The sequence below is a fragment of the Coenobita brevimanus genome, chromosome 89, assembly GCF_032717465.1.
Source record: "Coenobita brevimanus isolate Jiangsu-jjx chromosome 89, ASM3271746v2, whole genome shotgun sequence".
Classification (NCBI taxonomy): Eukaryota; Metazoa; Arthropoda; class Malacostraca; order Decapoda; family Coenobitidae; genus Coenobita; species Coenobita brevimanus.
This window is the reverse complement of record NC_137042.1, coordinates 20,636,779-20,909,278: the sequence shown is the minus strand read 5'-3', so window position 1 is coordinate 20,909,278 and position 272,500 is coordinate 20,636,779. Positions and strand designations below refer to the sequence as shown.

Genomic DNA, 272,500 nt, shown 5'->3' with positions numbered 1-272,500 from the left:
AACACATTGGAGCTAGCACGCTCGTACACAATGGCGGGAATGGGTGGACAGAGTGTTGACATGACGTCATTCAAGATGGCGGTGGGTTGTGGGCGGGCGGTGCAGGAAATTCAAAGTTCAAAATATTGTCCCAAACCCAAAATTTGTGCGCGAAAATCGATTTTTTTCAAGCGAAAGTGGAAGTTAGGGAATATTTGGTGCATGCCGCGAAAGTGGATTCTGCGAATCCTGCTGTAGCGAAAGTTGGTGCACTACTGTATTGTACTCTGTTAAATGAGCATACCGATTTCCACTGACAAGCACATTTCCATATATATAACCAGACATAACTTCAGGAATCCCCTGTACTCTGAATTGCCTAGAGTAATCTACCTTTTGCCCAGTATCCCTTGGAATCTTACAGTGCTTGCTGATGTACTCTCACATGTGTTGCCCAAATCCATAAATGTTGCAAACAACTTTCTGTTTACTTCTAATAAATTCTCTGCCATACATTAAAACTGGGACCAGTTTGGCTTACCAGAGAAAAATCCTCCATAACAGACCAGAAGCAGATCAGGATGCTTAATCCAGAATCTTCCACTGAATAATTATTTTTCATTTATTGCTTCCTCTCCACCGTAGAGGTAGAACCTGAACAGATTTTGCTAGAAGCTGCCTATTAGAATAGATTATCAGAGCCATTTCCACCAGAATTAGACTACAGGACCAGACTGTCTACATATATAAAAGAGGCACATTATTTGTTTGTCCTTCAGTCATGCCCAAACCAAGCGCCAGGGACCTCCAGACCCATATACTGTATATTCTGAACAGGGTGACAGAGGGATGGATTTAGGGGGTCAAGATCCAGATCACTGGTAGTGTTCGCCTTTTTGGCCTGGGCAACGCCAGGTACCCCTGCAGCCCAAATTTTGGCATGGAGACTCACATGACCTCCAGTTCGGACATAGGCTATTCGAGGTTGACCTCCAAGGTCATTTGAGGTCACCGATAATAGTAAACAAGTGCACACAAATTACTGTGCGTTAGTCTTCAAAAGCTGAAATAGAAAGTTCCTGGACTTCTTATAATCCCTCTTCAGAAGCATAAGAGGTACATGATCTTTTTGGAGTAGAAAGAAAGATTGAACTAGAACAAATAGGATTAGAATGTTCGCCTTTTTGGCCCGGCAACACTGTGTAATGCTGTTAGTTGCTAATGCAAGTGTTGTTGCTGCTTCTGGACTTGCCTGGATTTCAGGAAAAGATAAATCTGATCAATGGAACTAGAACCAATTGGATTTTCACTGCTGGAACTTACTGAATCCCAACTCTTAGTGTAAGTATCTGATCAGCACATCCCCTTCCCTCCCATAATACACCCTGTTTTTCTCACAGATGCCAACTTTTCTTTTCTGTACTTTATTCACTTTTTCTACCACAGTAAGCAAATACTTATGTTGTCCTCATAATCTCCCCTCTCACCCTATCCCTTATTCAGAATTACAATACCATAATACCATCATTCCACTGCTTAACCACTCTTCCTGTCATTCATGCTAATGCTAATCACACAGCTTCCAGATCCAATTTGTAACTATCTCCACTCCCTAGAACATTTCTCCACTTACATCATCCATCATTAGAGTCTTGTCTGGTCTTTTACTGCTGAACATAAGTCTGTTTCCACTCAGTCTTATGCCCACTATTCTAGCATCCTCAAACTGATATCACATAATTCCTTTCACATAGCACATTTAGCAAGTAGTTAGAATGTTCTCTCCGTCTCTCAAATAACTCACCTCTTTCCACTAACACTGTATTCGCCATTTAAGATACAGTTACACATCCTGCTGTATCACTTCTTTTCTAAAGGAAAAAATAACTGAAATTCTTAGTTTAGATTAGGCTATATGTACTTCAGTGCAGTGATGTAAAAGAGGTGTTATTAAGTTAAAAGAAACAGAAAGTAAAGTGACTCAGTAAAGAAAAGTGCTTGGCGCCATGAGGGCCTTGCTACAATGAAGACAACTAAGTATGGAGGCTACAGAAGGACTGCTTGAATGTGTGTTAGTGCCCACATAAGTGGATGGATGTGAGTCTTTGATATGGAATTATATTAAAATTTCATGGGACAGCAGTAGAAGTGGGGTAGCTGTTTATGAATAATATGTGGCTTGCATAGGTCTAATAGGATAAGAAGTACTGAAGTACAGTAAGTGAAAGATAAGAAATAAGACAGTCTCTTGATTGCAGGGTAGATGAGACTGTACTTAGATTGTATGTCATTAAGAGAGAGAATGGCCGTGAACAGACTTATGAAATCAGGCCTTGCTCTACGATGAGACTATGTCAAGTGAACACCCAGTGCATAGTTATTAATTGTACGGCAAGGTATGCATATCATTGGTTCAGTGGGAATAGGGAGGGGTCCTATGATCACAAAAAAAAAAAAAAAAAAAAAAAAAAAAAAAAAGGCTTGCCCTCAGTGCCTTCAGTAGCACCACACTATCCACCATGGGTTGCACCCTTGCCAGACACTTTTTCCATCATAAGTTTCAGTAGTTCACGCACAAAAAGTTATCACTTAATATCGCACACAGCACGATTTGTTACGCATTTGCACTGTTATTTGACGATAGCAATGATGTTTCAGTGGCCATTCACATATAAAATGGAACAAAAGGGAGACAGTCACCAGTGAATGTAATACTGGGTGACCATCTTGGCTCAAACAGCTGATAGGGGAGGCACCGTGTACACATGGGAGAGATGATTTCCATGTCACAAGTTTCAGTATTTCACACACAAAAAGTTATCACTTCACTTAATATTGTACACTGCACTATATGTATTTGCTAGGCACTTACACTGTTTTGGTGATAGCAATGATGTTTCAGTAGCCGTTCATGCACAAAATGTATCGAAAGGGAGATGATCACAGTGAGTGTTAACACTGGGCGGCCATCTTAGCTCAAACAGCTAATACAGGGAGGCACCGTGTCCACATGGGAGACAGGATTTCCAAGTCACAAGTTTTGGTATTTCACACATAAAAAAGTTACCACTTCACTTAATATTGCACACTGCAGTATTTGTTATGTATTTGCACTGTTATTTCGTGATGGCAGTGGTGTTTCAGTGGTCTTTCACACATGAAATGGAGTGAAAGGGAGACAGTCACAGCGATTGTAAACACTGCGTGGCCATCTTGACGCAAACAGCTGACTGTCGGCTTGCAGAGGAGGCCCCACATATGCACGGGATTGTCATATACAGCCACTGGAATTATCATTCTAGCTAAGTGAGTCAGTTTGCCGTTGTTATAGCAAAACTGGGTATAACTTTTAGCTTACTGTTCGAGCGATTTATGTCAGTGAACAAACACTGGCCTTTGCCCGGAGTCGGAGACATAAAAAAAATATATATATTTATAGCGAGGCTTGACTGTATATGAGATATGAGCACAGTATCTGTATCAGCGTGAGGATAGGAGGAGGCATAGAAGGCCAAATAGGTGGCTGGATAATTTGGTAAATGAATGTATTAAAAAGTAAGGTACAGTATGGAACTGAGGCTGTGCAAGAATTGAATGATAAAAGCAGAAGGATGACGTGTGAATTTACAGGCACATGATAAGGGTTTAACTTTTTTTGTTATTATCACAGGAACAGTATAAAGAATAATTAGCCTGTGTATCAACTGGTATTGCTGTATGCAAGAACAGGATTGGGGAAAAATAAATGATTAATGAGAAAGAGATTAATTATATCTTTTAATCATGTTAAACAGTGCTACTTCCTAAATTCCTGTATTTTTGTTGTTGACAGGCCGACAGATAGCTGTGTTTAAGGCTGGGGTGAGTGAGGTGAAAGAGAGTCGAAAGACCACCCTCTACATCCGTCGGGGACAAGGATGAGGAGGGGTGGTTGACAGCAGCTCATCCTACACAATCTCATTACCATGTGTCATTATTCAACCGCAGTCCAGATCAATACAACCTTTCAGTATTGTTTCCACACAGAGTAAAACCTCACTACAGCAGACTACTTGGGGCCAAAGCCATTCCAAAAAAGGCGAAATTCTGATAAAAGCAACATCCAGACTTCTCCCTACTAACCTGGAACTTTTTATGATATATTAGACATTAATCCGGATCCGCATCAGTGGTTTTTAAACTGTTTCCACTACCATTGCAGTACTGTACTGTATTACATACTCACTACAATAATCAAATGGTATAATATATACACCCACCGGAAGTTGACTTAGGGCCTACACACAGAATAGCTGTGGGAGAGTTGTCTATCTTTGTTTTGTGTTTCCACCTCTACCAAGTGAATTTTTTGGGCAAGAAGTAACTGGCAACTCCTCTGGTGTTGGCAGGAGGTAGTGAAACACTCAGCACATCAATGCTTGCCCAGAAGCAAGAGTGGAAGTATATGTTCCCGTCACTCCAAGCTTGCACCCCCCTCTTTTTTTCATATGCATTACTTTTTGCCCTGTTATTTTCCTAGAGTCAAGTTGTCATGCCTGGAAAGTACTGCTCAAGGGATGAGAGGGTCCATATCATTGCATGGAGGCAGGGTAATGTCCCTTATCAACATGATTTGTGAACGTACTGGACGCACAAAGTCAACTGTCATGAAGATTCTTGCTGCAGCGCGTGGCCTGCCACCTGATGTTGTATCAGAGCACAAGCATGGCGGTGGAAAGAAGAGGACGACTTCCAGAGGTACAGATACGCCTCTGAAGAGGGAAGTAATCAAGAATCCTCAACTGACAGCAGCAAAATTGAAGAGAATGCATCTCCAGCTGTTACAAGACATCTCAATTTGAACTATCCAACACCACTTGCAGAAGGAGCTGGGTTTGCCAAGCTGCACCGCAGCCAAGGAACCGCTTCTCACTGACCGCATGAAGAAGCAGGACATTCAGTTTGCCAAGAAGTATGCACACTGGACATCAGATGAGTGGAGAAAAGTTATGTTTTCCGATGAAAGCACATTTCAAGTGCTCCAGGTGCATTCTGCCAAGGTTCGTCGCCCTGTCTCCCATAGTCGATATGACCCTGCTTTCATGGTGCCGACTGTTAAGCACCCACAATCAGTAATGGTATGGGTGTGTTTCTCAGGTGAAATGGGAAGAGGAGGCCTCTACTTTCTTTCTAAGAACTTGATGATGAATGGTGGCCGGTACATTCAAGTTCTGAAAGATCATTTGTTAAACTTTTTTGCTATTCATGGGTGCAGCTTTTTCATGCACGATTCAGCTCCATGTCACAAGTCAAGAAAGGTGACAAAATGGTTTCAGGATAATCGGACTGATGTCCTCAACTGGCCTGGCAACAGTCTGGATTTAAATCCGATAGAAAACTGCTGGGCAAAGATAATGAAAATCGTGGCAAGAGAAGAAGACACCCAATCTGGACAACCTCAAGACTGAACTGACAAATGTTTGGTGCAAAGAAATTTCCTTAGATTACTTTAGAGATCTAAGTGATTCCATGCCAAAATGCATCCAACTGGTCCTGAAAAACAAGGGAAACATGATTTTATATTAATGAATGGCATTTCATGAACAAACATTGTGATATACTATGATTTCTGTGTTTTTGAATACCTTGTGGGGGAGGTCCTAAGTCAATTTGCAGTGGCTGTATATACTGTGTATATATATATATAATACTGTACTGTACACTGATAAAAATGTATTTTATTTAACTTATTATGGTGAACATAGCTGAAGTGGTCAGGCAGTCTGGACTGCTTCTGGCTTTATCAGAGTTTTTCCGATATATAAGAATTTAGCCCAGTAGCTCCTTGATTCCGATAATAGCAAATTCCAGTTTATTGAAGTCCATTATATTGAGGTGTTACTATACTGTATTCTTACTAAGTCTTCCACTGTTCTTTGGGGAAGGCTGAAGTTAGTCTGTAAGTAAATAATGCAAAGTACAGCACAGTGGCCCAATGTCCAACATTTCTTTCTTTAATAATGATGGCCTTTAATATGGTAGACACTTAAAATATTAAGTACAAAAAGAAGTTTGTTAAGTGTGGAACACATACAAAATTAAAATTTTTTTTTTGGGGGGAGAGGGGGGTATATTACTCCGTGAAGTCCCAGGAGAAGTGCTGCAGCCACCAAGAACATGCATTGGGTGGGAGAGATGCTGAAAACCAATGAGAACAAACTTTGGCTGGGAGAGGTGCAGCAATCAATAAAATCATTTGTTTGTGTGTGATGTCATTGAGTGTCAGTCTACCTTTGCTGTCTAGAGTAACACCCTACCATGTTGGGACAGACTGCAGGAGAGCTCCCATTAATACATGATAAAAATTTTATGACAGGGATTATCTTTAGTATGTGTGTAATTCATTTATGACACCCAGATTCTACAGAAATAACATTATGTTACTAAAGAACACCAAGTTAGACTTGTCAAAGTCGGAGGCATCCAACAGACAGGACAGTGGATCGAATCAAACCCAAAATTCATGTCCCTAAATTGTTCTGGTTAGCCAGGTTAGATTAAATTAAGTTAGGTTGGATTAGGATGAATTGGGTTAGGTTAGGTAAGGTCATATTAGGTTAGGTAAAGTCATATTAGGTTAGGTTAGTAGGAATAAACAATTAGTGACAAATTGGCTTGGAACCAAATCAGCCTGAAAGTCAGACAGGGTGGGTGGCCAATTGCTTCAGTTTGCATGTAAAACTGATGAGGTTGTGTATTTGATATCCTAAAAACTACACATGTTCACAACTTTTTAAATCTTATCACAGTCATACATTTATTTATTGAGAAAAAAATACATTTGTAAATTTTATGCATGGTGGCTGTCCTGCAGTTTCACTGCCTGTTGGACAGTACCGTGTGTGTGTGTGTGTGTGTGTGTGTGTGTGTGTGTGTGTGTGTGTGTGTGCACATACACACATGCATGTGCAATTGTGTGTGCATGTGTGCATTTTTGTGTGTGTGCTGCCTGCCCCAATATATCATGCCATACAGTAATTTCATGGTACATACTTCATTACATATGTTAATCTGCCATTTAGTATGTTTGACTGTCACTGTTCACAACATTTTAGGGATTTTTGTGCCTTGAATTAGCATCTTGTCTGATCTAAATAATTTGCCCCATAAGGTTTATTATTTTATCAGTACAGAATTAGTCCAGTATAGCGTGCTGTGTGATGTAATTACTGTACCCTACTGGGGAAAAAAAATAAATAAATCTGAGTCAAAATTCTTGACCTTTACTGGTGCATGTGAGCCTGAGTATATTAGGTATGTGACTGATGTAAAATACTTGAAACGTGTTACAAAAGATTAGTTCTCCAAACTTTGTCATGTTGTCTACCATGCTTTACTTAAGGTGCAACTTTAGTACTAGTCTCCATTATGAAATAACTACATTAGTTGAATATGCATGATGTGCTTACTCGGATCATTGTTTGTATTCAGAACTCAGAAACCCAGAAGGGTTAGCACTGGAACCTCCAATACAGTAAAGTAAATTAAGTAAAAGAATGCTCAGAGGTTTTACTAACAAAAAAGTGCAAGTTGTTGAATGAGCATGGTAAGTGTAGAGAAAATGTTAATGGTTGGGTTTGGTGTGGACTGTGGAAGAGGAATGAAGTGCCCAAGAATGTATCACTGGCAGAAATGGCTGAAGACCTTGAACAGAAAGTTGAAAAATGTGAAGGCAGCAGATGTAGGTAAAATTTATGCAGAAGTGATTAAATATATGGGAAAGAGTGCACTGAACTGTATCAGAATGTCTGAACATCAGCAAGCTGCACAAATGGAGCGGAACAATAGAAGTCCATATCCTTGTAAAGTGACTCAAGAAACACTTTCGTTATGGATGTACAGTATGCTGTAGCTATCATTAAGGTATATGGCATTATGACAAATAAGGTATGACATTTGTGAAACTATAAAAGAGTGTACCTTTGTAAAGTAACTCAAGAAATATTTCTGTTATGTGTTTACTGTATGCTGTAGCTATCAGTAAGGGGTATGGTATTATGAAAAAGAAGGTATGACATACATATCAGGAATGATAACAGCATGCTTTGTGGAGTGGCAGGAGTTGTATCAGTCAACTGAATGCAGTAAGGAAGGTGGCATAAAGAAAGCATATGAGAAAGTTATACTGTATTCTTGGTATTTACGGAATGGAAAACTAAATTATGCAACATGGTGAAGGGGAAAGACTGTAAGGCTCTGCATCATGTATGGTGTGGAGGAATATTAATATGGTGGAGCTTTTATAATGGTTGCAAAGCATATATAAGAGTAGTCAAAAATGAATAACTGAATCATTATCAACACTTGAGTAAGGTAAGAAATGCAATAAAATAAGAGTTGACAGAGAGTTAAATAAGTAATACATTATCAACATTTGAGTTGTTGCTGATCAACCCATCAGCAACAGGCAAGCAACCACTCCTGCAGGACTGTCTGGTGCAGTGAACCAATGTTCCCTTGCAGTTGACAGCACCTCACTATTGTGAGGTGTGGGGAAAAGTGTGGAGGTCTGGTTCCTGGCTAGATGCTGCATATGCATCTTTTGACCCAGTTAACAGGGCCACCACAGTAAGCTCCAATTCACCCTGTGATCTAGTTATATAGTTACCACCCAGCAGGAAGCAATTCCTAACATAATTACCCAGCATAACTGGCCGGTGTGGCACCCAGTTTGTTTTTGTAGGTAGCTGGTTATTAGACAGGGCTACTGGAGACTGCATCAGCTGGTGAGTAGAAGCACTTAGAGGAGGATTGGCTTTAGAAAGCCTTAACTATGGATGACTTTCCAGACTCATGAAATACTTAAACACTGTACAGTAATTTTACAAAATAAAGTATCATGAGATGAGCCATGGGTATATGTCAAATCTTTTAATTTACCCATACAAACCCTTATTTATTTTTGCTATCAGTCTTAAAAAGATGAGTTCCCTCTGCCATCAGGCTACAGCTCTTCCCTTATGATATTTGTGCATTTGTATTTTGTCTTGATTTTATTACTAAGTTTTACGTCTTTTCTCCATCATTTGACTTTATGTGCACCTCTTCTGAGAGCTCAGATCTGATTACCTTATTGAACATGGAATGTCCTCTCATTGAAATTAAGGTTTTGGTCAGGATACAGAAGCTTCTCTTCAGCTGCTGGATTTTTTTTTTTTTTTTTCCCATCCCCTAAGTTATAATTTGGTGCACTGTATATGATAGTCTATTTAATTTAGAGGTCACTTCAGGGAGTCTTCCAAGGTCTTTGTTTGGTCAGTCACCAGAGAATTATTAAGCAGGATCAAGAACATATAAACCTTAAGAGAACTTCTGAGGAGGAACAAGCAATCTACAATGACCAGCTTTCCTTGATGCTCTTGAAACCACGCAACTACTAAGATGATGCATACAAGAATGTCCCTCTAGTTTATTTGCTGCTCTATCAGCCAGTGGCAAACTGGCTGTATTTTGGGCTGTGCCTAGTGGGCTGGTATTCATGGGGATCAGTATCTGGTGGCATTACTGTACAGTATTGTACTGGTACTTGGAAGTGTATTTCCATATACTGTAGAATACCTTGCACTGGGCTTCTGAGCATCACAGGGCAATGTTTTTGCCGATCAACACAGGATTTTCTTTTTTTTTAACTGCACTGGTGATACAAAATTTAACTCTTGACTGCAAAACTCGACTGTTGCTCACACCAGTAGAAGGGTTAAGCAACTTTGTGTATCATTTATAAAGGCTCCAACATGCCTGCATGTGCTGGACTTGGTCACTTAATGGCGGCTGTCCACACTTCTCGATCTATGGCAGCCTCCCTATTCAGTCCCTTGTCCCTGAAGTCACACTTTATGACCTTGTCCCAGGTTTTTTTCAGTCTACCTCTTGCAGCCCCACTCCCGACATTCACATTTTGCACCTTCCATGCCCATTTGCATCCTCTCAACATGCCCAGTCCATCTCAATCTACCCCTCCTCATCACAACACCAATACATTCCAATCCATTCCTCTCAATTCTTCAATCACAGTCCTAACCCCCCAGGCTTCCCATTCAAGGATCCATCTAATCAATGTCATTTCTGTACATTTGAGCCTACGAATATTCTCTTTCTTTACTACCCAGGTCTCACTTCCATACAGCATTACACTCCTAACATGCCACATACAGTACAATGATCCCTTCACACAGAAGGAAAGCTTTCTCAGTGGTAGGAGAGATTTCAGCTCCCTGAACTTCCTCCAACAGCCCCTTACATTAGCCCCACCTCCAGCATATAACCTGTCCCGCAAATAACAAAAATCCCCCACACACTCAAGACTCTCCAGCAAGATTATTCCTTTCATGCCTGACAATCTCTACATGCTCTCTCTCTGACACACCACACACACAAAATCCACATTATTATGAAATCTATTTCTGATTCCAATGCATCTCTTATGCACCAAGATGGAGTTATTTCGCACACCCTTGTGGTAAGCCACACATGGCCACACTCTCTCTGCTTTGACAGAACTGCCACCTGCTGTAGATATCATCACTGTTGTCTTATTCACATTTACTCCCAAACCCCTGTTCCCCATTCCCTCTCTCCATTTCCTAAATCTTTCCTCCACCTCCCTTTCATTCTCTACACTCAAAACCAAGCCATCAGCATACGACATCTATGGGAGTCCATTTCTAAAGTCACATGAGAGAGTTTCAAGCACCATGACAAACAGTAAGGGGCTCAAGATTGACCCCTGATGTATGTCAACATTCACAGAAAACTCATTACTCAAATTTTCTTTAACTCTCGCCTGGGAATGAGTACCCACGTACATGGTCATAACCACTCTAACCAGACACTCCTTTATCCCAAGCTTTCTCATTGCTCATTTCACAACCTCTCTATAGACCTTGTCAAAGGCCTTCTCCAAATCAACAAAAGCAAAGTACAGCCCCATCTTCTTTCCGATACATTCTTCCTGAAGCTGTCTGATAATGAATATGGCATCAGTGGTCCCTTTGCTTGGTCTAAACACAAACTGCATCTCATCAATATTTACTTTTTCCCTTATCACAACTATTCGTAGGACTCTCTCCATTACCTTCATTATTTGATCCAAAAGTGTTATTCTTCTATAATATATTCTTTCCAGGCATCACCCTTCCCTTTATACACCTTTAAAGTCACACTCTTCAGCCAGTCATCAGGGACAACACACATACTGTATAATCAAATTTATCAAATAAGTAACCAAACTCACTCCTATCTCTCCTGTGGCCTTCAACATTTCCACAGTCAGCCCAGACACATCCACTACCTTCAACAACTGCATCCTGCATATTGTCCTGCTCAACAGCAATATCAATGGCCAAGGGCCAACCACTGGATCTTTTGACTCCAACCTTCCCTGTTCCAGTCAAACTCCTCATTCAGCACCCAGTTATAATGCTCTCTCCAGGCATCTTTAATATCCTCACTGTCCACCACTACTTTTCCTTCATCATTCTTTACACACTGCTCACCTATGATACTCCTCTTTTCCCTATTTACCTGATTTGCCACCTTAAATAACATATTCTTCCTTTCAGCATTATCTAGGTTATCCAGTAAAAGTCTCTTAGACTCTGGCTTTGCCATGTATACCTCCTGTTTAGCCCTACACTCAGCAGCCAAGTACTGTATTCCTCTGTTAAAACCCCTTGGGAGGTAGAATGCTTAGAGATCAAGCAAGTGCAGGTGTATCATCATTCTGGTATACAACAAAAATGAAAGACAGAATTCATAACTGAAAACAAATACAGTATTGTAGTGTCAAAAAATGCCAAATAAATTCAGGATGCAGAAGTCTGCCAAGATACAAAACTATATAATTCATAACGGACCACATCTGAGAGTCAAAATAGGCCAAATTAACTTCAGAATGCAGAAATCAGCAAAGCTAAGAAACTTTGTAAAAGAATAAATGAGTGCAGGGTGAACCATGTCAAAACAACTAGCTGATCAACAGCAAATTCAAATGAACAAATCAAATTAAGGATAAAGATGGTTGAGTATGATGGGCAGACATTTTTTAGAATTCCATATCTCTCTGCAGTTTTTCTTCTAGTCCTGTCCCCCTTCCCCCTCCTCTCTCTCTCCACCTTATCCCCCACATTACTTCCCATTATTTCTCCATCTCCTCCCTTGTACCACTCTAGGAATAACTGAGTGAATTGAGTGAACAATTGAGTGAAGTTATATAAAAATCTGTCCATGACTGACAGAACCATGGAAGGTAAGGTGGAGCTTCTTGGTTCCCTACTGATGGAACTGGTAGGTGACTAATAATCGCCACTTTACCTTCCCCTCCCTCCCTCCCATTCTCTCTCTCTCGCTCTCTTTCTCTTTCTCTCTCTCTCTCCCTCCCTCCCTCCCTCCCTCTCTCTCTCTCTCTCTCTTTCTCTCTCTCTCATTTCTCTTCTTCCCCATTAACAATCCATACAGCTTTACCCTCACTCATTTACCCCCCCTCTCACTTCCCTCCCTCCCTCCTCATTCACTTTATCTAGCAATAAGACTCCTCACAACACTCAAACCATATCCACCAGCTCCCCCACCAATCAGTATCCACTTCCTCTTCCTCCACCAACACTTACTGTATTTCCACTCATTTTACCTCCACTTAGCTCTTTCCTTCCCCCACACGTTTCATCACTAACTCACTCAGTCCCCACACACATACCACCACTCACACTCACTCACCAAGGTACTCACTCCCCACTGACTACTCATGCACTCACTCTTTCTCACTCACTCTCCACTGTCTCAGTCAGTCCCTCCCTCCCTCAGCCCTTCACTCCCCACTAACTCACTCTCACTCATACACTCACTCTTTTCTTACTCACTCACTCCTACTTAATCACACTCCCCACTCACTCACTAACTCACCTGCTACTCACTCATTTATTCAGATTCCGATTCACGAACTCACTTCTCAACCGTTCAGTCACAGTCACTCACTTTACATCTACAGTACTCTCTCCCCACTCACTTTGCATCCACTCTCCCAACTCACTCATTCACTAACTCATTCCCCTCATTCATTCATTCCCAAGTCACTCTCTAGTTCATTCACTCACCCCCTTGCTCGCTCATTTACTCATTCGCTTGGTCGCGCTTCACGCATACACATATTTAGTTAATAGTTCCCTTCCCACTCTCTCAATCACTCATTCCAGCCCGTCACTCACTCCCTCAGTTTTATTCACTTGCTCACTCACTGACTCACATTCATTCACTCAGACTTCAACCACTCACATTCAGTTACGCACTTTGCACTCACCTCACAGACACTTTCACTCACTCACGCACTCCTTCCCCGCTCCAGTTTACTCTCGTTCCACATTCAAAGTCTTGCACTGTTATAAAGTGTGGACCAACCTGACTTAATGATCGGTGTAAGAACCCCATAAATGGAGCACGGTAGTCGGCTATTGCAACACTTAGTGCAGTGATACTCTGTTTTTAGGGTAGCTCAGTCTACACTGACCGGCAAGCCAAATGATTTCCTGTAAACCAGGAAAGCATTTACAACACTGGGTGGTAACCTTATAACCAACGAACCAAAGGCTAAGCCTGCAAAACAGTTCCTTCCAAGAAAAAACAAAAACAGTACAAAAGAGCGAAAATCAAGATCCATTCATTTTGAGATGCCTGGGCACACTGCGTTTGAAAGACTGGAGATCATAGGAAGTACGAAATACAGACAGAGGGAGACAGTTCCAGAGTTGACCTGTTGCATAAATAATGGACTGGGAGTAATGGTTGACTCTTGCATTAGAGAGCTGGACAGAAAAGGGATGACAGTTTGTCGCTAGACGGGTGCTATGCACCCATCGTAGAGGCGAGGGGATGCAGACAGTTCAGAGGAGCAGTGACCACTGAAACAGCAATAGAAAAGAGATAAAGAGGCATCAGTGCGGCGAAGAGACTGAGGTTGAAGGGAGCCAGTAAGAGAAGGAGAGTTGATGAGACGAAAAGCCTTTGACTCCACTCTATTGAGAGGAGCTGTATGTAGGGAGCCTCCCCACACATGAGAGTTGTACTATAAACAGGGGTGAATAAAACCCGTGTATAAAGTCAACAACTGAGCAGGGGTAAAGAAGGCACGGAGTTGGCTTAGCACACCAAATCTCTTGGAAGCAGATTTTACAAGAGATGCAATATGATCTTTCCAAGATAAGTCCCGAGTGAATGAAACCCCAAGCATGTTCAAGGATGATACAGGATTGAGCTGAATATTATTAAACATTAGTGGGTGGGCCTACTCCTGTGGAAGATTTTGACGGGTTGATAGAGGTAAAAATTGAGTCACTGATGCATTAAAAACAAGATTACTTTTACCCCAGTCAAAGATACGAGCCAAGTCAGACATTAGGTGTGCCATAGCCTCATCCCTTGTTTGTTGAAGTAACTGCTGAGATGGACGTTGTGGAAACCGAATGGTAAGGTGAAGGATGGAATCATCAGCGTAGAGTGGACAGGGTTAGATGTACAGCTTAGAAGATCATTGATGAATAAAAGGAAGAGAGTTGGTGATGGGACACAGCCCTGAGGAACATCACTGTTGACAGATCTAGGAGAAGAACGATGGCCATCTACAACAGCAGCTATAGAATGACCAGAAAGGAATTAAGCTATAGAAGAAGGCACAGATAGAAGGATAAAAATCGTAAGTGGGCAGTTTGGAAATTAAAACATTATGCCAGACTCTATCGAAAGCCTTTGAGACGTCAAGTGCAATGGCAAAGCTTTCGCCAAAGTCCCGAAAGGAGGATGCCCAGGAGTCTGAAAGGTAGGTGAGAAGATCGCCAGTGGAGCGTCCCTGACGGAACCCATACTGATGATCAGAAAGAAGATTGTGATAGGAAAGATGCTTTAAATTTTTCTGTTAAGAATGGACTCAAAAACTTTTGAGACACTGTATGTTAAAGCAATTGGACAATAGTTAGAGGGTTGAGAATGGTCACCCTTCTTTGAGACTGGCAGAATGAGGGCAAACTTCCAGCAAGAGGGAAAGGTACAAGTTGAAAGACAAAGGCGAAAGAGTTTACCCAGGCAGAGTGTAAGCACAGAAGCACATTTCTTGAGGACAACAGGAGGGACTCCATATGCCTTGTTAGTACTGAGGCCTGTGATGACAGAAAATACACCACCTGAAAAAATGTCAGCCATGAGGAAGTCAGAGGGGGTAAGTGATGGAGGAACAGCACTGGAATCGTCTAAGCTGGAATTGGAGGAGAAAGTCTGAGCGAAGAGATCTGCTTTATCAGTAGAAGAAATAGCTACAGAGCCATCATAGTAGAAAAGAGGAGGGAAGGATGATGAGGTAAAGTTGTTAGAAGGGTTTTTGGCAAGGTGCTAGAAGGAGCGGGAAGAATTCGAGTTGGAAAGTTGAGAGCATTAAGGACGAATGCAATTATTTTTAGCGGAGCGAAGAAAAGACAGCGTGATTCCGGGCAGAAACATAAAAAAGATGTGATTCAGGGGTGAGTTGGCTCCGGTACCTTTCATAAGCCCTCTCCTTGTTGTGGACAGCATTAGAACAAGCGTGATTAAACCAAAGCTTTCTTGCATTAGGGAGGAGCGCGGTAGCTTGGTGGTAGGGTGTTGGGCTCGTAATCGTGAGGTTGCAAGTTCGCGCCCCGCCCGGTGGCTGCCGTGTTGGGAGGGGTAGCGCTCTCCTGTAACCCTAGCAGGGCTATATGATCTGATGAGGTCTAGCTCGGGGATTAATCCCTTCTTTCTTGCATTAGTCAAAGGATATGAGAAAGGAATTTATGCTTCCATGCCCGAAAGAATAACCTTCGTAATGAGCAAGGCACACTCTGAAGGCTCCCGGTCATGGAAGCAATAACCATTCTAGGGAAAATCATAGAAGTACTGCCTGGGGACCTCCCAGTCCGCAGCTCCAAAGTGTCACAGACGATATTTCTTTGGAGGGTCCACATGCGGTACCAGAGCGACAGGACAGATTAAGGTAATAAGGTTATGATCGGAGGAACCCAACAGAGAGAAAAGATTAACAGTGTAAGCAGAAGGATTAGTTGTAAGGAAGAGGTCAAGTTGTATGCGGCCTTCATGGATTTGGAGAAAGCATATGACAGGGTGGGTAGACAAGGATTGTGGAAAGTATTAAGAATATATGGAGTAGATGGGAAGTTGCTGAAGGCCGTGAATAGTATGTATAAGGGTGCTAAGGCTGCAGTGCATGTTGATAGTGAACTGAGTGAATTTTTCTATTTGAGGGTTGGATTGAAACAATGATGTGCCATGTCTCCATGGTTGCTCAATCTGCATATGGATGGGGTTATAAAAAGAGATACAAGGTAGGGGAGTGGATGTTGGAGTGGCCCTAGTGAGAGAGGGAAGTGTTTGGAAACTCCCTGTACTGTTGTTTGCAGATGACAAAGGGGAGCTGCAAGCTTGGTGGATGAGTTTGGGAGAGTGTGTAAGAAATGGAATCTAAAGGTGAATGTACGGAAGAATAAAGTTATGGTCTTTGAGAGAAGTGAAGTCAGTGAATGTACAGTGAGGTTGGATGAAGAGGAAATGGAAAATGTGAGTGTGTTTAAGCACTTGGGTAGTGTAATGAGTAAAGATGGAAGTATAGAGGGTGAAGTGAGCATGGAAGTGGAAAAGCTACTACATGACAGCATTGTGATACCAACTCTAACGTATGGAAGTGAAGCTTGGACCTTGTTGGAGGGACAGAAGACAAGAGAGAGAGCAGTGGAAATGAGTTATTTGAGAGGAGCTTGTGGAGTCACACGGAGATAGACTGACAAATGAGGAAGTGAAGGAGCATTGTGGTGTGGATGTGGATATGATAGGAAGCGTTAGGAGAAACACACTGAGGTGGTTTGGACACGTGGAGAGGATGGAGAGCGCGAGACTGACAAGGAGAGAGTATGTGAGTGAGGTGGAGGGAAGGAGAGGGAGGGGGAGGCCAAGGATGGGATGGAGGGATGAAGTAGAGAGGTATATGAGAGGGGGGTGTGAGCTGGGAGCAGGGCAATGAAATAGAGGGGAACAGGGCGACATGGAGGCGATTTGTTTGTGGCCACCCCTTACGGGATTAAAGCATCTGGCAATGGACAGATAGAAAGACAAATGCACTAGGTAAAGAACAAGTCACCAACAGTGCTTGCAACAGGATTTTTTTTTTTTCATTGCTGATACTGACAGGCAACCAGTAGCAAACTGGAAATGAATTGAAACACTATTTATTGTTGTAAAAGGTACAGACTGCTAATACAACAAAAGAAGGTGGTGGGTCTTGCCACACACCTCTTCAGCCAATACCGTTAAGTACAGGTAGTACCTGGACATTTGTGGGTGTGTGGGTGTGGCCACACCAGTTTTTTGGGTGTAGCCACATACCCATTGAAAAAAAAAAATTACACTCCATGTTATGAAATACAGGGATGTTGTATGATGTATTACATACAGGAGTAAAGGGTAGTACTAGGGCACTAAAGAAATTTTGTGAACAAACCAGTACCAGCTCTGACCGAAAGTGATGACATTTTTTTTTTTTTTTTTTTTGTCAGCAGGTTAGTGAGTGATGGCCGACCCACAACACCCTCCACCATCATCACACCTACTACACTCTCCCTCCGCTAAACTGTATCTTCGTTGTCACTGAACTTCAGCGCCTCCTACAGAAGGTGCTGTGCTGCCTAACCTAACCTTGTCTAACATACCCTTACTTCATGAAATGCGCGCTCCAGCCGTCAGACCTTCCACCCCACTACGGAGCCGCAGTCCCATCCCCATCCCAGGAGGACACCACAGTGGGCCAGGCGAGCGCGATGCCGGCTCAGCACGAGACGGGCTCAGGTGCGCCCTGACCTTGTGTCCTTCTTCCCCTCAACCTCCCCAAGCACGACGTTGCAGGGATGCGAGACTATTTCTCGGCCGGACCAGCCCTTCTCAGGATCGGGGTGGGACTGCTCCAGAATCAGTCCCAGGCAGCACCGCGGTAATGGCCACAGGACGTACCGTGGGGGAACGGCCACTGTACGTCCCTCAGCTGTTTACCCCTGCAGCACCGCGACGACGGCCACTGTACGCGTCGGGGAAGGAACGGCCATTGTACGTCCTTCTGCTGCAGCCACATCTGGAGCCCGCCACTGTACGCACAGCGACAGGCAAAGGCAGGAGGAGTGGAACTGCGACGACGGCCACTGTACGCGTCGGGGAGGGAACGGCCACTGTACGTCCCTCATCCACCTCCTCCTCCTCCTACGGGAGTAGCACCGCCACAGGACATACCGGGAAGGAACGGCCACTGTACGTCCCTCAGCTACTTCCCGTCGGGTAGGCAGACCCGTGGCGACGGCCACTATATGCGCCGGGGAGGGAATGGCCACTGTACGCCCTACATCTGCCTCTTCCTCCTTCGGGAGCAGCACTGCGGCGACGGCCACTGTACGCGCTGGGGAAGGAACGGCCACTGTACGTCCTTCTGCTGCTAGCCCATGGGCCTGCGAACCATGACAACAGCCACTGTACGTGTCGAGGAAGGGACGGCCACTCTACGCCCTTCGTCCACAGTCCCGAGGGTTCTCCCGGAGGAGAAGGGAACGAGAAGTCGGTCTAAAACCATCCAGCATAACACTTTACCTAACCTAACCTAACCAACGGTAGCTTCACCTGCCAGACCGAAATAAATAAATAAATAAATAAATCAGTACTGCTTTTAACTACGCCCTGTCCGCTATCGAACTCGGTGGAAATAACGCGTCACGGTCAGGGAAGCAAAATACGGAATAAAAACAAGAGGAAATCAGGAAAACAAAGTAACCAAGAAGTAATCTTTAATAAATAAATAAATAAATAAATAAATATATATATATACATATATATATATATATATATTATATATATATATATATATATATATATATATATATATATATATATATATATATATATATATATATATATATATTGCCAGACACCACAATCCCTTAAGGGGTGGCCATTTGACTTTGAGTTAGTTGTTTTACGGGGAGGGGCACTAACCCTCCACCAACCCACTTGTTGACACGTAAGGAGCACGTATGGTTTGGTTATATGGTTACCACCCAGCGTTGTAAATGGTTTCTTGGCTTACAAGAAACCATTTGGCTTGTCACTCAATGTAAAGCCACCTGTAAAGGAAAGAAAAGCAATAAGAAGTGACAGGAAAGATGCGAGAAATAGGAAGAGAGGAGGACAGGCACAGAAAAAGAATGATAAAGGCTAAGGAAGAAGTAGGCAGCACTTGATATATATATATATATATATATATATATATATATATATATATATATATATATATATATATATATATATATATATATATATATATAACAATATGTACTGGTGATGTCTTTCTGCTGCTTAAACTATACCACACATTTACCCACACGTCCATGCTGAAAAGAATATATTTAATAAATGACTGATAATACGTGAATACCAAGTGAAAGTTTATAAATAACCCCGCAAGCTCTTTAGTAAACAAATGACTGTTTTCTCTTCACGTTGATGCAGAGGTGGGCTGATGTAATTTTCGTAATGATAAAGCGGGTGCCCTAGTGTTGTGAATCATATATTATGGTAGTGGTGAAAGTGTTCGCATATGTATATTAATATTCGTTACCGGTACTGTATATTATTTGTGGGGGACAAGTGAACGTCTCATCAGGTTGGAATAAATTACCGTAAAAAATTTTAAGGGCCATTGTTCAGTAAAACTAAACATTGTACTGTTATTTACCGTATTTTTTTAATGTGAACCTATAAGACAAAATCTGATGATTAAGAAGTATGATAATGCAAATAAAAATAGTTGCTAAGTGTACAACAGCTGACTGAATATGGGTCATCTGTTGATATTAAAAGACAATGGTTAAAATGTCACAGAATATGTATATATTTTTTTATGTATCTATAGCCAGCAGCCATACTCCCGTAAGGGGTGACCATGTGTCTTTGAGTTTGTTGTATGGGGAGGGACACTAACCCTCCACCAACCCATTTATTGGCAGGGTTGGGTTGGTTATGTGGTATGGTTACCACTGAATGTTGTAAATGGTTTCCTAGCTTGCAGGAAACCATTAGGTTTGTGATGCGAGTGCCAGTTTTTGGTAATATGCTTCAGCATCAGAGGGTTGGTGCCGCTTCCTGTAAAACAACAAACTCAGGGACAAGCAGCCACCCCTTCAGGACTGTGGCAGCTGGCAATAGGTAGATTGATAGACCAGCATCATCACCAGAAATATTCAAACATTGTCAAGCATGTAACATTTGTGTTTTTGGAGAAAATGTAGTAGTTCCCCTTATGCATAATTTACATATTGGTGGTAGCCTAGGTCAAATTTTACACATTGCCCTCATCCAATTTTCGACTTTTCGTTAACATTTTCTAGTAGAATTGGTCATTCTAAGAATCTTTTCTTCTATGACATTTCTCTCGCAAAGTAATAATAAACGAGTTACACGCGATTTACTTCCGCCAATCACAATCACAGATAGGTGGTATTATTTCGTACTTACACCCAACTCACAACAAAAGTGGCTAACTCACCTTATACTTTACGCAATTCTAAGCATTTTTTCTTCTATGACACTTCCAACTTAAATCAACCGTTGATGAGCTATGCAATTTATTACACTTATTATTTTGAACGGGAAAGAGATTTTCCCTGCCATGGTCGGACAGCTGTGTGTTCGTTGGTGCGTGTTATGTGTGTGGGTGGATAAAGCGCATGCTTGGCACATGAATCAGCCAATCACAAACTAGAATTTCAAATGCCCCACGCTTGGGCCCTCAAGATTTGAGAGTCAGTTTGTCTCCAACCATGGACTGGGAAGCCTGCAAAATTTATTACTTCACTGCTACTTCACAGTTCTACCAGCAAGAAGATAAAGCTGTAGCCTTTGTGCGATCGCATGATATTTTACCATCAACAGGAACATAGTACCCAAATCAAGGCAAAAGTCTCATTTTACGTGAGGATCAGAAAGTGTTGCACTGTCGCCCATCACCAGTTGCCTTACAGCTACAGACGACTCTTCAGATGCAGACGAGGAACTGTAAACTGTTAGGTAAATGCATTATTTCTTATTGACACCCAGTTAGGTTAGGTTAGATGAGGTTTGGTTCATGTCATGGGGGGTCTGGGGGGTGAAGCCCCCCAATTAGGAAACACGAACTCCCTAAGAAGCTTAAAATTATTTTCTTCCAAAGGATTTTAGTGTTTTTCGTATGATTTTGATAACAGTTCCAGTAGGAAATCACTCGCTTTTCTGTGTTTCCCCCACCTAAAACCCCGGTTTCCCACAGGTCCCCCAGTATTCCTGGGGGGAGGGGGAAGAACCGCAAAAAATTACGTTTCACGTGATAACAGGCATTCAACTGGAGTGTTTTCTGTTGTTTTTGGTGTGATTTTTGTTGATTTGGACCGGTCCTTTCCACCGGAAGTCACTAATGGCGTTCAACAAAAACTAGCGACTTGCAATAGAAACGAAGGTCAAAATCGATCGAATCACACCAAAAACAACAGGAAGCACTCAGGTTGGATGAAAAAATCGGGTGAGGGCAACGTGTAAAAATTGACCGGTAGCCTAAGTGGTGGCAACCATCATCCACTTACTTGATGTAGTGACATCTACTTCTTCCTTCACCATTATAATTCTTTTTCTATGTCTACCCTCCTCTCTTACTATATCTCCCAACTTTTCTGCCTCTTTTTATTACCGGTACTATTCTTTCATTTTAAATTGGCTTTATATTGAGTGACAGCCATATGGTTTCCTGTAAGCTAGGAAGCCATTTACAGTGCTGGGTGGTAACTATATAACCAGCCTATATGTGTTTCCTGTTTGTCAACAAGTGGGTTGGTGGAGGGTTGGTGCCCCTCCCCCTAAAGCAAAATCAACTCCAGTAACTCAAAGACAAACAGCCACCCATAATGGGATTAAGACGTCAGGCTGTAGACAGAAAGACTTTTATAAACTATAGCCTAATTATCAGTAATAGCTTTTTAGGGGTTGCAGAAGTGTGTAGTTTTAAAGCTGCAAACTCTACAACCTCAGTAATTTTCACACAGATCACAGCAAATGGCTGCCTGCATTGTTGGACTTTCAGGGTTATTCCTTTCAAAGGTCAATCGAGTGTCTGATTTACAAAGTTCCCCCTATGCAGAAAGTTCTCCATTCTAGTGTGCATGTATAAGACCATTTGCACATGCACAGTAGCTGTTGTCAGCACATATGTATGTACTGTATATTAAAGTTCCCTTATAGGAATTCTGATGAGGCGTTGCTGATCCAAAGGCGGAAAGTGCCACATCAGCTCAAACCTGTTTTTTCGCACCTACTGCACCCCCAAACTCTGTAGCTACTGTAATTTAACTCTGTGAAGTTTCTTTCCGCTTTTTGACACTAGCAATAAGGTCTATAATCCGTAGAAAAAAATGTACCAGTACTACTCATGACCGTGTCAGCAGTCAGGTGATTGCCAGGAAGTTTTTGCTCGTCCACAAGTGGAATATCCACACGGCAGTAACGACAACCAAGCCATAACCATGATAACACTAATACTTATAACAATATTAACAATTTTAACCATGAGACACTTCCTATGGCATCCTTACTAAGATAAGGTATGTTATTTATAAAATCTAATAAAGTCCACCCCTTTAGATTAAAGAAAATCTATGGTACCCAAAAGCCTCACGCACTCAAGTGCTCACCCGCGATGGCACTTTCCTCCTAAACACTGTTTAGCCTTTTTTCCCATTTTTTTGTTAATCAAACAACTTACCATTACTTTATTATTGAAGGAACATGATAGTATACTGGTTTGAATGAGAAAATGGCTACAAATTGCTTACAAAGTCTGGCAGTCTTCACTAGCAAGAGTTAGCCTATTCTTATTATTACATATTTCTATCTGTCTATCTATTGCCAGACGCTTTAATCCCTTATACGGAGTGGCCACAAACAAATCACCTCCAAGTCGCCCTGTCCCCCGCCATTTCACTGCCCTGCTCCCAACTCACACCCCCCTCCCTCATATACCTCTCCACCCCATCCCTCCATCTCATCCTTGGCCTCCCCCTCCCTCTTCCCCCCTCCACCTCACTCACATACACTCTCTTTGTCAGACTTTCACCCTCCATCCTCTCCACATGGCCAAACCACCTGAGTGTGTTCCTCATAACGCTTCCTATCACATCCTATCACATGTATACAGTAGTACTGGACAGAATTTAATGTCTGAAAGAAACTGTAGTAGGGTTCATGTCTACATTAAAGTAGAAGACTAATGTAGTTAAATTCATAAATGCACCTCTATCACTGACAGGATTAAATGTTAAGCTTCTTTACGATAATCTCGTTAACATGACCGAAGTAACTTTTGGACAAAATTTTTTTTCTTCCTCCATCCTAGGTACAGCAGCAGATTATCATGGCCCAAGAAAAGAAAAAGTTAGACAGTCTTTGTAAGCTTCTTGATTCAATTATAATAGAACATAGTGGCAAAGAAGCTTCTAGGAAGGACATAAAAAAATGTCCACCAACACAAAGTGTACCCAAAACTCCTACCAAAAAGACTCCTGCAGCTCCAACCCCTGCCAATACCATGGCTGAAGCTAAGGAAGACAAGAGCAGAGAGGAGATTGAGCTAGAGAGAAAAGCTAGAAAGGAAGCAAAAAAGGCCAGGAAAAAGGGTGGAGAGAGAGGAAACACTGAAGAAAAAGGAGAGACAAAGAAGGAAAATACCAAGTCAAACAAGACTATGAAAGAAGATGCTAAAGCATTGCCAGCAGGTGATCAGGAGAAAAAGGAGGGAAACAAACAAAAATCAACACCAGTGAAACAGCAGCAGCAGCAGCCACCAGCACAACCACCAGCAACCAGTAGTGGAAGCACTACTTCTGGGAAGTCAAAAGCAGATTTAAAAAGGGAAAGACGAGAAAAGCAAGAAGCCCAGAGACAAGCTAAAGAAGAAGCAAAAGCCCAACAGCAGGAAGAGACGCAACAGCAGCAGAAGAAGAAAGCAGAAATGCTAACAAATTTGAAAAATAATGTGATGGAGAAGAAGAAGAAGACTGCGGGTGAGGGAGTGAAGTCAGGGAAGGAGAAAAGAAGTAGCGATAAAAGGACTGGACAGCGGAGAATACCCCTACTGGGTCATCTTACACCCCCTGTGTCTCACGCCCCACAACACCCAGTGAACAGTGACACCATCCATCCTGCTATCCGCTCTCTTGGAATTAAGATGAAGGTCAGTGGTCTCAATTGTTATTACTGTATCTTGTAAATAAGGAGAAAGATGTTCAGATACTGTACTGTATCACTATGCACACACAGATGATAACTCTTAAAGCTATTAAATTCCTACACTTTAATTATACAGTACAGTACTCGTAATATTTAAATGCAAGTTTTCATACATGTGCTCTAATTCACTCACCTTAACTTGGCAGAGATTTTTGTCCTTTTGCAACCTGCTTCTTGTAGATGAATGGCAGAATATGACTACTACAGCATTGCATCCTTTCCATAACACTTTCGTGACTAGTGCCATATTCCTGTGTTAATCTCTTGTAACCCTGTATCAAGATGGAGAGATGGCAGTTTTACATCTAATTAAAGTGAACATGGTATAGTCTATAACAGGGACTTTCCTTTTTCATTCATGTCAGTTTAGAGATCAAAGCCATGTTCTAGATCTCATCTTTTATGAACATATGGTACTAACTTGGGTTAGGTTGTTTATGATGATTTATATTATAACAGTGGTTACATTAATATTCAGTATTCTGCTGTATCCAATTCCAGGATCGAATTATTGATGGTTCAACAGCAAGAGTGGTTTCAACCTTGGCAGCTCTCAAAAGACTCATTAATGACTATCGAACTCCAGAGTCATGTGATTTATCTCGTGATCTAGCAGAGAAACTGACACCTAATGTTGCCTTTCTCAATGCTTGCCGTCCCCAGGCTGTTGCCATGGACAATGCCATAAGGTGGGAAGAGAATGCGTTGTATGTCTTAAGGTGATGAGAATGAATTATATGCTATCTTATATTCAGTTTCAGTCCTGGAAAACAGTGGTTCGTACAATTTTTTTTTTTTCCACATGCTTTTATATGCTGAACTGATTTGCCCTCAGGTTTTTAAAGCACAAGGTGAACAGTATTGATCCCAGTATGCCAGAAGGACAAGCGAAAGCTGAGCTGCGAACAGCCATTGATCAGTATGTGAGGGAGAATATTAGCTTGGCCAGCAGTACCATTGCATCCCACGCCACAGCTCTCACTCAGCCGGATGACGTCATACTCACCTTCGGATAGTTAGTCACCCTCAAATATTAAACATTACCAGTTTTAGCAAACTAGTTTGCCCAGGTACATCAATAGTTACAAAAATCATGTACAGTTTCATCAAGTAAAAATCAGGAGGTTTGTGTATTACTGATTAGAAGTTTGTTTAACTAGTATAAGTGAATGTTAATGTACTGTATAAGGACTGCATTGCACTTCAAATTTTGGACAGGCTTGTAATCTGCTTAAAAAACACTTGAAAGAAGGGGTGAAGGCTATGCCTTATTTCCAGTGATTCATCATGAGATTACTCTAGGTTTTTCTGTTCGTATAAAATACTTGCTGAGAAACAGGCAGGTCTTCCAGCCTTAAATGATCTGGCCTACAGTAGCCTAGCCTTGGACCCCCTATGCCCTAGAAGGTGTAATGCTGGAGTACCAGTTTCACTCAGTTTATAGAATCAGTTGTATGGAAAAAGTTCTAACATATTGAAATTGAAATATGTTACCGATATATAGCAAATGCTTACGTTATCATGTAAGTTTTGTTGTATTGCAGCTCAGCTCTGGTGTGCAAGGTGGTGGAGGCAGCTCGTGAGAGTGACAACAGAGTGAGTGTAGTGGTGGCCGACTCCCCTCACCCTTCGTCTGGCTTGGCCATGGTGCAGCAGCTGGCAGCCCGTGGAGTCACCACCTATTACCGCCTCATCACAGACATCACTAATATTATTGACAAGGTTAGAATATCTCATGTCAGTTTATACAAACATACAGGTATGATTGTGGAGATGTACTGTAGTTATGCTCACAGTTTCTAGCAGTCATGTTTAAAACCCATGATGAAGGTAATTTTTTTTTTTTTTTTTCATTACTGTATGGACTCTAACATGGCATGCAGGCTAACCACCTCTAATGTTCACAACTATGTTTTATAAAGGACTGTCAAAAACTTGGGGACTGTGTATGCATAGCACTTTCAGGTCAAAGAATAGGGACAGTAATCATTTTGGACACTAAGTCACTTCCTTAAATGTCAAAGGGGTTAGGATAGTTGGGTTGTGGTGTAGCAAAAAGGAAAAGATGAAAGTAGGATAAAGCTATCAACAATATCCTGTGAAATACATCATATATCCATTCACTCAAAATTAAATTTTTCCAATTTCCAGCTTCATCCCTTAGTTTATATAATTCACACTGCTGCATTCTGTTACTTTCTTTACTTTCAGGGGCAATGCCATTCTGTCATCTGCCAAGATAAAAGAAAGGGAAGGGGGGCATTGCAACCCTTGTCATGGACTTTCCTTATATCTTACATCAGTTTAATATATCTTTCATCAGCTGTTGTAAAACTATCAGTATGGTTTTAACTTCACCTGTTATCATGTCCAAAAGCTGCAATACAAACCATGGAAAATGACTGTGCCAGTGATCTTAAAATCTCATTTGTTTTTTCTGTGCAGCAGAAATAAAACATGATTTAGGTTTTTGCATGAGAATTTCTTTGATATTCTTGAGTATTACACACATGGTCAGTAAGAAAATAACCTTAACAATTGTCATCATCATCATCATCATCATCATCCGGACCTCCTTTCCCACCCTAGGGCAGGGAGATGAGTTGCAATGTCCAGACAGCCCAAGTTTACCCAATCCAATGGGCCACGCTTCCATTTAGTCATCATTCAAGCCCCCAGAATCCTGGCTCTATCTGGTATGCCAAAAACTTTCACCATATTCTGTAGCTTCACATAAACGTATTCGATAGAGCCAGTCCGAATGCGGTCATGTTGAAAAGGGGTGCCAAATCCTTGATCATTCACTTCTTACAACATTCATCCAGCCAGCTCGATCTCTTGTCAGTCCCCTAGCCTCACCGACTTCCATTCCTCTCTTCCTCACACACACATCCACCATATCCCTCCACCTTCTCCTTGGCCTGCCCTGCCTCCTCCCTCCGTCAAATTCATTCAGATATACCTTTTTCATCACTCTTTTGTTCCATTCTCTCGACATGACCATACCATCTCAGTACACTCTTTTCGATTCTGGGGTCAATGGACTTCCTCACTCCATGGACAATTGTAATACAGTAATCCCTCGATTATCTGACATAATAGAGCCAAAGGCATGTCCAGATAGTGAACTTCTTCCCTGCCCCCACTTCCCCATTGTACATACTGTACCCTAATTTTGAAAGCCATTGTATAAGGCCACTACAGTACATTGTACACCACTTGTTCTTGGTGTTTTACACCACTCTGTCTTGTCAAGCAGACCTGTAAACCACAGCCAAGCAATAATTATGGTCAACCAGACCCATCAGCCACAGGCAAGCAATAAGCATGGCCCTTGAAAAAAAGGGGGGGGGGGCAGCTGGGTGAAAATGTTCTTGCAGCCAAAATTTCCACCTGGATGCAAGCATTTTCTCTGGATAAAATGGAAAAATGTGTGAATAATGGTTTTGAACAGCCATATCACAGCGTCCGGGTAACAGATGGTCCGGATAGTGGCCGTCTGGATAACTGAGGGATTACTATATATATATATATATATATATATTATGTAGGGATTACTGTACTGTACATAAGATATATATATTCATTCATTCATTCATTCATTATCCAATCCTACGTTGCCCCATGAGGAGTGTAGGAGCCCGGGGCTAGGCAGTTGGTCCTGACATTTAAGATGAGAGTGACCAACCTCACTCATCCCTGAGTGGCATTACGTGAGCAATAAACCCCAACCATCCCTTGGATATAAACCTTCACCGGCTCAATCCGACTGGAGCACAATAATTACCCATAAACCACCAGGCGCCAAAATTTGGTTATATGGTTACCACCCAGTGTAGTAAATGGTTTCCTGGTGTACAGGAAACCATTTGGCTTGTCATTCAGTGTAGAGTCACCCATAAGCAGAAGGAAGAGGAGAGAATGAAAGACAGAAGAGTGAGTTACATGAAGGTATACACCTAACATTTTGTGGTCTTACTTTATATTACAGTTGACAGGTTTTAAACTGTCACTGATATACATTAAAATCCAACCCCCTTCTCACGTAGTATACTCAGTCCTCGTAAATCACGACAATTTGGGTCTGGACCACTGCAGTGATTTATGAATTCCGTGATTTATGAATAATAACTCTTATGTGAAAAATTAATTTGGGTCTGGACTTTGGCCAACCTGCCCCCACAGCACCCTACCTACACCTATCTAGGCACCATCAAACAGAAACATACAAATTTAGGAATATTCAGTGCATGTATTAAATAGAAGTAAGCCATGTTAAAGGATCTCACCTTAATCCTATGACGAAATTGCTTAAGTGAATGGAGTGGGGTGGTGTTGGGAAGAACTTAGAACCTCTTAGCACTTGTTCTTCCCAAACTCTTTCACCAGCTTTGAAAACCTCTTTCCCCTCTCAGCACGACAAATGAGCTCCAAATATTGACTGTACGACAACTGCGGCAGCTTCTTGATGCCATACTGCTTAGAGCGCTTCATTGGGGAGTCGGGAGGGGCCATGGCAGGTAGGAGGCGGGGGGACGTTTACAAAAAAAGCAGGTAACTCTCGTACTCCACGGTGATGGTCTGTAGTGTGCGGACTGGTGGGACAAGAACAACAACAACATGGCGGCAATAGTATGCACATATGCCACCAGGGACGCATGGTGATTGGTTGTTGGGTCGCGATTTTCAGTTTGAATGCTGCGGTTTACGATTCTCCTTGGAAATGGCCCACTTGGGTGCCTAGATCCGCGATTTTCGCGACTTAACAGTGATTTAAGGTTGCCAGTAGTCTGACGGCCACCTACCCGTGATTTACGAATCTGTGATTTATGAACACGAGATTTATGAGGATTGAGTGTACAGTCTTTGTGAATCATTTTCTAACTAGGAATTTCAGACTCCATCATAATCTCTAATATCACTATGAATTCATGATTCTGTAATGGCTACAACATTGAAATGTTCTGTAGCCATGAGTGCCTTTATTATGGGCCTTCTGTTTCTCACTAACCTACTGTAGAAATGAAGAAAACTATTATGAAGGGGATCCAGCCTTTTTCAGAAACACCTTAGTTGTTTCCATTTCCTGGAGGCACTGGGGTTTCTGGAGGTACTTCTTTCTCGCTTGGGCCAGTTTCCTGCTTGCTATCAAAGGAAGCATTCAGCGAGTGTGATTCCCAAACATAAGGAACGCAACTACTTCTCTGGGGTTTAGAGTCAGCCAGCTGCCGTGAGACAGAGTACCCCAATGAGGCAGAGACCTACTGTGACAGAGTCACCCCTGCTTGAGGATTTTTGTTTGTAGCAGAGAGTCTTTCATATTTCATATTTCCTGGAAAAGAAACCTTATCTTTCTGAGGCTGTTTCTTTGACTTTGGAGGAGAGTCTGTTGATGTCTGCTGAATCTCTACAGAGAGAGGGAGGGAGAGAATAATGACTGATTGACTGATTAATTACCTGAGAGAGAGTACTGACTGAATGACTGACTGATTAATTTTACCTCTTGGTCTTTCCACAGGTGACAAAGGTGGTAGTTGAAGCTGAGGCAGTGATGATGAATGGAGCCATCCAAGGTGTGTGTGGGACAGCTAGCTTGGCCTTGGCTGCAGCCACATACCACAAGCCTTTTATTGTCCTTTGCCACACCTATAAGTTTTGCAACAATGACCTCACAGATTCTCTAGTTGTTAATGAATTAGGTGAGTAACTTATATACATTATTGGTATAGTAACCTACTGTACTGATCAATACTCTCCCAACCTTGGCTTTATACTGACAAGCTTAATTCTGTACCATGACCTAACAAGTTTTCCTACTAATGCTACTGTTGCTGTCGATGTTAGCTGTGGCGAATGTAGATGGTGCAATCTGTGTTTGTAATGAAATTATATTTATATATATATACAGTATATATATATATATATATATATATATAGAGAGAGAGAGAGAGAGAGAGAGAGAGATCAAGCTCACCCCTAACATGAGGGTTTCATTCCAACCGTGGTGCATTCGGCTCAAAACCGCGTAAGTTTTAACTACTCCTTATTTTGCTCCCTAGACCCCCTAAATGTGGTGTTTTGCTGTTATCTGCCATTGGTAATCAATATGAAGCACTTTAAGTGGTTAGAAGGTTTATTTAAAGTTCTAACTTACAAACACAGTACTGCACAGCAAAACTTCAACACACAAATACATAAACACAAGGCAACATTCTGATGCCGATTGGTTTCGGGACAATTCGTCGTCGTCAATTTGCCATCACAACAATAAAAAGACAATTCGCCGTCATTAATGAAGACAGCTGTGGGTGATGCTAGAATAGAATTCAAAGGCGAAATAAGTATATTTATAGAATGACGGGGAATCGTTCAGGGTGTGAATTGTCCTGATGGGGAATCGTCCATGTTCTGACAGGGAATTGTCTGGCGGCGAATTGACGACGGAAAATTGTCTCGAAACCCGCCAATCATGGGTAATCATATAAATCAGGTTAACTGGTTACAAGGCTTTACTTAATGCTTTAACTTTATTTAAGTGCTTTAACTTACATACCAGAACAGTAAATATTTAACTTACAAATACAGTACTGTGGAAAATCAGTGCAGCAAATCTTTTCACGATCAAATAAAAAAGGCAATATTCCGACACCTATCAGGTAAACTGGTTATAAGACTTTATTTCTTGGTTTAACATTAGAACTTGTACATAAACTTACCAGAACAGTAATGTAAATACTGTATTTAGCTTACAAATACAATGCTGTGGAAAAGCAGTACAGTGAATCACATGATCACGTGATCAAAACAAACCATGCGCACTGTGCTGACGTTCAAGGATTTGGCCTTTCAAAGGCGTCTCGCGTAAATATATAGTTTTTGCAATGGCTTTTCAATCTTACGTTGTCTTATACGTATCCCATCACTAACTGCGTATAACTGCAAGCGTGCTCAGTGAGAACGTGTTAGGGGCGAGCTTACTGTACAGTAAAACCTCGTTTTTCGGGCTGTGGATGTTCCCCCCAAACCACGCGAAACGTCGAAATATGAAGTTTAGAATCAACAGGAAAAACAGAGGAGCGTTTCGATGGGACATGTACCTACCCTATCAGAAAGCACTATAACACCAAACAGGCCCTACCCAATATTAAATGAAGAGTGTTTACTAGTGCTACATTAGCATAACACAGTAAACATGTACTGTTTCTGAAAAGACATTAAAGCTGTTATAAAGAGCTGCAACACCAAAAATCCATACTAGAAATAAAGTGAAGACTGGCTTGAGTGGCAAGGGAAGGTGTGTTGAGAGTGGATGGGCTTGTTCCCGATGTCACTAACCAATGAAAAGCTGCCACTTTTCACCAGATTATTTAATTTTCAAAATCAAAGTAGGTCAACTAAACCCCGGTCATTTTATGTGCCCTCTTTGTCACTAAAAGGAAGGGGGAAATTATAACAACATTATTTTACTCACTGCTACAAGGAAGAAAGGCTGTAATAGAATAAAAAATTGGTGGGCTTAGTCTGCCATCTCTGTATTGGGACGGTTATTATTCTTTCCCTCCTTAAATATCGATAAGCTTTACTTTACACCATCCATTTCAGGTATTTGTCCATCAAAACAAAAATAAATAGTGTTACGAGAAACATGTTACAATTCTTTGTTATGAAATAGTAGCACAACACGGCGGAAGATCGTATGTTACTATCACAAACAATAACAAACTCACGTGTGTCTACTGCCCAGCTGGACCTGCTGTATAGAGATCATGGAAAACTGTTGCATAGAAAAATGGACAGTGCTTAGACTGAGCATCGGTACGCATCGTCTGCTGAGTGTCGACTGCCGGCTGGGAGCATTGAATTGTGAGACAACTTGGAAACTTTTTGCTTGCGTGAAAAACGAGACATTGAAGTAAAATGCGTCCAAACATGAGGACTTACTGTACAGTATATATATATATATATATATATATATATATATATACTGTTTATATATAGTGCCGTCACACAGTAGACGTATTCAGAGTAAACGATTCGCCAGTGAATGAACAGGGGGTAATCAGGTCCACAAAACCATAATGAACTAATTGAACCCTGAGTGAACGAACTTTTGGAGTTTTGTCAGCCTTCTTCAAAAATTTGGATTATTGGGTTTTTCAGATTATCCGTGTTCGGATTAATGGACTTTTCCTGTATATATATACAGTAATCTTCCCTTTATCCAATGTAATACAGCCAAAGGCATGTCCAGAAAGTGGGTCTATCCGGATTGTGGGTCCCTGCCTCCTGGACTGGTACTTATGGACCCAAACCCAGCCTAACTTTGAAAACCACCTAACTAACTCCCTACCGGACCTGCACAGCACCTATTTAAGACCCTGTTCACACAAATAAGGGACAAAAAGCATGAAATAAATGAAAAGCAACCAGAGAATGAGGAATTAGAAACGAGTATGGAAAATATTTAGCAGTGTACAGGGTACTTACAACACATCTGTGGCCGTTCGTTATGAAGGTTAACCCGCCTCCTCTAAAGCTCTGGCAGTGGTGAAAATGCTCTTGAAGCACGTATAGTAATCCAGTGTTTTGCTGCACTTAATCCATTTTCCCCTACGAGTTATAATTATTTAACACTGCACATTTTGTTCTTAATTGCACCACGCCAGTTTCAATCGCCAGTGTGCACTCTGTACTTAATCTTTGCACTTTGAATTCTAATTTCATAACACTACACAACACTGTAAATTCCCATGTGGTCTAGCGGCGAGGTATTGCGGCTTATTCACAAAAACAAGCACGTGCAGCATCCATTGCGATGAGCGTCTAGTCAGGATGGTAGTTAGGTGGTAACTGGGGAGGGGGCAGCAAGGGGCACGCGTAAACACAGCTGTTCAGCACTGCACACCAATTCAAAGTATGGTTTTTTTTTTTTTTTTTTTTTTTTTGGGGGGGGGGGGTCCAAAGGCCCAGGCCCAAAATGTCCGGGTAGTGGGCGTCCGGATAATAAAGGGATTACTTATGTATATATATATATATATATATATATATATATATATATATATATATATATATATACTGTATATCATCATCATCATCATCATCAGCCACTACAAGTCCACTGCTGAACAAAGGCCTCCCCTAACCTTCTCCATGACTTCCTTGACTGAGCCAATCTTTGCCACGTTTTCCCTGCAAATTTCTCAATCTCATCTCTCCAGCTCCTGTCTGGCTTTTGTCTGCTATGCTTACAGTGTCTTGGTGTCCAGTCAGTGAACCTCTTGCTCCATCAGTTAGCACTTATTCTTGCTAAATGGCCTGCCCAACTAATGTCTGTTCCCTTTTGACTTCTGTAATATCATTGACTTTAGTCTGCTCTCTCACCCAAGATATTCCCAACATTGACCTTTCCATTGCTCTCTGAGAATGAATTAATTTATTTTCCATCGAGTCAGTTTCCAGGTCTCACACCCATACGTCATAGCTGGAATTATACATTCGTTATATACTTTTCAGTGCATACAAACTGGCAAACTACTTTTCATGATGTCTCTATGTTTACCAAAAGCTTTCCATCCAATTTTAATGTCTTTTTATTTCGCTATCATTATCTTTCGTTAATTTTTTAATTTGGCACAAGTAATTGTACTCCTCGACTACTTAATGTTTCCTGTAAGCCAAGAAACCATTTACAATGCTGGGTGGTAACCATATAACCAAACCATACGTGCTCCCTACGTGTCAAGTGGGTTGGTGGAGGGTTAGTGCCCCTCCCTGTAAAACAAATAACTCAGAGTCAAATGGCCACCCCATACGGGATTATGGCGTCTGGCAATAGATAGATAGGTAGAATTGTACTCCTCGACTTCTTCAAGAATTTCTCCACCTATTCTGGTGACGCTCTGTGGTGTTTGTGGATTAAACATTAGTTTTACTCCGGTTATCTTTAGCCCAACTTTGAGATTTTCTCTGTTCAGGTTATTTAATATTTCCTGCAATGTCTCTGCTGTTTCTGAGATTAGGATAGTGTCATCTGCAAATCTTAAATGGTTTAGCTTTTCTCCATCTATGTTCACTCCTTTGTTTTCCCAGTGTAGCTTTCTGAAAATACTTTCTAGGCATGCTGTAAATAATTTTGGTGAAATTGTATCTCCCTGACGTACACCCTTCTCAGTCTTAATTTACTGAGTCCTTATGTAATTTAACTGTAGCAGTTCCCTCTTTATATATGTTTTCGAGCAGTTTTACAATGTTGTCATTCACTCCTTGTTCTCACAGTGAAGTTTTATATATATGTATTATTATTATTATTCATCACCCAATCCAGTGTTGCCCCATGAGGAGCGTAGGAGCCCAGGGCTAGGCAAGTTGGTCCTGATGTTCAAGATGAGAGTGACCAGCCTCACTCATCCCTGAGTGGCATTACTTGAACACAAAATCCCAACCACCCCTTGTGTGTATATATATATAGTTATACCCAGTTTCAGGTTAATGATCACTGTATTTCTATCTATCTATCTATTGCCAGACGCCTCAATCCCGTTTGGGGTGGCCACAAACAAATTGCCTCCAAGTCGCTCTGTCCCCCGCCATTTCACTGCCCTGCTCCCAGCTCACACCCCCCTCTACCTCTCCACCCCATCCGTCCATCTCATCCTCGGCCTCCTCCTCCCTCTTCCCCCCTCCACCTCACTCACATACACTCTCTTCGTCAGTCTTTCACCCTCCAATTTTGGTGGGTGCCTACAATGATCCAGTGTGTACAAGTTGCCACCCACTCAAGCTGAGAGGCAGCCATTTGAGCCAAGATGGACACCTAGTGTTTGCATGTCTAGAACCCCATTTTGAGGTCTCTGTACATGCGACCTACTGTGTGCCACCCCTTTGAAACCCCATTTCACATGTCCACTTGCTCATGTGTCCCACACCTGTGATCATCTCCCTGTGTTATATAACTCTTGCATATCCAAGACCATTGGTACGCCATCGCTTTTAGCAAATGCCAGTGCTAAAAGGGTAAGGCATAGCCTTTCCTATGTTGTGGAATGGGACATTGAGTGCAATAAGGATAGGTAGGGGGCGAACAAGATCGCTGAAGACTTTAAGCAGCACCAGTCCATGGTCTCAACCATGATAAAAAAATCCATCGCCATCATCACTTTTTTTTCCTCATGCGACAACCACCAACACCAAGGAAGAGCCCAGGCCATCAGTGAGTGGGGTGTAAATGCTACACCCTGCTTCCATCTCATCTATCTTGTCTTCATCTCTGTCTGGCTCACTAACCCCTACACCCTTGCTGCCCCACAGCAGCACTCCCCGCCCACCACATCCCTACGCTCTCCCTCAGGCATATTGCTTCACTCTTCTTTGCACACATTCCTTTACTCCTGCCATCATTCCTCACCTACTCATGAGGAATTAGATTGACTGTTTAGGCCCTCCAACTGTCCATCATCCGTTAGGGACACCCTTGGTGATGACTGAGACCAGCCTAGAACACACTTATAGTGCATAGATTTTTTTTTTTTTTTTTTTTTCCCCTCCTAGTTACGGGTCACATGGTCCTTGGCCTCCCCTCCCTATCCACACTGAATCAATGTCAAATTGACCCCAGTATGCAATTTCTTGTTATGCAATCTGTTTTCACTTGATGTAACCCAGTCATATACCGAGGTGTGACTGTATACGTACAGGCCATCCCTGCTATAACAATGAGATGCGTTTGGGAAAACCCATCATTGAGCCAGGGTGTCGTTAAACAGGGATGTTATAACAGAAAGTACAGTAGATGTTCAATTTAATGAACTAACTCAGCCAACGCCCATTCTGTTATCTCGAATTTTCCGCCAAATCGAGTTCCGTAACCAAGGCTCAATATAAAGGAAAATTTTCCAGTATTGCGAGTTATTTTCTGCTAAATCCTTGAAGGCAACTCAAACCTAGCAAACTATGCTAACACTTAATGATACATACAGCAGTTTGAACCCATAATTAATACCCCCAGAAATGAATTATTGTGTAGGGAATTTCCTTAACGAAATATGCTTATTTTAATGGAAATTTTCCATTAAAATGGGCAAAAATATCGGAAAAAAATAATTCTATTATCTTGGGCTTCCGCTAAATTGGTGTTCGTTAAAACGAGCATCTACTGTATAGGGATGTGTTTGGGAGCCTTGGGATTCTCCCCCCAGTCAAGTCCAAAACCCACCCAAATGAGTCTAAAAACAAGTTTCTAGCTCACCTAAACCCCCAAATATCTTTAAAACAAGCTAAACTAAGCCAAAAAACAGTTTATAACTCACCTAAACCCAAATATAAAATTAAAAATGTTCAGAAAAAAATCACTTAATAAACTGTACCCAAATATGAGTGTTCACCCTACCTATGACTAAAACACATTAAGTGTAAAAACATTTTATAAATCAAACTAAACACAAAATTTACATCTGAAATATCAAAATTGGTACTACTACTATCTACTACAGTAAACCCTCATTATACGATGGGGTTCCGTTCCTGAAAACCCCATCGTAAAGCAATCCATCGTATAGCAATCCCATTATAACATGGAGTCAATGGGGATACGTTCCCAGACGTGCCTAAACTCTCACATACACACACCTTAGCACTCACATACATGAAATATCCTTATGTTTAAACATTTAAAGTAACACATTAATAGTGAATAAACAAAAAAAAGCATGAAAACTACAGTATACAGCAGATCTTACCTTTACTGAAGCAAGCAACGGTTGTTTATGTGGTTCCTAGACAATTCGCCATGAAGTCGACAATTCGTCGTCATAATATGGGCGTTCCCCGTCGTTCTGTAAATATACTTATTACTGATTAACTGATACTTTAATAACTGATTCTTAGGGGGATCTATCAAAGTCTATTTTCATTCAATAGCATTGGCTTTGGATATCATTTGTAAGTTGCACTTTTAGACAATACTGTATTTAACTTTTTTCTACCTTGCTGTAGTTGACTTTGAATTATGTTCTAGCATCACCCACAGCTGTTTTCATTAATTTCCATTGGTACTACAACATCCTGTGTATATTTTAAAACGACTTTGAAGAGGTACAAGTACAGTACTAAAAAACTAGTGTACTTCCTAAATAAACTGATATGAAAATAAACGACGGGGAATCATCCTGACGACGAAAAGTCCCGATGGCGAATTGTCTTGTTACTGTTGTGATGGCGAATTGACTTGAAGGCAAAATATCCCGAAACATTTATATTGACGTAACATGAAAATTATTTGTATAATTCAAAAGTATGCCGATCGTTCACTTAAGGTAATTAGGCATTTATATAAATGCCAATGTCTCGTATGTAGCCTTATGCTAAGATGAAGGATCGATCATAAATCAGCTGATTCACATTTCAATATATTATTATTTTTCATTTAATGCCCGTGATTTGAGGCCATATTTTACATTTACTATATAAACAATAAACCACCATCACTTTTATAACTTACATAATTAAAAAACTAGTGTACTTGCTAAATAAACTGATACGTAAATAAATGATGGGGAATCGTCCTGACGGCGAATTGTCCCGACTCGGCCTCACAGTCACAGGGACTCACAGCCCTCACTCATCAATGTCAGAACTGCCTGGCTGGGCAGGGCTAGCTAATGAGGCTGGACCGGTGGACAAGTGTGTGTGGTCTAATGCCGACAGTGTGAGGACGTTTTTGTGGCGTTTGCACATTCGCTGTTCACTGAGCCGTGGATGATCCATCGTTGTTGCAAATCGTTCCCATTGTATAGTGGGCATAGGGTACTAAAATTTTGACGTTCTATAAGCGAAATATCGTACAAAGAAGCATTGTATAATGAGGGTTTACTGTACCTACTGCCAGACGCCTCAATCCCGTTTGGGGTGGCCACAAACAAATTGCCTCCAAGTCGCCCTGTACCCCGCCATTTCACTGCCCTGCTCCCAACTCACACCCCCCTCTCTCATATACCTCTCCACCACATCCCTCCATCTCATCCTCGGCCTCCCCCTCCCTCTTCCCCCCTCCACCTCACTCATTTACACTCTCTTCGTCAGTCTTTCACCCTCCATCCTTTCCACATGGCCAAACCACCTCAGTGTGTTCCTCATAACGCTTCCTATCACATCCACATCCACACCACAACGCTCCTTTATATTCTCATTCGTCAGCCTATCTCTCCATGTGACTCCACAGGCTCCTCTTAAATAACTCATTTCCACTGCTCTCACTCTTGACTTGTGTCCTTCCAACAACGTCCAAGCTTCACTTCCATACGTTAGAGTTGGTATCACAATACTGTCATGTAGTAACTTTTTCACTTCCATGCTCACTTCCCTGTTTCTTATCACTGCTTTCAAAGAATCAGCAACCTTTCTTCCCTGCTGTACCCTTTCAAGCACTTCACCCTCCAAACCTCCATCTTTAGTCATCACACTACCCAAGTACTTAAACGTACTCACATTTTCCAATTCCTCGCCATCCAGCCTCGCTGTACATTCACTGACTTACCTCTCTCAAAGACCATCACTTTACTCTTCCCTACATTCACCTTTAGATTCTGTTTCTTACACACTCTCCCAAACTCATCCACCAAGCCTTGCAGCTCCCCTTCGTCTTCACTCAACAACACAGTATCATCTGCAAAGAACAGTACAGGGAGTTTCCAAACACTATCCTCTCTCACCAGGGCCACTCCAACATCCACTACCCTACCTTGTACCTCTTTTATTTCCCCATCCATGTACAGATTGAACAACCATGGAGACATGACACATCCCTGTTTCAACCCACCTTTCAAAGAGAAAAATTCACTTAGTTCACCATCCACACGCCCTGCAGCCTTCACACCATCGTACATACTCTTCACAGCATTCAACAACTTCCCATCTACTCCATATATTCTTAACACTTTCCACAATCCTTGTCTATGCACCCTGTCATAAGCTTTCTCCAAATCCATGAAAGCCGCATACAACTTCTTTCCCTTCTCTAGAAACTTTTCCACTAAAGATCTAAGAATGAATATCTGATATACACAACCTCTTCCCTTCCTAAAGCCTCCCTGTTCTTCTCCAACTAATTTCTCTGTTCTTTCTCTAACTCTGTCAATAAGTATCCTACCATACACTTTTCCTATTATACTAAGAAGACAAATTCCCCTATGATTACCACACACTTCTTTTTCCCCTATTCCTTTGTACAAGAGAATAATTATACCTGACTTCCAATCCTCCGAGACTCTACCTTCCTCCCAGGCCAATCTGCACATCTTCCACATCCATTCTACTACTATCTCTCCCCCATGCTTCAGCATTTCACCACACACTCCATCAATTCCTGGGGCTTTCCCCGATTTAACTTTCTTCATTGCTTCCACAACTTCTATCCTACTGATTTCTTCCTGTCTTCTCACCTCCCTCCTTCTCCCAGCCATTCCCAAGCCACTTATACTCGCATTACTTCCATCCTCTATGTTCAACAATTCCTTAAAGTGTTCTCTCCATCTGCCCACTTTTTCTCCCTTCTCCACTAGTAATCTACCATTTTTATCTTTCACTCCCCTGCCAACTTCACTTCCATCCTGTCTTACTCTTTTCACCTCTTTCCAGAACATTTTCTTACAGTCCCTCCACTTTACCCTCAAATTCCTTCCAAATTCCTCATCCACTCTCTTCTTACTCTCTCTTACTAATCTTTTCACCTCTCTCTTTCTTTCTACATATAACTCTCTCTTCTGCCTCTCAACTTCTTCCACGCCCCTATTTCTCATCAATTCATTGTATCCTTTCTTCTTTTGTGCCACAGCCAGTCTCACCTCTCAATTCCACCACGCTGTTCCTTGCACCCCCCTCCGTCTTCTCTTCCTTCCACTCACCACATCACGTGCTGCACATATTTCTTCTGTAAATATCCTACACACACCTTCCACGTCTCCCATCTGCTCCAATTCATATTTGCCCAATCGTTCCTCCACTTCTCTCTTATACTCTGCCTTTTTCTCATCCTCTTGTAACCTTTCCACTCTCCTTGCAACTACTCCTTCCTCTCGTCTTTCCCTTCTTCTATTCCTCCATCTTACTTGAATCCTAATTCTGGCCACCACCAAGTAGTGGTCAGAAAGTCCACTCCCCCAACCTCTATAAGCTCTTGCATCCATTACACATCTTTGCATCTTTTCATCCACACACACATAATCAATCATTGCCTTCCTTTCATTCAGTTCACCACCCACCCTTCTCATCACTTGCCATGTATACCTATGGATCATTTTATGCCTGAAGAGGGTATTGGCTATCACCAACCCCCTCCCAGCACAAATGTCCACTAACACACTCCCATTCTCATCTATCTCAGCAGGCACACCCCACTCACCAACTATTCCATCCACCTTCACATTCCCAACTTTACCATTCATATCACCAATCAAAAACACTCTCTCATTCCTTCCAAACTTTTCCATGCACACTTCTACATTTGTCCAGAACTCTTCTCTCACTCTTCTAGCACGATCTTGCGTTGGCGCATACACACACACAATCGCCCACATTTGTATTCCAACTTTCAACTTTACCCACACAATCCTTGACCCAACTGATCCATACTGTCTTATGTTCTTCTTCCATCTCTTACTCACAACTATACATACTCCTTCCTTTGCCCTCTCATTCTCACACTCCTGCACATATACCCCATCCATACTCCCATTCTCTCACACTTTCTCCTCTCCATTGTTTGTTTGGTACAAAAAAAAAAAAAAAAAAAAAAAAACTTGGATAACTGGGGACTGGACACTGATAGATGGGGAAGGGTATTAATTTTTTCACATAATTAAAGCAGGGTACTGTATAGCGATGGATTGTATAGCGGATAGATCTGTGTGTGTGTGTGTGTGTGTGTGTGTGTGTGTGTGTGTGTGTGTGTGTGTGTGTGTGTGTGTGTGTGTGTGTGTGTGTGTGTGTGTGTGTATATATACACACATATATACACACAGTAGACCCTTGTTATCCGTGGGGGTTAGGTTCCAGAGACACCCGCAGAAGGCAAAGTCCACAGATACTCATCATCACAAAATGGCTTATTAGTTCCACATAAGCTAAGCACATGCCTGAAAAAATAAAAACATACTTTAAAATATTACAAATACATATTAACCCGCCCCGTCCCGACCACTTTCTCACCACTGGTACCCCCCAATCCCGACCATTTTTGGACCCAAATTTTTTTTGCTAAAACTTTTGCTTTTGGTCAGAAACAATGGTCAGTCATGAAGAAATTGTTCCCTGGGGTCCATAATTGCCCTAAACAGGTATGCCTTGGTCACACCTGGCACCGTGTTCTCTGTAGGTGGTCTGAGCCTCTAACGTTTTCTATGGTATTATAAGTCTGGGAAACCAATGAAAGTAAGTCTATCTATCTATCTATCTATAGCCCGACGCCCTAATCCCGCAAAGGGTGGCCGCAGACAAAACGCCTCCAAGTCACTCTGTCACCCACCATTTGACTCCCCTCCCCCCAACTCACTCCCCCCTCCCTCATATACCTCTCAACTCCATCCCTCCACCTCATCCTCGGTCTACCCCTCCCTCTCCCTCCCTCCACCTCACCTACATACACCCTCTTAGTCAGTCTTTCATTCTCCATCCTCTCCACATGTCCAAACCACCTCAGTGTATTTCTCCTAATCTTTTCAACCACATCCACATCTACCCCACAACGTTCCTTCACTTCTTCATTCGTCAACCTGTTCCTCCATGTCACTCCACATGCTCCTCTCAAGTAACTCATTTCCACTGCTCTCACTCTTGACTTGTTCCCCTCTTGCAAGGTCCACGCCTTGCTTCCTTACGTCAGGGTAGGGATCACAATACCATCATGCAGTGACTTCTTAACTTCCATACTCACCTCCCTATTTCTCATCACTGCTTTCAGTGTGCCAACAACCTTCCTTCCCTGCTGTACCCTTTCACGTACTTCATCCCCCAAAGTTCCATCCTTACTCATCACACTACCCAAGTACTTGAATGCACTCACATTCTCCATATCCTCACCATCCAACCTCACTGCACACTCTGTGACTTCATTCCTCTCAAACACCATAACTTTACTTTTGTTTACATTAACTTTCAGCTTCCTCCTCCTACACACTGTCCCAAATTCATTCACCAAACCTTGCAACTCCCATTCATCTTCACTCAACAATACTGTATCATCAGCAAACAGCAACACCAGAAGCTTCCAAATCTCACCCTCATTCATTAGGGCCACCCCCACATCCACTGCCCTACCTTGTACCTCCTTTACGACCCCATCCATATATATATTAAACAGCCATGGAGACATTACACACCCCTGTTTCAGTCCCACATTGAGATCAAAGAACTCACTCAGCTCACCATCCACTCGCACCGTAGCCCTAGCTCCCTCGTACATACTCTTCACAGCACTCAACAATTTCCCCTCCACTCCATATATTCTTAATACCTTCCACATACCTTTCCTATCTATTCTGTCATAAGCTTTCTCCAAGTCCATGAAGGCAGCGTACACTTTCCTTCCCTTCTCTAGATACTTCTTCACTAAACATCTTAGAACAAACATCTGATCTACACACCCTTTTCCCTTCCTAAATCCCCCTTGTTCTTCTCCAACTAGCTCCTCTGTCATATGCCTAACCCTATCAGTGAGTATTCTACCATATATTTTACCAGTCACACTAAGAAGTAAGTAAATATGTATTTATTACAAACATAAAAACATGTGATAAAAGAGTAAATTGGATTTTATACAAAAATAGAGCTGAAATAAGCATTGTACCATCGTGCGAAACGAGCAAAATCGGGCAGACTGGTCACGATGAATCGCTAACATTCCAGAATCATGATACATATCATTTTTTCTACTTACATAATACTTTTACAGTAACATTATACCATTTTACATTTTATTGAACTGTTTTACGTATTCACAGGCCTTTCGATAACATTTAGCGTAATGTTAGCGCTTATTTACGTAGTGAGTGAACTCGCTGTGACTGTTGTTTTAACTCGTATTGTGTTTTTTCTACTTACAAAATACTTTCCTAATAACATTATACACTTTTCAACTTTAGAGAACTGTTTTGAGATAGTTTCAGGCCTTACGTAAATATTTAGCATAATAATAGGGCATAATAACACACACGGTGAAGTCGCTATGACTACTATTTCTACTTACAACCTATTTTTGTACTTATATAATAATTCTCCACTAACATTGCACATGTTTACACTTGATATAATTGATATCACATAATTTCAGACCTTACGATTCAACTGAGCGTCATATTATCGCGTACTTACTGTGAGTGTTATCGCGATATCATTTGTTTCATCTTACACTAGTATTCAACTTATAAATTACCTTACTACTAACATTACAACCTTTTCCACTTTATATAATTCCTATCACATACTTACTGACCAGAATGTTCTACTGAGCGTAATATTTTCGCAGATTTACACAGTGGGTGTACTCGTGACATCAATTATTACAACTTACACTATTTTTCAACTTATACGTTTTATTCATGCTAACATTACACCCGTTTCCACTTTATATTCTTGCTATCACATATTTACTGACCAGAGTGTTATACTGAGCGTCAGATTTTCGCAGATTTACACAGTGGGTGTAGTTTTGATATCACTTCTTTCAACTTACACTATTTCTCAACTTATACATTACTTTCCTGCAAACATTACACCCATTTCAACTTTATATAAGACTTAGAAAATACTGACTGGCCTTACCATTATACTGAGCGTCATATCGCCATCCCACACAGTTTCAGTAGTGTAGGAAGTTATGGTACTCTCTGAAACACGGCTGAAGGCACAACGCAACATTGGTGGTGGTGGGGGAGGTTGGGGAGGTGGAGAGCGGCGCCTTTCATCACTCGCACTTCTCTTCCCTCTCCCTTTTCCTTTACCCTTTCCCTTCCCTTTCCTTCCTTTCCCCACATCCTGGGGCTGTGGGGAGGAAGTTTGGGAATATTGTGTGGCAAAAGACATGCTGGGGAGTGGCTCCACCTCCTCTCCCCTAGGCCTACGTGCACCACGTGCTCATGCTGCCTCCCTCACACCACTTTCCCTTTCACCCCGCACTCCCGCCACACCACTTTCCCTTTCACCCCGCGCTTGCCTTCTGGCCCCACCTTCTGATCCTCAGGGTGAGATTTTTTCCTTCCCCAACCACGAGGCAACATCACGTCCTAAGCCGCCGTCCTCGTCCTCATCAGAATCTCTCTCTAGGGGATGGAGAGAGGTCCGTGCAGGTGGTTTGGGTGCAGGCTGGCCTTCCCTTGCCTTATGATATGTCACATACCGCTTTTTCCGGGGCGAAGGGACCTCCTCATCACTGCTTGTTATTTCTTCCTCTGGCTGGACATAATCTCGATCACATCATCATCAAGTGGAGAATCACTATCTCCAGTGAAGGCCTCCAGGGCGGATGCTATTTCGTCGTCTGAGAGACCTTTCCGCGCCATGTCTGACCTGGGTCACTGCTAACAGGTGAGTGACCGAGACAAGGGCGAGCGTGGGTCACGCGGGGTCTGGGACGCTGCCCGCCTGGCGGCAGGTAGGGGAGGCTTGGGTAGGTGGGCGAATCGAAAATCTCGCACGAATTTTGAAAATTGTGGAAATTATGAACCTTGCAATTGCAGGACGTTGAAATACGTCAACGGGATTGGCAGTGACAAAACGTGAGGACGTGGAAGTATGTCGATGGGACGCCGCGGGTTAACACTCACCAAAAGACTGACCTTGTGCCCAACCTCAGCCAATGACATTCCACTTTTCAGCGTATCTAAAATCTCTATTTTCTCTGCCAGTGATAACAACTTATGCTGTCTTTTTTGGCTTAGAAGGATTGCTTTTATCCTTTACTTGTTTCTTGGGAGCCATTTTTCACTTACGCAATGAAAGTACAGTAGAGTTGTAAACTCGAGAAGGGCGATGACAACGCAAGTAGTGAACTGCCTGGTGTTTACAGTAAGACTGGCGGAGTGGCAGGAATGCCTGTGGGTGCGGGTATGCTAACTGTAGAGACAAAAGAAGTGTATGTTGCGCATCAATTTCAAATTAAGTTGTAGTGTATAGTACAGTATTAAAATAAGTTTGATCCGTGGAAACTTAAATCCATGGATAACAAGGGCCTACTGTACTACGCCAGGTGGTAACCATATAACCAAATTATGGTGCCTGGTGGTTTAGTGAGTAATTGTGGCACTCCAATTGGATTGAGCCAGTGAAGGTTAATATCCAAGGGGTGGTTGGGGTTTATTGCTCAGTAATGCCACTTAGGGATGAGTGAGGCTGGTCAGTCTCATTTTAAATGTCAGGACCAACTTGCCTAGCCCCGGGCTCCTATGCTTCTCATGAGGCAAAACTGGATTAGATGATGAATGAATGAATGATCATGTCCTAAAATGGATGACAGTGTATCATTTACCATCCCCTCCCCCAAGGCCACAGCTCCAAACTCTCTCCAGTACTATAATGTCACATGGGAGCTGTGCTTACAATGGAGTTCATTGTGTTTTATGTCATCCCTGTCATTCTGCATGTCATGCTGGCCTCATGTCTAGGTGGCATATGTCACTATGGCATTTCCACGAGCCAAGAACCCCAGGAAGGTTCTCTCTCTCAGAAAGAAGTGGGAAATATCAGAAAACTGGACAAGGGATGGATAGTGGGTCAGGCAGCCGAGTTTTTTTGGTGTCCCTACAGGACATCAGGAAGGCACAAGAACTAAAACAGTATTGGACTGAATATGGACAGAATCCCATCTTGAATGGAAAGAGATGGCCAGACAAAAATACCAGAATTTAGATCAGGCAGTGTTGAGGTGATACCACCATCAACAGACCAGTGATGTTATGGTGTGGGCAGAGGAGCTCAAAGATATGGTGATAAAGCTTACATGATATCTGGCCATAACTGCCACTCCACTAACCACATGAGATTTACTATATTGAGAAATTCTCTAGCTACTTTGGTGAGTTTATTCCTCCTAATGTATTCCGATTTGCCATCATTCATGCCTCACCTGTCTCGGTCTGTCCTCATGCTTGGTTAGGTCTGCCTATCTCCTTTTTTCTACCTTGCTAACCTGCCTAACACTGCCCCTGGGTGTTGGGTGTAGAGTACATTGTACAGTAATGTACAGTACAATAATATTTAACATGCTCAAGGGAATTTTTCTGTTTGAATAGTTGTTCAGTGGAGTTATAGGGTTTATAGGGGGTTAGACTCCCTTTGGGGCCTTCTGGGGGTTTGAGAAGGGTATTATGTCAATTTTTGTCAGTATATCACATTCCGACACCCATCTGGTTGCTCTCTGCTAAATAATTGAGAGTTTCCTGTATAGTACAGTCAGTGTGTGTGTGCATGTGTACACATGCACACACACATTCCTAGTATTCCAAGCAGAGGGAACCCGCTTTTGCATTCCTGGAGATGCCCTTGTATAGCATTTATAATTTGTTGTCTTTACAGGTGATGCTGACAAGGTTGTGTGGGGTCCATCAGGGCAACAGTGTGGACAGCTGGCCAAGTGGCGTGAAACTCAGAATCTGAATGTGGTTAGCTTGGTGTATGATGTCACACCAGCTAGCTTGGTGACCGCTCTGGTCACTGAACAGAGTGTTTTGCCAACGTCAGCGGTGCCAGTTATCATTAGACGTAATTATGCAGATGTCCTTGGCCAAGACTGAGACCCTACTGCATCCTGACTCTGGCCAGCACAGCCATTTCTGCAGTGAAGAACAGATTAGACGGCCCTGTCTGTCATCTGGATATTGTATCAGTTTTAATACAACAGTCTGTATACTGCAAGCTTGTATTGGTGAAACACTAAATTTGTACATGCAGTTTCTTAGTTACAGCAGAGTATTGTTAACTAAATTATAGGATATGAAGTAACATGCTGTTTCTTTGTTACAGCAGTGTACTGTTAACTAAAATATAAGATACGAAGTAACATGCAATTTCTTTGTTACAGCGGAGTACTGTTACTAAATTATAGGATATGAAGATCATGTTTTACAACTCACAGCTACATACATTGTTAACCTTATCAGTTAATTTTTGTGTAATAATAATTTATTTATGATGTGCCTGTGAGGTGAGTCAATATTTTGTGGCTTGAATGGTGAGTGAATGGGTGTGTGGCCCATTTCATTGGGCATGCTGTTGATTGGTTTTCCCAATATCATCTCCCCCCACCCTCCAGTTTCTGGACCGTCCAACTGCCATGGGGGGGGGGGAGGGAGAATGACAATAGCAGCGATCATATACGGTGTTTGGGGGGAGGGCAGAACAACAATAGCAATGATCATTTATGGTGTACTTTATTTGTTAAGTCTATTTGATGATTTGATTATTCTATACCTCAAAGAAAAAATACATCAATAAAACCTTTAAGTGGTCATAGTTAAATATTTCTAGCCAGTTAGCACATTGCTACTGACTTTTTGAGGGAAAGTAACAGAACTTTGTTCTCAAAATACAGCGAGTCCTCATTTTGTGTGTAGCATATTGTATCGCTTATAAAAACTCCAGCATACTCACATGCATCTGCTTTGGTCACCTAATGGTGGATCTTCACACTGCTTTATCTCTGGCAGCCCCTCTGTTCAGTCCCTTATATCTGAGGACACATTCTATGACCTCATCCCAGGTCTTTTATGGTCTGCCTCTCACAACCCTACCCTGATGTTCACACTTCTTACCTTCTGCACCCAACTGTCATCCTTCATCCTCTCAACATGCCCAAACCATCTCAGTCAACCCCTTCTCATCACAGCACCAATACATTCCAGTCCCAGCCTAACTCTCAACTCTTCAGTCACAATCCCAGTCCCCCCAGGCCTTGAATTCAAGGATGCCCTACACATCCATCTAACCATTGTCATTTCTGTACATCTGAACCTATGCTTTTCTTCTTTACTGCCCAGGTCCCACTCCCATGCAGCATTACACTCCTAACACATGCTGCATAGAAAGATCCCTTAGCATGGAGGGAGTGCCCTTTCAGTGTCAGGAGAGGCGACAGCTCCCTGAACCTCTTCCAACCACTCCTCACTCTAGCCACAGAGTTGGCTACAGCCCCACCTCCAGCACAGAACATGTCCCTCAAATAACAAAACTCCACATGCACAAGAGACTCTCCAGCAAGATTAAGTCCTACATGCTAGACAATCTCTAAATGCTCTCCCCAACACACCACACACACAAAATCAGCATTATTTCACAGTCTGTCTCTAAAACCACTATGTCTCCTATGCATCTAAGTATCACAAACGCTATGTGTGATGCTTTGTGATGAAAATCTGTGGAACTGGTATCATAATAGCCATTGTTTTAAGACAATGTCATCATAATACCCATTGTTTTTAAGACAGTGTCATCATAATAGCCATTGTTTTAGAGAGAATTTGTCATCAAAAAACCATTGATTTTAAGACTGTCATAATAAAAACCATTGTCCATTTAAGACAATGTGTCACAAATACCCATAATTGCTTCAGCCTTTCCTGTATAATCATCATCATCTAATCCTGTGTTGCCCCATGAGGAGCGTAGGAGCCCGGGGCTAGGCAAGTTGATTGTGACATTTAATATGACAGTGACCGGCTTCACTTGTCCTTGAGTGGCATTATGTGAGCAAGAAACCCCAACCACCCCTTGGACATAAATCTGCAATGGCTCTATCTGACTGGAGTGCCTTAATTACCCGCTAAACCACCAGGCGCAATAATTTTGTTAAATGGATATCACCCAGTGTAGTAATTGGTTTCCTGGTGTACAGGAAATCATTTGGCTTGTCACTTAGGATAGAGTCACCCATAGGCAGAAGGAAGAGGAAAGAATGAAGGAAAAAAAGATGAGGGAGTGTCGAGTTGCCTGTAGCATAAGGAGGAGGAAAGAATGAAGGAAAGGAAGACAGAAATGGATGGAAGGAAAGAAGAAAGGAAAGGGCAGTCACCCAAGAGCAGCACTACGTCGAATGAGTGGATGGTGAGCGCCCCCACCTACCACAAACCTTTCCTATACAGTATACTGTATTTTTTTCTCTCCTGAGCAAAAGCACATGGCATAAAACAGAAAGATGATAGGTGGGGGCACTCACCATCCACTTACTCGATATAGTGCTGCTTTGGGTGTCTGCCATTTCCTCCCTTCCTTCCTCTTTTGTCTGTCTTTCCTTCATTCTTTCCTCTTCCTTCTGCCTACAGGTGACTTTACATTGCCTCTTCTGTCTGTCTTTCCTTCATTCTTTCCTCTTCCTTCTGCTTATGGGTGACTCTACACTGAGTGACAAGCCAAATGGTTTCTTGTACACCAGGAATTCATTTACTATGCTGGGTGGTAACCATATAACCAAATTATGGCACCTGGTGGTTTAGTGGGTGATTAAGGTGCTCCAATAGGACTGAGCCTGTGTAGGTTTATATCCAAGGGATGGTTGGCCAAGGTTTATCGCTCATGTAATGCCAATCAGGGATGAGTGAGGCTGGTTGCTATCATCTTAAATGCAGGACCAACTTGCCTACCCCAGGGCTCCTACACTCCTCATGGGGCAACATAGGATTGGATGATGGATGGATGGGTGATTTTTAAGTTACAACTGAGCATTATTTCTTTTCCTTGTTAAGACGATGAGGAAAGGAAGATATAAGAAGAGAAGCAGATAAAGAAATAGAAAGGGGATGGAAGTATAAGGCAGCACTACACCATGCAAGTGGATGATGGTCGTCGTCACTTACCGCTTGTTGATGGAGTAAAGAAGGAATTTTGCTGATGATGAGTGATGAATGATAGGGAAAAATGAAAGATTATTAATGTGTCAACTAGAGATGTATGTGCAGTACGTCAAGTTTATGATGGTGAAAGTAGCAACGATCACTGTTAATGCACCTTGTCATGACAGGTGAAGAGAAAGACAGGTTTTTGGAAGGACTGGACAGATGCCCAAGGGCTAGTGTGCTTATGATGTGAGATCTGAATGGGAGAATTGGCACTGGCTCTGTAAATGATACATTGAGTCATTATGAATGCCATAAGAGATGGCAACTGGACGTGGGTCAGGAAAGGTTATGTAATAGTAATTCTTGTATTAAACTCAAAGATGTACACAAATGTAAATGGTAAAGATACACTAGAGGGAATGTTCCAAGGAACCTGACTGATTATGTGCTTTTACATGAGGGCAGTGAAAGGACAATGCAGAGGATTATCTGATCAACATGACTGCGGTATGCAAGGTAAAACTGCGAGGAGTATGTTGGATAATGTGAAAGAGAGAAGTACTCACAGTGAAAGACAAAGTGGTGAAGCTGAGAAACAGCAGTGGCAGATAAGCTTGAGCTTCAGGTAGTGGAGGAGTTGCTGTTAGTGGTTTGTGAACAAAAATGGACTTTGGAAAACTTGTGGAGTACATACAAGGATACCTGCAAGAGAGAAAGACACAACATGAAAGGATGTGGGGGTTGAGAGAGCAGCGGAAGAAAAGATATAAAAGTGTTTAGGGTGGATGCTAGAAATGGGCTACTATGAAATACGGAGGGAATATAATGGAGGTAAGAAACATGGGAAGAGTACAGTAAAAAGAAAAAAGTAGATGTTGTATGCTCATGATTTGGTGTTGATTGCAGAGTATGAAAAGGAGGCAGAGGAAAGATTTAGGAAGTGGAGAGATGGTATGGGGCACAAGGGCTTGAGAGTACAGTAAATGCAAATAAAACAAAGGTGGTGGTATCTAGGGTTGGTGGTACTGTCAGAGATGAGGGAGAGTGGCCATATGTGGTTTGCCACAAGGGCGTGGGAAGTAATTCCATCTTGTGCAGTGTTTGTGATAAGTGGGTGCATAAGAGATGTAGGGGTATTAGATGCAGACTGCAAGATAATGCTGATTTCATGTGTATGGTGCATTGGGGAAAGCATGTGGTGACTGTCAGGCATGAAATGATTGATCTTACTGGTGAGTCTAGTGTGTGGAAGAGTTCTGTTACTTCTGAGACGTTATGTCCTGGAGGCGGGACTGGAGCTAGCTTTGTGGCTACAGTGAAGAGAGGCTGGAAGACGTTCAGGGAGCTGTTGCCTCTCCTGACACTGAAAGGGCTTTCCCTCCATGCTATGGGATCATTGTAAGCAGTATGTGTTAGGAGAGTAATGTGCGACCTGGGCAGTGAAGAAGGCTATTTGCGGGCTCAAATGTACAGAAATGACAATGATTAGGTGGATGTGCAGTGCGTCCATGAATGCAAGGCCATGCAGGGCTGGTTTAACGATGGAAGAATTAAAAAGTAGGATGGGACTGGAGTGTATTGGTGTTGTGATGACAAGAGGTAACTTGAGATGGTTTGGGCATATGGAGAGGATGAGGGATGACAACTGTGTGTAGAAAGTGAGAAGTGTTAACGTTAGGGGTAGGGCTACAAGAGGCAGACTGAAAAAGACCTGGGATGAGGTCACGAGTGTGACTTCAGGGATAAGGGAGTGAACAGGGAGGCTGCTAGAGATCGAGCTGCAATTACGTGACCAAGGCCGACGTCACCTAATGACTTAGTATGGTGCCCCAGTTAACTAGATGGAGAGATGCAAATGCAGCCTCCATCCAGGAACCAAACCTCCCCATGGGACAGCCCAGCAAATGCAGTTGCTTACCTACAGCTGATAAGGCTACTCAGCAAACAGACAGAATTGGGGTGCTCTACTACTACTGCCTTACCCAATTACTGCACCATTATCAATGTAGGGGGCCGGGGCTGCTCTACTGACTCCATAAATTTATGGCAAGGATGATCAATCATTCATCCCAGTGGCAATATTTGAGTAATAAAACCCCAAATCTAAAATTTTTAATGGGACACCTCTGGTTGGAGTACCTTAACATACAAGACCACGAGGCACCTACACAAAGACCCGTACTGAAGGCAGTGACAAGTGAGAGAAGAGGAGTAGGGGTGGTGAATGAGCCTAGTAAATAAGGGAGGCATCGAAACAAGGGCCCATATTCTCATAAGATGTGGAGGCTCCCTTGCATCTCCTCCTTACCAATATATGGTGCACTGATACTCTACTATATTTGTGCTCTTTATACAAAATATGTTGGCAAAGGGAAAATATGAATAACATGAGAGAATATCAAGATGTAATACGCAGGGCAAAATGTTATGGAAAAGATGTTAGAAAACATCCTAAGCTCATAAGGATACAGAACAAAGTGGGGGAAATTAATGCTGCCACAAACAGTATACACACTCACCCCGTGAATCACACTGTATTTACCAGTTTACTCTTGCAACTTTCAGATGATTTTATCCAACCTGGGAAAGACCTCTTGTACTGGAGTTAATGAAGGCTATATGTAACCCCTCCAGTTTGAAAAAGTCTCCAGATCCACATAAAATCATATGGGGACAGGAGGGGGGGGGGGAGAAAGCAGACTGAAGATGACAATATAATAATGCCAATACCAACCTGAATCAATCTCTCCATAAGGAGGGATACAAGGTGGCATCACAGGGGGTTGAGGGAGTTTCAGTACTTTCACTGATATTTCCTCTATTTCCCACTTGGTGTCTATACCAGTTCCCAGCCTACCATAGCCAATCCTAACCGACAAGACACATGCTCTCCCGGCTTGACTACGATGTGGTCACTGCCATTCTCTGCATTAGTATCAACACAAAATACAACTCATGAACTATTCACTATACCTTAACTATACTACAGTACAACTCCTTCATGCCATAATCCACTTACTCACCTATTGCATACCACTCTTACAACACAAACAATCCTTCATCAAACAGTAACCTCAACTGATGTGACTGTTTCTTGCAGCTCATCGGGTTCACATCCAGAGGAGCTACAGACCACAACAACAATAATCTGATCACTACTCCTTGACTAGAGTATCTGAAAACATTCTCAACTTTTATTTTTCTATACATGCATCATCTGTAACACACACTGCTTAGTTCAATGGAGGTTGGGAAAAAGAAAACATACTTCCTCTTCCTTGATTAATGCAACACTAAAGTGGATGGCTGCATGAAAGGGTCAAACCAGATCTCATTATCACTAAACTGGCTCTGAAATAAAAATAGTTCAACAAAAATACCAACAGCATACTGAAAAGGATCTTTAGGCTTAGGCTAAAATACATAAAATTCTAAATTATGCTAACAATAATAAAAATTCTCCACTAAATGGCTTTAATATTTTTAAATCTAGTGCTCACAGCAGTAACTCTGGCATCTCTGGTGGCAGGGGGGGGGGCCAGGGTGGCTCAGTGGTTGAGCACAGGACTCGAGACCAAAGTGTCAAGAGTTCATGCCCTGCCCGGGAAGCTGCCTTCCTGGCAGAGGTAGTGCTCTCCTGTCACCTAGCGGGGCTATATGATCTATCAAGGTCTAGCTTGGGGAATTCATTTCCCCATCTCTGTTACCTTCCCAAACCACTGCAGCCAGGCATACATCTCCAGTGCAGCTATCTGTCATGTGGTCCTACAAATATTAAATTTAACTATTAAGTATTATTAGGACTTACAAAATCTTGGGGCAATGTAGGATTGGATGATGGATGGATGGACAAAATAGCAAACTTCCTTACTTAATAATTCAGATGAAAATCAATTAACAACAGCATTTTATTAAAAACTGTACAAAACTTACAATCTATTTTCTTAATGCTAAAGCAGAACATACTTAGCCATATAAAATATCTGTAGTATTACTCCTATACAGCAACCTCTAGAAAACATAAATACACTTCTGAATCTAACAAACATGGAATTCCATGCCAACACCACCACACCACTGATTTTTTAGTGCTAAGTTTCTGTCAGTTTAGAAGTGGGCAAATGTTATAAATAAATATTTCAAAAATGTTTCTACGTTCCTCATGGGGCAACACTTGCTTAGATGATGATGAAAAATGCTTCTAGATGCAATGTTCCTCTGTTGTCTGACTCCAAAACCTCCAGGGTACACAATGTACCAGATGATGCAAGGGGATAGAGATTTTATATCTATCTATATATTGTGGCAAATCAAACTATCAATTTTTTATTGCTCAATCAGGAGTGTGGAGGTCTGGGGCTGGGCTAATACTTAGTCCTAGCATTTGAGGCACAAATGACAATTTGCTTTATTCTGGGTGGCATTACGTGAGCAATAAACTCCAAACAAACCTATGGGCAGCATCTAGATGGAGTGCCTCAACCTACTTTGAGGCACTCCATCTAGATGCTGCCCTATAGGTTTGTTTGGAGTTTATTGCTCACATAATGCCACTCAGAGGAAAGCCAATTGTCATTTCTGCTGAGGAAACAATGGCTGCAAAATCTGATGCTATGCAGTTGATAAGTTGTATTATAAATGGCATAAACGTGTGGTGTGTCGGGGAGAGCATGTGGATATTGCCAGGTGTGAAAAGACTAAACTTGCTGGTGAGTCTCTTGAGTGTGTGGAAGAGTTTTGTTATTTGGGAGACATGTTATGTGCTGGAGGTGGGGCAGGAGCTAGCTCTGTGGCTAGAGTGATGAGTGGTTGGAAGAAGTTCTGGGAGCTGTTGCCTCTCCTGACACTGAGAGGGCTCTCCCTGTGCTATGGGATCTTTGTATGCAGCATGTGTTAGGAGTGTAATGCTGTATGGTAGTGAGACCTGGGCAGTAAAGGAAGAGGATATTCGCAGGCTCAAATGAGGCAATGATTAGGTGAGTGTGCAGTGCATCCTTGAGTGCAAGGCCTGGGGGGGCTAGGTTTATGATGGAAGAGTTGAGAGGTAGGATGGGACTGGAGTGAATTGGTGTTGTAATGAGAAGAGGTAGACTGAGATGGTTTGGACATGTGGAAAGGATGGGGGATGATAACTGGGTGCAGAAAGTGAGAGGTGTTAATGTTGGGGGTAGGGTAATGTGGCAGACTGAAAAAGACCTGGGATGAGGTCACTGAGTGTGACCTCAAGGTTAAGGGACTATACTGTATAGGGAAGCCGCCAGAGACTGAGTAGCATGGACAGTTGCCATTAGATGACCAAGGCTGACGCATGCAAGCATGTTGGAGTCTTCAAAAATGAAAATGAAACACAGGTATGTGCCAAATGGTTCTACCCCTAAGGTGTAACAAGAAGTTAATCAAAAGAAGTATAGTTTGGATAGCATTTTCCTGTGGGATGGCACAATAAATTGTAAGAGGCTTTGCTGATGCATAAATGTTGCTTCAACCATTCTATTGGGAACTCTTTATAGTTTTTTTTTTCTTCTTCTTCTTTCCCTGTTGTGGATCCCACCTACTCCATTTATCAGTGTGAACGTGTCAAGTGGGGTTGGTGGAGGATTAGTGCCCCTCCCTGTAAAACAATTAACTCTAAGCCCTTGGCCACCCCGTCTGGGATACATGGCATCTGGCAATGAATGAATGAATGAAAAATATATAAGGACAATGACAGTTTGGTATGAAGTAACAAGCTGAATGTATATGGTGTGGTATACTGGAATGGATGAGAAACACTAAGGAAGTAAGGATATATGAACAGACTACAAAAAGATAAATTGAGAAGGAAAGTGGCAATATGTGTTAATTTATATTAGAGGGAAAATGGCAAGGGAACAAGAATGGTTGTGAGAGTAAGGAAGAAATTTATGGGCAGAGCATGTGGGAGTCGTCTACTGTGTTAACTCCCTGTGATGAATCATATCTATGTGTTTGTTCCTAAGTGTGCAAATAGTTACTCTGTGTCTCTGCTTATACTTTAAACAAGCGCTGCTGCACCATGATTAAAAAACAACACCAGTCTACCTTAATTCATCAACACTTAGCCTTTGCTGTGCATGCGGGAAATATTCCCTGTAACTAAACACTCCACCAACTACTCTGTCCTCACTTTGTAGCAGACAGTCGTGCCACCAGCTGCTGGGCTAGTCGTAAATATTTCAGGTCCATATGAGTGGAACTAGAGCCACTGCCTGAGGCTGCAGTTGCAGTGGAGGGCAGGGGTGACACCACCAGTCGCCGCCCAAGCCACCGGGTAAAAAAGGAGTTCTGAAGGAATGCAGAAACAATGTGAACTTTGGAACCTTTTGATGTACTTAAGAAAGCTACTACAGTTATTAGCTATACTGTATTTTACCACTCTTTAACCCGATAGCTGCAACCTACATCATGTGATGGAAAACTTGTAGCTGCAATGTACATCATATGATCAAGCTTTTTTTGAAACGGACATGCTACATGTTTTTCCAGTATGTCCTCATTACTTCACAATGGCTGAACTAAGGTAAATAATGAACTCATGTTTGTTTTTCAAACATTTCCATGCACTCTTTCATTTCATATGAGCAAAAATTATTTTTGAGAAAAATTTTCTCCATTCTTTTTGCACATGAAAGGTACACCATGACTGTCCTCATTACTTCACCATATCTGAACTATGGTACAAAATGAACTCATATTTGTTTTTCCTATATTTTTCCATGCACTCTTTCATTTCATACAAGTAAAAATTATTTTTGGGAATGTTTTTCCCATTTTTTGCATGGGGGTGGAGGGTAGACCAGGAAACCTAATGTCACAGCTGTCAGGTTATATATTAGGAACACGCAGTACTGCACTATGCAAGTCAGTGACATTCTTCAAGTGCACACTAGCTTAGACAATGGTACAAAGAGTGAATAACACACTAAAATAATACATACCAATTCATCAGCTAAGCCATGGCGAACCCTGAGGGCATCCCGTGGAGGAGTGTCAGGGCTCATGAGTGCAAGGGAACACTGGGTGAGGAGAAGGAGGAGTGCCTGCTCAGCACACCTGGCCAACACATTAACATTAAGGCTCACCTCCACACCACCACCCCCACTCGGAGACACACCACGACTCTCCTGCAAACAAACATTGCAATGTTTCCAATATAATATTATATAACCAGGGGAAGAATTCATTACAAGTCTTTCTGAATGTGCTTTTTTTTAAAGTTCTGTTGCTACTTGTAGATTTGATCTGCCAGTTACACCATACAATATAACAGTATCAGCTGTACGGAAAGAGCTGATACACTGGAACACATCCCAGACTTCTAATCACCCATTTGGGTTATGTCCAAATCTTCTAATCTTTCTGAATGTGCTTTTTTTTATAGTTCTGTTGCTACTTGTAAATTTGATCTGCCAGTTACACCATACAGTATAACAGTATCAGCTGTACGGAATGAGCTGATACACTGGAACACATCCCCGACTTCTAATCACCCATTTGGTTTATGTCCAAATCTTCTGACATCTGACAACCAGAAACTGCAGCAGCCAACATTTGCCTTTATTCCTCATAAATTTTGTGTTGTCTATATTTCTATTACTGTACACTGGTATGTACTTTTACTATTACTGTGTAACAATACTTTCTTTCTCTTTAACTATGCCCACCTATTGCCAATTATCGTTGGAGGCGGAGCATAACATGAATAATCACATATTCTTCAAAAGATGAATGGAGCTCCATTGATGGTGGTAAAGATATAAATAACCACTGTTCTATGAAAAGCCCTAAAGGTGACTGGAGGTTTTTCTATTATGTAATACTACCAAGGGGAGGAGGTTGATCATCTACCCTTAAATACACTAGACGGCAGTAGCTTACCTTTGGGCCCTATATCTTAAAGAGGTAAAATGGAACTGGCTATTCTCTCTCTCAGGAGAGATGGAATTAGCTCATCTTTTGGGGAATCTGGGCCTTTCTACTCCCACTACAAGGTCTGTTCAGAAAGTCCAACCTTAGGCTCTAAAAACATAAAAAGCTAACCTGTTGAGGTAGGACTCTAATCCCCCTCAAAGCCGGCCCCTTCTGACTTGACATACATAGACCAGGGTTCTTTCCACCGCCTGAAACATTTTTCAAAGTCAGTTTTCAGTATCTCCTGCTGGTGCTTCGTTGCATTTGTCATGACCTCTTCTCTTGCCTCAAATTGGAAGCCTTTCAGTGGAGTTTTGAGCTTGGGGAATACCCAAAAGCCACACAATGCCATGTCTGGTGAGCAGGCAGCCTGCTGGACAGGTGAGTTGTTGTGCTTGGCCAAAAATTACTGAATCTGAGAAGAATGGGCAGCAGCACTGTCATGATGCAGCTTCCAACTTGCTACCTTCTAAAGGTCTGGTCTCTCCACAGAACCATTTAACGAAGATGAGAGATAACATTGAGGTAGTAATGTCTGTTGACAATCTGACCTGGTACATATTCATGATGCATAACACCAAAGTGGTTGAAAAACAACATCGTGCTTTTTTTGGCAGAGGTGACCCTACAGGCTTCCACTGGAGTGACTGTGCTTTGGTTTCTGGCTCATACCCACACACCCAAGTCTCATCTCCAATGATAACAGTCTTCAGAAAGTCTGGATTGCAAAATACACACTCCAACATGGTTTGAGCAACATTCATCCAAGAGAAACGATCAAGACAAATACAACAAAGCACCTGCAGGAGATACTGAAAACCAACTTTGGAAAATGTTTTAGGCAGTGGAGTGAAAACTGGGATACATGTGTCAAATCAGAAGGGGCCTGCAGTGAGAAGGATTAGTGTTCTAGCTCAACAGGCTGGTTATTTACTTTTTAGAGCCTAAGGTCGGGCACTTTCTGAACAGACCTTGTCGGAATAAGGCCTCTTCCCTTTCTCCAATAAAATAAAAAATAGCCCCGGGCATAAATAAATAAAAGTATTAATCCCTTTGCTCACCTAAAGTTTTCTGTAAATTTGTGTGACATGATCAGAGAAAATGCCACAAGGGCAGCCTGGACTCAAGCACAAAGCAAAACATTCCCATGGATTTTATTTGCCCACGAGATTGGTTATACTGGTATAAATAGTATACCACCATTTTCGCTGATATGGTAAGCTAATAAAAACACACAAAGCTGATGAGTAAAAGTACAGTGAAAGTGCCGAAATGCAGTGAGAATAATGTGCTTCCACAGTGAAAATAATTTCCCAACATCCTACCACGATATTCTGCTCACACCATGCAAGAGCTAAATACATGTCTATATTCAGAATTTCACTAGCTTTCATGTGGTGCCTTCAGAAAATTGATACAACCAATAGTTTTTGAGCAAATCACCAAAAACCACACACGCCCCCCCCCCCACCAAAAGCCAACTATTTGAGAGCGTTGGCCTTCAAACAGACATCCTCCCCTACGATGTAGCAAAGACTGACGCACTTCGTGCTAAAACTGCAAAACTGTCCAAAACTGCAAAATCGGCATCCCTTCAGACTAACATTGACAAGTGCGTCAAAATGTATCATCGGTTCCTCTTCAGCCTAAAACCATTTTGACTTGATTTGATCATTGTGCACAAGAACACCATTTTGACTTGTTTTGATCATCATGCACAAGGGGGTTAAGGACCCTACTGCTAATTCATACATGGGAAGAGAGGCTTTGGATCCCTCTATAAATACTGTAATGCCATTTAACACTTACAGGTTGCAAGAGACTGGAATGGGAAGATTCCCAGGAAGAATGAGGACCGGTAAACTAAGTGCAGCTGTTGTACCCTGTGTTGCCCACTCCTGTCATATAAAAGCACACTCCTGTCATATAAAAGCATGACTAGCCACATTTACCATTCTTTTGTGTTTCTTGTTGGACTGTTCTTGGGTGAGAGAGCTATACTGCCATGTTGGAGGCCAGGTCAACTAAAATTGTCTGAGCTTGTCTTCTGGACCACATATGATATCCCTTGACCACTTGGTCCCAAGAACTCTTGCTATCACTCCTGGTGGGAAATTAGTTTTTTGTTTCATTCATAAAGAACCCAATATGCATGCATGTATCAGCCTTGGTCACCTAATGGTGGCTCTCTATGCTGTTCAATCTCTGGCAGCCTCTCTACTCAGTCTCTTATCCCTGTGGTCACACTTTATGACCTCATCCCATGTCCTTTTTGGTCTGCCTCTCGCAACCCTGCCCCCCAACATTCATACTTCTCACTTCCTGCACCCAATTGTCATCCTCCATCCTCTGCACATACCCACTCCATCTCAATCTACCTCTCCTCATCACAATGCTGATACACTCCAGTCCCACCCTTCCTCTTAACTCTTCCACCGTAAACCTAGCACCTCCAGCCCAAAACGCAATTGGGGGGTGTCCCTGCAGCTGTCCTGGCAGGATGCCCTGAAGCCACTGCTAAAGCCACTGGTCATGGTTGGTGGGCTATGGGTCCCAGGTCCCATGCCTGGACTTGGGACTATACAGGTGGATGGGGCCTATGGTCTCTCTCTCCCCTATATAATCTTAATGACATGGCAAAAAAATAACAATAATAATAATAATAAATAATAATAAGATAGAATAATAAGAGTAAAGTGATAGTTACTAAGACAGACAGTGACTCCCACTGTGATATTACAGATAATGGAGAGAGACTGGAATTGGTGAGAGAGTTCAAATACCTGGGTACTGTACAGTGATAGAAAGGGGAGAAGAATGTGCAAAAGAAGTTGAAAGTAGTGTGACACAATGAGAAGAGTTGCTGATGCAATGAAGGCCTTGATAAGAAAATGAGGCTTGAGTGTTGCAGCTGCAAGAGGCTTACATCAAGGAGTGTCAGTGCCAAACTTAACATATGGATGTGAGACTATGGTGTGGCATGAAAGTGAAAAGCCAAGAGTAAGAGCAGTGGAGATGGGACTGCTGAGGTATGTATGTGGAGTACAGAGGGTGGATAGGATACGAAATACTGTAATGTGATTCGTGAAAGATGTGGAGTGAGGAAGTCGGTGGACACCAGAATCGAAGAGAGTGTACTGAGATGGTATGGTCATGTGGAGAGAATGGATAACAATAGAGTGGTGAAAAAGGTATATATGAGCAAATCTGAAGGAGGGAGAAGGTGAGGTAGACAAAGGAGAAGGTGGAGAGATATGGTGGATGAGTGTGTGAGGAAGAGAGCTTTGGAAGTTGGTGAGGCTACGGAACTGACAAGAGATCGATCTGGCTGGATGAATGTTGTGAGGAGAAAAGCATGATCAGGGATTTGGCACCCCTTTTTAGCGTGGCAGCATCCGGACTGACTCTATCGGATATGTTTACGTGAATCTACAGAACGTGGTGAATGTTTTTGGTGCATCTAATAAAGCCAGGATTCCAGGGGCTTGAATGATGAGTGAATGGAAGCATGGCCCATTGGACTGGGCATATCTGGGTTGTCTGGACATTGCTATTCCTCACCCTGCCTTAGGGTGGGAAAAGGGGTCCGGATGATAATGATGAAATAATAATAACAATAATGAAACAAATAAATAACTACTGTAATTTGTGATAATTTACATTGCTTCTGCTAACAGTAAAGTTTCTGCTGTGGGTGCAGTAAATGAATCCCAAGTACTCCTGACTGACCTTAGATGCATGTGAATCATACAGGTCTAGTACAGATGTAAGGGAGGCCAGGCTGGGCTGGGCACTAGGATCTGGCACTGAGACTCGACGGAAGGATGGGTGAAAGAAGAGTGTCCATGCAGCCACGTCTGGTCCCGCACCACACAGCAAATCAGTCAGTTCAGGACCCAGGCAACGCAAGGCAGCCAGACACGCACTCAGCACCTACCAACAAAAATTAAAACTTGACAGGGTGCTGTAATATCATTTTTGGATTTAATTACATTATTGTGTACAACATTAATAGGTCAGTATTATGTTAGGAATGTGTTGAAAAATATCTCAACTTTTTCCACATATTTGGTGCTATCAAATGGGATGGAAGGTTGCAGATACACTGTGGGCAGTGACAAGGAATAGGGACATGAACATGGAATTACAGAAGTCATTGCACACCAATAGATTATTGTGATCTTCACTCTAATGTATTGAGGCGAAGCATGGACTATGTTGGAAGGACATATGAGTGAGAAGAGTAGACAATAGATATCTTGGAAGAGTGTATGGTGTTATTAGACATAGACAAACAAATAGGGTAGTTTGGGACCACGGTGGTGTTGATGTGAATATGCTGGAGAATATTAGAAGTACTTTGTGATGATTTTGCCATGTGGCATGAATGTAGAATAAGATACTGGCAAGGAGAATCTCTGCAAGTGAGGTGGACGGGGAGACCAAGGGTTAGGTGGAAAAGATGAGGTACAGCCTAATGGCAGAGAACAGGATGACATGGTGGTCATCTTCGTGACCGTCACCTCCAAGTTTCATGCATGAGCCTACAGACAGACAAATATTGTGGAAACTTGCAAACCAACTTTACAGGTTATTGATGAAACTGTCAGTGACAAAATTTCTGTACAGTAATATATATATATATATATATATTTATATTTATATATATATATGTATATGTATACATACATATATATATATATATATATATATATATATATATATACCGGTACTGTATATATATATATATATATATATATATACAGTATATATTTTTTTAAATAACAGAATGGAGGAAGGAAAAACAAATGAGTAAAAAAAAATAATCCATACACCAGATTACTGGTGTTCTCTGTTCATAAAATATCTGTAACAGTTAGACCTGAACAGTTGTGGGTTGAAATTTGGAGGAAAACAACTCTGGGGAAGCGAGTTCCAGAGAGATGCAGTTCGGGGAATGAAAGAATTCTGATAGGCAGAAGTTCAGCAATATGGCTGAGTGACATTCCAGTCATGAGCGCTACCAGATGCCTGTGTAGCACAAGGGAAGACACGGAGAGGTGGCACCATGGATGCAATTTCGTCTGAGCATTTGCCAAAAAAAATCTGTAAAATAATGCAAGGGAGGCAACATTCCATCTTACTTGCAGGGGAGGTAGTTTATATGTAATGGCAGGGTTGTTAATGATTCTAACAGCTTTATTCTAAATTTTGTCTAGTTGTCTTAATGCAACCTCTCCACAACCATTCCACAAGGGTGAGCAATATTCAAGCTGAGAGCGCACATGACTCTTATAAATTACAGCTAACTGCTCATCGGCGAAGAAGTTACGGACTCTGTACAATAATTCAAGTTTCTTTGAGGCGGTTTTAGCAAGTGATCTGACATGAGAGGTCCAGCTGAGGGCACTGTTAAGTGTGACACCAAGAATTTCAATACTTTTGGAGATGGGAATATTAGTAGCACTAAAGGTAATGGATGAATCTGGCAATATCTGTCTATTAGTAAACTGTATATACTTAGTTTTACTAGCATTAAAAGAGACAAGGTTGTTTTGTTCCCATTCACTGATTGTAGATAGATCTTGATTTATGGACATGGCTGTACTGAGTTGAGAGGTAGAGATATTAGACTCTGTAAATGGATGTCTGAGTGTGAATGAACTATGTAGTGTTGAGTCATCTGCATATGAGTGAATGGGATTGTGGGTGACAGATAAGAGGTCATTAATATGAACCAGAAATAGGGTTGGCGCCAGAACTGATCCCTGTGGCAAGCCGGTGTTAACTGAGTGGAAATTGGAATATACATCATCTACTTTTACTCTTATTTTCCTGTCACTAAGATATGAAGAAATCAATGGAACAAAAGACGTTAGTCCATAGCAAGGGAGTTTGGACAGCAGGGAACGGTGCCATACTCTGTCGAAAGCTTTAGAGATATCAAGAGCTACTGCATGAGTTTCTCCAAAAAGATCAATTGATTGATGGATGGTATGAGTTAAGAGATTGAGTATGTCAATGGTGGATCTTTCGTGGCGAAAATCGTATTGTCTATCACTAATTAAGTTGTTGGATTCAAGATGTTTAACAATGTGCTTATTAATTAAAGTTTCAAATACCTTACCAAGAGAAGATGTGACAGCTATTGGTCTGTAATTGGAGGGGTCAGACGAACTTCCTTTCTTCGGAACTGGGTGGATATTGGCTTCTTTCCATGAATTTGGGAATAAAGAAGTACGTATGCATAGTCTGAATAATTTAGCTAGGACAGAGGCAAGTTCAGGGGAACACTTTTTCAAAACAATTGGCGAAATTCCATCTGGGCCTGGAGCTTTGTTGGTTGGTAAATTGTCTAGGATGGATTTTATGTATCTTGTCTGTATTTTAAGTGGGGCAATTTCAGGAGAATCAAGTTCCAGTACTGGGACATTCTGGCTGGTATCGTCTATGGTAGAGTTTCTGGCAAAGGTACTGGCAAAGATATCTGCTTTCCCACGTGGGTCATTTGTAATGCTGCCATCTAAAGATTTTAGTGGGGGAATGGAAGATTACTTGTTAAAGTTATTATTGAAAGAATTAAGAGTTGACCAGAATATTCTATTGTCATTAGGGTTATTAAGTAATTTTGATGCTTGCTTTTGAAGAAAGTTTGATTTAGACAGATTTAATACAGCTTTTGCATGATTTCTGGCAATTTCAAATTGGGAGAGTGATTCAGATGTTTTTGATTTTAAGTAAGATTTATATATATATATATTGTGGTAGGTGGAGGCGCTCACCATCCACTCACTCGATGTAGTGCTGCTCTCGGGTGTCTGCCCTTTCCTCTCCTCCATCCTTCTTTCCTTCCATCCTCTTCTTACTTTCTGTCATTCTTTCCTCATCCTTCTGCCTATGGGTGACTTTACACTCCCTCTTCTGTCTATCTTTCCTTCAATCTTTCCTCTTCCTTCTGCCTGTAGGTGACTCTACATTGAGTGACAAGCCATATATGGTTTCCTGTACACCAGGAAACCATTTACTACGCTGAGTGGTAACCATATAACCAAATTTTGGCGCCTGGTGGTTTAGTGGGTAATTATGGCGCTCCAATCGGATTGAGCCGGTGAAGGTTTATATCCAAGGGGTGGCTGGGGTTCATTGCTCACGTAATGCCACACAGGGATGAGTGAGGCTGGTCATTCTCATCTTAAATGTCAGGACCAACTTGCCTAGACCCAGGCTACTATGCTCCTCATGGGGTAATGTAGGATTGGATGATGGATTGCCACGTAGGGAACATGTATGTTTTGGCTGTATGTTTACCACCCTGCATTGTAAATAGTTTCCTGGCTTACAGGAAGCCATTAGGTTTGTCACTTAATGTAAAGCTACATGAAAAAGAAAGAAAGTATTAAAAAGTTAGGGGAAAGATGGGAGAAATGGGAAGAATATTATATATATATATATATATATATATATATTTTTCATCCATCCATCATCCAATCCCACATTGCCCCATGAGGAGCATAGGAGCCTGGGGCTAAGCAGATGGTCCCGACATTAAAGATGAGAGTGAAATATATATATATATATATATATATGTGTGGTATGTGGTGGCACCCATCATCCACTCACTTGATGTAGTGCTGCCTACTTCTTCCTTCACCTTTGTTATTCTCTTTCCGTGTCTGCCCTCCTTTCTTCCTATTTCTCCTATCTTTCCCCTAACTTTTTAATAACTTCTTTCTTTTTCATGTAGCTTTACATTAAGTGACAAGCCTAATGGCTCCCTGTAAGCCGGGAAACTATTTACAACACTGGGTGGTAAACACATAGCCAAAACATACATGGTCCCTACATGACAACAAGCGAGTTGGTGGAGGGTTAGAGTCCCTCCCCGTAAAATAACTAACTCGATGACAAATGGCCACCCCTTACAGGACTATGGTGTCTGGTGACAGATAGATGGATAGATATAAACAGATATACAGTATACTGTACAGTGCTATACATCTGTTTGCTATGTGACAAATCACTATAGTGATGAACAAAAAGTCTGACCCATTTCTGGAAAAAAAAATGGCGAAATGGTTGCAACTTATTTAGAATGATGCCTCCCAGTCAGTTGTTTGAGCCAAGATGGCCACCCAGTATTTACATTCACTGTGATCACCTGCCTTTCATTCCATTTTGTGCATGAATGGCCTATGAACACCACTGCTATTGCCAAATAACAGTGCAGACATGTAACAAATACCGCAGTGTGCGATATTAAGTGAAGTGATAACTTCTTTTGTGTGAAACAGTGAAACTTGTTACTTGGAAATCTTGTCTCCTTTGCATACCTGGTGCCTCACAGTCAGCTTCTTGAGCCAAGATGGCTGCCCTGTGTTCACATGTGCTGTGAACATCTGCCTTTCATTGCATTTTGTGCGTGAAAGGCCACTAAAACACCACTGCTATCAACAAATAGCAGTGCAAGGGCATAACAAATAGTGTAGTGTGCAATATTAAGTGAAATGACAACAACTTTTTGTGTATGAAATACTGAAACTTTTGACTTGAAAATCATGTCTGGCAAAGGATGCTACCTTCATGACTGTCTTCAGCTAAGCAGGGAATGCCTCCACCACCATGTGGTCAGCACTAGCAGCCTTCTCATGCAGGGTCACAAGTCTACAATCAGCCCAAACATTAAACTGCTCAAACCACTCTGTGCTGGCCTTCAACCGCTTCTTTGCCTCAACTCCCCTCTCCTCCTTCTGATCCTTCTACAGATCAAGTGCCTTTGCTGGGGCTACCTCACTCAGTTAAGTTAATTAACCCATGGCACCGGGAGATGTTCCATCTCCGCCACAATGGGATCTCCAGCCTTTGCTAGGTGCTTAGTAGTCAAGGTGGGCACGTTCAGCATCGCAGCTAGGACAGACTTTTTTTTTTTTTTTTTTTTTTTGTTTTTTTTTTTGCAGAGACCATGGACCGGGACAGTTAAACAGTTTCGGCAATCCTGTTCTCCCAGTGCCTGTCATTATGGAACTTACCAATATCCACTTTAACATCAAGGGAAAAGGGTACACCTTACCCTTTCAGGCTTGCCCTTGGCATCCTAAGTAACACCACACTTTCCACTGGGGTTGGCACTCTTACCTGACATGTTTTCTAAGTCATAAGTTTCAGTATTTCAAAAAAAATATCACACACTCCACTAATTGTCCTACACCTGCCCTGCTATTCTGTGATAGCAATGGTGTTTTGGTGGCCTTGTGAGATGGTTATGAAACATGGGGAATGTAAGGGAGACAATAACAGCAACCGCACACATTAGTGAGTGGACGAGTGACACAGTGACTTCAGAGGGGTGGCGGAAAAAAGAATGCATGCACAGAGGCCTTAGAAGGGGGTTCTGTGTAAGTAGACATGGGGCATCCATCTTGGCTCAAATATATAACTATCGGCTTGTGTGGATGGCAGTGCATTTGCACGGGATCATCATATGCCAAGTACAAAAATAACATACGCGATGTGCAATTTATGCTTTTATCAACCTGAAACTGGGTGCAAGTTTTCATCAACCATTATTGTGATTGATCACATACCAGACAATCATATACAATACAACCTCGATGTAACAAACTAATGGGCCATTGCACTGAGTGGTCAAGCCATCTGGTGGTTGTCTGTGAACTTCTCTCAGTTACATGATTTGCAGGTGTGAGGGTTACAGCTACCAATATTTGATGTTATTCTACCCAAAGCCAGCAAAAACTGAGTGTTGTTGTGTTGAACATCAAGTTTACACCAACAAAACTAAGGGTTCTACAATATTCATAGCCTTATAAAGAAAATGGGTTGGGAAAAAATAGTATTCAAACATATGTTCTACTCTTGTCTAGCAGGTGATTTCTAGGGATGTATTAAAGAGGGTTTATGTGGAAATATTGCCTTCATGCATGTATAAAGACGGTAAGTAATTCAAATAAGGGTAATAGGATTTCCATTTCTTAAAAACAATGATGAAAGATATGGATAAATTTGCCATGCGACATTTCCACTGGGTAATCGGCTCTGCCATATGTACGACTGTAAACAAACATGAGACTGGTGAGGTGCGTATGTGATGGGATGACTTGGCTGTGTGACACTGACAATAAGAACAGTTAGCAAAATGACGAAATTTGCGTTGTGGCAGATTGCAAATCACATTCTATTTTCAACACAGACCAGCACCCATTCACAAAACACATGAAAGGATGGGTCAGGTTTCCATCAAAGATGGATGCCAAACATCGTAGGTCGTGGGAGACGTGATGTAGAAGAAGTGTTGAGTGGAGAGCAACCAGGAAAACATGTCATACATTGCCCCAGCAGCGAATTTTAAAATACTGTGTGGCAAAATTGTGCATGACAGCATTTCTCCATATATTTACCATATTATAGTCTTACACCATTTATATGAGATGTTTATTGAATAGTATATTGTATGTAGAAGTTAATTCCTTGGAGATGATGATTCCTGTCTTACGATTTTTTTTTTCTTCCACCGCCACTTACACACCAATACCATGATTGTAAAAGACATTTGAAAAATGTTATGATTTGAGGAAACTATATGATAGCACGTAGAAAAATTTATCTTTGAAACCCACAAAACATGTTTCTGGGAGAAGATCACAGACTCCCACCAGATGGCAGGACCACTCAGTGCACTGGCCCGCTGGTACCAGACCCTTGACGCTAAAGCCAAACACCATGCTGTTCGGTAATTTCCCAGGCGTCGTGTTTTCAACAAACAAAGATTGCTAAACATAAAGCATCATTTGGCCATCATGTCGTACACATTAACATATAGCTAGGTCTAAATGGCTTTTTCTCAATAATGCTCTATTCATGGCTCCTCTCAAGATGCTGGTTACCCAGACTGTTGTGGTTCCACGGTATGCGGAGGATGTGTGTGTGTGTGTGTGTGTGTGTGTGTGTGTGTGTGTGTGTGTGTGTGTGTGTGTGTGTGTGTGTGTGTGTGTGTGTGTGTGTGTGTGTGTGTGTGTGTGTGGATGCCATGCTGGTTGGTGTTTCCCACGTGTCCATTCTTTTACTGAATGAAAATTTGTTAATATAATGTTCAGCCAGCTCAAGGTGGCTGTTAAAAGCAAAATTCATTAAAAGTGGGTTCTGCATATCGAGAGCTTACTGTACTGGGTTATTACTGTAAAAGAGTGTACGTGATAGCAAAGGTTGGAGGTTGATGAAGTTAGGAAACTGATAATGGATCAAGCTGGTTTGAATATTACAAAACACTGGGGTAGGCGGTGGTCAAAGTGGAAGAGAGGTGGCCCACAGTCCTAAAGGATGCAGGTTTGAATTCTAGTTGGGGGAAGAGCAATTTAAGGATCTGAATTTTGCTCAAGCAGGCTTTACTGATCTATCAAAAAGACCTGCCAGTATGTTGTAAAAATACCCCTGCTATTACCAATACACCAGTCCTTCATGAGACAGCACTTGTATGTATTCAGTATGGATGCTGAGTGTCAGTGCTGAAATGGTGATATGTGGTGGTCTATAGTACGTATTGACTCTAGGGACCCAGGGTATGGGCTGTGAACCCTATGCCCAGAGTTGGACACACAAAACATAAATAAATAAATAAAATAAGTCAGCAATTTTCCCAATGATGATAACTGTCAAACTGACTAGCTGACAGGTATGGTTATATTAACCCTATCCTGTGAAGGGAAGAGTGTAAATTCTGGCTGTGCATGTAACTCTCGCTCGAGAGCTTTCAGAACAGTCGCGTAGAGATATTTTACTTCTAACGCTCATAGGAAAGTTACTGTTCATCATAAAATGGCCACTTTGGTCTCATTTTGAAGATGAAGAGTTTTGCTCTGTCGTACATTGTCCAAAAAGACAATATATACAAAATAAAATGCAAAAAAGGTGAGCAGAAGTTAGCTGACATGCTAAAGTTTTACACTGTCCTTTAAAAAAATATTCGCCACAAAAAAACTTCAAGAAGTAATCATATTTTTTGCTTCAATACATAGCAGAATAAATTTCCTTTCCAATATTGCATTATTTGTTGTATTTTCTTAAATAATAATGCCGCATATATACGCGAGAAAAAGAAGCATAAGTGTTCGGTGGGAGGTCAAGAGGTGTACATCCTACCTGTGTGGAACCTCACAACACACTGAGCCACGCAAACCAAGTGAGCACGCACGCACCAGCTGTGGCAGGCTTAGCTCCACCCACTTTTGCCCGTCATCCAACAAAAATGACGACTCCCTAAATATTTCTTTAGAGATTACATCAGATGATGGGCAAAGTCGTCATACTGACATCAGAGGTCGACAAACACATGACGACCCAGGTCGTCATTGGTAAGTCTAAGTATTAAGCATCTAAGTGTTAATATTTATGCCTATTACGTGAAGTCAGAATTTGGGGGGCTTCAATGGTATGCAAATGAGTGTGTCACATTAAATTGGGCAGAACTTTGCTAGCTCTCCTTCTATCAGGATAATGCTTGCTCTCTGGACCCTAACTCACTCAACCTTTAGGTGGCAGGGGAATGGGATACTACAGTAATGATGTAAGCAATGAAAAACACAGATTCAGGCCATTTGAAATATATAAGGTTGTGTTTCAGAAATTACTGTTGTACTCGCAGTGAACTGTTTTTACCTGCAGCATGGTATTAAGGCGGGTGATTGTAGATGGAGTGATTACTGCGCTGCCACCAGCCGAGTTGTTGCCACTGGAGGTCCCTGCAACACCACTGCTGCTGCTTCCACTACCATCACCACTAACTTCCATTTGCACAAACTGTCACAATAATCAAAGGACAGTACAGTATAATGTTGAGTAAGTGTTCATTATTCCAACCTCCCAACACTTGGCCAGAGCATATACTGCACCCAGCTCAGGGAAGATGGAAACCCCTGCCCCGCATTGTCCTGGGTCACCCTTGGACAAGGTGTTAGCAAAGCAGTGCATCAAAAAAGTATTTGGTGAAAGGTTACCATTGTCACGGAAAGTTCTATCATAGGAGTAACATGGGGTCACGGCCCTGTAGATGTACCAGTACAACACTTCCAGGTGAGGAACTCAACCATATTTACCAAGATGTCAAAGTCCTGAGCTGAAACTCATACTCATATATATCTGTTATTCACACTTCATCCTCCTGAGGACTGTTTTCCTCATATTCCCTGCACCTCTCTGTATGGAAGAACAATGTTCTGACCCATGAAAGGTGCTGTCTGTCGCAGGAAGGAGGCTGCTTGCTTGTGGTTGATGGGTCTGCTTGGCCAAACAGACGGGTAGAGCAATATAACACCAACAACAACACTCAAACATTCTAACCTAAGTTCCTTTATACATCATAATTTATAATCCTAAGTCCTGTACACCAGGAAACCATTTACTATGCTGGGTGGTAACCATATAGCCAAATTTTGGCACCTGGTGGTTTAGTGGGTAATTATTGCGCTCCAGTCGGATTGAGCCGGTGAATGTTTATATCCACGGGGTGGTTGGGGTTAATTGCTCATGTAATGCCACGCAGGGATGAGTGAGGCTGGTCACTCTCATCTTACATGTCGAGACCAACTGCCTAGCCCCGGGCTCCTATGCTCCTCATGGGGCAATGTAGGACTGGATGATGGATGGATGGATGGATGGATGCTCTATGTCACAGCCTCAGTGATAAAGATAAGTTTCTGTGCAATACAAATCTGTACTTCCAAATTATTCAGTGAACACATACAAGGAGAGTTTATTTAATACAAGTTAAAAGCGACTTTCAGTAGTTAACTAACATTATATTTGGAACCCCTTCTTAATGGTCTTAGTTCCCTGGGAACAAGGAGAAAAAAAAAAAATGCTGATGACTTTGCTTCAGGCCTTAACAGGTGATTAGTTGGGACTGGATTAAGACACTTGAAATATCATCTCTTCATTTTACAAGCATGGGAATGTGGTGACCCCAACACCCAATTCTTGAGTTGCAAGCAGCATTATGCATATTACAGCACAAAGGGATGAGATTATAACATGGGTTTCATTTCTCTTTCTCACAGAGACAACATGATGGTAGGTGGTGGTGACCATCATTCACTCACCTGATGTAGTGCTGCCTACCTACAGGACTCCTTCACCTTTATCATTCTATTTCTGTATCTGCCCTCCTCTCTTCCTACTTCTCCCTTCCCTTCCAGTCACTCTTTAAGTCTTCTTACCAATTCATGTGTCTCTACACTGAGTGACAAGTCTAATGGTTTCCTATAACCTAGGAAACTATTTGCACTGCTGGGTTGTAATCATATAACCAGATCATGGGGTAAAGTGGAACCCATTATGGTGCCGCTGTTCATTAGGTGTAGTGACGCGAATGCGGCGTCCATCCAGGAGCCAAGCCTCCAAACTTTTCACGTCATCTCACAGTGGCACGCACTGTCAACCACAAGGGAACACTGGTTCACTACATGGGACAGTCCTACACAGGTAGTTGCTTGTCTGTGGCTGGTGAGTCAGCTTGACCAGATAAACTGAGGTTGATCATCAACAATAACAAAGATCACAGAGCCTGGCTCCAGATCTACTCACTTCATATTAACAGGGAAATACTCTATTTGTCAGGATAAAAATAAATAACAATGATGACGAAGCTCAATATTTCAGTTATTTGGTTCCAGTACTTTACCCTCTGGCTGCAGTTTTACAATGATCCTTACAAACTTAATTCTGGCTACAGCCAGAGGACTATTCAGTTGACTGAGATCTCCTTGACCACAAGGACTGTGGTCTACCAGATTAATAGGGAATTCCAAATATAAATAAATCTATCTATCTATCTATCTATAGCCCGACGCCCTAATCCCGCAAAGGGTGGCCGCAGACAAAACGCCTCCAAGTCGCTCTGTCACCCACCATTTGACTACCCTCCCCCCAACTCACCCCCCCCCTCCCTCATATACCTCTCAACTCCATCCCTCCACCTCATCCTCGGTCTACCTCTCCCTCTCCCTCCCTCCACCTCACCTACATACACCCTCTTAGTCAGTCTTTCATTCTCCATTCTCTTCACTTGTCCAAACCACCTCAGTGTATTTCTCCTAATCTTCTCAACCACATCCACATCCACCTCACAGCGTTCCTTCACTTCTTCATTCGTCAACCTGTCCCTCCACGTCACTCCACATGCTCCTCTCAAGTAACTCATTTCCACTGCTCTCATTCTTGACCTGTTCCCCTCTTGCATGGTCCATGCCTCGCTTCCATACGTCAGGGTAGGGATCACAATACTATCATGCAGTGACTTCTTAACTTCCATACTCACCTCCCTATTTCTCATCACTGCTTTCAGTGTACCAACGACCTTCCTTCCCTACTGTACCCTTTCACGCACTTCATCCCCCAAAGTTCCATCCTTACTCATCACACTACCCAAGTAATTGAATGCACTCACATTCTCCATATCCTCACCATCCAACCTCACTGCACACTCTGTGACTTCATTCCTCTCAAACACCATAACTTTACTTTTGTTTACATTAACTTTCTGATTCCTCCTCCTACACACTGTCCCAAATTCATTCACCAAAACTTGCAACTCCCATTCATCTTCACTCAGAAGTACTGTATCATCAGCAAACAGCAACACCGGAAGCTTCCAAATCTCACCCTCATTCATTAGGGCCATCCCCACATCCACTGCCCTACCTTGCACCTCCTTTACAACCCCATCCATGTATATATTAAACAGCCATGGAGACATCACACAACCCTGTTTCAGTCCCACATTAATATCAAAGAACTCACTCAGCTCACCATCCACTCGCACCGTAACCCTGGCTCCCTCGTACATACTCTTCACAGCACTCAACAATTTCCCCTCCACTCCATATATTCTTAATACCTTCCACATACCTTGCCTATCTATTCTGTCATAAGCTTTCTCCAAGTCCATGAAGGCAGCATACACTTTCCTTCCCTTCTCTAGATACTTCTTCACTAAACATCTTAGAACAAATATCTGATCTACACACCCTTTTCCCTTCCTAAATCCCCCTTGTTCTTCTCTAACTAGCTCCTCTGTCATATGCCTAACCCTATCAATGAGTATTCTACCATATATTTTACCAGTCACACTAAGTAGGCAAATACCCCTATGGTTACCACATACTTCTCTCTCTCCTGTTTTCCAGTCCTCTGGAACCCTTCCCTCTTCCCAAGCCAATCTACACAATTTCCATATCCACTCCACAACAATCTCACCCCCATACCTAAGCATTTCACCACACACTCCATCAATTCCTGGGGCCTTTCCCAACTTAATATTCTTCATCGCTTCCACTACTTCCGCCCTACTGATCTCTTCCTCCCTCCTCTCATCTCTTCTTCTCCCAGCCATTCCCCAACCACTTATACTCGCACTGCTCTCACTCTCCACATTCAACAAATCCTCAAAGTGCTCCTTCCATCTCCTCAGTTTCTGTCTCTTCTCCACCAACAATCTATTATTCCTATCTTTCACTCCTCTACTATTTCCCCTTTCACACTGCCTTACTTTCTTTACCTCCTTCCAAAACAATTTCTTACTCTCCCTCCATTTCACACTCAGATTCCTCCCAAACTCCTCATCCACTTTCTTTTTACTATCCTTCACCAGTCTCTTAACCTCCCTTCTCCTGCTCACATATACCTCTCTCTTCTCTCTCTCATCTTCTCCCCAACCTCTACTCACTAACTATTCACTATATGCCTTCTTCTTTTGTTCCACAGCTCGTTACACCTCATCATTCCACCATGCTGTCCCTTGCACACCCTTGCATCTCCTCCTCACTCCACAAACCGCCTCACACGCTGCGCCTATCTCTTCCGTGAATATCTTACATACGTCTTCCACCCCTTCCATCTGCTCTAGCTCATACCTTCCCAGTCTCTCTTCCACTATCCTCTTATACTCTGTCATTTTCTCACTATCTTGCAATTCCTCCACTCTTCTCACAGGAGTTGCATCCTCCTGTCTTCCCCTTCGTTTCCTCAACCACTTTCTTTGCAGCTCTACCTTGGCCATCACTAAGTGATGGTCCGAGACTCCATTCCCCCACCCTCTCCATACTCTTGCATCCAACACTTGTATTCTCATTCGCTCATCCACACACACGTAGTCTATCATTGCCTTTCATTCAACAAGTTCACCATCCATCCTCCTCATTACTCTCCATGTATACCGGTGGATCATCTTATGCCGAAAGTAGGTGTTGGCTATTGCCAACCCCTTACAAGCACAGACATCCACCAAAGCACTTCCATTCCCATCTATGTCAGCTGGCACACCCCACTGACCAACCACTCCATCCACTCGTACATTCCCAACTTTGCCATTCATGTCTCCAATCAACAGCACTCTCTCGCTTCTCTCAAACTTTTCCATACACACTTCTACACTCGCCCAAAACTCATCTTTCACTCTTGCCACTCGATCTTCTGTCGGGGCATACACACATACAATCGCCCACGCTTGTATACCTACTTTCATCCTCACCCATACAATCCTTGCACCCACTGTTCCATACTCTCTTATAGTCTCCTTCCACTTCTTGCTTATCAACAGACATACTCCCTCTCTTGCCCTCTCATTTTCATTGACTCCCGCACATATACTTAAACCATATTCCCATTCTCTCACCCTTTCACCTTTCCATTTAGTTTCAGTCAATCCACATATATCCACTTTTGCATCCTCAAGCACCTAAACCATTTAGTTTCAGTCAATCCACATATATCCACTTTTGCATCCTCAAGCACCTAAACAATCTCTCTCTCTCTCTTTCACTTCATCATTCACTCCTCTCACATTCCACGTTCCCACCCTAAGAATGTCCTTCGTCCGTTCCTTAGTCGTCAACGTATGGTCCGTCCGGGTCCGAGGCGCTTTGTTTGCTTTTTTAGTTAGTTCTTTTTACGGGGTGGGGCACTAACCCACCACCAACCCTTTTAGTCGCCTCGTACGACAAGCAGGGATACTGAGGGAGTATTCTTGAAACCCCCCTACCCCCAGGGGTACATACTGTACATAAATAAATGATCATCATCCAGATATCCTTCTCCTCAATATCTATCTATCTATTATCCTTCCATCTATCTACATTTGTATATCTTATCCAGATATATATATTACTGACCCTTGGAAGACACACAAGGTGGGTAGTGAGGTGGACACATCGGGCAACAGCTGCTGTGAGCTGTGTCTGTGAGTCAGCATGAAGGACCATCCAGAGAGAAGCATGGGGGGCGAGGGCAGCAGTGAGGGCTGCAGTTGCCAAAGCCAGACCTGGCTTGAGGTGAGGGGCAGTCAAAGAGCCACAAAGAGCTGACAGGTGAACAGCAGCAACGTTGACACTGCCTTCAACTCCTCCCACACCTTCTTCCCTCACCCGCCAAACTAAACACCACACCACCTGGCTCAGCAGCACTGTCTGGTACACAGAGATACCATACATCAGAGCAGATAGATATATGTAATGGCACTAATGTATAAGTATACCACAGCACTTGACAAAACAGAATTCTATACACGTATTTTGAAAGGCAGTGCTCCATACTTGCATGGGTCATCCTTTTCACCTAATGGCTGCTTTCCACTCTCCATACCCTGGTAGCAGTCCTATTGAGTTCTTTAGCTCTGAGGTCCGTTTCCAGGATCTCCTACCATGTTATCCTTAGTCTGGATGCATAAGCTTTCCTTATCATGTTCAGGCCAATACTGTACAGTGTACTGTCCTTCACTTCACCAAGCACTCATTCATTTTCCTTACATGGTTGTGGGCAAAAACATGTTAATGAAGAAAGCTAACATACTCATGACCTTTGAGGGAATTTCATATACCCTCCAACATGCTTGCATGTGTTGGCCTTGGTCATCTAATGGCATCAGATAGTGTAAGCCATGACTAAAGAGGAAATTTCATATACTCTTACATGCTTGCATGTGCTGGCCTTCATCACCTAAAGGCAGCTCTTCACCCTGTCTGCCCTCTGGCAGCCTAGCTATTCAGTCCCTCATCCCTGAGGTCACACTCTTATGACTTTGGCCCAGGTCTTTTTTTGGCCTGCCTCTCAAAACTCTACCCTGACAATCACACTTCTCATCTTCTCCACCCAATTGTCATCTTCCATCCTCTCAATATGCCCAAACCATCTAAATCTACTTCTCCTCATCACAGCATCAATACATCTTCAGTCCCATCCTTCCTCTCAACTCTTCAATCATAATCCTAGTTGCCCATGGCCTCAAATTCAAGGACACACTACACATCCATCTAATCACTGTCATTTCTGTATGTCTGAGTCTAAGAATATCCTCTTTTTTTTTACTGCCCAGGTCTAACTACCATTCAAACATTATATTCCTAAAGCACACACACACAATCTCTCTCTCTCTTTATACATACATATACACAGTAAGACCTCACTATAACAGACTAATTGGGGCCGAAGCCATTCTGAAAAATGCAAAAATCCGATAAAAGCAACATCCGGACTTCCCCCTGCTAACCCGGACTTTTTCCAATATATCAGACATTAGTCAGGATCGTACAAACGGTCTGTAAAATGTTTTGACTACCATTACTGTACTGTACTGTATTATAACTTCACTACATTAATCAAACGGTATAATATGTATAATAATGCTGTACTGTACACTGATGAACATGTCTTTTATTTACCTTATTGAGGTGAACATAGCTGAAGTGGTCAGGCAGTCCAGACTGCTTCTGGCTTTATCAGACTTTTTCCGATATACACTCAAACCTCGATTTAAGGGACTAAATGAGGAATCAACTTGTCCCTTACATGAAAATGTCCGTTGTTTTACCATATATAAAAACGATCTTATTATTAAATACAATGATTGTTTCACTTATCATACTTATTTATATGACTGTGAATATTATTACAGTATAAAGCAATGGGATTATGAGAGGAAACACTCTGAAAAGGAAATAGGGCCATAGTTATTGTCTAATTTTCCACTGAAATACAAGAAATAAACTGCAATAAACAGAAGTTAAAGCGGGGCAAACTATAATGCGTCATTATCCTGATGCTGACCCACAGGTAAAGTAAGAATACCAGTACATTTATGGTACACAATAATATCTTACACATTCAATGAAGAAACCTGATTAGCTATGATGTTTACAAAGCACCCATTTGCATATGTCATCATTTGTAAATCTTGTAAGTTTTGGTTACTGTTAGAGTGATCATCCAGATACACAAAGGTGTGAAAGGTCACAGAAAACATTTTAAAGTATAAGGATCATGTGAGTTCTATTTTACTTACTTTTGATGGGGGAATGATAAGAGTGAGTGTGGATGAGAGTGCAGAGGCTGAGAGTTCATCTGAGAGGTGGGGGAGCTGTGAGAGTGTAGCCAGTAGGCTCAGCAACTCACCCACGACCTCCTCATCACCACTCTGTAACATTATCACTTATCATTTACTACACACATATTCAATCCACTAACAACATCTGTAAGTGTAAAAAATTACTGCCTAATACTACCAATGTTTCTTTTCTATAGCTAATACATTTTTTACTGCATTATTATGTTTAGTCACTTCAATATAACAACCAACTCTATATTTTATTCATGCTACCACCAGAAGAAGTTGTTCAGCTTGGGTGAGACCTCTGGTGGAGAAGGGGTATTATATTAGCCTGTTAGCCCATTCATAGTGAAGGAGTTTCTCCCAAGTTACATAAAACTGTCGGGCAGTAATAAAATAAAAGACCTCACTGTACTGACAGAGTTCATTATACAGAGCCAAAGTGCAATCTGCAGTTTTATCATGGATCAAAGATTTCTTTTTCCTAACAGTATCCTTCAATTGTTCGGAAACAATTAGCTAATTTTGGCTCAAGGTTATACTTGTTGCTTACAAAAAATTTTGTTGTTGTTCCATGGTAAACCAGTATTGAGGCTTTTTAAGAAGATGAAATTATTCTAACTAGCTGACTAGTGATGAAAAAAGTAACTATGGTGACAACATTTATTACCTTCAGTCATCAATATCTGACATTAACATACAATATATTTCCAACTGACAACAGATGAATCATTTTAGAAGTGCACCTCAACAATAAGGGAGATATACAGCGGGTTTACCATGTTATCAACATGTATGGAAGATGATGAGGCACAAACCAGTATACATCACGCAATGAAAGGTGAACTCATCTTGTTCCAGACTGCTTTGAAATATTTAATCCCTCCATTATGATGCTTTTACATATTCTATCCTTGCTACTGCCTCCCCTCCCCCCCTCACACACAGCTCATGACGCTACATAATGTAGGGGCTATAGTTTCACCTAAATCTTCAGTATGGTTCCACCCCCCCTACATATCACCACTGACTTTATCCATTTTATGAAACACCCACCATTTTTAAAAGGACAATCAATACAATTCTGGATTAGATCTCAAATGATGGCTAACCTTAATATAGGTGTTTGTGGCATGCAGGAGTGCAGGCACTACAGGGTTCAGTGTCTGACAGAGGCGGGCAGGGTCAGGATGTCCCTGAAGAAGACACTGGTGGAGAAGGGATGTGGCCAGGGCTAGGGCAGCTGGGGAGGTACAGGCACGCCCACCAATTCCAGCCAAGCGCCCATGTTGCTGAGCCAAACTGGATGCTGAATTCAGTAACACCTCGCATTCTTCTGCAAAATATATGTGCCATTTTAGATATTATCAATACCATAAAATAATATCCTCCATAAAATCCCATTATCAGGACATTTAAATCCTGAATAGTGAGCTACTCTCACTATGATATTTACTTCATCTTATAATGCTATAAAGTATATGATATTCTGTTGCTGTATAAGCATAAGAGGAGATACAGTGCTGATTTCATTTAAGCATTTATCATTATCATCCCATCCTGCTTCCCGAAAACAAAATGAGGAGGGTAGGATCTAGAAATGGGAAAATGAAACTAAAATTCACATACAATATTTTTATTTCGGACTTCCTTTACAATACAGATGTAATGGTGAGTAAAACTAATTCATGATAATTATTACGACAGTGAGTGACAAGCCAAATGGTTTCCTAACACCCAGGAAGCCATTAACTATGCTGGGTGATAACCATAAAACTGACACCTGGTGGTGTACTGGACACCAACCACTCTAACCAGATGGAGCCAGAAAGGGCTGGGTGACTGAGGTTTCTTGCTCACATAATGCCACTCAGGCAAGTAAGACTGGATACCCTTGCCCTGAATACTAGAAACGAATAGCCTAGAACCTGGTGCATATGTTCCTGAATTGCAACAATGGTCTGGGTAATGAATGGGATGGATTACCACACTGATATTTATACTAGGGTGATACAATACAAAGGGAGGGATGGGACAGTAACACAAAAATGCGTGGCAGGGATGAGACACTGTACTGTAACATAACATAAAATGAATATTACCAAACAGGTATTACATTACCATGTGACAGGACAGTACCAGTACCATGGAATGTGTAGGACAGCAGCTTGGGAGTGATAGGATCGTATCGGTACCACAGGAAATGCAAGTATGGATGGTATTAGATTATCATGGAAGGAATGAAAAGTATTGACAGGAGATATGATGGTAGTATGGAAGAGATAACATGGCACCACAGGAACGGTAGGACAGTAGCAGTGAAAAAGATGAAATGGTACTACAGGGTACTGGAAGGGTAGGATACAATTAGGTCAGGATATAATACAATTTTTTATATACTGTACTACTTTACACTCCCTCTTCTATCTTTCATTCCTTCATTCTTTCCTCTTCCTTCTGCCTGTGGGTGACTCAACACTGAGTGACAAGCCACATAGTTTCCTGTACACCAGGAAACCATTTACTATGCTGGATGGTAACCATATAACCAAATTTTGGAACTTGGTGGTTTAGTGGGAAATTATTGTGCTCCAGTCGAATTGAGCCAGTGAAGATTTATATCCAAGGGGTGGTTGGGGTTTGTTTATTGCTCACGTAATGCCACTCAGGGATGAGGGAGGCTGGTCACTCTCATCTTAAATGTCAGGACCAACTGCCTAGCCCCGGGCTCCTACGTTCCTCATGGGGCAACACAGGATTGGATGAAGGATGGATGGATGGATACATATTTTTTTCCCTCAGGACCAAATTTGAATATTATCTGAAACATCTGTGAAAGTTAGGAAATATTAGTTTATATGTTACCACCATGGCAAGCACATTATCTACTCACTAGAGATGCTGCTGTGGCATGACTCCAACTGCCCTGTTCACTACACAACTTGTCGACATACATGTGGCAGCTCTGACCCAGCACTTGTTTGTTTACCACACTGTTCTCTCTCTCTCCAAAAAAGATGTCTAAGCATCAAAGTACAGTGATCCCTTGGTTACTGCAAATACCTGGTACCAAGCCTTTGCATGCTAACAAAATTGTAAGCAAAGAACCTATGGAATTAATCCTAACTGGTACTGGGCACCCCACTTGTAAACCTAAATTATCCCTTTTACAACAATTTTTATCCACTCACTAAATACATATGTTAAGGCAAGCATCTGAAACACACACAGGGATGATCAGGTTAACATAAAGTGATAAATGGGGCACAATAAGGAAGAAACATGTACCACAGTGAGACCCCATATGGGTTAGAGGAAATGGGTTCTAAGGCTAGAGAGAGGAGAGAGAGTGGTCTCCACCACCTGGGATTAACTCCTCAAGTAAGAACTAATCTTTGAATCCCTCAAACCCATCACAAACTACTGACACTGCACCATCACTGTCTGCAGAAACCAGCTCGGGTGCATGATAACAAAGGTTTTTAGCTAGAAAATGTGCAATAATGGCAGGTGTGCAGATTTTCATCTTGCAGTGACAATGAAAACTGTTATTACCATGTGCGTGACAACTTGGGGATCCTTGTATTAAATCTTCCTCATGAAAAAAAGAAGAGGTGACATGTAGAGGTGTATGGTACATAGGAGGGTTACTGGGCCTTGAAAGCAGGCTGTGAAGCCTATGCCCAGAGTTGGTAAAAAAAAAAAAAAACAAAAAAAAAAAAAAAGTATACTTCATGAAGACATGGGACTACATCTTACCTACCTCTGAACTGAATCAGAGCCTTTGTCAAGGATGTACAGAAGTGCCTTTTCTAGCATGAGGAAGATCAGTCAACAAACAATGAAAATATATGTGATGAATTGAGAGGCTGGGCTTACTGTACTGCATTAAGATGGCATTAGTTTCATACAGGCCAAAACTAGCAGTAACGGATTATGTTAGGTTCAATCATGGAAAATTAGGTTAGGTTGGGATAAATTTTGTTAGGTCTGAATAAAACAGGGCATGGGATATGATAAGACTGTAGTTTTGGGTGGAGATTTAAATGGTCATGTGGGTGAAGCAGCTCATGGATATAAAGGGGTAAATGGCGGATGCACATATGGTACGAGGAATGCAATTGGGAAAGGATACTCAAATTTGGGGAAGCAATGAACATGATTGTGTGCAACATATATTTTAGGAAAAGAAGAGTAGGATGATTACTTAAGATTATGATTCTGGGGGAAACAGTACCCAGATTTACAATTTCCTCATCAGGAGGGCTGATAGGAGGTTGATGTAGAATGTTAAAGATACAATGGGCAAACAGTGTGTGCAGCAACACAGATTACTGATATGTGACGTGGTGCTCAAGGAATGAGTGTTAAAGAAAAGGACCTATGGACCCAGGAAGAAAGTACTGAAGTTAAAAAAGCATTAAGGGATGCCTTTTACAGTGAGATGAGTAGAGTGGTGCCTAAACAGGGACCTGATGATAGATGTGTTTATGGAAAGTACAGAGTTCTCAACATTCTCTTCAGAGTTACTGATTCCATACTGGATGGAAAAAGAGCTCTCAACACTCCCTTCAGAGTTACTGATTCAGTATGTGGATGGACAAAGGACCCTCCAGGACATAAGGTAACATCGAGGTGGTCTGAGAGTGTAAAAGTCACAGTTAAGGAGAAAAGAAGGCTTTTCTTAGAACTGAAAAGGGGTGGCAACAAAGAGGTATACTTGGCTGCAAAGCACAAGGTTAGGCAGGGGTTATACAGGGAAAAATCTGAGTCTCAGAAACTTTTACTGGATAACCCAAATAGTGCTGAAAAGAATATGGTAATTAAGGTGGCAAATCAGATGAGGCGGGAAAACAGGGATATCATAGGTGAGAAGTGTGTAAAGAATGATGAAGGAAAGTAAGTGATGCACATTAAAGATGCCTGGAGAGAGTATTATAACCAGTTGCTGAATGTGGAGTTTAGAGCAGGGAAGGTCTGGAGTCACCTGATCCAGTGATTGGTCCTTGGCTTTTAATTGATGCTGCTAGTAAGAGCACGGCAATAGGCAGGATGCAGTTAAGGAAAGCAGCAGGTATGTATGGTTGACTGTTGAAATCATGAAGGCCTCAGGAGATGTAGAAATGGCTTTCGTCAGTGATTTGATAACTTTGGCTACATAAGAGTGTGCTGTCCCAGATGACTGGCTGAAAAGTGTGACTGTCAATGTTTAAAGGTGATACCCTGGACAGAGGAAATCATGGAGGCATAAAACTTCTGGATCAGATAATGAAGGTAATGGAGAGAGTCTTGGATGGTATGATAAGGGAAAGAGTGAATACTAATGAGACGCAGTTTGGGGACCACTGATGCAATATGTAATGTCTGAAAGCTTCTGGAAAAATATATAGGGAAGAAAAGGGTGCTGTATTTTGTTTTTGTTGATTTGGAGAAGACTTTTGATAAAGACCCTAGTGAGGTGATGAAGTGGGCAATAAGAAAGCTTGGGATCAAGAAGTGGCTGGTTAGAGTGGTTATGGCTATGCATGAGAGTGCTCAAAACTTAGGTTTGGTAAAATACATTAGATTACATAAATTTAGGTTAGGATACATTTGGTTTGGTACGGGCAGCCTAGAATGATTGAAGTTAGCCTAAGTCAAAAAAATTTCAATTAGGTTTGGTCAAATCAGCACTGATGAGGGTAAATTAGGGCCAGCATGGTGTTTTAAAATGGCTCACAATATGGTATTTGTCCGTCTTCAGCGCCATTGTAATGTAAACAAGACCACTGCATCAGCTGTTTATTCCCATATTTCTGCTGCATCAGCTGCTTATTCAATTGCTCCCAAGTCATCTTTTTGTGTAGTTAGTCCTTTGGTTAGTAAAAATGCTATTCTTTATCAGAAAGTACACTTGTTCAGATGACTTTAACTTTCATAAGACACAAACACAAGCTAATCATATTTTCTCTGGCCTCACACAGAAACTAATCATATTTTCTTTGGCCTCACACAGAAACTAACTGTACTTTCTCTGGCCTCACACAGACCCTAATCTTACTTCCTCCAATGCACTACAAGTACAGTAACTACTTAATGCGAAATTATATTTCACGAACATTCTTGGAACTTATCTCACTGAGAGGTAGGATGGGACTGGAGTGTATTGATGTTGTGATGAGGAGAGGTAGATTGAGGTAGTTTGGGCATGTGGAGAGGACGGGGGATGATAATTTGGTGCAGAAAGTGAGACGCGTTTATACTGGGGGTGGGGCTGCGAGGGGTAGACCGAAAAAGACGTGAGACGAGGTCATTATGTGTGACCTCAGGGTTAAGGGACTGAACAGGGTGGCTGCCATAGATCGAGCAGCATGAAGAGCTGCCACTGGGTGACCAAGGCTGACGCATGCATCTTGGAGCATTCAAAAACGAAAACGAAAACGATATCCAGACCTTACTGTGTGTGTGTGTGTGTGTGTGTGTGTGTGTGTGTGTGTGTGCGCGCGTGCGTGCGTGCGTGCGTGCGTGTGTGTGTGTGTGTGTGTGTGTGTGTGTGTGTGTGTGTGTGGATTGTACTACAAGAGATGTGGAAAAGTAGCATATGAGAGGTGGAACAGCACACCCATAGGAGAGAAAGCAAGAAAGGGCAATACAAAAGATGAGGTGGGACTGTGTTATGGGAGATGTAGGAGAGTATGAATGTAATGTACAGTAGGTGAAGATCAGTAGAGGATATGGGAGTCAAATGGTCAGAGATGTGGGATACCACCTGAAAGGATGTAATATCGAATTCAATGCTTGGATGTGGAAGCTTGGTTACTTGAGTTTGGCTGCTTCACCCCATCCTTCGTTGGGAAAAAAGGAGGTCTAGATGATGATGATGGCAATGATCATGATGATGAAAAAACAGCCTTCACTAATCTTCTATGACCCACTGATGTCATAAAAACACCCAAGCTAATATCATCACACCTTCCCGAACAAGACAGCTCAAGCATGTATTCAATGTGGACAATGCATACCGGCAATGTGGACAGTTCATATCAGCAATGAAAGTAGTGATCTGTAAAAGTATGTGGTGTGCAGAAGGACTGCTGAGGGGGGGGGGGGAATAAATAAAATAAGTAAAATAAAAGGAAATGCCTAAAGTCAGACATGCTGGACAAAAAGATACGAATGACATGAGGGAACTGTGTGTACCATGGGAGTGCCGGGTGAGTGTGACGACAGTGAGGGCGGCAGCCAAGAGCAGGACCTGGCAGTGAGGAGACGTCACCATCACAGCTCCCTGCAGCCACACCAACAGCTGGCTTGTCTCCTTGAAAAAGTCAGTCTTCTCTGCTAACAGCCTAAAAATAAAAGGGCGGAATAGTATTTTCTTGGACATGCATCCTTCACATCATCCCATTCTTATTTCCCATTAAACCATCTATGAAGTGGGAAAGATAAGAACAGGGATACAGTACAGTACCGCATAATAAAGAGTGCACCCAATGAAAATGGTCAAACAACCATTCACTCCTCATTCAAGCACTAATATTCTAAATTGTCGTCACTAGCAAACTATCAATGCATACAGCTCATTCTTGCTTCATTGCAAGGAGCATTTGAAAAAAAAAATCCATCCCATACTAATTTAATGTATGGCTTGTCAAGTCAATTATAACATGGGTTCAATGGGGATACAGGTATGTTTTTTGCCACGGGTCATCCACATGACAGAGTAAAAAAAAAATTAAGTTTCCAGCTCAACTAAACTGGGAGTTATTTCACTTCACTGCACTTCGCCTAATGTGGACCACCAAAAATAAGTCAAAAACAAGTTTCCAACTTACCTAAGCTGGTAGGCATTTTACTTAACTGCGCTTCACTTCCAGGTTGAAATCAACATCACAATACTGTTCCATCACCGACACTAACACATCTGATAGTGACAAGTTCATAGCTAACTAAGAAAACGCAAATAACTGAAAGTCTGCGTGTCGGCAAATCTTATTAGGTGAAAAAAGTGATCGTACATCGACCACTGAGGCTCTGTTGGGGATCATAATGATCGCGCATGTGAAAACATGATCATACACAATAATAGGGCCCTACCTTTTTTAGTAATCGAAGACGAAAAGCAATTCATCACAAACTGGCTAATCATATGAGAAGGATCTGCTGTATACAGTACAGTAACTCTTTGCTGTAGTGGGGCACCAGGTTTCACGCCTAATAGGGACCGTGAAAAGTGCAGCGAAAGTTGATTTCTCCAAAGTTGGGGCATTGACTTTATGGGAAATAAGCTTCTTGGGACCAGGCCAAGACAACTCGCCCCCTTAGTGTACTGTATTTCCTACTTGAAATACATCCTAAAGTTACCTGAAATGATGCTATGACACATTAAATCATAGAGTTACTAATGGTAAAATGTAAAAACATCATAAAATACTGTACAGTACACTTAAATACTGTATGTATTGGCAACATTACTTAAATGTGTAACATACACATACTCCCTCCATTCAAACATAACGCTCACCAGAAAGACTGAGGTGAAGGGCTTAATGGAACTCAATGAGGCTGGGGTTGATGAGGTGTATACAGAGATGATTATGTGTAATGGACAAAACGGAATGAAATGCTTGTTGCGGACATGTAAGAAGGCACAGGTGAGTGAAACTGTGCCAGCAGAGTGGAAATAGGCTGTGACTGTACCCCTGTACAAAAATGAAGGTAAGCGAAGTGAGTCCAAGAATTATCGTGGCATAAGTTTATTCAGTATGAGAGAAGCTATATGGAAGGATTATTATAAAGAAAGTAGAGAGATATCAGAAGTCCTGGTGAGTGATGAACACGGTGACTTAAGGAGTGCCAGAGGATGTGTGCATCAAATCTCTGCAGTAAGACAGATAGTGGAGAGTTCTTGTAAGAAGGACTATAAGATGTTTATGGCACTCATGGATCTGGAAAAAGCATACGACAAAGTAGACAGGGAAAGACTGCGGAAGGTTTTGCACAGGTACAGTGCAGATGGGAAGCTGCTAGGTGCCATCAGGAGTTATTATGATGGTAGTCAAGTATGTGCAAGGGTTAACCCTTTAACCGCGGGCTTGTTTGGCTTTTACTTGCGGCTCCCGCAGGCATATTCGCGCTCCGACAAACTCTCTAAAAATATTTGCCAAAAATCAGTTATTAGTCCTAGAATATTAAAATCACATATGCTTATGGCACATACCTTCAGCTTTCTCCTGGGGTGTTTGTTGAGCCTTCGTTGAGTACCGTAGGACTTGTGGAGACCTTTGAAGTTGGGTAACAAAGTCTCCATTTTACACTTCCCGACAACCCGTAATATGATTACCACAGCCTGATATTATCACTAGAAACACTATTCTATGATTCTCAAATAGTTTGGAATCCATACTCCAAAAAAAACCACTGTGAAAGCAATGAAAATTATGAGGGCGTATGACCTTCCCACTTGTGATCATTCGCCGCTGGTGTTCTGTCATTTATTATTCATAAAAACACTCACAGTTTATACTGTATTTCTATTATTATATAACACTTATATATATCTACAGTCTTTAACCATAAGTTTCCTTCAGTAATAGTAGTTTATTGTCACTGTAGGCATTCAATTTCTTTCAGTAAAATACATAGCATTCACTTTCTTGTCCTGTATACTAGCATTGAGAGTGAATGTCACTTTCACCTTCACTCTCATAACTCATAGTATTCATACATGCTAGAGCGAAACTTTCACTTTCATTACTCCTAGTATACAGCAGAAGTCCGATTTTTCGGCATCTATGGGACCAGGCAAGTGCTGAAAAATCAAAATTGCCGAATTATCAAAAACCCTACCCACTCAGTACCTTATATGTTTTGGTGAACACTATCATCACTACTCATATCATTACAAATGTGTTTGGAGAGAGTACTGTATGCTGTTTGATACTGTTCAATACTGTAATGAATACAGTACTATACATGAATATGAAAAATAAAGAAATTAGTGAACATACTGTATATAAATGTAATGATACAATAGGCCTACAAGTTCACATGTACAGTACTTACCTAAACTTACAGCAGGTTCCTTATTTACATATGTACAATAGAAGGGGTTGATTGGAGTCTGCTACTGCTGAAAGAAGTCCCCAGCAGTAGAGGGGACGAAAAAAATCGGAAAATCTGCCGAACGATCAGAGATTTTCATAAATGGGACTATTTCTCAAAACTGCCGAAATGTCAGATTTGCCGGGGAATTGGATGCCGAAGAATTGGACTTTTACTGTATATACTCGTATTCTTATAATACTACTCATTTACATTTCTATTTACGTTCTCTATTTTATTTACATTATTTACATTTCTATTTTATTTACACCGTTATGCACTGTCACTTGAAGTAATTTATAAAACTATTTTCTACTGTTCACTTATATTTACATTCATTGCTTTCACTTGCTGTTTACACATTATTTACAATTCCATTTGCACTGTTTTACTCAATAGAAAGATCGTAGTCACTCTTTATCAATTGTCAGCCCTTTACCTCTTTCCACATGAGGTTTAGTAGGGGGAAAAGGTCACAGGGCCCTTTGCATGGGGCTAAAAAGCGGCGGAAGTTAGCAGGAGCGAATCAGACGTATATTCACTTTGAAAGACGACAGTGAACTGATAGTGGTGGCCTCCTGCCGCTTGGCTAAGGTGAGTGCAATACTACCAACTTCAGCCTTGTGAGACCTGCTAATATTTAGAAATGAAATGATTGGCAGGAAACCAAGGCAATACATAATAAATTAGGTAGTTCCAGGTGAATGTAAATATCACTTAGGCTTCTCCCTTCCCTGCTTATATGTATATTTATTACGAAAATAGATTATACGGCATATTTGGACATGTGGAGAGGATGGGGGATGATAGTTGGGTGAGGAAGGTGAGAAGTGTTAATATTGGGGGTGGGGTTATGAGGGGTAGACCGAGAAAGACATGGGACGAGGTCATTAAGTGTGACCTTAGGGTTAAGGGATTGAACAGGGAGGCTGCAATGGATCGTGCAGCATGGAGAGCCGCCATTAGGTGACCAAGGCCGACACATGCAAGCATGTTGGAGCCTTTAAAAACGAAAACGAAAAAACGAAAATTTCAAGGGGAAATAAACAGCGAAAATTAGCGAACGAGTGCACGTGAGGTGTTGTCAGGTGATAATTAGCCAATTCCAGGTGTATGGCACTATCACTTACCTTATTTCTTTTTTGTTTATATTATTTGGTATAAGAATAGGGCATAGGGCTTATTTCAATGGATGAAATCAGTGAAAAATTCCAGGGAAGATTTACTTAGCGTAGAATACAGTGTGGTCGCCTGCAATAATTAGGTAGTTCCAGGTGAATGTAAATAACACTTAGGCTTCTCCCTTCCTTTCTTATATCTATTTTTATTATGAAAATAGATTATATGGCATATTTCAAGGGGAAATAAACAGCGAAAATTAGCAAACGAGTGCACGTGAGGTGTTGTCTGGTGATAATTAGCCAATTCTAGGTGTATAGCGCTCTCACTTACCTTATTTCTTTCTTGTATATATTATTTGGTATAAGAATAGGGCATAGGGCTTATTTCAATGGATGAAATCAGTGAAAAATTCCAGGGAAGATTTACTTAGCGTAGCATGGCCTGGCAGGCGAGAGGATAGGGTAATGGAGGGGAGGTAGGGAGGGGAGTCAAGAATGGGGAGAAATGGTTAAATTGTCAACAATGGATGGGAGTATAGATGAGATTAGGAGTGCTGACTAGTGTTGGACATTGGCAGTACTGATAGATGATACAAGCCACCACTTGAAAGCCCGGGGGAATTCAAAATAACACAGAATCACAAAAGTGACGCCCCGCAGTATGATCCCTTGTTCCCAAGCGTCACGAAAGTGACGCCCCGCGGTTAAGGGGTTAATGGGCATCCATGTGAATGGTTCACAATCGGTGTGGGTGTGAGACAAAGTTGTGTGATGTCCCCATGGTTGTTCAATATATACATATAAATGGGGTGATGAGAAAAGTAAAAACAAGAGTAATGGAGAGGGGGATTGTGCTGGTAATGAATGGTGATGGATGGAATATCTCAAATTTGTTGTATGCTGATGATGCAGTACTACATGGAAATACCAGACAAGAACTTGGCAGACTTGTGCAGAGTTTTGTTGATGTCTGTGAATGTCGTGCCTTGAGAGTATATGTAGTAAAGAGTAAAGTGATGGTTATTGAAAGAGAAGGTGACTCTCAGTGTGATGTTACAGTGAAGACAAAGAGACTGGACTTGGTGAGAGTGTTCAAATACCTGAGTACAGTGATAGAGAGGAAAATATACAAAAGAAGTGGAAAGCAGAGTGACACTGGCAAGGAAAGTAGCTGGTGCAATGAAGGCCTTGATATGAAACAGAAGCTTGAGTGTCGCAGCTGCATGAAGCTTACATGAAGGAGTGTTAGTGTCAACTTTAACATATGGATGTGAGACTATGGTATGAAAATGAAAGTCAAGAAGGACAGCAGTGGAGATGGGACTGCTGAGGATTGTATGTCGAGTACAGAGAGCGGATAGGATACGAAATAATGTGATACGTGAAAGATGTGGAGTGAAGAAGTCTGTGGACACCAGAATCGAAGAGTGTACTGAGATGGTATGGTCATGCGGAGAGAATGGATAACAACAGAGTGGTGAAAAAGGTATAAGCCTATCTGAGCAAATCTGAAAGAGGAAAGTGGCGAGGCAGGCCAAGGAGAAGGTGGAGGGATATGGTGGATGAGCAAGTGAGGAAGAGAGGTCTGGAAGTCGGTGAGGCTAGGGGACTGACAAGATTGAGCTAGCTGGATGAATACAGGTATTGTGAGAAGAGGTGCATGATCAGGGATTTGGAACCTCTTTTTAACATGACAGCGTCTGGATTGACTCTATCGAATAGGTTTATTGGAAGCTACAGAATGTGGTTAATGTTTTTGGTGGATCAGATAAAGCCAGAATTCTGGGGGCTTGAATGACGAGTGAATGGAAGTGTGGCCTATTGGACTGGACAAATTTGGGCTGTCTGGACGTTGCAACTCCACATCTTTCCCTATGGTGGGAAAGGAGGTCCAGATGATAATCATGATGATTTTATTTTTCCTGAGAAGTTTGTACTGAATATGAGTGATATCAGTTCTTGTATCTAAAAATGTAAATAAGGGTTGTGTGAGAGTGAATTCCTTAACAAGAACTGGCACTTTTGAGAAACAAAAGACCAGATTATAACTATTATTATAACTAGAGGAGGAGGAGGAGGATATAACCGAACATCTGACACCAGACCAGTGCAGAAGAGTTGAAATGGCACAGGAGGTTGGGGCATCAAACTGGCTAACGACCCTGCATCTCAAGGCAAAAGGCTTCCACTTCAAGGAAAAAGAATTTATTAATGGCATAGCATTGAGATATGGGTGGCCAACAGAGAACCTACCTCAACATTGTGCTTGTGGCACTGTCTCTGATGCAACCATGCAATGGTATGGATTATGAAGCTACTGTGGTCGAGAGTCGCACAGACCAGAGACTCCAACAGATTAATGTCTTTATTAACACCGTAATCGTTTTGTTTTAAAAGGCTCCAACATGCCTGCATGCGTCGGCCTTGGTCACCTAATGGCGGCTCTCCATGATGCACGATCCATTGCAGCCTCCCTGATCAATCCCTTAACCCTGAGGTCACACTTAATGACCTCATCCCATGTCTTTCTCGGTTTATCCCTCATAACCCCACCCCCAATATTAACACTTCTCACCTTCCTCACCCAATTATTATCCCCCATCCTCTCCACATGTCCAAACCATCTCAATCTACCTCTCCTCATCACAACACCAATACACTCCAGTCCCATCCTACCTCTTAACTCTTCCATCGTAAACCCAGCCCCCCCAGCCCTTGCACGCAAGGACGCACTACACATCCACCTGATCATTGCCATTTCTGTTCGTCTCAGCCGGCGAATATCCTCCTCCTTTACTGCCCAGGTCTCACTACCATACAGCATTACAATCCTAACACATGCTGCATAAAAAGACCCCTTAGCACATAGGGAGAGTCCTCTCAATGTCAGGAGAGGCAAGAGCTCCCTGAACTTATTTCAACCACTTCTCACCCTAGCCACAGAGCTAGCTCCAGCCCCACCTCCAGCACACACCATGTCTCCTAAATAACAAAACTCTTCCACACATTCACGAGATTCACCAGCAAGTTCAATCCTCTCACACCTGACAATCTCCACCAGCTCTCCCCGACACCCGTACACATAAAATCAGCATTATCTAGCATTCTGCCTCTGATATCACTACATCTCTTGTGCACCCATTTATCATAAATGCTGCACAAGATTAAACTACTTCCCACACCCTTGTGGTAATGTTAATAAATATAAAATAATGTAATGAAAGTAGTATTAGATGGCTGGTAACCACAGATGTTGGCATGCTTCAGACCAACGGATTGTAATATGAGGGTTAGAATTAACCTTCGCATTACAAATCCATATGGTCAACTGTATTATGATGGATGGTTTGATCTTCACAATATATATAATTTCCAAATGGATGGAGGTGATTGTGGGAAAAAAAAAAAAAAAAAAAAATAGTAGTAGTAGTAGCAGCAGCAGCAGCAGCAGCAGTTTCATCATCATCATCCGGACCTCCTTTCTGACCCTAGGGCAAGGTGAGGAGTAGCAAAGTCCAGACAGCCCAAGTCTGCCCACTCCAATGAGCCACACTTCCATTCACTCATCACTCAATCCCCCGGAATCCTGGCACTACCTGATATGCCAAAAAACTTTCACCACATTCTGTAGCTTCACAAAAACATATCTGATAGAGACAATCCAAACGCTGGCACATTAAAAAGGGGTGCCAATCCCTGATCATGCACATCTTCTCAAAACATTCATCCAGCCATCTTGATCTCTTGTCAGTCCCCTAGCCTCACCGACTTCCATACTTCTCTTCCTCACACACTCATCCACCATATCCCTCCACCTATTCCTACCTTTCCTCGTCCCTCCTTCAAATTCGCTCAGATATACCTTTTTCACCACTCTATTGCTATCCATTCTCTGCACTAAACACTGAAAACTGTCTGTATTACTGATATTGAATTTGACTGTATTACACAAAAGTGGCTGGGGAATGGCTGGGAGAAGGAGGGAGGTGAGAAGACAGGAAGAAATCAGTAGGATAGAAGTTGTGGAAGCAATGAAGAAAGTTAAATCGGGGAAAGCCCCAGGAATTGATGGAGTGTGTGGTGAAATGCTGAAGCATGGGGGAGAGATAGTAGTAGAATGGATGTGGAAGATGTGCAGATTGGCCTGGGAGGAAGGTAGAGTCCCGGAGGATTGGAAGTCAGGTATAATTATTCCCTTGTACAAAGGAAAATGGGAAAAAGAAGTGTGTGGTAATCATAGGGGCATTTGTCTTCTTAGTATAATAGGAAAAGTGTATGGTAGGATACTTATAGACAGAGTTAGAGAAAGAACAGAGAAATTAGTTGGAGAAGAACAGGGAGGCTTTAGGAAGGGAAAAGGTTGTGTAGATCAGATATTCATTCTTAGATCTTTAGTGGAAAAGTTTCTAGAGAAAGAAAAGAAGTTGTATGCGGCTTTCATGGATTTGGAGAAAGCATATGACAGGGTGGATAGACTAGGATTGTGGAAAGTGTTAAGAATATATGGAGTAGATGGGAAGTTGTTGCATGCTGTGAAGAGTATGTACGATGGTGCGAAGGCTGCAGTGCGTGTGGATGGTGAACTAAGTGAATTTTTCTCTTTGAAAGTTGGTTTGAAACAGGGATGTGTCATGTCTCCATGGTTGTTCAATCTGTACATGGATGGGGTAATAAAAGAGGTACAAGGTAGGGTAGTGGATGTTGGAGTGGCCCTGGTGAGAGAGGATAGTGTTTGGAAACTCCCTGTACTGTTGCTTGCACATGATACTGTGTTGTTGAGTGAAGACAAAGGGGAGCTGCAAGGCTTGGTGGATGAGTTTGAGAGACTGTGTAAGAAACGGAATCTAAAGGTGAATGTAGGGAAGAGTAAAGTGATGGTCTTTGAGAGAGGTGAAGTTAGTGAATGTACAGCAAGGTTGGATGGTGAGGAATTGGAAAATGTGAGTATGTTTAAGTACTTGGGTAGTGTGATGAGTAAGGATGGAGGTTTGGAGGGTGAAGTGCTTGAAAGGTACAGCAGGGAAGAAAGGTTGCTGGTTCTTTGAAAGCAGTGATAAGAAACAGGGAAGTGAGCATGGAAGTGAAAAAGTTACTACATGACAGTATTGTGATACCAACTCTAACGTACGGAAGTGAAGCTTGGACATTGTTGGAAGGACACAAGTCAAGAGTGAGAGCAGTGGAAATGAGTTATTTAAGAGAAGCCTGTGGAGTCACGTGGAGAAACAGGCTGACGAATGAGGATATAAAGGAGTGTTGTGGTGTGGATGTGGATGTGATAGGAAGCATTATGAGGAACACACTGAGGTGGTTTGGCCATGTGGAGAGGATGGAGGGTGAGAGACTGACGAAGAGAGTGTATGTGAGTGAGGTGGAGGGGGGAAGAGGGAGGGGGAGGCCGAGGATGAGATGGAGGGATGGGGTGGAGAGGTATATGAGAGAGGGGGGTGTGAGTTGGGAGCAGGGCAGTGAAATGGCAGGGGACAGGGCAACTTGGAGGCGATTTGTTTGTGGCCACCGCAAACGGGATTGAGGCGTCTGGCAATAGATAGATAGATAGATAGCCCATCATCAAGAGATCTCTCAAACATCAAATACAGAGAGAGAAACTCACCTGCCACAGTGTCGAACTAAGAGGAGATAAAGTTCTGCCAGAAGTATGGTCAGCTGTTCATTTGATGTGTCTGACTCCAGCTGTCTGCGAAGAGCTCCAAGCACATCACTAACAAGACTGACCTGTGCAAATTACCACTAGTATTAGGATGCTTGTACAAATGCAATGAAGGGAAGGGAATGATTTTTTAAAATACGTGAAACGAAGAATATACAGTAGTTTACAGGTGAACAGTAATGTACCAGTATGAAGATATTATGTCAGATGAACAGAACAATTCATGACAGTGAGTGAAGACAAGCTGTGCATCTCCCTGCACTGGAAAAAAAAAAAAAAAAAAAAAAAATTAAGTATTAGTATACAATCCCATCTTAAATGTCAGGACCACCTTGCCTAGCCCCGGGTTCCTACGCTCCTCATGGGGCAGCATAGGAATGGATGATGGATGGATGGATGGATGAATAATGTAATTAAGTGTAAACATAGCAATGTTTAAGATAAGAAGTTTGATCGAAGACTGACAGAATGAGTGCAACAAAAAGAACATGAAATGACTGACAGAATGAGAGCAATAAAAAGAACAGGAAATGAGTATATTGTGTAACAAACAATGAAGTGAGTATTAGTGCATACCCAATGATTCTTATAAGGTAATATTCACAATGGTAAATGGCAATGACATACATTCTACTAAAATAACAAAATCACAAAACTGCAGGCTTTCCTATTAAAAAAAAAATAAAAAAAAAATAAAAAATAAATAAACTCATAAGAGCAAGTCACATCAGGATCCTTCTTACTCAAAAAAAAAAAAAAAAAAAAAAAAAAAAAAAGGACAAATTTCATTAGGAAGCAGATCTCCAAACCCTTATCTGACTTCTTTACATAAAACTAATAAAATGAATTCAGCACCTATTTTATTAAATAACATGCATGCTGAGCACAACACTGCACAAGGAAATGGAAAGAGCGAGAGAGAGAGATTTAAAAAAAAGGGGGGGGGGGTCCTGCTAGGAAATTTTATATTAGCACACAAATACTTAAGGCACTGTAATTCTGATTACTGCTGTGCCAGTACACTTTGTACTATGCTGCTTAAAACTATAAAAATTCATTGAACTTTCAATATAATACTGTAGAATGTGTATTGTTCATTCATTCATTCATTATCTAATCCAGTGCCGCCCCACGAAAAGTAAAGGAGCCCGGGGCTAGGCAGGTTGGTCCTGACATTTAAGATGAGAGTTACCAGCCTCATTGGCATTACGTGAGCAATAAACCCTAACCATCCCTTGGTATAAACCTGCACCGGCTCAACCCGACGGTAGTGCCTTAATTCCCCACTAATCCACCAGACGCAATAATCTGGTTATATGGTTATCACCTAGCGTAGTAAATAGTTTCTTGGTGTACAGGAAACCATTAGGCTTGCCAATCAGAGTAGAGTCACCCACAGACAGGAGGAAGAGGAAAGAATGAAGTAAAGTACAATGCATATTTTTACAAACTTCACCTTTAAAGGACACTTTTAGTCCATTCATATCTTATATTGTAGTACAATATAAACAAAAATGCTGCAAGGCATTCAACTACTACTGCCTACAGGCAGTTTCCTTCAGTATCAGGCCAACATGTTGAGCAATTTTTTGTTGTTGCATGCATTCAGCTCTTGACATAGTTTTGATGCCCCATTCCCTATGGTCCAACAGTCCTTCTTACACACCACACACCAACATATGTCACCATGTTGGCACTAATACCCACTATCCATACTGAATACATGCTAGAGCTGTTTCATTTAGGGCAAGTGTGATGGTATTAATGAGAGCATTTGCAGGACATCTTTGTGGGCCTAGGGGAAAATAAATTAAGTATGCATCACTACACTGAGTGACAAGCCGAATGGTTTCCTGTACACCATGAAACCATTTACTACACTGGGTGGTAACCATATAACCAAATTTTGGCGCCTGGTGGTTTAGTGGGTAATTTTAGCACTCCAATCAGATTGAATCGGTGAAGGTTTATATCCAGGGGATGGTTGGGGTTTATTGCTCACATAATGCCACTCAGGGATGAGTGTGGCTGGTCACTCCCTTCTTAAATGTCAGGATCAACTTGCCTAGCCCTGAGCTCCTATGCTCCTCATGGGGCAATGTAGGATTGGATGATGGATGGATGGATGGATGTGTCACTGATATTCAAATAATCAAACTACTTCCTGCCCCATCCTGTGTTCAGCCCATGTCCTTTAACCCGTGGACTGTGCAATTATCTTTTTTTTGCCCACCCCATGGTGTGCAAAAAATGAAGGAAAAAAGTTTTTTTTTTTTTTCTTTTTTATAAACTTGAAGATAAACATCCCAGGCATCATCTGGTCTTTGCATAGGGCCATGCATAAGTTTACATATGGGAATAGCAAAAAAAATAAAAAAATAAATATTAAAATATAAAAAAATTTAGTTATTGTTTATTATAACCTCAAAGATCCAGGGCATCATCTGGTGAAAGGAAAAAAATCTCTCTCTCTCTCCCTCTTTGCGCTGCGCCATGCGTAAGTTTGTGCAGGGGTCGAGTTGTTTACAGTGATGCACAGCCAGCACAGCCTGAGCTGTGGCACGCAACATGACGCTACCCAGCCCGAGCTGTGGCTCGCAATCCACGGGTTAAGACAGACGAACACTTCTCTTAAGAAAAGAATACCAATTCTCCAGGCTGACTTGTGCCCTTGACCTGTAATAACTGCCAAGCTCTAAGTAACCAATGAGTATAAACACTAGAAGCCTCACCACTCTAATATGAGCCTTGAACTTATGATCCACCCACTACTTGCCACAAAAGTTAGTGTCAGTATTAACAAGGTTTTACATCCAAGTCATCAAAGACTTACAGCCTCAGTTTAGATACCAATAAAGGTACAGTAAGTTGCATGTGGCGATGAATTTGGCTTTCCGTCCACAAAAAGCAATTTCTCCATAAAACACCTGAACACAATTTTGCTGCCAATAATGGTATTAAGTGTGCCCAATTATTCATGTTCCTTATAAGAGCAATGTCCTTCAAAATAGAATGCACTGTGTTGGTAGTGAGACTGATATCATGAAAGATGGTTGAAATAGTCAGCTCTCCTTCATATCTGTACTACGAATCATGGCCATTCCCTGTTATACGTCAATCACTTTACACTTACAGTACAATGAAGCCCTGCACTGTTTCAATCATTTGGATGCTTTCCAGTAATTGCTGCAATGCAACAGGATAAAATTTTCTGTGATGACACAGCTGCTGCCTAAAACATGTACTGATGCTGTTGCAGTGTAACTCGAGGCTGTTTGGCCAAGCAAACCCGCCTAACAGAGGTAAGCAACTGATTCAGTGTGGATGATCTGTAAGTACAGTACTGTACATACACCATTCAGGGATTTGGCATCCTCTTGTAGCAGACAGTGCCTCACCTGGGTCAGACCAGGGTAGTTCCTATGGTGGCACCAGGAAATACAAGGAGGTTTGGTTCCTGGGAGTATGACTAAGTTGTTCTACCCAGGTTGCACGGACCACCTGATTAGTGACAGTAACAAGTGTAAACGGTGGTAATGAGTGAGCATATAAGTGAGCACGAGGGAAAGCTGACAATTCTACTGGCAACCTGCACCACCTGCATGAACCTTCTGTAACTTACAATGTGCACAACTTGAAAAGCTTGAACATTAAATTTATGGGAAACACTTGCAGAGGGTCATACTTTTGAAAATCACACTGGGAACAACCCATGGAGTGTCTCTTTAACTCATCGTGGATATTATGCTCCATTTCCAGGAACACATGGGAAAGCAAAGGTCTACCTAACAGTATCTCTCCAAGTTGCATGGCCTCTTGGAAACTTCCTAGATAAAACCTTAGCCCAAACATCACTTCTAAAGCATTCTGTACTATATTATCCTAGAACAGGCTGTTGTTCTTCCAACAATATCCATACTCATACACTTTATTACACATCATCTCTAGTCTCACTTGAATAAACCTTCTCAACCTACCCTTACACAAGTTCTCAGTGATTCTATATTTGGTATACTTCTCAACTCTTCGATACAACCTTTTAATTACTCGGATGAAAAAAGCATGACATGTAAAATATCTTCAGAGCCCATAGGAGGTGATGCAATGTGACTGTGCGTTACCTTAAGTGTGTTAGTGAGCCAGGAGCTGGCACGAGCTACCAGGACTCCCAGGAGATCCCGCCATGCACCAACCAGCTCACGACTGCCTTGGTCTGCGCTTACAACCACATGCTGTAACCATAACATACAGTGATATCCTGTCTCTTCAACATCTGCCACATTAACCATACAGTAATACTGTACTGTCAATGCAACACTTATTCTAGCCATCAATGTGCATTTATAACGAGCAGAACCTGATAGTATACTGTACTGTAAAAATTATGATGATGATGATGACATGGTGGTGTAGAATAATATTAAAAATCTGTACTTTAAAACACAGCACTGTCCTATATAAACTTAATCCTACTGTCTTGATATCCTTTGATTACAACCGTACATCAAATGTTATAGTTTTCATCCCTCACCATTCATAACCAGCTCTGCTTCCATTTCCAAAACTCCTGCTCTGACCTCTCTTTTATCAAAGTAAATGTAATGAAGGTGGATTAAAAAATAATTCCTGGATAAATCATCTGACTGTTGCAAGAATGGTCCATGACCGTCTTAATATCCTTTGATTACAACCATACATCAAATGTTATAGTTTTCATCCCTCACCATTCATAACCAGTTCTGCTTCCATTTCCAAAACTCCTGTTTTGACCTCTCTTATATCAAAGTAAAGGTAATGAAGGTGGATTAAAAAATAATTCCTTGATAAATCATCCGACTGTTGCAAGAAAGGTGCACGGAAAAATAACCAGGGAGAAGGTATGGATGCTATCAGTATGTCTGGGGGTGATGAGCAGGGAGGTATTAGGAGTGGAAGAGGATATGTAAATCAAACAGCTACAATGATGTACACCATTCATAACCAGTTCCGCTTCCATTTCCAAAACTCCTGCTTTAACCTCTCTTATATCAAAGTAAAGGTAATGAAGGTGGATTAAAAAATAATTCCTGGATAAATCATCTGACTGCTGCAAGAATGGTGTACGGAAAAATAACCAGGGAGAAGGTATGGATGTTATCAGAGTGTATGGTGGGTCATGAGAATGGAGGTATTAGGAGTGGTAGAGGATATGTAAATCAAAGAGCTATAATGATGTACACAGTGGAGAGAGCACGTAAGAAGGACTGTACAGTATGTGCTGCATTCATGTGTCTGCAAATGTGTATGGCATGGTGAACAGGGGGGTATTCTGAAATAACTAAATTACAAATAACGCAGTTGGAAAACTGGTGAATGCTGTGAAGAGTAACGATGATTGTGAAGGAACATGAGAGTGGATGGATGTCGACATGAACAGTTCAATATCAAGTGATGGAGAGAATGAAGCATCTAATGATAATTATGCAGAAGATGCTTTTCTACTCACAGTCAACATTTCTTTGTAATCTGATTCAGAGTTTATTATCTGTCTTACCATATATTCATTTCCAGTAAAATGATAAAAACATGGTAACGTCTTACACCAGACCTAATATTTTTGTTTGTGGTAAGCCAACTTGGTTTAATGAAATTCAGTTTTTTACAATGGTTAATGAACGAGTTTTTTATTGTCACTGATTTTTTATGAGTCACTGAGCAAGTTGGTTTTTGGAAACTTCGTGGATGACAAGATTTCACAAGTAACCTAAACACGTGAGCATGCATTATTTTATTACTGACCATTATGTCAGACAAAACATTATACTTCCTGCTAATCCCAATGCCTTCACTTGTTTGATAAAGAGAATCAGAATTTACTGCATACAGCATACCGTACTCTCCAAGTTGTGGGAGTACAGTCAGCTAACTGACCTTAGACCATGATGACAGGATGTCCTGTGCACAAAGTTGATCCATGGCAGTTCTGAGAGCAGGTGTGGGATCAGCTTCACTCAGGAACAGCTGTCTTGCCAATACTCTCAGTGTGTGGCATATGATGGCCTCTTTTACCTCACCTGTGACAAACTAATTACTCAGTCATATAAACAGAAAAAATGTACAGTACATTATATGCAATACATCATGGATCACTTTTAAATACAAGTATGTAAGCCAACAAGGTAAATCCAAACTTCCGAAGTTGAACACAATTTATCTGGTGATATCAACATCACCATCATTAGAGCTACAACTAGACTGAACTACCAGAACAAAACCTGAACAAGAATTGAGCTGGAACTGATCTAGAAGGCTAATTCCAAAATTTTTCAACAAGTTTCAAGATGTCTTCCTTAAACTATTTTCCATCTTATGGCCCCTTCCCCTTCACTGGTCTGGGTTCAAAAGAGATTACTGGACACAGTTCTAATGGATTTAACCAAATAGGACTGGATTAGAGGAAACAGTTCTGGAAGAATTAGCTACCTGGACTGAGCTGCAGCCAATAATAACTGTAGCTACCAGAACTGAACCAGATTGAATTTCTGAAAATTATGAACTGGATCTTCAGATCTGGATGGGAAAGGATTTTTACCACAGGATTCTTGTTCTATTCATTCGCAATCCAAACCTAAACCCACCAAAAAGGTGAAGGAAGGTGGGATGGGAAAAAAGGGGGGTGGGGGGGAGGAAGCGGGGCAGAAATACTGAACAGCATGTTGAGGACTGGAAATCAGGTATAATTGTTCCTCTGTACAAAGGAAAAGGGGAGAGAGAAGTATGTGGTAACCATAGGGGTATTTGCCTTCTTAGTGTGACTGGTAAAATATATGGTAGAATACTCACTGATAGGGTTAGGCATATGACAGAGGAGCTAGTTGGAGAAGAACAAGGGGGATTTAGGAAGGGAAAAGGGTGTGTAGATCAGATATTTGTTCTAAGATGTTTAGTGGAAAAGTATCTAGAGAAGGGAAGGAAAGTGTACGCTGCCTTCATGGACTTGGAGAAAGCTTATGACAGAATAGATAGGAAAGGTATGTGGAAGGTATTAAGAATATATGGAGTGGAGGGGAAATTGTTGAGTGCTGTGAAGAGTATGTACGAGGGAGCTAGGGCTACGGTGCGAGTGGATAGTGAGCTGAGTGAGTTCTTTGATCTCAATGTGGGACTGAAACAGGGGTGTGTAATGTCTCCATGGCTGTTTAATATATATATGGATGGGGTCGTAAAGGAGGTACAAGGTAGGGCAGTGGATGTGGGGGTGGCCCTAATGAATGAGGGTGAGATTTGGAAGCTTCCGGTGTTGCTGTTTGCTGATGATACAGTATTGTTGAGTGAAGATGAATGGGAGTTGCAAGGTTTGGTGAAAGAATTTGGGACAGTGTGTAGGAGGAGGAAGCTGAAAGTTAATGTAAACAAAAGTAAAGTTATGGTGTTTGAGAGGAATGAAGTCACAGAGTGTGCAGTGAGGTTGGATGGTGAGGATATGGAGAATGTGAGTGCATTCAAGTACTTGGGCAGTGTGATGAGTAAGGATGGAACTTTGGGGGATGAAGTACGTGAAAGGGTACAGCAGGGAAGGAAGGCTGTTGGCACACTGAAAGCAGTGATGAGAAATAGGGAGGTGAGTATGGAAGTTAAGAAGTCACTGCATGATGGTATTGTGATCCCTACCCTGACGTATGGAAGCGAGGCGTGGACCTTGCAAGAGGGGAACAAGTCAAGAGTGAGAGCAGTGGAAATGAGTTACTTGAGAGGAGCATGTGGAGTGACATGGAGGGACAGGTTGACGAATGAAGAAGTGAAGGAACGTTGTGGGGTAGATGTGGATGTGGTTGAAAAGATTAGGAGAAATACACTGAGGTGGTTTGGACATGTGGAGAGGATGGAGAATGAAAGACTGACTAAGAGGGTGTATGTAGGTGAGGTGGAGGGAGGGAGAGGGAGAGGTAGACCGAGGATGAGGTGGAGGGATGGAGTTGAGAGGTATGTGAGGGAGGGGGGGGTGAGTTGGGGGGAGGGGAGTCAAATGGTGGGTGACAGAGTGACTTGGAGGCGTTTTGTCTGCGGCCACCCTTTGCGGGATTAGGGCGTCGGGCTATAGATAGATAGATAGATAGATGTTGTGTGATGTGCACCACACAATATTTAACACATCACTCAAGCCTTCACAATCAGCTCCAGCTCACAAGTATTAATTTGTGTGTGCGTGTGTGTTTTTTTTTTATGCTTTATATACTGTACATCAGCATAATGGTACATGGTGGTCACTTAATGCTGTACTGCCTCTTTCTTTCTTATGTGACTCAGTACTGAGTGACAAGCCTAATGGTAACCTGTCACCCAAGGTGGTAACCATATAACCAAATAATGGGGTTAAGTGATGCCTACTATGGAGTTCCTGTTAGCTGGGAGGAAAGATGCAAAAGCAGAATCCATCCAGGAACCAAACCTTCATATTCTTCCTTGCACCTCGCTGTGGTGGGGCACTGTCCATCAGTCAGACAGACCAGGGTTGCTCTATGACAGTGAAATCTCAAAAATCTGAATATCCACAGTTCAAATGCATCCAAAGTTTGAATGTCACAATTTATGAAATATGTTATTTTCATTTCTCAAAACTAGCTCTTAAATGATCACAGAAACTAGCATCAAAAATTGACGACTACATTTATCTGGTACCAACTGACCTCTCCTGAAAGCATCTGGTCACCCACAATAAAAATTTCTTTTCCTCCCTGTGGTGAAAAAGCTAATTATTTTTTGGTTCAGTTTAAACATTACTCAAATTTCACCACAATTATGGTTTCAAAAAAGTTTTACTAATTTGTGCAGTGTTGCAAAAAAAGTACATAACATACAGTACAGTACCATATTCAATCCAGCCACAAGCAGGTATTGTGCACACGTTATGAGATAACTGAGGGGATGGAAACATGACCACGTACAAAAATGAAAATGTGATAACATTTAGAAGTTCTGTACAAACAGAATCTACATCCATCCATCCATCATCCGATCCTTCGTTGCCCCATGAGGACCGTAGGAGCCCAGGGCTAGGCAGTTGGTCCTGACATTTAAGATGAGAGTGACCAACCTCACTCATCCCCGAGTGGCATTACATGAGCAATAAACCTCCACCGGCTCAATCCGATTGGAGCACAATAATTACCCACTAAACCATCAGGTCCCAAAATTTGGTTATATGGTTACCACCCAGCATAGTAAATAGTTTCCTGGTGTACAGGAAACCATTTGGTTTGTCACTCAGTGTAGAGTCACCCATAGGCAGAAGGAAGAGGAAAGAATGAAGGAATGAAAAACAGAAGAGGGAGTGTAAAGTCACCAGTAGGGAGAAGTATGAGGAAGGAATGAAAGAAAGAAAGATAGAAGATGGAAGGAAAGAAGGATGGAGGAGAGGACAGGGCAGACACCCGAGAGCAGCACTACATTGAGTGAGTGGATGGTGAGTGCCCCCACCTAGAATCTACAGTTAATAACAAACTAACACATGTTCTCAAAGTCAGCAATGGTGTTGGAAACACAATAACATACGACATTACTACGCAGTGTGATAAGATTTCAAAGTTTTGTACTGTGTGAAGCTATAGTAGATGTCCCTTAACCACGCAACACCACGGAACACTTGTCAGATGTCATTAGCTAACATTTAACAGTAAGCTCTCAATTATTCGTTGTCACAATATCTGGTGCTTTTTGCTTGGCTCTATTAAAACAATATCCAGCAAAATTAGGGAATATCCAACTCAGAAATGGGAAACAATCAGTGGTACCATGCACTTTTTGGCAGTGATATGTATCATCCGACTTCAATACAGGACCCAATCAGCAGGAGGGCAGACCTCGCAACACACCAGCCAATCACAGTGCATTGCAGGAATGGCCCACCCAACCTGCTAAGCCTGCTGTTGCTCTCTCACTCTCTCCTATGGATGCCGTATAGCAATGATGTATCTGTGGGTTGTGCATTTGCAATCCACACGGTGGCTACCCCTTGTGCTAGGGTAATCTCTGCGGGAGTCATATGCCACTAGACCACATGCAATTAGGTGCAATATACTGTAGAGTGTACTACTCTACCCTCCAATGATGCTACTAATAGGTGAGTACAATATGATTATGATTATATTATCTACAGTATACTGTACTATAGGTACTGTATCAATACTGTATTGTATTTTATGCTTGATTTTGATCTTTTACTCATGGGTAATATTGTTGGAAAGTTTTTAGGGTGGAGGGTCAAGACAGGTAGCTTCTTGGAAGTGACACATTATCCGGCTCAATGCCGGATGGGTAGCCGACTGGGGGTACCAACGCAATATTCAGTGTTTCACATTATTCAGCATGGGGGTTGGCTGAATTATGCCAGATGACTGAGAGATTACTGTACATGCATTTATTGAATGAATGATTGCTTATATCTCTCACGATCTATGTCACTGTTAAAGCAATGTGCAATTGATAACTGAGTAAATTGCCATGAAACTCCATAGTAAATATGGCCATTAGACATCTTTGCCCACTCTTTTACACAGGAGACAAGAGAGTCTGAGTTTAGCTCCATTCCCATAAATCACAACTAGGTAAATACAACTAGGCAAATACACACACATGTGCTTTATTTGCTTTTTTAGTTAGTTCTTTTTACGGGGTGGGGCACTAACCCACCACCAACCCTTTTAGTCGCCTCGTACAACAAGCAGGGATACTGGGGGAGTATTCTTGAAACCCCCCTACCCCCAGGGTAGAATGAAAGACTGACTATGAGGGTGTATGTAGGTGAGGTGGAGGGAGGGAGAGGGAGGGGAAGACCGAGGATGAGGTGGAGGGATGGAGTTGAGAGGTATATGAGGGAGGGGGGGGGGTGAGTTGGGGGGAGGGGAGTCAAATGGTGGGTGACAGAGTGACTTGGAGGCGTTTTGTCTGCGGCCACCCTTTGCGGGATTAGGGCGTCGGGCTATAGATAGATAGATAGAAATACACACACACACACATATTGCATCATTATTTGACAATCTGATATTTCTATAAGATTATAATACTGTACCTCAGAGTTGTATAAGTGAACATTTTAATATTATCCATTATCCAATCCTACGTTGCCCCATGAGAAGCGTACGAGCCCGGGGCTATGCAAGTTAGTTCTGACATTCAAGATGAGAGTCACCAGCCTCACTCATCCCTGGGTGGCATTACGTGAGCAATAACCCCAACCACCCCTTGGATATAAACCTTCACCGCCTCAATCCAATTGGAGTGTCGCAATTACCTACTAAACCACCAGGTGCCATAATTTGGTTGTATGATTACCACTTAGTGTAGTAAATGATTTCCTGGTGTACAGGAAACCATTCGGCTTGTCACTCAGTGTAGAGTCACCCGTAGGCAGAAGAGGAAAGAATGAAGGAACGAAAGACAGAAGAGGGAGTGTCAAGTCACCCATAGGCAGAAGGAAGAGGAAAGAATGAAGGAAAGAAAGACTGAAGAGGAAGGACGGAAAGGAGGAAGGTGAGGAAAGGGCAGACATCCGAGAGCAGCACTACATCGAGTGAGTGGACGGTGAGCGCCCCCACCTACCATAACACATTATAATAAAATACATTAAAAAAAAGTGAACCAAGCATTCTGTGGGTGAGCAATGAACAATAATGTGAAGACCAGTGTAGCATGAGACCAAATGCATTGGTCGACAAGTTGTAAACAAGCATCACCTGATCACCCCCTACACAAGGCAAGGCAGCAGTGAAAGACGTGTATATTTGCGTAATTCTGTTTGAAATAAATAACTATTATTCAAAATTATTTTTCCTTATAACTTATTGATGGATGTTAAACATGAATACACCTGTGAGGTGTTTTAGAAGAAAACTGAGCAACAGAAAATGAAGAACGACAACAATATAATTCATGATTTGAAATTAATATTATACTGACTATACCCGTCGCGTTGGCCAGCTTCTCTTGTGCCCCGCCCTCTTAGCCACGTCCACTCACCTGTTGGCCCGAGTAGAAGTTCTGAGCCAGTCTTTGCCGTGCCAATGTTGGGTAAACATGTCAGGTGCTCTCGCTAATCGAAGCAACAAAACTTTTACTTAACCCCTTAACTGCAATGATACCTTTTCCATTTAACTAGGAAATGTTTTGTAGTAAAGGATGTTGGAAAAAAGTACCAAGGAACGTCATCGGCCTGAAAAGTTTGTAAAGTAACGAAAGTTCCCTCAAAGAAAATAAAAAGGTACACATTCTACAAAGAACTTAGTGTTTTGACATTTTTCCTTAAATATGGTATACACACACACACACAAAACCCTTTTCCCTCTATACGATTTCACTGACTTCACGTAAATAGAATGAGATTTCTCATTTCGAAGCGAAGCCAGTGACATTTCGTTTTCCTACTTCTATATTCAAATCTCTGATATTACGGAAATAAATAGGGAAAATTACAGTATGGTTATGATACTATGGTAACTTACCAGCCATGACAAATAGGTGACTTAATACGTTTAACAGTAATGGCGGCACAGCTGTGATGTGTTATTGCCAAGCTCCGAACTTTCTTGGCTGCAAAACTCAGCTGCAGTCGCAGGAGGAGGCAGGTTGGTTCTTTTTTATTTTGATTCAGTTAGCAAATTTTAGTGCTTCCTTTGTCATAAAGAAATTAATTCAAAGTAAAAGTAAATAATACGACACTATTTCGTGGTAATGCTCATTATTCTGTCAGTAAGAAGAATAGTTATCTTAGCCAATCAGCAACAAGTAGACCTGGAAGAGGGCAGGGCATCAGTGGGGGACAGGGCACAAGAGAAGCTGGCCAACGCGACTGGTATAGTTTTGACCCAGGTCAAAGGCAGGCTCTGCATCAGTAATATGTAAGTAAATTGTATCACACATTGTTCGTATGAATGTGATGGTTGGAGAATAAAACTTTTTAGAAGCTTTTGTTAGCGTGAATGTAGGTAACATACTGCTAGATGATTCAGGTGATCCGCCAAATTACATTTTCCCTAAAATGTCAATGTAACCATCCCTGCACATGTAAACTTAGTACAGTCATCCCTTAACATTCACGATTCTGAATATCCGCGGATGGCTACAAAACAAAAAAAATTATCTCATTGAACTCTGCTGACACTGTAACATTATCCCAAGCACAGTTTTTGGCTGTTTTAGTATAGTAATGGCATTATCCAGTGAATGAAATATACTGTAACACTCTTCCTTTTGGAGGGAGCTGGGATGAGCACAGTTGTCTGAAGTGGCCATGTAGGAGTATACTATTCATTATTTTCAACTTTTAGTGTTCTTGTATTAACATAGTTGTTCAGTGTTCTTGTATTAAATAAAGTGGTTGTAAATGTGCACATAGGGTTTTTCTTTAGTTATATAAGGAATTGGGGGGTCCAGGGGTGTTTTCAAAGGGGGGGGGGGCAGCAGATATTAGCAGATTTTTAACATTCGCGGGTGTCTCTGTTACCTAACCCCCGTGAATGTTAAGTGATGACTGTACTGATGGGTAAGATGGTGGTTATGGCGTTATAGTAAGCACTGATTTTCAATGGAATATTATCAAAGAGAAATCACAAACTTTAAGTTATGTAAGAACTGCACACAAAAAATAATATCCCCACCCTTAACTACAAACACATAATCATTCATGGCAGTTTTTGAAATGATCAGCCTCAACACTGAAGAGAAGAATCCTATGACAGCAATCACCCAAAAGTGCAAACATAGTATTAATTATTATCAGCTTGAGTTAACAGAAAACAGATAAACTGTAGTGTTCTGAAGACATTGCAAAATAGGATTCCTGAAGTAAGCAAATTAGCCCATAATACAATGCTCATCTCAAAAGTACATCTAAACTACAAAAATTAAGACAAGGAGAGCTAGATAAATGTTCGATTTAGAGTCTGAATAGTTTGCGACACAAGCACTTAAAATTTTAGCATTACTGTTACATACATCAGCCATGAAAAATCTATACAGTACTGATAATGTTTAAAAATATGCCACCTCTTTCAAGAGGGTTAAAAAAAAAAAAAAAAAATCTCAGGGTGGGGTGACAGACAACTTTACCTGGTTGCTTGTTGACAAGAGGATGAACAAGGTTGGTCCAGAAGCGTTCATTTTTATTGAGATACTGGATGGCAGTGGAGTATTTCTGACTCCAAAGTGCATCCACCAGCTCTACCACTGCCACTCTTACTTCAAGCCCTGCCTCACTATCCTGAAAGATTGACGAGCAGTCACATTACAATGAGTTAAACTGTACCTGACCATTTATCCCCATTTGCTGTGGTTGCCACACTTGGGTATTTCATTCCACTAAGAGAAATCCTAGCAGTCATATGCTTCAACAAACATCTCAAGTCAGCTGCTTCAGACCGTTCTTCACCTGTGCGAGTGTCACGTTTCCTGGCACTGCATTTCTCCTCTACACCCCCCCAAAACGAACCATGTTTACAGCTGCTCAGATCACTCTATTCCCATTCATCAGACTTTCAAAATATTCTTTCCATCTGGTCTTTACTTCATCCCCATGGGTTAATAATCTACCACTTACATCCTTCACACTTTCACCTTTCTTTCCACCTTTCCAAAATAACTTCCTATTTTCAGAGTAGTTTTGCATTCATTTCTCTTCCTAGATTATCATTTACCTCCTTTTTCCTCTTCACTAGTCTCTTTACATGTTTCTTGCTCTCAATATATTCAATTCTTATTTCACTTGAACCTCTGTTCTGTAACCACTCTAGCCACTTCTCCCTCATTTCGTTCACTGCACTCTTAACCTCTTCATCCCACCAAGCCGAACCTTTCTTTGCTGTTACTCTTGCCACAGCAAACACCGCTTTAACATCGGTAACTAAGCAATCCCTATATGCATCACACTGTCCAGATCCATTCCATTCTACTGTACATGACTGATTCCAACTGCTCCCCTACTTTGGTCTTGTAATCATCTGCCATTTCTTTAATTCTCAGCTTCTTGACTTTCAGTCTTTCTCCCGACTGCTCATCTCTCTCCTGGTCCATCTCATTCTTCTCAGCTTGATCTTGTATACCACAATCATATGATGTGACAGATCTCCACATTGTCCTCCCACGGGTGATTGGGTGATAACAACAGTAAATTAGTTAGAATTCCTGATGTACTCAAAGGATTAACCTACAGTCAGAACATGAAGTGACTCTGCTGAGAAATGCAAACATATGGGAAATATCATATATGCCAAGGGCTTATACAAATGACTGGGAATAAATGAAATAGGACACTTAACAATAAATTTTAGACCTGGATATTTTGGTACTTCATCACCATCATCATCCCTACTTCTTTTTCCACCTATGGGTAGGGTGAGGCATGGAACACAGATCAAGAGGAAAAATGGATAAGTAAATTAAACTGATTGTGGAAGAAGAACTAAACTATCCCACTAAATGAGCCACACTCTCATTCACACGCCATTCAAGTCCCAGGAATCCTGACTCCAGCTCAAGGGCATAAACATCCACATTTATACAATTCACATTATCTATCAGCTGAATAAATCCAACGACTACCAACATAAGAAAAAATGGGTGCCAAATCCTTGTCATACACTCCTCAATACAAAATTGTTCCACCTACCGCAATCTACTGGCAGCTCCTTTACCTCCTCATCCTACACATTTTGCATTCTCACACACACTTTTACCTTACCTACCCACCTTTTTGGTCAACACTGCCTCCTCCAACCTTCAAACTTGCTCACATACCTCCTTCTTATCACATACTAACACCCATTCCCTCCACATGACCTGACCATCTAAGCACACTCTTAGACTCTGGTGCCCAATGAATTCCTAACTCCAGAGCTTTCATTAATCACACTATTCCTTATCCTATCTGCTCTCTGCACTCTATGTACATTCCTCTACAACCTAACTTCCACTGCTCTTGACTTTTTATATTCATCCCACACCAAAGTCTCACACCTGTTATATTATGGTGGGCACTAAAACTCTCTCAGGCAAATCTCTTGCAGCCACCACACTCAAACCACTTTTTAGTATCACAGCCTTCATAACATCAGTTACTTTCCTTTCTGTACTACATTACTTTCTACTATCTTTGCACATATATCTCTCTTCTCTATCAGTGCACCCAGGTACTTAAACTCTCAAGCCAATCTGTCTCACTCCATTCACTATCACATCACACTGTAAACTGCCATTTCTCTCAGCAACCATCACTTTGCTCTTATCCACATTTACTTTCAAAGCCTGATGCTCACAAAGCCCTGCACATATCTGCCAAGTTCTTGTCCACTATTGGCAAGCAACACATCATCTGTATACATCCAATCTGAGAATCTCCATCCTTCAACATTCATTACCAACCTCATCCTTCCCTCCATAACTTGAGTTTTTACATATCAACTCCATCCATTTTATATATATACTGATATCTATACATATCCATCTCTATATATAGCTATACAATTATTATCACCATCATTCGTATCTCCTTTCCCACCCTAGGGCAGGGTGAGTAGCAATGCCCTGACAGCTATATCTATCTATCTATCTATATATATCATCATCCAGATATATATATATACACTCAACCCCCTGCTATCGCGTTTATCTGCTATCGCGCACACATCAAATGCACAACCATACATGCTATCACGCACCCCAAGACTGCTATCACGCGTCGAGTTTGAAGACAGGCTAAGTGAAACTTATTCACACGGCACTTCATACGAGGTTTGCCGAGGATACGATGGTTAATCGGAACGGTAACGTGGTAAAATTGCCGACAATACCACGGGCATTTGGAATGCATATGAACGGATTCCTGCCGAGGATACAATGGGCAAAACAGTGTGAACAAAACCCATTTGACTCAAAAGAATATATCATACTAGAGCATTGCAATTAGCCTAACACTGAATACTTATTAATACTGTATTTTAGAATAAATATCAATCGTTTAGAAACCCTTATAAAGAGTTAATACAGTATATATATATATATATATATACACACACACACACACATTGTCTATCAGTAACCTTCATCCACTCAATGTAGTGCTGTCTACTTCTTCCTCCCTTCACTTTTATCATTCTGTTTCTGTGTCTTCCCTCCTCTCTTCCTACTTCTCCCTTTCCTTCATGTCACTTTTTATTACTCTTCTTTCCACTTCAGGTGGCTCTATATTGAGTGACAAGCCTAATGGTTTCCTATAGCTTGGGAAACCATTTGTAAAGCTGGGTGGTAAATATGTAACCAAATAAAGGATTGATGTGGAGTCTACTATGGCACCCCTGTTAACTAAGTAGAGATGCAAATGCAGCACCCACCAAGGACTCAAACCTCCACACTAATCTCTGCACCTCCCCATGGTGAGGTGCTGTCAGCTGCATGAGAACATTGGTTCACTGCACAGGACAGCCCTGCAAGGGTGGTTGCTTGTGCTGTCACGTGGTGAGGTCAGTAGCATGAGAACATTACATTCACTGCACGGGATGGCCCTACAGGGATGGCTGCTTGCCTGTGGTTGACCTGTCTGCTGAATCAAACACACTGGGGTAGCACAGCAGCAACATCAATTACAAAAACAACCCCAAGTTAAAGTACTGTACTGGACTAGTTGCATGGAAAAAGCTGGGATATTATGAAACACATTCCTAACATGTACAGTGTATCCACAATTTGCCATACAAACCATGGGAGTGGTAAGGGACACTAAGGGGCTGAGTAGCTTGTGTGGAGGTGTGAGGAAGGCATTTGTGAGGCCTTGCTGCCGGCTGGTGGCAGCTGTTAGGAGACGGAGAAGAGCAACCTTGACCCCAACATCCTCAGTAGGGGAGTCCAGCCGCCGCAGGAGAGCATCCCTTACACCTTCAGCCTCACCACCCAGACATGCCACCAGTGGCACCTCCAGTTTCTGTGTGTGGGGGGGAAAAAAAGTAACAGCCAATCCTGTACCACCACATCTGAAGCATAAAATATTAATTTTGAGATGATGCTCAAATCTGGGCATCATTTACACACACAGGCACACAATCACCAATGCATACACATCACCAGAAGAAGTTCATGCTTTGATTTACCGTCTTTCCTTTGTGTATATGGTATACCAGTATCTATCTATCAATATATACCTGCACTGTAAGATGGGGCTATTTGACTCACTGGGAGCAATGAGACTCAGGTGGTCCAAACAGTGTAAATTGGGGTATATCTAACTTTTTCATATGGTACTACAGTATATTCTAAAACCATTAATTTATATTGTAAATGAAATTTAGAGATAGATTGCAGAAGGTAAGTGAACTGTGATCAATTTTTCATTCCTGTTATGAAATTTTCAGCCCTGCTGTCGCGCCCTGCTGCGGATGCAGGGCTCTTGTTTGGTGAGCCACAGCTCGCAAATGTGAGTATTTTTCCCCTTCAGTGAACAAATTTTACATGCAAGTCGCCTTTCGGTGAGAAAATACATTCACTTCAAAACGCAGTGAACCACAAAATAAGAAAAACTCACTTAAATGAACAAAAAAAGCACATTGTGATCGATCATTAAGTCTTTTCTTGTCTCCATTGTGAATGTTTAAAAACAGACCGATGGCTCGTTGTCAGTTTGGCTACTAAAAATTTATTTGGCTCGTAAATATGAAACCTTTGGAACCCAGTGGCTCGCAACCATTGGCAGTTAGCAAGAGTCCTGGGATGTCACTGATTGCACTGTTCAGTTGACCCTCATGCCATGTGGTGCAGTGAGGATCTGTCCCTTCTCCCCCTTGGGGTTAAGATGCGAATGAATGTGTCCAAGTGGATGAGTAAATTGGGAGTGTGTTGTCCTGTCTCGGCTATCTCCCTTTCCTTGGGGGAAGCAGCCTAGGTATATAGATAGATAGATTTTCTGATTTTTTTGAGCTGTGATTTACAACAATAAAGAAAAGATTAATTGTATACTCTTCCTCTGTCCCTTGGATAAATAATAACAAGCTACATGTCATTAACGTTAATCATCATCATCATCATCATCATCTGGACCAACTTTCCCACCCTAGGGCAGAGTGAGGAGTAGCAACGTCCAGACAGCCCAAGTTTGCCCAATCCAATGGGCCATGCTTCCATTCACTCACCATTCAAGCCCCTGGAATCCTGGCTCTATCTGATATGCCAAAAACATTCACCATATTCTGTAGCTTCGCATAAACTTATCTAACACAGTCAATCCAGACGCTGTCACGTTATAATGGGGTGCCAAATCCCTGATCATGCACTTTTTCGCACAACATTCACCCAGCCTGCTTGATCTCTTATCAGTCCCCTAGCCCCACTGACTTCCATACCTCTCTTCCTCACATAATCATCCACCATTTCCCTCCACCTTCTCCTTGGCCTACCTCACCTCCTCCCTCCTCCAAATTCACTCAGATATACCTTTTTCATCACTATTGTTATCCCATACCAACTCAGTACACTCTCTTCAATTCTGGTGTCCACAGACTTCCTCAATCCACATCTTTCCCGAATCACACTATTTCGTATCCTATATACTCTCTCTACTCCACGCACATTCCTCAGCAGTCCCATCTCCACTGCTCTCACTCTTGACTTTTCATTTCCATGCCACACCATAGTCTCACATCCATATGTAAGTTGGCACTAACACTCCTTCATGTAAGCCTCATGCAGCTGCAACACTCAAGCCTATGTTTCTTATCAGGGTCTTCATAGCACCAGCTACTTTTCTTCCTTGTGTCACTCTACTTTCCACTTCTTTTGCACATCTACCTCTCTCTTCTATCACTGTACCCAGGTATTTGAACACTCTCACCAATTCGTCTCTCTCCATTCACTGTAATATCACAGAGGGAGTCACCTTCTCTCTCAATAATCATCACTTTACTCTTTTCTACATTTACTCTCAAGGCACGACGCTCACAGCAAATCTCTGTACTAGTCTATCAAGTTCTTGTCCAATATTTGCAAGTAGTACTGCATCATCAACACACAACAAATTTGTGATATTCCATCCACCACCATTCATTACCAACACCAACCCTCACTCCATTACATTCATTACCAACACCATCCTTCTCTCCATTAAATTCATTATCAACACCATCCCTCTCTCCATTACAGTACTCGTGTTTTTACTTTTCTCATGACCCCATCTATATATATATTAAACAACCATGGGGACATCACACAACCTTGTTGCACGCCCACACTGATCGTGAACCATTCACTTACATGCCCATTTACCCTCATACATGCTTCACTACCAACATGGAAACTCTTGACGGCACCTAGCAGCTTATCATCTACACCGTACATGCGCAAAACCTTGTACAATCCTTCTCTGTCTACTTTGTTGTACGTTTTTTCCAGATCCACCCACCAAATTATGTTTTAAAAACATTATAAAATATTATATGGTAGGTGGGGGTGCTCACCATCCACTCACTTGATGTAGTGATGCTCTCAGGTGTCTGCCTTTTCCTCTTCTCCACCCTTCTTTCCATTCATCCTCTTCTGTCTTTTTTTCCTTCATTCTTTCCTCTTTCTTCTGCCTACAGGTGACTTTACACTCCCTCTCGTATCTTTCCTTCATTCTTTCCTCTTCCTTCTGCATGTGGGTGACTCTACACTGAGTGACAAGCCAAATGGCTTCCTGTACACCAGAAAACCATTTACTACGCTGGGTGGTAACCATATAACCAAATTTGGGCGCCTGGTGGTTTAGTGGGTAATAACGGTGCTCCAATCGGATTGAGCCTTTGAAGGTTTATATCCAAGGGGTGGTTGGGGTTTATTGCTCACGTAATGCCACTCAGGGATGAGTGAGGCTGGTCACTCTCATCTTAAGTGCAAGGACCAACTTGCCTAGCCCCGGCTCCTACACTCCTCATGGGGCAACATAGGATTGGATGATGGATGGATAAAATATTATGATTTCAGACTAATGGGGCAATTTGACTCAGCCCCTCTCCGGCATTTTGACCAGACATTTTGAGGCAATTTGTATGCTGCAACTTCATCAAGTATCATACTATCTGGACAGTTGTAGATAATCCATCACAGATTTCAAGGATAATCTCTTAGGTACAGACAAGGTACATGGCTTTCTCAAGAGACATACAGTCCTGCTGTCATCCAGGATATGCCAAAATGTTTTGAGGAAGCTGTCTCTGAAGAGGCTGTAGTGGCCTACTTTAAAAGGCTGGAAGACAGCCTTAGGGAAGTACCTCCTGCAAATATCGTTAACTATGATGAAACCAACATCACGGATGATCCTAACGGAAAGCTCCAGACATTCCGGTGCAATATAAAACACGCAGAACGAATCATGAATATAATGAAGAGTGCAACATCCATCATGTTCTCCATCACTGCCAGTGTAAAGCAACTTAGTCCATATGTTGTTTACAAGGCTGAATGCCTGCAGCAGTCATCGACTGAAGGAGGACCAATCGATGTATATAACCGAACTTCTTCTGGCTGGTTCGATTTGAATTGAAGCAAGGGGAGCAGAGAGGAGGGTCTCCTGAAGGCACACAACAGAAGAACAATACTGGGTAAGAAGGCATCGAAGGCTGGAGCAATTTGAATGAAAATGTTGGATGTTTCACTGAAGGAAGGCCCACCAAGTCCAACTGCCCCACATCAGGTGCTGATAAACATTATTTTTATTTTTCAAATACCAGGTATGTCTTTTCTGTGTTTCCTCATTAAAATCCATTTTCATATATGAAGTTGGATCATTTGTGTTTTGTTACCCAAAAAAAGAAAAGCTATTTAAGTGCCCTAAATGTTGCACTACAAACTTTAGTACAACAAAAAATAGCCAAAAATGAGTCGAAGAGCCCCTTCTTACAATCATTATCAACATCGCATACACGAGTACCAAATTACAAACCTTGTACGTATTGCTCAGCAATGAAGAAGCACTGGCATGATCAATATGTAATGTTTTTCCATCAAACAGATAATTGCATCATCCTATAAAACAAGCTTCACCAAAGTTGCCAAATGTCGTTCATCCCCTCAGAGTACTGTCCTCTTACTGCTCCCATCTACTGCCTTCTTTCTTTTTAGATGCAGTAAATCATTACTTTTTTTAGATTTCAGTGAGAAGAGAGGATAAATATTAAAATCAATATAAAGAATATAATAACTAATAGGTGCAGGCAGTTTGCGCTTACTTCGACAGCATGTGTACACTATTTATGTACATAAGCCCACATGCCCACCACACTTGAACACCACCAGTACACAGTATGCCACACTGTCAACTCACTATTTCTTTTTCTCCAGTTCTTTTCCACTCATCCACTTATTACTGTTTTCTGAACCTCTAATGGGCTTTGGTAAGACTATTAAGATGCAAAACAGTGTCAAGGAAACAACATTAGTTCACAAACAATTAGGCAAACGGTAACCAAAATATTCACTAAAAGTCATTTTACTGTTTCTTCGTCCATATTCGATATCCCAATACTGACAGTAAATACCAGTATTAGTTTGGTATCAGAAAAAATGCAAATATCAGCATTACACCAGTCTGGCAATTGTATCGGTTACAGCACTAGGAAAGAGTGAATATTGATGACGTGTGGTTTGGGTCTATGCCAGACACACAGACCACTGATGCCATATTCACTGCCCAACAGCTTCAGTGAAAATTTAAAGGAAAGAAAAGAGAGCTGTACTTTGTTTTTGTTGACTCTGAGAAGGCCTTTGACAGAGTGCCTTGGGAGGTGGTGAAGCAGGCAATAAGAAAGCTTTTCTTGGTAAGAATAAATTAAAAAAACTTTAGAAATACAGGATGTTAACGCAACTGAGTGAAAGAGGGCTAGGAATGGTCAACCTTCTTTGGGACAGGCTGAATGAGAGCAAACTTCCAGTGAGCAGGAAAGATACAAATTGATACACAAAGATGAAAGAGTTTACCTAGACTGGGTTTAAGCACAGAAGCATGGTTCTTGAGGACAAAAGGAGGGACCCCATCAGGCCTGTATACCTTGTTAGTATTGAGGCCAGTGAGGGTAGAATGTACAACAACTGAAATTATTTTAATGGCATTCATGAGGAAGTCAGAGGGGGGAAGGGATGGAGGAACAGCACGGGAATCATCAAAGGTGGAACTGGAGGAGAAAGTTTGCATACAGTTTTGTTTTTCCAGTAATGGATAGTTTATGTTAAAGGCAAAAAAAAATCTGGTGGGCCCAGAGTTGTCTGGAAAGTCTGTGCAATGTTTTCCATTTAATGGATGACATCCAGTCTGTCTAACGGTTTGTCTGGGAGCCTTCAAAATGTCTGTTAAATCCGAAATCTGGCCTACCGAGGCTAGCTAAAGTGAGGATCTACCGTAACTGGTCATGCCACATGGTTTTGCTTCCAGTCCATAGAAAACATCAGCTGTATCATGGCCAACCCCAATACAAGCATTCCTTGAGATGAAACATGGCAATGTTTTTATGTTATATTATGATTCATAAGATTTTTCTCACATCAACTTCCCCTTTCTCTCACTATTCCCTTCAGTAATTCTATCTCTCTTTTCTACATTCACTCTATTTACTACTGCTATGACACTGGACATTTATGAATTCTCCACTTACATACTTCCCCAAATATAGTAAGTATAAGGTGCCCAATCCTCTGCACATTCTCACCCTATATTTTGTCCTACTCTCAAAACCAAAAGTTAACCAGCATTCTCCTTCTTTAATGTAAAAAACAGGTTAACTCTGAAATAATATTCCTCTGTAATGGGTGTTTCCATCATCTCATTACACTGACTCTAACAAAAATCAATGTTAAATTTCCAAAACAATTTATGAAAGGCTTTAAGAATCAAATTAAGTTCACAAGTATAAACTGTCTGTATGCTTCATGGTATTAAATGTCTCATTAAAGATATAGTACATACCTGTGCAAAGCGAGTGAGAGTGCGGAGGGCAAGGTAGGTAAGACGAGGGTTAAGGCGATGATGCGCATAGAGTGCCACCGTCAGAGCTAGATGGGGTGGATTACTGCTAGCGCCCGCACCCATCCCACCCCCTGTCCACCCGCCACTGCCCAAACCAGCACGTGGGGAGGGGGTGGCACGCAGCAACTGACTTAAACCATCCATACTGCTTTCTTCCCCCACCAACCTTAAAAGGTCATACAAATATGCTGTTCACTGTTTTTGCTTTTATGAAATAACTACAGTGTATTATTACACAAAGTTAGGAAAATCATGAGGCTTATCATGATACATTCTTCACATAAGAAGAAAGGCAATGTCACAACTAATTAATAATATAAACACTCCTTGGTAAATGAAAGGTTTCATTCCACAGGGTTTTCCAAGTCAGTATCTACCTACCATACGCTGGATTAAACCATCTTATATGGTACAGAGGGAACAGATATTGTGCTGAAAGAAGCCTGACTGATTATGTGCTCGTAGAGAGGTTGAAGCTGGGAATGGTTGCTGATACGAGGGCTGTGAGAGGACGATATTGAGGTCTGTCAGACCATATGACTGTGGTATGCAAGATCAAGCTGAGGGGAGTGAGGTGGACCAGGAGAGAGAGGAGCAGTCAGGGAGAAAGACTGAAAGTCAAGAAGCTGAGGATCAAAGAAATGGCAGATGAATACAGGACAAAGTAGGGGAGCAGTTGGAAACAGTCAATTAGAATGAAATGGATCCAGAGAGTGGAATGCATATTGGGACTGCTTAGTAACCAATGTTAAAGTGGTGTGTGTTGTGGCAAGAGTAACAACAAAGAAGAAAGGTGCAGCATGGTGGGATGAAGAGGTTAAGAGTGCAGTGAAGGAAAAGAGGAAGAAGTGGCTAGAGTGGTAACAGAACAGGGGTTCAAGTGAAATAAGACTTGAATATATTGAGAGCAAGAACCATGTAAAGAGACTAGTGAAGAGGAAAAAGGAGGTAAATGATAATCTAGAAAGAAAAATGAATGCAAAACTACTCTGAAAAAAGGAAGTTATTCTGGAGACAGGTGCGGAAATGTAGAAATGATAGCGGAAAGAAAGGTGAAAGTGTGCAGGATGTAAATGGTAGATTATTAACTCATGGGGATGAAGTTAAAGACCAGATGAAAAGAATATTTTGATAGTCTGATGAATAGAAATAGAGAGAGCAGAGCGGCTGTAAATATGATTCATTTTTGAGGTGTGCAGAGAAGGAATGCAGTGCCAGGAAATGTGACACTCACACAGGTGAAGAATGCTCTGAAGCAGCTGGCGTTGATGAGGCGTATGCAGAGATGATCAAGTGTAGTGGAGAGAGCAGAATGAAGTGTTTGTTGGAGATATGTAAGAAGGCATGGATGAGTGAAACTGTGTCAGTAGCATGGAAAAAGGCTGTGATTTTACCCCTGTACAAAAATAAAGGTGAGCGAAGTAAGTGGAAGAATTACAGCAGCATAAGTTTATTGAGTGCTGTAGGGAAGTTATATAGATGAATTATTATATAGTAAGCGAGACATCAGAAATCCTAGTGAGTGATGAATGGGGTGGCTTTACGAGTGGCAGAGGATGTGTGGATCTAATATTTGCAGTGAGACAGATAGTGGAGGACTTGTGAGAAGGACTGTAAGGTGTTTATGGCATTTATTGATCTGGAAAAAGCATATGACAGAGTAGACAGAGAGGGATTGTGGATGATTTTGTGCATGTATAGTGTACATGGTAAGCTGCTAGGTATTGTCAAGAGTTTTTATGATGGTAGTGAGGCATGAGCATCTAAGTGAATGGTTCACGATTAATGTGGGCGTGTGGCAAGGATGTGCGATGTCCCCATGTGTCCCCATGGTTGTTCAATATATATATATATACGGATGAGGTAATGAGAGAAGTAAAAACACGAGTAACGCAAAGAGGGATGGCACAGGTAATGAATGGTGATGGATGGAAGATCTCAAATTTGCTGTATGCTGATGATGCAGTGCTTTCCAAATACCGGACAAGAGCTCCATAGACTAGTGCAGAGTTTTACTGGTGTCTGTAAGTGTCGTACCTTGAGAGTAAATGTAGAAAAGAGTAAAGTGATGGTAATCGAGAGAGTAGGTGACGCCCAGTGTGTTATTATGGTGAATGGAGAGAGACAAGACTTGGTGAAAGAGTTCAAATACCCAGGTACAATGATAGAAAAGAAAGGATAATGTGCAAAAGAAATGGAAAGTAAAGTAACACAATGAAGGATGGCAGCTGGTGGTATGAAGGCCCAGACAGGACACAGAGGCTTGAGTGTTGCAGCTGCATGAGGCTTACATGAAGGAACATTAGTGCGAATTTTAATATATGAATGTAAGACTATGGAGTGGCAAGAAAATGAAAAAGCAAGAGTGAGAGCAGTGGAGATGGGACTGCTGAGGAACGTATGTGGAGTACAGAGAGTGGATAGGATACGAAATAATGTGATTTGTGAAAGATGCGGAATGAAGAAGTCAGTGGACACCAGAATCAAAGGAGGTGTACTGATATGGTCATGTGATGAGAATGGATAACAACAGTGTGGTAAAAAAATTACATATGAATAAATTTGAAGGAGAAGGTGAAGGGATATGGAGGTGAAGTAGGCCAAGGAGAAGGTGAAGGGATGTGGAGGATGAGTGTGTGAGGAAGAGAGGTATGGAAGTCGGTGAGGTTAGGAGACTGACATGAGATCAAGCAGGCTGGATGAATGTTGTGAGATGAAGTGCATGATCAGGGATTTGGCATCCCTTTCTAAAGTGACAGCATTCGGATTGACTCTATTGGATACGTTTATGTGAAGCTACAGAATGTGGTGAAAGTTTTTGGCGTATCAGGCAGAGCCAGGATTCCAGGGGCTGGTTGGTGTTTCCTGCGCGTCCATTCTTTTACCAAACGAAAATTCATTAAATGAACAAAACATTCACCCAGCTCAAGGCAGTTGTTAAAACTGAAATTCGTTAAAAGACAGTTCTGAATGTCGAGGGTTTATTGTACTTTGAGGGGGGAAAATAGCTGCCTGGAGGGTTGCATGAAGGTAACTCCATAGGTGGAATTGGAGATGTGCCGCAGGCTATTTGTCCTCCCATGATGATGATGGGAGCTTTGGAGGAATCAGACAAGTGTTATCAGTATTTTTTATTCATCATGATCATCATCCGGACCTTCTTTCCCACCCAAGGGCGGGGTGAGGAGTAGCAGCATCCAGACACCCAAAGTTTGCCCAATTCAATGGGCCACACTTCCATTCACCCATCACTGAAGCTCATGGGATCCTGGCTCCATCTGATAGGCCAAAAGGTTTCACCACATACAGTAGCTTCAAATATACCTATCCGACAGAGTCAATTCGAATGCCGTTACGTTAAAAAGGAAAGTCAAATCCCTGGGTATGTGCTTCTCCGCAAAAAATCCATCAAGCCAGCTTGATCTCTTGTTAGCTCCTTGGCCTCACCAACTTCCATTTCTCTCTTCCTCACACACCCATCCACCATATCCCTCCACATTCTCAGCCAACCTCGCCTCCTCCCTCCATCAAATTCACTCAGATATGCCTTTATCACCACTTTGTTGTCATCCATTCTCTTCACATGACCATACCATCTCAGTATACTCATTTCAATTCTGGGGTCCACAGACTTCCTTACTCTGCATCTTTGCATCTTTCACAAATCACATTATTCCATGTCCTATCCACTCTAGATACTACACATACAGTCCTCAATGGTCCCATCTCCACTGCTCCTACTCTTGACTTTATATATACAAACCACACCATTCTCTCACATCCGTATGTTAAAGCTGGCACTAACACTCCTTCATGTTAGCCTCGTCCTGCTGCCATACTCAGGCCTGTTAAGGCCTTCATAGCACCAGCTACTTTCTTTCCTTGTGTCACTCTACTTTCCACTTCTTTTGCACATTTTCATCTCCTTTCTATCACTGTACCCAGGTATTTGAACTCGCTCACCAATTCCAGTCTCTCTCCAATCACCACAACATCATACTGGGAGACATCTTCTCACTCAATAACCAACACCTTACTCTTTTCTACATTTACTCTCAAGGCACGACGCTCACAGACATCTACAAAACTTTGCACTAGTCTACCAAGCTCTTCTCCAGTACAGAAGAACCCTGGAATTCGTACACAATTCATTGCTGGAGGCTGTACGAGTTGCGAAATGTTCGAAAACTGAATAATTTTTTTCCATGAGAAACAATGTATTTTGCATTAATCTGTTCTCTAGTACGGATGAAACGGTAGATTATGCCATACCATAATGAATGGCAAGGTCGGACACATGGGTTCCACTTTCAAACTTTGCAATGAGTTCTTTTTCAGCTCAATTGTTGCTCTCGCTGCTTTTCTTTTAGCTCCAGCTGACTCACTAATTTTCTTAGGGCCCATGACTATGTACAATTTTCTAACAAAAATATGTAATTTATCACAAAGTTTAATGGGACCTGTATGACCAATGTGTAGCTGGCGGAAGACAAAGCGAGACTGGCGACTACGTGGCACCTGCGACGCCGCGTCTCTTAGTGCAAATAGCAGGTTGCCGTACAAAAATGGGAGCGATTTCTTTGGATGGAAAAGTTGTACGAAAACCTAGTTGTAAGAGTAGAGAGGTGTACGAATTCCGGGGTTCCACTGTATTTGCAAATTGTACTACATCATCAGCATACATCAGATCTGAGATATTCCATCCATCACCATTCATTACCAATGTCATTCCTCCCTCCATTACTCATGATTTTACTCCTCTCATCATCCCATTCACATATATATTGAAAAACAAAGGGGACATCACACAACCTTGCCAAACACCCACAATGACTGTGAACCATTCACTTAGATGCCAATTTACCCTTACACATGCCTCAATACCATTGTATAAACTTTTCACAGCACCTAGCAGCTTACCATCTACACCGTCCATACACAAAACCTTCCACAATCCTTTGCAGACTTTGTCATATGCTTTTTCCAGATCCATAAATGCCATAAACACCTTAAAGTCCTTCTCACAAGCCTTCTCCACTGTCTGTCTTACTGCAAATATTTGATCCACACATCCTCTGCCACTCCTAAAGCCACCCTGTTCATCATTCACTAAGCCTTCTGATATCTCTCTTACTTCTCTATAATAATTCTTCCATATACCTTCCCTACAACACTCAATAGACTTATGCCACGATAATTGTACAATGGTACAATCACAGCCTTTTTCCACTTTACTTGCACAGTCTGACTCATCCATGCTTTCTTACACATCTTGAAAAAGCACTTCATTCCACTCCCTCTATTACACTTAACCCGTCGTGTGCCAGTGCCGTTTTAAAACAGTCTGACATAATTCCACAGCCAGTTCCAGTGCCGTTTTAAAATGTTTAAAATAAAAAAATTCACTAACTGCATTTCTCAAGATTCGCGGATAAAAATCGGCAGGCATGTATGGTAACTGTTCTTTTACCATCCCCCAGGCTGTCAAAGCCATACACTCACTCACTCCCCCTCCTCATGCTGGCTCTGCCTCACTCTGCTTGTGTGCCTCACCCAGTGCTGTACATAGTGAAGGCATTTTGTAAATATTTTCAAGTAAGTGTAAGTTGTAAATATTTTCCTGCAAGTGTAAGGACTATATAGTGAAATCAACTTGTAAATACCTTCTTGTAAGTGCCAGGACTGTATATAATAAAGCCAGGTTGTACCTATCTTCAAGTAAGTGTAAGATAATGCATTCACAGTGAGAAAGACACGCAAATTGTGATAGATGTTGAACTACGGTAATATGTAATCAGAAAAGTGTACTGAACATTGCTATACCTTCCCAGCATAAATACCTGAGTATACCTTACACAGAAAACGGCTTTCTCTCACCTACGTGGTGAGCAAGAGAGAACGGCTATACCTGAATACAAGTAAGACTCAATAAAACCCATTTCCAAGCCTCAGTGACCATTTTAATGGTGAAATTTGTTGTTTCCACATCAAAATCTATCATTTCAGAAAAAAAAAAAAAAAGGGGGGGGGGGGGGATGACCGGCACTGGGGCGACCCATGGGGCTAAAAATATAGCTGGCACGTGGCGGGTTAATCAGCTCTGCATACACCTCATCAACACCAGCTGCTTTCCCATTTTTCAGCCATTTCACAGCGTTCTTCACTTCTATTACTTAAAACCTTCATGAAACAAGTTTTTAAAAAAATGTACGGGAATACATCTTGTGATTGATCTGTTAATGAATTGTTTGCAGTAAAATGGGCTTACAGGATCTGTATTTTTATAGTAACCAATAAATATTTTATGACTAAACAAATATTTCCACTTGCACAAGGTGGAAAGATGGTGAGGATGTCTTCAGCAATAAAAATGGAGGTAAGTAACAGCTACCTTTTACCCAATTAATAAAAAGCACTTTGAGCAGTTCATAAGTGATACACAGTATTATTAGTGTCTATACATGGCGATGCTACTGAGTTAAAAAGAGTGAACAGAAAAAAATATATATTAGCAGGTACATTCCATCCATCCATCCATCCATCATCCAACCCTACATTGCCCCCTAAGGAAGCGTAGGAGCCCGGGGCTAGGCAAGTTGGTCCTGATGTTTCAGATGAGAGTGACCAACCTCACTCATCCGAGTGGCATGACATGTGCAATAAACCACAACCACCCCTTGGATATAAACCTTCACCGGCTCAATCCGACTGGAACACTGTAATTGCCCACTAAACCACCAGGTGCCATAATTTGGTTATATGGTTGCCACCCAACATAGTAAAACATTCCAAACTATGTAACATATACCCAACAACTTTTGAATGACATAGCTGTCACCCAGTAGCTATGATTGGCTGATGATTATGTCCTGCGCAGGGCCAATGTGTTAGAAAGCGGGACTTGTTTTGCCACAGAAAGATGAATATGGAATAAGCACATTCTAATCCTGGTGTTCACAGACATCTTTACTTCAGATCTTTCACAAATCACATTACAGTGCTCCTTATTCTATCCATTCTCTGCACTACACAGTAATACACATTCCACAATAATCCCATTTCCATTGTCATTACTCTTGATTTTTCATTTCTATGCCACACTATAGTCTCACAACCAAATGTTACGGTAGGCACTTCATGCAAGCCTCTTGCAACCGCCCACTCAGATCTGTTTTTCATCAAGGCCTTCATAACACCAGCCATTTTCCTTCCCTGCAACTCTTAATTCCCACTTCCTTTGCATAATTACCTCTGTTTTATATCACTGCACTCAGGAGCTTAAACTTTCTCACTATTTTTTCTCCATATGCTTTAACATAAAACTGGGAGTTATCTCCTCTTGCAACAATCATCACTTTACTCTTATCTACATTTACTTTCAGGGTACAATGCTCACACACACATCCACAAAAATTTGCACCAATCTACCACGTTCAAGTCCACTATTTGCAAGCACATTAGATTTGAGATACTCCACCCTTTGCCATTCATTACCAATGCCATCTCTCTCTCTAAAGACTTGAAAGATCAATAAATTATGGATAAATATTTATAAGTTCCACTATACTACACTCAACCCCCCGCTATCGCGCGTTCAGCTATCACGTTTACCTACTATCATGCACACATCAAATGCACAACCATACATGCTATCACACACCCCAAGACCGCTATCACGCGTCGAGTTTGAAGACAGGCTAAGCGAAACTTATTCACACGGCACTTCATACGAGGTTTGCAGAGGATACGATGGTTAATCAGAACGGTAACGTGGTAAAATTCCCGATTATAGCACGGGCATTTGGAAAGGACCTGAACAGATTCCTGCTGAGGACACGACGGGCAAAAGAGTGACCAAAACCCATTCGGCTTGAAAGAATATATCGTACTACAGCATTGAAATTTAGCCTAACACTGAATACTTATTAATATTGTATTTTAGAATAAATATCAATCATTTTGAAACCCTTATAAAGAGTTGATATTTCTTATGCCGAAAAAACTGTGATGTTGATAAAGTAATCACGTGTTTACAACAGAGACGGGGCTCTGACGACAGTGTGAGGAACGTGTGTGATGGCGTCCAAGTTTTGTTCCACTTAAAGCTTGGACATTGTTGGAAGGACACAAGTCAAGAGTGAGAGCAGTGGAAATGAGTTATTTAAGAGGAGCCTGTGGAGTCACATGGAGAGACAGGCTGACAAATGAGGATATAAAGGAGCGTTGTGGTGTGGATGTGGATGTGATAGGAAGCGTTATGAGGAACACACTGAGGTGGTTTGGCCATGTGGAGAGGATGGAGGGTGAAAGACTGACGAAGAGAGTGTATGTGAGTGAGGTGGAGGGGGGAAGAGGGAGGGGGAGGCCGAGGATGAGATGGAGGGATGGGGTGGAGAGGTATATGAGAGAGGGGGGTGTGAGTTGGGAGCAGGGCAGTGAAATGGCGGGGGACAGGGCGACTTGGAGGCGATTTGTTTGTGGCCACCCCAAACGGGATTGAGGCGTCTGGCAATAGATAGATAGATAGAAATGTTCCTCAGCCATTCCTGATATAAGGTATCATGTGATACCCCCTTTAGCTGTGGACACTAAAGAAATGGAGACAGCTAAAGAGATCTGGTGGCAACTAAGCCACTCCCAAGCCTCGGAACCCATCAAACCACCCAAGCTGTAATCCTTATAAAAGTTTGATGGCCTTTTATGTTGTTTATTTATTCATTATACTGTTATTATTAATATACTGATGCTTTATTTCATGTTAGAGGAGAGATTGGCAGGAAATCATAGGCATAAAGTGGTTAAAAGTTAGAAAAATGGGCCACCGAAAAACCAATTAGAAATTTTCCCATTGATTATTCAGTTCAGCTATCGCGTATTCAGCTATCACGTGCGTTTCCTGTGACCAATTAGGCGCGATAGGAGGGGGTTGAGTGTACATAGTTCTTCGATGATAACAGGCATTGGAATGTGTGGCTGGCAAAATGTATGAAGACATGGTTAAAATGGCCTATGAGGAGAACACAGAGTTTGAGTTAAAATGACCTAAGTGACAAAGTGCATACTGACCTAAGGATAAGACAATGAGGGCATGAAATACAACCTGTGCAATATGGAGAGAGCCATCTGTGCTGTGCGTGTTAGGCGCTGAGCATGGTTTGAGCCAGGTGAGTGGTGAGGGTGGCTAAGGGTAGCTTCTAAGCCGGCTCCACCCACAACTACCCACAGCAAGGTCTGTCCAGCACTACTCTGGTCAACCAACTGCCGCACCACCAAGTCTCGCAGCTCCTGATCTGTTGTTACATTACCAATAACATATTTATAATCAGCAATTTTATCATCTATCATTAACCTTGCACTTAAGCTGCTTTATTCTCTAAAAATGTTGTGGGATGGGGATGTTTACTTTTTTATAAAACACACACACACACAATTACCTATCCATCCATCCATCATCCAATCCTATGTCGTGCTATGAGGTGCATAGGAGCCCCGGGCTAAGGAAGTTGGTCCTGATGTTTAAAATGAGAGTGACCAGCCTCACTCATCCCTGAGTGGCATTATGTGAGAATAAACCCCAACCACCCGTAGGATATAAACCAACACAGGCTCAACCCGACTGGTGTGCCTTAATTACCCATTAAACCACCAGGTGCCATAATCTGGTTATACAGTATGGTTACCACCCAGCATAGTAAATGGTTTCCTGGTGTACAGGAAACCAGTTGGCTTGTCACTCAGTGTAGAGTCACTCATAGGCAGAAGCAAGAGGAAAGAAAGAAGGAAAGAAAGATAGGAGTGTAAAGTCACCCACAGGCAGAAGAAAGAGGAAAGAATGAAGGAAAGAAAGACAGGAGTAAACCTGCACAGGCTCAATCCAACTGCAGTGCCTTAATTACCCACTAAACCACCAGGTGCCATAATTTGGTTATATGGTTGCCGCCTAGCATTGTAAATGGTTTTCTGTAGTATAGGAAACCATATGGCTTGTCACTCAGTGTGGAGTCACTTGTAGACAGGAGGAAGAGGAAAGACCGAAGAAAAGAAACAAAGAAGAGGAAGGAAGGAAAAGAGAGGAAAGGGCACTCACCCGTGAGCAGCACTACATCAAATGAGTGGATGGTTATAATGTTTGTAAATAATGATTTTTAAGTGCTAAGTGAACCATTCCAGATAATGCAAAGAAAGTGATGCATATGGTGGTGTGTGGTCAGGAAATGAAGCATGGTGAGCTGTGGCGTGGGTGCTGGTGGATGAAGGACAGCTACAGCGATACAAACAAAACACCAAAAATGACGTTGCTTCCACCTCTCTCTATGGCATCATAGGAGCATCTAAACATTCACTGATGTGCTCATAGGTAAAAAGGAGTGTTTTGCTTTCTTGTGCATGTTTTATTTATTAATTAATTAATTTTTTATCTTGTGTCGCTCTCATTTTAACCTGCGCCGTCCCGGCAACGTGAATTAACGCAGCAACATTGCAAGGTCCCTAATTTGCACAATTTTCAATTTTCGCGAGTGATTTTTGGCACGTATACACGGGACACCTTCCTCTATTCCTCTACAAGATGCCAAGCAGGAACAATGCCTTACACCGCATAACCTCCCCCCCCCCCCGCACGCCATTGTCTCGGCAATTCACCTGTTACCAGTGACCTGGCCAATAAAGACATTCAGGGCCAGAGTGATTCCCCAATCGATGACAATGTGAAGGACAAAATTTAGAGGAAGAATCAGTCAGAAATGATAATCAGGTAATGTAGGAAAAAAAAGGTCATGAATGGTGATGAGTTAGTGAGTGAAACAATGCTTATAATGCCTATATTACTGTTTGAAAACCAATATGCTCTTGTACTACATATAAATTCGTACCAAGGAAATAAATAAATACTGTTTATGAGTGGATAAAATAGTTACCCTCCCATAGAACTCATTTTCTTTGGTGCCAGCCTGTTGGAAAACCCAGTCAGGTAAGGAAGTACTCGCACCTAAATCTGGTATTTTAAACCTCAGGTGAGCAATTTCTCTATGAATTTTTGATGTTTCTCACCAAAAGCGGATGTTTGAGCAAAAAAAAAAAAAAAAAAAAAAAAAAAAAAAAAAAAAGGGTCCAAAACGTCGGGATGGGGCGGGTTAAATGTCAGGACCAACTTGCCTAGCCCTGGGCTTCTATGTTCCTCTTGGGGCAACACAGGATTGGATGATGGATGGATGGATGGATGAATATAGAAATTTGTGCACTGAAAATGGGTAACTTTTGTGTGGACTGCCACAACAAGGGTATCGTTCTCCCCATAATAGATGCAGCCAAGGGGTTAAGAGGGTGGAGAGAGGAGAAAGAAAGAGTGATGTGGCATGTGTATTTGGTAAGACAGACTTAGGTAAAAGAAATTTGACTTACATAAGAGCTGCAGGAAACTATTAATTACTTAAGTCAACAAGTATTTGTGATTTAATTTTCCAAATCAGCAACTAAACCCACTCCTATATCTCCTGAGGCCTAAAACACTTCTACAGTCAACTCAGATGCACCCATCCTCTTCCCAAACTGCATCCTGCCTACTGCCCTGTTCACTGTAGTAACATCAATCAAAGGCCAAGGGTCAAACACTGGATCCACCTACTCCAAACCTTCCCTGCTCTAGTCAAACTCCTCATTCAGTATCTGGTCTGAATGCTCTCTCCAGACATCTTTAAAATCCTCACTGACCCCTGCCTCCTCATCCAATACCTTTCCTTGATCTACCTTTCCTTCATCACTCTTCTCACAATGCTTACCTATGAGATCCTTGTTTTCCCTCTTCATTTGATTAGCCACCTTAAATACTATGTTCTTCCTTTCGACACTATTTAGGTTGTCCATTAAAAGTCTCTGAGACTCAGATTTTGCCTTGTATACCCACTTTCTAGTTCTACACTTGGAAGACAAGCATTCCTTTCTGTTATCACCCCTTTTCCATTCTTGGAAAAGTTTTCTTTTTCTCCTTAACTGTGGCTTCTACACCTTCATCTTAAAACAGCTTCCAACTACTGTTGAGAATTAGGTTTAGAATCCAGACTGTAGAAAGCATCAGCTGCACCACAGCCAACATCAATATGGACATCCCATTATGAGAAAACATGGCATCATTTGACTGAACGACTGAACTGAAGATATAATACATACCAACTGAGGACTGCTGGAGAGTGTGGTGCAGTGGTGCCAAGGTAGCATGTAGCACTGCATCTCGCTCCTCTTGTGACTTGAAACACCAACGTAACAGAGGTCCAGCCACCTCCCGTGCCAGAAACACCACTCCACCACGCACACTGCCTCCCACCACACCACCCTGTGCACACAAACACACAATGAGAGCATCAGTGTGGCGAATGGAGCTTTAAAATATCCTGAAATACTGAAGCATGTTGTCACAGTTCATCACTAAACCAAGCAATTAAGAAAGCTTTCACATTAAAATGATCTTTGAAACAATACTGGTGTATATATACACAGAATTCACTTATTTCTGGCACAATGAAAATGCTCTACACCAGCCTGCCTTACAAGAAATAACTTATAGTATTGTCAGATTTGAGTGATGAGTTTTCTGCAGATGCTGGCGTGCATCTGGGGTCAGTCTTGATCCCCTTACTGTTTATCATGGTGCTTGAAGACTTCTCACACGACTTCTGAAACGGACTCCCATGGAAAATGTTGTATGCTAATGATTTGGTGTTGAATGCTGAGAATGAATGGGAGGTGGAGGAAAGATTTAGGAAGGGAAGAGATGGTATGGGGCACAAGGGCTTGAGAGTACATGCTGATAAAACAATAGCGATGGTATCTATGGTCAGTGGGAGTACTGTCGAAGATGAAGGAGAGTGACCATGTGTGGTATGCAACAAGGGCGTGGGAAGCAATTCCATCCTGTGCAGTACAGTATTTGTGATAACTGGGTGCATAAAAGATATAGTGGTATTAGATTGCAAGATAATGCTGATTTCATGTGTACGGTGTGTTGGGAAAGCATGTGGAGATTGTCAGGCATGATAAAATTGATCTTGCTGGTGTCTCTTGAGTGTGTGGAAGAGTTTTGTTACTTGGGAGACATGTTTTGTACTGGAGCTACCTCTGTGGTTAGAGTGAGGAGTGGTTGGGAGAAGTTCAGGAAGCTGTTGCTTTACTTCACAGAGAGGGCTCTCCCTCCATGCTATGGGAACTTTGTATGCAGCATGTGTTAGGAGTGTAATGCTGTACGGTAGTGAAGCCCGGACAGTTAAGGAAGTGGGTATTAGTAAGCCCAAATGTACAGAATGACAATAATCAGGTGGATGTGTAGTGTGTCCTTGAATGCATGGCCTAAAGGAAGGAGGCTAGCTTTCATGTGGAAGAACTGAAAGGAAGAATGGGACTGGAATGTATTAGTGTTGTGATGAGGAGGGGTAGATTGAGATGGTTTGGGCATGTGGAAAGGATGGGGGATGACAACTGGGAGCAGAAAGTGAGAAGTGTGAATGATGGGGGTAGGGATGAGAGAGGTAGACTGAAAAAGACCTCGGACAAGGTCATAGTATGTGACCTCAGGTATAGGGGACTGAACAGGGAGGCTGCCAGAGATCGAGTAGTGTGGAGAACTGCCATTCAGTGACCAAGGCCAACACATGCAAGCATGTTGGAGCCTGTATAAACGAAATGAAAAAAAATGACACTGAAATATGCCTGAACTGATCTTCCTGAGTATGAACATGACTGAACTGGATGACCATGAATGACTGTGCTGGATTAAAACTGACCCGAATGAATGTGAATGGATCTGGGTGGACAACATCAGCCCTAAATTACTTCAACTGAATGCGCATCTACCTGAATGGGACTGAAACGATCTGATAGGGTCTGAGAGGATGTAATAGCCTTGAATGGATTTAACCAAACATGAACAGACCTAGTCAGGGACGAATGGCCCTTATTAGACCTGACTGAGCCCAAATGGATGTGAAGGGTCTGAAAAAATGTGAAATGGTACTGATAGTCTTTAGTGGATGTAACTGAACCTGCAAGAACTCAACTGGACCTGAACTGACCTGACTGGGCCAGAATGGATGTGAAAGACTTGGATGGGCCTAATGTAACCTGAATGGTCCTGAAGTGCTCTACCTGGTCTTTAAAAATTTTATCTTACCTGAATGAACCTGAACAGATGTTACTAAACCAGAATGGATATGAAAGGCCTGAATGGGTATGAAATAATTACCTGACTAATTTGTTCCCAATTATATCACGGAAACCAGTCTGACTGTCCTTTTCAGTTAAACCAACACCATACAGGTACAGTACTGTACAAAGTTGCTGAACATTTTTTTTTTTTTTTAAACCCGCCCCATCCCAACGTTTTCTGGGCAGTGGTACGCCCCAGTCCCGACATTTTTGGACCTTTTTTTTTTTTTTACTCAAACATCCGCTTTTGGTGAGAAACATCGAAAATTCATAGAGAAATCGCTCACCTGAGGTTTAAAATACTCGATCCAGGTAGGAGTACCTCCTTAACTTACAGGGTTTTCTATCGGGCTGGCTGCAAAGAAAACGAGTTCAATGGGAGGATAACTATTCTACACCACTCATAAACGGTATTTATTTATTTATTTGGTACGAATTTATATGTAGTACGAGAGTATATTGGTTTTCAAACGGTAATATAGGCATTATAAGCATTGTTTCACTCACTAAATCATCACCATTCCTGACCTTTTTTTGCCACATTACCTGGTCATCATTTCTGACTGTTTCTTCCTCTAATGTTTGTCCTCCACATTGTCATCAATTGGGGAATCACTCTGGCCCTGAATTTCGTACCGTGGCATGACATGGCTTTACTGGCCAGGTCACTGATAACAGGTAAATTGCTGAGAAAAGGTCATGCAGGGGGGGGGGAGGTCATGCTGGATAAGGCATTGTCCCTGCCTGGCATCTTGTAGAGGAAGGTGTCCCGTGTATACGTGCCAAAAATCACTCACGAAATTTGAAAATTGTGCAAATTAGGGACCTTGCAATGTTGCCGCGTTAATTTATGCCTCCGGGATATGAGTGCACATCACGTGGGGACATGAATTCACGTCTCCGGGACGTGCCGGGTTAATGGGGAATTGGTAGGTGGGGGTGCTCACCATCCACTCACTCGATGTAGTGCTGTTCTCGGGAGTCTGCCCTTTCCTCTCCATCCTTCTTTCCTTCCATTCTCTTCTGTCTTTCTTTCCTTCACTCTTTCCTTGTCCCTCTGCCTACGGGTGACTTTACACTCCCTCTTCTGTTTTTGTTTCCTTCATTCTTTCCTCTTCCTTCAGCCTGTGGGTGACTCTACACTGAGTGACAAGCCAAATGGTTTCCCGTATGCCATGAAAGCATTTACTGCGCTGGGTGGTAACCATATAACCAAATTTTGGCGCCTGGTGGTTTTAGTGGGTAATTATTGCATTCCAATCGGATTGAGCCGGTGAAGGTTTATTCTCAAGGGATGGTTGGGGTTGATTGCTCATGAAATACCACTCAGGGATGAGTGAGGCTGGTCACTCTCATCTTAAATGTCAGGACCAACTGCCTAGCCCTGGGCTCCTACGCTCCTCATGGGGAAATGTAGGATTGGATGATGGATGGATGGATGGAATCTTATTCAAGGCCTAACTAACTTCATTCTTTCAAAATAAAACAATTTTCATTTCTTTCTAGCTCAATATATATATATATATATATATATATATATATATATATATATATATATATATAGAGAGATATATCTTTATATACATAGATACCCAATATATATATATATATATATATATATATATATATATATATATATATATATATATATATATATAAAGAAGCGTTGTGGTGTGGATGTGGATTTGATAGGAAGCATTAGGAGGAACACACTGAGGTGGTTTGGCCATGTGGAGAGGATGGAGGGTGAGAAACTGATGAGGAGAGTGTATGTGAGTGAGGTGCAGGGAGGTAGAGGAAGGGGGGGGGGGCTGAGGGTGAGATGGAGGGATGGGGTGGATGAGGATGAGAGAGGGGGGTGTGAGCTGGGAGCAGGGCAGTGAAATGGCGGGGGACAGGGCGACGTGGAGGCGATTTGTTTGTGGCCACCCCGTACGGGATTGAGGCATCTGGCAATAGATAGATAGATAGATAGATAGATCTACTGTATATATATATATATATATATATATATATGCACAGCCAAGTCGCCTAAGGCCTGGCTAATTGGTTCTGGACCGAGCCCGTGCCATAGAAAACTGCTCCATCCAAATAGCTAAATCTATGGGAAAAATGCAATTTGGCTCTGGACGTTCTCCAGAAGTCTCCCTTTTTCACTCCAATTTTCCCCATTTTTTCCCACTTTACACATGCACACAATCAAGCAATCAGTCAAACAAAAATGACAACCCACCTTAATCACTTCATGTGTCAGTCCAAGTCGTCTCCAAGACCAAAGCAAACACTATCACACTAATACAGGCAGCGTTACTCATGTACAGTAAATCGTTGCAACAACACAATAATCATACTTGCATAACGTAGGCCTGGTGCTACACGATGTATACTGTAGTACGATGCTTGGCTGAGAGGTGATGATAGCATGCGGGCACACGTGAATGAGTGGAAAAGACAAAGCTTTGAAAGGGTGGCGGGACTGCAACTGTACCAAAACAATGCTCTGCATGCTGAGGCCGCCATCTTGCCTGAGACGAGTGAAGGTCACTTTGTGTATGCCTGGCGCTTCATTCAAACCTTGCCGCACCCGCGCCACAGGTATTTTATGTGTGTGGTTCGTTCTTGGGGGGTCTGGCACCTTACCGTGTCACAGAAAACCGTGCCATAGAAGCACGCACCATAGGTGACTTAACTGTATATATCTCATCTCATCTCTCATCTCATCAGACGTTTCTGTGTCCACTGCAGGACCGGCCTATCCCGACCAAAGTGGGGACGATACAGCCAATGTATCTCTACCAAGTGGCTGAGGCTATCTGGCAGAGATTGTATGTAGGGTGAGAAGTGTTTGCAAGTGTAACTGTAGCGTTCGAGTGGCTTTGGACGTGTGTGTAATCTGTGAACCAAGTGTAATCGGCCCAAGCAAGCCGAATGGGTGCAAGCATACTTTACAGTATGCGACACTGGTTCAACCACAGCACCCCTGATGTCCGCCAAGCAGTACGTGGCCAGAAGAACGCTCCCAAAGTTTATTACCCTGGTGGGGCACGAACCCTCGTTCCTCAGTGTACGAAAACGCACACTTTACCACAGAGGCTCCAACTGTATATATATATATACAGTATATATATATATATAGTAATCTGCCCACTATCCGGACACCCCACTACCCGGACACCCCACTACCCGGACATTTTGGGCCTGGGCCTTTGCCCCCCCCCCCCATAAAAAAAATCAACCGTACTTTGAACTTGGCACATGGCATCGAACACCTGTGTTTACACGGAGCCCCTTTCTTCCTCCCCTCCTGGGCTTCCCCAGTTACCGCCTAACTACCATCCTGACTACATGCTCATCGCAATGGATGCTGCACATGCTTGTTTTGTAAATAAACAGTGAACAAACTGCAATGCCTCACCACTTGACCACATGGAAATTTACAATGTTGTGCAGTGTTAAGAAATTAGAATTCAGAGTGCAAGGATTAAATGCACAGTGCAAACTTGCGGTTGAAACTGGCATGGCACAAGTCAGAACAGAATGTGCAGTGTTAAACAATTATAAATCACACTGCAAAGGATCAAGTGTAGCATAACACTGGATTACTGTATGTGCCTCATGAGCATTTTCACCACTGCCAGTCTTAGAGGTGGGTTAATTTTCATAATGGCCACGGACATGTTGTAAGTACCCTGTACACTGCTAAGTAGTTTCCATACTCACTTCTAATTCCCCATTCTCTGGTTCCTTTTCATTTATTTCAGGCTTTCTGTCCCTTATTTGTGTGATTAGGGTCTTAAATAAGTGCTATGCATGTCCGGTAGGGAGTTATGTAGGTGGTTTTCTGAGTTAGGCTGGGTTAGGGTCCATAAGTACCAGTCCAGGAGGCGGGGCCCAGTATCCGGACGAACTCACTTCCCAGACATGCCTTTGGCTGTATTACATTGGATATTGGGAAGATTACTTTGCACATACATACATCTATATACTGTTTATATATATACAGTAAGACCTCACTATAACGGACTAATTGGGGCCCAAACCATTCCGAAAAATGCGAAATTCCGATAAAAGCGACATCTGGACTTCCCCCTGCTAATCCAGACTTTTTCCGATATATCAGACATTAGTCCGGATTGCATTAACAGTTTTTAAACTGTTTTGACTACCCCATGGGGGTAGGGGGATTTCAAGAATACTCTCCCAGTATCCCTGCTTGTCATACAAGGCGACTAAAAGGGCTGGTGGTGGGTTAGTGCCCCACCCCATAAAAAGAACTAACAAAACAAGCGAATAAAGCGCCTCGGACCAGGACGGACCATACGTTGACGACTAAGGAACGGACAAAGGACATTCTGAGGGTGGGAACGTGGAATGCGAGAGAAGTGAATGATGAAGTGAAAGACAGAGAGATTGTTCAGGTGCTTGAGGATGCAAGAGTGGATATATAAGGATTGACTGAAACTAAATGGAAAGGTGAAAGGGTGAGGGAATGGGAATATGGTTTAGGTATATGTGCGGGAGTTAATGAGAATGAGAGGGCAAGAGAGGGAGTATGTCTGATGATAAGCAAGAAGTGGAAGGAGAATATAAGAGAGTATGGAACAGTGGGTGCAAGGATTGTATGGGTGAGGATGAAAGTAGGTATACAAGCGTGGGCGATTGTATGTGTGTATGCTCCGACAGAAGACCGAGTGGCAAGAGTGAAAGTTGAGTTTTGGGCGAGAGTAGAAGCATGTATGGACAAATTTGATAGAAGCGAGAGAGTGCTTTTGATTGGAGACATGAATGACAAAGTTGGGAATGTACGGGTGGATGGAGTGGTTGGCCAGTGAGGTGTGCCGGCTGAAGTAGATGGGAATGGTAGTGGCCGCAGACAAAATGCCTCCAAGTCACTCTGTCACCCATCATTTGACTACACTCCCCCCAACTCACATACCTCTCAACTCCATCCCTCCACCTCATCCTCAGTCTACCCCTCCCTCTCCCTCCCTCCACCTCACCTACATACACCCTCTTAGTCAGTCTTTCATTCTCCATTCTCTCCACATGTCCAAACCACCTCAGTGTATTTCTCCTAATCTTCTCAACCACATCCACATCCACCCCACAACGTTCCTTCATTTCTTCATTCGTCAACCTGTCCATCCATGTCACTCCACATGCTCCTCTAAAGTAACTCATTTCCACTGCTCTCACTCTTGACTTGTTCCCCTCTTGCAAGGTCCACGCCTCGCTTCCATACGTCAGGGTAGGGATCACAATACTATCATGCAGTGACTTCATAACTTCCATACTCACCTCCCTGTTTCTAATCAATACTTTCAGTGAACCAACAACCTTCCTTCCCTGCTGTACCCTTTCATGCACTTCATCCCCCAATGTTCCATCCTTACTCATCACACTACCCAAGTACTTGAATGCACTCACATTCTCCATATCCTCACCATCCAACCTCACTGTACACTCTGTGACTTCATTCCTCTCAAACACCAAAGCTTTACTTTTGTTTACATTAACTTCCAGCTTCCTCCTCTTACACACTGTCCCAAATTCATTCACCAAACCTTGCAACTCCCATTCATCTTCACTCAACAATACTGTATCATCAACAAACAGCAACACCGGATAATTCCAAATCTCACCCTCATTCATTAGAGCCACCCCCACATCCACTGCCCTACCTAACACCTCCTTTACAACCCCATCCATGTATATTAAACAGCCATGGAGACATCACACAACCCAGTTTCAGTCCCACACTGAGATCAAAGAACTCACTCAGCTCACCATCCACTCGCACTGTAGCCCTAGCTCCTTCGTGTATACTCTTCACAGCACTCAACAATTTCCCCTCGACTCCATATATTCTTAATACCTTCCACATACCTTGCCTATCTATTCTGTCATAAGCTTTCTCCAAGTCCATGAAGGCAGCATACACTTTCTTTCCCTTCTCTAGATACTTCTCCACTAAACACCTTAAAAACAAATATCTGATCTACACACCCTTTTCCCTTCCTAAATCCCCCTTGTTCTTCTCCAACTAGCTCCTCTGTCCTATGCCTAACCCTATCAATGAGTATTCTACCATATATTTTTCCAGTCACACTAAGAAGGCAAATACCCCTATGGTTACAGTATATAATATATACTGTATATATATATATATACATTCATCCATCCATCATCCAATCATATACTGCCCCATGAGGAGCATAGGAGCCCGGGGCAAGGCAGTTGGTCCCGACATTTAAGATGAGAGTGATCAGCCTCACTCATCCCTGAGTGGCATTACGTGAGCAATCAACCCCAACCACCCCTTGGATATAAACCTTCACTGGCTCAATCTGACTGGAGTGCAATAATTACCCACTAAATCACCAGGCGCCCAAATTTGGTTATATGGTTGCCACCCAGCGTAGTAAATGGTTTCCTGGTGTTCAGGAAACCATTTGGCTTGTCACTCAGTGTAGAGTCACCCACAGGCAGAAGGAAGAGGAAAGAATGAAGGAAAGAAAGACAGAAGAGGGAGTGTAAAGTCACCCACAGGCAGAAGGACAAGGAAAGAATGAAGGAAAGAAAGACAGAAGATGATGGAAGGAAAGAAGGATGGAGGAGATGAAAGGGCAGACACCCAACAGCAGCACTACATCCAGTGAGTGGATGGTGAGCGCCCCCACCCACCACTTTATATATATATATATATATATATACATTATTATTGAGGAGAGGATTAGACACTCTTGGCGAGCTGTTGGAATGCCGAAATCTGTTTGGAGTAACAATATGCTTTTGGTACATACTAAAGAGAAAATTTACATGTCCATGGTTAGACCAATTTTAATTTATGGGACTGAGTCATGGTACAGTACAATTGCAACAGATCAGAAAGTATTAGGATTTGAGAATAAAATACTGAGAAGGATTCTTGGGGTAAAGTGGCAAGACAGAGTTACAAATGAAAGAGTGAGGGATATTACGAGAGTGGAACCAGTTAATGAATATGTGAGACTGTCTTGCTGGAAGTGGCTGGGGCACATATACAGAAAAGAAGGTAGTTTAATACAGGATGTGCCAGAGTGGACTGCTAGAGGAAGAAGAGGTAGAGGTAGGCTGAGGGAAACCTGATTGAGGACAATGAAAAAAGAAGCAGGAGAGGAGTGTTGGTGGGACCTGAAGGAGATGGCAAGAGACAAATATTGGTGGAGAGAGTTCATCAAGGCCCTATGCATCCCGTGGGGTGCCACAGGAAATGATTGATTGACTGACTGATTATACTTTGATGGAGGGGTTAGATCTAGCTTCCATTAAACACTTCATTATATGATGTTTCAAGACATTTATGACATTCAATCCTTTACTGGCCCATCAGGAGCACTGGGGCCCTGGGCTAGGCTACTTATCCCGACATTTAAGGTGACAGTGACCAGTTGCTTGCCCTAGAGTTTAATTCAACGAACAATAAACTCAAACCACCCCTCAAATGTAAACCCTTTGGGTCATAAAAAGTTGGAATGCTTCAACCTATTAAACCACCAGGCATCTACTTGCCTTATACTGTAGTTGCTAAGCTCAGCAAAACTCAAGGTAGCAAGAACTGAATAAAAACAATGTCATCAGAATCAAGGGGTTGATAATAAAAGCCAAAATGAAAGAAAAGCATTCTGGGGCCAAATGTTAATTGCCCATCAGAGTATGCTGTTGGCCAGGTTGCAAGCTACTTACCTGCCAGATGTGAAGACAATTTGCAAAACTCTATGGAATTTAGTCACCACATTTCACAAAATGCCAATCCATATTTAAAAAAAAAAAAAAAAAAAAAGTTTGCATTTGGCAGCCATTTTGGTGACCTTGACCCTGATCCTGAGTGCCCATTTACGAACTCATCCAAGATTTTGACTATATCTTGATACCCTGAAGGTTTCATGTTGACAGCTCAAGCAGTTCAAGAGATATAATGGTGCAAAAGGCAGGCGATAAAAACTAGTTGACCTTTGGCAGCCATACTGGCACCCTTGACCTTGACCCCGAGTGTCCATTTTCGAACTCATCCAAAATTTTGGCCATATCTTGATACACCGAAGGTTTCACGCTGGCTACTCAAGCTGTTCGTGAGATACAATGGTGCTAAAGGTGGGCGATAAAAACTAGTTGACCTTTGGCAGCCAGTTTGCTGACCCTGACCTTGACCCTAAGTGCCCTTGTTTTTTTTCTAATCATCCAAGATTTTGGCTATATTTTGAAACCCTGAAGGTTTCATGGTGATAGCTCAGGCCACTCAAAGGATACAATGGTGTTAAAGGCAGGCAATAAAAACTAGCTGACCTTTGGCAGCCATTTGGTGACCTTGACCTTGACCCTGAGTGCCCATTTTTTAACTCATCCAAGATTTTGGCCATATCTTGATACCCTATAGGTTTTATGTTATAGCTCAAGCTGTTCATGGAATATAATGGGAACACACACACACACACACACACACACACACAGTTCTTCTAAGCAGGGTGAAATCAAAGACTTTCATCTCATTAACTCCCCTCCTCTTAACTGACCCCCTTAAACCTCTCTTCACTGCACTGCTGCACCTTTGTCTTATTACTGCCATTGCTTCAATGGTCACTGCTTGCATCTCAGCAGCATTATGGCAGATGCATAGCACCTATCTGGTAACACACTTTCACTCCTTTTCTGTCCAACTCTCTAATGCAAGAGTTAGCTGGTAATCTCAGTCATTCATGTATGCAACAGGTCAACTATGGATTTGTCTTCCCCAGTCTGTATTTCCCTATGCATATCACCTCCAGTCTTTTACACATAATGTGTTGTGGTATCCCGAAAAGAACGTATCTTGAATATGGTTCTCTTTGCCCAGTTTTCCTTGGAAAGACGAACTTAGCAACCTTCTGACCTTTTGTTCTTTCTTCTCTGGGGGGGAAAAAAAAAAAAAAAAAAAAAAGCAGTATGATGCTTGGCCATATTCCAAAGAGTACAGTAATCCCCAGTTTATCCACCGGTGCATTACCCAATGTATGTCATTATCTGAGAAAGCAAAAAATCTGACTGGATTAAAGCAGTACTGTATTTATTTTTTACTGCAATCTTGGCAGTGCATAAGGAAACCAAATTTTTCAAACTGCCCACCTCTTCCCACAACATCCCCACCATCCACAAACCACTGATGATGCCTGCCAAAACAAAGGCAGCTGTCTGCTCCACCTCAGTTTAAGAAAGAAAGTCATCTGGTGTTGGTGCACATTAAGTCTGCATTGAGTTTCTGGTCATTGTTGCTGTGTCAGAGCTTTTACAGTGGCTTTATATTGCTTGCCCCATTACCAGCGACCACCCCAATGTCCCTAGTCAACACCACTGTTGTGGCAATTCTGCTGGTGGAGAGTTTAGTAGGAGCGATGACTGTCAAGGGAGAACCTTGGGGGGTATAGGCAGATCAGGCTCAGCCACAGCAAAATGCAGTCTTTGTTTCAAAAAATGGGGAAAGGGCAAACACAGAGAGCACTGGAGTAGCATGCAGTTTTGCTCTTTCCAAGCAGTCAGTAGGTGTCTGGAGCTGACCCATGTGTGCTGACGTTATACTTAGCTAAAGCTGAATGTGATGTCACTCACTAAGATGGTCACACTTTTTCCTACTGTGCTACCAGAAACTGTGCAGCTTAATAATGTTACCAGGTAGACCACTGTAACGGGGACGATGTACAGGGTGATCCACATATTGCACATCCCACATATTGTGTTGTGGGGTTGGTTCAGTCATCTTTACCAGTGACTACTGTGCATCATTTTCTACTGCCCATAACCCTTCTCAAGCTTTATAATGTCTACCTTTCTACATTAACTGATTGAATGCCTGAATGGTTATTTCACAAAGCAGCTGAAATGTCCGTGCTCCTCTCATCTGTAAACCATGTTGACCCCAGCAATAGACAAGATATGAGGGCACAATACATGAATCACTCTGTACAGCAAATCAAAGTTATACTACAGTTAAAAGTACCTAGAACAAACAGAAGTGGATGGTCACTGTTCTGCCCTGAAAGGAATATGGCAGATGATGATGAGAGTTGCTTTCTCTGTGGTTACAAGTGGTGAAACTGACCTTGATAGCTGCAGTGAGGAGGTGGGTGTAGGCAGTGAGGATGGGGTAGGCTCCTGCAGCTGCCTCTTCCCCACACACCAATGCTCGTAGTCGCCCTGCTTGGTAATGTTGCTCACTTCCACCACGCTCCCGCCCTAACCACGACAAGACCACTTGTGCTTACATTCTCTCTAAAACATGTAACTTGAAGTAAAGCAGAGTTCTGTGAACTCTGTGATGTATGTTTATCTTCAACCACAAATGACTCTTCTATCTATCTATCTATTGCCAGATGCCTAAATCCTGTAAGGGATGGCCACAAACAAATCGCCTCCATGTTACCCTGTCTCCTGCCATTTCACTGCCCTGCTCCCAGCTCACACCCTCCTCTCTCATACACCTCTCCACTTCATTCCTCCATCTCATCCTTGGCCTCACCCTCCCTCTCCCCCCCTCCACCTCACTTACATACACTCTCCTCGTCAGTCTCTCACTCTCCATGCTCTCCACATGGCCAAACCACCTAAATGTGTTTCTCCTAACACTTCTTTTCACATCCACATCCACACCACAACGCTACATCACTTCCTCATTTGTAAGTCTGTCTCTCCATGTGACTCCACATGCTCCTCTCAAAAAACTCATTTCCACTGCTCTCACTGTTGACTTCTGTCCCTCTGACAAGGTCCAAGCTTCACTTCCATGCATTATAGTTAGTTATCACAATACTGTCATGTATCACTGGATGAAATACAGGTATCTTATCACCTAGAGTAAATCACTGACCTGATGGGGGAAGAGGGAAGGAGGGAAGTAGCTGACTTCCCTCCAGCTCAGCCCACACTTGTGCTGGTTGCTCCCCAGCTGCCTCTGCCAACACCTCCAGTATAGCTGCCACCAGCTGCTCAGGTGGGCGCCAAACTTGAGACACTCTGAAAGCCAGCAAGGTCATCAACTTCATTGCGCATTCACTTAAAATTTAGGATCAATATACACACATACCCAGATACATGGCGCATCAATAACCGAACATTCACTACACCGAACAAAAGAAACTGGGGAACATCCCCACAATCCAAACAGCTGTCGATTCGATAGTCCAAACACTCCGCTGCTCCCTAGGTTTGAAATGCGTGCATCCAAACACAGATGTGGTGTTGTTGTTGTCACTCTTGCCTGTCCAGGTTGCACTGCTACTGCTGTGGGCAGTGAGAGTGTCTTGACTGGATGACTGAGTCCCTTCTTTTTAGCACTTTCTTCATCATTTTAACTAGTGTTCCAAGATCATTTTTCAGTAGTTCCTTTACAGTTTCTTCAGGTTTTACTGTCACCATTAAAGCCCTGTATGCCATGCATTTAAATAAATGAACTGTGTTTCCTTCCACCTTTCCACACATCTCAAAAAGTATATTATTTTTGTGTTTGTTTTAGGTGAGTGCATTCAAGTACTTGGGTAGTGTGATGAGTAAGCATGGAACTTTGGGGGATGAAGTGTGTGAAAGGGTACAGCAGGGAAGGAAGATTGTTGGTACACTGAAAGCAGTGATGAGAAATAGGGAGGTGAGTATGGAAGTTAAGAAGTCACTGCATGATAGTATTATGATCCCTACCCTGACGTATGGAAGCGAGGCGTGGACCTTGCAAGAGGGGAACAAGTCAAGAGTGAGAGCAGTGGAAATGAGTTACTTGAAAGGAGCATGTGGAGTGACATGGAGGGACAGGTTGACGAATGAAGAAGTGAAGGAACGTTGTGGGGTGGATGTGGATGTGGTTAAGAAGATTAGGAGAAATACACTGAGGTGGTTTGGACATGTGAAGAGAATGGAGAATGAAAGACTGACTAAGAGGGTGTATGTAGGTGAGGTGGAGGGAGGGGTAGACCGAGGATGAGGTGGAGGGATGGAGTTGAGAGGTATATGAGGGAGGGGGGGGTGAGCTGGGGGGAGGGTAGTCAAATGGTGGGTGACAGAGCGACTTGGAGGCGTTTTGTCTGCGGCCACCCTTTGCGGGATTAGGGCGTCGGGCTATAGATAGACAGAGATAGATTGTTTTATAATTGTTTGTCTATCATTCTACACTTAATCTTAAATACTCACATGACTCTCTCTGTCCTTCTGCCATCCTCTTGCTTCTCCCCTTGTCCCCACGTCCCCACTCCCCATCTTACCCCCCCATCCCCCGCCAAGGTCAGCACTGCCAGGCACATCTCCCTCCCCATCCTCCGCTCTCCCACATCCCCACTTAGCGTGCTGCCTGCCTGGCCCATGCTTGTTGGCTCTTGTTGTGTCTGTTACCCTGAACACATCTCAGCATAGACTTATGTCATCAATAAATTGCCATAACATGTTTGTATGTGACGTTTGATGTCCTATTTTTTTGCAACAGTACTGTTTATGAGGATAATAACATAACCTAAAGTGTTTCTGTGTCAGTCTCTATTGACTGAGTAAGATATAGGAGAGTTTGGGTTTGGGCCTGGAATGCATCTCTGGTTTTTCTTCAGTATCTTATGGAGAAAATTGCTTCAATATCCAGCAACACGCTGTACGTACACGCCCGCCAGTACACAACACCGCCAGATAAGGGAGTATGCCTGTACTGCATTCTTACTGAAATGGCCACAATAAGACTGTTCCTTAACCCCTAAAGCCTATGGAAGTCTTTCCCATGCTGATTAAAACTGTCTGGTGCGAGTGAGAATAAAATGAAAAAGATAAAACTCAGCTGCAGGGTGTAATAGAGGTGGTTCCAACACTTATTACATGATAAAATTTTTTCTAAGCAGTACAGAATTGTCTGGCATCAGCCTGAATAACAGAAAGCAATCACTTGGCTGAATGAGTTAAAATTATTACTGGTACTAGATCACAGAATTTTACTCAAAATACAAATGAAACAACACAGACCGTATGGATGCTATACGGTATGATGTCTGAATCCCTACAATTAACATTTTGTTTTAATTTAGAGATACCTATCTATCTATCTATTGCCAGATGCCTTAATCCCGTACCGGGTGGATTAAATACTTGATACAGCAGTTATGAGCAGTGATAAAACAAAAAATATATATACAGTAAAAGTCCAATATTTCGGCATCCAATTCCCCGGCAAATCTGACATTTCGGCAGTTTTGAGAAATAGTCCCATTTACGAAAATCTCCGATCGTTCAGCAGATTCTCCGATTTTTTTCGTCAGTCTTGAAATTCTCCATGAGGCTCGCCAGCTAGCTACCCGCCTTTACCCGCCTTAGTGAGTGAGATAGTGAAAGTGATGGAACGAGTCTACCACTGCCATGAAGCTCAGAGGCTAGCTCTTTCTCCTATAGCATAAAGAGAGGACAAACATGTAGTGAGTCTAGCATGGGAAAGAGAATCTGTTTCGCCATTCTTCCGAGTTGTTGCCGTGCTGCTGCCGACTTCTCTTGATTCTTCTGTGTGCTTTGTGAACTTCGTACCGAAATACCTCTGAAATTACTATTCGAGTGTGCTGGGGACTTCTTCCAGCAGTAGCAGACTCCAATCAACCCCTTCTATTGTACATATGTAAATAAGGAACCTACTATAAGTTTAGGTAAGTGCATGTGAACTTGTAGGCCTACTGTACCATTACATTTATATACAGTATGTTCACTAATTTCTTTATTTTTCATATTCATGTACAGTATAGTACTGTATTCATTACAGTATTGTACAGTATCAAACAGTATACAGTACTCTCTCCAAACACATTTGTAATGATATGAGTAATGATGATAGTGTTCACCGAAACATATAAGGTACTGAGTGGGTAGGGTTTTCGATAATTCGGCAATTTTGATATTTCGGCACTTGCCTGGTCCCATAGATGCCGAAAAATCGGACTTCTACTGTATTCTGGTGCATCATTACAGAGGCTATCAGAGAATCTTTAATACAGTACTATATATTGGTTCAACATCAATTACCAGCATTATAGTACATTCCAGAGAAAATCCTCAAGTCAAGACAACAAATAAGCTAAACTCTGATTTAATTCGACACTCATTTTATACAATCATAGATACTGTTGCACAGTACATGTATATAACAGATAACTGAAAATATGCCAATCTCTGTGCAAACCAAACATCCTTTTTTCCTCCTGGATAGAGCTATGTTAAGAACTCACATGAATCATTTGCTCTATTCCTTCATGATCCTAGAGCAAATACAGAGCATGTAACATTCCTGTGTGTATTGAGGAAGTCCTCAATCTATCAGCCTATGTTCAGACGCCTTATTCTCATAAGGGGTAGCCACAAACAATCAGCCTCCATGTTGCCTGTTCCATGCCTTTTCAATGCCATCCCCCAAACTTTTACCCCCCTCTCTCATATATCTCTCCACTCCATCCCTCCATCTCATCCTTGGTCTCCCCCTCCCCCTTCCCCCCTCCACCTCACTCACATACACTCTCCTCATTAGTCTCTCTCTCCATCCTCTCCACATGGCCACACAACCAATGTACTTCTGATGCTTTTTACCACATCCACATCCACATCCACACCACAATGCTCCTTCACTTCCTTATTTGTCAGTCTCTCTCTTCATGTAGCTCCACATGCTCCTCTCAAGTAACTTATTTCCACTGCTCTCATTCTTTTTGTGTCCTCCCAACATGATCCAAGCTTCGCTTCCATACGTTAACATTGGGGATCACAATACTGTCATGCAGTGACTTTTTTACTTCCAAGCTTACCTCCCTATTTTTCATCAGTGCTTTCAATGAACTAGTAAACTTTCTTCCCTGCTGTACCCTTTCAAGCACTTCATCCTCTAAACTACCATCCTTACACAGCACACTACCCAAGTCTTCATGTGGAAGAAAAAAAATTAATAAAACAGCAATAATCATTATTGCCCTGACTCTTTTACCATCTAAAGATGAGCTGAGATGGATGAGAGAGAAGGGATGAGAGAAAAAAAAAAAAGTGGGAGAAAAATGGATAACATGCCCAATGAAATGGTCAATGCAATAATTCAGACCCACAGAATCCTAACTCCACCTCATCTGCACATTTTTTTTTTGTATTTATCTTTATACATATACTTTACATACACCTGCTACACAGTCACTGTGTCTGCTATCATGTTTGAAAATGGTGTGCCAAACTCCTGTCATGTGCTTCCCAAACATAGAGGTACTGTTCTCTGTGTAACCAAAATGATCCCTAATCATCCTTGCTTTATCAACTTTCACACCTTGCTTTCCCACATATTTACCATATCCATCCACATTCATCTTGTACTATCGCACCTCCTATCTTCAAGTTTACTCCAGTCCATACCTGAAGGCCTGGAATGAGTAGCCTAGCCATGGAACCCTATGCTCCTGATGGGACAATAAGAGACTGGATGAAGTAGAGATGGATATATATTGGCACCCCAGCACTGACACATGAGAATGAGTGGCACATTCTGTTGCAAGAAGTGGAACTGCTGGACTTCAAAGAACAGGCTGTAATGTTTGGTATACCCACACGGATAAGAGGTAGATGTTAAACATCAGCAACTTGAGAGTAGTAAACATTACGAATGGCAAGCCTGACCTGCACAGCAAGGTCAGTGTCTGCTGTGTGAAGTGGATGAAAGCTGAGAGATATGATGGTAAGGTGGCCAGAACAGAAGCCAGGAGACGTAGGGCAAGGCACACTGTACGCATGGTCCGTCCCTCTACTGCAGTCACACCACCACTCACCTGTTAGTAAGAACACTGTATTCAGTACCTAGAATACACCTGACCAAAATACTTCACACTGCTGTTGTTGATATTTAAAATGTTGTAAGTACTGTACATATTCCATTTATACATTTTTTCTTAAGCTGTAGGGTGTCATTATGATAATAACCCTCCCAACTTTAGTAATCTTTCAGTTTCTGGATAGTCCAAATCATGAACATCTACTTTCAAAGATCTTAACCTGTACATTTCTAGGTAAAAAAAACAAAAGATACCCCTCTATGCTGGCCAATTTTGGACTTTTTATTTTTAGTGCCAGAGATCAATATATGATCCCTGGCACTAATGAAAGTCATCACCAAGGCCAGAAAGTCGGTTGAATCGAGTCGGGTTGGTGCCAATCGACCTCTGAAATCTTCAAGATAACAGAGAAAGCAGAGTGGCTGTGAGCCTGTGAAGACTGTCACTCACCTCCCGAGCTCCTAAATCTGTGTTGCAAGTGTAGCAAAAAAAAATGGCTGAAGTTGGCATGATACGTTATTACTTTCCATTTTACTTCAGTTGCTTGCAATGACTTCTCAATGCTTTTAGACGTAGATCCACGTAGCTCGTTTTAGAGGGTGATGTATATCTACGTTGCTAGCACAGTATGGGTTAAACCAACATGTATGGTAGCTCACAAAAGTGCAAGTCAGACAATTTTTCAAAAGCAAAGTATTAGATATGCTCCAATCTTTCAGGAAACTGTTACAAAATGATAACTGTATAACAAGAAAATCAATATATTAATAGTAACAGCCAATACCATTAACTATCCTTTTGAAGTTTAACAGCCTGAGGTTGGGCAACTATATTTAATGAGACAGATCAACATTATCAAAATACATGTTCCAAATCAGTCTACTGTCCTGAAAAGATAACAATAAGACAACTCACTTGTTGGTCAAGTGTACTGATGCAAGCTAGCAGGATCTGCCAGCCACTGGCAGGATAGTGCCATGCCACAACCAATGGTTCTGAAGCCAGCAGGGTGCCGTGGGTGTCAGCTGGAACCTGCACTGATGGCAAAATGTTCAAGGGGGCTGTGGCCAGACAGTCACTGCCTCGCACCTCTATCACCTGACACTGAGCCTCATTCATTGTCCAGGTAACACTAGGAAGTTCACTCAGCAACTCAACAACCTGGGAACAGGTGAGATGCTGTTACTTGTTATTAAAATATAATCTACGTATCTACTGTATCTATTGCCAGATGCCTTAATCCCATTAGGGGTGGCCACAAACAAAGTGCCTCCATGTCATCCTGTCCCCACCATTTCACTGCCCTGCTCCCAGCTCACAAACCCCCTCTCTCATATAATTACTAAAAATTACTGTGTCAGGCAGACTGATATAAGAGGATATCATCAACTGTGCCTCACCTTGGTGCAGCTGTGAGTGCTGGCTTTGGCCAGAGCAGTGCACAGGGACAGCAGTGGCTCTGGCTCATGTGGAAACACCTCAAGTGCCTGGGGCAGAAGCAAGCCAGCTCCTCCTCCTGTATACATAAATTCTTTATGAATATCCAGATACCCTACACAACTTTTTAAAAAGTGTTTAGCACAATGGTATAAACATGAAAGCCTTAACTTTACATTATGGAAACAAATGCGAAATGACTATACAGAAATGTAGCACTCAATTTTTTGTGCAGAGAGGGACTGATGTGAATCAGCAAAGCCTTCCAGCATATCACATTACAGGTAATAATGTAGAATACCATGAATCCCAATGAAATGTTTTCTAAGGTCGTCTAATTCATTACTGACTAGGGGTTGGTAACTAAATCGATATAATATGCAACGGTGATAGGCTACATGATACAGTACTTATCATGATACACATCAGTTCACACATTCTGTTAATACCTTGATTTATAACATTAATATTTTCTCACTGCAGCAACAGTGGACCTAACAGTCATCATGCAACATAAATAAATGAAAACAGAAATTATCAATCTAAGGATGATACTGTAAAATACAGCAGAGCCCCTCTAGCTTGGACCCCATGTTACTTGGCCTAAAAATCTGGGAAGACAAATTTGATGTAACTCGGACAAGTACGAGTTACAAGAAATAACTGGCGTGTGACTCGGACAACCATGCTGTGACTGCAGATACTGTACACGTTTAAAGTGGATGATTTTCTACAGTAATCATTTTTTTTTTTTTTTTTTTTTTTTTTTACAGGCAAGATAAAGATAAAGGAAAGATGTCATCCAAAAAGACTTTTGGCCCTAGGCCTCAGCTTGCCCCTAGACATAAACAAAATGGTCTGTCTATGAAAGAAAAACTGAAAATCCTTGAAAACTTTGATAAACAGGCATCTCCGGCCCAAATTGTGATTAACCCCTACACCGCGGGCTTGTTTACCAATGACTTGCGTGTGCCGCGGGGTTATTTGGGCTCCGACAGACTCTCAAAAAATATTTGCCAAAAATCAGTTATTAGTGCTAGAATAATAAAATTACATATGCTTATGGCACATACCTTCAGCTTTCTCCTGGAATGATTGTTGAGCCTTCATCGGTTACCGTAGGACTTGTGGAGACCTCTGAAGTAGGGTAACGAAGTCTCCACTTTACACTTCCCGACAACCCGTAATATGATTACCACAGCCAGATACAAACACTATAAACACTATTCTACAATTTTCAAGTAGTTTGGGATCCATACTCAAAAAAAAAAAAACACTGTGAAAGCAATGGAAATTACGAGCGCGTCTGATCGTCGCACTGGCACTAGTTCGCTCATGGTAGTCTGTCATTTATTATTCATAAAACCCCTCACACTTTATATTTCTATTACTATATAACACTTATATATATCTACAGTCTTTATCCATAAGTTTCCTTCAGTAGTATTAGTTTATTGTCACTGTAGGGATTCAATTTCTTTCAGTAAAATACGTAGCATTCACTTTCTCGTCCTGTATACTGGCATTGAGAGTGAATGTCACTTTCATCTTCACTCTCATAACTCATAGCATTCAGACATGCTAGAGTGAAACTTTCACTTTCATTACTCCTAGGGTATATACTCGTATTCTTATAATACTACTCATTTACATTTCTATTTACGTTCTCTATTTTATTTACGTTATTTACATTTCTATTTTATTTACAGTGTTATGCACTGTCACTTGAAATAACTTATAAAACTATTTTCCATTGTTCACGTATATTTACATTCATTACTTTCACTTGCTGTTTACACATTATTTACACATTATTTACAATTCCACTTGCACTGTTTTACTCAATAGAAAGATCGTAGTCACTCTTTTATCAATTGTCAGCCCTTTACCTCTTTCCACACGAGGTTTAGTAGGGGGTAAAGGTCACAGAGCCATTTGCATGGGGGTGAAAAAAGGCCTTGAAGTCAGCAAGATGAAACATACGTCCTCTCACTTCGGAAGATGAGAGTACACTGATAACGCAGGGGCCAGGCCAGCTAGCCTAGAGGCCTGCTTTAGGGGTTATTCAGAGTTACCAATATTACTTCTTGAAACAGCTAAGTCTAGCACTGATATGATTGGCAGGAAATCTAGACAATACATTATAAATTTGGTAGTTCCAGGTGAATGTAAATATCATTTAGGCTTCTCCCTTCCCTCCTTACATGTATATTTATTACGAAAATAGATTAGAGGCCTACTTAGGAGATATATAATCAGAGCTACCAATGTTAAATCTTGAAACAGCTTTGTGTAGCACTGATATGATTGGCAGGAAATCTAAACAATACATTATAAATTAGGTAGTTCCAGGTGAATGTAAATATCACTTAGGCTTCTCCCTTCTCTCCTTACATGTATATTTATTACGAAAATAGATTATACGGCATATTTCAAGGGGAAAAAAACAGCGAAAATTAGCGGACGAGTGCACGTGAGGTGTTGTCAGGTGATAATTAGCCAATTCCAGGTGTATGGCACTCTCACTTACCTGATTTCTTTCTTGTATATATTATTTGGTATAAGAATACGACATAGGGCTTATTTCAATGGATGAAATCAGTGAAAAATTCCAGGGAAGATTTAATTAGCGTAGCATGGCCGGGCAGGCGAGAGGATAGGGTAATGGAGGGGGGGTAGGGAGGGGAGTCAAGAACGGGGAGAAATGGCTAAATTGTCAACAATGGATGGGAGTACAGATGAGATTAGGAGTGCTGACTAGTGCTGGACATTGTCAGTACTGATAGATGATACAAGCCCCCACTTGAAAGCCCAGGTGAATTCAAAATAACACAGAATCACAAAAGCGACGCCCCGCGGTATGATCCCTTGCTCCCAAGCGTCACGAAAGTGACGCCCCGCGGTTAAGGGGTTAAACATGATATTTTCAAAAACTATATAAGTCTCTAGGATAAGGAAAGCTAATGATATACTGGTACTTTAGAGCAGTGCAGCAAAGTTTGGTGTCAGCAATGAAAAATCAACAGTGACACAATTTAGAAAGCAAAATTATTAAAATTTATATGAAGGTATTTATAAATGACACCTAAAACAACATTCAGCAGTTTTGGAGTTCAAGACATTGAAATTCAAGCAGCTGCTGAATGTCTGGGAATATCTACATAATGTGTCTTCCATGACTTGTGCTGGGTCACTGTTTTGATTTAGAAAATGACATAACACTGTGAACTGTAATTTATGGTGAACAAAACACTTTCTGAAGCTTTTAAAAATTCATCTGCCATAACTCATGACTTATAATTTGGACAGCCTTCCCTCCTCCCCCCCTTTTATTTTTTCATGTGTCTGATTCTAGGCACAGGCTTCACAGCCTGTTCCTAAGGCCCAACAGTCCTCCTACATATCATGCACCTCAGCATGTCACCACTTTGACTCTAAAACTCACTGTCAATGTTGAATACAAGCTAGGGCTGTCTCATACAGGACTGGTGTGTTGGTACTGGCAGGGGTATTTTTACGACACATCAGCAGGTTTTCTGGGAGATCAGTAAAGTCTGCTTTATGAAATTCAACACCTTAAAGTGTTCCCTGCCCCAGCCGCAATTTGATCCTGGGTCAATTAGGACAGCAGGTCACCTCTCTACTGATTCGGCCACCACCTTCTCTAGAGGGGTTCTACTGTATACAAACTTTTGTTCTTGATGGCATGCAGAAATGACCAAATTTACACACATGATGATGCAATGCGAGTCATAATCCTTGCAATCTGAAGAGTACCCAATGACGCAACATGATGCAACTTCCCTATAAATGGTCATAGAAACTTTTCCTGTAGATGGAATTGTGTCAAATTTGGTTGAGTCAAGCTGAGGGTAGCCACGTCTAGGGGAAATATATGGCAACACCCGGGAGCTTATCGGCAGGGCAAGCGGCTCGTACTTAGCTCAGTATTCTCCCGGCAATCAGGCTCGAAGGGTGTGTGAGCGCGTGGCCGGCCATTTAAACCTGCATTTCCTACTACCGCACCATCCATGCCTTACGTGTATTATAGTGATATTGTGTTATATATACTGCAGCGTGCTTGTGAGGAAGGTGTATAAGTGTTTCTTATATACTTTCAGAGAAAGCCAGATTTGAAAATTCCTAACCAATTTTTACCGTTCCCCTCCTATTTTACACTAAACCTACAATGTCTCGCAAGGGCTTATCAGAGAAAGAGTACATGACAACTGACACCACTGCCATCACTCCTATGACAACTGACACCACTGCCATCACTCCATTGACAAATGACACCACTGCCATCACTCCTATGACAACTGACACCACTGCCATCACTCCTATGACAACTGACACCACTGCCATCACTCCTATGACAACTGATACCACTGCCATCACTCCTATGACAACTGAAACCACTGCCATCACTCCTATGACAACTGACACCACTGCCATCACTCCTATGGCAACTGACACCACTGTCATCACCCCCATGACAACTGACACCACTACCATCACTCCTATGACAACTGACACCACTGCCATCACTCCACACACACACACACACACACACATAGGCAGGCAGGCAGGCAGACACAGACAGACAGACAGACAGACAGACAGACACACACACACACACACACACACACACACACACACACACACACACACACACGCACACATGCACACACACACATACACACACACACAGGCTGTGATTGTACCTGTCCTCTCTGCAACTCCATCTCCTCTCAAGAAACACTACAACACTGCTAGAGGATGTGAGTAACCAGCTTGTTTGTCTAGTTTTTGTACTATTGTATTGTAAGGTATAAAATGTGTGGTTACGATACATTTCTCATAGGGAAAATGTGGTGGATTTGACTGCTATTCTCTGTCATTATACTCGTAAAATATAGGTCGCATTAAAAATCTGAAGAAAGCTTGATCAAGCTGATGATTTCTTAAGAATCCTTTTGTACAGCAAAGTAACCTATGTGTGAAAATAATTGGGGAGAACTTACGAAAGATGAACATGCTCAGCCTACGGACCGGAACGTAGGTGCTGTCACTATGTGCAACCCATTGTAACTTTTCAAAATTCATCTTCTCCATAACAATACAGGTTATAACACTGTGAATTATATCACGGGCTTCCTTAACCACTGGGCCACAAAACTGGATAGAACTTACATATACGTTTGTTTGTTACAGTGTCACTAACAACATACGAAAAAATAAACAAATCAGACGTTTTTAGGCTATTTTTGTAGTTTTCTTTGATTTACTAAAAAACTATTGGACGTATCAACTTGAAACTTTTACATATGAAAGATCGTGAAATTCTGCATATAGACATGTCCTTTGCAACTGCGCATCATGGGAAAAACTTTTCATGGTGATGTTGGGAAGTTACAAGAAGCAAGTTTTCACCTAAATAAGGTTTATTCTCGCTCCATTTCTGTACATTTATTCATCTGTTTTAGGTTTTTTTCTTTCTTATATGATAGTACAAACATCAATGAAGATGATGGGAGGCGTTTTATAACATTAAAAGCACTTTCCAGGGGTAAATTGGGCCACAGAATTTTTTTCCTTGCCGCACGAACGGAGCCAGCCTGAGCAAGGTTTTTGTTCTGTGCATGGAACAAAAACTTATTGAAAACTTATGGTGTGCATGAGGGTTAATTATGTTTACAAAGATTAGTGACTGATTTAATTGCTATACCAATTGCCTTTCAGGAGATTAGCAGGCAAAAGAACCTGCCCCTGTACTGTACAGACAGGAATGTACCCATCATGCAGCTTACTGAGAACCAGTATAAAACTCTATTAATGACAAGTGATACCACTGTAATGATAACACTGCTGTCAATTCAAGAGAGGGGAAGAGGAAGGTAACCTTATGCTAAGTGACCCTGAAGCCCAGATACTAATGCCCTGACTCTTACCTTCCTCAGACCAGAAGAGCTGTGCTGGAGGGTCCTGAGCCAGACATGTCTTAGCTAATGAGGTGAGGCAGGGCAGGTTGTCCAGGATAAGACAGGAGGCAGCAGCACACACAAGTGAGTACACCACAGATGATGCCACACCTAACAGTAGCCCATCACCCTAAATATCAAAAGTAAGAGTTATTTACAAATAGGTCATTATTATCATCCAATACTGATTTAGCCAAACAGTGTGATTACAAAGGCCTTTAATACAACCTGAAAACTGAACAATTTTCTTTTATGCCCTACACATCCTCTTTTAGGTAAATTAACAACAATGTGCACTAATAGGCTTAGACAGGACGTCAGTAGCACAACCACAGGGGGGCACCCCACAAACTGCTAATCCCCTTTCCCCAGACACCACCTCATTCAGCCCACAACTTAGTGATCTCGGTATACTGAGAACTGAACACACAAGAACCAAATACTGTATATTACACAAGTTACTGGTCAACCACAATAATACAAGAACTGAGTTTTTCAAAGACTCACAAGAAATAGATGAAAAAACCTAAGTTATTTTCTTCACATACAGTATAGGCTGCTTTCATCTATACAGTACCATACAGTACTGTGAAGCAATCTTTATTGAGTGCAGGCTATGTTGAATACCTGTATGTGCAATTTAACAGTCCTTATAAGTACTGGAACCTTGGACATCTAGTACATGCTACATAATGATAAATTTGACTGAGCAACATATACAGCACATACTATTTTCCTTATTTAAAAAATGGGGTCTTAGTTACGGCAGTTTATCAGATGGCCCTAAACGTGTGACATTTTGAATTCTCGGGACAAAACAAAACACGTCCATGTAAAGTTTCATACGTTCCTTGATTTTTTCCACCATCTTCAGGCAAAGTGTCATTACTGCGACATTACATAAAATCTAACCCGGTAACACTTCGGAATTCCAACGAAAAATGACTGGTAAACTCGGGTGAGGAGGCTATAAGTCACTGTCATTTTTAAATATCCCACAGCCGATAGGCCTACCTTATCACAGCTCTGTATTAAGTTGTATCTAAGTATCTGAAACTAAAAAGACAGAAGCTTGCTGATGATGCAAAAGTAGAAAGCAAAATGCAAAACGTTGTCAAGTAAATCTGAATATTTGTCTACTTAGTCAAGTAGGACATCCCATGAATGTCCCCCCTCCCATCTATCATTCATCAAAATTCAGGGAACATGTTATATTTCATTACAATTCTGATGTTTTATTAGGTTACATTTTACAAACTACTGTAATACAGTAATGAGATAATTTACCTTAATTTGCCTGAACATGAGAAAAAAACAAGGTACAACACAATACTTGTAAAACTTTACCTGAACATGTTTTTATTTGTTTCAAGAATTCAAAATGCCACATGTATCTAGGCCGTCTGATACACTTAGTAAGGGCCCGTTTTTTAAATTAATGTACTGTATACAAATAGCTATATATATTATTTTATTTGGGCAATATTATCATTAAACAATTACTTAAACCCATATAATAAAAATAATTTTAAATGCTTTGTTAATAATGAAAGAACTCAGACAACCAATCAGCTTAAGGTTTGTCTCTTCTCAGATCAGATCAAATAGGCTATAGTACAGTACAGTAGCAGTGTACACTGTCACCTGTATGGCTTGACAATGGAGAGCTTCTTGCAGGTAGCCAAAAACATTGCCTGTGAGTGCCCTATGAGCCAGCTTGTGATAAATGTGTGGTGTGGAAGGACTGGGGGCACGTAACTGCAGCACTGACCAGGCCAGAACCGGAGCTAGATGTGGTGGTCGAGATCCCAGGCCTGCCATTACTGGCTCCACCTTCTCAACCCATTCCTTTTCACACAAACTGTGACCACTAGAGAAATATGTACAATATGACTGGTTAAGTAAAACAGTGTATCATGATGCACTGACTTACAAACTCTAAAAGATAGGACAGCACATAGCAAGACATGGAGGAAGGTCAGGTGAGAAGGAATAATGGACTTTGGATGTACTGGGCAAATTATGTATAGACGTCATTTTGTCCACACTAACCTTGAGAAAAGAGTGTACTCTAAGAGTATACAGAAGATGCCAAGCATGGGCTAACTGGCCAACTACAATTATGCTCTTATTAGAGATAATGCAAATGTTTTTATTGAGCATATGCAAAACTTTTCAAACTAGGGTCATTTGATTCAGCCCACATGAACTCCCTCAGTACAAGATGTTTCCTGAACTGAATAAAACCATCTGGCAAGCAAGAATAAATTACCCTATAAAACATCTTGGGTTGCAGAGATGATAAGCAGTTTTTCACTGTGCCCCTACCGGGACTTCTCCTACTCCTCCCTCCTTAACTGCACCAACACCATACTCAAAACCATGCACACACACATAGGGTTGCATTCACCTTTGCTGACCATGACAGCTTTGCTAGGGCAGCAGTGGGGTAGAGGGTGAATGGGACTGATCACTCTGAACAGCTGTGAGGCAGAGGGTGAACAGGATCAATCACTCTGATCGCTTCATCCACTGTGAAATGGCAAATGGTATTACGAATGCCCACCAGGCACTGCTAATTTCATGTGGTGCATCACTTGATGTAGTGCTGCTTTGGGCGTCTGCCCTTTCCTCTCTTCCTTCCTTCCTCTTCTGTCTTTCTTTCCTTCATTCATTCCTCTTCCTTCTGTCTACTGGTGACTTTGCACTCCCTCTTCTGTATTTCTTTCCTTCATTCTTTCCTCTTCCTTCTGCCTATGGGTGACTCTAAACTGAGTGACAAGCTAAATGGTTTTCTGTACACCAGGAAACCATTTGCTATGATGGGTGGTAATCATTCACTCTCATCTTAAATGTCAGGACCAACTGCCTAGCCCCGGGCTCCTACGCTCCTCATGGGGTAATGTACAGGTAGGATTGGATGATGGATGGTGACAACCATATAACCAAATTATGGCACCTGGTGGTTTAGTGGGTAATTAAGGCACTCCAATTGGATTGAGCTTGCGTAGGTATATACCCAAGGGATGGTTGGAGTTTATTGCTCACATAATGCCACTCAGGAATGAGTGAGGCTGGTCACTCTCATCTTAAATGTCAGGATCAATTTGCCTAGCCCCAGGCTCTTACACTTCTCATGGGGCAACATAGGATTGGATGATAGATGGAATGTATTCAGTAAATTTTATCCCATTTTCATTATACAGTACTGTAACTGGCTGAGCCCTGAGAGGCTTCGACACTGCTGAAGTACTTTAGGCATGGCTGAAAAATACAGTGTAGCTGTAAAATCATGCAGTACTGTTTCATGTTACAACTGTTTTTCTTGTTTTTCGCTACCTGTAACATAAGACCGTTTCCTTTGAAATTCTTGCCTCGAATGAAACAAAATATCAGTAAGAAAAGCCAGCCTAAAGAGGGTGGTTGTATTTCCATATGCAGGAGATGTCTGTTGTAATGACTCGGCAGTCTCGCTAGCCAACACTTCACCAATAAGACTGCCTTGCTAGTTTGTGAAAGGATGCCAAGTGAAGTGATCATCATTGCCTTTCAGGAGATTAGCAGGCAGTTCACCTGTCACCATGTTAGCTTGCTAGAGTAAGGTGTAGGCTATACGCTAAACTACTACGCTGCTAAACGCTACACACCTAGACCGTCGCATGGTCAGTTTTACTGTAAACATACTGTGAGTGTTTTGTGTTCTTGAACTTGGGCGTTTCTATGACTAGCTGAGTATATACACAAAGGCATGTAATTTTTAAAAATAAATCAACAATCTTTCAATCAATCAATCAATCAATCATTTCCTGTGGCACCCCACGGGATGCATAGGGCCTCAATGAACTCTCTCCACCAATTTTTGTCTCTTGCCATCTCCTTCAGGTCCCACCAACACTCCTCTCCTGCTTCTTTTTTCATTGTCCTCAACCAGGTTTCCCTGGGCCTACCTCTACCTCTTCTTTCTCTAGCAATCCACTCTGGCACATCCTGTATTAAACAACCTTTTTTTTTCTGTATATGTGCCCCAGCCACTTCCAGCGAGACAGTCTCACATATTCATTAACTGGTTCCACTCTCGTAGTATCCCTTACTCTTTCATTTGTAACTCTGGCTTGCCACTTTACCCCAAGAATCCTTCTCAGTATTTTATTCTCAAATCCTAATACTTTCTGATCTGTTGCAATTGTACTGTACCATGACTCATGCCCGTAAATTAAAATGGGTCTAACCATGGACTTGTAAATTTTCACTTTAGTATGTACCGAAAGCATATTATTATTCCAAACAGATTTCAACATTCCAACAGCTCGCCAAGCCTGTCTAATCCTCTCCTCAATTTCATTGTTTAATGATCCATTAGATGATACAATCGTTCCCAGATATTTAAAGTTTTCTACATTCTTCACCACATTATTCCCAATTACACAATCGATTTGGTTCTCCATGTTCATATTAATAATTTCAGTCTTTCCACAATTTATTACCAATCCCACTTTTTCTCCTTCCTCCACCAGACAATCGAGCACCCTCTGCATCTCGTAAATACTTCCGCAAATCAGTACAATATCATCAGCATAGTCCAAATCCATCAGCTTCTTATTTTCTGTCCAGTTAATTCCTGCACCTGTTCTCCTTACAACCTTTTTCATAACATAATCCATAACCAAAACAAACAACAATGGCGAAAGAACTCCTCCTTGAATCACTCCTGACCTAACTTGAAATGGATCACTCAAAGAACCACCCACCATTACCTTACAAAAAGTACCTTCATGCAGGCTTCTAATAATATTTACAAACTTTTCTGGTATACCATAGAATCTCATAATTTTCAACATAGCTCCACGCGAAACACTATCAAACGCCTTTTCAAAATCCACAAAACACATGTTAAGTGGCATTTTCATCTCATTAGCTTGTTGCATTAGATGCCTTACAATAAAAATCTGATCATTACAACCTCGACCCTTTCTAAATCCCGCTTGTTCTTCTCTTAAAATTTTATCAATTACTGGCTCTATTCTGTTCAACAAGATTTTGGAAAAGACTTTTGCAAATACAGGTGTCAAAGTTATCCCCCTCCAATTGCCACACACACTTAAATCTCCCTTTTTTGGTATTTTTATAATCACTCCATTTTTCCACTCTTCTGGAATTCCACCATTATCCCAAGCCACATTAAAAAGTTTCAAAAGCGCATTCATCAACTCGTCATTTTCCACCTTAAGCATTTCAGGGAATATTCCATCCTCACCTGGAGCCTTAAAATTCTTTAACTCCTTTATAGATTTTGCTACCTCTTCCAAAGTTATATCCCCTGTTTCTATCTGCAAATCTCTCTCGGCTGGCAAAATGTCCTCTTCAGCTGGGATTGGTCTATTTAGAACAGATTCAAAGTGCTCTTTCCATCTTCCTTTTATATCCAAATCTTTAGTCATCAAATTACCATTTCTATCTCGTACAGGTATTTCCTTCCTTCTCCTTTCAGTCCCAGTTAACTCCTTTATGGCCTGATACGCTACTCTTGTGCTCTGACCGTCATTTTTACTTAACTTAATTTCTGTCTCTGTCGCCTTTTCATCATATAGTCTCCTCTTATCACGTCTAACGAGTCTTTTTACTTCAGAATGTAAACTCCAGTACTTTGCTCTAAGTGAGCAGATGGAGAGAACACTTTAAGGAATTGTTGAACGTAGAGGATGGAAGTAATGCGAGTATAAGTGGCTGGGGAATGGCTGGGAGAAGGAGGGAGGTGAGAAGACAGGAAGAAATCAGTAGGACAGAAGTTGTGGAAGCAATGAAGAAAGTTAAATCGGGGAAAGCCCCAGGAATTGATGGAGTGTGTGGTGAAATGCTGAAGCATGGGGGAGAGATAGTAGTAGAATGGATGTGGAAGATGTGCAGATTGGCCTGGGAGGAAGGTAGAGTCCCGGAGGATTGGAAGTCAGGTGTAATTATTCCCTTGTACAAAGGGAAAGGGGAAAAAGAAGTGTGTGGTAATCATAGGGGCATTTGTCTTCTTAGTATAATAGGAAAAGTGTATGGTAGGATACTTATAGACAGAGTTAGAGAAAGAACTGAGAAATTAGTTGGAGAAGAACAGGGAGGCTTTAGGAAGGGAAGAGGTTGTGTAGATCAGATATTCATTCTTAGATCTTTAGTGGAAAAGTTTCTAGAGAAGGGAAAGAAGTTGTATGCGGCTTTCATGGATTTGGAGAAAGCATATGACAGGGTGGATAGACAAGGATTGTGGAAAGTGTTAAGAATATATGGAGTAGATGGGAAGTTGTTGAATGCTGTGAAGAGTATGTACGATGGTGCGAAGGCTGCAGTGCGTGTGGATGGTGAACTAAGTGAATTTTTCTCTTTGAAAGTTGGTTTGAAACAGGGATGTGTCATGTCTTCATGGTTGTTCAATCTGTACATGGATGGGGTAATAAAAGAGGTACAAGGTAGGGTAGTGGATGTTGGAGTGGCCCTGGTGAGAGAGGATAGTGTTTGGAAACTCCCTGTACTGTTGTTTGCAGATGATACTGTGTTGTTGAGTGAAGACGAAGGGGAGCTGCAAGGCTTGGTGGATGAGTTTGAGAGAGTGTGTAAGAAACGGAACCTAAAGGTGAATGTAGGGAAGAGTAAAGTGATGGTCTTTGAGAGAGGTGAAGTCAGTGAATGTACAGCGAGGTTGGATGGTGAGGAATTGGAAAATGTGAGTACGTTTAAGTATTTGGGTAGTGTGATGAGTAAGGATGGTGGTTTGGAGGGTGAAGTGCTTGAAAGGGTACAGCAGGGAAGAAAGGTTGCTGGTTCCTTGAAAGCAGTGATAAGAAACAGGGAAGTGAGCATGGAAGTAAAAAAGTTACTACATGACAGTATTGTGATACCAACTCTAACGTACGGAAGTGAAGCTTGGACATTGTTGGAAGGACACAAGTCAAGAGTGAGAGCAGTGGAAATGAGTTATTTAAGAGGAGCCTGTGGAGTCACGTGGAGAGACAGGCTGACGAATGAGGATATAAAGGAGCGTTGTGGTGTGGATGTGGATGTGATAGGAAGCGTTGTGAGGAACACACTGAGGTGGTTTGGCCATGTGGAGAGGATGGAGGGTGAAAGACTGACGAAGAGAGTGTATGTGAGTGAGGTGGAGGGTGGAAGAGGGAGGGGGAGACCGAGGATGAGATGGAGGGATGGGGTGGAGAGGTATATGTGAGAGGGGGGTGTGAGTTGGGAGCAGGGCAGTGAAATGGCGGGGGACAGGGCGACTTGGAGGCGATTTGTTTGTGGCCACCCCAAACGGGATTGAGGCGTCTGGCAATAGATAGATAGATAGATAGACTTCAACTACCTGGCCATCAACATGTTGTTCTTCACTTCTTAACTTAGCCTCTTTCCTTTTCTGAATTACATTCCATGTTTCATCTGACATCCACTTTTTCCTTCTCGTTTTTCCCTTTTTCTTAATAGTAACCTTAGCACTCTCATGCAAGACCTCTTTTACCTCTCTCCACATTTGATTAATATCATTGTCTTCAGATTCCATCAAAGTCTGCTGGACTAGATACCTGTTTCTACATTCGCACCGAAACTTTTCCCTCGTGCTCTCATCACTTCTCAGCTCATGAAAATCATAATTATTACCTCCTGTACAATTACCATTAATGTTTCTCTTAAGTTTTATTTTAATCTTTGACACAACAAGTTGATGGTCACTACCTATATCTGCCCCCCTCCTTACAAATCTTGCAAATAACTTCTATGCCTTCTGCTAATTGCAATATGGTCAATCTGGTTACAATATTTACCACATGGTGAAATCCAAGTAGTCTTATGTATTTTTCAATGCTCAAAGATAGTTCCACGAATGATAAGGTCATTTGCCAAACAAAAGCTTGCAAGTCGCACCCCATTTTCGTTTCTTATACCAACACCCTCCTTACCCATACAATCTTCAAAGCCATCCCTACTACTGCCAACAATCTTTACTCTGAAAAAATACCTGTGACTGCCATGCAGCCAGATGACCACCTGTGTAGGAGTTTCTTCTAAATGGAGCCAAGCTAATCTGTCTAGTCTAGCCTCCAGGACACAAGGGGATATTTCAAGGTAATTTTGAGACAAAAAAGTGGCAGTAGCCACCTACAAACCAAATGCAAAGAAAATTTGCAAAACTCTTCAAAATTCAGTCATGTTTCACAGACAGCCAATCCATATCAAAAAATAAATGGCTACTGGCATTCAGTCGTATTTAATCAAATCCTTACCAAAGAAACATATTTCTCCACATCCACACAGTTCCGATTTCCTGAGGGTTTGGTGAAAATTTGACAACAACTTTTCAAGATAATTTGGCAACAGATACACAGGCACATGCTGCCAAAAACTTTATCACCTCGCCTGGCTAACGGCAGGAGATAATACGATATACTGTATCAGAATAGCTAGGCAATCCTGGTGATACTGACCTGTGTGATGAAAAATTTAAATACTGTGATATGGGTCTGATATATTATGTGGGTTTGTGTTACGCACTATCATGCATGCATATTTGTGGACCTTGCAAGAGGGGAACAAGTCAAGAGTGAGAGCAGTGGAAATGAGTTACTTGAGAGGAGCATGTGGAGTGACATGGAGGGACAGGTTGACGAATGAAGAAGTGAAGGAACGTTGTGGGGTAGATGTGGATGTGGTTGAAAAGATTAGGAGAAATACACTGAGGTGGTTTGGACATGTGGAGAGGATGGAGAATGAAAGACTGACTAAGAGGGTGTATGTAGGTGAGGTGGAGGGAGGGAGAGGGAGGGGTAGACCGAGGATGAGGTGGAGGGATGGAGTTGAGAGGTATATGAGGGAGGGGGGGGTGAGTTGGGGGGAGGGGAGTCAAATGGTGGGTGACAGAGTGACTTGGAGGCGTTTTGTCTGCGGCCACCCTTTGCGGGATTAGGGCGTCGGGCTATAGATAGATAGATAGATATTTGTGTTCACACACACATACACACACACAGCCTGCTGTACAAGGTTGTGCTGAAAATGCAGTATTCTCCAGTTTAAAGATACATTACACACACACACACACACACACACACACACACATCATTCATTAGACCAACCCTGGAATATGCATCAATAGTCTGGAGTCCTTATCTCAAAAAGCATATAGACAAGTTTGAAAAAGTTCAAAGGGCCACTACAAGATGGATACCAAGCTTAAGGGACCTAAGCTACGAAGAAAGACTAAATAAACTGAATCTACCAACACTACAGGAGAGAAGAAAAAGAGGTGACATGATAATGCTATATAAGTGCATATCAGGAAAAGAGAAAATAGACATAAATGATTACTTAACATATGGAGAAGCATCAGCAAGAGGACACTGCAAAAAACTGTGTAAGAAGAGAGGTGATAAAGACGTAAGGAAATTCAGTTTCCCAAACAGAGCAACTGATCAATGGAATGCACTACCGAATGAAATAGTGTGTGCCAAAACAATTCACAAATTTAATGATATGTATGATAAATATGGTTTAAGACACGGGACAGTACGAGCTTGACTCATTCCTATAAAGATACAATTAGGTAAGAACAATTAGGTAAGAACACACACACACACACATACACACACACAATGTGATAACAGACTGTGACGCTGCAGTAACAACAAACCTAGTGGGGGAGTCGGGAGAGATGGCAAGCACAAGGAGCAGTGCATGAGTGGCATGAAGTGCTGCCAGGATAGTCGTGTGGCAGTCTCGTACCTGCTCTACCACATCTGGTGCTCCACCAGGACCACTACCCTGCAAATAAAACAGCACACTGCACTTTACATCCACGTTATATGCCTACCTCACATCTATGGCTCTCAACAAAACCTACATTTCACTTACATGTACACAAAACACTAACTTAAGCATTTATTTAGGTCATCCATCCAGTCATGCCGCACTACACGATGAAGTTATGTCAGGTGAAAGCCCGTCACATGGCAATTTATTGTAAAGTAAGCTGATTTAACAGGGGTTCAATAAGGATAGGATGGGGGGCCTATGACCATGCTACCTATATATATACTGTATATATATATATATATATATATATATATATATATTCACTCTCACCTTAAATGTCAGGACCAACTGCCCAGCCCCAGGCGCCTACGCTCCTCATGGGGCAATGTAGGATTGGATGATGGATGGATGCATGTACAGTATATATATATATATATATATATATATATATATATATATATATATATATATATATATATATATATATATATATATATATATATATATATATATATATATATATATATATATATATATATATATATATATATATATATATATATATATATATATATATATATATATATATATATATATATATATATATATATATATATATATATATATATATATATATATATATATTCACTCTCACTGTAAATGTCAGGACCAACTGCCCAGCCCCAGGCGCCTACGCTCCTCATGGGGCAATGTAGGATTGGATGATGGATGGATGCATGTACAGTATATATATATATATATATATATATATATATATATATATATATATGTGTGTATGTCATCATCATCACCAGCCATAACTAGTCCACTGCTCAACAAAGGCCTCCCCCAACCTTTTCCATGAATTCCTTGACTGAGCCAACCTTTGCCACGTTTTCCCTGCAAGTTTCTCTATCTCATCTCTCCATCTCCTGTCTGGCCTTTTTCTGCTACGCTTACAATCTCTTGGTGTCCAGTCAGTCAGCCTCTTGCTCCATCGGTTATCCCTTATTCTTGCTATATGGCCTGCCCACCTCCTTTTCTGTTCTTTTATAACTTCTGGAATATCTTTGACTTTAGTCTGTTCTCTCACCCAAGTTGATTTTTTCCTGTCTCTTAAAGACATTCCCAGCACTGACCTTTCCATTGCTCTCTGAGAACAGATTAATTTCTTTTCCATTGATTTTGTCAGTTTCCAGGTCTCAAACCATACGTCATAGCTGGAATTATATATTCGTTACATACTTTTTATTTCATACAAACTGGCAAGCTACTTTTCATAATGTTTCTATGTTTACCGAAAGCTTTCCATCCAATTGTAATGCATCTTTATTTCGCTATCATGATCTTTTGTTAATTTTAGTATTTGTCCCAAGTAGCTGTACTCCTCAACTTCTTCAAGAATTTCACTGCTTATGCTGATGACACTCTTTGGTGTTTGTGGATTAAACATTACTTTAGTTTTACTCCGGTTCATCTTCAGTCCTACTTTCATACTTTCTCTGTTCAGGCCATTTAACATTTCTTGCAATGCCTCCACTGTCTTCTGCAAATCTTAAATGGTTTAGCTTTTCTCCATCTATGTTCACCCCTTTGTTTTCCCAGTCTAGCTTTATGAAAATACTTTCTAGGCATGCTGTAAATAATTTTGGTGAGATTGTACCCTGACACACATCCTTCTCAATCATAATTTTTCCCAAGTCCTTATGTGATTTAACTGTAGTGATTCCCTCTTTACATATGTTTTCGAGCAGTTTTACAATGTTCTCATTCACTCCTTGTTCTCGCAATGAATTTATAATTGCTATGTGCTCTACTGAATCAAAAGCCTTTTCGTAATCAACAAAATCTATGCACAGTGGTTTATTATATTCTGTAGTTTTTTCAATTAGCTGATTCATTGTATGTAGATGATCAGTGGTCGAATACCCGCTCCGGAATCCTGCCTGTTCACGAGGCTGGTTTTCCTCCAAAATTGTTGTTATTCTGTTCATAAGGACTTTAGTGAAGAGTTTGTAAATGACTGATAATAAGTTAATGGGTCGATAGTTACTAAGATCTTTTGAGTCACCTTTTCTGTAGAGTAAAATAACTATTGCATTACACCATGTTTTGGGAATTTTCTTCTGTTTTATATAGTGGGTAAATAAGTGAGCAAGCCTATTTTGTACTTTTACTCCTGCATCCAACAGTAAATCTGTTACTATTCCATCTTCTCCCGGAGCCTTCCCTCTTTTCATATTTTTAAGACAAATATTTACTTCGTCTGGTGTTACCTCAGGAATTGCACTTGTGTCAACTGAAAAGTTAGCTATTGGTACTACTGTCTCTGATGCATATAGTTCTTTGTAAAATTCTTCAACTCTCTTCACCATCTTATCTCTTTAATGATTTCACCGTTTTTTTCTTTCAGTGATGTCATTTGTTGCTTTCCTAGTGCCATTTTACTTCAGACCTGTTTCAGACTTTTTCCATTTTTGATGGTTTCTTTGATCTGATCCATGTTTCTCTTTCTTTTTTCTTCTCTTTATCTTTCATTGATAAGCTTATTTAATTCTGCTCATTCTATTTTGTCTTTCTTTGTTTTTACTTTCATTTCCTTTCGTTTTTTCATAAGCTCGAGTGTCTTTTCTGAATATTTCTTGGCTTTGGTTGTATTAGGTTTTCCGACTACCTCTGCTGATTCTCTTAGCACTTTTGTTAGTCTGTCATTCAGCTCATCAATGTCACATTCAGCATTACTTAGAGCCTGAAATCTGTTCCTTATTTCCAACTGAAAGGCTGCTTTGTTTTCATTTACCATTATTGGGCATATCTTTTTATCTTTAATCATCTTCTTTCTTTCACTTCTGAAACCGAATCTGGCTGTGCAACCCACTATCCTATGATCACTACCTATATTTACTTTGTTGATAACTGACATTTGTGATCATGTTATTCTTATCTGCTATAATGAAGTTGATTTCATTCTTTGTTTCTCCATTTGGGCTTCTCCAGGTCCACTTTCTCCCTGTTCTTTTGTGGAAGAATGTTTTCATTATTCTCATGTTAAATCAGCAAAATTTACAAGCATTTCTCCTCTTTCATGCCTTTCTCCCACTCCAAATGTTCCCATACATGCTTCTCCATTTTTTGACTTCCCAACTTTTGCATTGAAGTCTCCCATGAGTATAGTATATGTTGTCTTTTCTTCTTCCATAATCCGGGAGATCTCATCATAGAATGTTTCTATTTCTTCAACTGGGCTTTGAGAAGTTGGTGCATATACTTGTATTACTTTCTGGGTATATTTTTTGCACAGTCTAATGACAATACACCAATCCTGTATGAGACAGCCCTAGCATGTATTCAATATGGATGGTGGGTATTAGTGCCGAAGTGGTGACATGTGGAGATGTAGGAGGACTACTGGGCCTTGGGATAGGTCACTGCCTCCAAGAAATAGGCCATGAAGCCTTTGCCCCGAGTTGGCGGCGGCGGCGGGGGGGGTGGGGGGGGGGATGCTGCTCTCTCAGATACACTGCTGAATTTAACAAAGTTGTCTGCAAGATTTCTGTTAATTAAAAATCCCGCACCACTAACTCCTTCATTTTCCCTTCCCCTGTAGTAAAATAGGTGGTTGCTGTCTTCAAGCTGAATTATTTTTTCTTTTTTTCTGTGGATCTCACTCAAACCTACAATACATATATACATGTGTATATATATATATATATATATATATATATATATATATATATATATATATATATATATATATATATATATATATATATATATATATATATATATATATATATATATGCAGTAAAAGCTCGATTATCCAGCATCCGATGCATCGAACCATCCATATAACCGGAATGCAAATACGATCTGGCATGGGGTCAAAAATATTCCAGATACCAGTCGTCTCCCCATAATTCTTGATTAGGTCTATACAGTACAGCATAAAGTAGTTTATGCAGCTAAGTTTTCACAATTATTTTGACCTGTAACATATGCTAAATTTTTCTTTAAATAATTTTTGGTAATGTTTGCTGGTTTGTGTTCAGTCCTGTACAATTTCTCTTGTTGTCTTTTTTTTGTGTATTGTAGTGTACCTGTACTGTATCTTATCTGTACTGTACAGTCATGGACAGAGAAACCTGGACAGGTGAGGCGAGGCAAATGTCATATTTTCTCTTTTCCCCCGGCTTGTCCGTCACTCTTCGTTCACGACTCCTTTCTCCATCTCCCCCACCCCCCATCCCGTTTACCCTCTCTTCATAGCACCTGCCAGGCTGCACTCCCCATCCCCTCTTCCCTGCCCCCATACACGCCAATTCGCTAATCCGCCAACCTTGAACCGTGTGTGTGTGTGTGTGTGTGTGTGTGTGTGTGTGTGTTCACATCCTTGACACAAGCAACTCCCTACATTTTTCCGATCACAACCCATCCCTCCCTCTTCCTTACGGCTACTCTGCTAACACACACACACACACACGAGAAGCTCATCTTCAACTGCTCTCTCTCTCTCTCTCTCTCTCTCTTTCAAGATTCTGTAGGAGTGAATAGTAATGTCAGTGCAAAGTATGCCTTTACTATTGTGAAATAAGTATTATAAAATAAAACTTGGGAATATATTTAAAGAAAACAACTGCAGTAGGCTCGTTGGCCCATGAGAGGCAACTCCTGATTTTGGATCTGCATACGAGAAAGAGAGAGAGAGAGAGAAGTGAGGAGTGACCACATGTCCCCCCATCTCTCTCTCTCTCTCTCTCTCTCTCAATATTCTGTAGGAGTGAATAATAATGTCAGTGCAAAGTATGCCTTTACTATGACATATGCATTACAAATTAAAACACTGGACAATATTTAGAGGGAACAACTGCAGGAAATCCTCTCGAGATGTCAGCATGTGGAACTGTCATTATTTCCCTGCGGGCCAATTAACGTCCACCTTCATACTTGCCCATTCCCTTCTGCCACCATTTTCGCCAATTCTCCTCATCTTTACTTTCCAATTCAGAGCATGCCATTCGTTATGATAGTAATTGCGCACACACACACACACACACACACACACACACACATATATATATATGGGGGAGGGAGGCAGGGGAGAAGAAAGGATGGAAGCAAGGGTTTAGACTGAGAGAGAGAGAGAGAGAGAGAGAGAGAGAGAGAGAGAGAGAGAGAGAGAGAGATGGTAGATGGGGGAAGGAGGAGAGGGAGAAGAAGGGATGGAAGCAAGTGTTTAGATTTCTCCTCATCTTTACTTTCCGATTCAGAGCATGCCAGTAGTCATGAAATAGTCATGATAATAACTGCACACACACACACAAAATATATATATATATATATATATATATATATATATCAATCAGGGATTGAGAGAGAGAGAAAGAGAGAGAAAGAGGCGAGGAGTGTCCACTTGTCTCCTTGGAATGACAAGCCTTCCCAGGTCATATGGTTAGGACGGAGAGGCGGTGAGGGAAGGAAGGGGATGGGGGGGAACGGTTCATATGGACGAAGATTTAGTGGAAAAATCGAAAAGGAAAAAGAAACTATCAGCTCAGCCCCTGAGTGTCCATGTTTCTTTGTCCATGACTGTACCTAATACAGAATAACACACTTTATGAAATAAAGTCTCAAGTTTGGCCCTGTTTCATCTGTTTGACCTCCCAGAAAATTTCTAAGAGTAACATTCGGTTATCAGGAAAATTCCACATCCGGAATGGAAGAATCCCCATGCATTCCAGTTAATCGAGCTTTTACTGTATATATATATATATCATCATCATCATCATCATCAGCCGTTTCAGTATCCACTGCAGGATCGGCCTATCCCTACCGAAGTCGGGAAGATACAGCCAATGTATCTCTACCAAGTGGCTTAGGCTGTCTAGTAGAGATTGTATGTAGGGTGAGAAGTGCTTGTAAGTGTAACTGTAGCGTTGGAGTGGCTTTGGATGTGTGTGTTGTCTGTGAACCAAGTGTAATCGGCCCGCACAAGCCGACTGGGTGCAAGCATACTTTATAGTAAGCAACACTGGTTCAACCACAGCACCCCTTGTGTCTGCCAATGTAGTAGGTGGCCGGGTGAACATTCCCAAAGTTCATTACCCTGGCAGGGCGCGAACCCTGGTTCACCCGCGTACGAAACGCACACTCTACCACTGTACCACAGAGGCTCTCTCTCTCTCTCTCTCTCTCTCTCTCTCTCTATAACTCTCATCTTAAATGTCAGGACCAAATTGCCTAGCCCCAGGCTTCTACACTCCTCATGGAGCAACATAGAATTGGATGATGGATGGATGGATATATATATATATATATATATATATATACACTCAACCCTTGGCTATCACGGGTTCCGCTATAGCGTATCTCGCTATCACGCCTATATATAAAACTACCCAAATACCTTTATCACGCACTAAATGCCTGCTATCATGCACCGCAAATGTTCGAAAATTTCAAAAAGGCCAGGCTCCAGTGCTCCACCCAGCCAACAAAAGCTTCACTCTGTGATTGGTCATGTGACATCAGCGCCAGCTGAGCACTGATTGGTCGCCTGACCGAGTCTCCTGCCCGCCAAACCATTCAAGTGCGCACCCTCAGACCGTGAACAGTGATAGCGTGAACAATAACCTTTTTTATGATATGACCATGGCCAATGTACCCCCTCCCCGTCCCACTACCATCACCCAACATAATGCTGTGGCACCTGGCAGGGAAATAAAGAAGAGGAAGAACTTATGTTATGCAGATAAACTGGAAATGTGAAACTTATAGAGAATGGTGAGACCAAGCGAAGTGTGGGGAAGAAACATAAACATCAATGAATCAACTGTGAGGGGTATTTATAAGAATCGTGATCACATCATAAAACATGCTAATTTTTAGACTATTATATATTAATATGTGGTACAAAAAAGGTATCTTAGGGGTAAATATTGAGGTCATGGCACCAATTAGAATTATTACCATAAGTTCTTCAATTCGGCTATCACGGTTTCGGCTACAGCGCAGCCATAGCGGGACCAATTGGGATTGATAGCCGAGGGTTGAGTGTATATATATATATATATATATATATATATATAAATAGATAGATAGATATAGATATATAGACAGACAGATAGATAAACAGATAGATAGACAGGTAGATAGACAGACAGATATACAGTACATGGGTTTTATTCACCCCTGTGTAGAGTACAACTCTCACGTGTGGGGAGGCTCCCCACATACAGCTCTTCTCAATAGGGTGGAGTCAAAGGCTTTTCATCCCATTAACTCTCCTCCTCTTACTGGCTCACTTTAACCTCTGTCGCTTCGCCACACTGTTGCATCTTTATCTCTTTTACATCGCTACTTCAATGGTCACTGTTCCTCTGAACTGTCTGCTTGCATCCTGCCTAGTACCAAACTCTCATCTCTTTTCTGTCCAACTCTCTAATGCAAGAGTTAACGACTACTCCCTGTCCATCATTTATGCAACATGTCAACTTTGGAACTGTCTCCTTCTGCCTGTATTTCCTACTTCCTATGATCTCCAGTCTTTCAAATGCAGTGTGTCCAGGCATCTCGAGAGGAATGGACCTTGAATTTGGCTCTCTTTTGTATTGTTTTTGTTGTTTTCTTCCGTGCATTAAAAAGAGAGAGAGAGAGAGAGAGAGAGAAACATCACAAGCACAGGACCCAATGGCATCAGTAACCTACACCTGAAACATTTAGGACCACAAGATATCCAGGCCCTCACTAATATGTGGAACTACTCATACGCACACTAGCATTCCCAATATTTGAGAACATGAAACAATCATCACTATACTTAAACCAGATCAAAGACTCTACATTCCCTTCTTTGCACAGACCAATAACACTATTTAGCACATCATCGAAAATAAATGAATGCCTCAATCTCAACAAAGTCACACCCCATGTCCCCGATGCTCTTTCAAAAAACTGATTCAGAGCACTATACTCTACAAACACCTTACTGATTAACCTCACACAACAATCAATGGATGGCATCAATTTCGCGACACCCACATATTGCACACTTCTCACCACAATAGAGATTAGTAAAGCCTCTGATGCTATCTCCAAATGCAAACAAATCACCAGGATATATGACACAAACATGGAGAACAACATCAAATGCTGGCTTGCCAACTATTTATCTGGTAGACATGCACGTATTACATTCTGGAGCAAGTCATCTCAAATGTGAAACTTCCTCAACGAAGTTCCACAGGGCTCCATTCTCTCACCCACACTCTACAAACTGTACATGCATGATATTTCCACACTAACCATTTTCAAATATTGCCACATATCCAGACAGTGCCATAACAACACACTCACCACAATGCTGACATAGCCTGCAGACTGCAACAGGGCTACCTCAATACATTGCAGACTTGGGCTGAAGACAATGAGCTGATGATCAACCCAACCAAGCCACCACCACACTTACCACCAGCAGTAAACATGAACAGAGGTACTCTCCCCACATCAAACTTAACAATGTACATGCACCACATACACACCCTTCACTAAGATCCTTGGAGTGACATATGATACCAGACTTGTCTTCAAGGACCACATAAAAGATGTTAAGAGGCACTGTATCCCCAGACTCAGTGCATTCAGGGCAACAAAAATGAAACACTCTCCTTACTCTACAAATAATACTTTAGATCAGTGATGTCCTATGCCTCCCTATCTGCTACCCACTACAACAATTTGCAAATCATACAGAACAACACCCTATGCATCACCACTGGCTACACTAAAACCACTCCCACATCTAACGTATACTCTGAAACAAAAGTCCTCCCTGTCAGAGACTACTATGATATGAGGCACACAAATCTATACAGTAGTTTGTGCTGATACAAACACTGGTGTCATTACATGACATAAATTCACAACACTAGGCACACGAAACAGTTACCACACAGATTTATCATACCCTCTACACCAACATCCCACCACAAGACACTACAACACTAGCAATGATGAAACACCTACATACACACTTCACGAAAAGGACAATACTACAACATCATCATCATCATCATCATCATCCGGACCTCCTTTCCCACCCAAGGGCAGGGTGAGGAGTAGCAATGTCCAGACAGCCCAAAATTGCCCAATCCAATGGGCCACGCTTCCATTCACTCATCATTCAAGCCCCCAGAATCCTGGCTCTATCGGATACGCCAAAAACATTCACCACGTTCTGTAGCTTCACATATCATATCCGACAGAGTCAATCCAGACACTGCCACGTTAAAAAGGGGTGCCAAAAATCCCTGATCATGCACATCTCACAAAATTCATCCAGCCAGCTCAATCTCCTGTCAGTTACCTAGCCTCACCGACTTCCAAACCTCTCTTCCTCACACAATCATCCACCATATCTCTCCATCTTCTCCTTGGCCTACCTCACCTCCTCCCTCCTTAAAATTCACTCAGATATACCTTTTTCACCACTCTATTGTTATCCATTCTCTCCACATGACCATACCATCTCAGTACACTCTCTTCAATTCTGGTGTCCACCGACTTCCTCACTCCGCATCTTTCACGAATCACATTATTTTGTATCCTATCCACCCTTTGTACTCCACATACATTCCTCAGCAGTCCCATCTCCACTGCTCTTACTCTTGACTTTTCATTTTCATGCCACACCATAGTCTCACATCCATATTTTAAAGTTGGCACTAACACTCCTTTATGTAAGCCTCGTGCAACTACAACACTCAAGCCTCTGTTTCTAATCAAGGCCTTCATTGCACCAGCTACTTTTCTTCCTTGCGTCACTCTACTTTCAACATCTATTGCACATTTTCCTCTCTTTTCTATCACTGTACCCAGGTATTTGAACTCTCTCACCAATTCCAGTCTCTCTCCATTCACTGTTACATTGCACTGGGAGTCACCTTCTCTCTCAATAACCATCACTTTACTCTTTTCTACATTTACTCTCAAGGAAAGACGCTTACAGACATCAGCAAAACTCTGCACTATAGTCTGTCTCAGGAAAGACGAGGGTAGAATATCGTCTATTTTACTCCAAAGTCACTGTCAAGGGCCGAAGGCATCTGATTTAACGACCTGTGGGAATACAGGCTGGCCAGGGGCAAGGCCTGAGGGCAAGAGGCACACACACACACACACACACGCACACACACACACACACACACACACACACACACACACAGCCGGAGAGAGAGGACGTCCCTGGCATCGCTCCTGACCTTGAGTAGTTTCAGGAATTTTGTCTGTCCTGTCTCCTAGGGTCTTTCTTTAAATTTAAAATAATGAAAGTTGGTAGACTACCAAAAATGTAAAGATTTGTTGGCAATAGTATACATGAATGTTTGTGGCTTATTGGTAACAGCTGTTTAGGTACTTGATCGGTACGTTAAAGATGGCCGAAAATGTAAACAATGAGGGAATGGAATTTCAAGGATTTGATGCTAATACTAATGTCATGGACCTAGTGAAAACATTAATTATGAGGATTAGTGAACTCGAAAAAAAAGTAGAGAATCTAGTGATAAAGGATGTGTCAGGAAATACGGAAACCACCATACAGAGTCTAATCCAGTCCAACGAAACAGCCAATGAAGAGATTAAGAATTTGAAGAGGGAGAATGTTGAACTGAGGAGGAAACTTGAAGAGAGTACTAATAAAACGGAGAAGGTGAGTAATGTACTAGAAGAACACAAGGCAAAGTGGGCACACGTAGAGGAAGAACAGAAAGAAGTGGTCAGCTTAAGAGAGATCATCCAGGAAGAAAGGGAAATGAACAAGAAAGAAATGGAAGAAAATGTAGTGAAAATACTGAAGAAAAAGAGAAAATAGTGAGAGAAACGGTAGAAAGGAACAGATGTGTGGTAGTATTTGGAAACAGGGAAGAGGAAGAAAAGGTTAGGTTCGCAAGACTCGAGAGAGACACGAACATGGTGAGAGGAATATTAGGCAAGATTGACCCGAAGGAAACAAGTGGGTAAAAGAAATTGAGGAAGTAAGGAGGATAGGGCCTTATAAGAAAGGGGAAACAAGACCAATGAGAGTCAAGTTTACATCAGAAAGTGTAATAAATGAGATACTTAAAGTGACCTGGAAATTAAGCAAAGAGGCGGGGATGGAAAATATTATAATAAGAAAAGATCTGAATGAAGAAGAAAGAGAAGCTTTAAAATCATTAAAGGAAGAAGTAAAGGAAAAAATGATAAGAGGACAGAGGAAGAACGTAATACTTTTTTTTTGGAGAGTATTGGATATGAAAGTAAGGAAATGGTATTTAAGGAAATAGAAGTGAAGGAAATTAGGGGGGATGGTTGTGAAAGATCAGAAGTTGAGGAAGTGGTACGGACAGAGAGTAGGAGAGAAGAGGGTATTAATAATGTCAAAAATAATTTGAAGGTGATATATACTAATGTTGATGGTTTCATATCGACAAGGATCGAAATTAATGATTTCTTGAGAGAGCATGAACCTGATGTCATGTGCTTTGTAGAGACCAAATTAAGAGAAGATATTGATGTTCATTTGGGAGATGGTAAATACAAACTGTGGAGAAAAGACAGAAAAGAAAAAAAGGGAGGAGGAGTGATGATAGCAGTGAAGAACAACATAAATGTAGATACTGTAGAAATGGGAGAAGGCAGGGCTGAAGTGATATATATGAAATTAGAAACTGGAGAGAATGTTAAGAGAGATATGGCGGTAGTGTATGTTCCCCCAAAGACGAGAGCATGGAAGGATGGCACGAATACCATGAGATGTTGTCAGATATGGCTAGCTACTTGCAAAAAATAATTGAGAAAAGCAATAATATAATTTTGGTGGGTGACTTTAATTGTAAAGAGGTGAACTGGGAGGAATGGTACTCGGGAGGCGGCGAGGATTCGTGGGGTACTATGTTATTAAATATAATAATGAATAATGTGATGACGCAGTGGGTCAAAGAAGAGACACGGTTTTCGAGGTGAGGACACACCAGCAAGGTTAGATTTACTGTTCACCAAAGAACCTGATGTAATAGAATCATTGGAATATCTCTGTCCTTTGGGAAAAAGTGATCACGTGGTCATTGAGTTCCAGATGTTAATAGGAAACGTCGAGCCAAGAGACGAGCTTCATAGACAGGGAAGATACAACTTTGGCAAAGCAAATTTTACAGGATTGAGAAACTTTTTGAAAATGCGGATTGGAGAAAATTCAGAGAAACAAGAGATACAGAGGAAGTGGGATATCTTTCTAGACCTCTATAATTTGGGAGTGGAAAAATTTGTACCAAGAGTAAGAGGGAAAGAAAACAGGAAAAAGGAGTGGTTTAATAGAAGGTGTATGATAGCCAAAAAAGAGAGAGATAAGGCGTGGATCAATTGGAGAAAGAGAGGTAACGACAGAACAAAGGAAGAATATAAAAGAACAAGAACGAATACACAAGAATACGTAGGGAAGAAGAAAGGAATTTTGAAAAAGGTATAATTGACAAATGCAAGGATGAACCCAAACTGTTTTATAGATTTGTTAATGGCAAACTGAAACAAAAGGAAGGAATCACCAAGCTGAAAGTAGATGGAGAGGTCTTTAATGATGCGGCAATGCAAGCAGAAATAATGAACAAACGTTTCCAGTCAGTTTTCACTAAAGAAAAGGAGCTTGTGGAAGGGGAGGGAGTGATTAGAAATGTTCCGGTGATGAAAGATATAAAAGTGGAGGTGCAGGAAGTGTATAAATTACTGGAAACTCAAGATGTAAGGAAAGCCCCAGGACCTGATGGAATTTCTAATTGGGTACTGAAGGAATGCAGAGAACAACTGGCGGATAAAATTCACAGCTTAATTGTATGCTCACTGGAAGAGGGGAAAGTGCCAAAAGAATGGAAGAGGGCAAATGTGGTACCAATTTACAAGGGAGGAAACAGGGAAGAACCCTGAATTATAGACCAGTGTCTCTAACCAGCATGGTCGCAAAATTGTGTGAGAGAATCCTGAAAGACAGATGGATAAAATATCTGGAAGAGATGAATATTTTGGCTGAATGTCAGTTTGGATTCAGAAGTGGAAGGTCATGTGTTTCAAACTTGTTGAGCTTTTACTCAAGAGCGATTGATGTGGTACAGGAGAGAGATGGTTGGGTGGATTGTGTGTACTTAGACTTAGAGAAGGCCTTTGACAAGGTACCTCATAAGAGACTAATGTGGAAACTAGAATATATAGGAGGACTAAAGGGGAAACTTCTGGAATGGATGAGAGACTTTTTGAGAGACAGACAAATGAGGACAGTAATAAAGGAAAAGATGTCTGGATGGAGGGAAGTAACAAGTGGAGTCCCTCAAGGCTCAGTGTTGGCGCCAGTAATGTTCCTGATTTATGTAAATGATATGGTAGATGGAGTGAACAGTTATGCGAGTCTGTTTGCTGATGATGTAAAGATCTTGAGGAAGATAGAGGTTGAGGAGGATTGTAAAATACTGCAGGAGGATTTGGATAGGATACACAATTGGAGCCGGACGTGGGAAATGAAATTTAATGTAAAGAAATGTAAAATATTGGAAATGGGTAAAAGTACCAGGAGACCATCACTGAATTATTTTTTGGGTAATGAATTAATCACAAAAAGGAGAAGAAAGATTTGGGAGTGCTGGTCCGAGATAGTTGTCACCAGAAAAGCACATTAACAAGATAGTTGGAGAGACTTATAAGCTCTTGACTAACATAAGAGTAGCATTTCATTATATGGATGAGGAAATGATGAAAAAATTGATAGTGGCCATGATCCGCCCCAGGTTAGAATATGCAGCGGTAGTGTGGTCCCCACACAAAAAGAAAGATATAAACAAGATTGAGAGAATACAAAGAACAGCAACCAAGATGGTCCCCAGTCTGACAGACCTGTCATACAGAGAGAGGCTGGAAAAACTGGATTTGCCTTCGTTAGAGGAAAGGAGAAAGAGGGGAGACATGATTGCGGTGTTCAGGACCATGGTGGGAGTAGATAAAATTGACAAAGAAGATCTGTTTGTATGGGATAAGAGAGCAACAAGAGGACATGGAATGAAATTGAAAAAGTCAAGCTGCTTGAAGGATATCAAGAAATATAGCTTTCCTTACAGAAGTATAGACTTATGGAATAGCCTGGACAAAGAGATCGTCCAGTCTAAAAACATAAACGAGTTTAAAGTTAAATTCGACTTATTGAGAAACAGCGACGGAAACCCACGAGCATAGTACATTCCGTGTATATCACAATTAGGTATATTCTTAAATATTTGGAACGACTTAGACAAAGAGGTGGTGCATGAGAAAAACATTCATGTGTGTAAAGGTAGACTTGATAAATGTGGATATGGAGACAGGACAACACGAGCATTGCTCAATTCCTGTATACTACAAATAGGTAAATACACACACACACAATGAATGAATGGGTATAAGTGGCCCGCTATGCTCACAGGTCATTATGAACTGTGGTTCCTGTTTTTGGATGCAACTTTTTTTTTTTTTTTTTTTACAAAGCGCTAAAAATAAACGAAAAATATTGGACCAGTTATTTGTTGTATATTTAGATTTAATAGCATATTATTCCTTTTTTTTTTTTGCCTGCTATCAAGCATCTAAGTTCAATCAGAGCTGGATATCCATATTCTCATTTCGTCAACGGACTTACAAGGTACGTACTTATTATACACGTCATCAAAATATAGATACCTTTATAAGCAATATAACTTGGTGCATTCATGTTATGTGTTGGTGTGGTGTGGTGTGGTGTTGTGTTGTGTTGTGGTGTCGCACGTTGTGTTGTGTTGTGTTGTTGTGTCGCACGTTGTGTTGTGCTGTGTTGTGTTGTGTTATGTTGTGGTGTGGTGTCGCATGTTGTGTTGTGTTGTATTGATGTCGTACGCTGTGTTGTGTTGTGTCGTGGTGTCGCACGGTGTGTTGTGTTCATCAGAGAAATTACCAATATGCCGGGAATCGAACCCGGGACTCTCAGGTGAGAGCCAGGCAGCATACCACTACACCACGACCAGGTAAAAGTTAACTCACGTTGTCACAATCTTGTAACCATCGTCCCTCCGCCCCCACTGTGGGCATCAAGTACTACGGAAATTTTAGACCCAAGTACAAGTACAAGTACATTATACTGTGTACTTAAGTACACAGTGGGGGCGGAGGGACGTTGGTTACAAGATTGTGACAACATGAGTTAACTTTTACCTGGTCGTGGTGTAGTGGTATGCTGCCTGGCTCTCACCTGAGAGTCCCGGGTTCGATTCCCGGCATATTGGTAATTTCTCTGATGATTTTTCCTGTGAAAAAAATACAGGTTCTCTCTTCGTGTTGTGTTCAGTTGTGGTGTCGCACTTTGTGTTGTGTTGTGCTCTGGTGTCGCATGTTGTGTTGTGTTATGTTGTGTTGTGTTATGTTGTGGTCAGGCTTGGGTCCGAGTACATGGACTCGGACTCGTACTCGTACTTAAGTACACAGTATAATGTACTTGTACTTGGGTTTAAAATTTCCGTAGTACTTGTACTTGTATTTGTACTCGGACTCAAAGTACTCGACAATTTTACGAGTACTTTCGAGTACAACCATGATATATAAAAGTGGTGAGGGTAACAATGGTGTGTCCTTGGAGAGGCCAGGTGGCCTGGGTTGGTAAGTCAATGAGGTCAAGTGGTATTACAGCCACGCCCACTAACTCCTGATAAGCTGCTTTTAATATGTTAGCACCTTGGTACTAATTGCAAGGAGTGAAAAACAGCTGCCTGGACATTATATACCTACATACACACAATAAACTGCTGAAAGCAATTGAGGTTAAATCACTAAAATGTACTCATACTTGGATTCGAGTACAGCACAAATGTACTCGTACTTGGACTCGTGTGCAGCTATAAAACGGAGTACTTGTACTTGTACTTGGATTTGTGATACCGTACTTTCAAGAAATCAGATAAAGGACGACAAATTCTGATGGAACGACGTGATATTGCTTTGGCACGAGCAGTTTATCTAAGAAAAATACAAGAAAACAAAGAATCAATCAACCCACGGCAAGAGATTTACATAGATGAGACTTGGGCACTGATAGATAAATAGAGGCTTCACATTGTTTTATTACTTAAGAGTCGTGTGTGTGTGTGTGTGTGTGTGTGTGTGTGTGTGTGTGTTTTCATAGTGATAGCTGAGTAGCCTAGGGAAGAGGAGGGATCAGATTAACGGGATGGGGGGAGGGGGATTCCACCAGTGAAGAAGAAGGTTTAGATGAGGGAGACATGAATATCGAGTGATAGATAGACAGATAGAGAGAGAGAGAGAGAGAGAGAGAGATTGTATTTTCAATGTAAATTTTAGAATATAATGAATATTTATAAAGGAAATACTACTCCCATCCTCCATCCCTCCTCATATGGACCGATATCTGGGCACTGATAGATAAATAGAGGCTACACATTCTTTTATTCTTTAAGCGTCGCGTGTGTGTGCGTGTGTGTGTGTAGAGGAAAGAAAACGGAAGAGGGAAGGAGGAAGGTCCAGAATCCCGAGGGGACCTCTTAATCCTTCACACAGTCACTCGTGTTCCGATTTTGGTAAAGGCTTTGTAAAATTCTCTCCCTCATGTTTCCTGAGAAAGGGTATAGCCTACCAAGTTCTTGTCCGGTACTTGCAAGCAGTACTGCATCATCAGCAAACAACAAATTTGAGGTATTCCACCCATCACCATTCATTACCAATGCCATCCCTCTCTCCATTACTTGTGTTTTCACTTCTCCCATCACCCCATCCATATATACATTGAACAACCATGGGGACATCACACAACCTTGTCGCATGCCCACACTGATTGTGAATCACTCATTTAGATGCCCATTAACCCTGACACATGCTTCACTACCATCATAAAAAATCTTGACGGCACCTAACAGCTCACCCTCTACACCGTCCATGCGCAAAACTTTCCACAATGCTTCTCTGTCCACTTTGTCACATGCTTTTTCCAGATCCATGAATGCCATAAACACCTTATGGTCCTTCTCACAAGCCTTCTCTACTATCTGTCTCACTGCAAATATTTGGTCCACACATCCTCTGCCACTCCTAAAGCCACCCTGTTCATCACTCACTAGGACTTCTGGTATCTCTCTTACTTTCTCTAGAATAATTCTTCCATATACCTTCCCTACAACACTCAGTAACCTTATGCCACGATAATTCTTGCACTCACTTCGTTCACCTTTATTTTTGTACAGGGGTACAATCACAGACTTTTTCCACTCTGTAGGCACAGTTTCACTCATCAACGCCTTCTTACATATCTCCAAGAAGCACTTCATTCCATTCTCTCCACTACATTTAAGCATCTCTGCATACACCTCATCAACCCCAGCTGCTTTCCCATTTTTCTGCCGCTTCACAGCACTCTTCACCTGTGCGAGTGTCATGTCTCCTGGCACTGCATTCCTTCTCTGTACACCCCCAAAACCATCCATCCATCCATTGCCAGATGCCACGTATCAAAACCAATCATGTTTATAGCTGCTCTGCTCTCTCTATCCCCATTCATCAGGCTTTCAAAATATTCTTTCCATCTGGTCCTTACTTCATCTCCATGGGTTAATAATCTACCACCTGCATCCTTCACACCATCCCATTTCTTACTGCTTTCACTTCTACATTTCTGCACCTCTTTCCAGAATAACTTTCTATTTTCAGAGTAGTTTGCATTCATTTTTCTTCCTAGATCCTCATTTACCTCCTTCTTTTTCCTCTTCGCTAGTCTCTTTACGTGCTTCTTGCTCTCAACATATTCAGTTCTTATTTCAACTGAACCCTTATCCTGTAACCACTTTAGCCACTTCTTCCTCTTTTCCCCCACCGCTCTCTTTACCTCCTCATCCCACCATGCCGTACCTTTCTTCTTTGTTGTTACTCTTGCCACACCACATACCGCTTTAGCATTCCTAACTAAGCAATCCCTATATGCATTCCACAGTCTGTCCAGATCCATTTCATTCCAATTCAGTAATTCTAACTCGTCCTCTACTTTGGTCTTGTATTCATCTGCCATTTCTTTGATCCTCAGCTTCTCAACTTTCAGTCTTTCTCCCTGACTGCTTCTCTCTATCCTGATCCACCTCACTCCTTTCGGCTTGATCTTGCACACCACACTCATATGATCTGACAGACCTCCACATCGTCCTCTTACAGCCCTCGTATCAGCAACCATTCCCATCATTGACCTCTCTACGAGCACGTAATCAATCAGGGCTCTTTCAACACGATCCCCGTTCCCTCTATACTATGTATATTTAGGTGCATCTCTGTGTTTGAAATAAGAGTTGCAAATGCACAACCTCCTCTCCTGACACATATCCTTTAGTCTCTTCCCATTATCATTTTCTCCTGGTACTCCATAGCAACCCATTATGTCATCCTCAGGACCAGTGCCTACTCTTCCATTCATATCCCCCATCACAATCACTTTATAGCTCCTGGGCATTTCTCCCACTACTTCATCCAGCTCATCCCTAAACCTGTCTTTCTCTCACTCCTGTCCTCACATGGTGCATATGCTACAATCACTGCCACTTTCACCTTCTCAAACTTGAACTTGACATACATACATCTCGAGCTAACACATTTGTAGTCTCTCATTCCACTCTGCCACACCTCATTCATCAACAAAGCAACTCCTTCCTTGCATCTTCCTCGCTCATTCATTCCCGATCTTACACATTTCACACCCTCCCACTCCTCCACTTCGCACCCTTTCATCTTCGTTTCACACAATGCCATCACAGCATATCTCGCACTCTTGAACACATTCACCACTTCCACCCTCTTGCTCTCCTCATTCACACCTCTCATATTCCACATGGCCACGCGAGTCTGCCCATTTGGTTGGGGCCCTGGGGCAGGTATTGGGCCCTCCGAGGCTCTCTGAAACAACTGCCATGATTATGTGATTTTGGATAGGGGAATCTGGGGGACACTTAGCCCTGCCAGAAACCCCGGTTATATGGTTACCACCCAGCGTAGTAAATGGTTTTCTGAGTACAGGAAACCATTTAGCTTGTCACTCAGAGTAGAGATCATATGGCACCTCTACATTGAGTGAGTGGATGATGGGCGCCCCCACCTAGCACAATACTACACCTCAAGCAAAACACCATAATACAAGCCTCCCTCTTAACATCCATCCACTGAAGGTGTCCTTAAATACATACAATTGAGTTCACCTAGCTAGGCTTAGAGCAGGACATCACCCAACCCTCCTCAGCTACCAGCTTAAATCGGGGTGGGTGGAATCATAGATGGCATATGCCCAGCTCCTAGAATAGGCCAACACAACATAACATACATAATGGAGCACTGCACAGCACATGCCATACTAAGACACAGACACAATACCAATGGTGAAGGGAACCTATGGGACAACCCAATAGGGGCAGTTGCTTACCTGCGGTTGGAAGGTCTGCTTGATCAGAAAGACCGCGGTTGAGCAACAACGGCTACTGCTCTAGCAGTATCCATTTAAACTCAATCTTTCTACATTTTAAGCCAAACACTTTTCTATCCTGCAATCAGTGAACTTCCTTATTCCACATTCTTCAATAATCTCAATATTTCTTAACCTTTTCAGTATATGGCTACTATATTCCTCAACAGTTCCATTTCCTCCTCCATCACATTTCTAAGCTTATTATATTCATGTCATAACACTCTGTCATTTACAACAATTAACCAGAAGTTTCAAAATCCTGATCCAACTGTCTTGCAGCTTATATCCTCAATTTCTGTTCAATATCAGGGTCTTTATGACACCAGCCTTTTTCCTTTTTGAGTCACTCTAACTATCAATATATTTTGCCCTTTCTTTTGTCATTTATCGATTTACCCATCTCTATTTACCTGGACCCGATATTATGAAATACCTTTCCTCTAAAAAACTACCATTTCATGTTTTCCAACATTCACTTTAACACAAATTCCCTCACAAACATTGTCAAAACTCTGGGACTAAGTTCCTCATTAGTATAAAGAAATCATGTGCATATCATTTTATCAAATCTCCCACCTTTCCTTATCCAATCTCTATGAGGATATCACACACCCATCTCACTCCAAAGTTTATATTAAGCCACTCATTAACACCTCCACTGACCCTAATAATTACTTCAGTATCAATATGAAAGCTCTCAATAGCCTTTAGCAGTGTTCCTTCCACACTATACATACATACATATATTGTATACATACCTTCCTATCTATCTATCTATTGCCAGATCCCTTAATCCCAAAAAGGGTGGCCACAAAGAAATCGCCTCCATGTCACTCTGTCCCCTGCCATTTCACTGCCCTGATCCCAGCTCACACCCCCCTCTCTCATATACCACTCCACTCCATTCCTCCATCTCATCCTTGGCCTCCCCCTTCCTCTCCCCCCCTCCACCTCACTCACATACACTCTCCTCATCAGTTGCTCACTCTCCATCCTCTCCACATGGCCAAACCACCTTAATGTGTTTCTCCTAACACTTCCTATCACATCCACATCCACACCACAATGCTCCTTCACTTCCTCATTTGTCAGTCTGTCTCTCCATGTTACTCCACATGCTCCTCTCAAATCTCATTTCCATATCTTCCATAACTCCTTATTCACTTTGTCATAAAGCACCTTCCTCATCCATAAATGCCAGAGATATCTTGTTATGTGTTTCAGTACAAATTTTACATTCATTTCAGTAACCCTTTCTTTTTTAAAAGGGTATAACCATACCCTTTTATCCAACCCACTGACGGTCAAAAACAATAATAAAGGCGCAAGGTGAATGTTAAGTCCTTTCAGCAGAGAGCAGCGCACCCTCTCCAATCTCACTCCTCACCTTCTTCAAAACCCCTCTACAGCCAGCAGATGGAATGATCAGAGATGTGAAGTATCACTCACTCTCACACCTTGATGAATGTCATGTCAGTTTTACTTATCTTATATAGTAAAGGCATTGTTCAGGTGGGAGATAACTGTCCATCCATCATCTAACCCAGTGTTGTCCTATGAAGGGTACAGAAGCCTGGGGCTTGGCATCCTGACATGTAAGATGAGAGTGACCAGCCTCACTCATCCCTGAGTGGCATTGCATAAGCTATAAACCTCAACCACCCCTTGAATACAAATCTGCACAGGCTCAATCCGACAGGAGCACCTTAACTGTCCACTAAACCACCAAGGGCCATAATTTGGTTATATGGTTACCACCCAGCATATTAAATGGGTCCCTGGTGTACAGGAAACCATTTGGCTTGTCACTCAGTGTTGAGTCACTCACAAACAGAAGGAAAACGAGAGAATGAGGGAAAGAATGACAGAAGAGGAAGGATGGAAAGAAGGAAGGAAGAGAGGAAAGGGCAGACACCCAAGAGCAGCACTACCATACATCGAGTGAGAAGATGGTGAGCGCCCTCACCAACCTCCAACATAATTAGTTATATTTATGAAGCTGCAGTACATTGCATAAGAGTAACCTGATAGAGTAATTTGTTTTCTAAATAGTTTTCCTTTCTATTCTAAGGGTTACCTGGTATACAAAACATAGAATGGCAACAGTGAATTATTAGGATAATAACCTTTAAAATTAGTACAATTGGGTGAAGTTAACAAGAAATTTAAAAGGGTGCACTGAAAGTAGAAGAGGAACTAATATACAGTACTGTACATTAGTTACCTGTGCTAAGTTGAGGAGTGTTGTGAAGGTGGATGGAGGTGGGGTAATTGTAGTGCTACTATAGTAGACAAGCAAAGTAGCCAAACCCTCCTGCATCTCAGCTAAGTGGTGAGCCAGCCACAGTGATGAAACAGCTCTCCCAACTTCCTTCTTGCTCAGTTCCACCACCTGGCCCACAATACTCTCACCAAGACCACCATCTTTGTCCAGGACATCACGCAGGAACTCACGGAAAAGAGTCTGTAGGTGTCATGGTACACAAATAATGATGTCATCATTTTATACATGCATCTCCCTCTTGGAGGGATTACGAAATTGCTTCTGTTTAGATGACTTTAAGTGCAAAATTTAATGCAATAGGGCTAATTAGAAACAAGAGTTAACAAAATGAAATGACAAGTATTTTTCAATACACATCATGAACATTTAAAATAATCACCCTAAAGCCGTGATAACACAGACACTAGTGGCAGCGATTAATACAGTAGCTTGGAGTAAACTGCCAGCTCCATATTACCTGAAATTCAATGCTGGCAGTGCCTCGATATTCTTTGTAACAGTGTGATAAAAAATATGAAGCTTATCCACATTCAGCCCGAGATTCATCAAAAGTTGAACAGGCAGCTTAGTTAAGATTTATTTCTATATAGTGTGAACTATCATTTAGGTAAAATAAAAATCTTTAGCTGAAGGAATTAAAGTGTTCCAGTGAAAATCTGACTTTCTTGATTGGATGTCAGTATAGTATACAGTACAAGATTTTCAGGTTGAAGTGTATGCTGGCAAGTGAGACGTTTGCTTAACAATGACAACATTCGGCGATTGTGTAAGCTGTTTTTTCTTTTATGGACCTGTAAAACAGACATTACATAGTGCAGAGTCTTTCCTCTTTTGCCTCTCCTGTAAAAATTTCTATGCTCATTCCTTCTCACAGGCATGGCATTTTTTCTTTTTCCTGCTGGTTTAACCAGATGGTGAGGAGACTGGGGGAGAACCTTCCTCTTTTCTATCCTTTTCTCTTACATATTTGTTAGCTATATCTTATTAGAATTAGCATTTTTTCCAACAGGTAACCTCGTCATGCACCAACAGGCCTCGTGTCATCTGTACTTCCTATGTACTCTTTATGTACCTCTCACTTTCTGCACCCAGTTGTCATTCTCCACCCTCTCAACATGCCTGAACCATCTCAATCTACTCCTCCTCATCACAACACTAATACGTTCAAGTCTCATTCTTCCTCTAAACACCTCAATCGCGGTCCTAACCCCCCAGGCCTCTCATTTGAGGACACATTACACATTCACCTTATCATTATGATTTCTGTATATTCGAGCCTTCAAATAACCTCTTCTTTTACTGCCAAAGTCTCACGATACCGTACAGTATTATACTCCTCTGACATGCTGTACACAAAGATGCTTAAGCATGGTCAGAAAACCCTCTTAATGTCTGGGAATGCAACTGCTCCCTTTTCCTCCAACCACTCCTTACCCTTGTCACAGCTCAAGCCAAACCTCCAGCAATTAACATGTCCCCCAAATAGCAAAACTCCTCCACACACTCAAGGAATCAAAATTATTGCATGAAATATGCACAAAGATGCATATGGGGATGTTTGATACCTGTTTTTACTGGGTAGTCAACAGAATGACTACCCATGATGCACAGGTAATGTACACTTACTGTAATAAGAAAAATACATAAAAAATAAGGGCAAATGATCTGACTCGAGTAAAACCTGGTTTACAAAGACTGAAATAATGTGTGACAGATTGCACAGCTCACTTCAGTGGGCATGCTGTTTGGTAATTCTTCAAACTTTATGCTTTCTTATCCTCTGTTTCTGAATCCTAACTCACTCATCTCTTTGGTGGGAATTAAGGTTGGAATAACCATGATGATGTGAGCTGAACAGGAGAATCCTGTCTGTAGGAAAAATAGCTTATCATCTTAACCAGTCCTATCGCTCCACTAAAGCTTGTGAACCTTCCAAAGAAATGGTGACATGGGCACTCTGAACCTGCTAATTGGGAGGCCTTCAGGCAGTACTTCTTTGATTTCCCTGGAATGATTACTGCTTTCATGGCTGAGATCCTGTGGGGGGGGGAGGGGAGTTTAATCACGTATATCCTAATGCTGTCCACAACATGGAGAGGGCCTATGAAGGGTACCAGGGCCGACCCACCCCTGCATCTCATCTCTTTTACGCTTTTGCCCGGAACTGTGCAAAGTCTGTTCTTCGCTCAACTGAAAATAATTTCATTCATACTAAATGCTGGGTACAGTGATAGAAAAGACAGGAAAATGTGCAAAAGAACAGGAAAGTAGAGTAACACAAGGAAAAAAAGTAGCTGGTGCAATGGAGGCCTTGATAAGAAACAGATGCTTGAGTGTTGCAGCTGCATGAGGCTTACATGAAGGAGTGTTAGTGTCAACTTTAATATACAGATGTGAGACTATGGTGTGGCATGAAAATGAAAAGTCAAGAGTAAGAACAGTGGAGATGGGACTGCTGAGGAATGTATGTGGAGTACAGAGGGTGGATAGGATAAGAAATAATGTGAATCGTAAAAGATATGGAGTGAGGAAGTCTATGGAAACCAGAATCGAAGAGAATGTACCATGGCGGTATGGTCATATGGAAAGAATGGATAACAATAGTGGTGAAAAGGGTATACCTGAAGGAAGGAGCAGGCAAGGTAGGGAACTGTTACTGCGGGCTCATGGCCTTTGATTCCTTCTTCCTCGCATTAAAAAAAAAAAAAAAAAAAAAAAAAAAATGGAGAAGATGGAGAGTTATGGTGGATGAGTGTGTGAGGAAGAGAGGTTTGGAAGCCGGTGAGGCTAGGGAAACGACGAGATCGAGCTGGCTGGATGAATGTCGTGCGGAGAAGTGCATGATCAGGGATTTGGCACCCCTTTTTAACGTGGTAGCGTCCGGACTGACTCTATCAGATATGTTTAATTGAAGCGACAGAACGTGGTGAATGTTTTTGGCATATCCGATAAAGCCAGGATTCCGGGGGCTTGAATGATGAGTGAATGAATGTGTGGCCCATTGGACTGCGCAAATTTGGGCTGTCTGGACATTGCTTCTCCTCATCCTGCCCTAGGGTGGGAAAGGAGGTCCGGTGATGATGATGATGACTAAATGCTCTGAACTCTCCAACTCAAATTCCTCCCACGCCTGGCACTTTGCCAAAAACCTTTCTGACAACTTTACCTCATTATCCTTCCCTCCTCTTTTCCATTCTGATGATTCTGTAGGTCTTTCTTCTACTGATGAAGAAAAATTCTTCACTCAGACTTTCTCCTCCAATTCCACCTTGGATGATTCCTGTGCTGTTCCTCCATCACTTCCCCGTTCTGACTTCCTCATGGCTGATACTGAAATTTCTTCAACTGATGTATTTTCTGCCATCACTGGTCTCAATAATAACAAGGCATATAGACCTGCTGGGGTCCCTCCTGCTGTCCTCAAGAACTGTGCATCTATGCTTATGCTCTGCCTAGATAAACTTTTTCACCTTTGTCTGTCAACTTGTTGCTCTCCTTGCTAGAAGTTTGCTCTCACTCAGCCTGTCCCAAAGAAGGGTGATCATTCCCTGCTCTCTAACTATCACCCAACTGCTTTAACATCCTATATTTCAAAAGTTTTAAAATCTTTTCTTAACAAAGAAATGTCTAAAGTGACTTTCCTATCACAACCTTCTTTCTGATTGTTAGTACAGGTTCCACCAGGGATCCTACACTGGTGATTTTCTCACATACCTTTCAGACTTCTGGTTATCCTTCTTGTGGACTTTGGGGAAAGCTTTGCCACTGCACTTGACATTTCAAAGGCTTTCAGTCGAGTCTGGCATAAATCTTTAATTTCAAAACTGCCCTCTTATGGTTTCTATCCTACTATCTGTGCCTTCATCTCTCGCTCCCTTTTTGGTCATTCTATAGCTGTTGTTGTAGACAGCCATTATTCTTCTAGAGTGACCAATAGTGGTGTTCCTCAGGGCTCTGTCCTATCACTAACTCCCTTCCTTCTATTCATCAATGACCTTCTAAGCTGTACATCTAACCCTATCCACCCATATGATGATGACTCTAACCTGCAAATTTCCATTTGCTTCTTGCAGCATCCATCACAACAATTGCTTCAGTAAACAATGGGATGAGGCTAAGGCACACCTTATGTCTGACTTTGCTCATATCTTTGACTGGTGTAAAAATACGGCATCAAAAACTCAGTTCTTACATCTTTCAACCCATCAAAATCTTCTGTAGGAGTATCCCCTAATTTTTAACAAAATCCAACTCAACCCTGCATTAACTTTAAACATACTTTGGATTTCTATCTTGGAAAGATCATACTACCTCTCTTGAAAAATCTGCTTCCATGAGATTAGGTGTGCTAAGATGTCTCTGTGCCTTCTTAACTCTTGTGAAGTTGTTGACTTTGTAAGTCAGTTTTATTCACCCCTCCGTCGAATACAACTCTCATGTGTGGGGAGGCTACCTGCATAGAGCTCTTTTCTACAAAGTCAAAGGCTTTTTGTCGGCATCTGGTGGTTTAGTGGGCAATTAAGCCACTCCAATCAGATTACGCAAGTGCACGTTTATATCCAAAGGGTTGTTGGGGTTTATTGCTCATGTAATGCCACTCAGGGATGAGTGAGACTGCTCACTCTCATCTTCAATGTCAGGACCAACTTGCCTAGCCCCGGGTTCCTACACTCCTCATGGGACAACACTGGATTAGATGATGAATGAATGAATGAACTCTCTTCCTCTTACTGACTCCTCACAACTTATATCTTTTTGCCACACTGCTGCATCCTTGCCTATTTTCCATCGCTGCTTTAACGGTCACTGCTCCTCTGAACTGTCTGCTTGCATCCCTCCAACATTATGGTGGGTGCATAGCACCCATCTAGCAACAAACTCTCATCCTTTTTCTGTCCAACTCTCTAATGCATGAGCTGACTGTCACTCCTCCATGTATGCAAAAGGGCCACTCTGGAACTATCTCCCTCTGCCTGTATTTCCTACTGCCTATGATCTCCAGACTTTCAAATGCGGTGTGTCCAGGCATCTCAAAATGAACAGATCGTGAATTTGGTTCAATGTTATTTCGCTTTTGTTTTTTCTTGGAGGGAACAATCTTGTTGATCCTCGTCTTTGGTTCCATCTTTCTTGTCTCAAAAAAAAAAAAAAAAAAAAAAAAAAAAAAAAAAATGTAGCAACCTGTTACAATGGTGTGGTTGAACAGATCTGAAATGATGATGTAACCAAAAGACATGGCTGGAAATACCTAGTATGATAATGTGGATGAACAATTCTAGTATGGATGATGGGAACAGATAAACCTCATACACTGTACATGGAGAAACATGGTATGGTGGTATCAATGAATGGACTTGATACTGAATATCCGGACAAGCAAAACATGGTACAGTAGACCTGGAATGGCATGTGTGAAAAAGCCTGGTATAACAGTAAGGACAGATATATGCTACCATAATATGGACTGAGGAAACTGGTATCATAGTGTAGCTGGAGATACCTAGTGTGAAAGTGTAGGAGATACCTAATGTTAGTGTGGATGAAAATACTTGGCATGACAGTGTGGATGGGTTCCTGGTGTGACAGTGGGGATGGACTCCTGGTGTAACAGTGTGGATGGATTCCTGGTATAACTGGATGGATTTCTGGTGTGACAGTGTGGATGGATTCCTGGTGTGACAGACAGTGTAGATTGATTCCTGGATATACCTGATATGATAAGGGTGGATAAAGAATCACTGAAGATACCTGGTGTGGCAGTGTGGATGGAAATACCTTGTGTGACTGTTGGTGAAAATACCTGGTTGGATAAGTATGGCTTGACAGATCTGAAGTGATGGTAAGGATGAGCATCTGGTAAGACAGTAATGATGTGAACAGAGACCTGGTATGGTCATTGTAGGTGGAGAAATTGTGTAGTTATGGTGGCATGGTTCACCAGACCTGATATGGTTGGTCTGGATGAACAGAGCTGACATGGATGATGTGGATGAACAAACCTAATATGGATGGCATGAATGAACAGATCTGATATGGATGGCATGGATGAACAGACCTGCTATGGATGGTGTGGAGAGAGAAACAGTTATGATAGTGTTGTGAGACCTAGTATGGTCACTGAGGGTGGAGAAACTGGGTAGCTATGGCAGTTTGGATGACCAAACCTGACATGGATAGTGTGGATGAATAGACTAAATATGGATGGGATGGATGAACAGACCTGATATGGATGGTGTGGAAGAAAATGCCCGAAATGGATAGTGTGGAAGAAAAGGCCTGAAATGGATGGTGTGGAAGAACAGATCTGATTTGGATGGTGGGGAAGAACAGACCTGATATGGATGGTGGGGAAGAGCAGATCTGATATGGATGGTGGGGAAGAACAGACCTGAAATGGATGGTGGGGAAGAACAGATCTGATATGGATAGTGGGGAAGAACAAACCTGATATGGATGATGTGGATGAGCAGTGTTGGCCACAATGTGTCGGAGGCAGCGGAGGAGGTAGAGTCTATCAGCCATGTAAAAGCTGAGCAGGTGGTCAAGAAAGGCCTCCTGGTCACGCTGGCTACTCAAGACCTCGGCCAGCGCTGCCTCAGAGCCACTATATTCATTGACCAGGAACAACTGGAACACCTCCCAGCTCTGACCAGCACATAAGTCCTGCCAACAGAAGGCAAGGTATACCAAGAGCTGTATGTACTCTTTGTTTGCAAAACTGCTACACTAGGAATTATTTCACTACTTATTTAATTAAAAATCAACACCTGTATTCACTTGAAACTACTCATAAAACTGCTACAATGATTTCAGACAGTACTGTTCTTTGTGCATAAAACCCCTAACTCATAATCTAGAACCATGTGAATTACTTGAAGCATACAAGACATGGTGGGAAAGTGCATTTTATTTATTCCATCAACTAATAAACCTCATAAAGATGGCTGCACTAAGAAGTACTTCAGTAAAACTACCCCAAAACACATTCCCCAATACACACCTGAAGAAGAGGTGAGACACTTTATAACGTCACTCTGGCTACCTGCATTCCACTTCAATCAGCTGATAGAAGCCCACCTCAACACAAAAACTGTGCCAACAGGTCTTCTCAGCCTTCACATGGTGAAGGAAAATATAATATATATATATATATATATATATATATATATATATATATATATATATATATATCCATCCTCTAATCCTACGTTGCCCCATGAGGAGCATAGGAGCCCGGGGACAGAACGACATGGAGGCGATTTGTTTGTGGCCACCCCTTATGGGATTAAGGTGTCTGGCAATAGATAGATAGATAGTTCAAATATGATCAAACAGAGTATGATGAAGGACTCCATCATCTCAGCCTGGGTGGCATGAAGCATCTGTGTGCTACCATGGTAACCAATGGACACAGTTGATACTAATTGGAAAACCAGTCTGCAAAGTCCAAACTGAACTTACTGTCATATCTCACTAGCTGTTGAACATTGAAGGGTGAGCCACACATAGTAGTTATGTGATGGTGCCAGATGCAATGCATATTGCATACTAGAATATAAGCTGTTCATTCATTTGTTTAGAAAGGCTCCAACATGCTTGCATGCATTGGCCTTGGACACCTGATGGCAGCTCTCTACGCTGCTCAATTTCTGGCAGCCTCCCTACTCAGTCCCTTAGCCCCAAGTCACACTCTATGACCCTGTCCCAGGTCTTTTTTGGTCTGCCTCTCGCAACCCTACCCCCAAGATTCAAATTTCTCACTTTCTGCGCTCAAATCATCTCCCTCCTCTCCACATGCCCAAACCATCTCGATCTACCCCTCCTCGTCAAAACACCAATACACTCCAGTCTCATCCTTCCTCTCAACTCTTCAATCATAAACCTAGCCCCCCAGGCCTTGCATTCAAGGACCCACTGCACATCCACCTAATCATTGTCAGTTCTGTATGTTTGAGCCCATAAATATCCACTTTCTTTATTGCCCAGGTCTCACTACCATACAGCATTACATTTCTAACACATGCCACATACAATGATCCCTTAGCATGGAAGAAGAAAGCCCTCTCAATGTCAGGTGAGGCACCAGCTCCCTGAACTTCTTCCAACCACTCCTCACCCGAGCCACCACCTTTTTTATATCATGTTATGCTTTCCTAGGCTACTGTCAACCTTCACCATGTTACCAAGAAAATGTTATGGTGAACTTTTTTTTCTTTTTTTTTTTTTAAATACAATGCAGCATGATGGATGACAGCAGTTTGAAAAGCGCCAGCAGTATTACAAGCTATACCCACAAATGCATTTTCCTTTGCCCTTTCATTCTTAGCCATATCAGCACACATGTCCAACCCATATTCCCATATTTTTAACACATTTATAAACCCATCTGGTCTCAGTCACCCAACATATATCTATCCATCATCCAATCCTACGTTGCCCCATCAGGAGCACAGGAGCCCAGGGCTAGGCAAGTTGGTCCTGATATTTAAGATGAGAGTGAACAGCCTCACTCATCCCTGAGTACCATTACGTGAGCAATAAAACCCAACCACCCCTTGGATATAAACCTGCACACCACCAAGTGCCATAATCTGGTATTCTAGTTACATGGTTACCACCCAGCACAGTAAATGGTTCCCTGGTGTATAGGAAACCATTTGGCTTGTCACTCAGTGCAGAGTCACCCATAGACAGAAGGAAGAGGAAAGAATGAAGGAAATAAAGCCAGAAGAGGAAAGAAGGAAGTGAGGAAAGGGCAGACACCCGAGAACAGCACTACAATGAGTGAGTGGATGGTGGGTGCCCCCACCTACCAACAAACCACTTTTACATATTCAAGCACCTGCACAATCTTTCTTTCACTTCATTATTTACACCCTTTCCAATCCATATCAACACCCTGTGAATGCAGTCTGTTCAATCCTAGGTTGTCAACTGCAGGTCCATCCAATTCCAAAATAATTAATTTGTCTTTTCAGTTTGCATTTTTTATTGGGCAGGTCCCCAACCCTACATAAACCCCCTCTGTCACTTTCACAACACACAAGGAACAAGTTGGTTTCATTACTGGTATATGCTGATCACCCGGCATAGTGAATACTGTTCTGGTTTATAGCAAACTATTTGGCCAGTCAATAAGTGTAGAGTCACCTGAAGGTTGTCCTACATTAAATGGGTGGATGATGAACACCCCCCCTACCTTTTTGCAGAACAGCTTAATCCTGAACTTGCTTTATGCACCATATTCATTCTTATCTTCATACAGTTATTGACAATACAGTTATTAATATATAGTAAACCTGGTTAATGTTAAAACAATTAAGAGTACCAGTAAACATGAAAAATGCACTGATGAGCATTTTACATTACATTTTATGACAAAAAAAAAAATTATCATTTTCTCTGTATTACTTACAAGCTTCTCAGATATTTTCTTGACAAAATTTTTCTCTGACTCTGTGGCTTGTGATGTCTTTGCCCAGGTATCATAATCTCCTGTGGTAGGTGCATGGTATGCCTGAAGACCAGTGCGCAGGAGAGGGGCTGCAGCCTGCAGCTCTACGCCCACCACCTCGTCCGATGGCAATGCATATGTTCCACATATCACACCCCAAAGCGCCTTTCCACTGCAAAACACAGTACAGTCAATAAATGCTCTGCAATAAAAATTTTGGCAGATGTAGATCAAATTTATCACGATGAAACTTTTCATCCTAACTGTGGGGCTGTACCCCCAGAATCCCACCTGACATTAACCACCTCATTTTGTTCAAACCTAATGCAGAGATTGTACAGCACCTTCTCAGGTTGTCCAGCATATATAGTACCATAAATATTTGTCTTTTCTGTAATTACACGACACCATCGAAGAGTTATACAGCACTAGGGCTGGTGTCCCTCTCTGTCAATGCTGTGGAAAGCCGAGGCTTCCCGAATGGAGGGAGGGGACGGACGGGTAACCTCAGAATCCAAATACAGTAGTGGGTCTTTCTTCATCCATTTTTCCAACTGGTTCTTGAACTGACTGACTGACTCACTCGCTACCACAGCTGCTGGCAGTCTATTCCACTCTTCAACAACCCTCTGGCTAAAAGCTCTTTTCCTCACAAAGCTCCTGCATAGTTTCTTCTGGAACTTATAGGAAAGTCCTCTTGTCCTTTCCTTGCTGCTCTGTTAAAAAAAAAAAGTGTTCCTCTTCCAGTTTATACACCTCCTTCACTATCCTGAATGTCTGCGGCAAACTAGCCCTCGTCCTCCTAAATTCCAGCGGTAGTCTACAGTTAGGACAGTCAGCACACTTGATAACACTCCAAGACCTCTTCACAAATCAACAGCTGTCGTGTCTTCTTGTAAAAAAAATCATCACAAATGCCCAATAATTATAAAAACAGCCACCACATCCTGCAGCCATTTTTGAACTAATTGCAGAGTTAAAGAGGCATGGCTGCTAGTGCATGTGACGTGCTGCTTATGCTGATGTCATGCGACCCCCCAAAAGCACTCTCATTGGCTAGTGCCTCTGCATGCCATCTCCTCTCCATCTCCCTTCACTGGCGAAGGTTGGATTAAAAAGTTAAGCACTACAGTCACCGTTCATTTGCGGCAACTATTTATAATGGAAAAAAGTTAACATGCACAGACCTATAAACATTCAATAGGAAACTTTCTATTTCATGGATGTCTATATTGGCATAAAAAAAAAAAGCTAATCTATGAAAAATAAATTCTGTAAATATTTCTTTCCAATAGGAAATCTGGAAATACGGTGTTACTGTTCTCATATATTAATTAGAGTCCATGGTTATCCAAATGCTGAAACTGACCACTGAAACATCCCAACTGCATTCCTACCGTAGACTAACCATTTCCCCAACTTATTTTGGTAAGTCTTCTTACAATAAATATCTTTTCCTTTTCTGAACCTTTCTTGTCAGTTATGACACAAATTTCACAAGACAAATTTTTAAAATGCAAGAGTAGTGAACCATCGGAATAGTCTCCCGGATGAAGTAGTCACGAGCCAGAGTGTGAATGCTTTTAAAAATTCGTATGACAAGTATGTTGAAATTGTAAAACAGAGAAGAGGCACCTTGTATTAGCACTGACTCCTATGCATCTTAACTATCACTAAAGGTAAGCAATCACTAAAGGTAAGAAGCCCAAAGTTTACTATTAACACGAATCAATTTTTGACGGACCTGTTATTTCACAGGTTGAGGACAGAAAACTCATCATATAAGTACATTACCGCTGCTTCAGGTTACATTGGTCGTTACTCACCTTACAAGTTCAATTTCCTTCATGCTGCCTCAAACAACGTACAACATTCACATGATATTCCACCGCGCAGTGTTCAAGTTAAACACAAAGTCTTCTTCTTCCGCTTTCTTGTGCAGTTCGATATATGTCGGGGACTCGGGAGTAGGCCGTTTTAACGGAACCGCCTATTTGATTGAAATATTGATTTTTGGAAAGGTTATAAAAAGTGCATATATAACACAAGGAGTGATTGGTCTTGCCACACACCACCTTCAGCAAATATAGCTACAGTCAGTGGCTCAAATGCACACAACGTACAACAAAAGCAGCGTAGAGCAAAAGGAGGTAGTGGATCTCAGCACACACCTCCTATAGCAAGTTACGGACAGATGAAGGCATGTGTGAGGTCACCAAGCAATTTACAGCACATTACATACATAACTACCGACTAGGGTCACTGTGGCAGATACAGAAGGGGTGCGACGACTTACCGAATCGGCGGTCATTATGTTCATTAACCGAATCGGCACTTTCAATTGGAAAATATCATTTTTATGACCATATAGGTTCATACACACCTCATTATCGGAAATCCGATCAAAATTTTGTTTCATTTAACTATCAATGAAAGTCAGGATTAGAAACGTGTGTGCCAAAGCTAACGGAAGTTCACCTTAGCTCGCCCACTCGCCTTGACAAACTTCTGTTTTGCATAAATATTGATATGAAATGAAAATGAATGTATTTGCGTGCATTGTTTAACATTAACAATATGTTGGTAATTATCCGTACTTGTTTTCCAATATAAATTTTTTAGAATTTCCGGGAGGAGGTTTGGAATAACAGTAGCGCGATCTCTGGGCTATTTTTTGGTGTCCGGAATTCTAGCATTTAAGTAATGTTCTTTGTACTATTTAGGGAGTTTATGTTACTAAACCTGTGCGTAAAGAAAGGACACTATAATAGTCTTACTGTTGGTTGTGAGACGAGTAGAGGAGAAACTGTTGTTAAAGGTTCAGAGTGCTTATACAACAAAAGAAGGTGGTGGGTCGTGCCACACACCTTCAGCAAATAGTCACATACACTCGTGGGTGTGGCCACACATTTTTTTTTTTTTTTGCGTGTGTGTAGCCACAACCCCCCTCCCCCCAAAAAAAAAATTACAATCTGTTAAGAAATACAGAGGCATTCGTATGACGGATTGTCTTCAGCGGCTTGTAGCACTTCTCTCTCTCTCTCTCTCTCTCTCTCTCAGAAATATACTACATGTTGATACATCCATCAATATCTGTTGCAGTTTATTTGATCCTAAGTAAATCGCACTCTACTCAACGTCATGCGCTCCACTTTAGTTCATACATTGCCTTTCTGTTACCTGACGCTGAGACCCACCTGTGACCAAGACTACTCTTGGATTTGGAAAATATTTTCATTAATAAAATTAAGTAGATGTTTACTTTACACGTGCAGCAGCTTACTTTGATCTTATTGCAGTATATAATATTGAACAAATCCTTACGAAGGAATATAAAGATGTTCGGTAATCCTTGACAGAACAGAAAACAAGATCGTCCATGGGAACATGCGTAATGTTTACATTTTTACTAAGTACACGTGTTTCGTAGAAAGGTTCAGGGTGGAATAAAGGGTCGAAATATGACTCCAACAACCAAGAGCACTGTGAAGATGAATGGACTGGAGAGACAGTCTGCTCGTGTTGTATATGGAAGGCTGGTAAGCATACTGCAGCACACTACCGGTATCGACACTGTCATTCCGCTCATCGCTGATGAATGAAAAATAATTCTGCTGATCGTCCATTGTGACAGTACATAAGAAAACTAAATAATGTGGACAAACTGCAGGAGTGTAAACATACGCTTTCCTGTAAGCAGTAAAAGAACCTTACCGAATCTGTTCTTCCTGATAGACTTTTATATTTTTGTTTTTAGCCATGTTCCTTTCATTGTATCAACTACTTTGCCTGTGTAATGGTGGACACTGACTCCAGCAAACATCCTGCTGGTCTTTTAGTACCTCTTCCTAACCTAACTTAGCAGTTTAACCTAGCCTTATTTAACCAAGAATTGGGTAAGTTTTAGTAGTCCACCATTATATACGTTGGTGATGCATAAGGGACGTGATGATAACAAAGGGGAAAAGGTTCAACAAAAAAACAGTTGTTTGCCACAGTTAAAATAGGCCTACTGTAGTTTGAAATATTAAGAAAACAAACTGGAGTAATAGGAACTGAGTTAGTAAGGTCCTTTTGTTGCTTAAAGCAAACTGTACATTTACCCTGCACGAGAACTCCCATTAACAAATGGGTAATCCTTAGGGAAACATAATTATGACAACCTCTTGAAAAAAAAAAAAAAAATTACCTACATTTGAACTGAATCAGCGACTGTGCATATGTTCAGAAGTTCATTTTTTAGTATGAAGATGGTCCATCAATAAACAAGGAAAATTTGATTACATAAGGGATAGGTGAAACATTGATAAGGTCCAAGTTGGTGAGATATTTGGAAGATAACAACTTGGTGAGTGACAAACAACATGGTTTTATATGTGCGTGAAATACCTTAACCAACCTCCTGGTTTATATGGAGAACTCAGCAGTGGATCAAGAAATTCCTGTTGACATAAATTATTTAGACCTTAAGCAACGTTCGGTCTGGTTAGTACTTGGATGGGTGACCGCCTGGGAACACCAGATGCTGTTGGCATCCCTACGTGTCAAGTGGGGTTGGTGGAGGATTAGTGCCCCTCCCTGTAAAACTATTAACTCTAAGCCCTTGGCCACCCCATCTGAGATACATGGCATCTGGCAATGAATGAATGAAAAAAGAAAGCATTTGACACTACCCCATGCACGATTGTTGACCAAGCTGGAAGTCCTAGGTGTAGGTGGCAAACTGTTAAGATGGATCGGTGGCTTCGTATCAAATAGAGAACAGTTACTGGAAATAAGATGGGTCCAGTCACAAAAGTTGGATGTTACCTCAGGCGTGCCACAGGGATCCGCACTCAGACCAGTCCTGTTTTTGACATTTATAAATAATTTAGCGCAGGAGCTTAAGTGTCCTACTCTGATGTTTGCAGATGATATCAAAATATTTAAACAGGTTAACACTCTCAAGGACATTCAAGCCATGCAGAGGGATCTGATGAAACTTCAAGACTGGAGTAAGAATTGGTTGCTCGAAGTCAACAGCTGTGAGTGATGATGCATATAGGGCACAGGAATCCGGGATATGTCCATAACCTGAATGGGGAGAAACTTATATCATCTAATGAGGAGAAGGATCTCGGAGTGTTGATAATGTCATTATTTAAAAGCAGCCCAACATATTACAAGAACAGCAGCCGAGGGCAACAGGATGGTCGGACTGATTAAAAGAAACTTCCCCCACATGGACTTGAATATGTGCAGGACCCTTGACTCATCTCTGGTGCGACTGCATCTGGAGTATGCAGTGCAGAGTTGGTCGCCTTATTATAGGAAGGACATTAATGAATTGGAGAAGGTCCAACAAAGGATGACCAAGCTTGCACCTGAGGTCTGGGACCTGGAGTACAGAGAGCGATGTGTTCTACTGGGCCTGACAATGACAGAACAAAGAAGGCACCGAGGAGATATAATGGAAACCTTCAAAGTATTGAAAGGGAGGGATAAAGTTGATCATAGTGTCTTCTTTGAATACAGTGAAAGCAGTACCCGGTCAAATATATGCAAGCTGAAAAAGAGGTAACTGACGAACACTAGTTAGAGCAAATTCTTTCAGTGTGAGGGTTTTCATATCTTGGAATTCTCTTCCTGAAGAGGTTGTTACTGCTCTGTCCGTAGGTCTTTGAAAGCTAGTTTGGATAGGTGGTTAACAAATTGGAGTTAGGGAGTAGAGGTTGTGCAGGGCACTGTCCAGGTATTGGAGAAGTTCTGGAGATTATTTGATTACTGAAATGAATTCTGCATTCAAGAGGGGATGAGAGATGTGAGCCCCAAAGGAAATGTCAAGTCTCTTAACCTCCCATGTACTCGAACTAGGTAATTCAGATGTTTGGTTTGATTAGCACGAAACAGGATAAATAAGGATGGGTTATTGTGAAAATTTAGATTAGGTTTGGATAAACAGGTGCTGAAAAGGGTAACTTCCTTCAAAAACTCAAAAATGTTATAAGATGGCATCTGTCTGTTTTTGCCTAAGATGGCATCTTTGGCACCATTAAGAACTGTTAACAAACATTGTTTTGTAAATGCTTTTCACCACTTTTAAAAGAAATCCTTTCTCTGGCCTGTCTCTTTAGGAACTAAAAAGCAGAGGAGGGGGCCTCTTGTCCCCTCACCCCGCCCCTTTTAGTCGCCTTTTACGAAACGCAGGGAATACGGTAACAGTATTCTTCCTAACAACCTGGCCACAGAGTAGTAGTACCACCCCATAGTGCAGCCAGATTGTCCCCCCCCCTCCCCTGCCACAGGGGGGTAAGAGGATGGGTCTATTATGATGTGGCAGGGGTAAACCAGCTCTGCTATCAGGCCCTGCTGCGGAAGTCACAGATTGCACTGTTCAGTTGACCCTCGTGCAGTGTGGTGCAGTGAGGATATGTCCCTTCTCCCCTTTGGGGCTAAGATGCAAATGAATGTGTTTGAGTGGATGAGTAAATTGGGAGTGTGTCGTCCTGTCTCGGCTACCTCCCTTTCCTTGAGGGAAGCAACCTAGGTATATACTGTAGATAGAGAGATAGATTAAAAGAAATAAAAAACATGGTACTTGAAGTGCAGTTAGAAAATACTCAAAGAAATCTGAGGAAGAGCTAAGGTAAAGAAAAAACAGAAGAAAACTGTAAAATTGTACCACTCCTTTATTTGTGTTACCCCCATGGCTTCATTCCCCAAAACTTGGTGGCTCTTACTGATAGTTTCAGCTTGGGCATCACCTAGTTTTTGGTAAACCTTGATGCAGTAACGTTGTTCGACTTTTTTGGTCATGGTGATGAGCGTGGGTGCGATGAGTGTAAACTGCATGACCATGAGCATAGGCTGACTGAGTCACTTGTGGCAGTTGGCATTAATCACACATGTGCACGAAGGTCCTGCATTGCGCTGCACAAAACCCTGCCCCTATCCTCCAACTGGCTGGTGAGAAAAAAAAGAGAGAGGCTGGATACTTTCTGAACAGACCTCGTATGTGTATATATGGAGTACAGTACTGGTGAGGTTAACATAAAATGGTGGGGTAGGGCTGTGCTCATCTAAAGTAAGGTAAGCCAGCTAAAGTGCCACTAGATTTGCTGATATTGTATGATACCTTTTTCCTTTGGTTAAGGAACTACGGTATGTTAGGTTTCTTTTCCATTACCCAAGTTGCCTTCATAAGAATTGTTAAGCCATACTTTGCCTTTTTAGTGTTTAGGACTTTATCCCATGCACTGTAGTGACAGTTTACCTTTATTAAAAAATACTATGAGATTATTTTAGTAAGATGAAAATTGGACTTCCTGGATTTTTTCTTTTCTTAAGTATCTCCATTAATTCCTCCACTGTGACAACTACTGTATTTTTTTTGTATATGGTTTGTGCTATTGTACTGCCAAACAACTGTGCTGTACTCATCTGAGGAAGCATTTAGCTGATTCAAGGGACTAAAATAAGCACCATGGAAGAAAGGAATATGCAACTTGAAGTGTTCTGTCTGTTAAGAAAGAATAGGTATAGTACCAGCCATTATTGCATGATTTTTTTGTTAATATCTTAGGCTGTTTGATGTTATTATACAGCGCTTTGTTTTTCTGAATTTATGGTGAGTCTGTTACTGACATCCTGAATACTTCATGTAGTGTAAATCCAATATTTTTCTTTTTCTTTTCCAGAGAAATCAGGAAGCCAGGAAGAGGCACAAAGAAAGAAAACGAAACCTCAAAGAACAACTTTTATTGGCAAATAGTATTCAGGAAAATAATGTTTCTAAGAGATCATCACAACAGACAGTTATTAAAACATCACAAAACAGAGTAGAAAGAGAAAGCATTATACTTAAAAGAAAGAAAGCAATGCATAAAAAGAGGAACCTGAAGGGTGGAGTCCATAGTGATCTGGACTGTAAACTGAAGAGCTCATTACAACTGGCAGTTGTTAAGAGTACAATTCAAAACAAAGAAAGAGAAAACAGCAGACATGAAAATAAGAAACAGAGGAGTAAAAAGAGGAGGCGGAATGGCGAAGAGGAGTCTCTTCAAAATGGTTTAGAGAAAACTAAGAAAATCAATGTAAACTCAGAGACAGAAGAGAAACCTATCAAGAATGATTTATTACAGAAGAGTAAAAAGAGCCAAGGAAATACTGAGGTAAAAGCAAAATCTGTTACAAATGGTAAGAAAAAGATGATAAGAAAGAACAAAAAGAAGTCTGAAGGACAGGGACCTATCAAGCACACTAATAATCTAAATAAAAACAATAAAGTGAAAAAGATTGTAGGGGATGTCACATCCATACCCCAAGAACCCTCTGCAAACAAAACAAAAGTTAAGAAAAGTACAAAAATCAGGCAGCAAGATGATCTACCAGTAACAGACTTCAGAGAGTTTGAAGCTGTTAATGACACTGAGGTTCAGATAAGTGATGGAGAAGTTGAAACATGTGAGTATTGATATAAAGCAGCTGCTTTTCCCTGTAGAGCTAACATGGTTTTCATGTTGTTTTGGAATTGTATGAGACTGTCAGTAATTATTTTCAAATGTTGTAAGACATGGTATACTGTATCCCGTCTATGGTACATGTGAATACTTGTTGTTGTTGTTGTTTTTTTTCCCATTAGGTCTTGTATAAGTTTTGCATGTCTTTGTAGTGAGTGGTGAGGATATTGGTGCCTGGTGTGTAACTGACAGTCGGCACGTGGGCCGTGAAGCTTTCCAGTGGATGATTGCCCCCCACACTGTAGAGGAATTTTTCAGGTATTGTGTTTCTTGTATGTGGTTGGAAGACAAACCCCACAGCTGTGAAATGAACATCATAATTATATTGTAAGCAAATTGAAATATAAATGCAGTTGACTCTGAGTGTAGTTTGTCCTCATTTAAAGTTAATTTACTAAAATTGTTTATTAAAGTGCTGATGAATTATGGTCATAACTTCTTAACATAATTGTTACTCATTGTAAAGGTATTTTGAAGTCAGATTTCAGTGTTTCTGATGCTTTTAATCTCTTAGATCATTTCGTTTTTAAAGTCTCCAACATGCTTACATGCATCGTCCTTAGTCACCTAATGGTGGCTGTCCATGCTGCTCAGTCTGGCAGCTTCCCTGTTCAGTCCCCAGTTCCTGAAGTCATGCTCAGTGACTTCATCCCAGGTCTTTTTTTTTTTTTATCTGCCTCTCACAGCCCTACCCCAAATGTTAACACTTCTCACTTTCTGCACCCACCCTCTCCACATGCCCAAACCATCACAGTCTTTCTCCCCACATCACAATACCAATACACTTGAGTCGCATCATGCCTCTCATCTCTTCCATCGTAAACCTAGTCCTCCCAGGCCTCGCCTGTATGCAGGGATGCACTGCACATACACCTAATCATTGTCATTTTTGTACGTTTGAACCTGCAGATATCCTCTTCCTTTACTACCCAGGTCTCGCTACCATATAGCATTACACTCCTAACAAATGCCGCATACAAAGATCCCTTTGTAGCACTCATAAATTTCTCTGCTACATCCACATCCATCATTCTTATGCCTGCAGCCGTTCTAGAAAGGTAATTTCCGCAGATTGTAACACTGTAGAAAGTTTTCTGCCACTGTGTTCAGATTTCACACCCATACAAGTGTTGGCAGTAAAACACACATACAGAGTTCTCTTAACTCCCATTCTACACTGACCATCCTTCCTGTCAGAATACACCCATGTTCACCAATGATTCTTCTCCCTTGAAGTTATTTGAAATTAATGAATGATTTTAGTGATAGGTGATGGTGACCATCATTCACTCAGTTGATGTTGTGCTGCCTACTTCTGTCTTTGCCTTTTTTGTTATCTTCTGTGCCTGCCCTTCTCTCTTCCTATTTCTCTTATCCTTCCTGTCGCTTTCTATTACTCTTCCTTTCACATCAGGTGGCTCAATATTTTGTGGCAGGTAAATGGTTTCCTGTAACCTAGGAAACATTTACAAAACTGGGTAGCAACCATATAACCACTTAATGGCATGATGTGGAGCCTACTATGGTGCCACTTTTAACTTAATGGAGAGGCACAAATGCAGTCTCCATCAGGAACCAAACCTCCACAGTCCTCCCCATGCCTCACTGTGACAGAGTGCTGTCTGTCACAAGGGAACATTGGTTAACTACATTGGATGACCCTGCAGGAGTGGTTGCATGCCTTCAGTTTATGGGTCTGCTGCATCAGACAGACTGTGGTTGCTTGACAACAACAACAAACAGCAGCAGGAACAACTGAATGACTTAAAAGGAATACATTCACATGGTATGATCATATTCAAAGAGTGCACATAGATGGGATGCCAAAGGCAGTCTTTAGATGTGATACCAAGGGTAATGCTGGGAGAGGTAGCCTTTTTCTGGTATGGAAAAGGAGAGTGGAGCTATATATTGGTGAGAGAAGGAAGACAAAAAGGAATGTTTGAGATACAGATGTTGTAGTTGATTAACCCCTGTCTGTCTGGCTGTGCAGACCCATCACCTGCAGACAAGCAGCCACCCTGCAGGGGCAACCTGTGCATTGAACCAATGTTCCCTTGTGTTGGGAAAAGTGTGGAGGTTTAGTTCGTGGCTGGATGCCACATTTGCATTTCTCCACCCATAAAACAGGGGCACCATTGTAGCCTCCACCCCACATTTTAAATAAAGTATATGGCCTTCCACCCAGTGTTGCAAATTGATTTGAGGGTTACAGGAAACAGTTAGGGTTATCATACAGTGTAGACAAGAAGGAAAGGGGGACGTAGGGGAAGAAGTAAGCAGCACTACATCAAGTGAGTGGATGATGGGTGCCCTCACTTACCACCTTATTTGAGAAAGTGAAACAGGTATGTGAGGACAGAGCAGCCTGGAGGCATTTTTGTCATAGCCATGCCCTGTTGGGAGGTTCCCAGGAAGGAGCAAGACAATGGAGATGATGATTATTGGTACTCTTATTATTATTATTATTATTATTAAGTGGTAGGTGGGACACTAACCATCCACTCACTCAGTGTAGTGCTGCTCTCAGATGACTGCCCTTTCCTCTCTTCGTTCATTATTTCTTTCCTTCCTTTTCTGTCTTTCTTTCATTCTCATTTTCCTCTTCCTTCTGTCTCTGGGTGACTCTATGTTGAGTGACCAGCCAAATGGTGTCCTCTATACGAGGAAACCATTTACCACACTGGGTGGTAACCATATGACCAAACTCTGACGCCTGATGGTTTAGTGGGTAATTAAGGTGCTCCAACTGGATTGTGCCTGTGTAGGTTTACCGGTATATCGAAGGGGTGGTTGGGGTTTATTGCTCACGTAATGCCACTCAGGGATAAGTGAGGCTGGTCACTCTCATCTTAAACATCAGGACCTACTTGCCTAGCCCTGGGCTCCGACGCTCTTCATGGGGCAACACTGGATTAGATGATGAATGAATGAATTATTATTATTATTATCCATCCATCCCTCATCCAATCCTACATTGCCCCATGAGGAGTGTAGGAGCCCGGGGCTAGGGAATTGGTCCCGACATTTAAGATGACAGTGACCAGCCTCACTCATCCCTGAGTGGCATTACATGAGCAATCAACCCCAACCACTCATTATTATTATTATTATTATTATTATTATTATTATTATCATCATCCATCCATCATTTAATCCTACGTTTCCCCATGAGGAGCGTAGGAGCCTGGGGCTAGGAAAGTTTGTCCTGGCATTTAAGATGTGAGTGAAATTATTATTATTATTATTATAGATGACGATGATGATGATGATGATTACTATTATTATTAACCCTTCAGTACTGAGCCTAAATTATGTCTCACTTTAAGCTGCATGTTGCCCACACATCATCTGGACTTTCAGTTTGGACTGATTTTATATAAACACTAGAGTAAAGGATTATCTGTTCAGATTTTTGTAAAAGTTAAATATGTTTAAAATCTAAGAAGGCAGATATTGATTACAGTTTGTTTTCAGCATTTTTTGGGAGAAAAAACCCTTGTTTATTCAGAGAGGTGCAGATACAAAGTATTACAAAGGAATCTTTTCTACAAAGGACCTTGATACAATTCTAAAAACTGTAAGTATTTTCATTGACACTTGTCTTAAGTAACTTAGCTGATACTTATACAAATTGTAGATATAGTATGAAAAAGAAGGAACATGCAGGATGTATAAAGGTGTTGTGGGTTGGAACCAGTTACTTCTTTAACATCCCTTCACTAGTAGGCTACTTTTAGAATTTGTTACCTTCACCTGTGTATTTGGACAGAGGTTCTGTATTCACTCATATCTGTTTGTGTACAAGATACAGTATCTCAATAAGTTAAGAGATTTCAATGAAATGTGGAGAATAGGTGAGTAGTGGGCGGAGGAAGGGTTTATAAAATTTTGAGGTGTATCTTGATTAAAGTACAGGAATAAATAATAAATTTTATTGGCACTGGCAGAGGTATATACTCTGAGATTATGGAACAGGGCAGAGTAAGACAGTAGAGTTAATGATGATGTGAGTGTAAAGGTATTCATCTGGTAAGGAGGAGGAATTACAGCAGTAAAACATAAATTTTACTGGTGTTGCCTGAGGTGTTCACTCTGAGAGCGTTTTAGTCTTCAGTGAGTTCATGAGGTTAAGACCACCATCATTCATTACCATCCTCAATCTGAGCCAATTATCCATGTTCATATGGGCTGGGGAGATCCAGAGAATTCATTTTATGTCTTATGGACATAAATCAAGGGAAGCCCCTGGTCTGGACTCCTTTCTATACTACAGGAGGTATGAAGCTTCATATGTGTGCTTAGTAGTTTATTTAAATCAAATTATGTTGATGACATGTATGTAATTTACCTTAGTTCATTATTAATGTCTTTCAGTGAGAGGGGTCTCATATCAGCTGAATAAAATAATCTGGAAGTAGCCAGGATAAAATGTAAGAGATGTCCTGTGACTAAAGGGGCTATTGTAAATCTGTATTAATCCCTTCAGATGGTAGGGTCATTTCTAAGCTGAATAAAACTGTCTGGTTGGAACCAGACTAATGAAAAAATAAAGCAGTAACAAGATTCTCCCGTTACAGGATCGAGTCTTATTTACTAAGAACTTGGATATCACTTCATACGCTGATGGAAAACGAGAAACACACAACCTTGTGGGGCAGGCTCACCCCACAGTAGTGTGGGACTATTACAATAATGGCTGCAGTGTTCGCATGCTCAACCCTCAAACTTTTCATCCTCCTGTGTGGAAGCTGCTTTACAATCTTCAGGAGTATTTTAACTGCTTCTGTGGTGCAAATGTGTGAGTACATCATTATTAATTGGTATCATTCATTGTTTACTTACTATATTATTTCTGTATAACACAGTACAACTATGAATGAAATCTGGGTTAAGAGCTGGGATCTGGTAGTAAAAATCCAGTGAGTTTTTCAGTCTTCCAAAAGAGTATCAGCCTCCTCAGGAGCCGACGTTTTTATAAATGCAGACAACATGACATGCAGCTAAAGATGGAACACTAAGACTCAGTAATTAAAGCATGTGCCTAACTGATAAGGCAACTATCCCATATTAGGTTGGGAGGCCAACCAACATAATGCATGTGTATACAGTTATCAGTCAGAAGTCTTTGTCCATTCTACCACATTGTATTGATGAGGAAAGGGGCCGAGATGTTTTGGGAGGCTCCACAATGACAAGGTCATAGAAGGGTGAATAAGCAAGGCCAATAAGGGCTTTTTGCAGGGAGTCCTGGTATGCATCTCCCGTATCTGAGGAGTCTAGAATACAAGCGGCAAACTCACTAGGACCCCCCCCCCCCTCCCTTTTTTTTTTAATACTTGAATCCTCCCACTTTCCAACCATGAATATGTGATAAGTTTGACCTTCATATTCTAGACTCCTCTGAAGAATCAGGAATATGGGGGGTGAACTTGCCAGGACCCCCATTGTCTTTTTTTTATTGCTATGTACTGTATACTTAGGTCTTCCCTCTATCCAACTGTGAAAATGTAGCAAGTTTGCCCCTCGTATACTAGATTCCTCATATGATATTTTGTTATCACAATCATCAACTTTTGGCACTTTTTTCAGCATACAGTTCATCAGCTCTTGGCGCAACAATTGCTCTAGTGGAAAAGTATTATGATCAGCAGGAATGCTGTAACATACCACCAAAATAGTAATGACCCCAAATCAAAGTGTGCCATAATTATCCTCTGTATGGTCTGTACATTGTAGTTCTGAATATTACTTCTTTTTTCTTTAAATTAACAAAAATTGAATGGAATGTGTGAACAATAATACAGTGCTACTGATCAGGTGGCCACCTTGTAAAGAAAGGGGTTGCATTATCCCAGTTCACAGTTTTGCTTACTTTTGTTGATAGTTACTCTTAGTATGATTTGTGCATTACATCTCTGAACAATGGTTAAATATTTTTTGAGCTTTAAAGTGACAAAAATTGAGTGAAATCTGTGAACGGTAATGTAACTGTATTAATCAGCTTATCACCTAATAAACAGAGGGATTGCTTCATTCCAGTTCAAAGTTTTACTTACCTTTATTGATAGTTATCCTCAGTATGATCTGTGACTTACCTTTCTGAATGCCAGTTTATAATTTTTGAGCTCTAAAGTGGCAGACATTGAGTGATATGTGCACCAGTAATATAATAGCACTGAATCCTTTGAGTAGCTGATTACTTGGGAGTTCGATTATGTGTGTTGTTTGTGTGCTAACTACTATATTATGATTTCATCATGTTTTATGCTTGGTAATCTACCGGCAGTGGTTTAAATTGACAGTTCAGGTTTATTGTGTTTTAGGTGATTATAGGCTTGAAGTTGATTGTTCTTGGACTTAAAGGGAGGCTGCCAGAGATGGAGCAATGTGGAGAGCTGTCATTAGGTGACCAAGGCTGACACATGCAAGCACGTTGGAGCCTTCATAAATATGAACAATATGATGCAACATAACGGCAATTAAGGGCAACTCTGGTCAACTGTGTGACATAGCCCCTTTAAACCCATGTTAAAATGTTGCCAGTTCGCAGTATTTTAATTAACTTTGTTTTTACCACGCATAACACAGTCCTAAATAAATCATCATCATCATCATCATCATCGTCCGGACCTCCTTTCCCACCTTACAGCAGGGTGAGGAGTAACAATGTCCAGACAGGCCAAATTTTCCCAGTCCATTCGGCCACACTTCCATTCACTCATCATTCAAGCCCCCGGAATCCTGTCTGTATCTGATAAGCCAAAAACATTCACCACATTCTGTAGCTTTGCATAAAAGTATCTGACAGAGTCAATCTGGACGCTGTCAAGTTAAAAAGGTGTGCCAAATCCTTGATCATGTGCTTCTCCTTGCAATATTCATCCAGCCAGCTCGCTTTTGTCAATCCCCTAGCCTCACTGATTTCCAAACCTCTCTTCCTCACACACTCATTCACCATATCCCTCCATCTTCTCCTTGGCCTACCTCGCCTCCTCCCTCCTTCTAATTCGCTCATATATACTTTTTCCACCACTCTACTGATATCCATTCTCTCCGCATGACCATACCATCTCAGTACATTCTCTTCAATTCTGGTGTCCACAGACTTCCTTACTCCACATCTTTCATGAATCACAATATATCATATCCTATCCACCCTCTGTACTCACATATATTCCTCAGCAGTCTCTCCTCCATTGCTATCACTCTTGACTTTTCATTTGCATGCCACACCATAGTCTCACATCCATACATTAAAGTTGGCACTAACGCTCCTTCATATAAGCCTCGTGCAGCAGCAACACTCTAGCTTCTGTTTCTTATCAAGTCCTTCATTGCAGCAACTACTTTCCTTCCTTGTGTTAAACTACTTTCCACTTCTTTTGGATATTTTCCTCTCTTTTCTGTCACTGTACCCGGGTATTTGAACTCTCACCAATTCCAATCTCTTTCCATTCACTGTAACATTGCACTGGGAGTCACCTCTCTCAATAACCATCACTTTACTCTTTTATACATTTACTCTTAAGGGACAATGCTCACAGACATCAGCAAAACTCTGCACTAGTCTACCAAGTTCTTGTCCAGTTTTTGCAAGCAGTACTGCATCATCAGCATACAACAAATTTGAGATACTTCATCCATCACCATTCATTACCAACGCCATCCCCCTCTCCATTACTCATGTTTTTACTTCTCTCAGCACCCCATCCATATATATATTGAACAACCATGGGGACATCACACAACCTTGTTGCATGCCTACACCGATCGTGAACCATTCACTTAGATGTTAATTTACCCTTACATATGCTTCACTACCATCATAAAAGTTCTTGATGGCACCTATCAGCCTACATCTACACCGTACATGTGCAAAACCTTCCATAATCTTTCTCTGTCTACTTTGTCATATGTGTTTTCCAAATCCATGAATGCCATTAACACCTTAGAGTCCTTCTCACAAGCCTTCTCCGCTATCTGTCTCACTGCAGATATTTGATCCACACATCATCTTCCACTCCTAAAACCACCCTATTCATCACTCACTAGGACTTCTGATATCTCTCTTACTTTCTGTATAATAATTCTTCCATATACCTTCCCTACCACACTCAACAAACTCATGCTATGATAATTCTCGCACTTACTTTGCTTACCTTTATTTTTGTACAGGGGTACAATCACAGCCTTTTTCCACTCTGCTGGCACAGTTTCATTCATCCATGGCTTCTTACATATCTCCAACAGGCACTTCATTCCACTTTCTCCACTGCTCTTAATCATCTCTGCATACGCCTAATCAGCTCCAGCTGTTTTCCCATTTTTCAGCTGTTTCAGAGTGTGCTTCACTTGTGCAAGTGTCATGTTTCCTGGCACTGCATTCCTTCTCCTTACACCCCCAAAGCCAGTCATGTTTACAGTGGCTCTGCTCTCTGTATTCCCATTCATCAGTCTTTCAAAATATTTCTTCCATCTGGTCCTTCCTTTGTTCCCCATGGGTTAATAATCTACCACCTACATCCTTCACACCTTCACATTTCTTTCCGCTTGCATTTCTACATTTCCTCACCTCTTTCCAGAATAACTTCCTGTTTTCAGAGTAGTTGGCATTTATTTTTTTTCCTAGATCATCATTTACCTCCTTCTTTTTCCTCTTCACTACTCTCTTTATGTGCTTCTTGCCTTCAGTACAGTATGACCTGACTAACGGACTAACTGGGGTCCGAACCATTCCGAAAAATGCGAAATTCCAGTAAATGCGACATCCGGACTTCCCCCTGCTAATCCGGACTTTTTCTGATATATCAGACATTAATCTGGATCGCATGAATGGTTTTTAAACTGTTTTGACTACCATTGAGGTACTATTCTGTGTTAAAATTTCACTACATTAATTAAATGGTACAGTAACCCCTCCAATATCCGGATCAATAGAGCCATCGGTAGGTTCGGATATTGGTTTCGTCCGGATATTGGGCCCCAGCTTATGGACTTGTACTTATGGACCCTAACTCAGAGAAACACCTATACAACTCCCTCCGGACATGCATAGCACCTATTTAACACCCAAATCACACCAATAAGGCACATAAATGACTGAAATAAATGCAAAAGAAACATAAAATGAGGGTTTAGAAGTATGTTCATACATTAATAAACATTCTGGTACTTATGGACTCTAACCGAACCTAACTCTGAAAAACACATTCCTACTGCTCATGCATGAGGTAAGTATAGTATGGAAAAAAGTACAGTATGACACATTCTGGTAAGTATAGTATGGAAAAAAGTACAATATGAAACATTCTGGCTACTTACAGCAAGTCCCTGGCCACCTTGATGAATAACCACCTCCTCTCGGACTCTGACAGTAAGAACGATTTCCTGAAGCACTTGCAGTACACTCTTCCTGAAGTCTTGCACTGAACTTAGTCAATAATGCACAGAAGTCCGTTCTCTTCACAGTGTTCACTTTAGTCCAAATAATGTTCCATTAAATTTTAGTGTTGCACATTAACTTTTCCCAAGTTTTTTTATTTTCCAAAGCCAAAACAAAGAAGGTTAGTTACGTTAAATTTCTTTTCTACTTAGTCTTTTCTCACATTTTGAAAACCTTAACACAACACACTGTTTTTTTCACTGCACAACACTCAAAATTCCCGTGTGGTCTAGTGGAGAAGTTCTTGCTGTTTATTCCCTGTCAGAGTCCGAGAGTATCACTGGCAGGCGACCAAGGGGTGCATCGGTGGGTCGTGGTGATGGCGTACCGACTACAGAAGACTCTGAAGATAGCCGCAAACTCACATCGAGCGGTGACTCCACTGTAGCTGATGTGCTGGGCTGTGGCTCGGAGCATGAAGGCCTGTCTTGGGGAGGCAACGGAGTGGAACCAGGGCTTGGCACAGTGGGGGTCACGGGCCTGAAAAAACTGTCAATCGTTGACTGACGCAAGGACCGACGATTCTGGCGATTGATGATGCGCTGCCGGAAAGCACGCACTTCCTCCACAAGTCCCAAGGGCCCCATCTCCCTGTCGCAGTCCGGGTGTTCCAGGTAGTCTAGGACGAACTCTAGATGTTCCCGGAGTACTCAGCTTGGGGATGGCTGGAGTAGTGTCCTGCTGAGAGGAGTCCGCATCATCATCGCCTTCGTCGTCGGAATCTTCAAGTTCGGGACTGACACCAGCAACCGAAGACGCGGTCTCGATATCAGACAACGTCTGATACCCAGGATCGCCCTCGTCGTCGTCCAACCACTCACGAACATCATCCACATCAACATCGTCGCCGTGCGTACGTAGCCATGCATGGAAGTCATCCACGTCAAACCCTAGGAAATCGTACTCCACATCTGTTCCGAGAAGCAGATGAGACCAACCATTTTCAAGAGTTTTCACAGGGACTTCCTTCCATGCACTAGCCCAGTTGTACAGCGCAGACTTGATGTTGTAGCGGCGAAGGTTTTCCAAAGTCTGCTTGCCTCGAGTGTCACGTCCTTCCCTGCGCTCGTCCTCGTCCTCGAGAACAACCATCACCTCGTCCAGGAACTTCCGACGATACAGGCGCTTTGTTGCCACGATCACTCCTTGGTCCATGGGTTGAATGAGAGCAGTCGTATTAGGTGGCAGAAACATGCATCTAATACGGCCATTCTCAGCAACCAAGTCCTTGTCGCACGGGTGGGCAGGTGCATTGTCGAGGAGAAGGTGAGCCTTTACCTGGTCGCGAGGAATTCCCAGTGTCTTCGTCTGGTACTGGATGACCTCCTTGACGAAGTGACGGTGAAACCAGTCTTTGAAAATCACAGCTGTGAACCATGCTTTCGAAGAATGGTACCATACGACAGGAAGGACATCCATCACCCCACGAAGGCACCGAGGCTGCTTTGCACGGCCAACAATAACGGGCTTAAGCCGGTGCATGCCGTTAGCATTGGCACAACACAAAGCAGATATCCGTTCCTTAGAAAGCTTGCGGCCAGGTACACGCTTCTCCATCTCATTGGCTAGAGTGTTCGTTGGCACCGAGCGATAGAATAGGCCAGTTTCGTCAGCGTTATAGACTTGACCGAGAGTGAGGCCCTCCCTGTCGATCAAGCCTTTCACCTTGTGCCGAAACTCGTCCACTCCATCCTCGTTAGCATCCAATGCTTCGCCATGTGCTTTACGGTTAGTAAGGCCATGTCACAACTTGAACGCGAAGCGCCAACCCTCGGATGCCTTGAAGTCTAGGGCGTCGTGAAGCCTTGCAAACTTCTCAGCAGCAGCCTTCAGCTCCGTTCCACGTACCATCACACCAGCTGCACGTTGCTGTCGATACCAAATCAACGTGGAGGGGTCGATTTCTGCATACTTGGGGGTAAACATAACCTTCCTTTCCACGTTGTGTTTGCTTCTCGACGAGAAGTCAGCCGTGTACTGCATGAGCTTGTCTCGGGAACGCTTGATATCGAACAAAGTCGACCGGGCCAGGTTGAACTCGCGGAGAATGCGTGAAGAAGACCAACCCACATCAACTTTCTCCAATATCTCCCGTTTCTTCTCCAGAGTCAACACCACTCTCTTCCTTTTCTCAGGAGGCAGGGCCATCATCACACACACTAAGAGGAGGGCAGAGAGCAGCAGGAGGCCTTGCAGCAAGTACGGCACCACCACAAAAGCGAGCACGTGGGCAGCCATGGCGAAGAGCGTAGGTCCAGTCGCGGTGAGAGACAGGCGGGAAGTGGGGAGGATGCAGCGGCGCTCTATCGGACGTCGGAGGAATGACGAACCAAAACAATGCTCTCACGCGGCGTGCGCGGCAAGTTCAAATTACGGATGGCAAAAAATCGATTTTTTATTTTTTTTATTTTTTTGGATTTTCGGACCATTTTGGGAATGTTTGATCCCAGGACGATAAGGTTCGGTTAGTGGGGATGTTCGGTTATTGGGCGTCCGGATATTAGAGTGATTACTGTATAATATATATAATAATACTGTACTGTACACTGATAAACATGTCATGTATTTACCTTATTGTGGTGAACATAGCTGAAGTGGTCAGGCAGCCCGGACTGATTCTGGCTTTATCAGACTTTTATACAGTAATCCCTCCTCTACCTGATGTAATAGAGCTAAAGGCATGTCTGGAAAGTGGTCCTGTCCGGAAAGTGGGCCCCTGGCTCCTAGACTGGTACTTAAGGGCCCTAACGCACCCTAACTTTGAAAGCCACCTAAATAACTCCCTACCGGACATGCATAGCACCTATTTAAACCTATTTAAGACCCTATTCACACCAATAATGGACATAAAGCATGAAATAAATGAAAAGGAACCAAAGAATGAAGAATTAGAAGTAACTGTACCTCAGCCCGGGTACTTACAGCACATCTGTGGTCGCCTTCTCTAAGGCTTTGGCAGTGGTGAAAATGCTCTTGAAGCACGTACAGTATTCCAGTATTGTGTTGCACTTACAGTAATTCTTTGCACTGTGAGTTATAACTGTTTAACACTGCACATTGTTAACTGCACCACGCCAGTTTCAACTGCCAGTTTGCACTCCACAGTTAATCCTTTGCACTCTAAATTCTAATTTCTTAACACTGCACAACACTGTAAATTCCTGTGTGGTCTAGTGGCGAGGTATTGCAGTTTATTCACTGTTTATTCACAAAAAAACGAGCTCGTGTGGCTTCCATTACGATAAGCATCTACTCGCAATCGAAGTTAGGCAGTAACTGTTGGTGGTGACAAGGAAACAGAGTTGCCAGATCGCAACGGCCACATTACCAGACTCCTCAGTTTTCTTTACCAAATTTAACTTTTCATTACCAAATTTGTAAAGCTTGCATTTATTCTTCACTAATTATATATACAAGTGTAAATAAATGTAATCACTTTCCTTATAATTAACAGCATGTTGATTAGTTTCATGCTATGTAGGCTAGCAGATTAATCAGAGACAGCAGACAATCCACCATCTCCATCCTGTGTATCCTCATACATGTGAAAAATCCATTTGGTAATGCATTATTCTGATTCATTAGCAAACGAATTTTTCATTACCAAATTCGTCCACATTTGGTAATGAAAATTACCAAATGGCAACCCTGACAGGGGAGGGGGGAGCAGGGAGGAAGGAAGTGGTGAAAGGGCCATGGTGTAAACAGCTGTTCGGTGCCGCGCGGCAATTTCAAATTACGGGTGGGGAAAAAATCGGATTTCGGGGGGATTTTTTTTCTTTTTTTTTGGCCATATTTGGGTTCCGAAGGTCCAGGCCCTCAATGTCCGGTAAGTGGGGTGTCCAGAAAGTGGGCGTCTGGATAGCATAGGGATTACTGTATAGGAATTTAGTCTAGTAGCTCCTCGAGTCCAATAAAAGCAAATTCCGGTCTATAGAAGTCTGTTATATTGAGGTTTTACTGTATATTCAGTTCTTATTTCAAATGAACCCCTGTCCTGTAACCACTCTAGCCACTTCTTCCTCTTTTCCTCCACTGTTCTCTTAACCTCTACATCCCACCATGCCGTACATTTCTTCTTTGTTATTACTCTTGCCACACCACACACTGCTTTAGCATTTCTAACTAAGCGATCCCTATGTGCATTCCACAGGCTGTCCAGATCCATTTCATTCCAGTTCACTTATTCTAACTCCTCCCTTACTTTGGTCTTTTATTCAACTGCCTTTTCTTTGATCCTCAGCTTCTCGACTTTCAGTCCTCCCTGACTGTTCCTCTCTGTCCTTGTCCACCTCACTCCTCTCAGATTGATCTTGCATACCACAATCATATGATCTGACAGACCTCCACATCGTCCTCTCACAGCCCTCGTATCAACAGCCATTCCCAGCATCAAGCTCTCTACGAGTAAATCAGGCTCCTTTCAACACAATCCCCATTCCCTCTATGCCATTTATATTTATGTGCGTCTTTGTGTTTGAAATGCAAGTTACAAATGCACAACCTCCTTTCCTGACGCATATCCTTCAGTCACTTCCCATTACCATTCTCTCCTGGCACTCCATTACAAACTGTTATAAAGAGGTTCTCAATAAAATCAGTTGCTTTGCAGAGTAAAGCACGTTATTGTTTTAGCACTGCTGAACTCCGAGAAATTGTTATAACAAGAGAGGTAATGTGGTCTCTTCATGAAAAAAAAAAAAGAAAAAAAGAAAGAAAGCACTGAGAATAATGTGAGATGATCAAGGACTGTTGTTGAAAGTAAGGAGATAGTCATTCATATGATTGTGGTGACTTAGAAAATGGAGTAACTGAAATCTTGGTGCATAAGAAAATTAATCTGTCCTAATTAGAAATAATTTTCAAGTTAGAAGCCCTTTATTGATCTCCTTGAATATGCACTATCCTCTGGTGTTAGTCAGAATAGAAATTAATGGATACTCGAGTTGTAGGGGTTAATGAAGGTTGTTCATAATGTCTTCTGGTTGAGGGATCTCTTTAAATTATATATATAAAATCCTCTTGCATTAACCAAAGTAAAATGTAGAAGGCATTTGTGTGCTGGAGGACTTAAAAGTATATAGCTATCATCCAAGTAAAATTTTGAACTGGTACAGACCATCAAATGAACATGATTTTTACTTCTACAGATCATTTCCATGCTCATTACACCTAGAGGTGCGGAAAATATCCTGATTGGATGACTTTCAATAATTTTTGTGAATTGTTAAAATACAGTGCACCATATACTAAATTGTAACAGTATCTTATTCTTGCCAGATACCTGACTCCACCTGACACACAGGGGTTTGCACCACATTGGGATGACATTGAAGCTTTCATTCTCCAGTTGGAAGGGAAGAAGCAGTGGAAAGTCTATGAGCCAAGGTAAGGATTGTACTACTGAAAGTACTTGTGATTCAGTCATCTTTGTGAAAATTTTACTTTGATTTATCAAGTAAAGCACCCACCAGTGTGCTCTCTCTCTCTCTGTCTCTCTCTCACTGTCCCAAATCCCATCATTACTGAGGACACAAAATTCTTTCCTTCTACCCATCTTCTTTCTACTCCATACCTACTTCTGTGGTATCCTCTCTCTCTCTCTCTCTCTCTCTCTCCAACCCAAATCCCATCATTACTGAGGACACAAAATTGTTTCCTTCTACCCATCTTCATTCTATTCCATATCTACTTCTGTGGTATCTTCTCTCTCTCTTTCTTTCTTTCTTTCTCTCTCCCCCCCCCCAGATTAAAGTCCATTATTGTCTCCACTCCTTCACTTAGCTCCTACCATTCCCTGAAGTGCAATTATAACCTCACTTCCTTGTCAGTGTCTTCACCTGACCCCATCCTTCCTTGCTCTGACTGACCTGCCACACACACACATGCATGCATGCACGCACGCACACACACACACACACACACACACACACACACACACACACACACACACACACACACACACGCAGACACACACGCAAACACGCACACGTGCACACACACACACACACACACACACACACACACACACACACACACACACACACACACACACACACACACACGAACCGCCGGAGAGAGAGGTCGTCCCAGGCATCGCTCCTAACCTTGAGTAGTTCCAGGAATTTTGTCTGTCCTGTCTCCTAGGGTCTTTCTTTAAATTTAAAATAAAGAAAGTTGGTAGACTACCAAAAATGTAAAGATTTGTTGGCAATAGTATACATGAATGTTTGTGGCTTATTCGGTAACAGCTGTTTAGGTACTTTACCGGTAGGTTAAAGATGGCCGAAAATGTAAACAATGAGGGAATGGAATTTCAAGGATTTGATGCTAATACTAATGTCATGGACCTGGTGAAAACATTAATTATGAGGATTAGTGAACTCGAAAAAAAAGTAGAGAATCTAGTGATAAAGGATGTGTCAGGAAATACGGAAACCACCATACAGAGTCTAATCCAGTCCAACGAAACAGCCAATGAAGAGATTAAGGATTTGAAGAGGGAAAATGTTGAACTGAGGAGGAAACTTGAAGAGAGTACTAATAAAACGGAGAAGGTGAGTAATGTATATACTGTACTAGAAGAACACAAGGCAAAGTGGGCACACGTAGAAGAAGAACAGAAAGAAGTGGTCAGCTTAAGAGAGATCATCCAGGAAGAAAGGGAAATGAACAAGAAAGAAATGGAAGAAAATGTAGTGAAAATACTGAAGAAAAAAAGAGAAAATAGTGAGAGAAACTGTAGAAAGGAACAGATGTGTGGTAGTATTTGGAAACAGGGAAGAGGAAGAAAAGGTTAGGTTCGCAAGACTCGAGAGAGACACGAACATGGTGAGAGGAATATTAGGCAAGATTGACCCCGAAGGAGACAAGTGGGTAAAAGAAATTGAGGAAGTAAGGAGGATAGGGCCTTATAAGAAAGGGGAAACAAGACCAATGAGAGTCAAGTTTACATCAGAAAGTGTAATAAATGAGATACTTAAAGTGACCTGGAAATTAAGCAAAGAGGCGGGGATGGAAAATATTATAATAAGAAAAGATCTGAATGAAGAAGAAAGAGAAGTTTTAAAATCATTAAAGGAAGAAGTAAAGGAAAAAAATGATAAGAGGACAGAGGAAGAACGTAATACTTTTTTTTGGAGAGTATTGGATATGAAAGTAAGGAAATGGTATTTAAGGAAATAGAAGTGAAGGAAACTAGGGGGATGGTTGTGAAAGATCAGAAGTTGAGGAAGTGGTACGGACAGAGAGTAGGAGAGAAGAGGGTATTAATAATGTCAAAAATAATTTGAAGGTGATATATACTAATGTTGATGGTTTCATATCGACAAGGATCGAAATTAATGATTTCTTGAGAGAACATGAACCTGATGTCATGTGCTTTGTAGAGACCAAATTAAGAGAAGATATTGATGTTCATTTGGGAGATGGTAAATACAAACTGTGGAGAAAAGACAGAAAAGACAAAAAGGGAGGAGGAGTGATGATAGCAGTGAAGAACAACATAAATGTAGATACTGTGGAAATGGGAGAAGGCAGGGCTGAAGTGATATATATGAAATTAGAAACTGGAGAGAATGTTAAGAGAGATATGGCGGTAGTGTATGTTCCCCCAAAGACGAGAGCATGGAAGGATGACGAATACCATGAGCTGTTGTCAGATATGGCTAGCTACTTGCAAAAAATAATTGAGAAAAGCAATAATATAATTTTGGTGGGTGACTTTAATTGTAAAGAGGTGAACTGGGAGGAATGGTACTCGGGAGGCGGCGAGGATTCGTGGGGTACTATGTTATTAAATATAATAATGAATAATGTGATGACGCAGTGGGTCAAAGAAGAGACACGGTTTCGAGGTGGGGACACACCAGCAAGGTTAGATTTACTGTTCACCAAAGAACCCGATGTAATAGAATCATTGGAATATCTCTGTCCTTTGGGAAAAAGTGATCACGTGGTCATTGAGTTCCAGATGTTAATAGGAAACGTTGAGCCAAGAGACGAGCTTCATAGACAGGGAAGATACAACTTTGGCAAAGCAAATTTTACAGGATTGAGAAACTTTTTTGAAAATGCGGATTGGAGAAAATTCAGAGAAACGAGAGATACAGAGGAAGTGGGATATCTTTCTAGATCTCTATAATTTGGGAGTGGAAAAATTTGTACCAAGAGTAAGAGGGAAAGAAAACAGGAAAAAGGAGTGATTTAATAGAAGGTGTATGATAGCCAAAAAAAAGAGAGATAAGGCGTGGAACAATTGGAGAAAGAGAGGTAACGACAGAACAAAGGAAGAATATAAAAGAACAAGAAACGAATACACAAGAATATGTAGGGAAGAAGAAAGGAATTTTGAAAAAGGTATAATTGACAAATGCAAGGATGAACCCAAACTGTTTTATAGATTTGTTAATGGCAAACTGAAACAAAAGGAAGGAATCACCAAGCTGAAAGTAGATGGAGAGGTCTTTAAGGATGCGGCAATGCAAGCAGAAATAATGAACAAACGTTTCCAGTCAGTTTTCACTAAAGAAAAGGAGCTTGTGGAAGGGGAGGGAGTGATTAGAAATGTTCCGGTGATGAAAGATATAAAAGTGGAGGTGCAGGAAGTGTATAAATTACTGGAAACTCAAGATGTAAGGAAAGCCCCAGGACCTGATGGAATTTCTAATTGGGTACTGAAGGAATGCAGAGAACAACTGGCGGATAAAATTCACAGCTTAATTGTATGCTCACTGGAAGAGGGGAAAGTGCCAAAAGAATGGAAGAGGGCAAATGTGGTACCAATTTACAAGGGAGGAAACAGGGAAGAACCCCTGAATTATAGACCAGTGTCTCTAACCAGCATGGTCGCAAAATTGTGTGAGAGAATCCTGAAAGACAGATGGATAAAATATCTGGAAGAGATGAATATTTTGGCTGAATGTCAGTTTGGATTCAGAAGTGGAAGGTCATGTGTTTCAAACTTGTTGAGCTTTTACTCAAGAGCGATTGATGTGGTACAGGAGAGAGATGGTTGGGTGGATTGTGTGTACTTAGACTTAGAGAAGGCCTTTGACAAGGTACCTCATAAGAGACTAATGTGGAAACTAGAATATATAGGAGGACTAAAGGGGAAACTTCTGGAATGGATGAGAGACTTTTTGAGAGACAGACAAATGAGGACAGTAATAAAGGAAAAGATGTCTGGATGGAGGGAAGTAACAAGTGGAGTCCCTCAAGGCTCAGTGTTGGCGCCAGTAATGTTCCTGATTTACGTAAATGATATGGTAGATGGAGTGAACAGTTATGCGAGTCTGTTTGCTGATGATGTAAAGATCTTGAGGAAGATAGAGGTTGAGGAGGATTGTAAAATACTGCAGGAGGATTTGGATAGGATACACAATTGGAGCCGGACGTGGGAAATGAAATTTAATGTAAAGAAATGTAAAATATTGGAAATGGGTAAAAGTACCAGGAGACCATCACTGAATTATTTTTTGGGTAATGAATTAATCACAAAAAGGAGAGAAGAGAAAGATTTGGGAGTGCTGGTCCAAGATAGTTTGTCACCAGAAAAGCACATTAACAAGATAGTTGGAGAGACTTATAAGCTCTTGACTAACATAAGAGTAGCATTTCATTATATGGATGAGGAAATGATGAAAAAATTGATAGTGGCCATGATCCGCCCCCAGGTTAGAATATGCAGCGGTAGTGTGGTCCCCACACAAAAAGAAAGATATAAACAAGATTGAGAGAATACAAAGAACAGCAACCAAGATGGTCCCCAGTCTGACAGACCTGTCATACAGAGAGAGGCTGGAAAAACTGGATTTGCCTTCCTTAGAGGAAAGGAGAAAGAGGGGAGACATGATTGCGGTGTTCAGGACCATGGTGGGAGTAGATAAAATTGACAAAGAAGATCTGTTTGTATGGGATAAGAGAGCAACAAGAGGACATGGAATGAAATTGAAAAAGTCAAGCTGCTTGAAGGATATCAAGAAATATAGCTTTCCTTACAGAAGTATAGACTTATGGAATAGCCTGGACAAAGAGATCGTCCAGTCTAAAAACTTAAACGAGTTTAAAGTTAAATTCGACTTATTGAGAAACAGCGACGGAAACCCACGAGCATAGTACATTCCGTGTATATCACAATTAGGTATATTCTTAAATATTTAGAACGACTCAGACAAAGAGGTGGTGCATGAGAAAAACATTCATGTGTGTAAAGGTAGACTTGATAAATGTGGATATGGAGACAGGACAACACGAACATTGCTCAATTCCTGTATACTACAAATAGGTAAATACACACACACACACACACACACACACACACACACACACACACACACACACACACACAGGATCTCTAATTGGATACTAAAGGAATGCAGAGAACAACTGGCAGATAAGATTCATGGTTTAATTTTGTATTCACTGGAGGAAAGTGCCTTGGGAATGGAAGAGGGCCAGTGTGATACCAGTTTATTAGGGAGGGAATTAGGAAGAACCTCTGAATTATAGACCAATGTCCTTGACCAGCTTGGTCGCAAAATTGTGCGGGAGAATCCTGAAAGACAGACGGATTAAATTTCAGGAGTAGATGGACATTTTGGCAGAAGTCAGTTTGGATTCAGAAGTGGAAGGTTGCGTGTTTCCAACTTGTTGAGCTTCTATTCTAGGGTGATTGATGTGCGACGAGAGAGAGAGTTGGGTGGATTGTGTGTATTTACCTCTGGAGAAAACATTTGGTAAGGTACCCCACAAGCAACTAATGTGGAAATTGGAACACATAGGAAGACTGAAGGGGAACCTCTTGCAGTGGATGAGAGACTTCTTGAGAGACAGGCAAATGAGGACTAATAAAGGACAGGATATTGGGATGGAGGGAAGTAACAAGTGGAGTCCCACAGGGCTCAGTGTTAGTGCCCATAATGTTCCTGATTTACGTAAATGATATGGTACATGGAATGAACAGTTATGCAAGTCTGATTGCTGACAGTTCAAAGATCATGAGGATAGTGCAAGTTGAAGAAGACTGTAAAATGCTGCAGGAGGATCTGGATAGGATTCATGAGTTAAGCTGGATGTGGGAAATGAAATTCAATGCAAAGAAATGTAAAATATTGGAAATGGGTAAAGTACCAAGAGACCATCAAATTATTTGATGGGTAATGAACCAATCACAGAAGCGAGAGAAGAGAAGGACATGGGAGTGCTGGTCCAGGGTAATTTGTCACCCAAAAAACATTACCAAGATAGTTAGAGAGACGTATAATATCTTTAACATAAGAGTAGCACTTCATTACATGGATGAGGAGATGAAAAAAAATTGATAGTGGCCATTATCCACCCCAGGTTGGAGTATGTGGCACTATTGTGGTTCCCACATAAAAGAAAGATATAAATAAAATCGAGAGAATACAAAGAACAGCAACCAGGATGGTCCCTACTGGCAGATCTGTTGTACAGGGAAAGACTGGAAAAGCTAGATCTGCCTACTTCAGAAGAATGGAGAGAGAGGGGCGACATGATTGCAGTGTTCAGGGCCATGATGGGAGTAGAAAAAAAAATGACACAGAAGATCTGTTTGTATGGGATGGGAGAGTAACAAGAGGACACAGAATGAAACTGAAAAAGGCAAGTTGCTTGAAGGTTATCAAGAAATATAGTTTTGCATATAGGTGCATAGACCTATGGAATAGCCTGGGCAAAGAGATCGTCCAGTCTGAAAACTTATACAAGTTCAAAGCAAAATTTGACTTACTGAGAAATGGAGACTGGACCCCACGAGCGTAGTTCATTTCCTGTATATCACAACTAGGTAAATACAACCAGGTAAAAACACACACACACACACACACACACACACACACACACACACACACACACACACACACACACACAAAGCACATAGACAAGATTGAAAAAGTTCAAAGGGCTGCTACAAGATGGATACCAAGCTTAAGGGACCTAAGCTACGAAGAAAGACTAAATAAACTGAATCTACCAACACTACAGGAGAGAAGGAAAAGAGGTGACATGATAATGCTGTATAAATGCATATCAGGAAAGGAGAAAATAGACATAAACGATTACTTAACATATGGAGAAGCATCAGCAAGAGGACACTGCAAAAAACTGCATAAGAAGAGAGGTGATAAAGACGTAAGGAAATTCAGTTTCCCAAACAGAGCAATTGATCAATGGAATGCACTACCGAATGAAATAGTGTGTGCCAAAACAATTCTCAAATTTAAGGATATGTACAATAAATATGGTTTAAGACACGGGACAGTACGAGTTTGACTCATTCCTGTAAAGATTCGATTAGGTAAGAACAATTAGGTAAGGTAAGAACACACACACACACACACACACACACACAGAACCTCTTTTAGTAATAAAAGCACCATTCATTTTTATGGGACATCAGATTTGCTGGCATTGTGTGTTAGGGGGATTTTGACTTTTGTTTATTTATTTCTCATAATTTTTCAATTTTTCATTTATATTTCCAGTAAGAGTATTGGTTGTTTCACAGCACTGTAGTATCAAAAATGGAATACTGGTATCTTCTTGCTTTCTTTAAAAGAGGCTAATCAAGTCACTCCTGCTGATCACCTGGACCAAATCATGCAGTTGATCCTACCAGTACTCTATTGTACTGCAGTTTGATTTAGCACACATTGTTACCAACTTATTATCCTTTTCAGTGATTGTCGGGTCTCTGTGAACTACATTAATTCCATATTCTCTGTATTCTTTAGTTTAGGGTTCTGTAATATAGCTTGAGGCACTTTAATATCCATCCAGTATTGTTTCTTTGCCTCACAGTAATTACAGTTCAGTTTGCAGAGTACAGTAAAATGATTTTGGAGAACTAATGTCTTTGACAATACCATCCTGACCATTTTTTTTCCTCTAAGAATGGAGTAAGGTAGGATTCAAAAACAAGGACAGAGAAAGTACCTAATGGGAGAAATATCAGCAACATGCACAGTAAAATGGACCACACAATCATTCACACATTATTTTCCCCAGAATCATGGCTCCATCTCACAGGTCTAACCCTCTGATCAAATTTTTAGAACTGTGGTATTTTCCATTGTTCATGCACTTCACATATAATTGCCACCTAGTCAGTCTGTCTGCTCTCATGTTAAAAGTGGGTGCAAAACCTTTGCTATGCACTTCATATGTAATTTGACCAGCCAACTCAGTCCTGTCAGTTCCCCAGTCTTATCAAGTTCCATATCTCACTTTTTAACACAATGGATAAAAATAACCTTTGTAGAAGTGAAGATGAAGTACTGCCAGTGAACTCCAGTAAGAACCTGTCACAAGAGGAGCTTGGCTCACCAGTACTAGAGGTGACTCTTCAACCAGGGGACCTGCTTTACTTCCCCCGTGGCTACATCCACCAAGGCCATGCAGTTGAAGGGGAACATTCCCTTCACATCACTGTCTCCACCTACCAGTGCAATACATGGGGGCACTACCTTGAGAAACTTCTCCCACAAGCATTATCTACGGCAATGGCAGAGGATGTGGAGTTCCGTAAGGGCCTTCCTAAGGACTACTTGGATGTCATGGGAATTGTCAACATGGATGTGGAGTCACCAGTTAGAGAAGCATTCATTAGTAAGGTTTGTGAAATTGCTAATTTGTTTTGATAATACAGGCAAACAGGATTCAGCAGAAACTGCATAAAGTAAGGTAACTATCATACTGTAATTGCCCATTGAAGTGGCCCATGTATCCATGCATGTCAGATCACTCAAATTCTTGGTTCCACCTCACAGGCATAAATCCTCCATACTATGAGTATCATTTGATTAAGCTGCACTTGTAACACCTGTGGAGTCCACATACCTCATTGATTGCCAGGTTGTAAAAGAGGTACTGGTACAACTCTTATCTAAATAGTTCAAGCCTTTCAACATCTTTAGCTACCATTACACCCTATATACAGGAACTCCCACACAGCAAAGCAACCTCCTTCCTTGACCTCACCTTGTGTATCATTATACCAGCCATTCAGAACACATGGAGACTGCAAACTCTTCACCTTAACGTGGCCAAACTTTAGTCCTTTTGCAGCTTATGTCACATAGCTCATTGACAGAATAAGACAACACTGTAGCTTTACATCTTTCCCATAGCACTTCATGATTAGCATCCTCTTATCGTGTCAATTTTTTACTACAACTTGGTAATGAAGATGGAGAGATGGTGATTTTAGGCCAAGTTAGAGGAAAATGGGTATAGTATATTATTTTTCATATGACCACCTACCCTTTATCAAATCTCACAGTGGTCAAAGCATGTCAAGCCAAGAACAGAAAGAACTTCACAAACAATCTATCTATCTCTGTTTACTGCCAGATGCCATAATCCCATAAGGGGTGGCCATTTGACTTTGAGTTATTTGTTTTATGGGGAGGGGCACTAACCCTCCACCAACCCACTTTCTGACACGTAGGGAGCACATATGGTTTGGTTATATGGTTACCACCCAGCATTGTAAATGGTTTCTTGGCTTACTGGAAACCATTTGGCTTGTCACTCAATGTAAAGCCACCTGTAAAGGAAAGAAAAGCAATTAGAAGTGACAGGAAAGATGGGAGTAATAGGAAGAGAGGAGGGCAGGCACAGAAAAAGAATGATAAAGGTTAAGGAAGAAGTAGGCAGCACTACATAAACTACAAGAATTAAATCTGGTCACAGTTCACACAAAACATGGAGAAAGCACTAGAAACTTTCATCCATAACTCTTTTCCAAACACTGGTAAAGCAATGACCACCATCAGTAGCATCATCACTGCCGCCATTAACTTTGCACATCCCTTGCTTTAACATTAATAATTTTTATCCAAACTTCTCATCGTATATCAAACAACTCATCACGTACAGAAGCTGACTAAAGCAAAATATTCAGCTGAGCCCTAACAGAAACAGAATTAATAAATACTGTACTTAAACAACAGTATCAGTGAACTGATCAAAACCAAACATGAGAGTTGGAAAAACTTTAGATCATTGCCCCCCAACCACTGTCTCATGGCAAGCTGGTGTGCTGCCAGAAGCTTCCTGGTGTGCTGTGGTACATTACTTCTCTTCCTCTTGAAAAATATTTCAACAATTAGGGGATTTCAACATTATATAAATGAGCATATTAATATGGGAACATAACATGTTAATATTGGAAATAAATAAACATATATAATAAGAGTTCACTGTTCATTATCGTACATTCCAGTAGTATGAATAGGCAACATAAGAAAGAGTCTTCAAGAAGTCTCCTTGTAATGTGGGTAATACTCGTACGTTTTGGTGTACATGCTTGAGTCATTTAGCATGATGTACCTTGGCCCTTGAGACTCTTGCACATGTCAAAGCATTGGCTGTTGGTTTGTTTACTGCTCTTATTATAAGAGTTTACCTTGACACTGAGCTGTTCACTTAGAAGGAATATCGTAGTAGAAAACTCCTGTATTATACAGAACAGTGTATCAGGGTTTGTGATGCATTTGCTTCAGCATCAGTTTTTATTAGAAAGCATAAGTGGAACTTGTGGATATCGAGTGACCATAATATCTAATGTAATTCAGTGAAGTACTCTCAGATGTATTTTAGGTAGAACTGAAAACTGAGTACCCAGCTATTTTTGAGTGTGCTCTTGTCATTTGCAACAGCATTTTTATACTGATTAAGCCGTCAAGATTAACACTTGCAGTATAAAGAACAAAGAGATTTCTGAAATTACTACACATGAAGCTTCGTTTGGGGGGTTCTATAACTGAACCAGACATTACTAACTTGTGTTCCTCAAAACAGGCACAAGTTTCTCTTTAAATTTCAGTGAAAGTATCGCATATTCATTTTCTGAGAAAAAAATGTATATTTATTACAGAAAGTTTCAACAATATTTTTATTTTATGTTGCTCTAAAAAAACACATTGTTATATATGTTAATAACTGTCTCGATAAAATTATGGGAGTTTACCTTCTGAGGAAAAAATTGCCTTGAGGAATTATCTCATGTGTAGTATGCAAATGCTTATTATTTCATGGACTAAAAGTAATATTTATTTCATAGGTTTGTAAATTCCATAACATTAAAATTCAGTCTGTCTGTCTATCTATCTATCTATCGCCAGATGCCTCAATCCCATAAGGGGTGGCCACAGACAAATCGCCTCCATGCCGCCCTATCCAATGCCACTTCACTGCCCCGCATCCAGCTCACACCCCCCTCTCTCATAAACCTCCCCACTCCATCCCTCCATCTCATCCTCGGCCTCCCCCTCCCCTCTACACCTCACTTGCATACACTGTCCTTATTAGTCTCTCACTTTCCATCCTCTCCACTTGGCCAATATTTCAATATGTTACATTATAATAACACATGTTACTGTATACCTAGCAGCTGTTGTGTCCATTCATTATGTGTTTGCAAAAGATAAAATAATTTTAAGCAATTTTGACACTTATCATGACAAATATTTATGAAGTGTGCTAAAAGTGTTCAACAAATTGAATAATGTGCCATGAAGTAAAAATGACTGTGGAGCACTGCTCTAGTTCATAGAACAGACAGCAGCAATTTTTTGGAACACAAGTAAAACACACACACATCCATCCATCATCCAATCCTATGTTGCCCCATGAGAAGCGTAGGAGCCCGGGGCTAGGCAGTTCTATCTATTTATCTATTGCCGGACGCCTCAATCCCGTTTGGGGTGGCCACAAACAAATCGCCTCCAAGTCACCCTGTCCCCCGCCATTTCACTGCCCTGCTCCCAACTCACACCCCCCTCTCTCATATACCTCTCCACCCCATCCCTCCATCTCATCCTCGGCCTCCCCCTCCCTCTTCCCCCCTCCACCTCACTCACATACACTCTCTTTGTCAGTCTTTCACCCTCCATCCTCTCCACATGGCCAGTTGGTCCTGACATTTAAGATGAGAGTGACCAGCCTCACTCATCCCTGAGTGGCATTACATGAGCAATAAACCCCAACCGCTTCTTAGATATAAACCTTCACTGGCTTAGTCCGACCGGAGTACAATAATTACCCACTAAAGCACTAGACGCCAAAATTTGGTTACATGGTTACCTCCCAGCATAGTAAATGGTTTCCTGGTGTACAGGAAACCATTTGTCTTGTCACTCAATGTAGAGTCACCCACAAGCAGAAGGAAGAGGAAAGAATGATGGAAAGAAAGACAGAAGAGGGAGTGTAAAGTCATCCGAAAGCAGAAGGACGAGGAAAGACTGAAGGAATGAAAGACAGAAGAGGATGGAAGGAAAGAAGGATGGAGGAGAGGAAAGGGCAGACACCCGAGAGCAGCACTACATTGAGTGAGTGGATGGTGAGCATCCCCACCAACCACAAAAATATATTAAAAAACTCACCACCATCACCATCTTGCTGAACAGTGATGGAACCATCGTTAGTGTAAAAGAAAAGTTAACCTAATGAGTTACTGTATTATGCATAATAAGCCACAAAAATACGATTTCACAATACAGAGCTGCCACGAAGAAGTTCAGGAAAATCAAAGCAACCACAAACCTTCCCAGTTCATTCCACAGCAAGTTGAGCAAATTATAAAATGCAGGACACTCCTGAGCAGCACCACCAGACTAGATCAAAAACATTCACATCAGTACCTGCCCCATAGCCACCATATCAACTTTTCTTGGACTAAGCCAAATCCCTGTTACTTACATGCAAGGAGTTGGCATCCCAGGACTCAAACAAGGTAAACTATGGAATAGTCTATAGGCAAATATTTTTGCACTGCACACCATCCAGAATCATGGAAAGACTAATCCTAAAGAACAAAACCCCCCAGATTCCTCTGTTGATTCTCAAGGTTTTCAACCCAAGCACTCAGTCACATCACATCTTTTCTAAATTTGCCCAGTTCATGTTAGATGACAAGAAACAACTCATAGTAACGAAAAGAGCATTTGAAAGTACCAAGACGTATCCTCATAGTGTCTGAAACTGGTTGTGATTCGTTTGTCTGGTACAGCCTGAAATGATGATGGACTATGAAATTTCCCATACTTTAAGTTCAGTGTACTACCAAAGCCCAAAGTATAAAATATAAAATAATGTACTACCTCTGGACTTATGATTATTTGTGAATTGTAATGTAAATATTTAACAACTTGATGGTTACTTTTTTAACCAGTATAAATTCAGAGTCTGTAAATATTCAGACTGTTTAATCTCTGCATACTAATGTTCTAAATCTGGTAATCCAGTGGGGTATTTAACTAATTTTACTGATTTCTAACCCTGATCCTTATGAGCAGTCTTCCTGTGGAAGGTAATGACAAGATGTGACAGGTTAGCTAACTTCCTCTCAGACATGCTCTTCTTATCAACCAAAACCATAGTAGCTACCAAATTCAGAACACCACCTGGCAGTTCCCTACATGGCTCAGTCTTTTCACCTTAACTTTTATTCTTTTTGCTACACAATCTACCTGTTCTCCTGCTTTTTCAGTAATAGTACTACCATATGCTGATGACTCAGCTATGGCTTCACAACATTAAAACCCAAAAAGCAGCAGGCTAGCTCCAATAATACAATCACTAGATCACAAAATTCAGCTAGCAACAGGCATGCTCTAAGAATGCATACACTCACTAGACCACCAGCTTAGAGTAAACAGGATGACTGCTTAACAACAAGTCAGTTGTCACCCTTCACTCCATACAGATATGAGTCTCAAACACACCCATAGGTCACCCTCTTGAACCAGCCACTTCCCTTCGAGAGAGATCCCCACAGTCTTAGACTTAATTTGGATACACAGTGACTGTTTCTTGACACACAAGCAGCATCAGTGTAAAAACTTTGTGTAAATTCTGTGCCTTGAAAATACTCACTGACCCGATCTCCAGACGGCAGAAGTCATCACTGAAGTATTTTAACAGTTTATCAGGACAACGATAAATTACACAAGGCAAGGTGGGCCTCCACTTTGAAGTCACAAACATGAAAAGGCTTCAAGAAACAAATAAACAAACAAAATAAAGAATTAAAAACAATTACAGACCGTACACATAACATGCATTAAGAAACAGAATTACTGTACTGTACTGTATTTCCAATCAAGGATTGTATGAACATGAGTGGTACACTTGTCATTGCTTCAGCAAAGGATCTGACCCACCCTTGTAACTTCTGTCCCTCACCACAATGAAACCAAAAAACAAACTTTCACAGAATACCTCAATAGCTTCCCTTCTCCTTTACCCAACACTACACTTCTCAGACATGCACAAATGCATGGCCACCTCAGCCATCCAAAACCTCCAGTCAGCAGCATCCTTCATGAGCCATCACCAGACATTCATCACGCAGAAATTGCTTTTCCCAGAGTGACAAGTGCACCTAATGAGATGTGGCCATCACCTATTTCCTGCATCAGTACCAACACAAAATATAAATCACAAACAGTTCACTCCTCACCATAGCACACTAACTTAACAGATTGAGAGTATCTGGTTGAAGCTGCTAGTTTCCTGCAGTACACCAAGTTCACATTTAGATGAGTCTGATGCCACAGCAATCTTTTACATCTCCATATGTACTTCACCAATCCATCTCTCTATGTCAATTCATTATCCTCCTAAACTCACAGTGTATCACTTTGTCAAACATATGCTCATCAGATTGTACCATCTGATTATGAACAGATCTTGTCATACATACGCTTATCAGGTTGTATCATCTGATTATGAACAGATCCAATAATTAACCCGCCCCATCCTGACGTTTTCTGGGCAGTGGTACGCCCCAGTCCTGACATTTTTGGGCCTTTTTTTTTTGGCTCAAACATCCGCTTTTGGTGAGAAACACTGAAAATTCATAGAGAAATCGCTTACCTGAGATTTAAAATACTCGATCCAGGTAGGAGTACCTCCTTACCTTACAGGGTTTTCCATCAGGCTGGGTGCAAAGAAAACGAGTTCTATGGGAGGATAACTATTCTACACCACTCATAAACAGTATTTATTTATTTATTTGGTATGAATTTATATGTAGTACGAGAGTATATTGGTTTTCAAACGGTAATATAGGCATTATAAGCATTGTTTCACTCACTAAATCATCACCATTCCTGACGTTTTTTTGCCACATTACCTGGTCATCATTTCTGACTGTTTCTTCCTCTAATGTTTGTCCTCCACATTGTCATCGATTGGGGAATCACTCTGGCCCTGAATTTCGTACCGTGGCATGACATGGCTTTACTGGCCAGGTCACTGATAACAGGTGAATTGCTGAGAAAAGGTCATGCAGGGGGGGGGGAAGGTCATGCTGGGTAAGGCATTGACCCTGCCTGGCATCTTGTAGAGGAAGGTGTCCCGTGTATACGTGCCAAAAATCACTCGCAAAAATTGAAAATTGTGGAAATAATGGACCTTGCAATGTTGCCGCGTTAATTTACGTCTCCGGGATATGAGTGCACATCATGTGAGGATGTGAATTCACGTCTCCAGGATGGGGCGGGTTAATTTTTTTCACAGTACCTTACTTAAAATCTGAAGTATCTGGTCTGCAGACCCCTTCCCCTTCAGTGAGGTCCATGAGTATGGTACCTCCATTCCCCGATAGCTATTGCTGACTTAATGATAGCAAATCATAAATGTGGTTCAGCTCCTAAAGAATTACAACAGCACAAGGGATTTAACCTGTTAACTGCGCATGGCGTTTTTTTTGGAGGTGTCCGTGGTGCGCAGACATAGGGGTAAAAATGAAATTTCCCAAAGGCCAAATTTTGCCTTAGGAATTGAGAGAACACATGCCAAAGTATGTAATAATGAAATATTAGCTCCATATTTACCCTGGTAAAGCCATGGATGAACATCGAAGTGTCTGATTCCCTATTGGAATGTATGGTTTTCGTTTTTTTTTTCGGTTTCGGTTTAGGTTTTGAAGGCTTAAACATGCATGCATGGGTCAGCCTTGGTCACCATGGCACTATATTCAGAATTCACCTGCGCAGCCAGGGCTGTATTGAACAGTCGCACTCGGAACAGCACAGGCTGTATAGAGAAGTTAATGGGTTAATATTTTACTGCTAGAGATTTTAATCAGGAGGAGAAAACCCATAGAGGGTTAAGAAAGAAGTGTCTTTTTTTTTTTTTTTTTTTTTTTTTTTTTTAATGAATGAATGATGTAAAATAGAGATTTAATCTTGTTTATTTCACATGGTCTTTGGACAGGTTGGAGAGATGGTTATGCGGCTGCTAAGTTATGCCCCATTAGATGCCACTGCAGATCACCGTGGGGCCTCCTTTATGCATGATGCCCTGCCTCCACCCATGACATTAGGTTAATTTGACCCATCAAATTTTTTTATTCTGACATTGGCTTTATGCAAATAACTAGTTTTGTGCATGATGGAAGTTATATAGTACAGTATATGGTTGCTGGTTTTCAGCGGGTTACAGTTTTATGCCTTATATTGTTTCTACTATCCTAATACTGTATACAGACAAATCATACCAGAAATTACATTTGCCCTATGTAATATTCCTTACCTTCCATTTTTTAGATGAGAAGAAATGCAGTGCAAGGATGGGAGGTGAACGCTGGAGTTTAAAGAAACAGTGTGTGGAAAACCGGGTAGAATTAGGGCCTGATACCTACATCAGACTCATCAGGGGAAACTGCATACGGTAAGGCTTGCAGGGTCAGATTCATCATGACAGCCATAGAAAAGTGACTGGAGCTTATAATTCTCTCTCCCTATCTATAGCCAGACACCTTAATCCTGGAAGGAGTGGCCACAAATGAATTGCCTCCAAGTGTAGTAAAAGTAGGAACATTACTAGACCACTTTAATGTAGATCAATAGATCCTTGGTAATAGGAGATGACACACTGGAGGCTATGGACAGACACTGCTACCTCAGTGATATCACCAGTGCAAGGGGTGGTCTCAAGCAGAGCTCAATAACAAGGCTGGATAGTGACTGGAAAAAGTTCAAGGAATTGTTACCCACCATGACACCCCAAGTGTTCTCATTTTCCACAAAATAGAAAGTGTTTAGTATCTGTGTTGGGACTGTCACATTGTATGGCAGTGAACTTGGGGTGTATAACAGAGGATATAGTGGGATGAGAACAAAATGACATGAGAATGATCTGACAGATATGCAGACATCCTCAGAAGAGCTGAGAAGGTGGCTGGGAGTGGAAGTTATCAGGAGGGAAGTAGATGGTTTGGACATTTTGGGTTGGACCCAGAAGTTGGATAAAGAGATGAAGCTCTGATGTTCTGGGCAATCAGCAGAGAGGTAGATCGAAGATGAGGAAAACATGGGACAAAGTGGTGTGTGCTGACAGAACTAGAGCAAGGGTAAATATGAGGGTTTCTAGGAGGTACTTTGATGACTGATGAAAAATCAGTAAAGAATGTTTTTATTTTTTTATTTTTTATTATTATTTTTTTTTTTACATTTCCCAACTCTGGGCAAAGGCTTCAGGGTCTATTTCTGGGGGGCAGTTACTTATCCCAAGGCCCAGTAGTCCTCCTACACATCCACATGTCACCACTTTGGCTAACTCCTACCATCCATATTGAATACATGCTAGGGCTGTCTCATACAGGACTGGTGTATTGGTATTAGTGGGGGTATTTTTACGACATGTTGGCGGGTCATCTGGTAGATCAGGAAAGTATGCTTTTTAGGAAATTCAAATCCTTAAACTGTTCCCTGCCCCAGCTGGAATTCGATCCTGGGTCCATTAGGACTGTAGGCTGCCTTTCTACCCAGTAGTTGGGATCAGGCAGTGTGGAGAGCTGCCATTAGGTGACCAAGACTGACACATGCAAGTATGTTTGAGACTTTTTAAAGAAAACAAAAAATAAACAAATATACAGTACTAGTTTTTCCAAACATAATTCTTGGGATGATACTGAGAATTAAGATATTAATTTCCATAAAAAATGCATATCATCTGCACTCAAATATAATAATGATTCTCATCACTATGTTAACACTTACACACTTTTAACATCATCATCGTCATCATCCGGACCTCCTTTCCTACCATAAGTCAGGGTGAAGAGTAACAGTGTCCAGACAGCCCAAGTTTACCCAATTCAATGGGCCATACTTCCATTCATTCATCATTCAAGCCCCCGGAATTCTGGCTCTGTCTGATACGCCAAAAAACTTTCTCCACATTCTGTAGCTGCACATAAACAATGTGTTAAATATGTATTTGCTTGGCAAATTAAAAACCTCTCAGTAACTTATACAACACTTAGTGTGTTAGCACTTAACACAGATTATTGTTAATGGGGTACCTTTCTGTACTCACTGGGTATGTAGTAGGGAAAAGTTAGAACCCCTGATCTTGAAGTATGTTATTAGTAGAGAGCTGGTGTAGGACAGAGCAAAAATCTGTCTCGGAAGCGATATTGTGCTTATGAAACAGTTGGTGTAAAAAGAGGGAATGAGTTATGAAACATCCTCAGATATCTCTATTATGACACAAATAAAAGCTGAGATTGAGTGGGGCTAATTGGAAGTGAAAATGCTTTAGGCAGTGTTATTGCCATTTAACACAGTAATAGTGACTTTTACCATGCTTTTCAACACAGTAGTAGTGACTTACCAGACAAGGTATGCCACCTTATAACTTTACTATATATGTTGAAAACAGAACCTACTCTGCATAGGTTTAGCAAATTGTGAATTGTAATGTTTATTCCCATCATGGCTTCCAGTATCCCATAAATTGTAAGGGTTATCAGATTTTTGTCCTATGTCATATTGTATGCCTTGGTGTGCAGAATAATTTTTTAGTGACTGCATACGCAGTACATGTAATACATTTAAGAACAACATGCAAAGATGAATAAATCTGGTGACCCACATTGTAAAACTATATATTGAACTGATCTTTACTATTATTCTTTCCCTTAATACAGTAGCTTGAAAAAAAATTATCATGGACAGTTTACAGTGCCGCAATAAATTAATGTGCCTTAGAATGGACTACAAATCTGGGATTTATTATCACCCTAGATAGAAAATTTGCAAGTTTTTAAAATACACGTAGTTTTGTGAATGTTGTGCTTGGTGTAGTTTGAAAATACAATAAATGTATACTAAAGTGATGGTTGTTGAAAGAGAAAGGGACTCATTGTGATGTGCTGGTGAATGGACAGAGACTTGAGTTAATAAGTAAATTAAAGTACCTTGGTGTAGTACTAGAAAATGTAGTAAAAGTGTAAAAGAAGTGGAGAATAGAATGGCTTAAGGACAAAAAGTGGTTGGTGCTATGAAGGCCTTGAAACAAAAGAAAGGATTGAGGGTGGTGGCTGAAGAGGACTGGAAGAATGTATGTTTGAGGTCACACTACTGTGTGGATGAGAAACTTTGGTATGGCATGGAAGATACTGGAAAAGATATGAAGAAGTTCCTGGTGGTATATGTCTGCATGTATATATTTTAGTGGTCAGCTTGACTTTGAATATGATACTGTATTTACTAATGGTGTAAAAATCATAGATATGTCTAATTACCATCACATGAAAGATTATTGACATAGAATGGTATTCTAACCTTCTTGTGGTTCATGACCAGTGTTGTGGCAGAAGAGGAGACTGTGAACCTGTACCACTGCTTGGAGAACACACGTGAATACCATGAAGAAGAGCCACATTACTTGGAGATATCAACAGAACATGCACCCGCAGTTGAGGCTTTAGTGCAAGCTTATCCGCGCTATATTGCCGTTGAGAACCTCCCTCTAACAGATGATATAGAGAAGGTCAGTTGTACAGTTGGGTAATTATAAATGGCCATTTAATGTACAGTATTGTCTATCTATCTATTGCCAGACACCTTAATTCCATAAGGGGTGGCCAAAAAAAAAAAAAAAAAAATCACCTTCATGTCACCCTGTCTCCCGCCATTTCAATGTCCTGCTTCCAGCTCACACCTCCCTCCCTCATATACCTCTCCACTCCATCCCTCCATCTCATTCTTGGCCTCCCCCTCCCTCTCCCCCCCTCCACCTCACTCACATACACACTCCTTGTCAGTCTCTTGTTTTCCATCCTCTCCATGTGGCTAAACCACCTCAATGTGTTTCTCCTAATACATCCACATCCACACCACAATGCTCCTGCACTTGCTTATTTGTCAGTCTGTCTCTCCTTGTGACTCCACATGCTCCTCTCAAATAACTCATTTCCACTGCCCTCATTCTTGACTTGTGTCCCCCCAACAAGGTCCAAACTTCACTTCCATATGTTAGAGTTGGTGTCACCATACTGTCATGGAGTAATTTTTTCACTCCCATGCTCATTTCCTTGTTTCTTATCGCTGCTTTCAAAGAACCAGCAACCTTTCTTCCCTGTTGCACTCTTTCAAGCACTTCACCCTCTAAACTTCCGTCCTTACTCATCACACTACCCAAGTACTTAAATATACTCATGTTTTTCATTTCCTCCTCATCCAACCTCACTGTACATTCAGTGACATCATTTCTCTCGAAGACCATAACTTTACTCTTCCCTACATTCACCTTTAGATTCAGTTTCATACACACTTTCTCAAACTCATTCACCAAGCCTTGCAGCTCCCCTTCATCTTCACTTAACAACACAGTATCATCTGCAAACAACAGTACAGGGAGTTTCCAAACACTGCCCTCTCTCATTAGGGCCACACCAACATCCACTGCCCTACGTTGTATCTCTTTTATAACCCCATCCAAATACAAATTGAACAGCCATGTAGACATGACACATCACTGTTTCAATCCAACCTTCAAATAGAAAAATTCACTCAGTTCACTGTCCACACACACTGTAGCCTTAGCACCGTCATACATACTCTTCACGGCATTCAGCAACTTCCCATTTACTCCATATATTCTTAATACTTTCCACAATCCTTGTCTATCCACCCTGTCATATGCTTTCTTCAAATCCATGAAGGCTGCATACAACTTCTTTCCCTTGTTTAGAAACTTTTCCACTTAAGACTTACGGTAGGAATATCTGATCTACACAACCTCTTTCCTTCCTAGAACCTCCCTGTTCTTCTTATGTATTTTACCTGCATACATAATATTTTCTTTTTTTTTATCACCATCCATATTTTGTGGTAGGTAGGGGTGCCCACCATCCACTAAATGCAGTGCTGCCTTCAGGCGACTGTACTGAGTGAAAAGCCCAATGGTTTCCTGAGAACCAGGAAACCCCTTACAGTTCATTTTGTCTCGTTTTTGAAGGCTCCAACATGCCTGCATTCATCAGCCTTGGTCACCTAATGGTGGCTTTCCATGCTGCTCGATTTCTAGCAGCTTCTCTACTTAGTTCCTTATCTGTAAGGTCACACTCAATGATCTCATCCCAGGTCTTTTTCGGTCTACCTCTTGCTACCCTACCCCTAACATTAACACTTCTCACTTTCTGCACCCAATTATCATCCCCCATCCTCTCCATATGCCCAAACCATTTCAGTCTACCTCTTCTCATCACAACAGCAATGCACTCCAGTCCCATGCTACCTCTCAACTCTTCCATTGTAAACCTAGCCCCCCCAGGCCTCGCACTCAGGGATGCACTGCACATTCATTGCCTTTTCTGTATGTTTGAGCCTGCAAATACCCCCTTCCTCTACTGCCCAGGTCTCACTGCCATACAGCATTACAGTCCTAACACATGTCGCATACGCATACAAGATCCCTTAACACGGAGGGAGAACCCTCTCAATTTCAGGAGAGGCAACAGCTCCCTGAACTTCTGCCAACCACTCCTCACCCTAGCTACAGAGCTAGCTCCAGCCCCACCTCCAGCACATAACATGTCTCCCAAATAACAAAACTCTTCTGTACACTTACCAGCAAGTTCAGTCCCTTTATGCCTGACAATCTCCATATGCTATCCCTGACACACCGCACACATGAAATCAGCATTATGTCAGTCTGCCTCTAATACTACTAAATCTCCTATGCACCCACTTACCACAAGCAGTGCACAAGATGGAATTACAGTAAAACCTCAACATAACGGACTTCAATAGGAATTCGTTTTTATTGGAATCAAGGGTTTATCAGACTAAATTCTTACACAGTTGGTAGGTGGGGGCACTCACCATCCACTCACTCGATGTAGTGCTGCTCTCGGGTGTCTGCCCTTTCCTCTCCTCCATCCTTCTTTCCTTCCATCCTTTTCTGTCTTCCTTTCCTTCATTCTTTCCTCATCCTTCTGTCTACGGGTGACTTTACACTCCCTCTTCTGTCTTTCTTTCCTTCATTCGTTCCTCTTCCTTTTGCCTGTGGGTGACTCTACACTGAGTAACAAGCCAAATGGTTTCTTGTACACCAGGAAACCATTTACTATGCTGGGTGGTGACCATATAACCAAATTTTGGCTCCTGGTGGTTTAGTGGGTAATTACAGCGCCCCAATTGGAATGAGCCGGTGAAGGTTTATATCCAAGGGATGGTTAGGGTTTATTGTTCATGTAATACCACTCAGGGATGAGTGAGGCTGGTCACTCTTATTTTAAATGTCAGGACCAACTTGCCTAGCCCCGGGGTCCTATGCTCCTCATGGGGCAATGTAGGATTGGATGATGAAGATGAAGATGTATTAGAAAAAGTCCGATAAAGCCAGAAGCAGTCCAGACTGCCTGACCACATCAGCTGTGTTCACCACAATAAGGTAAATAAAAGACATGTCCATCAGTGAAGGTGAAAGTGGCAGTGAATGTAACATATGCATCGTATGAGGACAGGAGTGAGAAAGACAGGTTTTGGGATGAGCTGGATGAAGTAGTGGGAGAAATGCCCAGAAGCTATAAAGTGATCATAATGGGGGATATGTGGTAGGTGGCGGCATTCACCATCCACTCACTCAATGTAGTGCTGCTCTCGGGTGTCTGCCCTTTCCTTCCTTCATCCTTCTTTCCTTCCATCCTCTTCTGTCTTTCTTTCCTTCATTCTTTCCTCACCCTTCTGCCTACGGGTGACTTTACACTTCCTCTTCTGTCTTTCTTTCCTTCATTTTTTCATGTTCCTTCTGCCTGTGGGTGACTGTACACTGAGTGACAAGCCAAATGGTTTCCTGTACACCAGGAAGCCATTTACTATGCTGGGTGGTAACCATTAACCAAATTTTGGCGCCCGGTGGTTTAGTGGGTAATAACGGAGCTCCAATCAGATTGAGCCCATGAAGGTTTATATCCAAGGGATGGTTAGGGTTTATTGCTCATGTAATGCCACTCAGGGATTAGTGAGGCTGGTCACCTCATCTTACATGTCAGGACCAACTTGCCTAGCCCTGGGCTCCTACGCTTCTCATGGGGCAGCGTAGGATTGGATGATGAAATGAAATGATGAATAGAATAGTAGGTACTGGTCCTGAGGATGACATAATGGGTTGTTATGGAGTACTGTACCAGGAAAAAATTATAATGGGAAGTGACTAAAGGAAATGTGTCAGGAGTGGAGGTTGTGCATTTGTAACTTGTATTTCAGACACAATGATGCACATAAATATACATGGTATAGAGGGAATGGGGATCGTGTTGAAAGAAGCCTGATTGATTACGTGCTCGTAGAGAGGTTGATGATGGGAATGGTTGTTGATACTAGGGCCGTGAGAGGACGATGTGGAGGTCTGTCAGATCATATGATTGTGGTATGCAAGATCAAGCTGAGAGGAATGAGGTGGATCAGGAGAGAGAGGAGCAGTGAGGGAAAAAGACTGAAATCCGAGAAGCTGCGGATCAAAGAAACTGCAGATGATTACAGGACCAAAGTAGAGGAGGAGTTAGAATCAGAGAATTGGAATGAAATGGATCTGGACACCCTGTAAAATGCATACAGGGATTGTTTAGTTAGGAATGCTAAAGTGGTGTGTGGTGTGGCAAGAGTAACAACAAAGAAGAAAGATATGGCATGGTGGGATGAGGAGGTTAAGAGGGTGGTGAGGGAAAAGAGGAAGTGGCTAAAGTGGTTACAGGACAGGGGTTCAGTTGAAATAAGAACTGAATCAACAAGAAGCATGTAAAGAGACTAATGAAGAGGAAAAAGGAGGAGGTAAGTAATGATCTAGGAAGAAAAATGAATGCGAACTACTCTGAAAATAGGAAGTTATTCTGGAAAGAGGTGCAGAAATGTAGAATTGAAAGTGGAAAGAAATGTGATGGTGTGAAGGATGTAGGTGGTAGATTATTAACCCATGGGGATGAAGTATGGACCAGATGGAAAGAATATTTTGAAAGCCTGATGAATGGGAATAGAGAGAGCAGAGCAGCTATAAACATGATTGGTTTTGGGGGGTGTGCAGAGAAGGAATGCAGTGTCAGGAGATGTGACACTCACAGAGGTGAAGAGTGCTGTGAAGCGGCTGAAAAATGGGAAAGCAGCTGGGGTTGATGAGGTGTATGCCGAGATGCTTAACTGGAGTGGAGAGAGTGGAATGAAATGCCTGTTGGAGATATGTAAGAAGGCATGGATGAGTAAAACTGTGCCTGCAGAGTGGAAACAGGCTGTGATTGTACCCCTGTACAAAAACAGAGGTGAGTGAAGTGAGTGCAAGAATTATTGTGGTATAAGTTTATTGAGTATTGTAGGGAAGGTATATGGAAGAATTATTATAGAGAAAGTAGGGAAGGTATATGGAAGAATTATTATAAAGTAAGAGAGATATAGTGGTAGGTGGTGGTGACCATCATCCACTCACTTGATGTAATGCTGCCTACTTCTTCCTCAGCCTTTATTTATTTATGTATATATTTATTTATTTTTTCTGTGGCTGCCCTCCTCTTTTGCTATTTCTTCCATCTTTCTGGTCTCTTCTTATTGCTTTTCTTTCCTTTACAGGTGGCTTTACATTGAGTGACAAGCCAAATGGTTTCCTGTAAGCCAAGAAACCATTTACAACCCTGGGTGGTAAACATATAACCAAACCATACGTGCTTCCTACGTGTCAACAAGTGGGTTGGTGGAGGGTTAGTGCCCCTCCCCGTAAAACAAATAACTCAAAGTCAAAGGCCACCCCTTACGGGATTATGGCGTCTGGCAATTGACTGATTGATTTGAAGAGAGGTATCAGTAGTCCTAGTGAGTGATGAACAGGGTGGCTTTAGGAGTGGCAAAGGATGTGTGGATCAAATATTTGCAGTGAGACAGATAGCAGAGAAAGCTTGTGAGAAGTACCATAAGATGTTTATGGCATTCATGGATCTGGAAAAAGCATATGACAAAGTGGACAGAGAAGGATTGCGGAAAGTTTTGCGCATGTGCGGTGTAGATGGTAAGCTGCTAGGTGCCGTCAAAAGTTTTTATAATGGTAGTGAAGCATGTGTAAGGGCTAATGGGCATCTAAGTGAATGGTTCACGATTGTTTTGGGTGTGCGACAAGGTTGTGTGATGTCCCCATGGTTGTTCAATATATATATGGATGGGGTGATGGGAGAAGTAAAAACATGAGTAATGGAGAGAGGGATGGCATTGGTAATGAATGGTGATGGATGGACTATCTCAGAAATGTTGAATGCTGATGATGCAGTACTGCTTGCAAGTACCGGACAAGAACCTGGTAGGCTAGTGCAGAGTTTTGCTGATGTCTGTGAGCATCGTGCCTTGAGGGTAAATGTAGAAAAGTGTAAAGTGATGGTTATTGAGAGAGAAGGTGACTCCCAGTGCGATGTAACGGTGAATAGAGAAAGACTGGAATCCTGACTAGTGTCTTATATATCGGAAAAAGTCCGGGTTAGCAGGGGGAAGTCCGATGTCGCTTTTATCTGAATTTCGCTTGTTTGGAATGGCCTGGGCCCCAATTAGTCTGTTATAGTGAGGTTTTACTGTACTTCACATGCACAAGTGGCAAATCACACATGGCCATTCTCCCTCTTCTCTGGCAGTACAGCCACCAACCCTAGATACCATCACATTTGTTGTATTTGCATTTACTCTTATGCCCTTGTGCCCCATTCCATCTGTCCAGATGCAAAAGAAGAAAATATACAGTGAGTGGATGGGATGTAGGGGTATGGAGAAGTTGAGAGACAGAGTAGAGAAGAGGAGAGGTGAAAACAGTAGTATGAGAGTGGATCAGATGTAGTAAGAGAGTGGATGAGGAGTTTGGAAGGAATTTGAGTGTAAAGTGTTGGGAATGTAAGAAAATGTTTTGGAAGTTGGTCAAGAGAGTAAGACAGGGCAATTAAGTAGGCAGAAGGGAGAATGAAAGATAAAAATGGCAGATTGATAGTGGAGAAGGGAGAAATACTGAGCGGATGAAGAGAACACTATAAGGGATTGTAAAACATAGAGAATGAAAGTAACGTGAATATAAGTGGCAGAGGCATTGCTGGAAGAAGCAAGGAGATGAGAAGGGAGGAAGAGATTAGTAGGATGGAGGTAATGAAAGCAATGAAGAAAGTCAGCATGGGGAAAGCCCCAGGAATTGGAGTGTGTGGTCAAGTGCCAAAGCATGAGGGACACTTATCAGTAGAATGGATATGAAAGATGTGCAGATTGGCCTGGGAGGAAGGTAGAATCCCAGAGGATTGGAAGTTTGGTATAATATTCCCCTGTACAGAGGAAAAGGGGAAAATGAAGTGTTTGGTAATCATAGGGGTATTTGTTTTCTTATTGTAATAGGAAAAGGATATGGTTGGATACTTATTGACAGAGTTAGGGAAATAACAGATGTATTAGTTGGAGAAGAACAGGTAGGTTTCTGGAAGGGATGAGGTTTTGTAGGTCAGCTAATTATCCTAACGTGTTTTGTGGAAAAGTTTCTAGACAAGGGAAAGAAGTTGTATGTGGCCTTCACGGATTTGGAGGATGCATATGCCAGAGTGGATTGACAAGGAATGTGTAAAATATAAAGAATATATGGAGTAAATGGGAAGCTGTTGAATGCTGTGAAGAGTATGTATGAGGGTGCTAGGGCTGCAGTGCATGTGGAAGGTGAAGCAAGAGAATTTTTTTTATATGAATGTTGGATTGAAACAGGGAGGTGTCATGTCTCCATGGTTATCAAATTTGTATATGGATGGAGCTACAGAAAAAGATACAAGGTAGGGCAGTGGATATTGGAGTGGCCCTAATGAGAGAGGGCGGCATTTGGAAACTTTCTGTTCTGTTGTTTGGAGATGGTACTGTGTTAAGTGAAGATGAAGGGGAACTGCAAGGCTTGGTGGATGAATTTGGGAGAGTATGTAGGAAATGGAATATAAAAGTGAATGAAGGAAAGTGGAGTTGTGGTCTTTGAGAGAAATGAAATCACTGAATGCACAGTGAGGCTGGATGGTGAGGAAATGGAAAATATGATTTTTTTTTTTTTTTTTTTTTTTTTTTTTTTTTAATGTGTTCGACTCTGGGCATAGGCTTCACAGCCTGCTATCAAGGCCCAGCAGTCCTCCTACATACCATACCCTCTACATGTCACATTTAAGTACTTGGGTAGTGTGATGAGTAAGAATGGAAGTTTAGAGGATGAGTGCTTGAAAGGGTATAACAGGCAAAAAAGGTTGCTGGTTCACTGAAAGTGGGAAATGAGCATGGAAATATAAAAAAGCTGCTGCATGATAGCATTGTGATACCTACTTTAAAGGATGGACCTTGTTGGAAGGACACAAATAATGATTGAGAGCAATGGAAATGAGCTATTTGAGAGGAGCATGTGGAGCTACTTGGAGAGACAGACTGACAAATGAGGAAGTGAGGGAGCATTGTGGTGTAGGTGCGGATGTGAAAGGAAGTGTTAGGAGAAATACATTGAGGTGGTTTGGCCATGTGGAGAAGATGGAGAGTGAGAGACTAATGAGGAGTGTGTATGCTAGTGTGGTGGAAGGGGAGACTGAGCTTGAGATGGAGGGATGGGATGGAGAGTTATATGAGGGAGGGGGGTGTTAGTTGGGGAGAGGGCATCAAAATTGCAGGGGACAGGCAACATGGAGGCAATTAGTTTGAGGCCACCCCTTGGAGGATTAGGGCATCTGGCTATATATAGATTGATTTCATGGATCGTTTCAGTAAACCTTTCCCTCCATCTCAAAAGAAAAACAGAGAGAGAGAGAGACCCTTTGTTTTCTTTGGCCATTCCAGTAGTGTTCCCACAAGTAATGCTTTTTTTTTTTTTTTCCCCCGATAGTCAGAATATATGCCACTTATTTGATACTGCCATATCACCTTCCCCCTGGTATCCTTAAGAGTTGTATGAAGGAAGCTAAATATTGCAACTAATTTGTCTTGCCATTGATTTCCCATGAATTAAATACTTTCTACTGTACTGTGATTATAATACGGTATATAATTGACCAAAAGTTGGTATATACTTACTGAGAGATCTGCCCATTCATCTGGTCATACTAAGAACAGCTTGTATGGAAGTAAGACTTTGTCATTTTTGACACTGGACATTGGTATCAATTCCCTTACAAAGAGAGGTGTTATGTTTATATTATACACACCTGTTTTGATATGTATTCTTGCAGGTATTAGGAACATATCCTGTGCACTGTCATGGTAGTACCTCTCAAGGTCAATGGCAACCACCCATCTACAGTATACTCCTTATGGGGGGGGGGGGAAAGATGATGAATGGACCAGCCACTGTATATTTTTTGGGTTATTTGCAGGAAATATAGGTTATTTGCAGAAAATTTGCAATAGATGCCAAAATACAGATGACAGACTTCTAGGTTTATTTTCTCTTTTCTGTGTCTTTTAGGTGTACATCACATTTTTCAATATTTCACTAATACCTAGTTCCCTCCCAGAACTCCTCCACATGAAATGACCTTTACAGAAGTGGCTCCAAACTCTGTTCTTACTCTTCTTTCTTGCTCCATCAGGTACTCTTCTTTGAATGACTTTGTCATCTGCCGGGCTGAATTATGCACAGTAATAGTGTAGATTTTCACATGTTGTAAACATGAAAATCACTAAGATATTGGCAAAAAAAAATGTGACAAACAGACAGCAGATCTTAAGTTTGATTTTTGTATTGATCCTTTCAGATTGTAGTAAATGGTTTCATGTACAGGACTCTTATAGCTTATTTTATAATCCATTGCAGTTCTTGATTATTGATGCCTTTCAGATTAACCTGGCAAGTGGGCTGTGGGAGCGAGGATTGTTGGTAACAGCCACACCACTGGAGGATGTGGACAACTAGGACAGAACACAGTTGTTAATAAAAGTACAGTAATATACATCATCAGTTGCATTTTCAGGTTGTCATATGTTTCTGGTGAATATAGTATGAAGTGTCAATCCTCAGTATTCCTGCTATATAGGTTTGTTATGAACAAAATTCAAAACCCATTACTATAAAATGTACTGAACTTTTAATTTGTTTCAATGCTTACATTTACAAAATCAGCAGAACATATATGTGTAACTTCATAAAGACAATTATATAATAGTTTGAGTAATATTAGTAAAAGGTATACTGACTTTCTTATCATTCTTACAACTGTGTGAATAAAAACACGGTACAGTTTAAGCTACACTGTATATACAGTGTGTGAAGATTTTAGTTTTTATTAAAGAAAAAAAAAAAAACTAATGCACATCACTGTTATCATCTGTGTATTTGCATAACAACTTACAGAATATCACGGAAGTGTTATTATATTTCAAGACAATGACAGCTGCAGTTGACAATGTAAGTTTTATCACAGATAAACCAAAAAAGTGCCTGTGTTCAAAGAGAAGTAATGAATTATTTTTTTTTTTTCCTTTTTTTTTTTTTTTTTTTTTACTACAAATTTGGCATTCTGCAAAGGTAGCATTAATTTGTGCTAGTTTTGTATCATCTCAAATTACTCTGCATATCCCAACCCCTAACAGACTTGCTAACAGTGTCAACCTCAGTCTTTGTCACTCTGATGATTACTGGTTTGGTTAGAGAGGGGGAGGTATGCATAGTTAACAGCATGATGTTTCCTGGATCCAAGATACTTATGAAGGTATGTGACACACTGCCGAGAGTAATAGTATTATTAGCACCCCTAAGTAATAGTACAATTAGCACCCCTACCACCACTGAAGAGACTGCCACATTACCTTGCCATCCAGAGACACTAAAATCCTGATTTTGGATCTGTTTCAACTTCATCCATTTACCCTACTTTGGCTCAGACTGTCAAATGCCACATCAACTGTCTTTGTGTTTATTTCATTGTAAAACTCATTATTTTCCTCCAGGCTGACGTTCTTTACAGAATATTTAGCTGTACGAACCATTTCTTTCTTTTCCTTTATTTGTTTTTTAGTCTGGTCATTGTCCTCACTTGTTACATATGTAGACTGCATGAAGCATATGAAGGAGATTCATGTTCAGATGTGATTTAAGCTTTTGTTGACTGTCATCCATATCCTCATTTGCCACAAGGGTAAGGAATGAGTAGAATGTGTATACAGAGTCTGGAGACATATGACAAACAAACACCTAATAGTTTGAGTAATATTCTTAGTAAGGGTATATTGACTTTTCTATCATTTGTACAACTATGTGAATAAAAACATTGTACAGTATAAGCTACATTGTATATGCAGTGTGTGAAGAACTTATAGTTTATTTAAAAAGGAAAAAATCCACACTACTGTTAACATCTATGTATTTGCATAATAACTTACAGAATACCAAGGAAGTTTTGTTACATTAAATTTTCAAGACAATGACAGCTGCATACGACAATGTAAGTTTTATCACAGATGAAACAAAATGTTTGTGTTGAAATAAAAGTAATGAATTATTATTATCATTATTATTATTATTATTATTATTTAATTATTGAATACAAACTATTACTTAACTGTTGAATACAAATTTGGTATTCTGCAGAGCTAGTGTTAACTTAAGCAAGTTTTGTATCTGATCAGATTACTATGCATATCCCAACCCCTAACAGACATGCCAACAGTGTCAGTCTCGGCGTCTGTTGTTACATTTCAAGACAACGACAGCTGCATACAACAATGTATGTTTTATCACCAGTGAAATAAAATTCCTATGTTCAATTATTATTATTATTTTTTTTTTTCCCCTAACTGTTGACTACAAATTTGATATTCTGCAAAGCTAGTGTTAACTTGAGCTAGTTTTGTATCTGATCAGATTACTATGCATAACCCAACCCCTAACAGACTTGCCAACAGTATCAACCTCAGCCTTTGTCACTCTGATGGTTACTGGTTTGGTTAAGGAGGGGGAGGAGATGTGGAAAGTTTTTTCATAACAGCATGACGTTTCATGGATCTAAGATACCTATGAAGGTATGTCACACAGACTGCCAAGAGTAATAGAACTATTAGCACCCCTACAACCACTAAAGAGATTGCCACATAACCCTGCCATCCAGAGACACTAAATACCTGATTTAGAATCTGTTTCAACTTCATCCATTTACTCTCCTTTGGCTCATGACTGTCAACTGCGACATCAATAGTCTTTATTTCATGGTAAAACTCATTATTTTCCTCCAGACTGATGCTCTTTATAGAAGATTTAGTTGTATAAACCATGTCTTTCTTTTCCTGTATTTGTTTTTTAGTCTTGTCAGTGTCCTCACTTGTTACATATGCAGACAGTGCATGAAGCACATAAAGAGGATGCATGTTCATATCTGATTTAAGCTTTTGTTGGATGTCATCCATATCATTGTCTGCCACAAGAGTAAAGAGTGAGTAGAGTGTGTATACTGATTCTGGAGACACACGAGAGCTTGGATTATGATATCTTTCTTTACCACCTACTAGACCTTGTACATTTTCACTAATGTTTTTCCTCCTGTCACCAAAAGATCTCTCCTCTATTTGATCTCTCTCATCATTTGGGATTGTGTAATCTGTCTCTCTTAATTCTTCCTTCCAGCTTTCATGTACATTGTCACTCCATTCCTTACCTGAAAACTCGTCACTTGTATGTTCATCTAGAAATTTTGCTTCTTTTTCCTCAATTCCTAGATGACTCTTTAACAAATATACATTCAATGGCTTCCCTACATTCCCAAAAGGCTTTTCAATTAGATGGGCATCAGCTGGCATGTTTCTTGTCATTGGCTTTTCAGTTTCTGGTAAAGTGGTCATTTTTTGACTCTTCTGGGAGGTCACTGCTGTTAACTGTGATTCTTCTTCATGTCTCACAGAATTACTATTAATAGCAGTAGTGGCAGTAATATTGTCATGCAAGTTTGATTTAGAATTTTGGTAATGATGCATTTCACTTAAGTCACTGGGTTGCAGAGTATCAGATTTCATCATGTCTAATTTCTCTTGTATGTTCTGCTTGCTGGTATCCTCACCAAAACTTCTGCTGGGGTTCTGACTAGTTACCTTCTGAGTGCTGCTCTCCATTACCTTGTCCTCTGAATTATCATTAACGACTGCATCTGTAGCAGAAATAATCTCTTCCAACTGGTCCTCCAATATATTTTTTGGTACATCTGAGTCTGACTCATAATTGTTCATTTTACCCTTGTCTAATTCCTTTGTAACTGAAAGCACTGTAGAAAGATTATAGCTACTTGGGGTATCAGCAGCAGATGTGCTGTGCTGAATGGACCTGAGGGACATTGTATAAACATGACTATTTTGAAGTAGATCACTCTTCCGGTAAGGAGTGAAAATTTGTGTGGGAGCGTTGGAGCTGGGGTTGTCAGTCTTTGCATGAGGCTTGTACTGGCTGGGTCCAGGCACGTGGAATGCACTGTAGCCCACCAGTAAGACCAGGGAGCCTACCAGAGCCAGTGCAGCCAGGGCCATCATGGTGAACCTTTCAAAACACACAAAACTGCTTTAAGATACTTGCATATTTTGTCAGACGTATCACATGCAGTTTAAGGGGTTACTTCATTATTATTGTGCTTTTTTTTTTTTTTTTTTCCCATTCATGATCAGACATATATCAAGACTCCCTTCATGCTAAGGGATCCTTGTATGCAGCAAGTATTAAGAATGTAATGTTGTACTGTAGTGAGACGCGCAGTAAAAAAAGGGGGATACTCATTGGCTCAAACATACAGAGATGATAATTAGATGAATGTGAAGTGTGTCCTGGAATGACAGGCCTGGGGAGTTAGGACTGTGAATGAAGAGTTGAGAGAAAGATTGGGGCTTGAATGTATTATAGTGTTGTGATGAGAAAGGGTAGGCAGAAGGTTTGGCCATGGAGAGAATGGAAGATGACAACTGGGTGCAGAGGGTGAGGCGTGAACACTGAAGGTTGAGTTGTGACAGACAGAATGAAAAAGACCTGGGACAAAGTTGTTGAGTGTGACCTCAGGGATATGGGATTAAATAGTGAGGCTGCTGGAGACTAATCAGCATGGACAGCTGCCATCAGGTGACCATGCCGATTGATGCAACCATGCTGAATCTTTTATAAACAAACAAATGAATAAGTGAACTGGGATAGGTGTAGTAGGAACTGACTACCAAGTGGTGGGTGAATAAGGTGGATAGGCTGCACTGTGTGAAAGGTTGAAGGAGAAGTTTTGGAATCAGCTGTTACCCGGTGATGCCATAATTAGGAGAGAGTGTGGTGCTTGGTGGCAAGATGCAGGGACACAGGAAGCAAGTTCATAGGTATGAGGAAGTGCATGATGGGCTGTGATATACAGTATTACCCAGCTGCAGACAGGAAGAAGTTATTGATTATTTCCTACCGGTACTCTGAAAACTTGGATCAAAGCATGTTAAAAATGTGAATGTGATTGATAAGAAGGTATGTGATCCACACCACTGCAGTGTGTGTGATATAAGATATTGAATACAGCCACTAAGCCACAGTACTTCATTTGAATGTATAATTACAGTATGTATGAATGCAGGTAAATAATAGTGTCTGAGAGGGTTATTCATTAAAAGAATTAAGAAAGGCACAAACTTAGAAATAATGTTGAAAAATCTGATTGTACAATGATCCCCTGGTCATTGTGCATAACTGATGCGTGATGAATTTGTGCATTAACGAAAGCACAGAACTTAGGGTTTTATCCTCAGTGGTATGAAGTACCCCAACCCGTAAACCCAACTTTTCCCTTTTAAGACAGTTTATACACACTAAAAACATACATACCGTTATGGTATCAGAAACACACATATGCATGGTTAGGTTAACAGGAAGTTATGAAAAGGGTACAATATGGAAGAAACACATACCACAGAGACACCTGAATGGGCTTGAGGTAAGGGATTCTGACGCTAGGGGATTGGGGAACTGGTGGTCTCCATAGCCTGAGATTTCCTACTTGAGTAGGGCCTCATCTCTGAATCTCTCAAAGCCATCAGGAATCACAGATACTGCACCATCATTGTTGGTAGAAACTAGCTCCAGTGCGCAATAAGGATGTTTTTTAGCCGAAAAATGCACAAAATCGACAGAAGTGCAGATTTTCATCTTGCAGAAATAATGAAAACCACTATAACCAAGGAATCACTGTATAGTGTTTAATGCCATGATACAAACAATGCTAAGTTTACATAATGAGTAGCAGTGTCCAAAAGGTGAAGTGTGAGGGATGTTTGAGACCAGTCTTTGTCAATGTGTGGTAGGTAACTAGTGGAGCCTCTGCATTGTCAGTAAGGACAACAGTGATTAAATTTTTTCAGCCTCTTCGAATTCTCGCAAATTAACTAGCTTCTGCATCTCAACCTGTGGTAAAAATCCTGTCCACATCCTCATTTGGGCACAACGTCTGTTTTTACACTAGGAAAAACTTTCCAAACTGGAGGGGATTGATACTGCCTCCATTCACCCATTCATGACCAGAATGGTCTTGTACTCTAAATAAAGTTGACCAATTGCACCAAGAATTAAAAAAAATAAAAAAAAAAAGTCCGGCTGAAGTAAGTGAAAGTCTAGGATTTTCCAATTTCCTGTACCAAGGTGAGCTAGCCACGTATCACATTTCCACTACATCCATGCACTGTGGTCATTGGTGGGTAAGAGTATCCCCTATGCAAGTATAATTAATCCATAATGTTGCAAGAGAGAGGAGGGGAGCTGTTGCCTTTAATGACACTCTGAGGGCTCTCCCTCCATGCTAAAGGATCTTTGTATGCAGCATGTGCGAGTGTAAAGCTCTGTGATCAGTGAGATCTGGGCAGTAAAGGAGGAAAATCATAGGCTCAAACATTCAGAAATGGCAGTGTTTGGATGGATGTGTAGTGTGTCCTTGAATGTGAGGTCTGGGGGGATTTGGTTTATGACTAAACAGTTAAAAGGAAGGATGGGACTGGAATGTATTGGTGCTGTGATCAGGAGGGGTAGATGGTTTGGGCATGTGGAGAGGATGGGGGATGAAAACTGGATGTGGAAACTGAAAAGTGTAAACATCCGGGGGTAGGACAAGAGCCAGACCGAAAAAGACCTGGGACAAGGTCATAATGTGTGACCTCAGGGTTGCAGAAGTGAATGTGGTGACTGCCAGAGATCAAAAAGCGTGGAGAGCTGCCATTAGGTGAACGAGGCTGACGCAAGCAAGCATGCTCGAGCTTTTAAAAATGAAAAGAAATTATTCTACATGCATATATATATATTATGGTGGCAAATTTTGATTCTGCAGGGCACTTAATATTTTTACAATACAGTGCTGTACTGGATATGTAAGTTTCAGTTTAAGAGTATACAGTATAGAGCTGTGTGCTACTTTTATGTCCGTCAAGTAGGAAAGGCGCTTTATTTGCTTTTTTTTTTTAAATTCTTTTTATGGGGTGGGGCACTAACCCACCACCAACCCTTTTAGTCGCCTCGTACGACAAGCAGGGATGAGGGTGAGATTTGGAAGCTTCCGGTGTTGCTGTTTGCTGATGATACAGTATTGTTGAGTGAAGATGAATGGGAGTTGCAAGGTTTGGTGAATGAATTTGGGACAGTGTGTAGGAGGAGGAAGCTGAAAGTTAATGTAAACAAAAGTAAAGTTATGGTGTTTGAGAGGAATGAAGTCACAGAGTGTGCAGTGAGGTTGGATGGTGAGGATATGGAGAATGTGAGTGCATTCAAGTACTTGGGTAGTGTGATGAGTAAGGATGGAACTTTGGGGGATGAAGTACGTGAAAGGGTACAGCAGGGAAGGAAGGTTGTTGGCACACTGAAAGCAGTGATGAGAAATAGGGAGGTGAGTATGGAAGTTAAGAAGTCACTGCATGATGGTATTGTGATCCCTACCCTGACGTATGGAAGCGAGGCGTGGACCTTGCAAGAGGGGAACAAGTCAAGAGTGAGAGCAGTGGAAATGAGTTACTTGAGAGGAGCATGTGGAGTGACATGGAGGGACAGGTTGACGAATGAAGAAGTGAAGGAACGTTGTGGGGTAGATGTGGATGTGGTTGAAAAGATTAGGAGAAATACACTGAGGTGGTTTGGACATGTGGAGAGGATGGAGAATGAAAGACTGACTAAGAGGGTGTATGTAGGAGAGGTGGAGGGAGGGAGAGGGAGAGGTAGACCGAGGATGAGGTGGAGGGATGGAGTTGAGAGGTATATGAGGGAGGGGGGGGTGAGTTGGGGGGAGGGGAGTCAAATGGTGGGTGACAGAGTGACTTGGAGGCGTTTTGTCTGCGGCCACCCTTTGCGGGATTAGGGCGTCGGGCTATAGATAGATAGATAGATAGAAGTAGGAAAGGGAATGGTTCTAGGTAATCACCAACCAAGAAGCTTGTATATGCCCCTAAATGGATGGATGGATGTGGGGAGTCATGAAATAATATGAATAATAATCTGAGGACTCTCTAAATCTTCTCCAATGGGGGAGGGTGGTACAGTGGTAGAGCGTCGGACTCGGGATTGGGGGGTTGTGAGTTCGAGCCACGCCCGGTAGCTGCCATGCTGGGAGGGGTAGCGCCCTCCTGTCACAGGGCTATATGATCTAGCTCGGGGGAAATTTCCCTTTCCCTTTGACTCTCCTCAAGTTATCGGATGTGACCAATTTCACATCAGTGATTCTTCAAAACAAATAAACAAGCACGCATGCAGGGTGAATACTCATCAGCAAGCAAGGAGGGTAATTACATACGCATAAGAATGCAATGTGATTACATACACACAAAAACAAGCAGAATCAATACATATACATACAAGCAGGCAGAGTGCATACGTATACACACTAGCAAGATGGGCGAAACTGAATACATGACCTCCCATCCCTGACAATATGTAAAGTACAGTATCCCTAGCATCCGGTGACGTCCTTTATTCTTATCACTTATTAGGCGAGATTTTATACTGGAGGTATTAAGATAATGTATAGCTTAATATATTCCTTCATTACATGTTGTAAAGGTAAAACCCAAGGCCAGCAGCAGGATGGGAATAAAAATGAACTTCACTTTAATCAACACTGTGATAATGCTGCCTTCGTACAAAACCCTGGTTTGACCCATTTTTGACTGCAGGGTGCGGTGCTAGTTACCACACTTAAAAAGAGACATTGGTCTCCTGGAAAAAGTCCAGCATAGTGTCCAAAGCGAGGCCACAGATTGTGTATCTTCCACACGACCAACAATGCAAAGCTCTTGACCTGAGAACACTGCATGATAGGAGAAAATGCACTGATATGATTTAGGTCAATAAACTGTTACATATCTTTGAAAACATCCCCTTCTCCAAGTTTTTCTCCCTGGGCACAATGACCTTGCACAATTTCAAGTAGGCCACACAAACCGCTAGAGTACTACAATTTAAGGAAACTAGTTCTCTTCACGAGTAATCAGTGACTGAAGAAACTGGTTCTCACGAGTAATCAATGACTGCAACAAACACAGCCACACCTAAGTTTCGATATGATATTCAAGACAGAACTGGGTAAGACTGGTAAATAATGTTTTGGATATGGGGTCACCAAAAGAAGACCTCTTTTTATTACCCTTCCATAAATTGATACGTAACCACAGTTGAATAAAATCGTCTTGTGATTGTGGTGGTGTGGTTACATTTATGACGTCAACGCACTGTAGGGTTAAATCAAGACATTTACACTGAGTCTAACTTACCTGTAACCTGGGCGGTCCCGCACCAATTAACCTTCGTCACAAGTGTTAACTCAGCACAACAGGCTACTCCTGTGTTGAAGTGCTCGTTCATCTCATGAGTCACGACTCCAGTGTGCTGAAGAGACGAAAACACCAAAAACGCAAGTGATCATAATCTACATTCAACAGATGGCGCTTATTAACTAGCTACCCTCTTTCATGGTCGGGACAACTTCAGTATTCTATTCCTGCTAACTCAAGTCAATTTTCTTCAGCTACAGGTGAGCCAAAGGAGCCTGAGTGTTGATACTGTCACTATAAACCCTCCCATGGTCAGGACAGCTGTAGTGTTCCATTCCAGTAAAAGCCATGCAATTTATTCAGCTGAACTGAGTCAAAGGAGCCTAGTGTTAGTTCAAGAAAAATCTCGATACACTCGCTTGTAGTGCTGCGTACCACTTCCCCCAACTTTATCATTCTTTTTCTGTCTGCCCTCCTCTCTTCCTATTTCTCTTATCTTTCCTGTCACTTTTTTTTATTTTTTTATTAATCTTCTTTCCTTTTCAGGTGGCTATACATTGAGTGACATGCCAAATGGTTTCCTGTAAGCCAGGAAAGCACTTACAACACTGGGTGGTAACCATATAACCAATCCATACGTGTTCCCTACGTGTCAACTAGTAGGCTGGTGGAGGGTTAGTGCCCCTCCCCGTAAAACTACTAACTAAAGTCAAACGGGGATTATGGCGTCTGGCTATAAATTGATAAACAGAAATACCAGTATTCAACACCAGTTTAAAATAAGAACAGTGAATTTTGTGAACTTGATAAAAATAATAATTTACTCAGGTCCAAGGATGTCCGTAAAGCAGATGACTACATTTTCTTTAGGTTGCCTTCCTCGTTTCTTTTGATTTTCTTTGTTAGCACCGTTAAAAAAAAAAAAAAAAATACAAAGCTAACTACTGTATATAACAAAGGTGGCCGAGTCTAATTTTCATTTATCTATTGCCACACCTAACAGAGTGGTCGCGACCAAGTCGCGACAAATACCTCCAATCGACCGTTTGTCCATAAATCACATTACTACCCCTTCCCAACATTTCAGTGGTTGGCCAAGGTGAAGTCAAGCCCTATTCTGAAAGGAGGAGGAGGAGTACTACAGTGTGCACTTTAAATTTTCCGAAATTTCAAATGGGAGCCTGTGGGGGGGGGGGGAAGGGTTTAACTAGAAAAGCCCAGGCCCCCACTATACAGTTGGCCCCCATGGCTACGTCCACTACTTCCATAGTTACGAATGGAATGAGCTCATTAAATTTAAATCAATATACAATAACGTTATATTTCAAATGGGGACCTGTGGGGGGGGGGGAGGAAGGGTCTGACTGGAAAACCCAGGCCTCCCAAGGCTACGTCCATTGCCACCATAGCCAGGAATGGAATGAACTCATTAAACTAAAATCAATATACATTAACTTTATTTACTGCAGGCCCATATTTCGGAGACTAGCCTACTGCTATGGTAAACTTGATTCCAGTCTGTGTCATCAGATAAGAAGAAACTACTGCAGCTTTCCAAAGGAATGAAAAGAACACTGACGATTTAAAGATGACATACAAGCACCAGTTGAAGAGTGCTGATTATGTAATGGGGTCTATAAATGTTCGCATTGCCCGTAAACAAAGTGGAAATCCTCTGCCTGGCTCAGTGGTAAAGAGCACGCAATTGGAGAGAGGGGGCCGAAGCTCGAATCCCGGCCGGGACAATGTGATTAATTTGATAAGTTTCATTCCGTTTGTTATAACAGTTGGTGGTAGCGGTGGGATATCCGTAGATGTACTGTACCTTGGTAGCTGACAGCGACCTTGTCCATACATCCCGGGGATAAATGTTCAGTGTGGTCTGCAGCGTCCCCAGCGATGGCCTCCAATGTTACACTACAATGTGTGTTCGAAACTCACCAAATGAATCACCAAGGGCAGTAAAGAGAGATATAATGGGGTCTAGAAATGCCTGCACTGCCCATAAACAAGGAGGGGCTTCTCAGTTTGGCTCATTGGTAACGTGGAAGAGAGCGATCAGAGCAGCCATGCAAGAAGGACGTGCTATAGGGGAAGGCGGTGGCTCAATTGGTAGAGAGGTGGCTTGAGGTCCCACCGGACCCAGGCTCAAATCTCCGCTGGGGCAGGGACCAGTTTAAGGATTTGAATTTCATTACGGCAGACTTTCCTGATCTACCAGAAGACCTGCCGACATGTTGTAAAAATACTCCCGCTAATACCAATACACCAGTCCTGTATGAGACAGCCCTAGCATGTATTCAATATGGAAGGTGGGTGTTAGTGCCGAAGTGGTGACATGTAGAGGTGTATGATATGTAGGAGGACTACTGGGCCTTGGGAGCAGGCTGAGAAGCCTATGCCCAGAGTTGAGCACATTAAAAAAAAAAAAAAAAAAAAAAATTGCCTGCGACCCATTGAGGGGGGCAACCAGCCAGGCACAGTCTTCCACCGCCCAGAAGATCCGGGGGACCGTGTTTGGTTTAACGTAATGGCGGGGTATGGATTCATCAAACGCCAGGATACTGGCGTTGATGTTTTTGTGCACCGCCAGGCGATCATTAAACCAAACCCTCAGCACCTCCAACGCTCCCTTGGTGATGGAGAATCGGTGGAGTTTAGTCTGTTTGGAACCCCCAAGGGTCCTGAGGCTCGGGTGGTGTAGCTGTGCAGGGTTCTGCCCATGCACGGCGGCGCCACACGGCCCAGAGACGTCAGACCATGGATCCTGGGAGTTCTGAACAGATGAACCTCGTCATGGAGATGTGTATCGCGATGGCAAAGGCTTTTTGTAGGGGTGATAAGAGGGCTTTGTGCATTCTTCTCCCAAAGATCTTTGAGGAGAATGGGCTGCCTTGCCTCATCATCCCCGAGTGCTTTGCCCGCGATATACACTCTGTCCCTCGCCGACGGGGTGCATCGGGCTCATCAACCACAGCCACGATCTGGTGCTCCTCGGCAAACGCCTAGGAAGAGCCCCCCTCAACCGACGGACAGCCTCTCAGATCAACGACCCAGCCCCGGACCCAACCAATGCTACACCTATTATGACCACGGCGGAAGTCCACCATCCTCCAGCAATGTCTGAGGGAAAGCAGGACTCAAGTGACACCGCCTCCATGGTCGAGGAAGCATTGACCGGCTCCTCGACAGAGGAGGAAGTTGGTGAGTCCCCCCCTCCTCAGACAGAGGAGTGCACCCCATCTCGCCCTCCCATCATCGACCTAAAGGATCGGCTAGACGTAGCCTCCTATAGACACCTCCTGGCTCTCAGCGCTCACACCCGGTCGTACCAGCTCGGAGAAACGACATACACCACTCTTTACGATCTGCTCCGAGCTGCCGACCGGAGTGAGGACATAAGACCTGCGCTGATTGTCAGAGGGGGGGGGGGAGGTGCGTCTAGCCGATCTTCGAGCATTTTACTACATGCTCCCACCTCGACTGGCCCCTTAGATCGTCGGTGGTGCACGGTGAGGGAGTGGATCCATTTTGTTTAATTACTCTGGCTGGCCTAATGCCCCACGTTGGTGGTGATGGCCATTAAGCCCCAACAAAACAAACAAAACAATGGTAACGTGTGCGCATTTGGAGCGCGTAGGCCAGAGTCCAAATCTCGACCAAGGACAGTGTGATTAATCTGATAAGTTTCGTTTCAGTTATTATATCTTTTTGTTACTATAGCGTGCGCACGCACAAGCTCACACACACACACACACACACACACACATACCAGACCAACACGGCCAGAGGCATTACCTAAATAAGTATCTTTGAATGAGTCAAGCTCTGTACCAGGTTAGACTAAATGATTTTTCATTATTAAAAGTAAAAGAAATAATAAGTTTAAATAAGACTGGTTCAAACAGAACATAGAACCACGATGCGTTGAGTCAGCTGGGTTTGTTTATACTACAGCAACACGGGGAAAGTGTGCATACTCTGTAAGTACATACTCTGTTCATTTAGTATTACAAAATGGATACATACTTCAGTAAAACAAATTTGGAAAAGAAAAGGGATAAAAGCAAAAAGCAAAATGATGATTTCTACCAAGAACTGGTTGAAGTGGAGACTCACAATAGACTGGTTGGACGTGTAAACAAACGAGAAATGGCTTTCAAAAATGAAATGGATGAAATAAAGAAGCAAATGCACTTGCAAAAGGAAGAGATAGAAAAACTAGGAAGGGAGGCCAATAAGAAAGACACAACCATCAGTGAACTAACAGTGGAACTGAGTACGCTTAGGAAAAAAGTGAGTGAAATGGGAAGTACAGTAGTCAATCACGAGAGTGTTATGGAAGAGTTAAAAAATGACACAGAAACAATTAGACAAGCAAGCAGTCTTATGGACCAGAGCAGTGATATTGAGGAGAAGATAACACAGGTGAATGAAACTGTGCAAAGCTACAAAAATGATGTAGAAACCACGTATGCTGAAATGGTGAAAGTAGAGAAAGACTTAGAAACAAGGGTGGAGGAAAAAAGCATTAAAAAGGAAGTGAAAAGAATAATCCAAAACAATCCAAAGTTAGTCAGAGATTCAGTAGAAATAAATAAATCAATAGTAATCACTGGTATAGAAGAGGAAGAAATTAAAAACAAAATCACTAGAGACAAAAAGGAGATGGCAAATGTAATGAGCTTACTGAAAGAAGTATCAGAGGAAATCTGTAGTAAAGACACAGAGGAACACAAAAGGTTAGGGAAATACGAGAAAAGCAAGACAAGACCTCTTAAGGTGACTTTCCAGAGTGTAAACACTGTGGAAGAGATACTAAAAAATGCAAAGAATCTTATGGAAAAAGAGGAGTTCAAAAATGTATGGATAAAAAGATGCCTAACACAAGAGGAACTGGAATTACTGAAAGAGAAAAGGGAGGAAGCAAAAACAAAAAATGATGGAAGATCAGAAGAAGGGAAGAAGAAATTTTTTTTACAAAGTAATAGGATTGCTGGTACGAAAGTGGTACACAAACAGGATGGAAGAAAAAGGAGGAAGTTAGTAGAACCATGTCATGGCAAGTATATAAACAAGATGATAAAGTTGATGTACTCAAATGTGGATGGAATGGTATCTAAATTACTAGAGATGAATGATTATGTCAGAGATAATGAACCACAAATAATATGCCTAACTGAGACAAAATTAACACCAAGGATATCCAATGACATACTAAACTTAGAGGAATACAATATATGGAGAAGAGACAGAAATTTATAAAAAGGAGGAGGAATTATAATATTAACTAAGAAAAATCTAGAAGTCAAGGAAATAAACCTAGATATACCATCACAAGTAGAACTGATTGCAGTAAAGATCGACACATCTGAAGGTAAAGTAATTGTAGCCAATTTGTACATGCCACCCAGATCAAACACATGGGAAAGAGACGAATATGAGGACCTGGCAGAGAGTACAATTCAGAGTATAAGATCCTTGCTACATAAAATGGAAGAGAAATCGGCAAAAATTATACTAACTGGGGACTTCAATACAAATATAAATTGGAATACTCTAGATATAAATAGCCAAGAAAGCTGTTGGGACAAAAAGCTCCTGGATCTCGTACAAGAGTTTTTCTGAACGCAGCATGTGAGGGAAAACACCAGAAAAAGAGGACTTGATGTACCTTCAGTGCTAGATCTAATATTTACTAGGCAAGAAAATGACATTGACAGTTTAATATATCACCCTCCACTCGGCAAAAGCGATCATGCAGTACTAAATTATAACTTCAGGATAGCATATGACATAGTAAACAGCAATGACAGTTACAAAAAGAGCCTAAACTATAAAAAGGGAAATTATCAAGACCTAAAGAAGTATTTCTTAGAAGTTGATTGGGAAAATGAGCTTAGAGGACAAGATTTAAATGCTGTATATAAAAAATTCTGTGAATTTTATGAAATAGGAGTCCAGAAGTACATCCCACAGCACAAAGAAGCAGATACGAAAATACAGAAATGGTTCAATACAGAATGTAAAAAATCAAAAGAAAGAAGAGATTTGTTGTGGAATAGATACAGAAGACATAATAGTGAAAGGGCGTTTAATAATTACAAACAGGGAAGAAACGATTATACAAGAATAAGGAGGGAAGCCCAAAAACAGTTTGAGGAGGATATAATAAATGAAAGTAGTGATCAACCAAAGCTGTTTTACAGCTATTTCAGAAGCAAAACCGAAGTAAAAGATATAATACAATCCATTACGGACGAGGGAATCACTTATACACAAGAGAAAGATATTTGTGAAGCACTAAATAAGAATTTCCAATTAGTTTTTACAGAAGAAAAAAATTTTGAGAGGGACTATGTGGAACACGCATGTCCACACATACTACCAGATATACAAATAGCAGAAAAAGTAATACAGGAAGAGTTAAGTAGATTAGACAGAGGAAAAGCAAGTGGTCCTGATGAAATTTCATGTTGGGTGTTACAAGAATGTGCAAAGGAGTTAAGTAAACCACTATTTTTAATTTTCAAGAAATCCTTGAGTCAAGGGAAACTACCTGATATTTGAAAAAAAGCAAATATAGTCCCCTTATTCAAGAAAGGAAATAGACAAAATCCTCTCAACTACCGACCAGTATCACTGACCAGTGTTGTAAGCAAGGTATTAGAAAAACTTATAAGAAAAGCTTGGGTAAATCATCTAGAAGAACACAGTATGATAACAGAAAGACAGTTTGGTTTCAGAAAAGGAAAATCATGTGTTACTAATTTGTTGAGCTACTATGACAGAGTAACAAACACAATACAGGAAAGGGAAGGATGGGTGGACAGTATCTATTTAGATTTCAAGAAAGCTTTTGACACAGTACCACACCAAAGACTTTTATGGAAGCTGTACCATCAAGGAGGAATTCGAGGCAAACTGTTTTGCTGGATGCAAGACTTTCTCATAAAAAGAGAAATGAGGACAGTACTAAGAGGAAACTACTCATCACGGAAAGAAGTGACTAGTGGAGTACCACAGGGTTCGGTGCTGGCACCAATCATGTTTTAAGTGTATATAAATGATATAAACAGTAACACTGGAAATGAGAGCTATCTGAATATGTTTGCAGATGATGCAAAAATACAAAGGAGAGTTACTAGCACAGACTCTTGTAGGGAGCTACAAGAAGAATTAAATAAACTTCATGAATGGAGTAGTACATGGCAAATGGAATTCAATGTGGACAAGTGTCATGTAATCAAGTTTGGTAAAAGTGGAAAAAGACCTGATTGGGATTATAAGTTAGGAAATAAAACCCTATACACATCAGAAAGAGAGAAAGACCTAGGTGTGATATCAATAACAGACTATCTCCGGCTGACCACGTCAGCGAGAAGGTACGGAACATGTATACACTGCTTGCAAATATGAGAATAGCATTCACATACATAAATGAAGACATGCTAAGAAGGATAATAACATCATTCATTAGACCAACCCTGGAATATGCATCAATAGTCTGGAGTCCTCATTTCAAAAAGCATATAGACAAGCTTGAAAAAGTTCAAAGGGCCGCTACAAGATGGATACCAAGTTTAAGGGACCTAAGCTACGAAGAAAGACTACATAAACTGAATCTACCAACACTACAGGAGAGAAGGAAAAGAGGTGACATGATAATGCTATATAAGTGCATATCAGGAAAGGAGAAAATAGACATAAATGATTACTTAACATATGGAGAAGCATCAGCAAGAGGACACTGCAAAAAACTGCAAAAGGAGAGAGGTGATAAAGACGTAAGGAAATTCAGTTTCCCAAACAGAGCAATTGATCAATGGAATGCACTACCGAATGAAATAGTGTGTGCCAAAACAATTCACAAATTTAAGGATATGTACGATAAATATGGTTTAAGACACGGGACAGTACGAGCTTGACTCATTCCTGTAAAGATACAATTAGGTAAGGTAAGAACACACACACACACACACACACACACACACACACACACACACACACACACACAAACTAGAAATGGCTTTCAAAAATGAAATTGATGAAATAAAGAAGCAGATGCACTTGCAAAATGAAGAAATAGAAAAACTAGGAAGGGAGGCCAATAAGAAAGACACAACCATCAGTGAATTAACAGTGGAACTGAGTACACTTAGGAAGAAAATGAGTGAAATGGCAAGTACAGTAGTCAATCACGAGAGTGTTATGGAAGAGTTAAAAAATGACACAGACAATTAGGGAAGTAAGCAGTCTTATAAACCAGAGCAGTGATATTGAGGAGAAGATAACACAGGTGAATGAAACTGTGCAAAGCTACAAAAATGATGTAGAAACCACGTATGCTGAAATGGTGAAAGTAAAGAAAGACTTAGAAACAAGGGTGGAGGAAAAAAGCATTAAAAAGGAAGTGAAAAGAATAATCCAAAACAATCCAAAGTTAGTCAGAGATTCAGTATATATAAACAAATCTATAGTAATCACTGGTATAGAATAGGAAGAAGTAAAAAACAAGATCACAAGAGACAAAAAGGAGATGGCAAATGTAATGAGCTTACTGAAGGATGTATCAGAGGAAATCTGTAGTAAAGACATAGAGGAACACAAAAGGTTAGGGAAATATAAGAAAAGCAAGACAGGACCTCTAAAGGTGACTTTCCAGAGTGTAAACACTGTGGAAGAGATACTAAAAAATGCAAAGAATCTTATGGAAAAAGAGGAGTTCAAAAATTTATGGATAAAAAGATGCCTAACACAAGAGGAACTGGAATTACTGAAAGAGAAAAGGGAGGAAGCAAAAACAAAAAATGAGGGAAGATCAGAAGAAGAGAAGAAGAAATTTTTTTTTTACAAAGTAATAGGATTGCAGGTACGAAAGTGGTACACAAACAGGATGGAATAAAAAGGAGGAAGGTAGTAGAACCATGTCATGACAAGTATATAAACAAGATGATAAAGTTGATGTACTCAAATGTGGATGGAATGGTATCTAAATTACTAGAGATGAATGATTATGTCAGAGATAATGAACCACAAATAATATGCCTAACTGAAACAAAATTAACACCAAGGATATCCAGTGACATACTAAACTTAGAGGAATACAATATATGGAGAAGAGACAGAAATTTTAAAAAAGGAGGAGGAATTATAATATTAACTAAGAAACATCTAAAAGTCAATGAAATAAAACTAGATATACCATCACAAGTAGAACTGATTGCAGTAGAGATCAACACATCTGAACAGAAAGTAATTGTAGCCAATTTGTACATGCCACCCAGATCAAACACAAGGGAAAGAGATGAATATGAGGACCTGGCAGAGAGTACAATTCAGAGTTTAAGATCATTACTACATAAAATGGAAGAGAAATCAGAAAGAATTATACTAACTGGTGATTTCAATACAAATATAAATTGGAATACTCTAGATATAATTAGCCAAGAAAGCTGTTGGGACCAAAAGCTCCTGGATCTCGTACAAGAGTTCTTCCTAACGCAACGTGTGAGGGAAACCATCAGAAAAAGAGGACTTGATGTACCTTCAGTGCTAGATCTAATATTTACTAGGCAAGAAAATGACATTGACAGTTTAATATATCACCCTCCACTCGGCAAAAGCGATCATGCAGTACTAAATTATAACTTCAGGATAGCATATGACATAGTAAACAGCAATGACAGTTACAAAAAGAGCCTAAACTATAAAAAGGGAAATTATCAAGACCTAAAGAAGTATTTCTTAGAAGTTGATTGGGAAAATGAGCTTAGAGGACAAGATTTAAATGCTGTATATAAAAAATTCTGTGAATTTTATGAAATAGGAGTCCAAAAGTACGTCCCACAGCACAAAGAAGCAGATAAGAAAATACAGAAATGGTTCAATACAGAATGTAAAAAATCAAAAGAAAGAAGAGATTTGTTGTGGAACAGATACAGAAGACATAATAGTGAAAGGGCGTTTAATAATTACAAACAGGGAAGAAACGATTATACAAGAATAAGGAGGGAAGCCCAAAAACAGTTTGAGGAGGATATAATAAATAAAAGTAGTGATCAACCAAAGCTGTTTTACAGCTATATCAGAAGCAAAACCAAAGTAAAAGATATAATACAATCCATTACGGACGAGGGAATCACTTATACACAAGAGAAAGATATTTGTGAAGCACTAAATAAGAATTTCCAATTAGTTTTTCCAGAAGAAAAAAATTTTGAGAGGGACTATGTGGAACATGCATGTCCACACATACTACCAGATATACAAATAGCAGAAAAAGTAATACAGGAGGAGTTAAGTAGATTAGACAGAGGAAAAGCAAGTGGTCCTGATGAAATTTCATGTTGGGTACTACGAGAATGTGCAAAGGAGTTAAGTAAACCATTATTTTTAATCCTTTAGTCAAGGTAAACTACCTGATATTTGGAAAAAAGCAAATATTGTCCCCTTATTCAAGAAAGGAAATAAACAAAATCCATTCAACTACCGACCAGTATCACTGACCAGTGTTGTAAGCAAGGTATTAGAAAAGCTTATAAGAAAAGCTTGGGTAAATCATCTAGAAGAACACAGTATGATAACAGAAAGACAGTTTGGTTTCAGAAAAGGAAAATCATGTGTTACTAATCTGTTGAGCTACTATGACAGAGTAACAAACACAATACAGGAAAGGGAAGGATGGGTGGACAGTATCTATTTAGATTTCAAGAAAGCTTTTGACACAGTACCACACCAAAGACTTTTATGGAAACTGTACCATCAAGGAGGAATTCGAGGCAAACTGTTTTGTTGGATGCAAGACTTTCTCATAAAAAGAGAAATCAGAACAGTACTAAGAGGAAACTACTCATCATGGAAAGAAGTGACTAGTGGAGTACCACAGGGTTCAGTGCTGGCACGAATCATGTTTTTAGTGTATATAAATGATATAAACAGTAACACTGGAAATGAGAGCTATCTGAATATGTTTGCAGATGATGCAAAAATACAAAGGAGAGTTACTAGCACAGACTCTTGTAGGGAGCTACAAGAAGAATTAAATAAACTTCATGAATGGAGTAGTACATGGCAAATGGAATTCAATGTGGACAAGTGTCATGTAATCAAGTTTGGTGAAAGTGGAAAAAGACCTGATTGGGATTATAAGTTAGGAAATAAAACCCTATACACATCAGAAAGAGAGAAAGACCTAGGTGTGATCATCAATAACAGACTATCTCCGGCTGACCACATCAGCGAGAAGGTACGGAACATGTATACACTGCTTGCAAATATGAGAATAGCATTCACATACATAAATGAAGACATGCTAAGAAGGATAACATCATTCATTAGACCAACCCTGGAATATGCATCAGTAGTCTGGAGTCCTCATCTCAAAGAGCACATAGACAAGACTGAAAAAGTTCAAAGGGCCGCTACAAGATGAATACCAAGCTTAAGGGACCTAAGCTACGAAGAAAGACTAAATAAACTGAATCTACCAACACTACAGGAGAGAAGGAAAAGAGGTGACATGATAATGCTATATAAGTGCATATCAGGGAAGGAGAAAACAGACATTAATGATTACTTAACATATGGAGAAGCATCAGCAAGAGGACACTGCAAAAAGCTGCATAAGAAGAGAGGTGATAAAGACGTAAGGAAATTCAGTTTCCCAACCAGAGCAATTGATCAATGGAATGCACTACCGAATGAAATAGTGTGTGCCAAAACAATTCACAAATTTAAGGATATGTACGATAAATATGGTTTAAGACACGGGACAGTACGAGCTTGACTCATTCCTGTAAAGATACAATTAGGTAAGAACACACACACACACACACACACACACACACACACACACACACACACACACACACACACCTGTGCAAGACTTCATATCCAAGAAAGGTTTTGAAGAGATATAACAAATAGGCTACATGACAGTCGTACATCAAACAATGATTGTGTAAAAGTATATTTGTACTTTTAAAAAATAGTTCCGATTGATTTTTTTTTTCATGCTAGGCTTTTCATTTTTAATTCTGTCGGTAAGATGCACTACTTTTCTTATGTTTGTACACAAAAAATCCTTTAACAGAGGTGCAAGAGCGGCTGTTACATTATATGAGAACTCAATAAATAACTAAAGGTTAATTATCTATCTATATACCTAGGCTGCTTCCCCCAAGGAAAGGGAGGTAGCCGAGACAGGACGACACACTCCCTATTTACTCATCCATTCAAACACATTCATTCGCATCTTAGCCCCAAAGGGGAGAACGGACAGATCCTCACCGCACCACACCGCACAAGGGTCAACTGTGCAATGCAATCAGTGACATCCGCAGCAGGGCCCGACAGCAGAGCTGGTTTACCCCTGCCACATCATAAGACTCATCCCCTTACCCGCACCTGACCTGAAATAGCTGATCAGAACAAATGCGGGAGAATATCCCCTCAGGGCTGCGTCATCACTTATTCATTCACAATTTCTCTCCATTTATTTCTGTCACGCACAGCCACTCTTCCTTGCTCAACAGACATCCCTCTCGCATCCAGCGCTCTCTTCACACTGTCCATCCATCCTATTCGTGGTCTTCCTCTCAGCCTTACACCTCTCACATCAGATCTAGTTACCTTTTTCACCAATCGCTCATTATCCATTCTCTCCATATGCCCAAACCATCGCAACAACCTCTGCTCAACTCTACCAGCCATCTCCCGAACAACTCCAGTTCTCCTTCGCACTTCATCATTCCGCACCCAATCCATACGCGTCACTCCACACATACTCCTCAGACACCTCATCTCCATTACATTCAAACTTTTCCTCTCTGCTACACCCATATTCCATGTTTCAGCCCCATATAATGCAGTCGGTACCACAACACCCTCATACAGCCTTCTCTTTACATCCATTCTAAGCGAACGACATCTAAACACTTTTTTCATTCCTCCCAGCACCTTTCCTACTTCATTTATTCTAAACTTCACTTCTGCATCTATTCTGCCATCCACAGCAACATGTGACCCTAGATATTTAAAACACTCTACCTCCTCAAGCAACTCGCCATTCAAAACTATATTCATCCCCCTACCATCTACCAACCTCGTACACTTCATCACTTTACTCTTATTCTCATTTACTTTCAATTTCCTCCTTTCACACACCCTTCCAAACTCCTCTACCAACTGTCTCAATCTCTCCACTGAATCAGCCACCAGTGCAGTATCATCTGCAAACAGCAGCTGCTTCAGATTCTACTCTCCACCATCAACATTCACCAGACTCAGACCTCCACCTAAAACTCTTGCATTCACCTCCCTTACAACACCATCCACGTAAATATTAAACAACCAAGGCGACATCACACATCCCTGTCGCAACCCCACTCTCACAGGAAACCAATCACTCACAGCATTTCCCACTCTTACACATGCTCTACTATTTACATAAAAACTTTTCACCCCTTTTAGTAACCTACCATCAAGTCCATACAATCTTAAAACAGTCCACAAAGTCTCCCTATCAATTCTATCATACGCTTTCTCTAAATCCATAAATGCCCAAAACACATCCTTGCCTTTCGCTAAATACTTTTCACACACTTGTCTCACAGCAAACACCTGATCTACGCACCCCCTCCCTCTCCTAAAGCCACACTGCTCATCACCAATCACTCTCTCTGTACCCTCTCTAACTCTCATAATTAA

The 272,500-nt window shown here is 41.5% G+C and overlaps 3 protein-coding genes across 5 annotated transcripts; 2 read left to right on the top strand and 1 right to left on the bottom strand.

Annotated features, from left to right (window-relative positions):
- Nucleotides 1–19,551: 19,551 nt before the first annotated feature.
- On the top strand, nucleotides 19,552–48,485 carry LOC145411442 (translation initiation factor eIF2B subunit delta-like). 3 transcript variants are annotated; one of them, XM_080281484.1, is made up of 7 exons: nucleotides 19,552–19,574; nucleotides 23,480–24,316; nucleotides 24,874–25,061; nucleotides 25,208–25,387; nucleotides 25,917–26,094; nucleotides 29,891–30,071; nucleotides 46,930–48,485. In XM_080281484.1, exons 2-7 carry the CDS (start codon nucleotides 23,498–23,500, stop codon nucleotides 47,145–47,147), a joined length of 1,764 nt encoding a protein of 587 aa, XP_080137610.1. In that variant the 5' UTR covers nucleotides 19,552–19,574; nucleotides 23,480–23,497; the 3' UTR covers nucleotides 47,148–48,485. The 3 variants fall into 3 exon arrangements, with proteins under 3 accessions (XP_080137610.1, XP_080137608.1, XP_080137609.1); XM_080281482.1 differs by lacking the exon at nucleotides 19,552–19,574 and adding an exon at nucleotides 19,619–19,638; XM_080281483.1 differs by lacking the exon at nucleotides 19,552–19,574 and adding an exon at nucleotides 20,815–21,129.
- Nucleotides 48,486–56,140: 7,655 nt separating this feature from the next.
- On the bottom strand, nucleotides 56,141–199,746 carry Nup188 (nuclear pore complex protein Nup188). The gene is made up of 29 exons (XM_080281324.1): nucleotides 199,664–199,746; nucleotides 197,799–198,009; nucleotides 194,828–195,046; nucleotides 188,324–188,563; nucleotides 166,456–166,586; nucleotides 158,442–158,667; nucleotides 156,768–156,927; nucleotides 150,780–150,895; nucleotides 150,295–150,540; nucleotides 149,228–149,376; nucleotides 144,444–144,589; nucleotides 143,679–143,812; nucleotides 131,540–131,702; nucleotides 128,475–128,664; nucleotides 119,315–119,540; nucleotides 113,093–113,314; nucleotides 112,546–112,556; nucleotides 109,453–109,598; nucleotides 101,281–101,423; nucleotides 99,492–99,602; nucleotides 95,314–95,435; nucleotides 85,666–85,823; nucleotides 79,608–79,831; nucleotides 78,451–78,582; nucleotides 76,286–76,579; nucleotides 70,779–70,919; nucleotides 61,842–62,045; nucleotides 57,140–57,325; nucleotides 56,141–56,486 (listed from the first exon to the last, which is right to left on the bottom strand). Exons 1-29 carry the CDS (start codon nucleotides 199,684–199,686, stop codon nucleotides 56,325–56,327), a joined length of 4,836 nt encoding a protein of 1,611 aa, XP_080137450.1. The 5' UTR covers nucleotides 199,687–199,746; the 3' UTR covers nucleotides 56,141–56,324.
- A 1,557-nt stretch (nucleotides 199,747–201,303) lies between these two features.
- Nucleotides 201,304–251,789, top strand: NO66 (Bifunctional lysine-specific demethylase and histidyl-hydroxylase NO66). Its single transcript, XM_080281432.1, has 11 exons — nucleotides 201,304–201,376; nucleotides 205,514–206,279; nucleotides 206,488–206,593; nucleotides 209,813–209,915; nucleotides 210,916–211,136; nucleotides 221,061–221,168; nucleotides 229,063–229,414; nucleotides 237,027–237,135; nucleotides 237,359–237,482; nucleotides 240,404–240,590; nucleotides 249,894–251,789. The coding sequence occupies exons 1-11, from the start codon at nucleotides 201,329–201,331 to the stop codon at nucleotides 249,966–249,968; spliced, it is 2,199 nt and encodes a 732-aa protein (XP_080137558.1). The 5' UTR covers nucleotides 201,304–201,328; the 3' UTR covers nucleotides 249,969–251,789.
- The last annotated feature ends 20,711 nt before the right edge of the window (nucleotides 251,790–272,500 follow it).

Bases quoted from the DNA above. Each gene is read 5' to 3' on its own strand.
- LOC145411442 (XM_080281482.1), top strand. The intron at 24,317-24,873 runs GTCAGTGGTCTC...ATCCAATTCCAG, and splicing joins CTCTTGGAATTAAGATGAAG to GATCGAATTATTGATGGTTC. The intron at 25,388-25,916 runs GTTAGTCACCCT...GTTGTATTGCAG, and splicing joins GTCATACTCACCTTCGGATA to CTCAGCTCTGGTGTGCAAGG.
- Nup188 (XM_080281324.1), bottom strand. From the start codon at position 199,686: ATGAAGGAAATTGAACTTGTAAG. The intron at 198,010-199,663 runs GTGAGTAACGAC...TGTGTTTTGCAG, and splicing joins AAGGAAATTGAACTTGTAAG to TGGAAAGGCGCTTTGGGGTG. The intron at 79,832-85,665 runs GTTCCCTCATGT...TATATTTTGCAG, and splicing joins GCACTCCCATGGTACACACA to AAGAATGCGAGGTGTTACTG.
- NO66 (XM_080281432.1), top strand. From the start codon at position 201,329: ATGAATGGACTGGAGAGACAGTCTGCTCGTGTTGTATATGGAAGGCTG. The intron at 201,377-205,513 runs GTAAGCATACTG...TTTCTTTTCCAG, and splicing joins GTGTTGTATATGGAAGGCTG to AGAAATCAGGAAGCCAGGAA. The intron at 211,137-221,060 runs GTGAGTACATCA...TATTCTTGCCAG, and splicing joins TGCTTCTGTGGTGCAAATGT to ATACCTGACTCCACCTGACA.